This window comes from Oryctolagus cuniculus, chromosome 19 (assembly GCF_964237555.1).
Source record: "Oryctolagus cuniculus chromosome 19, mOryCun1.1, whole genome shotgun sequence".
In the NCBI taxonomy this organism is placed as follows: Eukaryota; Metazoa; Chordata; class Mammalia; order Lagomorpha; family Leporidae; genus Oryctolagus; species Oryctolagus cuniculus.
In genome coordinates, this window is record NC_091450.1 from 61,992,399 (window position 1) to 62,280,756 (window position 288,358).

General features: G+C 41.8%; 2 long non-coding RNA genes and 3 pseudogenes across 8 annotated transcripts; 2 read left to right on the top strand and 3 right to left on the bottom strand.

Annotated features, from left to right (window-relative positions):
- Positions 1-51,446: 51,446 nt before the first annotated feature.
- Positions 51,447-97,532, bottom strand: LOC127486820 (uncharacterized). 4 transcript variants are annotated; one of them, XR_011384427.1, is made up of 5 exons: positions 97,340-97,532; positions 67,017-67,756; positions 66,693-66,848; positions 66,076-66,154; positions 51,447-52,793 (listed from the first exon to the last, which is right to left on the bottom strand). It is a non-coding gene; the product is annotated as an uncharacterized lncRNA (long non-coding RNA). The 4 variants fall into 4 exon arrangements; XR_011384425.1 differs by lacking the exon at positions 51,447-52,793 and having other exon boundaries at positions 65,721-66,154; XR_011384426.1 differs by lacking the exon at positions 51,447-52,793 and having other exon boundaries at positions 65,726-66,154; positions 67,250-67,756.
- On the top strand, positions 61,524-64,039 carry LOC138846921 (adenylyl cyclase-associated protein 1-like; annotated as a pseudogene).
- LOC138847069 (protein-L-isoaspartate O-methyltransferase domain-containing protein 1 pseudogene) lies at positions 71,880-74,600 on the bottom strand (annotated as a pseudogene).
- Positions 75,761-90,530, bottom strand: LOC103346731 (homeobox protein SIX4-like; annotated as a pseudogene).
- A 160-nt stretch (positions 97,533-97,692) lies between the features above and the next one.
- LOC103345821 (nuclear factor 1 C-type) lies at positions 97,693-206,689 on the top strand. 4 transcript variants are annotated; one of them, XR_011384596.1, is made up of 8 exons: positions 97,693-97,807; positions 137,039-137,182; positions 142,413-142,538; positions 142,700-142,884; positions 144,616-144,701; positions 179,501-179,562; positions 180,794-190,317; positions 205,145-206,689. It is a non-coding gene; the product is annotated as a nuclear factor 1 C-type (long non-coding RNA). The 4 variants fall into 4 exon arrangements; XR_011384598.1 differs by lacking the exon at positions 144,616-144,701; XR_011384597.1 differs by lacking the exons at positions 179,501-179,562; positions 180,794-190,317; positions 205,145-206,689 and adding an exon at positions 149,836-153,275.
- The last annotated feature ends 81,669 nt before the right edge of the window (positions 206,690-288,358 follow it).

Below are 288,358 nucleotides of genomic sequence, written 5' to 3' on the forward strand. Positions count from 1 at the left end.
CTAACTATTTCTCAAAATCTTTATTATCTTGTTAAGGTATATAAATGGAGGGAGGTGGCTGGGGGGCTTTGTGGTGTAACAAGTGAAGCTGGGCCTGGGATGCCAGCATCCCATAAAGGCGCCAATTTAAATACTGATGTGCCCTGATAAATGGCCTGGGAAAGTAGCTGAAGATGGCCCAAGTGTTTGAACCCCTGCAACCCACACAAGAGACCCAGATGAAGCTCCGAGCTCCTCACTCTTGGCTTTTGCTTCCCCATCTACTGTAGCCATTTGGGGAGTGACCCAGGAGATGGAAGATCTCTTTCTCTCTCTCTCTCTCTCTCTCTCTGGGTAACTCTTTTTCTTTTTCTTTTTTTTTTTTTACTCCACTGCCTCCCCCATAACTCTGACTTTCAAATAAATAAATAAATCTTTAAAAGAAAAAAAAGAAAATTTTTGAAGATGATGCTGTTTGATTCCTTAATTGGTATTTGTATGGTATTTCTCTTTCACTTCCTTAATGATTTATACTAGTTTTTATTAATTTTGTTAATATGTTTTAAAACCCCTTTTTTTCTTATTTCTGTTGTGCATCTTTCTACAGGTATTTCATTAATGCCTGCCTCTGTTTTTACTTGTCTCTATTGTATATCCCATTCTATAGTTAATTTTAGTTCTTAAGAAAGAAATCACAGAGGGATGGCATTGTGGCATAGTGGGTATAGCTGCTACCTGCAACCCCAGCATTATATATTGGTGCCAGTTTGAGTCCGGACTGCTCCACTTGCAGTTCAGATCCCTGCTAATGGCCTGGAAAAAGCAGCAAGAGATTGCCCAAGTACTTGGCTCCTGCACCCACATGGGGAATCCAGAGGAAGCTCCTGGCTCTTGGCTCCTGGCTTTCAACTGGCCCAGCTCTGGCCATTGCAACCATTTGGGGAGCGAACCAATGGATGGAAGATTCTCCCTCCCTTTCTCTATCTCTCTTTCTCAAATAAAAAAATAAATCATGTAAAAAAAAAAAAAGGAAGCCACAATGAGTGGTTCTCAGTCACTTGGGGCTCTAGTTTTTCTCTAAGCAGGTCTTGCTTGCTTGCTGTGTTTCCAAATCCTGTAATAATATGCCCTGTCTGCCTCCTAATGTCTTCAGTTCCATGTGCCTGCTCACTTTGCATATCTCTAATCCTGTTCCTGAAACCCATATATTATTTGGAATTTCAATATCTCTTTTATCTGGGACCTTTGTTCATTTTGATATTTTTGTCATTTTAAAAATGTCATCCAAGCCAGCTATTTAAAGCTTCTATTCCTTGTGTCTGCAGCATGTACCAGCTGCAAGTGTCCTCATCCCTTTTGTGTACAGCACATCTCTAGTCAAATCTATTATGCTGGAGACCATGCCAACCTGCATGTGTCTCCAGCCATTCTGCATGTAGTGATTCCATATCAATTTGGTGGTTATCTTCACTAATTCTGTAAAGAATGTCATTGGTGTTTTGATAGGAATAGCATTGAATCTGTAGATTGTTTTAGGTGGTATAGACATTTAATGATTTGATTCTTCAGATCCATGAACAAGGAATATCTTTCCATTTTTTGTGTCTTTGATTATTTCTTTCATCAATGCTTTAAAATATTTTATAATTTTCTTTTTTGTGGAGTATGTGCTGTAATTCATAGAGGTAGACATGCGAATTTGGGGCCCATGCTATGGCATAGTGGATAAAGCTGTTGCCTGCAGTGCCAGCATCCCATATGGGTGCAGGTTTGAGTCCTGGCTGCTTCACTTCTGACAGAGCTCTTTGCTATGACCTGTGAAAGCAATGGAGGATGGCCCAAGTCCTTGGGTCCCTATACCCATGTTGGGGACCTGGAGGAAGCTCCTGGTGCCTGGCTTTGGATTGGCACAGCTCCAGCCATTGTGGCCAAGTGTCGCTCCCCCTCTTCGTGGAGGAACGACACAGGACCCTGCGCTGTTCTTTTGTCTGCTCGGCCCTTCCCGGGTTTGCTGCTGGTTCTTCCCGGGTTGGCTACTGTCCCTTCCACCTCCGTGGAAGGGCGGTTCCCCCTGGCCACTTTCCTCACTTCCACAGGGGAGCGGCACACTGCCGGCTGGCTCTCTCGGGGGCTGCACAGGTGTTCCCCTTAGATGTTCCCCTTAGATGTTCCTGGTGCATGTTGTCTCTCTCCTCCTTTATAGTCCTCTTCCGCCAATCCCAACTCGGCTGCCCACACGCCGAGTACGCTGCTCTCCTCCAATCAGGAGCAGGATCAGCTCCTGGAGGTCATCACTCAAGTTGGCAAGAGGCAGCTGCGTAGAAGCTGTTTCCTCCTCTCCCAGCGCCATATTGTGGGAGAGCAGATGCATAGAATAAGTCTTAATTCCAGTAACTTAGTCTAGTCCGAGTTGCTCCCCACAGCCAAGTGGGGAGTAAACCAGTGGATGGAAGACAACCCCCACCTCTCCTTCTCTCTCTTTGTAACTCTGACTTCCAAATAAATAAAAAAATCTTTAAAAAAAGGAAATGTGACTTTGAGGTGAGTGTAGACTTCCTAGGGTGTGTATTTTCAGTTCACAAAGAGTTTTTTGTCAGTTTCTGTTTGGAAATGTGACCACCAGAGCCTTGTTCTTGTTGTTGAGGGACACAAAGGGGACAGTCCTTGTTACATTAGCAAGCCTGAGTGATTCTGGGGTTTGTGGCACCAATAGTTTTGGCTCTGACTGTGTGATATGAACAGGCCCTGTCCCAGGTCTTCCTAGGAGAGTGCAACTAGGGGTTTTTACCACCAAACCCGCCCCATCCCAGGACTGGAGGATGTGAACTAAACCCTGCTGCAATCCTGTAGGGTAACTACAGGTATAAAGAATTTTGTATGGGTAGGTATGGATCTGGAGAGGTAGAATGCATGCAGATTCCTCCGGAAGTACCACAAGGTAGAATCTAGTCAGCTTAAAGAAATTAGTACTGATCATTACAGCCCTGGTATTGCAAGGTACAGTGGAGCCATTACCCAGGTTTCCTATGGTGTGAGGCAAGTATTGAGTATAGTGGTGTGTATCTGAAACACAGTGATACAAATAGAGCATTCCAAATGCCATAAGTGAGTGGAAATTACTCCAAAGATTATAATACTCAACATTAACAACCTTAGTTCCACAAGGCACAGATGAAATTGGACCCAGTTCTCAGAAGGTATACAAGGGTCTTGTTGGGGTTGATGCCTTGGGCTGCAGCACCATGAGCTAAGGGATGCAGAGGGAAATTCCTCAGGTAAGGTTAGGGCTGCTACTTGCAATACTCCCAATAAAACAAGGGGAACCCTCTTGGATCTTATAGAGTGAATGGCATAGCTCTGGGGCTTATGGCCCAAACTCCCACAGTGGCAGGATGCAGAGGGCATGCTCCCCACAAGTCTCTAGTCACAGAAATAAACTATATATATATATATATATATATATATATATATATGTATGTGTGTGTGTGTGTGTGTGTGTGTATGTGTATGATGTTCTGTTATGTACATGCATTTTCATGTTTTGGAATATAGACAGGCTAAAGATTTCCCAAAGCTTTATATTTTTATTCTGCTTTGCTATTAGTTCCTCCTTCAGTATATTGCTTTTTCCATTTTTCTATAAGCATTCAGGAGGAACCAAAGCATTATTTAAATATTTTATTCAGGAATCTCAGAGCTGGTGACATGGCACAGCAGGTTGAGCTACCACCTGCAATGCCAACATATTGTATTGAAGCACTGATTCAAATCATGGTTGCTCTACTGCCGATTCAATTTCCTGCTAATATGCCTTATAACACAGAACATAGTCCAAGTTCTTGGGCCCCTGCTAAACATGCAGGAAACTTAGGATGGAGTTCCAGTCTTCTGGTGTTGGCCTGTCCCAACCCTATACATTGCATCCATTTGGGGAATGAACCATAAGTTAGAATATCTTTCACTCTCTCTGTCTCCTCTCTGTAATTCTGTATTTCAAATATCTAAAACTGATTTTTTAAAATAAACATCTCCTCTTTTAAATATATAATTTTATTTCTCACAAGTTTGACCTTTAACAAAAGTCCAGAACCAAGTCTCTATAGATTGAATTGCCTTTCCTCCAGGTTCTTATAGCATATTTTTCATTCCCCTTTGAAACCATGCCAGAATCACCCACATGATCCATATTTCTAGTGTGTATATTAAAACTATTCCATACTGTACCCTCTTATCCAGCTCCAAATCTGTTTTTACATGCATAAGTATTTGTTAGAAAAGTACCCCAATATTAGTCTCACCATATGTCTTAACCTTCTTGGACTGCCATAGTAAAATACTACTGCCTATGTTTGTTAAACAAATAAAATTATTTTTCACAGTTATGAAACTTGGACAGTTCAATATCAAGGTGTTGGCTGATTTGGGTCTTGTTTGAGCTCTCTCTTGTGGATTGATTTCATCTCACCATTGTCTGAGATTTTTTTCCTTCAGTATGTGCATGCAGTGGAGGAGGGCAGTGTGCTCTTTTCCTATACCTAAGAATCCACTAATCACAAGAGGATGGCCACACCCTTATTGCCACATATAATAGTATGTTCCAAAGAACTGATCTCAAAATGTAAATGACTTCAACATATGTATGAAAATAACCTACAAAATGGTAGAAAAATAAAATACATGTTCATTTTGGTACAAAGAAATTTAAAACTACACAGTTTTCTATAATATACATTTCCATAGAGTTATTAAAACCTTATATGAATGAATTTTTAAAAATTGTGCAGCATAGTAAGCATATCCTTTGTTTCATTTTCCACAAATGTATTGAAGTGTGGAAGACATAAACTTTAAGTCCATAACATACCAGAAAGGTGCATTTGTAGTGATCATGGTTGGAGGCTAAGGCTTGATGTTAGGGTACCAGCACTGTGATGCAGCAGGTTAAAGTCCTGGCCTGAAGTGCCAGCATCCCATATGGGTGCCGGTTCGAGACCCAGCTGCTCCACTTCTGATCCAGCTCTCTGCTATGGCCTGTGAAAGCAGTGGAAGATGGCCCAAGCCCTCGGGTCCCTGCACTGGTGTGGGAGACCTGGAGGAAGCTCCTGGCTCCTGGCTTCAGATTGGCACAGCTCCAGCTGTTGCAGCCAATTGAGTGAACCATTGGATGTAAGACCTCTCTCTCTCTCTCTCTCTCTCTCTGCCTCTCCTCTCTCTGTGTAACTTTGACTTTCAAATAAATAAATCTTTTAAAAAATGATGGAAAGCTAGACCAAGACAGGAGGAGAGGAACCAAAAAAAGTTTTATATTCTCAGAGAATGGAGAAATTTACAGATATGAGACAGCTGACTCCTGGTGATAGAAATAATCTTCACCAATTGTCAGAATGGCACAGATAGTAGCAACCTCTACTAGATTTCCATTTTAGGCCTGGAGGCATAGTATGTGTATTTAGGGAGAGTTCAAAGACTATCCCAATTATTTCAATATGAGGACAACATAGGATCTTGGAGATTGATTTACAGTTTCCTTTAAGCCTTGTGCTTAGGAGCATGCAAGGACAGAAGGGTGATATTGGTGTCTGTGGGACTGTCAATGCAGCTCAAAGCTCTAGAATCCATCTAGCACAATTTTGGTCCAGAGATGTGATGAGAGGAGTTCTGTTGTAAATAGGCTTTAAAACGTATTGCCAAATTTGATCATTCATTAATACAGTGACCAATTGTTTGTCAGTGAAAATAGTTGTGAGTGACATTAGATCTCCAGCATTAACTTATAAGCTGAACTGACAATTAGGTCAATTATTATGTCTCTTTGCCATGGTTATTATATTTTGTCACAAAATCTTTGGATTATGATGATTGTATGCCAAAATTGGTGGTATGTGAGCCACACCATTTGTCACCTTTGGTTCATATAAGTGCTTTCTTTTAAAGTTTGGGTTGCTGCTGACAGAAATTGTGGATCCAAAAGGCTTCCATGGCCTTGGCAGCTCATGTCAAGAGCCTCGGATGATCATTGATGTCATATATAAGAGTGTTAATTGTTAAGTTAACAACAGGAGTCACTGTGCACTTTCTTCCCATGTAGGACTTATGTCCTCAATGAGTTGTATTATGAAAATTAACTGTAAAACTTGTTCTCAAACAGTTTTGTGTGTGTGTGTGTGCAAATTGTTAAAATCTTTACTTAGTACAGAGTTGGTCTTCTGTGTATACAATTAATTGAAATAGATCTTAATGGAGAATGGGACCTGCAATGGGAGAGGGAGGAGGAGGTGGCATGGAGTAGGGCTGGGAGGGTGGGTATGGTGGGAAGAATCACTATATTCTTAAAGTTGTACTTATGAAATTTGCACTCATTAAATAAAAGGTTTCTTTGGGAAAAACAAAGTTTGGGTCTCTGGATTGCAAACTGATGCATGCATCCAGACCAACAGTAATATAACCAACAGTCAAAAGGATGGTGTAAGGATATATTTGGATAGTTTTTTCCTATGATTTATTATATTATTTATTTGAAAGGCAGAGTCACAGCAAAAGATGGAGGGAGGTTTCCCTCCTCAAATGGATGCAATGGTCACTGTTGGACCAGGCCAAAGCTGTGAGCCTGGGAATACTTTCAGGTCTCTCATATGGGTGGCACAGGCCCAAGCACTTGGGCCATCCCCTGCTGCCCACTCAGGCACATCAGCAGAGAGCTGGACCTGAAATGGAGTGGCCAGGTCTAGGACCTGAACTCATGGAATGCCAGTGCTGCATTCATTGATTTAACTAGCTGAGCCAAAATGCCAGGCCCCTTGAATTGTTTTTGTCATTTCATACTGGGGGTGACCACTGCCAGAAAGGGTGGCCTCCAGTGTTTGCTGTCTGAAGCTACAAGTCAGGGAACAAGATAAGGTAACTCTCCAATATCAAATAACAAAAGATATTCAAGGGGCCTGGCTTTGTGGTTAAGTTGGTTAAGCCACCACCCAGTGAGTGCCATTTTTCTTTCCAGTTTTAAGAACAGGGCAAAATTGGATGCATGGGAAAGCAGTGGGAATAATCACCCCTTTATTAATTGTGTCTTCTATCATAAATTGCAATACTTGAATCCTTTGAATTTCCTAATATTTGACCATCTTACTCATTTTAATTTTGTCTGTGGATTTCCACTTTATCTAGCCAAATTCTAACTCCAAAAACTTAGTTTACTTTTAATTTGTTATTGATGCTGTTAGAGTCACTCTGCCTCCTTTGGAATAATTGGGTTCATTTGACCATGGAAAATTGAAGTGGGCCAGTGCTGTGGTGCAGTGGGTTAAAGCCCTGGCCTGAAGTGCCGGCATCCCATATGGGCACCAGTTCTAGTCCTGGCTGCTCCTCTTCCAATCCAGCTATCTGCCATAGCCTGGGAAAGCAGTGGAAGATGGCCCAAGTCCTTAGGCCTCTGCACCTACGTGGGAGACCTAGAAGAAGGTCCAGGCTCCTGGCTTCGGATCGGTGCAGTTCCGGCCATTGCGGTCATCTGGGGAGTGAACCAGCAGATGGAAGACCTCTCTCTCTCTGCCTCTACCTCTCTCTGTAACTCTGTCTTTCAAATAAATAAAATAATAAATCTTAAAAAAAGATGAAATGATGCAATGGTTTTAACAAAAAAGAAAATTAAAGCATTGTTATAATTAAAATGAAGTATAATAAGTGAATACATTATTTTTATTCTGTTTTTATTTTTGTAATTTTCCTAAGATCATATGATGTATTTTGTTTAAATTTAGAGCTATCCCTTGGTAAAATTGTAATTTGGGCCACACTATTGATTTCACCCATGAAGTTTTGAAAATAGGTGCATATTAGAAGCTGTGAAAGTTAATTTTAATAAAGATTTATTTTATTTATTTGAAAGGCAGAGTTAGAGGGTGGGGAGAGAGAGAGAGAGAGAGAGAGAGAGAGAGAGAGAGAGAGAGGTCTTCCATCTGATGGTTCACTCCACAATTGGCTGCAACAGGCAGAGCTGTGCCAATCTGAAGCCAGGAGCCAGGAGCTTCATCTGGGTCCCCCAGATGAATGCAGGGGCCCAAGCTCTTGAGCCATCCTCTAATGGTTTTCCAGGCACATTAGCAGGGAGCTGGATGGGAAGTGGTGCAGCCAGGGGTTGAACCAGCATCCACATGGGATGATGGCATCATAGGCACTGATTTAACCCATTAAGCGACAATGCTGGTCTCAAAAGTTAATTTAGACACCATGCCATGGAAACACCAAAGTCCACCAGTATCCTTTTAAATCTGTTTATTATATCATTAAATATTTTAATTTCTAGTTGGATCAAAGTATGGACTTTTTAAAAAAAACCACAAGAATAATTTATTCATTTTGTATTTTCTTTCCCTTTCTCTGATATCTAGATTTTAATGGAAATATTTTGAGTGTTTTATTTTTCATTTATGTTATTTCTCTCATTTTCTCATTTAGGCATTTAGGCATCTAAAACCACAGTTTTTAATTTCTATATTTCTTTGAAAAAAATTTTTTGTGGAGCTTCTGGGTGAATGCAGGTAAAGCAGGTAGAGATTGGATATATGACTTTCCCAAAGTCACCATGACATATTACAACAAATGGGATGGATTAATTCACCAGAAGTTGTTTCACACAGTCCTTCACATTGGAAATTCAAGATCAAGGTGTTTTCAGGCATGGTTACTTCTGTGACCTCGCTCCCTGGTTTACAGTCAGCCACCAATTTGCTGGGTGCTCACATGGTATTTCCTCTGTCCATGTGAATCCCTAATGGCTCTCCTTATAAGGACAGCTGTGAGTCTGGATTAGGGCCTCACACTTGATATCATTTTTCTTCTGTTACATCTTAAAAGGTCCTGTCTCTAAAAATAATCACATTGGGGGTTAGGGTTGCAAGATAGTAACTTTTGGGAGAATCAGTTCCACCCATTACAGTGAGAGGGTCCCAGGGCTCTGCCTCAAAGAAAGCCAGGTCTGAAGAGGGCTTAGTGTTTGAAATAAGGGTTAGGGTTCCTCATAATATTATTTTCTATGCTGTCTCTCAAATGCACACACACACACACACACACACACACACACACATATATATATATATAAACACAAATTCCTGTGTATACATACACAAAATAAAAATTTCTAAATGTTGTATTCAGGTAAAATCAACATAGTAACCCATACAATGGAATGTTAGAAAATATTGAAATGGAAAAGAAATAGGAAAATAACAACACAGGCAGTTATATAAGAGTATATATGATCCCATCATTCATAGTTACCAAAAAACAAGCACCAAAGTACAAGAAACAAAACTAAAACTGGGGCTGGTGCTATGGCATGGTGGCTGAAGCCACCACCTGTGGCGCTGGTATCCCATATGGGTGCCAATTCAAGTCCTGGCTGCTCCACTTTTGATCCAGCTTTCCGCTATGGCCTGGGAAAGCAGTGGAGGATGGCCCAAGTCCTTGGACCCCCGCACCCACATGGGAAGACCCAGAAGAAGCTCTTGGCTTCTGGCTTCAGATCAGTGTGGCTCTGGCTGTTGCAGCCAAATGGGGAGAGAACCAGCAGATGGAAGACCTCCCTCACTCTCTTTCTCTCTCTCTCTGCCTCTTCATTCTCTTTGGAGCTCTGACTTTCAAGTAAATCAATAAATCTATTTTAAAAATCTATTTTTTTTAAAAAAACTATTCTTTACAGGAATACAGGCCAGTTTACATGAGGAGCGTTGTCCTAATGATTTTGTAAACTTTTTTTAAGATTTGTTTTATTTATTTGAAAGATAAAGTTACAGAGAGAGGTAGAGACACAGAGAGAGAGGTCTTCCATCCACTGGTTCACTCACCAGATGGCCACAACTGAGCCGATCCAAAGCCAGGAGCCAGGAGCTTCTTCGGGTCTCCCATGTGGGTGCAGGTATCAAATAACTTGGGCCATCTTTCACTGCTTTCCCAGGCCATAGCAGAGAGCTGAACTGGAAGAAGGGCAGCTGGGACTAGAAGTCGTGCCCATATGGAATGCCTGTGCTTCAGGCCAGGGCTTTTTTAACCCCTGTGCCACGGTGCCCGCCCCTTGATCTTACAAAGTTTGAATTAATGTTATTCTGTTTAAAATTATGATTATATGACAAATAGGGAAGATAGGTTCTGAGAAAGTATCAATCTATTACTACAGCAAAAAGGTTTAATGCTCCCTTTTATCATTTTTAAACTTTTATTTAATAAATATAAATTTCCAAAGTACAACTTTTGGGTTATAGTGGCTTCCCCCCTGCCCCATAACCTCCCTCCCACCTGCAACCATCCCATCTCCCACTCCCTCTCCATCCCATTCACATCAAGATCCATTTTCAATTATCTTTATATACAGAAGATCAATTTAGTATATGTTAAGTAAAAATTTCAACAGTTTGCACCCACACAGAAACACAAAGTATAAAATAATGTTTGAGTACTAGTTATACCACTAATTCACATAGCACAACACATTAAGGACAGAGATCCTACATGGGGAGTAAGTGCACAGTGACTCCTGTTGTTGCTTTAACAATTGGCACTCTTATTTATGGCGTCAGTAATCACCTTAGGCTCTTGTCATGAGTTGCCAAGGCTATGGAAGCCTCTTGATTTCGATAAATCCTATCTTATTTAGACAAGGTCATAGTCAAAGTAGAAGTTCGCTCCTCCCTTCAGAGAAAGGTACCGCCTTCTTTGATAGCCCGTTCTTTCTGCTGGGATATCACTCACAGGGATCTTTCACTTTAGGTCACTTTTTTACTTTTTGCCAGAGTGTCTTGGCTTTCCATGCCTGAAATACTCTCATGGGCTTTTTAGCCAGATCCGAATGCTTTAAGGGCTGATTCTGAGGCCAGAATGCCATTTAGGACATCTGCCATTCTATGAGTCTGCTGTGTATCCCACATCCGGTGTTGGATCATTCTCTCCTTTTAAATTCTATCAGTTAGTATTAACAGACACCAGTCTTGTTTATGTGATCCCTTTGACTCTCAATCCTATCATTATGATCAAGTATGTACTGGAACTGATCACTTTGACTAGTGGTATTGGTACATGCCACCTTGATGGGAATGAATTGCAATCCCCTGGTCCGTTTCTAACTCTACCATTAGAAGTAAGTCCAATAGAGCATGTGCTGAACTGTACATCTCCTCCCTCTATTATTCCAACTCTTATATTTAACAGGGATCACTTTTCAGTTAAATTTAAACACATAAGCATAATGGTGTGTTAATTAAAGAGTTCAACCAATAGTGTTAAATAGAACAAACATACTAAAAGTAATAAAGTAGTAGATTGTAACATAAGAGACAGGAAAAGGACTGATCAAGTCATTGTTTCTCATAGTGTCCATTTCACTTCAACAGGTTTCATTTTAGGTGCTGGGTTACTTGTCACCGATCATGGAGAACACATTATATTTGTCCTTTTGGGACTGGCTTAATTCACTTAGCATGATGTTTTCCAGATTCCTCCATTTTGTTGCAAATGGCTGGATTTCATTTTCTTTACTGCTGTATAGTATTCTGTAGAGTACATATCCCATAATTTCTTTATCTAGTCTACTGTTGATGGGCATTTATGCTGATTCCAGGTCTTAGCTATTGTGAATTGAGCTGCAATAAACATTGAGGTACAGACAACTCTTTTATTTGCCAATTTAATTTCCTTTGGGTAAATTCCAAGGAGTGGGCTGGCTGGGTTGTATGGTAGGGTTCTATTCAGGTTTCTGAGGAATCTCCAAACTGACTTCCATAGTGGCTTTACCAGTTTGCATTCCCACCATCAGTGGGTTAGTGTCCCTTTTTCCCCACTTCCTTGACAGCCTCTGTTGTTGGTAGATTTCTTCATGTGAGACATTCTAAGCAGGGTGTGGTGAAACCTCATTGTGGTTTTGATTTGCATTTCCCTGATTACTAGTGACCCTGAAAATTTTTTCATGTGTCTGTTGGCCATTTGGATTTCCTCTTTTGAAAAATGTCCATTGAGGTCCTTGGCCTATTTCTTAAGTGGGTTGTTTGTTCTGTTGTTGTAGAGTTTCTTGATCTCTTTGTAGATTCTGGTTATTAATCCTTTATCTGTTGCATAGTTTGCAAATATTTTTCCCATTCTGTTGTTGCCTCTTCACTTTCCTGACTGTTTCTTTTGCAGTACAGAAACTTTTCAGGTTGATGTAATCCCAAATGTTAATTTTGGCTTTGACTGCCTGTGCCTCTGGGGTATTTTCCAAGAAGTCTTTGCCTGTGCCTATATCTTGTAGGCTTTCTCCAATGTTCTCTAATAATTTTATGGTGTCAGTCATAGATTTAGCTCTTTAATCCATGTTGAGTGGATTTTGGTGTAAGGTGTAAGGTAGGGGTCTTGCTTCATGCTTCTGCACGTGGAAATCCAGTTTTCCCAGCACAATGTGTTGAATAGACTGTCCTTGCTCCAGGAATTGATTTTAGATCTTTGATCAAATATAAGTTGGCTGTAGATGTTTGGATTGATTTCTGGTGTTTCTATTCTGTTCCTTTGGTCTATCCATCTGTTTCTGTACCAGTACCATGCTGTTTTGATTACAACTGCCCTGTAGTATGTCCTGAAATCTGGCATTGTGATGCCTCCATCTTTGTTTTTGTTGTACAAGATTGCTTTAGCTATTTGAGGTCTCCTGTGTCCCCATATGAATTTCAGCATCCTTTTTTTCTGAGAAGAATGTCTTCGGTATTTTGATTGGTATCACATTGAATCTATAAATTGCTTTTGGGAGAATGGACATTTTGATGATATTGATTCTTCCAATCCTGAGCATGGAAGATTTTTCCATTTTTTTGGTATCCTCTTCTATGTCTTTCTGTAAGATTTTGTAATTCTCATCATAGAGATCTTTAACATCCCTTGGTTAAGTGTATTCCAAGGTATTTGTTTTTGTAGCTATTGTGAATGGGATTGATCTTAGAAGTTCTTTCTCAGCCATGGCATTGCCTGTGTATACAAAGGCTGTTGATTTTTGTGCATTGATTTTATACCCTGGTACTTTGCCAAAATCTTCTATGAGTTCTAATAGTCTCTTAGTAGAGTTCTTTGGCTCCCCTAAAAAAAGAATCATATCATCTGCAAAGAAGGATAGTTTGAGTTCTTTCTTCCCAATTTGTATCCCTTTAATTTCTTTTTCTTGACCAATGGCTCTGGCTAAAACTTCTAGTACTATATTGAATGGCAGTGGTGAGAGTGGGCATCCCTGTCTGGTACCAGATCTCAGTGGAAATGCTTCCAACTTTTCCCCATTCAATAGGATGCTGGCAGCAGGTAGAAGAATGTTCCTTCTATACCCAATTTGGTTACAGTTTTCATCATGAGAGGGTGTTGTATTTTATCGAATACTTTCTCTGCATCTATTGACATAATCATATGATTTTTCTTCTGCAGTTTGTTAATGTGGTGTATCACATTGATTGATTTGCGAACATTGAACCATCCCTGCATACCAGGGATAAATCCCACTTGGTCTGTATGGATGATCTTTCTGATGTGTTGTTGCATTCTATTGGACAGAATTTTATTGAGCATTTTTGCATGTGTTTTTCAGGTAAATTGATCTGTAATTCTCTTTCACTGCTATGTCTTTTTCAGGCTTAGGGATTGAGGTGATGCTGACTTCATAGAAAGAATTTTGGAGGATTCCCTCTTTTTTGATTGTTCTGAATAGTTTGAGAAGAATTGGAGTTAGTTCTTCTTTAAACGTCTGGTAGAATTCAGCAGTGAATCCATCTGGTCCTGGGCTTTTCTTTGTTGGGAGGGCCTTTATTACTGTTTCAATTTCTGTCTCAGTTGTGGGTCTATTTAGGTTTTCTATGTCTTCCTGGTTCAATTTAGGTAGGTTGCATGTGTCCAGGAATGTATCCATTTCTGACAGGTTTCCCTGTTTGCTGGCATACAGGTCCTTGTAGTAATTTCTGATGATTCTTTTTATTTCTGCGGTGTCTCTTGTTACATTTCCTTGTTCATCTCTGATTTTATTGATTTGGGTCTTTTCTTTTTTTAGTTAGTTGGGCCAATGGGGTGTCAATTTTGTTTATTTTTTCAAAACACCAGCTTCTTGTTTGGCTTCATTTTTGTAATTTTTTTTGATTCAATCCTGTTGCTTTCTTCTCTGATTTTAATTATTTCTCTTCTCCTACTAGATTTGGGTCTGGTTTGCTGTAGATTTTCTAGATCCTTGAGATGCAGTGAAAGCTCATCTATTTGGTGCCTTTCCAATTTCTTGATGTAGGAACCTATTGATATAAACTTTCCTCTTCACACTGTTTTTGCTGTATCCCATAAGTTTTGGTATGTTGTGCTGTTATCCTCATTTACTTCCAAAAATTTTTGATTTCTCTTTTAATTTTTTCTATGACCCATTGTTCATTCAGGAGCATGTTGTTCAATCTCCACGTGTTTGCATACTCTCTAGGGATTCCTGAGTTGCTAATTTCCAACTTCATTCCTTTATGGTCTGAGAAGCTGCATGGTACGATTCTAGTTCTTTTGAATTTGCTGAGACTTGCTTTATGGCCTAGTATGTGGTCAATCCTAGAGAAGGTTCCATGTACTGCTGAGAAGAATGTAAATGCTTTCTGTGTAGGATGAAAAGTTCTGTAGATATCTGTTAGATCCATTTGGGCTATAGTGTCATTTAAATCTACTGTCTCCTTGTTGATGTTCTGTCCTGTTGATCTGTCTATTTCTGAGAGTGGGGTATTGAAGTCCCCCAGTACTATTGTATTGGGATCTAAGTCTCCCTTTAAGTCCCTTAACAAATCTTTTAAATAAACCGGTGCTCTGTAATTAGGTGCATATACATTGATAATCGTTATATCTTCCTGTTGAATTGATCCATTAATCATTATATAGTGCTGCTCTTTGTCTCTCCTAACAGTTTTTGTGGTAAAGTTTATGTTGTCCAATATTAAGATGGCTACACCCACACTTTTTTTCATTTCTTTTGGCATGGTATATCTTTTTCCAGCCTTTCGCTTTCAGTCTCTATGGATCTTTGTTGGGCAGATGTGTTTCTTGCAAGCAGCAAATAGATGGGTTTTGTTCCTTAACCCAATCAGCCAATCTTGTCTTTGGACAATTCAGGCCATTAACGTTCAATGTGACTATTGATAAGTAGTAGCTTTGCCCTGCTATTTGCCAAAGATATTTTCTGATATATGTTTTGAACTTTCTGTGATCTTTTGCTGTGAGATTTCCTTCATTTACCTTCTTTCATATAGATGACCATGTTTCTGTGTTTCTGTGTGTAACACATCTTTAAGCATCTTTTGCAGGGATGGACGAGTGGCGACAAATTCTTTCAATTTCTGTTTGTTGTGAAAGGTCTTTATTTCTCCTTCATTCACAAATGAGAGCTTAGCAGGATATAATATTCTGGGCTGGCAGTTTTTCTCTCTTAGCACATGGGCTATCTCTCGCCATTCCCTCTTAGCTTGTAGGGTTTCTGATGAGAAGTCAGCTGTGAGTCTAATTGGAGATCCTCTGAGAGTAATCTGATGTTTCTCTCTTGCACATTTTAGGATCTTTTCTTTATGTTTCACTGTGGTGAGTTTAATTACAACATGTTGTGGTGAGGATCTCTTTTGGTCACGTTTATTAGGGGTTCTATGAGCTTCCTGTACTAGGATGTCTCTGTCCTTCTCCAAACCTGGGAAATTTTCTGCTAATATCTCACTAAAAAGGCCTTCTAATCCTTTCTCCCTCTCCATGCCTTCAGGAACTCCTAGAACGCGAATGTTGGTTTTTTTTAATAGTATCCTGAAGATTCCCAACGATATTTTTTAGATTTCTAATTTCCTCTTCTTTTCTTTGGTTTGATTGTATATTTTTCTGTTCTCTGTCTTCTAAGTCCGATATTCTCTCTTCTGCCTCACCCATTCTGTTTTTAAGGCTCTCTAATGTGTTTGTCATTTGATCTATTGAATTCTTCATTTCATTATGATTTCTCATCACTATCACAGTTTCATTTTCTACTAGTTGTTTCATTTCATTTTGATTCCTCCTTAATATTTCATTTTCACGAGAGAGATTTTCTATCTTGTCCATTAAGGATTTCTGTAGTTCGAGAATTTGTTTTTGAGAACTTCTTAATGTTCTTATCAATTTTTTGAGATCTGCTTCTTGCATTCCTTCTATCTCATCATCTTCATAATCTTGAATGGGATGTCTATTTCATTTGGGGGCATCATAGTGTCTTCCTTGTTCTTGTTACCTCGGCTTTTGTGTTTGTTTGGCATATTGGAGATATTCTTTGTTTTTTTCTCATTATACTGTGACTCTAGATTAAGAGGACTGACTGCTTTTGATGGATCCTTAGAGGCTGTGATGGGTGTGGCCAGAGAGCTCTGGTTCTACAGGGTTAAGGGTGTGCCAGAGGTGATTCACCCTGATTGTTCTCTTGTTTGCTCTCTCTCTCTCTCTTTTCTTTCTTTCTTTCTTTCTTTTTTTTTTTTTTGACTCAGTTGGGAAGTAATTCCACACTGCTGAGTGGAATTGAGAGTAGTTGATGTATGAAATCTGCCCCCTGTGGGTATTTGCTTGCTTACCAGAGTCAGGTTTTTCTGCTTGGCTAATGAGGGGCACCCGCTTTACATATGCAAAATGGCACACCGCTTTACTTACATAAAATGTTGCCTGCCCTTTGTCTTGCTTTGTAAGGTGAGTGGAGAGAGAGGCTGAATATCTGTGCCGGTTCTCCTTATTTATTTGATTTTTTTATCTCCTCCAGCCAGCCAGGTGAACTTTCCCCAATGGAGTTTCAGGCCTCATTCTCTGCAGGCTCTTTCTGCCTTTCCCCACCAATGTCTCGGGTTACTGAGAGAGGTTTTTGTGTCACCTCCCCTTCCAGCACTGGTGCACAGACTCGGCAGCTCCAGCAGGTCCGGTGGGTCCGGCGGGTCCTGCGGGTCCGGCGGGTCAGGTGGCTCCAGCAGGTCCGGTGGCTTGCGTGGCTCGGCTTCCACATGGTGGGTGACCTTGTTCTCCCTGTAGGTCCTCCGAGTCACAGCCACTAGATCCAGAAGAGTTTCCTCTGCAATTTTTTCCTGATCCTTTTCCTGAGGCTACCATAACTCCACTTTTATTAAACTATCTTTCCCAGACTATTGGTGTGTGCCCTCACTATTCCACCATCTTGGTTCCACCCTCAATACTTTCACTTCACGCATCTTCTCAAGGACTTATTGTGTTCTTGGATTATGAATAATTGTTTAGATTTATATAAATTTTAAAATATGTTGAATGTGAATGTAATATTAATGTTCATGAGTTTCTTTTTATATCCAGGGTAGAATTTTGGGCTCTAAGGTAAATTACAGAGTCAAATAGTAGCCCATGGTAAGTTATTTCGCCTAGTAGTTAAGATGCTGATTAAGATCATGTGCCATGTTGGAGTGCCTGGACTTCTGGTGGCTTCTGACTCCTGCCAATGCAGACGCTAGGAGGCAACAGGTGATGGCTCAGGTAACTGGGTTCCAGCTACTGGTGTGGGGGATCAAGATTGAGTACCCAGCTTCTAGCTTAGGCCTGGCCCTAGCTGTTTTGGTATTTCAGGAGTGAACCAGTAAATGGGTGCTTTCTTTCTCTCTCCCTCTCCCTCTCTTTCTCCCCTACACACTTCAAAATAAATAAATATCAGAAAGCATATTCCGAGGTATTTTGGGGATTGCCTTGTTTTCTTCTTTTTCTTGCAATTGATTATTGGTGTATGGAAAGCCAACTAAGTTTGGTATCCTGGTTTTATACCCTGCAACTTTTTTTAAAAAAAGATTTATTTTATTTATTTGAAAGAGTTACAAAGACAGGTAAAGCCAGAGTCAGTCTTCCATCAGCTGTTTCACTCCCCAAATGATTGCAATGTCTGGAGCTGAGCTGATCTGAAGCCAGAAGCCAGGAGCTTCTTCCAGGTCTCCCATGCAGGTGCAGGGACTCAAGGACTTGGGCCATCTTCTACTTCTTTCCCAGGCCATAGCAGAGAACTGGATCAGTAGTGGAGCAGCCAGGACTTGAACCAGTGTCCATGTGTGATGCTGGCATTGCAGGCTGGGACTTTAACCTCTGTGACACAGTGATGGCCCCTTATACCCTGCAGTTTTTCTGAAGTGTTACTTACCAGTCCTAAAATTTTTTCTTTGCTAAATCTTCAGTCTTTTTTAAATGAACTCTGTTGCTATTCTTTAGTCAGTATGTTGAAATATTATTATTTGAATTTAGCAAGTATTAGTAATATGGACAAAATGCGTGTCTTAACTCCTTTCTTGAACACTAAAATAAGTTTAGGACAGTTTCATTCCAGTTACTTAATATTTCCTTTTCTAACGATATCTTGATTTTTCCATATTTTATTTTTATTTCTTAACTTTTTCCCAGAAAGGCTTTAAATTTACAAAATAAAAGTTGTGTAGGATGAGTTCTAATCTAGCCTACATGCAGCTTTCTCTATTGTTAATACCTTACGTTAGTATGTCACAGTCCTTAAACCACATCAAGCAGCCCCTACTTTTGAAATACAGTTTTTGCTGACTACAGAATTATGGATCTCTCTCCATATCATTGAGATTTTACTTTTCAGTACTTTGTCTTTCGTCATTGCCATTGAGAAACTGGCTCTAAGTCAGTTGTGAATTTCCTTTCAGGTTCTCTGTTTTAGTCTCTGCCTACTTTTCAGCTCATCTGTTTTTATTTTATGTTCTACAGCACTATTCCTGCATGTATTACAATGAATTTCTGTTTATTTATTCTGCTTGCTACATGTTGTATTTTCCATTCATGTGAACTTTGAAATTCTCATCTTTTATATACTTCAGTGTTTCCTGTTCATTATTTCTAGTTTTTCTTTCTGCAACTCAAAATGGGCTGTGTAAGATCTCTCATTCTATCTTCAATATCTCTATATATTTTGTTCATGTTATTATTCTGAAAAAGTTTTTTTAAGTTTTATTTATTTATTTGAGAGGTAGAGTTATGGAAAGAGAGAAGGAAAGACAGAGAGAGAGAAAGGTCTTCCATCCACTGGTTCAATCCCCAAGTGGCCACAACTTCCAGAGCTGGGCTGATCTGAGGCCAGGAGCTTCTTTCAGGTCTCCCACGTGGGTGCAGGGGCCCAAGCACTTGGACTATCTTCCACTGCTTTCATGGGCCATAGTGGAGAGCTGGATTGGAAGAGGAGCAGCTGGAACACATACTGGATCCATATGGGATGCCAGCAGTGCAGGTGGAGGCTTAGCCTACTATGCCATAATGCCAGCCTCCTGAAAAAGGTTTTAAAATGCGTCTTCCATTTTCTTTCTTCCAAGGTCTCTCTTTGCCTGTGTTTAATCCACTATGTAAGTAACATATCTTATATATTTTGTATTTCAACAATTATAATCTTAGCTTTAGGCAGTTATATTTGATTATTACATTTACATGGTAATTATTTATTTATTTGAAAGAGTTACACAGAGAGAGGAGAGGTAGAGAGAGAGAGAGGTCTTCCATCTGATGGTTCACTCCCCAATTGGCTGCAATGGCTGGAGCTCTGCTGATCTGAAGCCAGGAGCCAGGAGCCTCCTCCGGGTCTCCCACACAGGTTCAGGGGCCCAAGGACTTGGGCCATCCTCTACTGCCTTCCCAGGCCATAGCAGACAGCTGGAAAAGAAGTGGAGCAGCTGGGACTCAATCGTGCCCATATGGGATGCCTGCGCCTCAGGCCAGGGTGTTAACCTGCTGCACCACAGCACAGGCCCCTATGTCATAATTATTAACATGCTTTGCTCTTCTTACACACCCTTTTTTTGAGCCCAAAATATGTAATTTTTTAATATTCTGAATCAGATAATTCCAAATTCCAAAGTCTTGGGAGATTAAATTTATATTTTGTTGTGCCCACTGTCTCACTTATGTCATCCTTCCTCAATGTATTTGTTTAAAAGCTTGAAGTATCACAATACCAGATTTCAAGACATAATACAGGGCAGTTATAATCAAAACTGCCTGGTACTGGCACAAAAATAGACATACGGACAAACAGAACAGGATAAAAACCCCATAAATCAACCCACACATCTAAAACCAAACTTATCTTTGACAATGTAGCTATAATCAATCCTTGCAGAAAGGACAGTCTCTTTAACAAATGGTGTGGGAAAAATTGAATCTATGTATGCAGAAGTATAAAACAAGAACCCTACCTTACTATATCTTATACAAAAATAAATTCAAGGATCTGAACTAGGACTTGATTCCACCAAATTACCAGAGAGGAACATTGGGGAAGCTCTGTAGCACATTGGCATAGGCAAAGACTTCTTAGAAAAGACCTCAGAAACACAGGCAATCAAAGGCTAAAATAGACAAAAGAGATTACAGCAAGCTGAGAAACTTGTGCCCTGCAAAAGAAACACTCAACAAAGAGACAACCAACAGAATGGGAGAAAATATTTGCAAACTATGAAACTGATAAAGAATTAATATCCAGAATCTATGAGGAGCTCAAGAAACTGGACAAAAAACAATGTGGTTAAAAAATGTGCAAAGGATTTGGACAGGCATTTTTCAAGAGAAAATTCAAATGGCCAACGGACACATGAAAAAATGCTCAGAATCACTAGCCATCAGGAAAATGCAAGCAAAACCACAATGAGGTTTCACCTCACCCCAGTTATAATGGCTCTCATACAGAAATCAACCAACAATAAATGTTGGTGGGGAATGTTTGTGGGAATGTAAACTGTTGCAGCTATTGTGGAAAACAGTGTGGAGATACTTCAGAAAGCTGAAAATAGATCTACTAAGATGACCCAGCCATCTTACTCCTGGGAATTTACCCAAGGGGAATGCAGTCAGCAGATGAAAGAGTTATATGTACTCCTATGTTTACTGCAGCTCAATTTGCAATAGCTAAGGTATGGAATCCACCCTGATGTCCAACAACTGATGACTGGATAAAGAAATTTTGGTATATATACACTATAGAATAGTATTCAGCTATAAAACAAATAAAACCCTGTCTTTTACAACAAAATTGATGCAACTGGAAACCATTATACTTATTGAAATAAGTCAATCCCAAAAAGACAAGTACCATATATTTTCCTTGATCTGTTGTAACTAATTGAGCACCTAAAATGTAATGTATGGGAGTGAAATTGACATTTTGAGCTTTGGTAATTGTTTACAGCCCTAAAAAGTAGCTTTTTTCCTTCCTTCTTGCTATTTGTTGAACTCTTTACTTAGTGTGGGTTTAATCTTATGCTTATAAAGTAAACTGTGGCATAGCAGGTAAAGCCACTGCCTGCAGTGCTGCCATCCCATATGGGCACCGGTTTGAGTCCTGGCTACTCCACTTCCAATCCAGCTCTCTGCTGTGGCCTGGGAAAGTAGTAGAAGATGGCCCAAGACCTTGGGCCCCTGCACCCAAGTGGGAAACCCAGAGGAAGCTCTATGCTCCTGGCTTTGGATCGGCACAGCTCTGACCATTGTGGCCATCTGGGGAGTGAACCAGCAGATGGAAGACCTCTCTCTCTCTGCCTCTCCTTCTTTCTGTGTGTACTCTGACTTTCAAATAAAATAAATAAATCTTTTAAAAAAGAATAGTAGGTCATTGTAAAAATTAAGTGTGGGATTAGGAGAGGGAGGAAGAAGAAGGGTGGGAGTGTGGATGGGAGGGTGAAGTGGGAAGTATCCCTATGTTCCTAAATCTGTATACATGAAATACATGAAATCTGTATAAATTAAATAAAATTTTAAGAGGAGGGAAAAAAAGCATTTGTTTATCTTTGATTGTGAGTTCATTTTTGTTTGAAAACTTGATTTGTAAGAAGATACATATTTGCCTTTTTCAGTTGCCAGGGGTCTAAAGTACCTGTAACAATTTAGCCCTTCCCCATTTTTTTTCTGCCCTGTTGTGAGAGTGTCAGGACTTCTGGGTAAGTTTTACATGTGTTTACTGCTAAAATTTTATTTCTTTTTTGAGCATTGCCCTTCAGCCGGAGATCCCAGTAATGATGGAAAAGTTTATATTTGTGTATTTTTTGCTTGTGTGTAGTGGAGAACTTTGTGGAGAATTTAGTACTCTACATAGGACATGAGCTTGCATTTTCTTTCCCAGGGAAGGCCACTAAATAGACATGGATGCTATCCTAAAACACTTGCAAACACATCCTCCTGTCTTTCTAGGTTTTGTGTGAGGGGTTTGTCTTAAATTACTCAAAATTGCCCATCAGTTCCATTTCTCAGACTTCGTATCTTCTAATGTAGCCTCTACAAAACACTAGGCTGGCCTCAACATGCCATTTTCCTGAAAAACATTATGACAAGTCCTTAGCAGGCTCTGCAGGTCTCCATCACTTTCCCTCTCGCTTCCCAGGTGTCCCAATGCACTCCTTGCTCCAGTATCACCAACTTCATGGCCTTGTCAGTGTGTTTTCTGTCCTCTTCCAGGACAAAATAATTTCTCACTAGCTGTTAAGTTATTGTATTGTTTTGCTCAGAAGTCTGTTCATTTTTTTCCTAAGTAATGAATCTGCTGCAGAGGCCAATTATTTTTAACCTACAATATTTAGTGAGAGCCAAATATTACAGAAGTGGGAATTAAAGAAGAAATCCCCAAAGTCAATTTTAATATACTGTATAACCAATCTACTCCTGAAAATAAGTTAATTGCAGAAAGAACTATCCAAGGATGAAATCATAATTAGGTTATAATCTTTGAAATCTGAGCTTTGTCAATAATAAAAAAAGGTTTCATGGGATGACACTTCCTCCAGCAGTAACACATCTACACTGTCAGCCAGGCTAAGGTGTGAGTTGTGCTTGGTGCGAGGAGGTTGTTTGCAATGCCTAATTCTTTAGCCTGACTGCATATCTGTCTAGTGACATAAAAACTGCATGAAGGCCTGAGTTCCCCATGTAGAAGGTAATCAGTATATTAAATTTGAAACCATGTTGAGTTAATTGGACAAAACCAAGAAAGATAATTTATTAAGAAAAATCTATCAGCTGAAGTTTTTGTTACCACATCAATAAGACAATCCACTGATTGATTGACTATTTTCCTGTTGTTAGCCTTGTGCTGCAGCCTTAATGAATAGACAATTTGGGGATGCATTGAGACCCTGTAGTGGATGAGAACATCAGTACAACTCAGCAGTCTTGGGCCAATGATCTCGGATAACCCTACTTGTGTTCTAAGTTTCTCACATGGTTGATGTGATGATTAAACAAGTGAACATACGGCAAACATCTACCATTGTACTTATTCTTAAAGACCTTCCACACTCAAGAGTATAATATAAAATTAACTGCCATTTTATGACTTTTATATACAGAGAAATCATTTTTCTTAACCTGTAGAAACAACTTGAATAGAAGCAAATAAAAATGTGGTCATAAAATTACCTTTAGTGAATCAATAACTCCAATGTTCACTAATTGTAAACATTTTATATGAAGTTCTCTTAAAGGAGGTTTCTTGTGTGAATAATTTATTTTTCTTTCTTATAATGAAACCTCTAAAGTCTATCTATACCTTCAAAATATTGGACTATTTTCATTCAATTAATTTAAATTATGTAATGTGAAAATGAATGATGGCCAGGAGTCAGGGACGGTGTAATTCTGGTGAGGATTTATATTTTACACATTGTTTATTTAGTTAGAATTTGTTTGGGTAATAAAAATGGTGTTATATAGAAGTTTGTGGTATTTAACCTCACACATACTGCCATGAATGACTCTTGCAAATCCTATACACTGCGTGACAGTGACAAGCCCTGCAGAAGGCAACTTTACAGGAAAGCTTGACTATTCCAGATTCACTGGGAATGAGTTGTTGTGTAGGTTCCAGATAGCTGTTTTAAAATAGCAAAATAATGAATATTTCAATGACTTGTATTGGAATGTTTTTTCAACTTCAATAAGTTTTTAATTAAAACTTTTTAATTGATATTTGGAAGACAGGGAAAGAGTTATAGCAACAAAGAAACAGAGAGAGACCTTCCAATCACTGACTCACTCCCCAAATGCCTGCAGCAATTGTGGATGGAACAGGCCAAAGCCAGGAGCTGGGAACTCAGTCTGAGTCTCCCATATGAGTGCCAGTAACCCAGCTACTTGAGCCATCATTGCCTGCTGCCTCCCAATGCACACCTCAGCAAGACTCTGGAATCAGGAGTGGAGCTAGGACTTGAACCAAGGCATGCTAATATGAGATATGGGCTTCCCAAATGACATCTTAACTGCTATGCCAAATGCATGTCCCAGATTTATTATTATTATTATATTAATTTATTTATTTGAAAGGCAGATCCCAAAGAGAGAAGGAGGGATAGAGAAAGATCTTCCATTTGCTGGTTCACTCCCTAAAGACCACAATAGTTGGGTCTGGGACAGGTCAAAGCGAGGAGTCAGGAGCTTCTTCCAGGTCTCCTACATGGGTGCAGAGGCCCAAGGACCTGGACCATCTTCTGTTGCTTTCCTAGGAGCATTAGCAGGGAACTAGATCTGAAGTGGAGCAGCTGGGACTCAAACCAGCACCCATATGGGATGCTGCCACAGGAGGCAGCCCAACCCCCTATACCAGTGCCAGCCCTCCAGATTTTTAGATTCAGTAATTGCATATATTTATAGGGTACAATGTGAGATTTTAATACATGTCTACAATACAATGTGAATGGTAAGGTCAGGGTAAATGATTAAATATTTATTATTTCTTTGTGTTGGGAACATTCAGAATCCTTTCTACTAGCTATTTTGAAATATACAGTTGTTAGGGCAGGAATTGTGGTGCAGCAGGTAAAGCCACCGCCTGCAATGTTGGTATCAAGTATGGGCACCAGTTTGAGTCCTCGTTGCTCCATTTCCAATCCAGCTCCCTGTCTGGGAAAAGCAGCAGAAGATGGCCCACGTGCTTTGCCCTGCCACCCATGTGGGAGACCTAGAAGAACCTCCTGGCTCCTGCTTTGACCTGGCCCAGGCCTGGCTGCTGCAGCCATCTGGGGAGTGAACCAGCAGATGGAAAATCTCTCTCTGTCTCTCCTTGTCTCTCTGTAACCCTGACTTTCAAATAAATAAATATTTTAAAAAAATATACAATTGCCAATCATAGTTATCCTACTGTATCCTGTAGAATATTTGAATGATCCCATCTATGATTGGAACATTATCTAATTGCATCATATATCTAGTTTTTTTCTTAAATGGATCATATATGGAACTTTTCTGAATGACTCATGATGTATGCCTCTATGGCCTAGATACTTAGGAATCAGAGAACTGGATCTCAGTATTTAAATACACATAAATACAGCTTCTTTGGAACACAGCCATGTCTGTGCATGTATATGTGGTCAGGCAGTTAAATATCATTTATTTATTTTAAAGGTAGAGGGACAGAGAGGCAGACATACACATGCAAACACAGAGCGAGAGCTCTCATGACCTGGTTCACTCTCTAAATGTCCACAATTGCTAGGACTGGGCCAAGAGGCAGGTATTCAATCCAGGTCTCTCACATGGGTGGCAGGAACCCAACTGCTTGAACTATCAGTACTGTCTCCCAGAGTCTTAACTGGGAGGAAGTTGGAGTCAGGAATCAAACCTCAGTACTGTGATGTGGAGTATGGGCATCTTAACAGGGGCCTTACTCCTAGGATAAAGGCCCTCCACCTGGCAGCAAGTATTTTTTAGAAAAGCATGTTTCAAGCTGATCCCACATGTAATAATTACAAACACAAAATATTGTTTGAAAAGGATAATATTTGTATGATTATGTCATAATTTTCACAATGCAGATCAAGGTTTTAACCTTCCCCCAGTCAACCAAGAGCATTCATTTACCTCAAGTTATTCAGATTTGTTGAAATAGGAGAAAGAGAAGGAAAGGGCTGATCCCTAGGTTTTGCCTACCAATATGGGGTGTTTTTTGTTTGTTTGTTTAAATTCATTCAAACACAATGGTCTGGAAACTTTTAAGAATTTTCTAAATTTCTTAAGTAAATCATTTCTGATGCCCCTGGAATGTGAGGTCTTCTCTCCCAGAGTGGGGCAAGCTGTTTCTCTCCCTAGTCCTTATTCCCAAGGGAAGATCAGGGACAAACAGTTCTGATAAACGAACTTTGAACCAGCTGAATGAATAACTCCAACAAAGAAGTTTTAAACAAGAAGAGTCTGAGTCTCTTAATTAACCACTTAAATTCTAAGCACTCTTTCTACTCATCTCTCCTACACAGGCATGCCTAGCTACGTAGGGACAAAAATCAGTTAAGAAAATATAGTCCTTTTCTTAGAATATATGAAGAGTAATGTGCCGTTTTTTACTTCTCTTCTATATTCAATCATCTGTTTTCTCTTAAGCAGTGACTTCAAAATGTTTTGATCATACCCCTGAATAAAAATATATTTTACAGCATTATCAAGAATATTTCTAGTTATGCATGTGCTTGAAATAAGATGTCACAAAATGGGCAGGGTATTTGGCTGAGTGATTAAGATGTGCTCATCCCAAGTATCTAGGTTTCAGTCCCAAGTCTGCTTCTGGCTCCAGCTTCCTGCCACAGCATCAAATGATGGCTCAAGTAATTGAGTTTCTGTCAACCATGTGGGAAACCTCTACTAAGTTCCTGGTGGCTTTAGACCTGGCCCAGCTGCTTTGGGCATTTGGAGAGTGAACCTGTGGGTGGCAGATATCCCTCTCCGTCTGTCTGTCTGTCTGTGTGTGTGTGTGTGTGTAAACAAATAAATACATAAACATCCTTTACAAGTCAGGAGATAAAATTTATCTTTACTCTGTATGATGTACTCTGTATTTTCTGTGCTTTAAAAAAAGTCACTCACATACAACTAAATTTATTTCATGACCCAGGTGATATTCTGTGACTGATAACTTGAAATATACTTCCCTAAAGGCCTAATGAGGTGAATAAAACCTTTGTCCCTTCATGGTATAGCTCCAGATGCTGTGCTTTCACATCGTTCTGTTTTGATAGCTCTACTGACCCCACAGTTGCAGGAAGCAATCAATTATTAAGGCTATCTCCATAACATTTATTGTAGAAGTCAAGATGCTTTCAGTTATATTTTATCAAAACCCAATCCAAACTTAAAGTGATAAGTATGATCTCATGTAACAGGAGAACCATGACAACGTTAACTTCAAGCATAGCTGTATACAGGGACTAAGATATTTTTATTTCTTCTCTCACCTCTCTAAGTTGTCTTATTTTCATTGAGATCTACTCTACTAGGTAGGGATCATGTCTTGTCCCAAACAAGAATCCCCACAGTTCACAATGTAAAAAGATGAAAAGTGCTGCTCCCCCTCACTGTCCAGATGAAATCTCATGGAAGCATTCTGATTGGCCATGCTTTAGCCATGTACTCCCCCTTGAACCCATCACAAAGTCCAGATATATAAAGGAACTCTGATTGCTTCATTATGATCTCATGTTCAGCCCTTGACCTGGAGTGCAACAGCAGATTGACAGTACCTCCAGGCCCACATGGAAGGGGAAAAGTGAGATAGTTATTAAAATAAGGGAGGGGGCATTTTGCTCAGACCAGTAGAAAAATCAAGGAAGATAGATAGGTAGACAAATTAATAGTGGTACTTATAGAAAGATAGGTCTTGTGTGGAAGTATAAGTAACTCTCTTATCAATCAAGTCAATTTAGTAGCAGACTTTGTGACATTCTGTGCCCTTTTAAGAAGACAAGGGGAGAAAAGTGGCAGATAAACTAAAGAAATAGTGAATCCTTAAGCCGGCGCCGTGGCTCACTAGGCTAATCCTCCACCTAGCGGCGCCGGCACACCGGGTTCTAGTCCCGGTCAGGGCGCCGGATTCTGTCCCGGTTGCCCCTCTTCCAGGCCAGCTCTCTGCTGTGGCCAGGGAGTGCAGTGGAGGATGGCCCAAGTGCTTGGGCCCTGCACCCCATGGGAGACCAGGAAAAGCACCTGGCTCCTGGCTCCTGCCATCGGATTAGCGCAGTGCGCCGGCCGCAGCGCGCCGGCCGCAGCGCGCCGGCCACGGCAGCCATTGGAGGGTGAACCAACGGCAAAGGAAGACCTTTCTCTCTGTCTCTCTCTCTCACTGTCCACTCTGTCAAAAAAAAAAAAAAAAAGAAATAGTGAATCCTGATTTTTGATATGCTAAATTGGAATAACATTGCAGGTAGCTTCAACAGTGCTTGCTCCTTCAAGGCAGAATCAAGCAAAGAACCTGCGAAAGATGCTAAGGACAACTTTTCTTTTTGTCTTTGGTTACAAAAAGTATGTTAAAGAAATATAATCCCCAACGCACAGCTCTGATAGGACGAAGGGCATGTGAGTACCAGGTATTAAGTGCTATTATAGCCATTGATAAATATAATACTAATGACCATTTCCTGTAGGACTGAATAGCGTTGAGTCCATTTCCCATGCTGCATAGTTGATTGTGTCTTACATCCAAGCTTTTCAGCTGATGCCTTCAAATAACTCAGCAGGTGTTCTTAAACCAAGGTCAAGTATGGATTCTGTATTTCTGAGACAGTGGAAACTTAGTTAACCCACAGGGGTAGAAATCAAGATCTTTGCCTCATTGGTCCCTTACAGTACCTGCAGAGCTAACTCAATGCAGACCATTTGAGAAGGAAAAAAATTTAAATAATAGATACCTTTGACAGCAATTATATAGCAGCTTTTGAAAGAATTCCATATGATTTACAATCTTTAAAGGCAGTTTTTCAAAACATTCTCTTATGGCTGGTAAAGGTGAGAGGGTAGTAAGAAGATAGAAATAAGACAAGAGCCCTCTGCTTTCTTCCTCTTCTAAAAGCCTTTCCTTCATCAAAGGAACACATGGCTGCTGAGCAGCAGCTTACCATTTTTCCAGGGTCAGTTCACTTGTCCTGCTGCTCTAAACTCTGCTGAAAGCCAGCTCCTTGGGGAGCCCCAGCTGTAGGGGCTGGCCCCTCTTCAGTCTGCACACACTCAGAAGGAAATGTCCCTTGCTGAGAAGGCGGTGGTGTTGGGGGAGAATCCATCTACTGTCAGGAAGTATCAATTAAATGTGGATGCCAATTAATTTAATTTATATTTCTGCATGAAAAATGTCATTCCATTATACATGCACTGGAAGGATGCCAGGAGCCCAGGTTAATAAATTACATCTCTACTGACATCATATGGAATCATAAACTAATCATATACTTATTAAATGCCCACCTGTGCTTGGGGCTATACCTTGCAGAAATCCAGTTGAAATAAGATCTGTCCAGTAGGGCCTGTGCCTACCCTGTGATCATCTGACACACACCCTTGTGCTCCTCTTCTCCTAGCTTTAGGCCTGTCTCCTGGGAGCAACTCTAAAAACAAATAATCAATATTCAATTACCAGTGGTTCTGAATGGCTTCACTGGATAAATCAGGGAATGAACACTGAGGAAGTATACATAATCTCCACTTAATCAGGGAATTGGTCTGTTCCGGTTAACAGGTTCCCTGCCATAATTGATATGGATTCACATCAGCTGGTGGAGGGATGAAGGTTATGAAGCTCCCACTATGTGCCAGACTTGTTGCGTGTTTGATTTTGAAGCCTTATGGCAATCTGTCAAGGTGGGGATTATTCTCTCACCCTACTCCACGCCTGTTTTATTTTTATTTATTATTTTAAAAGATTTGTGCATTTGAAAGGCAATGTGTCAGAGACAGAGACATATATACAGAGAGAGGGAGGGAGGGAGAGACAGAGAGAACTTCTATCCACTGGTTCCAGTATACACTAATGAAAAGGAGGTCAGATATATGGAGTATCAAGTAATTTGGAGGTTTGATATTTTCCACTAGTAAATATCATTTAACTGAATTCGGGTAAAATGCCCTTTGAGTAAGTCAAATAGACAGGGGCTTTGAATGGGGGAATTAATTATTGCTGTTGTCTCAAGGAAAAGAATCCCACTGTGGCAGGAAGAATATAATTAATGGGAGGTAAGCGCCAACAAATCACTCCCTAAAATATTAATGCTATCAAAGAACAGCTGGGTAATTAGAAAAACTTGACCCTTGGGGACTGCAGAGGCTGCTGCTGCAGAACTTTATGTACTTGTGATGTAATGAAATTCCTCTCCATGTTAACAGCAATAACACTAAGAACTGTGGTTCTGGGAAAGTTATTAGCAGTAAATATCTCTTTGTAGCTTTAGCATCTTATCATAATTATTCCATCTTACTTTTGCTGTGATTACAAATTACCTTTCCCCTTCAGTGCTTAGGATATATTTACAACATTAATAACACTCCTAAAAACAAAGTAGGGTAAAAAAAAAAACTCATTAAGCCTGGTAAGAACACTTTTTTTTTTTGGTAAATAAAGACCCAGTACCTAAAAAAAAAATTCTGCAAAAACATTTTTCTATGTGTTTAAATTCTTTTTGGCATTTGTATTTCATCCTTTGAAAAAATGTCTGTTCATGTCCTTTACCCATTTCTTAACTAGATTATTTTGTTTTATTGTTTATGAGATTCTTGAGCTCATTATAGGTTCTGGATATTAATTATTTATCAGTTTCATAGTTCAAAAATATTTTCTCTCTTTCTGTCAGTTGCTTCTTCAGTGTGTTGAGTATTTTACAGTGAAAAAGCTTCTTAGCTTGATGTGATCCCATTTGTCTATTTGGACTTTGATTGACTATACTTATGGGGTCTTTTCCAAGAGTTCTTTGCCTACGTCAGTGTCTTGCAGAGTTTCCCCATTGTTTTCCTCTACTAATTTGATTATATCAGGTCATAGATGTAGATCTTTGATCCACTTTGAGTTGACTTTTGGGTAAGTGTCATATTTCATACTTCTGCATGTGGAGATCCAATTTTCCCAGAACCATTTGTTGAAGAGACTGTCCTTTCTCTAGGGATTGATTTTATCTCCATTGTCAAAGATTTAGCTCCTTTGTCAAAATTGGGTGTACATGCATGGATGAATTTCTGGGTTTCTATTCTGTTCCATTGGTCTTCATGGTTCTTTTTTTTTTTTTTTTTTTTTGCCAGCACCAAGCTACTTGATTGTAACTGTCTCGTAGTATGTCTTGAAATCAGGTATTGTGATGCCTCTGGCTTTGTTTTTGTTGTTCAAGAATGCATTAGTCTTTCCAGGTGTTTTGTGTTTCCATGTGAATTTTGGTATCATTTTTTTCTAGGTATGAGAATATCATTGGCATTTTTATTAGGATTGCATTGAAATCTGTAAATTGCCTTGGGTAGTATGGACATTTTGAGTATATTAATTCTTCCAATCCACAAACATGGATTTTTAAAAATATTTCTGTGCTTTCTCTTATTTCTTTCTTTAATGTTTTGTAATTTTGATTGTAGAGATATTTCAAACACTTGATTAAATTTATTCCAAAGTATTTAGATTTTTGTAGTTATTGTGAGTTGTACTGAATTTACAAGTTGTTTCTCAGCCATGGCATTGTGTGAGTATATAATGACTACTGATTTTTTGTGTTGCTTTTATATCCTGTAACTTCACCAAATTCTCTTATGAATTCCAGTTTTCTTCAGTGGAATCTTTTGGTTCCTTTATATATAAGATCAAATGAAACAATGCTCAGGATCAGTAGTCATCAGGGAAATTTAAATAAAAACCACATTAGGCTTTTCCTCACCCAGTTCCAATGGTAATCATTCCAAAAATCAGAAAAATAATAAATTCTGGTGAGGATGTAGTGAAAATGTTACCTTAAACACTGTTGGTGGTAATGTAAATGAGCAAAATCATTATGGAAGACAATAGGGAGATTCTTCAGAAATCTGAAAATAGATCTACCATATGACCCAGTCATCAATCTCCTGGGAATTTACCCAAATAAAATTAAACCATCATATGAATGAACCCTCATGTTCATTTCACATCAATCCACAAATAGCTAACACATGGAATCAACCCAAATGTCCATCAATTGATGACTCAATGAAGAAAATGTGGAGGCCAGAGCCGCACTGTAGCAAGTTAAGCCAGATCTGCAGTGCTGGCATCCCATGTGGGCACCTGTTCAAGGTCTGGATGCTCCACTTCTAATCCAGCTCTTTGTTAATGCACGTGGGAAAACAGTGGAAAATGCCTTGTGTTCTTGGGCTCCAGAACCCATGTGGCAGACTTGGGAAGAAGCTCCCAGCTCCAGTCTGGCCCAGCCCTGGCTGCTGTGGCCATTTGAGGAGTGAACTGACAGAAGGCAGAAGGAAGATTTTCTCTCTCTCTCTCTCTCTCTCTCTCTCTCTCTCTCTCTCTCTCCTTCCCTCATTCTCTATAATTCTAACTTTCAAATGAATAAATCTTCAAAAAAGAATTTTTAGTATATATACATGATTGACTACTACTCAGCCTTAAAAAATAATGAAACCCTGTCTTGCAAATAAATGGATGCAACTGGAAACAATTATGCTTAGTGAAATCAGCCAGTATCCCAAAGACAAATGCTATATGTTTTCTCTGATATGTAATAGATATTATAAAACAATAAAATGTATAGGAATGAAATGGGCATCTTGTGATTTGATGTTTTTAGCCCTTGTTTATACTTCTGTGAAACTGTGGTCTTTCTACCTTTAACTTATTATTTCTAGTGGTGCATTAAATCTGTGATTATACAATGGATTGAAATTGCGTTTTTGCAGAGATTAAAGGAAAAAAGAAGGGAAAGAAGAGCATTGGTTGATGGAGGAAAGGGAGGGAGTGAAGTACGGTTATCTCACTAGAATCATACCTCTGAAATATATTTAATCTGTTCTTTATATTAATGAAAATTAAAAAGAACTGAGAAAATATTTTAAAACAATGAAGGTAATTTTTAAAAATTATATTGAATGCATAGAAAAAGACAAAACAATAAGAAAGCAAAGTAGTCCTTGCATCATGTTTATAAAGTGTAGAATCCCCTTGTAATCTTCAGTGCTTAGGATTAAAGTCTAGTGACTATTTACTATTGCATATGTTTTTTGACTCCAAGAAAGGAGTCTTTCAACTTGTTTAGGCATTTTTTCTGTTATGCAGTGGCAGAAAATAACAAACCTAGAGGTCTTCATCCACTCACCCATGTGTCAATATCTATCCATTAATTGCTACCTAAACTTCCAGTAAGTCAAAACGTTTTCAGAGTAGATTAAAAAGAGCAATATACTTCTTTAAGTTTGTATTTCTCCACCATTTATGGAAAACCAATGACAAATGACTGTGGCTGCACTTAGAGGGATAAGGCATAATCCCAAATCTGTAAGTCCCTTAACCCCATGCTCAAATGCATTATGCAGAACAGTTTCTCTTTGTAGAATAAAAGAAAAGCATTTGTGACCTTCACGTGCTACTTAAATTCACTGAGCCTCAGTTTATTTTTTCAAAACATAAAAAAGTTATAGTTTCTACCTTACAGGGTCACTGAAAAAATTTAATGGTAGTATACCTGCCAAGTCCCTAGAACAAAATTTGCCCTTCATTAAGTGTTCAAAAATTATTAATCATTATTTTTATTACCATAATTCATATTCACAGTTAATTATAGTAATTCCTCATAATCACAGGCATAGTGGCCTTGAGGGATAAAAATTAAAGTATTCTTAAATGTACAAACTATTACTGTATTTGCCAGTTACCCAGAGAAACAGCCAATAGAATATATCAGTATATAAGTATATGTTTTGCAGAAATTTACTGTAGAAATTGGCTCAAGTGATTATTGTGGCAAAAAAAAATGGTTATTGCAAGATGAGAACCAGGAAACCAATGATATAACTCCCAGTTCCAGGTGAAGGCCTGAGATCCTGGATGAAATCCTCTATTGAAATGGATTCTAGTTACCAAGGCCCAAGGACCAGGAGCTCTGGTGTCAGTGGACAGAAGAGGGATGTCTCAGCACAAGAATAATGAGATAGAATTGGCTTTACCTACACCAATTTGTTCTGTGTGGACCCTCTGTGGTTTGGACAACATTGGCCAACAATGCTGACAGTGAATCTTCACTCATATTGGTACAAATGTTAGTCACTTCTGGAAATACCCTCATATACACCTGGAAATAATGTTTTACCACATCCCTGAGCATCCCTTACTCATAAAATTAATCAGAATTACTAAGTGAAGAGCCCTGGTCCCTAGTATTAAAGGTGTTGCTGAATTGTGGAGGTACCTCCCTAAATATGTTAAAAACCATGGAAGAAAGATAACAGTCACATTGACAGCAAAGCTTGGCTTTCCACTCTTACAATGTTGAAAGCAGCCTGAAGAACCAAGAACATTTCAGAAGCAACATGTCAGGAAAATAAACTTGGAGGCTTTGGGGGACATAGTCTACAATTTTGTCAGGGTCAGATCATCATTAGTGAAGTAAGCAATTTCCTGAAGTAGTCAGGTTTTCTTTTATCTTTAGAACATATGACCCAATGCCAAATTACTGTTAGATTGATTTAACAGATGTATTGATATTGATATATGGGCATTTAAAAAGAGTTTATGCTAGTGTTCCTTTCATGTCATAGAAAAATTTATCTTTTGTGATACATAGCAATGTCTTATAAATTGTGATTTACATTCAATTCTAAGTCCCCCTCCCCTTTAGTCTACTTGCTAGAAAAGTAATTTTTCACATCACCAGAAATAAGTTTGGATTTTTCTAATATTTATAGGGAAAGATAATTTTTGGCTAGTAGTAGTGGGTAGAAACAGAAATAAATAGTGTATTTGAGGAATATTTATGAGGCATAACTATTAGACTTGCTTAAGGTTAAGGGAAAAAGAAGTGTCAAAGATGCCTAGTAGGAGTTAGAGTCGATACAATTTTGCTAAATATTTGTCCACATATATACAGCAAAATAACTAACCCATATAAATATTAAACTGAATGAAAAACAAAATATGTAAAATATTGCATAGTATATAATATATATTAAAGATTTATATATTTTGGGTTTTCTTTAATTTTTTATATATTTTTAAATTTTATTTAACTTATACAAGTTTCATGGAATTCATATATACAGGTTTAGGAATATAGTAATACTTGCTACACCACCCTCACTCCCAGCCATGCTCCAAACCTTCTTCTTCCTCCCTCTCCCATTCCCACTATTATCTTTTACAAAGATCTACTTTAGTTTAATGATCATAAAGTTAACACTAAGTAAAAGAATTTGACAAATGGTATGGAAACCAAAAAAAAAAATTCCTCAAAGGAAGAAATAAGGGATGTAAACAATCATCATATCTTACAATGTCCACTTGACTTCAATACATTACATTTTAAGTACTCTATTAGTTACCTCAGATCAGGGAAAACATATGGTGTCTCTCTTTTGGGGATTGGCTTGTTTCATTAAGTATAATGATTTTCTAGTTGCATCCATTTTGTTGCAAAAGACAGAATTTGATTTCATAAATAGCTGCATAGTATTCCATAGTGTATACATATAATTATTTCTTTATCCAGTCAACAGTTAATGGACATTTGATTTGATTCCATATCTTAGCTATTGTAAACTGAGCTGCAATGAACATGGGGGTACAGATAACTCTTTCATATTCTGGTTTCTTTTGGTTGGGTAAATTCCTAGAAGTGGGCTGTCTGGGTCATATAGTAGGTCTATATTCAGATTTCTGAGATATCTCCATACTGTCTTCCATAATGGATTTACCAATTTACATTCTCACCAACAGTGGACCAGGGTACCTTTTTCTCCACATCCTCACCAGCATTTGTCATTTGTTGATTTCTGTATGACAGCCATTCTAACTGGTGTGATGTGAAACCTCTTTGTGGTTTTGATTTGCATTTCCCTAATGGCTAATAATCCTGAGCATGTTTTCAAGTGTCTGTTGGCCATTTGAATTTTCTCTCTTGAAAAATGCTTGCTCAAGTCTTTTGCCTATTTCTTAACTGGATTCTTTGTTTTGTTGTTGTTGAATTTCTTACACTCTTTACAGAGCCTAGGTATTAACACTTTCCCTTATCAGTTGCATAGTTATCAAATATTTTCTCCAATTCTGTCAGTTGCCTCTTCACATTGCTGAGTGTTACTTTTGCAATGTGAAGCTTCTCAGCTTGAAGTAATCCCATTTTCAATTTTGCTTTTGTTTGCCTGTGCTTCCGGGGTCTTTTCCAAAAAGTCTTTGCCTATGTTAATGTCTTGCAAAGTTTATCCAAATTTTTTCTATAATAATTTGATGGTATTGGGTCATAGATTTATGTCTTTGATCCATTTTGAGTGGATTTTTGTGTAAGGTATAAGATAGGGTCCTAGTTTCATTCTTTTTTTTTTTTTAACTTTTATTTAATGAATATACGTTTCCAAAGTACGAATAATGGATTACTATGGCTTCCCCCCCATACCGTCCCTCCCACCCACAACCCTCCCCTTTCCCACTCCCTCTCCCCTTCCATTCACATCAAGATTCATTTTCGATTATCTTAATATACCTAGTTTCATTCTTATGCATGTGGAGATCTAGTTTTACTAGCACCATTTGATGAAGACTGTCCTTGTTTCAAGGATTGATTTTAGCTCCTTTGTCAAAAATAAGTAGGTTGTAGATGCATAGATTAATCTGGAGTTTCTATCTTGTTCCATTGGTCTACACACATATATATATTTTTGCCAGTACCAGGTTGTTTTGATTATAACCATCCTGTAGTATGTCTTGAAATCTGATTTCATGATGCCTCCAGCTTTGGTTTTATTTATAAGATTGCTTTAGCTATTCAGGGTCTGTAGTGTTCCATATGATTTTAGCATTATTTTTTCTAGATCAGAGAAGAATGTCCTTGGTATTTTCATTGGGATCACACTGAATCTGTAAATTGCTTTTGGTAGAATGGACATTCTGATGATATTGATTCTTCCAATCCATGAACATGGAAGATACTTCCATTTCTTTGTGTCTTGTATTTTTTCTATTTTTTAAATTTTTTCATGATAGAATTGCTAATCTCCTTGGTTAAATTTAATCCAAGGCATTTAAATATTTTTGTAAATACTGTGAATGGTAATGATCTTTTTTTAAAAAGATTTATTTATTTATTTGAAAGTCAGAGCTACACTGAGAGAAGGAGAGGCAAAGAGAGATTCTGATATTATATCGGTATCTGAACTTACTCAAAATTAAAATTCCATTTATCTATAATTAGCATTGATTACTCATTGCTGTTTTCATTGAGCACTGATTGATTACATGTTGCTATAGCATTGGAAACCTGTTAAAATATAGATTGCAAAGTAAATTCAGTGAGTTACTAAGCAATTTTTTGACAGACATAGCTAAACAGTGAGAGAGAGACAGAGAGACAGGTCTTTCTTTCCGTTGGTTCAGCACCCAGATGGCCACTATGGCCAGTGTGCTGTGCCAATCTGAAGCCAGGAGCCAGGTGCTTCCTCCTGGTCTCCCATGTGAGTGCAGGGCCCAAGCACTTGGGCCATCCTCCACTGCCTTCCTGGGCCACAGCAGAGAGCTGGACTGGAAGAGGAGCAACTGGGACAGAATCCAGCACCCCAACTGGGACTAGAACCTGGGGTGCCAGTACTGCAGGCAAAAGATTAGCCAAGTGAGCCACAGCACATGCCCAAAGCAATATTTTTGAAGGCAGCAATTCACCTGGATTCAAAGAGAGAAATTTCTTCTTGGTATTCAGTTACAAGGTGGGGAAAACCTGTGATGGTAATTATAGGGTTAATTGAAAGATCTTTCTCACCTGTGTCAGCAGCAGGTTGGCATAGGAGCTGCAGAGCCATGGGAGCCCAGGTTGGGCTTGCTGGAGTGAGTACTGCCCTCATCCCTCATGGTGTCCTGGGGCTGGGGCACATGTTTGAGCTGCCAGAATGCAGGTTGCTATGGCACCTGTGGATGCCACCGTGGCCATGAGTGAGGTTCCCTCCCCCTGTAGAATTTGCCCACTGGTGGGAAGCCAATACAAGTCTGGGACAGATCTGCAAGAGCACGCTGTATATTGCAAGCACACCCAATCTCCATTTTCCCCCTCCCCCATCTGCGGTCTGGGCAGGGGGTGTGGAGTCGGATGAGTGTAGGAGGAGAAGCAGAGCTTAAAGATGTGGGTGGCTATTTTTCACCATGTTGCTGAGTTGCTTTCCCACATGAGAAGCTTGTGGCAGTGGCAGACGGAAGTCTTTGTGGGGCCAGTCATGGGAGTAGCCTCTATGACCAGATGCGATTTCCTCTCTCTTGACAGAGAGGCCCAGAAGCCTGTGAGGCAAGAGGTATCTATAATGAGACATACAGGAGTTTTCTCTTCATCTAGTGGAGGTGGTATCGGGCACCAAGGCAATGAGATATGCCTCTCCACCTGGCAGGAGATGTCTTTGCTCTTCATCTACCTTATGCATTGAGGTCCATGTTTGATTGCCAGATGCTGCTTCATCCTGCTAAGCCACACTCGTGGATGAGCAGGGTGGTGGTACCTTTTTCCTCCACAAAGACACAGGGGACAGACTTCTGTGAACATGTCTGTGTTTATTCACAGGCACATACATTATAAAGGGCAGGTGAAAGGGGTGTAACCAACTCTGAGGAACACTAACCATTGGACAGAATGGACACTGGCACCAATATACCTATTGAATCAGCTTGAAGGTCAATTGGCTTCCCAGGTGGGTGTAATGTGCCTGGCCAGACCCAATAGTTTACCTGATTGGCAGAAGGCAGGGGTGGGGAGAAATGTGCCTGGGCTCAGCTAACTGCTGAGATTGCCCACAGTCCACATAACCTTGTCATATTGCAGCTTCTTCTAACTGTAAAGCAAGGCAAAAAGAGGTATGTGCCATCCATCTCCTGTGGAGGATCACAGAAGTAGCAGCATTGTTCCCATCAGGCCCCATGATTCAGCCAGGAGACTGAGGAGGAAAGGGACAAGGTGGCCCTTAAGGGTCATCCAGTATGGGCAGGGAACACAGAGAACACAAGGCTAGGCAAGGTTCCTTGGAGTCCGTGGGGGATACTGGCTTTGATTTCAGGCTGTCCTTTCCAGGCAGAATACATTATTGTTTTAGGAACTGAGAGAGGCTTCTCATGAGAGCAGATGGACTGCCCATGGTTGGGTGAGCTGCTTACCCACAGTAACCATCCACAGGAACTGACGGATGTGCAGTTATGACCTAAGAATTGGTTATTGTTGGGATCGTGCATTTGGTGCCATCAAGAGTGGCATTGCCACAACCCTAAGAAGGTGTCCACTTGTCTATCTGTCTCTCCTATTCACTGACTGCATGCAACACCTGATTCCCCCATCTAACACCTGTCAGGCCCAGAGGAAGTGATGGTCACCCTAGTCACACTGGCCCCTCCTTTTCCTGTGTGCAGTCAGCCAATAAATCCTGATCCCAAGCCCACTTCCTTGTTCATAACACTTGCTTCATCCTTATTTCAAGTAGTTTTGGTAAGATACATTCAGAAAATTCCCCAAACCACTGCCATATCTGGTGCTCTATGGCCACCTTCCCAGTCCCTGCCTTTCCCTCCCGTCTAGGTAGAACTGTGAGAACAAACTAAAGACCTTGTTACTGCACACCAGGGTCTAATTCTCCAGTACTGATCTAGGGCTGGTCACAGTTGGTTGCAAACCTGCTGTGCCATGGTTCAAAATGAATGAGTCACTTGGTAGTTTCTTAGGTCCTGAGCTCACATCCCTGGCAGATACTTAAGATATTTTTCAAGAGGCCTTTAACTTAGTCCTGAATATTAGTGACCTGCTGGGCACTTGTGACACTAAGCCTGTGGTCACTTTGGAATGCTGCTGACCAAAGCACAACACCAGGAAAGTTGCAGGGGCCTCAGACTGCACCCTCCCCAAATGCAGAAGCGAAGGCCTCAGTTCTGAGTGTACAAGTGCCTGCCCCATATCTACTGCTGTCCCTGTCGGCACTGAGCTGATTTTTGGGTCATGCGATTCTGGCTGATACTGACCATGGTCAATATTGTACTTTCATTTGGGGAGAAGTGCTTTCTCAAGGGAGATGTTTCTGAAAATGGCCCAATCCGTGAGATGAGATGTGGGATGTGTCACTACAGTATCCACAGTTTGGATCGTGTTCTCTTCCTCAGGCTTTACTTGCAGCCGGTCTTGGTAAGTCTATAACCAAGAGGGAATCTGGATAATTACTGAGGGACACGTAAGAGTAGGGTGTCTTGTAGACTGTATTTATATACATTCTACATGATTTCTAATAAATATTACAGTGTGAGAGATTAAATGTACACTGTTATGTTAATTGCTATTATTTACTGAAAATTCATAAACAAAATCTCTGCCATCATTCTCTCACATGAAAACTGCTAACAAAACACAGCTATATCTTTTTTGCACAGACAAAAATTTTAAGTGTTTAAACTATCACACTTTTTGAATTATATTTATTTTATTGAACTTTTCAACTGCAGTAGAAAGGTAGAAAATATACTATTTCAATTGTCACACCATATATAATATACTAGGTTGTTTACTAGTCAAAGTTTCTTGTACATATTATTATTCTGTACTTTGTTTTACTAAACAAATATATACATCTAAATATTTCCCACAAGTTTAAACAACAATGAAGACAAAAATTCTTGGGAAAAATAATCCTTTAGATATTTATCCTACAAAAGTATTTAAATCACAGCAAAGACATATTAGCAAAAAGATCACCACCTCCCTGTTTTTAATATAAAAGAATGATGAATCTTGTTTTATGAAAGTGCTTAAGAATAGTGTACAATTGGTGGGAGAATGAACATGGTATATCTATAGTACATGTATAGATATGATTTTATAACTCAAGATTATATTTAAACTCACTAAATACCACTATTTACTAACATTTGAGGTACTTAACCTTTTAATTGATTTTTAGAAATGTATTTCTTGAGTAGGAAAGAGAAACACAGAAAAAGAGAGAAAGTTTCCATGTTTTGGTTCATTCCATTGGCCAGTCGCAATGAATGAATGAACAGCAGTCATTATGTCTGAAACGGCATTGCTATGTTAAAAAATGTCTACCAGGGTGCTGATTTTTTGTTTTTATACAATTGATAGACAGAGCAACTTTTTCATAATCTTACTCAGGAAAATTAGTTTATCCATTAGAAAATAATGACAAAACAATATTAGAAACATTAAGTAAAACATGTGAGGGTGGCATAGCATAACGATATATTTGGCCCAAGCAAAATGCAAAATATTATTCAATAAATAATAGTTTGTTTAGTCAAGATTATCCAATTTATCATGAAATATTTGTGCATCCAACCTTGTTAATGAATCATAGCTACACTCTTGTGTATGACCTAACAAATCTAGCAAGCACAGATTAGTATTCTTAACATTGTTATGTATGGAGTTACTAAGTCTTCAGAAACTCAGAATTACTATTTATGCTTTATATTAAAGTCAGGCCAGCATATCAAAAAGACATCTAAAAGGCAGTCTATAGGAGTAGAATTGACACTTAGAGATGTGATGATTTTGAACAGCCTGTATCTCACTGTTGAGAAGCAATGTTTTTTGTTTTGTTTTGTTTTGTTTTTCTTCATATTATTTGTTGAACTCTTAGTGTAGGGTTAATCTTCTGAGTATAAAGTTGAATGAAAATAGATCTTTGTAAAAAATAAGAATGGGAATCAGAGAGGGAGTAGGAAGAAGTATGGCAATATGGACAGGGATGAAGATAATGTGTGAAGAATCACTATGTTGCTAAGTTTGTGTATATGAAATGCATGAAATTTGTATTCCTTAAATAAATTAAAAATAAAAATAGAAAAAAGATATGTAAAGAATTTAAGAAAAAATGACAAATACCACTTTAGTAATATTAGGAATGTGTGTCCTGCTGAAATTACCATAAAAAGAATGAAAATGCAATCCTGAAAGACAAGATTCTTATGTTTACTAATGAGATTAATACCTGTAATATATAAAGAACTGCTAATGCTGCAAGAAAAAGAAAAAAAGATAACCATAGAAGAATATACAAAAGACATGAATACACACTTTATAGACTAAGAAACTAGAACAATCACCAACCATAGAAAAACATTCAGAGAACCTGCGTTGCGGTGTGGGTAATGATGCCACCTGGAAATCCAGCATTCCATATGGATGCCAGTTTATGTCCCAGCTGCTCTACTTCTGATCAAGCTTCCTGATGATGGCCTGGAAAAAGCAGTGGAAGGTACCCAAGAGGGAGACCTATTACCCATGTGGGAGACCTCCTAGCTGCTACTTTCTGCCCGGCGTAGCCTTGGTCATTGTTGCATCTGGGGTATGAACCAGTGATAGAAGATCTCTCTTGCTGTCTCTTTCATTCTTTATTTGTAACTCTTACATTCAGATTTTCAGATAAATAAATATTAAAAAAAATCCCCCCTTGTAGAGAGAAACTTAAATTGTTTTTTTTTGTTTGTTTTGTTTTTTTTTTTTTTGGACAGGCAGAGTGGACAGTGAGAGAGAGAGACAGAGAGAAAGGTCTTCCTTAACCGTTGGTTCACCCTCCAATGGCCACTGCGGCCAGTGCGCTGTGGCCAGCGCACCATGCTGATCCGAAGCCAGGAGCCAGGTACCTCTCCTGGTCTCCCATGCGGGTGCAGGGCCCAAGCACTTGGGCCATCCTCCACTGCCTTCCAGGACCACAGCAGAGAGCTGGACTGGAAGAGGGGCAACCCAGACAGTATCCGGTGCCCCGACCGGGACTAGAACCCAGTGTGCTGGCGCCACAGGCAGAGGATTAGCCTATTGAGCCACAGCGCCAGCCGAGAAACTTAAATTGTAATAAAAATAAATAGCATTTAATTCTCATCAGAATTTAAATTATTTATATCTGACAATACCAGCATTGACAAATTACAGAGCAACAGTGACTTCTACTGGTTGAGGGGTAATTAGTACAGCTCTTTTCCAAAATAGTTTGCATTATCCAGGAAAATGAAGTACATACCCTACAATCAGCATTTAATTTTAGGACATGATATCACAGAAACTATATTGCTTATGTACACCTGGAGAAGTGAATAGAGATGTTTATACAGTAATACCATTATTAACAAGAACAAAGGTAAACTATGTGAATGTTCATTAATAGGAAATGGCTAATTTACATATGGCTTATTCATATTCTTGTATACTATACAGAATTGCTAATTACCAAACTACAGCAACTACATTTATGAAGCTTATATATTTAATGCCAGATTAAAAGAAACAAGTGCAGACAAATCTATTCTGGATGACACGTTTGTACAAAGTTGTCTAAGAATAAACACAAGTGTAGTAAACATAAAATATAAGTATATAGTAATTCATAAGTGCTCTTAGTGTTCTCTTTATTGAGATATGTGATAAATAGATATGTTTCTCTGGACATAAGTAGTATCATTCAACATGAAGATAATTAAAATCTCATGGATCCAAGTTGTATGGACTATAAGAGTTTAAATATGCATAGATGCATACTTCAGACAAAGCTTGAAAGAAACAGTACAAAATAATTAAATGAGTGGTAGCATTAAGAGTAATTGCTGATACACATATGTATACACATACAGAGTTTTTCTTATGATTTTTCCTTTATATGTATATATCTTATGAGCATATATCAATATTTTATATAAAAATGAGTAGGGAATTTAATATTCAAAATGACTTCTAGTTATATTTCTTATGTGAAAAGGTTCATTGATATTAGAGTTTTTCTATTATTCCATGTACTTTTTAAAGCATTAAAAGAAGCAGTGCTATATATTCAAATTGATAACTATAAAAGGAAACAGATACTTCAAATGATTTTTAATCTTAGCACTCTATGGAGTATAGTAACAAAAGTATCAATTCAAAATTGTAGCATGTGTCCAACTTAAAAGAATGGATGACTGCATAGAGAGTGGTTGCAATTGTACTGTGAGTTTTATGGGATGCCCTCACTCCAGGCTGCAGGATAATCTGCTGTTCCATTCATTGGCCCTTAAAGATCCTTTCTTTTTCTCCCCTATATATTCCTTTTATTTAAGGAATACAAATTGCATATATTTCATAATTACATCTTTAGGAACATGATGATCCTTCCCACCATATAATCTACCCACTTCCTCCTCCCTCTTCTATTTCCATTCTTGTTTTTTACCAAGATCTATTTTCAGTTAACTTTATACACATATGATTAACTCTCTGAGAAGTAAAGTGTTCAACAAATTGTATGGAAAAGAAACTATTCTTCTGTAGTCAAGACAAGGGGTGTTGAAAGTAATTGCTTCTCAAAGAGTCAATTTCACTTCTATAGATTACATTTTAGGTGCTCTAGTAGTTGTCATAGTTCAGGGAGAACATATGATATTTGTCTTTTTGTCACTGGCTTATTTCACTAAGTATGATGTTTTCCAGTTCCATCCATTCTGTTGCAAATGACTGAATTTAGTTTTTTTATTACTGCTGTGTAGTATTTCACTGTGTATATCCCATAATTTCTTTATCCAGTCTTGAACTGATGGGTATTTGGGTTGATTCCATATCTTACCTATTGTGAATTGAGCTGCAATAAACATGGGGGTACAGATCACTCTTTCATTTGCTGATTTCATTTCCCTTGGATAAATTCCCAGGAGTGGGATGGCTGGGTCATATGCTAGGTCTATGCTCAAATTTCTGAGGTATCTCCATACTGTCTTCCATGGTGGCTTTACCAGCTTACATTTACACAAACAATAGATTATGTTTTTTTTTTTTTTAATACAGTGAGCCAGTCTGTATCTTTTATCTGGAGAGTTGAGGCCATTTACATTCAATGTGACTATTGACAAATAACGATTTGACCCTGCCATTTTTTCATAAATATTTATATTGTTTACTTTGGATTACTTTTGTACTTTTTTTAAAAAAAATTATTTTTTTTTTGAAAGGCAGAGTGGACAATGAGAGAGAGAGACAGAGAGAGAAAGGTCTTCCTTTTGCCGTTGGTTCACCCTCCAATGGCTGCCGCGGCCAGCACACTGCGGCCGGTGCATCACGCTGATCCAAAACCAGGAGCCAGGTGCCTCTCCTGGTCTCCCATGTGGGTGCAGGACCCAAGGACTTGGGCCATCCTCCACTGCCTTCCCGGGCCACAGCAGAGAGCTGGACTGGAAGAGGGGCAACCTGGACAGAATCCAGCACCCCAACCAGGACTAGAACCCGGTGTGCCAGCGCCACAAGGCAGAGGATTAGCTTATTGAGCCATGGCGCTGGCCTACTTTTGTACTTTCATTGAGTGTTTTCTGCCTTCATATTCTTTCATAATCATGGTTATCTTTCTGTGCTTCTGGGTGTAAAATCCTTAAGCATGTTTTGTAAAGCTGGATGAATTATTGACACATTATTTTAATTTCTGTTTGTTATGGAAGGTGTTTATTTCACTTTCATTCATAAATGAGAGCTTTGCAGGGTACAGCATTCTGGGTTGAAGTTTTCTTCTCTTAAGACTTGGACTATATCTCCCCATTCTTTTCTATGGTTTCTGATGAGAAGTTAGCTGTGATTATAATTTTAGATCCTCTGATAGTAGTCTGACATTTCTCTTCTGCACATTTTAAACCCTTTTCTTTGTTTTTCTCTTGAAAGTTTGACTACAGTGTGTCATGGTGAAGTCATGTCTGGTCATGTCTATTAGGAGTTGTCTGTGTTTCCTGTTATTAGATGTCCCTTTGGTTCTCTAAATTGGGGTTGTTTTCTGTAGTTATTTCACTAAATAGGCCTTCTAGTCCATTCTCTATATCCAGGGCTTTTGGAACTCCTAAGAATTGTATGTTGATTGCTTAATAGTATCTTATAAATCTCTAACACTGTTCTTAAGTTTTCTATTTTCTTCTTTGTGTTTTCTTTTATCTGACTGAAAGATTTCAAAAGACTTGTCTTCTAGTTCAGGCAATACCACTGGCTCACTGAATTTTTGTTAAGGCTTTCCACTGCTTTTCCAATTTATAGTTGATCGATTTTATATTTATATTTATTTATATATTTATACTTGATCATTTTATATTTGATCTATTGAGTTCTTCATTTAATATTTCATTTTGATTTATATTTGAAATCTCAATTTCATGGGAGAAATTGATTCATTTCATGTACGTTTTTCTTTTGTTCGTGGATTTGTTTCAGATTGCTTTTGATTAATCCTAGGTTTAATCTTTGGAATTCATTTCCTGTATTTCATTAATCTCTTCATCTTCACATTCTAATGTTGACATATTGTTGTGTTCCTTTGTGGGGATCAAGGTGTCTTCCTTTCTCTTGTTTCTTGAATTGCTGCATTTATTTTTAGGCATTTGTGGTGTCTTGGTTTTTTTTCTTTGATGCCTTTTATCTCTGAGCTATTCATCTATGGCTTAGTAGAATGTCTGCACTTTCAGGGAATACCAAGAAGTGTGTGCTGGGCATGGCCCAGGAGTTCTGGTCTGTACTATAGGCTGGGGCAATTATCTAGGGTAAGACCCAAGTTGGGCTTAGAATATCCATTCTTTTTAAAAGAAGAGGGAATTTTTCACCTCTGTTGATGCGATCACCCCTTCACCTCTTCTCCTCCAAGCTGAGTGATGCCCACTTGTTAGTTACCAGTGTGTTCAACACTTATCTGCACTGCTGTATGAACCACAGAAATTATCTGCACAGTTCTCACCCTGAGTATGGTTCCCACAGCCATGACCCACTCTAGGCAACCACTGATCATGTGGAGCACTGATCATTTGGGGTCACTCCCAGTGATGCCCAGAGACACAGCTATACCCTGTACCCTCTCATGTAGACACCAAGTCCCCACAGTATCAGCTCACAAGGCTCCCTCAGTCATTGGGTGCAGAGGTTTGGCTCTTCTTTGCCAGCCTCTCTAAGTCCAAAGAGAGGCAGATGTTTCCTGAGCCACCTCTGTCTAGGTGGCTTGAGCCCTGGAGCCTATGGTATGTTGGAGGGCTGGGAGCACAGAGTGGGTTCACCTCCACCAGTCAATCCTCCCAGCCAGGCTCAAAGTCTATGGAGACTGTGGATTTTTCCCTCTGCTAGAATCTCTGGATCACATTCATATACAAGAGCCACTCGCCAAATGTTGCCCTCCCCCTGCCACTGCCACCAGTACTGCTGAGAAGATGACATCTTATCTCAGCCAGTTGCTCTGCATATAAAAAGGCTATGCAGCTACCACTGAAGCCCAAAATGGTGTTCTCACTTTCTCAACAGGAAGCAGGTGCTGTTGCGGGCAGAATAAGGTGAGATAAATGTGGCTCTTTTACTTCCATTGGGTCTGCCACTGATAATCTCCTGCTTCTAGACTCCAGGCTAACTCATGCAATGCTCTCCCTCTGGCTATATCACCACAAAATACTGCAATCTGCTCTCACCTCTGTCTCCAAGCCTCTGCTTGCTTCTCTCAGCTGCTGCAGTCATGTGTTGTGTCTGTGTTTGTGCTGTGAATTTGCACTTTCTTTTTTTATTTTTTATTTATTTATTTATTTTTTATTTTTTGACAGCCAGAGTGGACAGTGAGAGAGAGACAGAGAGAAAGATCTTCCTTTGCCATTGGTTCACCCTCCAATGGCTGCCGCAGCCAGCACACCATGCTGATCTGAAGCCAGGAGCCAGGTGCTTCTCCTGGTCTCCCATGGGGTGCAGGGCCCAAGCACTTGGGCCATCCTCCACTGCACTCCCTGGCCACAGCAGAGAGCTGTCCTGGTAGAGGGGCAAATGGGACAGAATCCGGCACCCCAACCAGGACTAGAACCCGGTGTGCCAGTGCCGCAAAGCAGAGAATTAGCCTAGTGAGCCATGGCACCGGCCAGAATTGGCACTTTCTACATATGTATACAGTATTACCCTTTCTTTGTAGAATTTCTAGTGTGGTTTTCTCTCCAATTTTTCCCTGAGAGTGTACTTCCTTTTTTTTTTTTTTTGACTATTTTTCCCTAGCCTCGTACAATTCTATTCATTCCATATTCTGCCATTTTGAAATATTCCTAAGATGTCTTTCTTCTTTATTGTCCCTATTATGTGGTGAATTTCTAAAGAAATCATGCTTTTCTAGATGCACATAAAACATGTGTCATCAGGCACTTCCTTGCTGGATTTTTTCTACCTCTGGAGCCCAGTGATAGTGCTGTAGATGTGCCAAAAGGTATCCTCACAAAGTGAAAACAGGAATATGTTCGAAACTCTAAGTTCAGGACAATAGTAGCACAGCAATGCTTCTAAATATGAATGCACAGCATGACTCTGGATGACTTACAATGTTTTTATGACATTACAATATATTGCACAATAATACATTTACAATATCACAGTGAAGTTTTATGACACAATAATTGATTAAGACAATACAGTGTTTTAGAACATCACAAGAGTTGTTTTATGGCATGATAATATTGCTTTTGATATCAATGGTTTTCATGACAGCACAATTGATTATGATTTTTTTTAAAGATTTACATTATTTATTTGAAAGACAGAGTTACAGAGAGAGGTAGGGATAGAGAGAGAGGTCTTCCATCCACTGGTTCACTCCCCAGATGGCCACAACAGTCAAAGCTGCACCGATCCAAAGCCAGGAGCTTCTTCCAGGTCTCCCATGTGGGTGCAGGGGCCCAAGGACAGGGGCCAACTTCTACTGCTTTCCCAAGCCATAGCAGAGAGCTGGATTGATAGAGGAGCAGCCAGAACTAGACCTGGTGCCCATATGGGATGCCGGTGCTTCAGACCAGGGCTTTAATCCACTGCACCACAGTGCTGGCCCCAATTGATTATGATTTAATGTTGGTTTATGTTATCACAATTGATAATGAATTCATAATAGTAGATTCAAGATATCACAGTGGATTTTATGACATCACAATTGAGTATGATGTCACAATACATATTTATTATATCAAAATGGCTTTAAGGACATTATAATTGATATTGACATCACAGTGTCTTAATGACATCACAATACTATATTTATGGCATAACAACTGTTTATTATATCATGTTTGTTTTATGCCAAATTATGACATCACAATGGTTTTTAGGACATCACAACTTATAGCATAATTTTGGCTTATGTCACAGTCATGATTTATAACTAAGCAATAATTGATTCATAACATCATAATGGTAGGTTTATAGCATAACAATGGTGATTTTTTAAAATTTATTTGACAGGTAGAGTTATAGACAGTGAGAGAGAGAGAGACAGAGAGAAAGGTCTTCCTTCTGTTGGTTCACTCCCCAAATGGCCACTACGGCCAGTGCTGCACTGATCTGAAGCCAGGAGCCAGGTGCTTCTTTCTGGTCTCCCATGCTGTTGCAGTGCACTTGGTTGCCTAAGAACTTGGGCCATTCTCCACTGCCCTCTTGGGCCACAGCGGAGAGCTGGACTGGAAGAGGAGAAACTGGGACTAGAACCTGGTGCCCATAGGGGATGCCAGCTCCACAGGCAGAGGATTAACCAAGTGAGCCATGGTGCCAGCCCCAACAATCATGATTTATGACATGAGAATTGATTATGGCATCTCAGTTGATGTCACAATTGTTCATTTTGAAACAATGACCATAGCCAAGATATTCAACTGGATCTCCCACATGAGCACAGGGTCTCAATTATTTGGGCCATCTTTGCTGCTTTCCCAGCTTCATGAGCAGTTAGCTAGAAAAGAAGAGAAGCAGCTGATAATTGGATTGGCATCCACATGGGATGTTGGTGACACAGGAAGTGGATTAATCTACTGTGGCACCATACTGGACTAACAATGGGTTTTTGACATCACAAATGGTTTTAACAAAGCAATGGTCTATTTATGACACCACATAAATGTTTTATGGCATAGCTATATTTGTGAAACCAAAATTAAATGATATATGTTTTATGATAAATGTTTTAAATGATTAATGTTTTAGGACAGCACAATTAATTTTGATGTTGCAATGGTAGGCTTATGATGTCACATTTTATATCTTCTCATTGATTATGACAATGCCATGGTTTATTATATTGCAATGTTTGAATTATGACATACCATTATTGGTGTATGACATTAAATGGTTTTAATGATATCACAATCAATCTCAATATCATAATGATGATTTATGACATCACACTTGACTTATGGCATCAAAATGGTGGTGGTTTATGACACCACAATTAATTATGATGATCTGATTTGTGATGTTGCACTAGTTTTTATGAAGTCATGCTTAATTATGATAGCACAATGGTTGCCTTAAGATATCACAATGGGTGGACGGCACTGTAGCACAGCAGGTTAACGCCCTGGCCTGAAGTGCCAGCATCCCATATGGGCATGACTTCGAGTCCCGGCTCCTCAACTTCTGATACAGCTCTCTTCTATTGCCTTGGAAAGCATTAGAAGATGACCCAAGTCCTTGGGTACTTGAACCCACATTGGAGACCTGGAAGAAGCTCCTCGCTCCTGGCTTCAGATCAGCACAGCTCCAGTCATTTCAGTGAATTTGGGAGTGAACCATCAGATGGAAAACCTCTCTCTCTCTCTCTCTCTCTCTGCCTCTCCCTGCTCTGTGTAACTGACTTTCCAAAAAAAATCTTTAAAAAAAAGATATCACAATGGTAGATTTATGGTATCACACTATTGGTTAATAGCATCACAATGGTTAATGATGTCACAACAGATTATGATACCAAAACATCGATTTATGACATCACTGATTATGATGTCATACTCTTAGAATTATCAATCCCAATTCATTATGATATGACATCAGGTTTTCTATGACATCACAATATAGGTTTATTACATCCAAATTGAATATTTATGACATTACAATTGCAGTTTAGAACATCAGAATTGATTTTGAACAAAATGATTTTTATGATAAAATTATTTTCATAATCTCACGATCTATTATGACATCACAATGGTAAATTTGTGATAACAATGATTCTTTTATTTTTAAAAAGATTTTGTTTATTAATTTGAGAGGTAGAGTTACAGAGAGAGAGAGACAGACAGACAGACACAGAGACAGAGAGAGGTCTTCTAGCCATTGGTTCAGTGCCCAAATTGCCACAATGGGTGGAGCTGAACAGATATGAAGCCAGGGACCAGGAGCTTTTTTCTGGGTCTTTCATACAAGTGCAGAGGTCCAAGCACTTGGGCCATCTTCCACTGTTTTCCCAGGCCATAGTTAGAGAGTTGGATTTGTAAGGCGAGCAGCTGAGAAACAAACCATCACCCATATAGGATGCAAGCACTACAGGTGTAGCCCACTACACCACAGCAGTGGCCCCATAACAATTATTTTTATTTCACAATTGATTATGACAACACATTGTATTTTTATGATATCATCATGGTTTATTACATCACAATTGATGATGACAAAATCATCATCACAATCTTAGCTTATAACATCACAGTGTTTTTATGGTATCACAATAGTTTTTGAAAATACATTTCATTATGACATTACAATAGCTTTTAGGACATCACAATTATTTAAGATATCACAATGGAGGTTTATGACATTACAGTAGATTATGACAAAAATGATTGATTTAAGACATCATAATTGTTGGTTTATGACCTCCCAATTATTTCTGGCATCACAGTGGTTTTATGACCTCTCAATTGATTATGAAATTACAATGGTTTTTAGGATATCATGATTTATTATGACATCACAATTTTTAGCACATCACAGTGGTGGCTTATGACATCACAATTGAGTAAGTCAAAACAATGGTTGATTTATTATGTAAATCCTGTTTTCATTATCTACCATACTATGCTTCTGTTTAGAATTATATCTGTGGGCCTGCAAGAACCTGGTTAGCAATTATGATACCTAATCTCATATAACTATGAAGCCACTGCATCTTGATGAAATAAACTTTTTTTAAAGAAACTTCTCTCAGGTAGTTTAGTAAAAGAACAAATAGTGGGGTAATTCAGAAAATTGGTGCCAAGAAGTTGAGTTATGTAATTAATTGTACATGGGGTTGTGGAGGAACCTTTGAAATTGCTTTGATGTGAAAGGTTGTAAGAAATTAGAGAAGGCTAGAGAAATCATAGATCTATGATAAGGGCTCAGAAGACTAGAATGCTGGTAGAAATGTGGACAGTAAAGGCCATACTGATGAGATTTCAGATGGAAATGAGAATCCTATGGGGAACTGAACTGAAAACTATGTATGTTACATGGTGGCAAATAACTTCAGTGTTTTTCATCCTTGTCTTGAGAGTGTGTGATGCTGAGTTTAAAGACTGTGTATTGATTTTATTTTGGCAGAGGGGACTTCAAAGCCATAATATATTCAAAAAGTGGCATGGGTGTTAATCATACATTTTACAGTGATAATCAGAAGCCAAAGGGAACAGGGCAAAAATACCTGGAAAATTCCTAGGTTGGCCAGAGAATGAAAGAAGAAGAACTCTTATGTTTGGGACAGGCAGATGCCAATGACAAAAGTCTTGCTAAAAATGTCAATTCAGACAAAAGACAATCATGTGTTAATAAGCAAGACAATGGAGAAAGATCCAGAAGGCATCATAGAGGTATTTGAAGTTGCCTCTTTCAATCACTGCCACATCAAATTCACAGAAGTGAAGAAATGTTTCAAAAATCTTCCAAGAAACAGTAATTTTTTTAAGAAATTGCAGGTATGTCATCTGTTGATGTCAGAGCTTGACATTTTCCATGTAGCACTGGTTTTGGAGGCATATAGCACTGAAGAGATAAGATAATCTTACAGTCTTTGATGTCTCTGTGACATCAAACGGGAGCATGCAAGGCCAGGTTGAGTTGTACTTAATGGCAGGAAGACCTCTATGGAGAAATATAAAGTGAAGCTGTAAGAATTGAATTCCAGATGAATTTACAAAACAGCATACGTGCCAGCAAGGTGAAACATATGCTGAGGAAATCTACAACAAGTGTCACTGTAGTCTGGACAACAATATTAGCATGCAGCCTCAGAGTACACCTATTTAGTGAAGACCAACAAATCCATGAAGACAGAGACTTCCACCCAGATTTCAAAAGATGGTTTAATCAGGGTGCCCATCCCAGCACCATAGTCACTATAAGGAAGTTCCACTAGTATAGCTCCTCATGAAGCTGTGTAGACACATCTGTGACATATATCACCAGTGAAGAAATGATAAAACATAAAAGAGATTCCATCGAACATCATAAGGATTGAGGACAGAGAGATGTCCGCAGCCAGCTGTGTGGCACAGCCAGCTGCCAGCTGGGAATTACCATCTTCCCACTGTAAAAAGTTGTTTTTTGTGCCCCATTGGTGGCAGTTTCACTTGAGGGAAAGGTCTTCCTTTTTCCATTGGTTCACCACCTAAATGGCTGTTGCGGCCAGGGCACCGGGCTGATCTGAAGCCAGGAGCCAGGTGCTTCTCCTGGTCTCCCATGCAGGTGCAGGGCCCAAGGACCTGGGCCATCCTCCACTGCCATCCTGGGCCACAGCAGAGAGCTGGACTGGAAGAGGAGCAACTGGGACAGAATCTGGCACCCTAACCAGGACTAGAACCTGGGGTGCTGGTGCCACAGGCAGAGGATTAGCCAAGTGAGCCATGGTGCCAGCCTGAGGGAGAATCTTACAGTCCCTAACTCATGCTAACTGGGAGTCTACTGTGTCTGAGCAACAATTTGGCTCTGAAAAATGAAGCCACCTAGCTTCCCTCCCCTCCCCTACATCTGCAGAACACCAGACTCAACTTTCCAGGGTCATGCAGCTGATATCTGTACTGCCGCTATTAGAAGTGACAAGAACCAGAGTCAGAGCAACTTACACCATATAGAACAGATGTCTTGCAACAGTAGAAGTTTTGGGCATAATCCCAAAAGCTGTATCCATTGACTATATGATTCAGGGGAGTTCTCTTCTGCTACTTGGGAATAGCAAGAACAGTAGCCCCCAAAATATCTGGATCTGACATGAGGAAGTTCCCACATTACTTCCTAGACCATAGTGCTAGGAGCCATGGCCACAAAGCAAAAAAAAAAAAAAATCCATGTATGTCTTGTGAGAACTGGGGGCAGTTTCTTTGCCTTGCAGAACTGGGACTGTTGACATTTATATTATAAACTTTGGAGTGATTTGTACATGAGATATCTGGAGTGCTCTATGTACATCACTTTGCTTCAGATAGGTGGCTATCACTATCCCCCAAACCTGACTAATACTCTGAAAGATCTAAATAATGATTCCATGGTTCCTGGCTACTCTACACTGTAAAAATCAGTACTAATTTGCTCCACTCAACTAAAATTGGCCCTGTGGACCCCAAGGAAGATCTGTCTGCATTCTATTCTGAACCCATATCTGCCACTGCAAAATATTCTGTATACCTTATACTCATTCTGTAGGACTGGACATGGTTCAGTTCACATCTCTCAGTCCAGGAACTAGGAATGTTGGTGTTACCAGCCTGAGCACCATTGCCACTTTCTCAGCAAGGCCTGAAGGAACCAGTCACACCATACAGTGATAGATCCACAGATACTGGTGCCAAATGCCCCCCAAATCTCCCAAGCTCTCTGGTGAGACAATGGGACAGTCAGCTTTTTGTCAATATGAACAAATATTAGACCCTGGCAATCACAATCCCTAGTGTAATGCACCAAACTCTCTGGGGACTGAATATACACAACTTGAAAGTCCACATTCACTTCCAAGTCACACTTCTATCCTATGAACTACATCAGAATAGACCACTGTGTCACTTATAGACACATCTGACACTGAATAAAAAGAAATCACTCAAAGGCTACCCTTGTGGGCTCACCTAGAATCAAAGACAAAGCAACAAGTCAAATGATACTCTACATTCCATCTAAACCATAAAATCTTTTCTAATAAAACTTGCTCCATAGAGAAGGGATTAGTACACCAGATGCAAAGACATCAACACGGTGACCAAGTAAAACTGAAGCAATGTAGCAAGACACCACCAAAAGCACACAGGATTTCTCCATAATTAGATCATCATCTAAACAAAATCAATGAAATTGCAGAACTAGAATTCAAAATAATGATTGTGAGGAAACTTAATGAGATACAAGAGAAATGGAGAGAGTGATGTTGAAATGAATGAAAATTTCACTAGAGAGATACAAATCATTAAGAATAACAAAGTAGAAATACTGGAAGTGAAAACTTCAGTTAGTGCAGTAAAAATATAACTAATAGTTTCAAAAGCAGAATACATCAAATGGAAGAAAGGATTTTTTATCTGTACAAAACTTTTGAAATAGCCCAACCACCCAGTGCTGTGATGTAGTGGTTAGAGCCATTGCCTGCAGTGCCAGCATCCCATATGGGCAATGGTTTGAGTCCTTGCTGCTCCACTTCTGATCACAGCACCTCTCCTGCTCTGGTCTGGGAAAATCAGTGGAAGGTGGCCCAAGACCTTGGGCCCCCACACCCATATGGAAGACCTGGAAGAAGCTCCTGGCTCCTGGCTCCTGGCTTTGAATCAGTGCAGCTCTAGCTGATGTGGCCATCTGGGGAGTGAAAAAGTAGTTGGAAGACCTCTCTCTCTTTGTCTCTGCTTTTGCCTCTCTGTAACTCTGACTTTCAAATAAATAAATAAATCTTTAAAAAAGAAAAAAGAAATAAGTAGGAAAAAAATAGAAAGTTATTTAAAAGAATGGACAAAGTTTATGTGAAATATGGGTTTAATGATTTAAATGGACAAATATTCATATGATATTGATTTCTGAATAAGAAGACGAGTAAAATATATTGAAAAGCTATTAAATGAAATAGTAGTCATAAATTTCCCTGGTCTTGAAAAAGACAGGGACATCAGGATACAAGGAGCACAAAATACCCCAATAAGACTCAGCCAAAAAAAAACTTCTCCAAGGTATATTGTAGAAAAGTTGTCAAAAAAAATAAAAACAAGTAGAGAATGTTAAAGATAATAAAAGTGTCAAATTACATAAAAAGAAAAAACAGCTTAACAGAAAACTTTTTATTAGAAACTCTATAGGCCAGAAGAGAGTGAGAGGTTGTATTCAAGGTCTGAAAAAATATCTTCCAGCCAATAATATTATAAGCAGTGATGCTATCTTTAAAAACTAAATGTGAAATAAAGTATCTCCAAGATAAGCAAAAAAGAAAAAAAGACTTCACCATTACCAAATTAGCCTTACAAGAAATTCTGGGTTGCAAGATAGTAGAATAGGGAAAGGATGGGCTGCTATAGGCTAGGGGAAAATAGTTTTCAAAAAAGTGGAGAAAGTGCATTCTCAGGAGAGGGTTAGAGGAAAATCTCCATTGGAGATTCTGCAGCAGGAGGAGAGACATCATGGAACTGTGTGGAAGGTGCAAATGTGCAGCAGTGAGCACAGACACAGCACAAAACCTCAACAGCACAGGGCCAAAAAAGCACCAGCTTGGAGAGGAAGGTGAGATCAGACTGTAGTTGCCCATGACACTGGAGATTTAGCCTGAGGGAGATCCTAGAAGACTACCCTGTCTTTGAGTCTAGCCAAGAGCCGTGAGAGGATCAGGATGCCTGCTCACTCAATCAAGAAAGGGACACTTTTCTCTTTCCCTATCCCCTACAATGCTGCCCAGAAACCAGATGAGAAAGGGAGGGCACCATTTTAGACAAAAGTAGGTAGCAGCTGTCATAGCTCTTTTGTGCACCTCTCATGAATGTTGGAGCCTTGTGTGCTGAGACAGAAGGAACTTTGTGACTGCATAAGAGGGTGTGAAGTGTAGCTGGATCTTAAGGAAATCACTGTGTGCAGCTTCACACCCTCAGAGCTCCCTGATTACCTGTGGTGGGTCACTGGAGTGGGAACCATGCTCACATTCAGAACTGCACAGATTCCTTGTTCATGTGGAATCTCAGATGAGTATCACATTCACTGATGGCTAATACCTAAGCATTGATCACATTTTTAGAGAGGAAGTGAGGGTGTGGTTAGAGAGATGACAATACCTCCCTTTCTGTTAACAAGAGATCTACCATGCCCAAATTGGTAGTCACCTGGATACTTGGCCTACCCTTTAGCACTGATCAGAGCTCCCTGGAAACACCCAGAACACACCTCTAGGTATTCATTGAAACAGCAGACACCCTATTAAACCACAGAGGCCTAGTTCAAAGGTAAGAACAGTAAGAGGGGAAAAAAATCAACAAGTATCTCCACAAATGCATAAAAATAAGTACAGAAATTCAAGAACCAAGAATAAGGAAGTTGGAGGCAGTGTTTTGGCATAGTAGACTAATGCTCTGCCAGTGACCTGGCATCCCATATGGGCACCAGTTTGTTTCCCAGTTGTTCCTCTTCTGATTCAACTCTCTGCTTGTGGCCTGGAAAACCAATGTAAGATGGCCCAATAGCTAGGACCCCTGTACCTGCATGGGAAGCCTGGACAAGGAACCTGGCTCCTGGCTTTGAATCAGCTCAGTACTGGCCGACATTTCCATTTGGGTAGTGAACCAATCGATGAAAACCTTTCTTTTTTTTCTTTCTTTTTTTTTTTTGACAGGCAGAGTGGACAGAGAGAGACAGAGAGAAAGGTCTTCCTTTGCCGTTGGTTCACCCTCCAATGGCCGCCGCAGCCGGCGAGCTGCAGCCAGCACACCATGGCCAGCGCACCGTGCTGATCAGATGGCAGGAGCCAGGTACTTATCCTGGTCTCCCATGGGGTGCAGGGCCCAAGCACTTGGGCCATCCTCCACTGCACTCCCCTGCCACAGCAGAGAGCTGGCCTGGAAGAGGGGCAACTGGGACAGAATCTGGTGCCCCGACCGGGAATAGAACCCGGTGTGCTGGCGCCGCAAGGAGGAGGATTAGCCTAGTGAGCCGCGGCACCGGCAAAAACCTTTCAATATGTCTTTTCCCTCTATATTTGTAGCTGTATATCTCAAATAAATAAAAATCTTTAAAAAAAATAAGGAAGACAAAATGACTTCCCTAAAAGAAACATGGAACTTCAATATTAGAATGTGAAGGTGAAGAGATTGATGAAATGCCTGAAACAGAATACAATCATAGGATTACTCAGAAGCAATGAGAAGCAAATTCACAAATTAAAGAAATCTGTAAATGACATGAATGAAAAATTTGCCCATGAAATTCAGATTTAGAATTCAAATGAAATACAACAAATGAAGAATTCAATATGTCAATTAAAAAATACAGTGGAAAGCCTTAAGAACAGACTTTGTGAGGTAGAAAAATATTATCTAAAAGACAAAACTTTGGAAATGTTTCAGTCACACACACACACACACAAGTGAAAGAGGAAATTAGAAAAATTATAAGCAGTGTTAGAGATTTATGGATTACTATTAAATGACCCAATACACAGGTCTTAGTATTTCCTGAGTCTGTAGAAAGAGAGAACAGATTATAAGGCCTTTTTACTGAAATAACTAAAGAAAATTTCATAATTTGGAGAAAGAAATACATGCCCAAGTTCAGAAATAACATAGAACTCTTAATACACATGGCTAGGAAAAATCTTCACCAGAACACATTGTAGTCAAAATTTCCACAGTAAAACATAAGGAGAGATACAAAAAATGTGAATGAGAGAAAAACGGATTAGTTTTAGAGGATCTCTAATTAGACACACAGATGAATTCTCATCAGATTCTATAGGATATAAGAGATTAGAGAGACATAGTACAAGTCTTAAGATAAACTGTCAACCCAGAAAGCTGTACATTGCAAAGCTCTCATGTATGATTGAAGGTGAAATGACAACCTTCCATAACAAATAGAACTTGAAGAAATTTGTTAACACTCATCCAACCTTACAAAACATGATTAAGGATGTGCTACACACAGAAACACAACATGATATGCATCATTATGATGCAATGTGAAGGCAAAAATTCTGCTAGTAAAAGGTCAAAATATAGAAAGTAAACAATAGGAATATTTATGAAAATAATTGCAGGGCCACATTGTCACTTATTAATAGTAACCTTAATTTAAATGGCCTAAAATCATCTCCAATTCAAAGATATAGATTGGCTGAAGGAATTAAAAAATAAGATCTGCCTATTTGCTGTCTCCAAGAAACACTTCACCAACAAATATACACATAGTTTGAAAATGAAAGAATGGAAATAGATATTCCATGCTAACTGAAGGCAAAAAAGTAAGTGTAACCATCCTAATATCAGACAAAATAGACCTTAACATAAAAATTAACAGCTAAGGAATCTCTAGAACATATGCAAACACATTGAGACAGTACAACATGCTTGTAAATGAACAGTGGATCTCAGAAGAATTCAAAAGAGAAGTAAAAACTCTAGAATTAAATTAAGAATAAATTACAACATATAAGTTTAATGGGATACAGCAAAATCAATATTAAGAGGGGAGTTTATAACAATTGGTGCCTGCATAAAGATATTGGAAAGGCCAAAATAAGTGAGATTTGAATGCATCTCAAGGAACTAGAAAAACTACAGAAAACCAAGCCTCAAATTAGTAGAGGAAATACTAGCGAAGTAAACAAAATAGAAACCAAGAAAAAATAAAAAATATTCAGTGAAATGAAAGAGCTGATTTTTTGAACAAATAAACAAAATTGATACAGCATTTGCCCAACTAACCAAAAAAGAGAGTGAAGACCCAAATCAATAAAATCAGAGATAAAAAAGAAACGTAACAAAAGATACCACAGAAATAAAAATAATCATCAGGAATTACTACAAAGATCTGTATGCCAACAAATTGGGAATCCCAGAAGAAATGGATAGATTCCTGGACTCAGACAATCTACCAAAATTGAGTCATGAAGACATTAAACATCTAAACAGACCAATAACCAAGATGGAATTTGAATCAGTAATAAAGACCCTCCCAACAAAGAAAATCCCATGTCCAGGTGGTTTCACTGCTGAATTCTAGCAGACACTTAAAGAAGAAATAGTTCCAATTCTTATAAAGCTTTTCAAAACAACTGAAAGGTAGAGTATCCTCCAAAACTCCTTCCATGGGACCAGCATTACCTTAATTCCTAAATCAGAAAAGAAACAGCAGAAAAAGAGAATTGGAGACAAATTTCCCAGATGAACATAGATGCAGAAATCATCAACAAAATACTAGCCATTCTAATCCAACAGTACATCAGAAATATCATTCACCTGAACCAGGTGGGATTTGTATGCAATCTATTTGTATGCAGTGATTTTTCAACACCCCAAAATCAATAAATGTGATACATCACATTAACTGAAGAACTAAATCATATGATTGTCTCAATAGATGCAGAAAAAGCATTTGATTAAATTCAATACCTTTTTATGTTGAAAATATTAAGCAAATTGGGTATATAAGGAACATTTCTCAACATTATCAAGGCAATTTATGACAAACACACAAACACACAACCAGCATCCTACTAAATAGGAAAATATCGGAGGTATTCCCATTCAGATGAAGAACCAAACAAGGATGCCCACTCTCACCCTTGCTGCTTCATATAGTCCTGGAAGATTTAGAAAGAGCCATTAGGAAGGAAAAGAAATTAAAGGGATATAAACTGAGAAGGAGGTAACTAAATTATTCCTATTTTCAGGTGGTATGATTCTATACATAAGGGACCCAAACTATTCCACAAAGAGAATATTGGAACTCATAAGAGTTTTGTAAAGTATCAGGATATAACATCAGCACAAAAAAAATCAATTAGCTTTGTATGCACATACAAGTAGTTGCAAACTATACAACTGATAAAGGGTTAATTTACAGAATGTATAAAGAGTTCTAGAAACTCAACAATTACAAAACACAAAACCCAGTTAAAAATTGGGCAAAGGAACAGATATTTTTGATGAGCAGAAATTCGAATGACCAACAGACTACATGAAAAAATGCTCAGAATGTATAGCCATCAGGGAAGTGCAAATCAAAACCACAATGAAGTTTTACCTTACACCTTTTTGAATGTCTTTGCCATAGAAATCAACAAACAAGTAATGCTGGTAAGGGTGTGGGGAAAAGTGAACCCTCTTGCACTCTTAGTGAGAAGGTTAACTGATACAGCAACTGTGGGAGACAGTGTGGAGATACTTCAGAAATCTGAATATAGATCTGCCATATGATCTAGACATCCCACTTTGGAATTTTTCCAAAGGAAATGAAATTTGCATATGAAAGAGTAATATGTACCCCCATGTTCATTTCAGCTCAATTTACAATAGCTAAGATATGGGGGTGCCAGCATTGTGCTATAGTGGGATAAGCCTTTGCCTGTGATGCCCACATTCTGTATGGGTGCCAGTTCATGTCCTAACTGTTCCTCTTCCAATTCAGCTCTCTGCTTATGTTCTGGGAAAGAAGCAGGAGATTGCCCAGGTATTTGGGCCCCTGCACCTGTGTGAGAGACCTGGAAGAAACTCTTGGCTCCTGGCTTCAGATTGGCTCTGTTCCAGCCATTGTGGGGAGTGAGTCAGTGGATGGAAGACCTTTGTCTCTGTCTCTGTCTCTCTCTGTCTGTAACTCTACCTCTCAAATAAATAAAAAAAATCTTTAAAAATAAAGATATTTAGGAGACCGGCTGATCGCAGTACCGAGGTGGTCCATTATGGCTGACATGCAAAATCTGGTAGAAAGTTTGGAGAGAGCAGTGGGCCATCTGGAGGCGGTATCCCATACCTCTGACATGCACCGAGGATATGGAGACAGCCCTTCAAAAGCAGGGGCAGCTCTCTATGTGCAGGCATTTGACTCACTGCTTGCCGGTCCTGTGGCAGAGTACTTGAAGAACAGTAAAGAGATTGGGGGAGATGTGCAGAAACACGCAGAGATGTTGCATACAGGCCTGAAGCTGGAGCGAGCGCTCTTGGTTACAGCCTCTCAGTGCCAGCAGCCAGCAGGTAATAAGCTCTCTGATTTGCTGGTACCCATCTCCGAGCAGATCCAAGAAGTGATAACATTTCGGGAGAAAAACCGAGGCAGCAAGTTGTTCAATCACCTGTCAGCTGTCAGTGAAAGCATCCAGACCCTGGGCTGGGTGGCTGTGGCTCCCAAGCCCGGCCCCTATGTGAAAGAAATGAATGATGCTGCCATGTTTTACACAAACCAAGTCCTCAAGGAATATAAAGATGTGGGTAAGAAGCATGTGGACTGGGTGAAAGCTTACTTGAGTATATGGACAGAGCTGCAGGCTTACATTAAGGAGTTCCATACCACCGGACTGGCTGGAGCAAAACGGGGCCTGTGGCAAAAGAACTGAGTGGATTGCCGTCTGGACCCTTGGCTGGATCAGGTCCTCCTCCCCCGCCACCTGGCCCTCCTCCCCCGCCAGTCCCTACCAGTTCAGTCTCCGATGACTCTGCCTCCCGCTCAGCACTGTTTGTGCAGATTAATCAGGGAGAGAGCATCACACATGCCCTGAAACACGTGTCTGATGATATGAAGACTCACAAGAACCCTGCCCTGAAGGCTCAGAGTACGCAGTGGCCCCAAACCATTCTCTGCTCCTAAACCCCAAACCAGCCCATCCCCCAAACCAGCCACAAAGAAGGAGCCAGCTGTACTTGAACTGGAGGGCAAGAAATGGAGAGTGGAAAATCAAGAGAATGCTTCCAACCTGGTAACTGAGGATACAGAGCTGAAGCAGGTGGCTTACCTATACAAGTGTGTCAACACGACATTGCAAATCAAGGGCTAGATTAACTCCATCACAGTAGATAACTGTAAGAAACTCAGGCTGGTATTCGATGACGTGGTGGGCATTGTGGAGATAATTAATAATAGGGATGTCAAAGTTCAGGTAATGGGTAAAGTGCAACCATTTCCATTAACAAAACAGATGGCTGCTACACTTACTTGAGCAAGAATTCCCTGCACTGTGAGATAGTGCCAAGTCGTCTGAGACGAACATCCTCATTCCCACAGAAGGCGGGGACTTCAACAAGTTCCCAGTCCCAGAACAGTTCAAGACTGTATGAAACGGGCATAAGTTGGTCACCACAGTGACAGAAATCACCAGTTAAGTGAAGTGCCACTGGGTTCTGTGCCCTCTCCCTCCACACACGGGATGACTCTGTTATCAAGACGGTTCTTTTCTAGGTTTCCTCTACCTTTCTGCTCTTAATGGCTTCTCTGCTCTGAGAAGCACAGCTACCTGCCTTCACTGAAATATACCTCAGGCTGAGATTTGGGGCGGGGTAGCAGGTCAGTTGATCTTCTGCAGGAAGGTGCAGCTTCCTTATATCAGTGCAGCCACACCGCCAATGCATTCTTCAGGAACGGCAGGCCAGGACTGGTGCATTTTAGCTCTCAGCTTTGGGGTTACTTGACCAATTACAGTCCTTTGAGAATAATAAAACAGTCCCAGGATGAACGGATCAGAACGTTCACACTAGGCGATCTTTTCCTAACAGTGAGCAGATAGGTAGCAGAAGCTGTGTGATTCCAGGTGGTTGTTCTAACCAAATGATCTTTCACTGTTGACAAGTGAGGCAAGGGTTGCACTGGTTCAAAGGCTGAGACTTAGCCATCTAGCATTCCAAGCAAAACAGTTTCCCCATAAGCATTCCTTTCCTTCTGCATTCCATTGTAAGTCTGCCTCAGCCTTGGGACAGCAGGTTCTCTGGGATCAGCTGCTGTAGCAGTGCCCATCACTGAGGGCAGTGGGCCCTTTCTTAGGGATCCCTGCCCAGAACCTTCCTACAGAAATTACTTTTTAAAAAAATATCCTCACACCATCCCAAGGAATCTGGCATTCTTCCTCCCTGCTAGATGCCTGTCGTCTTCATTGCCTCCTTTGCCCACCATCAGTGGCACTTGGCTCCCGTCCAGGCACTGCAGAGGACTAAAACCTCCCCTGCAGGCTGGTTTTGGGTCTTGATGGATGTAAGGATCTCCCACAGCAATGCTAATGTAAATTTCAGTTTTTTCCTCTAGAACAAACACTTACCAAAATATGCAACTTTTTTTGGTGGGAAGAGAGATTGTCCTGTGACTTCTACCCATTTCCTGAGGCCTGTGGAAATAAACCTTTATGTACTTAAAGTTATACAGAAAATAGAATAAAGTTAATACCAAACTTGAAAAAAAATAAAGATATTTAATCAACCTAGACATCCATTAACAGAAGATTGGATGTGAAACTATGGTATATATACACTATGGAATAGTACACAGTGATAAAATGATATCCTGTCATTTGCAACAAAATTGATGCAACTTGAAACCATTATACTTACTGAAATAAGCCAGTCACAAAATGACAAATACTATATAGTCTCTCTGATCTGTGGTTACTAAAGGGATACCTAAAAGTTAATCTATAGGAGTGGAACACTTCTTGATATGCTGAGATTTTGAACAGCCCTTGTCTTGACTGCTGAAGAACAATGTTTTTGTTTATTTGTTTATGTTCTTTTTTTCTCATGCTAGTCAGTGGACTCTCTACTTAGTGTAGGGTTAAACCCATTAGTATAAAATTAACTGAAAATAGATCTTTGTAAAAGTAAGAATGGGAATGGGGGAGGGAGGAGGAAGAAGAGAAATTGCAATGAAATATTAGGAATGAAGAATTCAACAGATCAAATAAAAATGTAATGGACAGCCATAACAGCAGACATGGTGAGGAAGAAGAAAGAATTTCCAAACTAGAAGAGAAATATTTGGAAATATTACAGTTAGACCAAAAAACAAAAATAAAAGCAAAACAAGATAAAAATAGAAAATGTAAAAATAGCTTTGGAGACCTATGGGATATTATCAAAGGACCCAACATCCAGGTCTTAGGATTTCCTGAAGGTGTGTAAAGAGAGAATGGACTAGATGGCTTATTTAGTAAAATGTTTACAAAAACCTTCACCAATTTGGGGAAAGAGAGGGATGTCCAAGTACAGGAAGCACACTGAGCCCCTAACAACATGACCAGAAAAAATTTCACTATGACACATTGTAGTCTAACTTTTCACAATAAAACATAAAGGAAAGATACTCAAATATTCAAGAAAGAAATGCCAGATTACTTTTAGAGGATCTCCAATTGGACTCACAGCTGACTTCTCATCAGAAACCCTACAGGCTAGGAGGGAAGGGAGAGATATAGTCCAAGTCTTTAAAGAAAAAAAAGATTTCAATTCTGAATACTGTATCCTTGCAAAACTCTCACTTATGAATGAAGGTGAAATAAAGACTTTCTACAACAAACAGAAATTGAAAGACGTTGTTGCCACTCATCTAGCCTTTCAAAAGATGCTTCAGGATATGCTACACACAGAAACACAGAATGATATCCATAATTGTGAAAGAATGAGATGGCAGAAAATCCCCTAGTAGAAGTACAAAAGAAATCCAAATTTAACAATAGGAATATTTATCAAAAAATGGAAGGGCAAGTCATTATTTATCATCACTCACCTTGAATGTAAATGACCTCAACTGTGCAGTTAAAAGATACAAACTTATTAGAAATTAAACTGATTATCATTAATTTCTACTTAATGAAGGCTACAACTTATGATAACTAAGTAAACTGAAAGTAGATGTTTGTAAAAATTAAGAATGGGGATGGAAGAGGGAGGAAGAAGAAGGGTTGGTCTTGGGTATTAGGAGGTTTGCATGGGACGTTATCACTATGTTCCTAAATCTGTACATATGAAATGCATGAAATTTGTGTAACTTCTATAAAATTTCAAAAAAATAATGCTTTTTTATTTGGTGTGATTTTGCTATCATTGAAACAAAATGGTCACAAGTTTCATGAGTGATAATATGGGTTTATACTATCAGGGCTAAAGTAATAGCTTGATATGAGCTCTCCTATGTATATTACTTTTCTAGGGGGATTGCACCACAAGGTGTAAATTTGACTTTCCTTCAGAAATAGCCTATAATAGTCATTTTAGATATAAGTTTCTGTCATGTAATACTATATTCCACAAAATCTGCTTTATCATCTCAACTGAATAGTTAACTTATACTTAACAAATAAAGGCTAAATTACTTAGAAATGGACTTAGAACTAACTATAACATCAAGTGTGAAAAAATAATAGGAGAAATCCATTATGTCTATCCATTTATTTGAGCAAAATTATGACACAACACATTCTCTTCTTTTTAGTGAGGTTTAAAGCCACCTTAAATTTGACTTTGGTGTAGCTTCAGTTTTGTCTTCTTTGTACTATTTCCAAGATGGTTCCAAGATCATTAGGAGGGCTAAAAAGAGTAAAAGCCATAAAATATTACTGTAGAAAGTCTTTCTTTAGTTGTGACTCCCAAACTCCAAACTACACAGAATATATAAATCTTACACAAGGCTAATAATAGAAGTATAATTTTATTTTGTCAGTTGTGGCCAACCACATTAGAAGTATTTTCAATAAAAGCTACATCCAAATTGTATCTATGAACTACATGGAATACGTCTTCATTTTTGTATTAATATCACATTAACATGAGACTTGTGTCATAAAAATCTAATAGAAGCATAGAAAAATTGGCAATAATTGTCTGAGACTGAACCAAAGCCAGCAGCCACCCAGTTGTGGACTCCTTATGAAGTCAGAAAGAAAAATGTCCCTCATTTCAAGCTGCCATAATAGCATTTTCTACTACTTGCTGCCAAATGCATCTTTGAACTATACAAATACCTTCTAACCTCTTTTAAAAATGAAGTAGTGGATAAAATATATACATAACTAAAGGGGGAGAATCTCTAAACTAAGTGAAAGTAAGAAGAGAAATTGAAGAATACCAAAGACTTGACTTATTTTCCTTTCTGGGCAGGCTTTGTTTTCCATTCCCTTTCTGGTGCCTTCTCACAGAGTGGGTATGAAGTGAAAGGGCTGCACACACACTTGGTACTTTCTAAGTACATCCTTTAATTCTCCATGCCTGAGGCCTCAGTGCTCTGCAAGGGAAGGGGAAAATTAAGGATCTCTTGTCCCCATGGCCACTCTTACAGTTTTCTAGGCACAAGCACTAACAAGTACTGGCTTCTAGCTGCAAGATGTTGTTATAGAGAGGCAAGCAGTTCCCCATCCTGCACATATACCTAATGCATGAAAGGCAGTCATACCAAGTGGGCAGGTATCTCTAGGCAGGCAAATACTGTGATGCAGCTCAGTTCCAAAAGAAAGAGAATTGTAGTTTTCAGAAAAGAAATGTGCAGGTAATGTAACCTTTCATTAGCCTTCCTCCTGTTTTTCTGAATCCTTTTCTTTCCTTGGAGGTTCTCCTTCCTCCTGTAACCCACCTGCAGACCCATGGACTAATGCTGGCTGTCTGATGCATCCATTATCAGCAACTAACCATGTAGGATGTGTTGAAGATAATGTGCTTTTACATTAAGCCTTCTCTCTAAGGGTTGTACAAAAGGATTTGTCCTTTCTAAATATGTTCAGTTGTGTATCAGTAAAATGAAAGGTAATATTAGAAGACAGGTCAAGTGAGGCTGTCTCTGTTATCCTTAAAGTCACATACAGGAGGTGGCCATAGCTTTCCAGATGCTAGGTAGGTCCTATCTTGAATCCTGTTATTTTTCTAAAACATGAAACTCTCACATAGCAGACAACTGTGTGAGAGGAGGTCCATAGGATTTTCTTAGTAGGAGGCTCTCTGGTTTTGAAAGCTCATTTACTCTTGGGCCAAAGTTAACCAGTGTCCTCTGGGTGCCTGTATGAGGAGACAAAGGGATTGGCAGAAGGATGGTGATCTTGCTGAGGGGCTGCTGGCAAAGTCCATTCTTCTGGCAAAGTAGTAACCAGCATTTTCTCTCTCCCACTTCTCTGTCCTGGTGGGATGGTTGCAGGGGCTGACCTGTGGGAAGAGCATCTTGGTGAAATTGAGAAGCTGCACCAGCACCTAGAGGAACCCATCTACAGCAGAGGAGGGGAATGTGTGTCCCATGGGCCACATCAATTGATTCATTGTAAGTGATTGTCCATGTTGTGTATGTGATTTTGTAGGGTGAGAACTGTGATGTGTGTTACACTTTGTACATGGTACTAGTTGTGTCTGTAATGTAAAATCCCCTTACTATTTCTGATCATTTGGCACATGGACAAATGTGTACTCACATAAAGAAACTAATCTAAGTACTCTTGGGGCCCATGCCTTAAATAAATCTGTGGTACACTAGGTTGTCTGAAATTTGTTGGTAAAGGAGTAGGCATAGTGTGATGGATAAAGCCATCACTTGCAATGTCTGCAGCCATATTTGAGTGCCAGATGAATTCCCAGCAACTATGTACTACTGATCTGGGTTCTTGCTAATGGGCCTGAGAAGGCAATGGGTATGTCCCAACTAGTTGGGTGCCAACCAAGTGGGAGACCAAGATTTTCCGGCTACTAGCTTTTGTGTGGCCCAGCCCTGGCCCATCCTTGTACTCTTTTCTTTCACACCACCCCATAACTCTGCCTTTCAAATAAATTTTTTGTAAAAACAAAATAAAAATGTTTTCAGAGTTATTAACATATGTCTGTGCCTAGGTATGCTAGTCAAGCAAATGTTACTTATTTTTGGTAGACATTTAAAATAATAAAGGTATAATTTTGACCTAAAACCAAACAGTGTGCACTGCTTCATATATATGAAGTAAAATTCAGTTTTTAGAGTTTTTTTTTTGTCAAGAAAATGGCCCAACCATGCTTGTCTAATAGTTTGGTTTCTTAAATCTAAGTATAATTGTTAAAACTTAGGTAAATATGAAGAAGGAAAATATTTCTAAATGTAAAGTTGACATCTTAAATTCTATAAAAAGCACTGGGCTGATAAGTAGCTGCTATCATAAATTATTAAAATACGTCAATTTAACATTGTTTACTAATCTTTCACTAGATATTGAGTAACTAAGATTAAGGAATAATTCTAACAAATATATGAAACTCAATATTAAGAGAAAAGTTTAAAAATCTCTTTGTCAAAGACAGACATGCATGAAGTTATGGAATATAAATGATGTGTTTTGATTAAGGGGAAAAGTGAGTAATATTTGTCCTAAAGTAAAATGGTGTTGGCAAGGAAAAAGTAACAGAACAGGACAATGAGCTGAGAGAAATATAAAATGTTCTAGTTTTGTGAAAGATGGATCCTGTGTGAAATAACATTGGCTGATGTTACCATGGAATTGGCCATATGAGTTTCTATAAATTAAGTATTAATGTCAAAGGCATATTGTTATGAAGTTAGAATTTGTTAATGTTAAATGTTAATATCAAAACAACCAGGTTTTCTGATAGGAAAATACTCACAAGAAATTTTTATCTTTGAATTTTGAAATCTGATCTTTGACATTCTTAACCCATCTTTGATTGTAATTTTCCTTGTTTCAACTTTTCTATTTTTACAGTTTGCATTTAGTTGGAGATTTCCTCAGTTTTTCAATGAAGGAGGTACCTTTCTCTGAAGGGAGGAGAGAACTTCCACTTTGACTATGACCTTGTCTAAATAAGATTGAAGTCAGTGAACTCACAAGGCTTCCATAGCCTTGGAAACTCGTGACTAGAGCCTAGGGAGATTACTGACACCACAAACAAGAGTGTCAAATTGTTAAGTCAACAACAGGAGTCACTGTGTACTTACTCCTCATGTGGGATCTCTGTCCTTAATGTGTTGTCCAATGTGAATTAATGCTATAACTAGTACTCAAACAGTATTTTACACTTTATGTTCTGTGTGGATGCAAACTGATGAAATCTTTACTTAATATATACTAAATCAATCTTCCGCATATAAAGATAATTGAAAATGAATCTTGATGTGAATGGAATGGGAGAGGGAGCAGGAGATAGGAGGGTTGTGGATGGCAGGGAAGTTATGGGGGGGGAAGCCATTGTAATCTATAAACTGTACTTTGAAAATTTATATTTACTAAATCAAAGTTTAAAAAAAATGAAAAAAAAACCCCCCCCAAAAAGTTTAGAGATTTGATTCTTGACCTTTACTTTTCTCGATACATTTAAACTGCTTCAAGTAGTAGGGTGATTATGTGTGCTAATTCTCCTATTCAAGGGTTTTCTTCTTTGCTGTTTTAGTAACTGAGCTAGGAAATGAGGATTTCATGTGTATTGAGTCTTGGATTTTCTGCTATTGTTGTTAAGCTCTCATTGCTTGAAAATACCTAAGTCTTACTAATAGAATGACAATTGCTTGAAGTAGCACTCTGTTCTCAGAATAAGCCCTTATGGCTTTCTGGTGTGGCTGAAAAGCCCATGAGAGCATTTTAGTCATGGAAAGCCAAGATACTTTGGCAAAAACTGTCCTACATGAAGGACTTCTGTGGGTGAGATCCCAATGGAAAAACATGGCCGCCAAAGAAGGATGTGCTTTTCTCTGATGGAAGGAGAGAACTTCCACTTTGCTTATAGCCTTGTCTAATACTGCAGTAGTTTGTGGATTTGAAGGGCTCCCATAGCCTAGGCAGACCATGTCAAGGGCCTCATGTTATCACTGACATCATATATAAGAGTGTTAATAGTTAAATTAACAAGTGTCACTGTGCACTAACTTCCCATGGAGGACTTCTGTCCTCCGAGAGTTGTATTATGAGAGTTAGTAGTAAAACTTGTTCTCAAAGATTTACTTTTTTTAAGTGTATTAAGTGGAATTTATTCTTATGTCTCATAAACTATAGTTATATCTAAGTACTCGCAACAGATGTATTATTCTTGGGTTCTCCTTTAAAGTAAGTTAAGTTTCTCAAAAAAAGTAAAAAAAAAAACACCTCAGATGTAATTTATTGAATTAAAGTTATTTTTTCTTATTGTAAAAAAAATCTTGGTGTTCTCTTGCACAGAGTAGGGTAAAAATAGTTAACAATAACATATTGTATATTTCTAAATAGCTAGAAGAAAGACATTTGAATATTGTTACTTCAAAGAAATCTTGAATATATGAAGCAATAGATGCTAATTATTCTAATTTGATCAATACAATGTTTGCATATATCAAAATGTTACATTGTACCCTATAAAATGTACAACTATTGTGTGACAATAAAAACAAATAATCTAAAATTAAAATACCTGAGTCTTATTCTGAAATATTTGATTGATCACTTTGTGACTGATTAAATCTAGTTTATATATAGCTCTGGCTGAAACACCTTGTCTGGATAGATGATTGTTATTTTTCAGAATGGTCTGAGTTCCTATTTTGACCAAATGTTTTAAACCTCTGACATCTTTGATAGACTTGTTTTTAGATTCAGAGTTGTAAATTAATTCTTTTGACTTTGATGTTTCCAGTTGGATTCCTGGAGCTGTCAAAGGACATAAGCCTCATCTTGGAGATGCAATAGTTATTTAGGTTGTTTGGATTGTGTAGAATGCATTGCTGGGTTTGCACAGGTTGCCTAATTTTAATTGTGTCTATACAGGTATGTTACTCATGTGAAAGTTCTAAAAATTACATAAAGTTATGACTCCTTGTGGTCCTAGTGTGATGTTGCATTATTGGTGCACACATATATTGCTTGGAATATATCTACAGCAACACAGAAATAATGATGCAACAAAGTAAGGCAAATAGGTCTATAAAGCATTTGTTTTCCTTATAAGAAAGTTTTTGTAGAGGAAATAAAATAACTACTGTTCAAACCAGATCTATATGCTTAACAATGATTTAAACCTTACATAAAATTACATCTAAGCTTCACTATTATGAATCCATAAGGAGTCAGAAAAAGGATTTATAGGTCACAGGGTCTTGACTATGGTTGTATTCCACTTTCAAATCAGTCTGAGATAAATAGCATTTTTCCAAGATTAATAAAATAGATTTTATAAAAGAGATTCTTTTTAATGACTGAATACATCATTTTTGCTACTGAGAGAAACAGGTTATACTTTTTGCCCCACTATAATTCACTCTTATGAAAGAAATAATTTTCTTAACTTCTAGCAAATGCTACAGGTTTGAGACTACAGGAATTATCAGGAGTCATTCTTTCTTATCAATCTGTAATTTATTTCTAAAATATGTCAAGTAAATTTTTAAAGACTCAATGAGGGGCAGCTTCATGTTTGCTGTCTCAGTGAATTCTGAGGAGGCTTTTCTGGCTTTATGGCTTCACGGTGGTCTTTCTCTTTTATCTAATCTTCTATTTTCTCATCCTCCTCACTGTCTAGAGGTTGAGGAATAAGCTTATTACCTACAATGACTTGCCTATTAATTCTGTTTCACTCTCTTTCTTTTCCTTTTGGGAAATCCCTTTGGCCTGCATCTTATCATTTATGAAAGTTCTAAGTTTGCAGCAAATGTAAATACTGGACAAGTCCTGCAGTTTTCTGACAGGTCAGGGAGGCAGTCCAACAATGGCAAGCTTGCCATAATCATTCTCACTTTTGTGCACAAGTGGAGCAAATGAAATAGCAAGGCTATTTTTACTTTCCCAAGTGGCTTCTCCAGTTAGCATAATCTGTGTTAACTGATTTTCTGTAAGCATGACTAGTATGCCTCCCACATTCAGTAAAATGTTCATGTAGTTTTTTCTGGACTCTAGAATCACAATAAATCTGATCATACTGATGTCTGTCAGATGATCTCTGGAGGCAATTACCAATCACCAATGAAGGTTCACAGAACTCAAATTTATCAAAGCTATCACTATTTTTATCAAGCGCTCAAATTTTTCCTTGGCATATTCTACCACATCTGAATGAAGCTGCATCCCATGATTTGTTCCAAAAGACCTGTGGCATGGCTGTCGGTCCAGCCCACAGCAGCAATGTGCAGGGCCAGGCTCCTGAGACCCTGGCAGCTGGCTGCCACTACCACCACACACCGCTGCCTTTTAAAAATGTATTCATTGGGGCTGGCTCTGTGGCATAGTGGATAAAGCTGTGGCCTGCAGTGCCCACATTCCATATGGGCACCAGTTTGAGTCCAGGATGCTCCACTTACAGCCCAGCTCTCTGCTCTGGCCTGGGAAAGGAGTGGAAGATGATCCAAGTCCATGGGCCTCTGCAGCCACATAGGGGACCTGGAAGGAGCTCCTTGCTACTGGCTTTAGATCAGCCCAGCTCCAGCCCTTGCAGACATTTGCAGAGTGAACCAGCAGATGGAAGACTTTTCTCTCTCTGCCTCTGCCTCTCTGTAACTCTGCCTTTCAAAGAAAATAAACAAATCTTTAAAAAATGCATTTATTTTTTGGAAGAGCAGAATGGTAGAGATGGGGGGGAGAGAGAAAGAGAGAGAGAGAAATGAATGGGAATGAGAATGAGAATGAGATTGAGAATGAATCTTATTTTCAGTTCTACTCCCCAAATTCCCTCAGTAGCTTCAGCTGGGCCAGGTCAAAGCCAGGAGGCATAAACTCCACCCAGGTTTCCTATATCTGTGGCAGGAACCCATCTAGTTGAGCCAATATCTGCTTCCTCACAAATAAATATCAGGAAGGTGGATTGACGTGTACATTCTAAGTGTCAGCCTAACCTGATGTGCTACAGCAGTTACCCTAAGATAACAATTATTTTGTGGATAAATAAGTGATAAAAATGAGCTAGGCATTACTAGCAGGAATTGAACATGTGTAACTAATAGGCAAGTGTTAGCATGCCCCTTCATAGATACTTATTTAAATTATAATATCTTTTCTTAATTTCTCCTGCTCTCTCACTGCCATCTGTTTATTAATCTAAAGGGAAAATTGTAAGAACTGTCTTGAAAATTGCTTTCTCTATACTTTTCTTTATTGTAGAAAAAGAAAAAAGCACATAAGTGAACTGATACTGAAGTAAAAATAATACTGCTGTTTTTGGTTTAGATTAATTATAACCAATAGTGTCTTTTAATAGAACAGATAAGAGGAACCAGTGTCATTTTAGATTTTAAAAAGATATTATAATCTGCAAGATATCTATATGACTGTAGATCTTTCTCAAAGTTTTACTCCTGAAGTAATGCTAGGATTATGTTGAAACTGAGAGGGGACAGCCACTGGGAAATCTTTTCCTCAATACCAGAGGGACTTAATGCTTCATTTGTTGGAGACTAAAGTATCATAAAGGACAACCTGGGTAAGAGATAAGGAGGATGATTTATAATAATTATAATTAAATAATAAATAAAATAAAATAATACTGTTTCCATTCAGTTAAGAATAAACTTGCCCGGGGTCACGGCTCACTAGGCTAATCCTCCGCCTTGCAGTGCCGGCACACCGGGTTCTAGTCCTGGTTGGGGTGCTGGATTCTGTCCCGGTTGCCCCTCTTCCAGGCCAGCTCTCTGCTGTGGCCAGGGAGTGCAGTGGAGGATGGCCCAAGTGCTTGGGCCCTGCACCCTATGGGAGACCAGGAGAAGCACCTGGCTCCTGCCATCAGATCAGCGCGGTGTGCCGGCTGCAGCGCACCAGCCGTGGTGGCCATTGGAGGGTGAACCAACGGCAAAGGAAGACCTTTCTCTCTGTCTCTCTCTCTCACTGTCCACTCTGCCTGTCAAAAAAAAATAATAATAATAAACTTGATTGAACATAATAGATAATTGAAGTCATAGGCTTATCTAAATCATTTTATTTTTCTGTGTAACAAGCTCCCCAAATTATATGATTTGGGACTAATATAGTAGTCTTAGAATGTAACATTGACATGATCCTGACAATGTGGCTTATATTATCCATAATCTTACCTCATGGCTACATAATAGCTGCTGTATGACTAACATACTGTGTTTCAGGAAGGAATAAGGAAAATGATTTTGCAGCCAAAGGTTTTTCCTTTATAATAAGCATTCCAACAAAATTATCTCAATTATTTCATCTAATTTTTCAAGAGAATACATCACAATAGCTATTTTTGCATATGAATTGTAAGAGTTATTGTCGCTCCCCCTCTTTGTGGAGGAACGACACAAGACCCTGCGCTGTTCTTTCGTCTGCTCGGCCCTCCCCGGGTTTGCTGCTGGTTCTTCCCGGGTTGGCTACTGTCCCTTCCACCTCCGTGGAAGGGCGGTTCCCCCTGCCACTTTCCCCACTTCCGCAGGGGAGCAGCACACCGCCGGCCGGCTCTCTCGGGGGCTGCTCAGATGTTCCTCAGTGTTCCCCTTAGATGTTCCTGGTGCATGCCGTCTCTCTCCTCCTTTATTTTCCCATTTCTTCCCGTTTCTTCCCTCCTAAGTTTCCTATCCGTCCTAAGTTTCCTATCCGAGTCACGGCACCACTTGCCGCTCCTCCGCACGCAGAGGAGCCGCACCGGACCGGGCGCTTGTTGTTACCTTTTTTTACAAGTCCTTTCTATAGTAAAGTAAGAATAAGTAAACAGCAAACTCCCAAAGCAAGAATGAGTAGAGAGAAATGAGAAAGAACGAAGTAACGAACTTCCCCGCGAACTCTCCAACGCACTCTCCAACCAACCCACACCACCATGCCGTCTCTCTCCTCCTATATAGTCCTCCTCCACCAATCCCAACTCGGCTGCCCACACGCCGAGCACGCCGCTCTCCTCCAATCAGGAGCAGCTCCTGCAGCTTGTCAAGTTGGTGAGAGGCAGCTGGGTAGAAGCTGATTACTCCTCTCCCAGCGCCATATTGTGGGAGAGCAGATGCATAGAATAAGTCTTAATTCCAGTAACAGTATAGTCCGAATTGCTCCCCACAGTTATTAAGCAAGATATGCTAACAGATCTTACATGTCACGTTATACACATGAAAAAATATAGCAAAATGTTCAAAGTTCACTGTGTTCTCTTTTTAAAAATAAAATTAAAAAGTCAAAAATGAATTGAAAATAATAAATATTAATACATTTAAGGTATAACATGGAAAATTAATATTAAAGCATAGGGCCAAAAATATGACTCTAAATGAAAAATAAGTGTATTTGAAAACAGACAACATGAAACAAAGCAGAAGATCAAAATAGATGTTGAAAATAAAGAAGATTACCTATAGTGTGCATGATTTTAGGTAAAAATCATTTTCCTATATACAGATGATGAATTTGGGAGATTGATAAGGAGTGTGGTGTGATGGTGTTGATAAGATGCTCTAACTTTAATGATTTAAATATTTTTATTTATTTTGTAAGATATCAACATAATGAAAAACAGTATTCCTGGGGCTGGTGCCGTGGCTCACTTGGTTAATCCTCCACCTGTGGCACAGGCATCCCATATGAGCACCAAGTTCTAGTCCCAGCTGCTCCTTTTCCAGTCCAGTTCTCTGCTGTGGCCAGGGAAGGTAGTGGAGGATGGCCCAAGTGCTTGGGCCCCTGCACCCATGAGGGAGACCAGGAGGAAGCACCTGGTTCCTGGCTTCAGATCAGCGCAGTGCCAGCTGTAGTGGTCATTTGGGAGGTGAACCAACAGAAGGAAGACCTTTCTCTCTGTCTCTCTCTCTCTCACTCTCTCTCTCAAAAAAAAAGAAAAGAAAAGAAAAACAGTATTCCTTGCTGTTCAATTATGTATGTCTTCACCCTTAAAGGCAGTGCATAACACTTCAATCTCCACTCTTTCAGAGATATTCCACACATCAAATAAATGAGTTTATACTTCATTGTTTCAGAACCAACAACAGAATAATAGTTACTTGTCTCCATTTTGTTACTGTATCCAATTGATATATATATATAGAGAGAGAGATTATAATTCTATAAAGTGCTTTTGTACCTGTTTAAATGTCACATGATTTTACATTTTATATACCATATTTATTGTTTGAAACACAGATTTCCTCTATTCATTTTTTACAGAAACAAAAAATATTTACTTTTAAAGAAGACATGATAATATAGTGCAAACAAGAGTCATGTATCCTTGCTTAACAACTGTTTCAAAAACATTTAGAATGAAGTTTTAACAGGATTTTGCTCAAGAGAATTTACAAATTCTTTCTTAACTCTATAATGGTGTTTTCATAGCCTGAAGAATTGCTTTTATGTGGTATCTATAATGCTGTTCTTATTTTAAATGGAACAGAAAGTAGCAACAATAATTAGCTGTTCATCAATTTGCATTATAAACTTTATACTTAAAATTTAGTGAAAAATTCTGTGATGAAATTAACCCTGTTAGACAGTAGAAAAGAACCATCAGTGCTTCCATGGACAGTTCCATATGTTACTACTAATTAAAAGGCCACAAAGTAACAAGGAACACAGAATTCTATAGAAAACATATTTAAATGAATCAGAGTTGCTAACTAAAGAACAAAGATTTGAAAAAATTACAAAAATTCCAACATTAGGTGTTAGATTTCTGATTTCAATGTTATTAATATTGACCTAAAGAGACTCCTGATAAAAAAGTCATTGCTTTTAAAATCCTATAAAAAGTAAAACTTTGTTGGAAGCAACTATGTTCACTTCCTGTTCAAACAATAAAAATAAACAGTAAGAAAACATTTCTCTTTTCATTTCATAGTGCCTGAAGTGTAAGAGGAAAATATATAATATAAATAAAATTCACTGCAATTACTCAAAGCCTGCATGTAGAACTCATATATTTACATTCACAGTGAAGTTTTTTCAGAGTTTTTCTTGGAGTTTCCAACTTGCTCAGCTACACTGAGCTATAAGCAATCACATTTGCAAATGTGCAGAGACCTAAGCCAAAAATGCTGAAAAAGAGAAGTGTGTCTCTCTCTACCTACACACAAATATATAATTAAGCCACTGAACTTTAAAAAGACACCCTTAGAACAGTTTGGAGTACAATTTATGCTTAACTTTATCAATGGCCATGGTATAAAGGTAAACAAAAATAATTGCATTGTTTCTAATGGTCTGCAGCTGTATTTAGTTTTCTGTGTTACATGTAAACATTTTTAATTTAAAAAATTATTAAGTTCCATTTTCACTTTAGAATGATATTGTCAATAAAGGGTAAAACTTTGCCTTGAGACATTTCATCTGATTCTTTTGTCTCTATCAATTTAAAAGAGATCATTGTATGTGAACGAAAAGGCTGCAGTAATGCAGTTCTACTCTATATAATTAACTATGATCTTTGTGCAGATCTAAAGTCTCTTGAATGCATATGCTTGTAAAAGCAGAGTTTTCCTTTGAATGGGGAAATTCTTTGTGTTCTCAGGGCTTCAGGACAACATCTGCCTCTGATTCCAAAAAGGGAGAGGAGGGGCACACGAAGGTTATAAGCCTTGTATATCTTCATCCAGCTGGACAGTTTGGAGCATAGCAAGCTCTATTTTGTCTGTTTCCAGGTCTTCGCACACAGTCTCAATCATGCCATCTAGGACATATTTAGATTTGGTGTCCAGCACAATTAGGCTGCTTGTTGCTTTGTTCTCAGAATCTGATAAGAGGTTCTCTTTTAGGTTAGCTACTGATTGCAGAACCAAATGGTGTTCTCTGACAAAATTCTGGTGCACTGCTATGGAGGCATGGCCCACCTGGTCTTCAGAGGTAGGAACAATTTACCCCAGGGGAAAGTCTGAGTCAGAGGCATGGACAACAGGTCCTGGCCAGTAATGAGTGAGCAGTTCTGAAGAGTTGCATAGTTAGCACTGCTGACCGCCACCCCTGCGGATTTGCCTGCCACAGGTGCAGGCATTGGCTGGTTATCAGTGATGTCAGGGTTGAGCTCAGTGGAAGTTAGCAGCGCAGGTGGAGTCAGGGAAAAACTGAGTTAGGGACACATTCACCAACAAAGAGGCCAGAGGGTGAAGGCCACTCCTTGAGGGATTTTCAGATGGCAGGTTTGTATTTCCTGAGCATTCTGATTGATGGCCATCAACTGAGAAAACACCAGGCTCCTTTCCAAGCCTTCCTGTTTCACAGATCCCAAAGTCTTCCCAGAAATGCCAACAGTGTATACCACTGCACTTGGAGTGAGACAGCTCAAGAAAACCTTGACTTGCTGCACTGGGGTGGACTCGCTGGTGAATGTGCTCCAGTCTGAAGTGCTTGAATTTATGGAACTGTTACTTGGTGAAGCTGCCACTGAGACAGGCAGCATCTGAAGTGGAGAGAATTCAATGCTCCAATTAAGAAACTGGCTCTTGGCTCTGGAATTGGGGATCTGGACAATGCCGTACTGGTTGATTTGCACTGGGGTAGTGAAAGTCCCCACAGAGCTTCCCTCCAGGGAAGCCACTGTTTGAATGTCTTCTCTTTTCATCTCAGCACTGGGGATCAGCCCTGCGAATGACACTTGGACACTGGGGCTGTAGGAGGTGGTGGATGCCGAGTTGGCTGCAGAACACTGCAGCACATTGAATTCCTTCACATCCCGGGAGGTAGGCCCCAGGATGTCCATCATGGAGATACCATTGTTCACAATGTTGGTTGACATTTTTGGTGGGCTAAGGACACTGTGTATTTCTCACATTTAATCCATTTAGGATGACTCCACTGGGTCCCTGAATGAAATAGTTACCATTAAGGAAAACAGGCAAGTAATTGCAGGTACTAAGCTTCCATTCAACAAAACTCCAGAATAGCTTAAGGATATCTTTTTTTAAAAAGATTTATTTCTTTATTGCAAGTCAGAGTTACACAGAGAGAGGAGAGGCAGAGAGATAGATAGAGACAGGAATAGAGATAGAGACAGAGACACAGAGAGAGAGAGGTCTTCTATCCAATGGTTGGTTCACTCCCCAATTGGCCAAAACAGCTGGAGCTGCACCAATCCGAAGCCAGGAGCTTCTTCTGGGTCTCCCACGTGGGTGCAGGGGCCCAAGGACTTGGGCTGTCTTCTACTCCTTTCCCAGGCCATAGCAGAGAGATGGATCCAAAGTGGAGCAGCCAGGTCTTGAACTGGGGCCCATATGGGATACCAGCACTTCAGGCAAGGGCGTTAATCTGCTGAGCCCACAGCACCAGCCACTTAAGGGTATCTCATTATTTCCAATCCGTGGGCTCCATGTGACTGGACAAGCTGAGGTTGGTGACACCATAAGAGGAACTCTGGAGAGGGTAAGGAGACAGATCCTCCTGTCCTTTGCTGGACTCACCTTCATTGCTGGAATTGCCATCTGACTCACTTTTAGACTGGCTCTCCAACGGGTTCCAGGCATGGTGCTGTTGGTTCTTCAATCAGTTGCTGACCTGGGTGAGGGAGAGGATGGTGATCTTGGCCAGGTGCAGCTTCTTGGAGGGCGAGGGGTAGCGATTCTGCTTGTAGAGCTCCTTGAGCATGTTGTGCAACTTTTCCTTGAAACAATACACCATCTCCTCCCAGTCCCAGATGGTGCAGAGCAGGGGCAATGTCCCGTGCAGCTGGTAGTTGTCTATGGCACACAGCCGCAGGGTCCCTCGGCCTAGGCCGCCTTCTTGGTGCACCTTCCTGGTGTAGCGTACCTTGTACCAGAGCTGCTGCAGCAGCAGGTGGTTGGCTGACTTGAAGCTGTGGCTCTCCAGGATGCTGTTTCTCATCCAGGCATCTGGGAAGATGCCCTAGTGGAAGGCCAGGAGCACCCGCCCCTTCAGCAGGCTCTCGTTGCCATGTAGCAGGTCGCTCTGGGGCAGTGGCCACAGGAACCTGGCCAGGTGGTCCAGGTTGCCCCCTGCTGCAGCGCCTCACACACGTAGGGAACATGGTCTAGCGAGAAGGCGAGAGAGGTCTCCGCGCCCGCAGCAGTGGCGAAGACAGTGGCAGGGGCTTGGTGTTGGCCCAGAAGTTCCAAGTGGAGTTGTACCTAATTGGGCACCGCTATGCTCATCGCCACGTCGCTTCCGCCACCACTGCCCCTTCCTCTCTGCTCACCTTGGTGGCAGCGGGCGCAACGTCCCCTGGCTCCAGAGGGAAAGGGGCTGGAGCCCGCGTTGGGGGGTGTGGGAGCCCCGCCGCCGCACCCCCCACCTCCGCACCCCCCACCTCCGCCGCTTCTCAGTGTGCCTCCTGCCCTTCTGAGGCGCTTTCAATCCCATTCTCCTGCTTGATGTCCGCCGCACTTGCGATTGTTAAGATGGCTGCTAGAGCAAAGTAGTGTAAAGGGACAGCTGCTTTCTGCCGTTCTCCCCTCATTTTATCTATTTTTCCTGGACTTGGAGGATGGGGTCTCTGCCTGGTCTCTTCCAAGGATGGTAGGGAACAAAATGCCATCATGGCAGTAGAGACTGTAGCAGCCATGTGTACAGAGGGAAACATGGGCCTAACATTAGCTGTGAGTAAAGTGGATGGGATGGGGCTGGTGCTGCAGTGTAGCAGGTGAAGATGCCACCTGCAGTGCCAGCATCCCATATGGGCACAGGTTGGATTCCATGCTGCTCCACTTGCGATCCAGCTCTCTGCTATGGCCTGGAAAAGCAGTGGAAGATGGCCCAAGTCTTTGGGCCCCTGTGCCCATGTGGGAGGCCTGGAAGAAGATCCTGGCTCCTGGCTTCAGATTGGCCCAGCTCCAGTGGTTGAGGCCCTTTGAGGAGTGAACCAGTGGATGGAAGACCTCTCTGCCTCTGCCTTGATGTAACTCTGCCTTTCAAATAAATACATAAATGGCGAAAAAAAAAGAGGATGAGGCCTTTCTATGACAGATGTTGATGCTTCTATGTCTACCCCAAGTGTCCCATAGTGTCCTTCCCTCCAGGCCCCTGTTCCAGCTCTTGGTGTGGAGTGAGAGAGGGATCTGCAGGACTCAGAGACAGCAAAGCAGCAAAAGCAGGGCCTGAGGATGGAGGCTGTCAGACAGATGGGGTGGGTTGTACACTCAAATGTGAGGGAATGTCTGGTTGAGAGGGGTCCCCCAGGCTTGCCCTCAATCTTCCCTCAATACTCATCAGGGCCACCCCTCACCACTGAGCCTCTGAGTCTGAGGGGAGAAGGGGTTGCTGGCTGAGCCCACCTGGCTGGATTTCTTAGAGGGTCTGTCAACTGACACTGGTTCCTTTCCAAAAATAAATAATTTACTAAAAAGCATCTTGCCAAACTGTGGTGATAAAGGCCTGGTAGCTGAAATGGGGTTTCCAGCCAGCTGGGCCCATTAGCAGCCATTCCTCTCCTCTCACCCCACCCAGGTACAGTTGTCAAGCCCAAAAGGCCTGGGACAGCAGATGTCAAATCAAGGTCAGGTTGCAGAGGGCAGCATGGGGGTTGGTAATGATGGCTTTCCTGATGTGATCTTATATATCTTATATAAGATATGACAATGATATGTGGTGAGCTCCAGAACATGAGCAGCAACAGCTGTCCATATAGTATAGGAAGTACCAAGTTCACAAGGCAGTTATGTTCCTGAAAGCATTCCCCTAGCCTTGGCAAACTGTGGTGCCTGGAGCAGGCACAGCATCTGGTAGCATTGTGGCTGGGACTTGTCATGGCCATGCACAGCCACATGATCATTATGGAGCCAGTAAGAGCAACACCAAACCAGAAGGCCAGACCATGGACCGTCCCTGAATACAGTATGTGGAGTTTGAATTAGCTATATTCTGTGCAAATCTCTCTCTTTGGCATTTAAGATGTCTGTGCTGGCATCTGAAATCCTGTCACAGCCTTCCCCACCACCTGCCTTTGCCACATTTGACATTCCGCCACCAACCCTGTCACTTCTGCCGCTATGTTACATCCCACAACTGCTTGGGTTGACCACATCCCATATCATAGAATCTGGGCTTGAGTCCAGGCTCTGTTTCCAATTCTGCTTTCTACCAATGCATACCCTGGGAGGCAGCAGGTATGCGGTCCCTGCACCCACATGGGAAAACTAAATTCAATTCTAGAACCATGGCTTCGGTCCATCTCACCCCAAGTGTTGTGAGCATTTAAGTGGAATAGCAGATGGAATATTTATTCTCTCTCTCTCTCATAATTAATTTAAAATCTTTGGAAATGCAAAAGATATTAAGTTCGTTAGGAATTTGACATACAAAAAGTAGCCATAGGACTTTGACATAGAAAAAAAATAATGCTTTTATCTGTTTTTGTCCATATATGTATTCTCTTCTTCATGTGACTGTTAATTTCTTATAAATTTATATATTTCACATTAACACATGATGTGCAATTTTGCTACATTCCCTTTCCATTTTATTTTTTTAATTTTATTAGTTTATTTATTTACTTGAAGGATAGTGTGACACAGAAGGAGAGATGGAGAGAGAGTGAAATCATCCTTTTTTTGGTCAATTTACATAATTATGGGGCAGATTTTCTGTATGTGGAATCATGGCATCAAAGCATAAAAGAACATACACTTTGCTAAACATCCTCATATCCACATCCACAGAAGCTGTGACAATTTGAGTTCCACACAGCAATCAGGGAGGGAACTTACTCCCCATAAAAACATTTTCCAAGTTTGAAGACTTTTGCTAGTGTGAACGGTCACAAAATTTCTTTATTTATTTGGAAGGCAGAGTTACAGAGATGCAGAGAAAGAGAGAGAGAGAGAGAGAGAGAGAGAGAGAGAGAGAGAGAATCTTCCATCTTTTGGTTCACTCCCCAAATGGTCTCAATGGCCAGAACTGGGATGATCTGAAGCCAGGAGCCAGGAGATTCTTCTGGGTCTCCCAATAGGGGGCAGGGGCCCAAGGACTGGGACTATCTTCCACTGATTTCCCAGGCCTTAGCAGAGAGCTGGATTGGAAATGAAGCAGCCAGGTCACAAACCAGTGCCTGTATGTGATGCCAGCACTGCAGGTGGTGGCTTTACCTACTACACCACAGCGATGGCCCTTCTGTTTTTCTCCTTGTATCTTTCTGTATCTCTCTCTCTCTCTGCCTTTCAAATCAAATGAATATAAATACATAATTCAAATTTTGGTGAATTTATTCCCCAAGTAAATGGCTTCCATAAAATGTTCATGTATTATATCACAATGAGACTACATTTTGGGAAATGCATCATTAGGCAAGTTTGTCACTGATGGACATCACAAAATATAACCACACAAGCTAGGATGGACACCATTACTAGTCAATATAATCTGATGTGATGACTGGGGTTCTATGGGGTCCATCAATCACTGAACATTTTTATTAAGTAAATGACAGAATGTCGTGTTTTTTTTTTTGAGGAATTAAATATTAAAAGTTTATTTTAGAACAATTTTCCATTGTGATGTGTGTGCTTATTTGATATCTAAGAAATACTGTTCAATTATAGCCAGCATGGTTTTCTTCTATAATTTGTTTTTTGAAATTTTGTTGTGTTTGTTTTTGCCAGGAAGTCTATAGTTTTCTAAATGTGTATATGTGTGTTTCCATGCAGGGATCAAGGTAAATTTCATTCCACAGAGACCATTTATAGAAAAGTCTAACCTTTAACCCTTTGATTACATGAGGTTCATTAGTTGAATATCGTCAACTGAAATGTTCAGGTTTGTTTCTTGACTCTTAATTATATATTTGAAAAAGCAGAGTTCCAGAGAGAGAAGGGCACACACACACACACACAGAGAAAGAGAGAGAGAGAGAGAATGAGATCTTCCACATGCTGATTCACTCCCCAAATAACCGCAACAGCCAGGGCTGAACCAGGCTAAAGCCAGGGGTCAGGAGCTTCTTCTGGGTCTCCCATATGGATGTGGAGGCCCAAGCACTTGGGTCACATTCCACTGCTTTCCTAAGTGCATTAGCAGTGAGCTGGATGGAAGTGAAGCAGCCAGAACATGAACCAGCACCTTTATGGGATGTCAGCATCACAGGCAGCAGCTTTATGCTCTATGCCAAAATGCCATACCCCCTTTTTAACTCTTGGTATCAGGTAGTTGAAAATCACAATATTTGATCTTTCTTAAAATAAGCTTGACTATTTTATGTCCTTTCCATTTTAAAGTGCATTTTTCAATTAGGTGATTTTTCACAAAGGCACACACACACACACACACACACACACATACACACACACAAATTCATCTAGCTTTCCCACATGAGTGGCAGGACCCCAAGCTTTCAGTGTATAATCTCTGCCCCCTAGACAAATAAGTAGAGAGCTACATCAGATGTGGAGGTGGGATTTGATCCCAAGTAGTCTAACATGGGACATTAGCACCCCAAATGGCAACTTAACCCACTGCATGACAATGACCACCCCAACATTGAGTTTTATAGTCAATACACATATTCCAACTTTCCACTTCACTTGAATCTTCTTTACATACAACCAGTAATATTTTGTTTTTCATAATATGGGGTATCACAAAACATTTGTTATTTTTCCCAAGTATTTTATATTTTAATGCTTTTTTAAAAGATTTATTTATTTATTTGAAAGAGTTACACAAAGAGAGAAGGAAAGGCAGAGAAAGAAAGATCGAGAAAGAGGTCTTCCATCCGTTGGTTCATTCCCCAATTGGCTGCAATGGCTGGAGCTGCGCTGATCCAAAGCCAGGAGCCAGGAACTTCTCCTGGGTCTCCCACATGGGTGCAGGGGCCCAAGGAGTTGGGCCATCTTGTACTGCCTCCCCAGGCCATAGCTTTTGTAAATAGTTTTATTTCATTGAATTTGTTCCTATAACAAATTTCGTTGAATTTTGCATGCTCACCTTCCTTCCTGAGGTTTTTGCTAATACATTAAATTTATTTGATATTTTCCAAATATTCTTATTGTGATCCTAAAATCTTTTGAGAAAAAATAACATTTAAATTCTGATAATGTGTCCTTATTTTTCAAATTTTAATTTTTTCTATTGTAAGCTGTTTTACATTTTATTTATATCCTGTTGTGTTCTCTATGAATTTGGTTGTGCTTAATATGGTGTTATTTTCCAGTTTTTAAAATTATATATTTTTAAATTTTAACTGTGATAAAAAGTATAATTTTTATGAATAAAACTAAAATTATATTTCTATTTATGGGATACCATGTGCTATTTTGAGACATGCATACATTGCATAACATTCAAATCAGGGAAAACAAATCTAACTCTTCAAACATATCTTTTCTTTTTTAAAGGTGTATTTATTTATTTGAAAGGCATATTTACAGAGAGACAGAAGCAGAGAGGCAGAGCTTTTGCTTATTGAGTGGGTTGAGGAGACTGACATAGGCCCTAGTATCCATGGAGTGTACCATTGTGACAGGACTGGTTCCATGATGTCACTGTTGTCCAGTGCCCCCTCTATGTTCTCCTGCAGTTAGAGGAGACTGGTTTGTAGATGAATTACCAATTTGGGGCTTATTTTTTTGTTAGGAAGTTCATTCAGCACAGAAGGATAATTTCAGGACCCCTGTGATTAGGACCCTCTTTCTTCATTTCCTGCTGAGTTGGGGACAGTCAATCCAAGGTGGGTGGCCCTGATTTTTCTTGGTTGCTGTGGAAGGTATTATTTGCTGTACCCTCAGTGATGCACATTGTATGCTGAGTATGAATACAGTGGTTTCTGACTCTATGGGGTGGGTGCAAATTTCCCTTTTATATGGGCCTGTGGAGGTACATGAGTCCCTAGGGAGGCATTACAGTCAGCACTGATCTCAGTGCTGTGGGTGCACCAGACTCACAGGCTTCATGAACTATAATGGAATGGGGATGACCCTTCACAGTGGAAAATTGTAGCCGCTGGAGGATACTCAGAATCCCAATCTGTGTGAGGAGTGGTCTTCTTGTGTATCAAGGAAGTTGGACAAGGACTCTGATACTCCCTCTGTCTCTGTCCTTTGAAGAAGTCACTTTTCTGGGAACTAGATTCCAGGTGCCATACACCTGTCTGTGGATCTGAATCTTCCTTTGATGAAATGTACAAGAGCTCTGTGAGGAATAGTTCCCTGCAGTTATCCAGTACTGTTTTATGCACATATTTCTGTCTTTCAGCTTTTAGCAGATGTGGGCCCTAAAGGTATGGTAGGCAAAGGGGTGAGCAGACATCATAGCCAAGGATGAGCAATTACAGAACTGTATTCTGCCTGAAGGAGGGAGAACCCAACATTGTACTGTGCCCATGATCACAGGGCTCTGGGATCCCTCAGGACAGACAGGCCACCCTGCTTCCCCAAGACTCCAAGTGCCCCTGGTCATTCACCTGATTCCCCTTATTGGTTGCAGCACTGCAAAGGAGGGAAGCAGGTGGAGCCTAGGGAGGAGAAGGATGTGAGCAGCCGCCTAGTCATAGACAGGTTAGGGTTCCTGCAGTGAGCAAGTCCCATCCAAGTTGCATCTCATCTAAGTTGTGAGACTATGTTTAGAAACACGTGCCTTGAGATAAGACAGGTCTCCACAAGGTTGTGACCCTCCTTCTGGCTGCCATCACAGTGCTCATCCTGGTGTACATTAGATTAGATCTGACTGACCCAGTGAGTGACCCACAATGACTTGCAGGGGTGGAGCCAGATGTGAGGTATTTGTGGTTTATGCAGTGCTGAGGCCTCTTCGGCAAGTGGGGGTGGTCATTCTGAGGGTCTCACCTGTGTCTGATATAGCCTGCCTTTTTCAGCACCACTATAGAGGGTGTGTCACAGGGTTAATGGCATCTATTTCTTAATCATGGCCAGTGGTCAGAAGGGGTCCAGTTGGTCCCTGAGTCTCAGGGGTAAGGCTAGGTCTCTTAAGGAAGGGTCCAACGGGAGTCACCATCTTGGAAAAAATATGATCCAGAGAACAAGAATTTCAGAGCAGGCCTTGAAACTGTGCTTAAGAAACAAACATGTAACTGTTCTTCCTATCTGAGACTACAGTCAAATTATGCAGGTTTCCAAAGTCTGGTGTTTTCCTGGTGTAGTATGATGGAATCATTACAATATAAGATGGAGGTGTCTTCTAATTTGATGTAGGCTTATGGGGCAGCTTTAGGTTGTTTTCCTGATGGATGTACATGGGTGTGTGCCTGTGTTAGGTTTCTTGTTCCTACTTATCCTGAAACCTTCAGTACGCTGTTGGTAATTGTAAGGCCTGCTTTGAGGTGTTTTGTGGGAAGTTAAAAGGTCAACTACAGTTGTTTAGCTGACTGGGAGAGCAGTGCAACTTCCTACTTGGGACAAACTGTGGTAACCCTTAAAACCATCTAGGACAGTTTGAAGGACAACTGTATACTCATGGGGGAAACTGTGAGCATTAAGTTTGCAATGTCTTAAGATTCTGTGTCCCCACTCAATATTGTAAATGAGGAAAGAAAAGAATCAGAAAGATTGCTGGGAAACTAAGATAGAGCGGAGGTAACCATCATCAGGAGCTAAATCCTAGCAATTATGGTGCATGTGATTGACAAGTGATGGTTCAAAGATCATAAAAAAAGAAAAGCTATATTTTAGTAGATATAAGATGCACAATAACCTATGAGTCTTTCTAGTTTAATGACTAGATGTGTTGACATGACTTTACGTATGTAAGTTTTTATCACTTGAACTAATGATTCCATTAAACATAGAACCTGTTATGAATTCAATAAAATGCTAATAAACTTGTGCTAATTTCCAATCTGAAGTAATTTTTCCCATTTGTTCTCAAGCCTCACAGTGGGCAGCATGATCAAATTGCCTCAAATACACAAATATCAAAGAAACTTGAATTCATTTGTTTTAAACTTGTATTTGCTTGAAAGGCACAGACAGATACAGAAAAATATTCCATCCTCTGGTTCATTTCTCCAAATATTCACAACAAATGCTAAGTCAGATCAAAGTCACAAGAGAAGAACTCAATCAGTGCATCTCACGAAAGAAGCAGGCATCCAATCACTTGAATAATTCAATATTGTTGCATCCCAGAGTGTACAACAGCAGAAATCAGAAGCAGAATCAGGATGTAAACCCAGGCATTCATGTATGAGGTGAAGCAACACCAAGTGGTGACTTAACATGCATTCCAAATACCTACTCAATGGTGAGCAACTAGACATACAAACATGAGGCCATCCTGTAATAGTAGACTGAGATGTTGCAGAAGATCAGGCAAGATTAGGCAAGGCTGGCATAGATCAGCAGCACTGTCCACCAGATCTCCAGTATCAAAATTCACATCTAAAATATGTTTTTTAAAAATTTTATGGCACCAAAGTGCTGTCATTTCAAGCAATTAGGGTTGCCACCATTATCAAATAAAAGCTGCTGAATGTTTGTTCTAATTGGATACATATATAGTGCATTGAAGGAAAGTGTTTTGAATACCCGTAGTGATCAAACACACATTAGCATTTTAGTCTGAAATATGGAATACACACTGAAATAATGTTAATAACTCTGAGAATTGATTTTCAAATTTGATTTTGTAGAAGCATATAATACCATATCCATGTCATGATTCACCTTTTCATTATTAACATTATGCTGCATATCTTGATCAACACCTTTTTTTCTTACAAAAAGAGCTTTATTATATGTTTTTATTCTGTTCTCCAACAACTACATTTCATGATTTTACTTTTTCTCATACTGGAAGAATATGTACCAACATCTATTTGCAAGAATTTAATTTTTTAAGTTTTAAATTTTATTTCAAAAAATAGTCATGACAAACAGCTAAAACAGTTTTACACCTCAAATCAAAATTTACTTTGACAAGGATTCCAAGGTGGCAGAATAGAGAAAGGGCAGACTACTCTAAGCAAGAAGAAAATAATAAAAAAGTGGAGAATGTGCCTTGTCAGGGGTAGTTGGAGGGAAAACTGCAGTGGAGATTCTGCAGAAGGAGGAGATATTGTGGATCTGTGTGTGGAAGGTGCAGATGTGCAGCAATGATCACAGACATAACACACAACCCCAGAAGCTGAGAGCTGGAGAAAGAATCAGCTTTGGAGAGTGAGGTTAGATCAGACTGCAGCACCCCATGCTACTGGTGATAAAGCCAGAGTGAGAGCCTAGAGGCCTACACTTTGTGTCTGGCCTGGAGCCCTGAGGGGAACAGGATGCACACCCACCCAGGAAAAAAAGGGGGCATTATTCTTTCTATTCATCTCTACTTCCTCCCCAAAACAGCGCCTGGCAACCAGGTGAAAGAGGGTGGGTGTCATTTTGTACATAAGTACATATCAGCTACAGCAGCTCGTCTGCACTTGCCCAGCAACTGGCAAGGACAGATGTCATTTTGCCAGCTCCCAGCAATGGGTGCAGATACAGTGACATTCTGACATCAGTACTGGATGCAGAATCTCTTGCATGTGCCCAACAACTGGTGGGCAGAAGTCATCATTTTGAAACAAGTAAGGCTGTGTCCAGCATGCATTGTGCATGTTTGGGATCCAGTATTTTACCAGAGGGAAAAATACATGTTCTCAATAGACTTTGAGTCTGTTGGGATGATTGACAGGGGGCTAGGATCCCATGTACGAGTGCAAGGTGCCCCTAGCCTCTCAACACATCACTGGCTCTGAAGCTCAAATTGCCTAGGCAGAATATTCACATGCAGTTGGCTCTGGGAACATCTCTACCTCTCCATGAATAGGACCAGGCTAGTGGGGCAGAGTGGATCCTCTGCACAACATGACTATGCCTGCCCCATGGGCTGACACTGTGTGAACTCTGTGACTGAGTGGGTGCAAGGTGTTTCTGGGTTTCTGGGCAATCATTGTTTACAGATCCACACATTCTGAGCTCCCTGATTGGGGTGGGATATCCCAGAGGATCCGTGCTCATCCTGAGGACTGCACAGATCCTTTGTGCAGCTCATGAATCAGCAGGGTGGAAGGATGCATCCACTGAGGCCTAATACTCAGGCACTGATCACCTTAGAAGAGGGGGAGGTGTGTGATGATGCCATATAGGTGATCACCCACTCCCCATTGCTGACAATAAGGAAAACATACTACATCCAACATGGGTGTCACCCTGGATACTCACCCCACTCTGGAGCACAGACTAGAGCCCTCAGGCCACAGCCAGCTCAAGCATCTGGGTATTCACTAATAGAGCAGAAGCCACACAGGCATAGCTGAAAAATAAAAGCCATCAGAGGAAAGATCCAACAAGTGTCTCCACAAATGCCTAAAAATAAACTCAGAAGTTCAAGAAACAAGAATAAGGAAGACAACATGAGTTCCCCAAAGGAATACAAAAACATTCCAATATTAGACTTTGAAGATGAAGAGATTTATAAAATGTCTGAAATGGAACTCAAAATATTAATTAAAGGATTATTCAGAAACAATAAGAAAAAAAGTTCAAAAATTAAAGAAATCCATGAATGACATGAATGAAGACTTCTCCCATCAAATTGAGATTTTGAGAGAACCAGAAGGAATTCCAGGCTCCTAGCTTTGTCCTGGTCCATTCCCGGCTGTTGCAGGCATTTTGAAAGTGAACCAATGGGTGGGAGCACTCTCTTTCTTTTCTCTTTGTCTCCCAATTCCCTTGCTGGCTTCCTTCCTTCCTTCCTCTCTCCTGCTCTAACAAATTAATAAAAATATTTTTAAAAATTAATAAAGGCAAACCATGTTAGGGCTAAATAGGCCAGGATATTATCAGGGTTGAGGATGTTGCCCCAATACCAGGTGAAGATTAAACACCCTTGTCAATAAGGCCTTGCTCTGCCATGCAAAGCTCTATAGATGTGTATAGTATTCTCATACTTACATAAAAGACAGACACATTTAACTTAAAAGCATATATAGCAGGTTATACTTGTACCTTTAAAGGTAAAAAAAAATCACAAATTCTATTTAATTCTCTCCACAACCTAATGGGTTGTTGTGCATCACTTAGGGGTACCTGAATGTACTTTTTGTTAATATTTTATTTTTTGAAAGGCAGAGTCACAAAGGGAGATACAGGAGAAAGATCTTCCATCAGTTGGTTCACTCCCCAAATGGCAGCAACAGCCTCATCTGGGCTAATCCGAAACCAGAGGTCAGGATCTTCTTTTGGGTCTCCCACATGAGTGCAGGGGCATAAGCACTTGGGCCATCTTCTACTGCTTTCCCAGACCATAACAGAGATTCGCATAGGAAGAGAAGCAAGACAGAAACTGGTGCCCATATGGGATGGCAGCACCATAGGCAGAGGCAAAGACTACCCCCTTCTGCTCTGGCTCCCCCATGAATGTACTTTTGAGATTTTGTATTTTCTAACTTTACTGAACTCACTTATTGCTTCACTACATTTTTGGATTATGCCATCAAAATTTTGTATGGATCTTTTTATTTTTAGAGATATCTTAAGTTCCTATTAAAATTAAGAGGAAGGTATAGAGATTTTCCAAGAATCATTCTAAAACAGGAACCTCTACATGTCCCAACAAAACATGTCCCATGGGAGAATATTAAAGACAAACTGAAGACACAAATGACAGGTTCACCTCATTGATAATGGACTCCAAACTCTGGGCCTCTCCTGTCTTGTAGGACTCTGTACAGCTTTCTACACAATAAACTCACTTTGGCTTTGCACTCTTGAACTTAGCTCTTTATTTCTATACTGAGATATAAAATCGTCATGCAAAAATCAATACCTTTGTATTCACAGAAAATGCCATGGCTAAGTAAGGACTTGTAAGGTCAGTACCATTCACAATAGCAGCAAAATATTTAAGTACCTTGGAATAGATTTAACCAAGGATGTCAAAAAGCTTTGCAATGAAAATTACAACATATTAAAGCAAGAAATCAAAGAAGACACAAAAAAAATCTTCCATTTTCATGGATAGGAAGAATTAATTTAATCATAGTATTCATACTATACATAGCAATTTACATATTCAAAATGATGCAAGTAATAAGAAACAATGCTAAAATTATTAGGGAAGACAAGAGACCCTGAATAACTACAGCAATTTTACACAAGAAAATAAAAGCTAGTTCCAGCACAATACCAGATTTGGAAACATCCTACAGGGCAGTTACAATCAAACTACCTCTACAGGCACAAAACTACACATGAAGATGAAGGGAACAGAATAAAAACCCAAGAAATAAATCCACACTTCTAAAACCAACTAATATTTGACAAAGGAGCTAACATTAATCTTTGGAGAAAGGACAGTCTCTTCAACAAAGGGTTGTAAGATTATTGTATCTCCAAATGCAGAATCATGAAACAAGATGGCTATATAACAACTTATACAAAAATCAGCTCAAAATGGATCATGGATCTAAATATACAAACTGATGTAATCAAATTTCTAGGGGAAAATGGGGAAACTGCAACACATTGGCATAGGCAAAGACTTCTTGAAAAAGACCCCAGAATCACAAGCAATAAAAGCAAAAATAGAAACATGGGATTACCTTAAGCTAAGAATCTTCTGTACTGCAAAGGGAATACTCAGCAAAGTGAAGAAGCAACTGAGAGAATGGGAGAAATTATTTGCAAACTATGCAACTTAAAAGGGATTAATATCCAGAATCTATAAAGAGCTCAAGGAACTCAACAACAAGAAAACAAACAACCCAGTTAAGAAATGAGTAAAGGACTTGATGAGGCATTTTTCAAATGATGAAATCTAAATAACCAACAGACACATGAAAAAATTCTCAAGATAACTACCCATCAAGTAAACGCAAACAACAAGCACAGTGAGGTTTCACCTCACCCCAATTAGAATAGCTTTCATAAGATATAAAAAAAAAAACAATAAATGTTGGTGAGGTTGTGAGGGAAAAGGTTCCCCAATCCACTGTTGCTTGAAATGTAAACTGGTCCAGCAACTGTGGAAGATAGCTCAGAAATCTGGAAATATGTCTACCATATGACCCAGTCATCCTACTTCTTGGAATATACTCAAACAAAATGAAATCAGCATATGGAAGATTTATTGGTACCTCTATGTTAACTCCAGTTCAATTCACTGTAGCTAAGATATGAAATCCAGGCAAATGTCCATCGACCAATGGTTTAAAAAATGTGGTATATACACACTATGGAATACTATTCAGCTATAAAAAAACAATGAAATTCTGCCATTTGCAGCAAAATGGATAAAATTGGAAAGCATTATACCTAGTGAAATAAACAAGTTCCAGTAAGAAAAATATTTCCCTGATTTGTAATAACTAATAGAGTACCAAAATTTAAATGTATGAGTGAAATTGACATTTTGTGATTTGATTATTGTTTACAACACAAGTCTTTGCTGTTGAAGAACAGTGTTTTTGTTTTTTTTTCCCTTAATTATTACTCGTTGAATTGTTTTCTTAGTGGAGGGTTAAGTTTATGATTATAAAATAAACTGAAGTATACATCATTGTAAAAATTAAAAGAATAAGTAAGGAATGATGAGGAAAGGTAGTGTGGGTACTATGAGGATACAACTAAATCTAAATATATATAAATACATGAAATTTATTTACATTTAATAAATTTAAAAATTATTTTAAAAACCCAATGTAGAGAGGGTTTTTCAAAAAATGTTAAAACTGTCATTCCTTAAAATGCCACTTATCTACTAGCAGTGTTGGTTATTTTTTAAGCATTGACTTCCCCCAAATAACTTCCAGTTATGTTTGAGAAGAAGCCATTTGCACCCTTTCTTATCTTGCAGCATCCCTCACTCCATTTCAACACTAATGGCGGTAGTTCAATATATATGTTCAATAATATGTTCCACATAAGGTGAATTAAATGTGTTCCTAAATCTTAATGAGAACTTAGTGCATGCTAGCCTCTTTTTAAGCACTTTAGAAAGATTAACTTCTTTATTTCTCACATAAATCTGAAGAATCACAGCTTTTGTTACTCTCATTTTTCACAGAATAAAACTGGGATTCATTAAATAATCTGGCTAAGGAATAAAAAACTGACAGATACAGAATGAAATCCCAGCTGGTTGAGTACATGTTCCATTTTACCACCCAACATTGGCTCTGAATGGGCCTATTTACTGAGCTCTGTAACTGTGTGGCCAAGTTCTTACAACCTGACTTCAGATTTGCAAGAATTAAAAGTCCTTGTTTCAATTGAATTTTCTGTAATTCACTCTTTCCCTCAAATATAGAGCACAATCAAGCCATCTGCAGGTGAGAGAAATGTGCAGCTCTGGAAATACAGAAATTCAGTTCCTTGCACCACATTCTCCTGGGCATCAGTGAGGGTGGCAGGAAAGCTGCTCAACCTCAGGGTGGCAAACCATGCGCTGCCAAAAATGCATTTCAGTTCTGCTTCTCATTGTTCAATCTCTTCTGTTCTCCCTCATCTCTCCCCCAACTCTGACCAAATGAATAAGGAATTGTCATTTCTCTTAAGCAGCAATATTCAACTGATACATGTGAGACCTTCACAGGGATTTAAATCTGAGAATGTATATCATCTTGGAAATCTGGAATGTGCATAATAGGAAATCTAAAATGCATCTGGAAAGGAGGCAGTGTGACTGTCCTCAGCAGCTGCTCTCAACCCTGACTACATATTGGAATCACACAGGACAGATTTTAAAAATACTATGCCTAGTTTCCCACCTCCAGGGACTATGATTAGATTGGTCCCAGGTTTACCCTGGAGATCAATGTGTTTTAAAAGCTGCCTAGATGATTCTAATAGTCACCAAAGCTGAGAATGTTTGGTCTTGGGTATGATTGTTGTAGTGAACCTTCATTCACAGATGTCTTTATTCAAAGGTGAATGCAATCGATGTTATGACTCACCAAGTTCAATTTGTATGCATCTCTGCAATCTGGAAGGCTTCACACATGCTTTGTTCTAACCCTGGTGTGCCTAGAGGATCTTATCATTCATTTCTGGAAATATTTTTTAAGATTTATTTATATATTTGAAAGGCAGAGTTACAGAGAGGCAGAGGCAGAGAGAGAAAAAAGGTCTTCCATCTACTGGTTCACTCTCCAGATGGCTGCAACAGCAAGAGCTGCCCTTATCTGAATTCAGGAGCTTCTTCTAGGTCTCTCACATGGGTGCAGGGGCCCAAGGACTTGGGCCATCTTCTACTGCTTTCCCAGGCCATAGCAAAGAGCTAGATATGAAGGGGAGTACCTGGGACTTGAACTGGGGCCCATATGGGATGCCAGCACTGCAGGTGGTGGCTTTACCCACTATGCCATAGCATCAGCCCCAGGATATGCTTTTTAATTTTAACAAAATTAATAAACTATGAGTAAAAATAATTGAGGAAACACAGGGAAAAGTAACACTAGTGTCCATTTTCATGTATTAAAACAATTGTTTACAGAAAAAAGAGCCTTGTCAAGATCAGAAAAAAATATTGTAAAACTCTTAGGGGTAAGGCTGGTGCCACAACCCACTAGGCTAATCCTCCACCTGCAGCGCTGGTACCCAGAGTTCTAGCCCTGGTTGGGGCACCGGATTCTGTCCTGGTTGCTCCTCTTCCAGTCCAGCTTTCTGCTGTAGCCCAGGAAGGCAGGGGAGGATGGCCCAAGTCCTTGGGTCCTGCACCCATATGGGAGACCAAGAGGAAGCACCTGGCTCCTGGCTTTGGAACGGTGTATCTCTGGCCGTAGCGGCCATTTTGGGGGGTGAACCAATGGAAGGAAGACCTTTCTCTCTGTCTCTCTCACCATCTAACTCTGCATGTCAAAAAAAAAAAAAAAAAACCCTCTTGGGATAAAAACTTGACTAGAGATAAAAATCCACTATACTTTGAAAATCAAATTCCCAAACACAAATATAAATTCCTAAAATCCAATATAAGAAGTATAAAATAGGAAAACTCCAAATTAAAACAAGCAAGTTGAATCCCAGTTTGAAGGCCACCAGCCAATAAAACAGTTAGAGAAACAAAACTTCAGTTATAGAAACACAAAATATTTCAAACATTTAAGAAATAAAAAAAACCTATATTTCTCAGATGTATCAAAGTATAAATAAGCAAAGCATATTTTCAGATTTCTTTTAGAAAGCCAGCATTATATTGATAATGATGCAAGGTTGACTAGAACTTTCAATATAAATTAAGTATAAACTCTCTTTCATATACAGATGTATAAATCCTTAGTATTTTTATAATAAATGACATCGCATATGAAAATATAATGAATAACAAGTCACATATAATAAAAAATACAAGAGGTGGTTAACATTTCTTAACAAGTCATGTAAATTTTCCAGGTAGGTGAAAAATTCAAGGAGAAAATCACATGACAATTTAATGTTCAAAAACATTTAAAAATCAGCATGTAATTTTTAAAAACTGCTTGCAGTATAGTAAAAAAGAGCAATGGCTTTCTTATTCAGATCAAAATTTTTTAAAAGGATCCTACAACGAAAACCACAATTAATACAGAATCATTGAGAGCTTTTACCCTGGAAGTAAACCTAGACCAGGAAGTCTCCACTAGTGCCAACATCTTATTGGAGGAGTAGTTGGGGGCGAGGGGGAGAGCAAAAAGAAATAAAATAAGATGTAAAGATCAATTTCTTAACAATAAATTTCCAATATATTGGAGATATTTATTTAGGGAGAATCCATAAAATCTAAAAACAAATAAACTGATAAATGAATTTAATGTTGTGGGAAAGATCAATGTTTAAAAATCCATTAGATTACCAAGTGCCAGCAAGAAATAACTAGAAAATATAAAAGATCTATAGGCAGAGTAGAAAACAGAAGAAAAGAAAAAAAAGAGTAAATTATGTTACATCTAAGTGTTATTCAAATCAATAATACAAACGACCCAACAGAATGAGCAGAAATACAAGGAAAACGAAAGCGCCGGAAGTGGATAAACAGAACTGTAACTCACTGAAACAGGTTACCGCCAGCTCCAGGCAGCATCCGCAGGGAGAAGGACGGGGACCCAGGGCGAGGCCAGTGGGTAGCAGGAGCTCGGAGGTGAGAGTCCTCCAGCCGCGGGGAGGCAGAGCCCAGGGGCGGCCATTTCAGACCTGAACCCAGGTCTGTCTCTCGCTGTTCCCATCCAGGACAACTTGAAGTTAGGGGTCCTTGCTATGGGGGACGCTGATTGGCTCCGTGCTTTGTGACGTTCCGTGCACTCAAGGCTGGCAAACTGTCCAATCAGGCAAGGTGACGTCCACAGTGCATCAGCACGCGGGGCCTGGACGTCACAATCTTCTCCGAGTTTGCCTGCAGAGTGAACTCCTGGGAGACAGCTCCGCCGCCAGGAGGCTCCCAAGCGAGGTCGACCTCTGCAGCTCTCCACCTTCACTCTCCAGGGACGCTGGGCACCTCGGAAGCTGACAACCACGACATGGTGAGTGTGTGGACCTGGCTGTACCGAGAGGGGAAAACGGAGCCGAAGGCCAGGAGGACACAGGCCTCCGGCATCTGTGGGCTCCATATTGGCGCTGGCACAGGGCTTCCCCTCGGTCCCCTCAGACCCGTGGGTTGGGGGCTTTACCGGCACCCAGGACCCCCGAGGTCCTGCCCCTTCCCTGCTTGGGTGAGACTTAGCCCAGAGCCATAGCAGGCCAGCTGTGTGGCAGTAGCTGCACGTCTCCCCCGATTGTGCAGTGGGGACTGGGTGGTCTCTAGGGAGAATGTGGGCGCTGTGTATGCGGTTCATGCAGGACAGGCGCTGTCGGTTCCTCCTTCCCTCCCCACAGGGACCTGGTTCCCCCGAGTTTTCTCAATATGTGGCCTGCAGGGTACTTTCCAGGGCATTGACCTCTTTACACAGCTGTTTCTAGGATGTCTCACTCCTTCATATGTTTCCAATATCACAGTAACATAGACTGAGTAAGGTAGAGACAGAAGTTTTATTTGGCTTGGGGTTTTCACCCAGGTTTTAGAGAAGCAGAAAGACCCTGTACTTTGGTATTTGGGCATCGTCTTAGCACTTACACTTCCTCTGTACAGGGTGCCATCTCTATTTGCACTTTCGAAATAGAAATTTTGACCACTCAAATTTATGTGTGTTTTAAAAATGATTTTTCTTGCATGAAAGTCTTCCAAATCCTGTAGATATGTCTAGTTTACTAAGTTATTTTGGATTTATATTTTAATATAGGTGCCTGTTTAGTTTTGCTTGTTTTAATTTTTTCAAGATTGTCAGAGTATGACTGACACAATTTGTGTATCATCAAGGTATGAAAACTGATGTTTTGCTATGTGAGGGATGTTAAAAAGTTATGGACAATTCACATTATCTTTTGATTACATTTTTTCATAAACTTTCTGGAATCCTCTTGTACATATACATTGTGAAATGATTAAGACAATCTAATATATCCATCACATTACATCCCTATGTTATTAAAGAATATGTAAGATATTAGCAAGTTGTGAGTATGTGATATCATAATCAACTATTTACTGTGTTGAATATTAAGGTCTTGAGGTGTTAATTTTGTTAATTTATCTCATAGCTGCAAATGTGTGTTCAGCTAACATTTTCCCATGTCCTTCACTCTCAGCCCATGACAACCACCATTCTATTCTGTGATTAAGTGCGACTTTCTTAGCTTACACATATGAGTGATATTGTGTGGCATTTATCTTTCTGTGCCTTATTTCAAATAGCCTAATGTCCACATTCATATTTTTGGATCCACATCCTGACAAAATGGAAGAATTTCCTTATTAAGGTTGTCTGCGATTCCTGTGTATGTGTGTTTATCACATTTTCTTTATTCATATGTTGACAGTGGGGTTGTCTCCATATCTTGTTCTTGTAGATAATGCTGCCAGTAATGTGGAGATAAAGGTATCTAGTTGAGATATTGATTTGGTTTCCTTTGGATATACACGCAGTTGTGAGATTGCTTTGTCATATGTTCTATGTTTAATTTTGATTGAAGACCTACATAATGTTTTCTATATTGGATGTACCAATTTACTTTCTCAGCAACAATTTTTATATTCCTTTTTTCCACCCTGGGACAATGTTATCATTTTACTTTTGCATAATTATTTTAACATATATGAAATGATAATCACTGTGGTCTTAATTAGCATTGTAGTCTTAATTAGCTGTTTCTGAATCCCTTTTAAGTTACCTGTTGGCTACTTGTATATATTCAATGGAAAACTGATCAATCCTTTGTGCAATTTTTATTACAATATTTGTTTTTGTTTGTGTTCAAACTCAGGTTGTCCAATGTTTTCTTCATTTCTTGCTTTATCTGTTCTGTTTTTCCTATCACATGCAGAATATTTCTTAGATTTTTTTCAGTCTTTGCTTTTGTCACCTATGCGTTTAGTGTCATATCAAACAATCATTGTTGAGACTAATATCAATGAATTTGCTTCCATTTGTAAGGGGTTTTATATTCTCAGACCTTTTATGTAAGCCTTCAATTCATTTTGATTTGACTTTCATGCCTGGGTAATATAAAGATATTATATTTCAGTTTTTGGCATGCAGATGTCCAATTTTCCTCTGCTTCAGATGTGGTCACTAAACACTAAGTGGCAGGATCCAGGCAGAAACTGTCACAGTCCAGTTTTTCCCTAATCTGCCTTGTCTCCCAGACCCACTCTTCTGTGCTCTGCTGCTCTTCCCTGTCTGCCTGAAGAGACCTCAGAAGTGAGCATGCACAGAGAGAGACACATGAAGCAGTGTGCAATGTTGGGGAGAAGCAGAAACTATGTAGTAAAGGGGCAGGGCCCAGAAGGCTCTGTCTCCTTTCTCTGAAAGCCTTGGATATACAGAGGCACTTCAAAAATTCCCTGAGGGATTGACATTTGGCATGTGTTACAACCCTGCTTAGTATGTCCACATCCTATATTGGCATGCCTAGGTTACAGTCACAACTCTCAATTCCAGCTTTATGCTAATATGCACTTTTGGAGGGAGTGATGGCTGAAGTATGTGGGTCCCTGTAACCCACATGAGAGACTCATATAATCTGGGAAGCAGAGCTGATGGGGTCCTCCATGCAGAGTGGATGAACATAAGGTGTTCCTTTGCTGCAATGTGTGTTGGTGATCTGGAAAATAACACTCCATCATGAACTTTGTATGTCAAACAATGATGCACAACTGAGAAAAGGAGGCCACTGAGGTATTCAGGCATTTTTTCAATTAGTCTATGCAGCTGCCATCCCAAGAGGGAAGGGGCCCAACTGGGATAGTCCCAGTCTGACCACATGGATGTAGGAGGTTTATTTAAATTTTGAAAATTAATTTTATTCACATTAAAGGCACAGCGATCTCTCATCCACTGTTCTCTCCAGATATTCACAATAGCTGGAATTCAGCCAGGTTGTGATGTGAAAACATCAGGTTTTATGAAGTGAAAATCCCAGAACTCAGTGTGGATGGCACAGACTCAAGTATCTGAGCTATTATATGCTGCCTCCTAGGGTGCACTTTAGTAGGAAGCTGGATTGGAAGTGGAGTGAGACTCAAACCTACACACTCTAATATAGGATGTGGGTCTCGAAAGAGCCATCTTACATGCTGTTCCCCAAGGCTCACCCCTCTGTTATTTTAAGAGGAGTCCTACAATAGTCCAAACCAACTCTCCTGGCCCTGATGGTCATAGCACCTGAAGTTAAGCTGTGCAGACCCTCAACACTCTAGAAAATACCCAAGTACATCCACGCAATGGAGTGTTCACAGCAGCAGCTTCCTGCTGTGCTTGTCACTCAGAACTATGAAGCTAAAGGTGTGCCATCAGGTGCTGTTCTGCCTGACAGCTCTTCATCCACTTTCCACAAGCTGATACCACATCTGGCCATCCACATCAAAGTGGTCACTATTAGATGCTGTGTTGAAGGGGGATCCCAAGTTGTCTCATTTCAGATAAACTTCATGTGTTGCTTCAGACACTCCTCAGCACTGATGTGGCTCATCCCCCCAGATAGTCTCCATAGCAGGTCCCTTGGCACAGTAGTTCATGAACCCCACAGGCACCTCTGTGGGTGACACTCATCTGTTTACTGGGCTCATAGCCTAGATAATTGTGACCTGTGGGCACTGAATCAGGTATTACTTCATCAGTGTGGTGAACCAGCCTGCTGGGTCATTGGCAAAAAGGAGGACAAGACCTTAGTATACCTGCATGGTCAACATATTAAGGCGGGACTCTTCCTTTTACCATGAACCCTGGTATTGTTTCTCCCCACTTCTCATTTACCATTTCTCATCCTTGGTTGGCGTGGACAGTCTGGAATATCTCTTCTCCACCATGCCTAATGCTTTGTACAGATGGGGTATGCTGATGAAGAGCCTGTGCATTTCCTCAATTACCTCTGCACCATCAACACTCAAGCAAGGCCGTAGTAGAATTTGCCTCAGTTAATCACCACATAATGGCAGCATGTGGTTTGAAATTTGTATTTGTAACTTATTGCAGGTGGAAGCTTAACATCCTGCCTCACAACCATAATTCCAACCAGCCTATTTTTACAAGTTAAACAAATCATTTTCAGACTGCATTGATTTGCAAGAATGTGATAAAATAATTCTAGTGATATTAGGGTTAGATGTTTAATATGTTGGTAAATTTGCCTAGAGAGAGTGCCTGCCTTATAATTTTGTATTAGAAAGGAAGGCAAGTTAGGGGTGACAACCATAGCATTATGTAGTGAGTAGTAGACAACTTTCCTGTTTGATTAACCCTTTGAACAGCCTGACATGGAATAGAAACTGCTCAAATGTTTGTTGAATGGGTAGAAATATCCAAGGAACCTGGAAGATATGAGAAAAACCCCAAAACCTATATTTTTTCAGTGATTTACTGTATACCCAGCTTTGGCTTCATGCTGTGGGAGCCAGTGCTGTGTCTAGGAATACTGATAGCAGCAGCAATTTATTGTGCTTCCTGTGAGCCAAGCATTCTGCACACATTTGTTTTTCATTCTCTCTGCTACTCTGTGAGTTGGACATTGTGGGTTTTTTATCCATAAGGAAACTGAGACCAAAAGAGGCCAAGCAGCTGGACAATAAACAGGAAGGTGTGCCCTTAACTCCTGTATTCTAAGGCCTGCTTGGCTCATAAAACATGCTATCTTGTGGGAAGTAAACATAATTAGGACAATTACAAATTAGCATGCTAGGGAATAATTGTATAGTATGCCTCTCTTTCTACATATTTGTGTGCTACCAGCATTTCATAAAGTGTGGGGTTTTGTCATGATTAAGTCTGTATGCTCTGAGTACTCGTTATAGCATTAAATCTCAATGTACAGCACATCAAGGACAGAGATCCTACATGAGGAGTAAGTGCACAGTGACTCCTGTTGTTGACTTTACAAATTGACACTCCTGTTTATGGCATCAGTAATCTCCCCATGCTCCAGTCATGAGTTTCCAAGGCTATGGAAGCCTTTTGAGTTCTCCAACTCTTATCTTGTTTAGACAAGGTCATAGTCAAATTGGAGGTTATCTCCTCCCTTCAGAGAAAGGTACTCAAACAGTATATTTCACTTTGTGTTTCTATGGGGGTGCAAACTGTTGAAATCTTTACTTAATGTATACTAAACTGATCCTCTGTAAAAAAAAAAAAAAGAAATTATCAATTCCCAACTTGACTCTCACTGGGATTAAACATGACAATAGGTCAGATCTGATTTCATCATCATCTAAAAAATCATCTATTATTTTTCACTTTATGTTTCTGTGTGGGAGCAAACTGTTGAAATCTTTACTTAATGTATGCTAAACTGATCTTCTGTATATAAAGAGAATCAAAAATGAATCTTGATGTGAATGGAAGGGGAGAGGGAGTGGGAAAGGGGAGGGTTGCGGGTGGGAGGGACGTTATGGGGGGGAAGCCATTGTAATCCATAAGCCGTACTTTGGAAATTTATATTCATTAAATAAAAGTTAAAAAAAAGAATTAAACAAAAAAAAGTCTGTATGCTCTGGAGTTAGATGCATGGATTGGAATCATTCCTGTGTATGTAAAACTGGACATGTAGCCATGCATTTAAACATTTATTACAACTTCTTATAAAGTGTGGATGAAAAAGGCGCCTGCCTCCTTGTTGTGAGGGATATGTAACTTGTGTAAAATAAGTGTGTGGTAGGCATTGCATCTCAGCAGGTTAAGCTACAGCTTGGAATGCTCACATCTCATATTGGGCTGATGCTTTGAATGCTAGCAACCACCATTCAGCTAGCTATTGATGTACTTGGGAAAGCAGTAGAGGATGGTGCAAGGGCTTGAGTCCTGCCACACCTCTGGGAGGTTTGGATGGAGTTCCTGGCTCTTGACTTTGGACTGATTCAGTCTTAAAGATGGGCACTTGATGATTGATCCAGTGGTTGGATGCTTTCTCCCTCTATTCTCCCTCATCACACTCTCCCCCATCTCTCTTTACCTCCTTCTTTATCTTTTACTTTGCGTTTTAAATAAAAAAAAGAATGGTTCAGTGTCTGACAAACTGTGGTTCTCATACAATGTAAGGTTTACAAATTCACTGATTTGTATCAGTTTTATTCATCTATCCTACACATCTCAAATGGTGATTTAAAATAGGTAAACAGTAAGTGTTTAATGAATAATATATTTTAATATGTAAATATCTAGGTCCAATTACATTAGAAAGATCCTCATTCTATTTTCACATGTAAAGCAAGATAGGGATGGACTGAATATGGGGCAACATAAACCCAGAGGCAGAGGGGAACCAGAAGGAATGGAGAAACTTTTGCAAAATGAATTATTGGAAAGTATGCTGGCTAAATAGCTCATTTACATGTTTTCTTACTAGTTTTAGAATGAATATACTCTCTATGTTTTTCTTGACATTCACAATATAATGTGACACACATGTTGTGGCAATAGGACTCCATTCTAATGTTGATCCTACAAAGCTGTTTTACTGTTTCTTAGAATTAACACTGGATTCCACCTCACTTGCAATTTTCATTAGAGAGCTGCTATGGAAAATTTCTATACCTCTCAAGAAAGAGTAATACTGTCATGTAAGGCCAGGTGCATCACGCAAATCATCCCAATCAGATTTCTCAATGCTTGATATAATCAGAAAACTGTGTTTTCTTAGCTTCTTGGTAAAGTTCACTCATAAACTCAGAAGGAATTTATTGAAAATATGTGTGTCTGTCCATGCCTGTAGTGTAACAAGTGTAGTCTATGAATTCAGTCCTGTACTTTAGGAGTTTATAGGATTACTGAATGAAGCAAGGATATATATACATAATATATAATATATATAATATATATAATATATATGATAGATTTCTATTTAAAATGTATGATGGCTTTTGTACTTAAAATATGTTCTAGGTCTTTCATGTCAGTTAATTGACATTAGCTGTTATTTTGTATCCTTGGAACTGCATTATGGAATATTTTCCTTTCATATTTCAAAGTAAATACCATAATTCTCAAAGATGGTTTTGTGATTCTGGTCATTGCTTACAACATGTTGCTGTGAAAATAATAGAATGGTTGCAATCTCATGGTTTTATTGACTGTGGGTTTGGGAGATTCCAAAATGGAGGAAAGAATAAGTTGAAATTCTACTGATTTTGCTCTTCATTGGAGCACTGCACAGCATAAAACCACTGCCCTTCCAAGCCTTCTTCAACCACACAGCTCATTCTACCAAAGTCTTTTTTTGCATAGTCTATAATTCCATTTATACAGAAGAGGCAAATATATATGGAGAGATAGCAGTTTATGACTTACATGGGTCTGCCGAGTAAAATTGGTATAATTGGAGAAAGACTTCAAAAATGCTTGTAAGAACTTTTGGAGTGATGGGACTTCCCTAAAGCTGGATTGTGGTGATGGTTTCCCACCGGTATACATTTACCAAAAGTCGTTGAAGTATTGTTAGAATGTATGATTATTTTATGTATGTGATATACACAAACTTTAATTTCAATCTAAAAATTAAAACAAATGTATGCACAGTCTTTTTACCTTTAACAGAAGAAAGAATAATCAATGTTTTGATTCTATCTAGACAAGTAGTATAAAATATCAAATCATTTATATTCTGCTTTAAATATTTAGGAACATCTAAGAATATTAAATATATCTTAAAATAATTCATTTTATTGCTCAAACAAGATGTTTTCAAGGCTAATCCTATAAAAAGCTACTAAACTTTTTTGAAAGATCATTATTATTTTGATAATTACATAAATATTTTCTGAGTGCATACTAGGCAGCAAACACACAGATAAAACCAGTCTCTTCAAAAGTCTCTAATCTAGAAGAAATCAATTTAACAATGTTTAACACTAAAATCTTCAATGACTTTTTCCTTTGTCTAATATAAACCCTTCCATTCTTCTCTAAAACAACTAATAAAACCTGATATTCAACTTATATACTACTGACTAATCCTTACATTTTATTAGCCTAATCCTTGTTACCTAAGTGTTTTAGATGTTCTGCTAGAAGTGGAAGCATATCTAACATCTCTCTTTGGCCGGTTGTAGTGAAAGTTTATTCTTATTTTAAAATATTATTAAAATCATACTTAGGATGCTTATATGTCAAGGAACTGAAAACTGTTTAGTGCTATCTGTGTTAATAAAAATCTTCACGTGTGAAAAAAATCAAATCAAATAATATAATACATATAAATAATATCTGATAATAATACTAACACTACTACTAGATATGTGCTGTCTATATGTTAATTTGCTTGATCCAACCTGCCTATGAAGTAAAATAATTGTCTTCATTTTACATTAGAAGGGCACTTATCATGGTTTTATATTTTGCCTAAAGTAACACAAATTGTAGTTGGTAGAGGTACAATTTGATTTTTTTTTGACAGGCAGTGTTAGACAGTGAGAGAGAGAGACAGAGAGAAAGGTCTTCCTTCCATTGGTACACTCCCATAATGGCCACTATGGCTGGTCCTGTGCTGATCCAAAGCCAGGAGCTGGATGCTTCCTCCCAGTCTCATGCAGGTGCAGGGACCCAAGCACTTGGGCCATCCTCCAATACCCTCCCAGGCCACAGCAGAGAGCTGGACTGGAAGAGGAGCAACTGGGGCTAGTATCTGGCACCACAACTGGGACTAGAACCTGGGGTGCCAGCACCGCAGGCAGACGATTAGCCAATTGAGCCACAGCATCAGCCAGTAGAGGTAGAATTTGAATCCTAACAACCTCTAGAGTCTGGCTGGCAATATCTGATAGGATGATGCCATGGATTTGCCATGCATTCTTCTACCTCAGAGCTTTTGCCCATTCTGTTTCCTTTAGAAGAACACACTTACACCCCTTTCTTCCAGTAATAACTCTTATTCATTTTTTGAAGTGGAACATAACTGTTTTCTGGAGTCTTTTTTTACCCTCTTTTTATTTTTTTATTTAGTAAATATAAATTTTCAAAGTACAGTTAATGGATTACAATGGCTTTCCCCCCTATAATTTCCCTCCCACTCACACCCCTCCCATCTCCCACTCCCTCTCCCATTCCATTCACATCAAGATTCATTTTCAATTATATTTATATACAGAAGATCAATTCAGTATATATTTTTTGTTTTTTTTTCTTTTTTATTTAGTAAATATAAATTTTCAAAGTACAGTTAATGGATTACAATGGCTTCCCCCCCCGATAATTTTCCTCTCACTCACACCCCTCCCATCTCCCACTTCTTCTCCCATTCCATTCACATCAAGATTCATTTTCAATTCTCTTTATATACAGAAGATCAATTCAGTATATATTAAGGAAATATTTCATCAGTTTGCACCCACACAGAAACACAAAGTGTAAAATACTGTTTCAGTACTAGTCATAGCATTTCTTCACATTGGACAACACACTAAGGACAGATCCCACATGAGAAGTAAGTACACAGTGACTCCTGTTGTTGACTTAACAATTTGACACTCTTGTTTACGGCATCAGTAACATCCCTAGGCTCTAGTCATGAGTTGTCAAGGCTATGGAAGCCTTTTGAGTTTGCCGACTTCGATCTTATTCTGACAGGGTCATAGTCAAAGTGGAAGTTCTCTCCTCCCTTCAGAGAAAGGTACCTACTTCTTTGATGTCCCTGTTCTTTCCACTGAGATCTCACTCGCAGAGATCTTCCATTTAGGTCTTCTTTTTTTTTTTTTCCCCAGAGTGTCTTAGCTTTCCATGCCTAAAATACTCTCATGGGCTCTTCAGCCAGATCCGCATGCCTTAAGTGCTGATTCTGAGGCCAGAGTGCTATTTAGGACATCTGCCATTCTATGAGTCTACTGTGTATCCCACTTCGCATGATGGATCTTTCTCTCCCTTTTTGATTCTATCAGCTAGTATTAGCAAACACTAGACTTGTTTGTGTGATCCCTTTGACTCTTAGACCTATCAGTGTGATCAATAGGGAACTGAAATTGATCACTTGGACTAGTGAGATGGCATTGGTACATGCCACCTTGATGGGATTGTGTTGGAATCCCCTGACATGATTCTAACTCCACTCTTTGGGGCAAGTCCGATTGAGCATGTCCCAAATTGTACATCTCCTCCCTCTCTTATTCCCACTCTTACATTTAACAGGGATCACTTTTCAGTTAAAATTTAAACACCTAACAATAATTGTGTGTTAATTACTGAGTTCAACCAACAGTACTAGAACAAATCAAAGAGAAAATACTGAAATGGATATGGTATTACATTATACATCAACAGTCAGGACAAGAGCTGATCAAGTCATTTTTTCTCATAGTGTCCATTTCACTTCAACAGGTTTCCCCTTTGGTGCTCACTTAGATGTCGCTGATCAGGGAGAATATGTGATATTTGTCCCTTTGGGACTGGCTTAATTCACTCAGCATAATGTTTTCCAGATTCCTCCATCTTGTTGCAAATGACTGGGTTTCATTGTTTTAGACTGCGGTATAGTATTCTATAGGGTACATGTCCCATAATTTCTTTATCCAGTCTACTGTTGATGGGCATTTGGGTTGATTCCAGGTCTTAGCTATTGTGAATTGAGCTGCATTAAATATTAATGTGCAGACAGCTTTTTTGTTTGCCAATCTCATTTCCTTTGGGTAAATTCCAAGAAGTTTTATGGCTGGGTTGAATGGTAGGGTTATATTCAGGTTTCTGAGGAATTTCCAGACTGACTTCCATAGTGGCTTTACCAGTTTGCATTCCCACCAACAGTGGGTTAATCTCCCTTTTTCCCCACATCCTCTCCAGCATCTATTGTTGGTAGATTACTGAATGTGAGCCATTCTAACCGGGGTGAGGTGAAACCTCATTGTGGTTTTGATTTGCATTTCCCTGATTGCTAGTGATCTTGAACATTTTTTCATGTGCCTGTTGGTCATTTGGATTTCCTCTTTTGAAAAATGTCTATTGTGGTCCTTGGCCCATCTCTTAAGTGGGTTGTTGGTTTTGTTTTTGTGGAGTTTCTTGATTTCTTTGTAGATTCTGGTTATTAACCCTTTATCTGTTGCATAGTTTGCAAATATTTTTTCCCATTCTGTCGGTTGTCTCTTCACTCTCCTGACTGTTTCTTTTGCAGTACAGAAACTTCTCAATTTGATGCAATCCCAAATGTTAATTTTGGCTTTGACTGCCTGTGCTTCTGGGGTATTTTCCAAGAAGTCTTTGCCAGTACCTATATCTTGCAGAGTTTCTCCAATGCTCTCTAATAATTTGATGGTGTCAGGTCATAGATTTTTTTTTATCTTTTATTTAATGAATATAAATTTCCAAAGTACGACTCATGGGTTACAATGGCTTCCCCCCCCATACCGTCCCTCCCACCCACAACCCTCCCCTTTCCCACTCCCTCTCCCCTTCCATTCACATCAAGATTCATTTTTGATTATCTTAATATACAGAAGATCAGCTTACTATACCTTAAGTAAGGATTTCAACAGTTTGCTCCCACACAGAAACATAAAGTGAAAAATAATAGATGATTTTTTTAAATGATGATGAAATCAGATCAGACCTATTGTCATGTTTAATCCCAGTGAGAGTCATAGATTTAAGTCTTTAATCCATGTTGAGTGAATATTTGTGTAAGGTGAAAGGTAAGGGTCTTGCTTCATGGTTCTGCATGTGGAAATCCAGTTTTCCCAGCACCATTTATTGAATAGACTGTCCTTGCTCCAGGAATTGGTTTTAGATCCTTGATCAAATATAAGTTGGCTGAAGATGTTTGTTTGATTTCTGGTGTTTCAATTCTGTTCCATTGGTCTGTCCATCTGTTTCTGTACCAGTACCATGCTGTTTTGATTACAACTGCCCTGTAGTATGTCCTGAAATCTGGTATTGTGATGCCTCCGGCTTTGTTTTTGTTGTACAAGATTGCTTTAGCTATTCGAGGTCTCTTGTGCCTCCATATGAATTTCAGCACCATTTGTTCCAGATCTGAGAAGAAGGTCTTCGGTATCTTGATTGTTATTGCATTGAATCTATAAATTGCTTTTGGGAGAATGGACATTTTGATGATATTGATTCTTCCAATCCATGAGCATGGAAGATTTTCCCATTTCTTGGTATCCTCTTCTATTACTTTCTTTAAGATTTTGTAATTCTCATCATAGAGATCATTAACGTCCTTGGTTAAGTTTATTCCAAGGTATTTGATTGTTTTTGTAGCTATTGTGAATGGGATTGATATTTGCTGTTCTTTCTCAGTCATGGCATTGCTTGTGTATACAAAAGCTGTTGATTTTTGTGCATTGAGTTTATATCCTGCTACTTTGCCAAAATATTCTATGAGTTCCAATAGTCTCTTAGTAGGGTTCTTTGGGTCCCCTAAATAAAGAATCATATCATCTGCAAAGAGGGATAGTTTGAGTTCTTCCTTCCCTATTTGTATCCCTTTAATTTCTTTTTCTTGCCTAATAGCTCTGGCTAGAACTTCCAGAACTATATTGAATAGTAGTGGTGAGAGTGGGCTTCCTTGTCTGGTACCAGATCTCAGTGGAAATGCTTACAACTTTTCCCCATTCAATAGGATGTTGGCTGTGGGTTTTTCATAGATTGCTTTGATTGTATTGAGTAATGTTCCTTCCAAACCCAGTTTGCTTAGAGTTTTCATCATGAACTGGTGTTGTATTTTATCGAATGCTTTCCTGGCGTCTATTGAGATAATAATATGGTTTTTCTTCTTCAGTCTGTTAATGTGGTGTATCACATTGATTGTTTTGCACACATTAAACCATCCCTGCATACCAGGGATAAATCCCACTAGGTCTGGGTGGATGATCTTTCTGATGTGTTGTTGCATTCTATTGGCCAGAATTTTATTGAGGATTTTTGCATCTGTGTTCATCAGGGATATTGGCAAATGATATACCCACAGGAGCCAGAGATCGGAAGCTCTTTCCCAAGGACCACACAGGGAATCTGTTACGCCCTCAGAGTGGGCTCAAATTCTCCTTCAGTCTCCCACTGGGTTGCCAAAGTTACGGAATTGTAGCGTCTCTGGAGAGTACTCACATGAATTCTGTGAGTTCTCTCCCCCACCGTCTCTTTTTTCACAGTCTCAGTTCAGTAGCACCACAAATTTACTAGGTCCTAATCTCCTGTTAATTTGCCCCGCCCAGAGTCAGGTTTTTCTGCTAGGCTCAGGGCCGGTGCAGAACTGAGGTCGCTCTGCTTATGACGTATGTCCAAGATGGTGCCTGCTCTTTGTCTTGCTCACCCTTGAGAGGTGAGCAGAGAGAGAGAAACCCGTGTCCGTACCAGTCACCTTTTTTTTCCTCTCTCTCTCTCTTCCAGTTAGCCTGGTGAACTTCCCCCCCCCCCGGGGGTCATTCCCTCTAGTCTCCTCTCTCCACTTGCCTGCCAGTGTCTCAGGCTATTGAGGTTCGGCTCACCTCGCATTCCAGCGCTGGTGTGTTGAGTCTGCCGCTGGTGTTCTGAACTGTGGGCTCCCATGCTCTCCACGCAGGTCCACTGTGAATCACGCGTTCTGGAAGAGTTTCTTCTGCTGTTTCCTCCCCTACTCTTTCTTGAACCTGCAGTATCTCCACTTTTATTAAACTGTCTCTCCCCGGACTTCAGTGTGCTCCCTTCCTATTCCGCCATCTTGCCTCCCCTAGTACCATGCTGTTTTTATAACAACTGCCCTGTAGTATGTCCTGAAATCTGGTATTGTGATGCCTCTGGCTTTGTGTTTGTTGTACAAGAATGATTTAACTATTCTAGGTCTCCTGTGACTCCATATGAATTTCAGCACCATTTTTTCTAAATCTGAGAAGAATGTCTTTGGTATTTTGATTGGTATCACATTGAATCTATAAATTGCTTTTGGGAGAATGGACATTTTGATGATATTGATTCTTCCAATTCATGAACATGGAAGATTTTTCCATTTCTTGGTATACTCTTCTATTTCTTTCTTTAAGGTTTTATAATTTTCATCATAGAGATCAGTAACGTCCTTGGTTAAGTTTATTCCAAGGTATTTGATTGTTTTTGTAGCTATTGTGAATGGGATTGATATTTGCTGTTCTTTCTCAGTCATGGCATTTCCTTTGTATACAAAGGCTGTTGATTTTTGTGCATTGAGTTTATATCCTGCTACTTTGCCAAACTCTTCTATGAGTTCCAATAGTCTCTTAGTAGAGTTCTTTGGATTCCCTAAATAATCATATCATCTGCAAAGAGGGATAGATTGAGTTATTCCTTACCAATTTGTATCCCTTTAATTTCTTTTTCTTGCCTAATAGCTCTGGCTAGAACTTCTAGAACTATATTGAATAGCAGTGGTGAGAGTGGGCATCCCTGTCTGGTTCCAGATCTCAGTGGAAATGCTTACAACTTTTCCCCATTCAATAGGATGTTGGCTGTGGGTTTTTCATAGATTGCTTTGATTGTATTGAGTAATGTTCCTTCCAAACCCAGTTTGCTTAGAGTTTTCATCATGAACGGGTGTTGTATTTTATGAAATGCTTTCTTGGCGTCTATTGAGATAATCATATGGTTTTTCTTCTTCAGTCTGTTAATGTGAACATTGAACGATCCCTGCATACCAGGGATAAATCCCACTTGGTCTGGTTGGATGATCTTTCTGATGTGTTGTTGCATTCTATTGGCCAGAATTTTATTGAGGATTTTTGCATCTGTGTTCATCAGGGATATTGGTCTGTAATTCTCTTTCAATGCTGCATCTTTTTCCAGCTTAGGAATTAAGGAGATGCTGGCTTCATAGAATTTGAAAGGATTCCCTCTTTTTCAATTGTTCTGAATAGTTTGAGAAGAATTGGAGTCAGTTCTTCTTTAAATGTCTGGTAGAATTCAGCAGTGAATCCATCTGGTCCTGGGCTTTTCTTTGTTGGGAGGGCCTCTATTACTGTTTCAATTTCTGTCTCAGTTATGGGTCTGTTTAGGTTTTCGATGTCTTCCTGGTTCAATTTAGGTAGGTTGCATGTGTCCAGGAATCTATCCATTTCTGATAGGTTTCCCTGTTTGCTGGCATACAATTCCTTGTAGTAATTTCTGATGATTCTTTTTATTTCTGTGGTGTCTGTTGGTACATTTCCTTTTTCATCTCTGATTTTATTGATTTGGGTCTTTTCTTTTTTAGTTAGTTGGGCCAATGGGGTGTCAATTTTGTTTATTTTTTCAAAAAACCAGCTCCTTGTTTGGCTGATTTTTTGTAATGTTTTTCTTGATTCAATCCTGTTGATTTCTTCTCTGATTTTAATTATTTCTCTTCTCCTACTAGATTTGGGTCTGGTTTGCTGCAGTTTTTCTAGATCCTTGAGATGCATTGAAAGCTCATCTAATTGGTGCCTTTCCAATTTCTTGATGTAGGAACCTATTGATATAAACTTTCCTCTTAACACTGCTTTTGCTGTATCCCATAAGTTTTGGTATGTTGTGCTGTTATCCTCATTTACTTCCAAAAGGTTTTTGATTTCTCTTTTGATTTCTTTTATGACCCATTGTTCATTCAGGAGCATGTTGTTCAATCTCCATGTGTTTGTGTATGCTCTAGGGATTCCTGAGTTGCTAATTTCCAACTTCATTCCTTTATGGTCTGAGAAGCTGCATGGTATGATTCTAATTCTTTTGAATTTGCTGAGACTTGCTTTATGGCCTAGTATATGGTGAATCCTAGAGAAGGTTCCATGTACTGCTGAGAAAAATGTAAATTCTTTAAGTGTAGGATGAAAAGTTCCGTAGATATCTGTTAGATCCATTTGGGCTGTAGTGTCGTTTAAGGTTTAGGTCATCACAGTGCTCAGTTTATGTCAATGATAAGTTTATGATGTCAGTTCTTTTGTGTGTTCACAATAAATGGTTTATTATATGACAAAGTTTTGTATATTGCATCTAAATATTAGTTTATGACATCAAAAATGTTTATGACTTCCCATTGATTATGGTGTCACAATGGTTTTCTATCATCACAATTGGCTAAAATATCACAATGATGGTTAATACATCAAAATTGGATTATATTAACATTTTTTACTTCAAATTTGATTATGATATTACAATGGTTGGTTTATGACAATGATAATTTGTGGCATCTCAACATTAGTTTATGACAACAATGTACTATGACATCACAATTGAATACGACATCACAATGGTATTATGGCACCACAATTGACTTTGATATTGCAATGATGGTTATGGTATCAAAATTGATTATGATGCCAAAATGGTTTTTATGACAACACAATACATTATGACATCACAGAGGTAGTTTTATGTCATCAGAATGGTGGTTTATCACAAAATGATTTTCACATCAAAATTTTTATTATAATACAATGGTGTTTAATGACATCAATATTGATGATTTCACAATGGTTCCTTGGTTTATGACATCACAACATATTGTGATGGCAAAATAGGGCATGATATTATCTTTATGGCAGCACAATTGACAAAGATGGCACAATGGTTTATGATATTATAATGTTGTTTTATCACATAACAATTGATTATGGCTACACAGACTATCAATGGTTTATGACAACCACATTGATTGTGATGGCAGTGTTTGGTCATTGTAGCTCAGTTCATAATAGCTAAGATATAGAATCAACACAGGTGTCCATCAACTAAAGACTAGATAAATTATTTTTATATACACTATGGAATACTACACAGTGATTTAAAATAAAATGCAACAAAATGGATGAAACTGGAAACCATTATACTTAATGAAATAAGCCAGCCACAAGAGGACAAATACCATATTTTCTCCCTGATCTGTGGAAACTAATAGAGTACCTAAAAAGTAATCTATAGAAGTGAAGTTGCCACTTTTAGATGCAATGGTTTTAAACAGCTCTTGTCACAATTGTTAAGGGATAATTTTTTCATACTATTTGTAGAACTCTTATATATTGTAGGGTTAATCTTATGAGTATAAAGTTGAGGAGCTGGTGCTGTGGTGCAGTATGCTAATCCTCCACCTGCAGCACCAACATCCCCTATGGGCACCAGTTCTAGTCCCAGCTGCTCCTTTTTCCAATCCAGTGTCTCTGCTATGGCTATGGCCTGGGGCTTCGGATTGGTCCAGCTCTGATCATTACAGCCATTTGGGGAGTGAACCAGTGGACAGAAGACCTTTCTCTCTGTTTCTCCCACAAACTGTTTGTAACTCTATCTCTCAAATAAATAAAATTTTTAAAACACAAAGCTAATTGAAAATAGATCTTTGTAAAAAATAAGGATAGGAGAGAGAGGAGGAAGTGTGGGAATGTGGGTGTGAGGGATGATAAGGTTGTAAGAATCATATTACAGTGTTTTATGACATTATAATGGTCATTTATGACATCAAAATTGATTATGATGGCATGAGGTAGTTTTATGTCATCACAATTTGAATATGGCAACAAAAAAGGTAGGTTTGTGGTATTAGAAGGGTGGCTTATCCAAACTAATAGACTGATATCACAATTTTAAAAAATATTTATTTAATTTTTTGAAAGGCAGAAGTAGAGAAGGATATTCATTCCCCCAAGTGGCTAAAAAGGCCAAAGCTGTACCAGTTCAAAGACAGGAGCCAGGAGATTTATCCAGGTCTCTCACATGGGAACAGGGACCGAGGACTTGGACTGTCCTCTGCTGCCTTCCCAAGCTCATTAGCAGGGAGACAGATTGGAACTGGGGCAGCCAGGATTTGAACCAGTGCCCATATGAAATGTTGTTTTGGCACATGGCAATTTAATCCATTATGCTACAATGCCTGCCTCCACAATTTTTTCTATGATAATGCAAAGAAAGTATATGCCATCAAAATTAGTTATTATGGAACACTGTTTATAAAATCACAACTGATTCACAAAGACAGTTTTATGATAGAATGGTGGTTTTTTTTTAAGATTTTAAATATTTGAGAGGTAGAGTTACAGACAGTGAGAGGGAGAGACAGAGAGAAAGGTCTTCCATCCACTGGTTCACTCCCCAAATGACTGCAACTCCAGCCGATCTGAAGCCAGAAGCCAGGAGCTTCTTCCAGTCTCCCATGTGGGTGCAGGGGCCCAAGGACTTGAGCCATCTTCCACTGCCTTCGCAAGCCATAGCAGAGAGCTGGATTGGAAGAGGAGCAGCCAGGATTCCAATGGGCACCCATATGGGATGCTGGCACCACAGGAATATGATTAACATACTGTGTCATAGCGCCGGCCCCCAGAATGGTGTTTTATCACTTAACATTTTATTTCAACATTACATTTTTTTGACAAAGCAAGGGTATTTGTGACATCAAATTTTATTATGACACAATGTGTGATGATTTAACAAAATTTATGAAAGAAAAATGGTAGCTTTATTACATCAAAATTGATTATGACAACATGATGTTATGACAATGACATATTAAGGGTATGTTTTTGATACCAGAATGTATGATACTATATTATTATGGCAATATAAAGGGGTTTATTACATCCAAATTGATTATATGGTATAATGTTTATGACATCACAACTAATTATGGCATCAGAAACATTTTTTTTAACTTTTATTTAATGAATATAAATTTCCAAAGTACAGCTTATGGATTAAAATGTTACAATGGCTTCCCCACCCATAAGGTGCCTCCCACCTGCAACCCTCCCCTTTCCCACTCCCTCTCCCCTTCCAATCACATCAAGATTCATTTTTGATTCTCTTTATATACAGAAGATCAGTTTAGCATGATGTTTTTGATAATACAATGGCAATTTATGATTTCAAAACTCATTATGATGTCATAAAATTTGGATTATGACATCACAAATGATTAGGACTTCACAATGGAAGGTTTATGATATCAGAATGAATGTTTATCAGAAACCAATCAATTATAACATCAAAATTAACTATGATTTCACAATGTGGATTATCGAATCCCAATCATTTAGGACACCAAAATGGTAAGTTTATAATATCAAAATTTATTATGACATCACAACCATATCAGAATCATATCACAGTAGTAGATTTATGAATTCATTAATTATGACATCACAATATATGAGATATGACAACAGATTTGTTGACATCACAATCACAAATGTAAAATTATGGTATCAGAATGATAGCTTATCACAAACCAATAGATTATATCATGATTTTTTTTTTTTTATTTTTGACAGGCAGAGTGGACAGTGAGAGAGAGAGACAGAGAGAAAGGTCTTCCTTTGCCGTTGGTTCACCCTCCAATGGCCGCCGCGGCCGGCGCGCTGCGGTCGGCGCACTGCGCTGATCCGATGGCAGGAGCCAGGAGCCAGGTGCTTTTCCTGGTCTCCCATGGGGTGCAGGGCCCAAGCACCTGGGCCATCCTCCACTGCACTCCCTGGCCACAGCAGAGGGCTGGCTTGGAAGAAGGGCAACCGGGACAGAATCCGGCGCCCCGACCGGGACTAGAACCCGGTGTGCCGGCGCCGCTAGGCGGAGGATTAGCCTAGTGAGCCGCAGCGCCGGCTCATGATGTTTTATGACAATAAAGGTGGTACATGACAGCAAAATTGGTATGAAGGCAGAAAAGATTATATCACTTTTGATGATATCACAAATGTAGGTTTATGATATCAGAATGGTTGTTTACTCAGACCATTTGATTATACTACAATGTTATTATGAAAATATAATGTTGATCTATGACATCACAATTTCTTATGATGGCATATTGTTTTCATTATGATAACACAATTGATTATGATATCAATGACAGGATCATGATAACAGAAATGAGGTTTAACATAACAAACATTATAATCTTCCAATGTGTTAAATGAAAATACAACAGTGGTTTATGACATCAAAATTGGTAGATGTAGCAAGATGATTGGTTTATAACATCACAATTTTTATGATGGCACAATGGTAGGTTAATGACATAGCAATTGACATCACAATGGTATTTTATATCAGAATCATGGTTTACCACATAGCAATTGATTATAACATCAAAATTTCTTATGATAACAATTGTGATTAACAGCATCAAAATTAATTCTGATGTCATAATGCTCTGGCTGATTGCATCATGGTACTTTATTACAGCAACAGCAGGCTTTTACATCAGAATTGATTATATTGGCAAAAGGGAATTCTTATGTTATCAGAATGGTGGTTCATATTTGAAAATTTATTATGATATCATAGTGTGTTTTATGACAGTATGATGATGGGTTTATTAAGTTTTATTTAATGAATATAAATTTTCAAAGTGAACTTTTGGATTATAGCTGCTTCCCCCCCCCATAACCACCCTCCCACCCACAAACCATCCCATCTCTGACTCCCTCTCCCATCCCATTCTTCCTCAAGATTCATTTTTAATTATCTTTATATACAGAAGATCAACTTAGTATATACTAAGTAAAGATTTCAACAATTTTCACCCACACAGAAACACAAAGTATAAAGTGCTGCTTGAGCACTAGTTATACCGTTAATTCACATAGAACAACACATTAAGGACAGAGATCCTACATGAGGAGTAAGTGCACAGTGACTCCTATTGTTGATTTAACAATTGACACATTTATGATGTCAGTAATCGCCCGAGGCTCTTGTCATGAGTTGCCAAGGCTAGGAAAGCCTCTTGAGTTCAGCAACTCCGATTTATTTAGACAAGGTCATAGTCAAAGTGGAAGTTCTCTCCTCCCTTCAGAGAAAAGTACCTCCTTTTTTGATGGCCCGTTCTTTCCTCTGGGATCTCACTCACAGAGATCTTTCATTTAGGTCATTTCTTTTGCCATAGTGCCTTGGCTTTCCATGTCTGAAATACTCTCATTAGCTTTTTAGCTAGCTCTCAATGCCTTAAGGGCTAATTCTGAGGCCAGAGTGCTGTTTAGGACATCTGCCATTCTATGAGTCTGCTGTGTATCCCGCATCCCATGTTGGATTGTTCTCTCCTTTTTAATTCTATCAGTTTTAGCAGACACTAGTCTTGTTTATGTGGTCCCTTTGACTTTTAATCCTATTATTGTGATCAATTATGAACTGAAACTGATCATTTTGACTAGTGACATGTCATTGGTACATGCCACCTTGATAGGATTGAAATGGAATCCCTTGCACGTTTCTAACTCTACCATTAGGGGCAAGTCCGATTTAGCATGTGCTGAACTGTACATCTCCTCCTCTTATTCCCACTCTTATATATTTTTTTGACAGGCAGAGTGGACAGTGAGAGAGTGAGACAGAGAGAAAGGTCTTCCTTTGCCGTTGGTTCACCCTCCAATGGCCGCCATGGCTGGCATGCTGCAGCCAGTGCACCACGTTGATCCGATGGCAGGAGCCAGGTGCTTATCCTGGTCTCCCATGGGGTGCAGGGCCTAAGTACTTGGGCCATCCTCCACTGCACTCCCAGCCACAGCTGGAAGAGGGGCAACTGGGACAGAATCTAGCACCCCGACTGGGACTAGAACCTGGTGTGCCAGGGCCACAAAACGGAGGATTAGCCTAGTGAGCTGTGGCGCCGGCTTCCACTCTTATATTTAACAGGAATCACTTTTCAGTTAAAGTTAGATACCTAAGAATAATTTTGTGTTAATTAAAGAGTTCAACCAATGACATTAAGTAAAACAAAAAAAATACTAAAAAGAATAAAGTATTAAGTTATTCCTCGACAATCAGGACAAGGGCTGATCAATTGATTTTTTTAAAATAAGATTAATTTATTATTTGAAAGGCAGAGTTACCGGAGGGGATCTTCCATCCACTGGTTCACTCTCCAAATGGCTGCAACAGCCAGAGCTGGGCCAATTCAAAGCAGGAACAAAGAGCTTCTTCCAGGTCTCTGATGCAGGTGCAAGGGCCCAAGGACTTGGGTCATGTTTTAGTGCTTTCCCAGGCCATAACAGAGAGCTGGATCAGAAGTGGAGCAACCAGGACTCAAACTGGCACCCATACAGAATGCCAACACTTCAAGAGGCAACTTTACCCACTATGACACAGTGACAGCCCCACAAAATGCTTTTTACAACAGATTTCTAGGTCAATATAATGATGTTTTATTTTATTAAAATTGATTATGATGGGACATTGTTTAGTTTATGACATCACAAACTCTAGGGTATCACATTGGTAGATTTATAATTACAGAATGGCTGTTAGATACCAATTGATTATGATATCACAATTTTTATGACAAAACAGTTAATTTTTGACATCACAATTGACTATGATATCACATTGGATGACTTATAACACCAACATTTATGATGACATCTCTTTTTAAAGATTTGTTTGTTTGGTTGTTTATTTATTTATTTATAGATTTATTTGAAAGTCATAGTTACACAAAGAAAGAAGGAGAGGCAGAGAGGGAGAGAGAAAGAGAGAGGTCTTCCATCCTCTGGTTCACTTCCCAATTGGCCGCAATGGCCTGAGCAGCACTGATCTGAAGCCAGGAGCTAGGAGATTTTTCCAGGTCTCACACATGGGTGCAGAAACCTGAGGACTTGGGGCAACTTCCACTGCTTTCCAAGGCCATAGCAGAGAGCTGGATGGGAAGTGGAGCAGCTAGGACTTGAACCAGTGCCCATATGGGATGCTGGCACTGCAGGCAGCAGCTTTACCTGCTATGCCACATTGCCAGCCCCTATGATGGCATCTTAACAATTGGTATATTACATCAGAATTAGTTTTGACATCACAGTTATAGCATTATAGTATCAGAATGGCAGTTTATCACAGAACATGGATTATATTATGTTTTTTATCACAATACAATGGTTATGTATGTTTATCAAAATTGGTTATGATGACATAGTTTATGTATGACATCACAATTGATAATGACATCACAATGGTATGTTTATGATATAAAAATGTGGTTTATCAGAAAATAGATTATGATATCTCAATGTTATGATATTAAATGTCAGTTTATGACATCAAAATTGATTATGATGGCACACAGTAGTTTTATGTCATCATAACTATTTGTGATGGCACACCAGTAAGTTTATTAGATCACAATAGTGGCATATCATATATTGATTAGGACATCACACTTCTGAAATATTTTATGGTGGTCTATGACAGGACAATTGGTTAGGATGGCATAATAGATGGTTTTTGACAACACACTTGACTATGATATCACAATAGTAGGTTTGTGATACCAAAATGTCATCACTATGTAATTATGGCAGTACAATGTTGTATTATGACAATATAACTTTGATTATGATAGCACATTTTGATGTATGATATCACAATTGATTATGACAGCACAATGGTAAGCTTAAATCAGAAAGGGAGTTTAGATCCAACATGGGAAGCGGATACACAGCAGACTCATAGAATGGCAGATGCCCTAAACAGACTCTGGCCTCAGAATTAGCCCTTAAGGCATTCAGATCTGGCTGAAGAGCCCATGAGAGTATTTTAGGCATGGAAAGCCAAGACACTCTGGCAAAAAAAAAAAGCAAAACCTAAATGAAAGATCTCTGTGAGTGATATCCCAGTGGAAAGAACGGGCCATCAAAGAAGGAAGTTCCTTTCTCTGAAGGGAGGAGAGAACTTCCATTTTGACTATGACTTTGCCTAAATAAGATCAGAGTTGGCAAATTCAAAATGTTTCCATAGCCTTGGCAACTCATGACAAGGCTACATCAGAGAGCTGGATTGGAAGTAGAGCAGCTGGGACTTGAACTGGTGCCCATGTGGGATGCTGGCATTGCAGGTGGCAGCTTTACCCACTATGCCACCGTGCTGGCCCCTTTAATTACCTTTATATACAGAAGATCAGCTCTTAGTAAACATTTCAACAGTTTGCACCCACACAGACACAGAAAGTATAAAGTACTATTTGAAAACTAGTTTTACCATTGATTTTCATAGTACAACTCACTAAGGACAGAGGTCTTATATGGGGAACAAGTGCACAGTGATTCCTGTTGTTGATTTAACAATTGACACACTTATTTATGACATCAGTGATCACCCGAGGCTTTTGTCATGATCTGCTAAGGCAATGGAAGCCTTTAGATTCCACAAAATGACATTATTTAGACAGGGCCATAATCAAAGTGGAAGTTCTCTCCTCACTCCAGAGAAAGGTACCTCCTTCTTTGATGGCCCCCTCTTAGTATGATATATTTATCACAAATGTATGGTGATGATGGTTTATCACAAATCAATACTATCACAAATACTATCAAAAATCAATACTACAATACAATGATCTTATAAAAATAAAATAATGATATGACATCAAAATTGATTTTGATGGCAAATTGCTTGATTCATGACCTCAGAGGGATACTGACACAATAAAGTTATATTTACAATATGAGCAAGGTTTATGACATCATTATGTTTTTGTGACAATACAATGGTTGGTGTATGACGTTACCATTCCTAATGATGATATAATGATTAGTTTATTACATCACAGAGGAGTATATCAGGATGGTAGCTATTTGATATCAGAGTGGTGAAATGATCATATTGTTTTATGACCACACAAAGGTGGTTTATGATATCAAAATTCTTTATGTTGACATAATGGTTGATTTACAACATCATAATTGTGGTGTGGTTTTATGGCATAACAATGATAGTATATGGCATCAAAGTTGATTATTACATCATAATAGTGACTTATGACCTCAAAATTTATGATGATATCACAATAGTGGTTTATTATATACACTTGGATGTGACATTACAGTGATGTTTTATGACATCAGAATGGTTTGATGACATCTAAACATTTACAACAGAAAAATATATCATGACCATGGTTTGCTTATTATATCACAGTGATAGGTTTATGTGATCACTTATTAGTATATGACATAACAATGTTTTCATAAATCAAAATTGATTATGGAAACGCCATGGTGTTTATTATATTGGACTTTTAGGTTTATGTCTACTCAATGTTGTTGTTTATGACATCATAATGGTTTTTCCTGACACCCTATTGATTATGTCATCACAAAGATAGTATATTATGTCACACAGATTTTTGCATTCTCAATTGATTATCATATCATAGTGCTTTCATGACATCATTGATTTTGATATCAGAGTGAATTTTGTATTCATCACAATTGATCTTCACATCATGATGGAAGGTTTAGGGCATAAAATTGGTTTATAACACCATTTCATTACATTACAATGGGATGATTATCAGAATGTTATCACAATTGATTATGACATCACAATAATGCTTTATGACATCAGTAGTGAGTATATCACTTGGTACATTTATAATATCACAATGGTTGTTTATCACATCCAAATTGATAATGACATCAAACATTTTTATGAAATTAAAATAGATTTTGACACCACAATATTAGCTTTATATCACACTGGCTTATCATGATGTTACAATTGATACGGGCATCAAAATTGTTTTTGTGACCACATAATTGATGTTTATGACAACAGTATGTTTTATTTTACATGACAATGCATGAAAATATCCCAGTGATTTTAGGACATCATGATTTATTATAACACAATAGTGGCTTCTGACATCATAATATTAGTTATGAAAAGCCAATTGATGACAAAATGATTGATTTATGACATCAAATGGTAGATTTATGTCATAGAAATGTTTCATGACATGACACATGATTATGACATCATGATGCTGTTTTATGTGATTATTATTGATCATGAAGTCACAAATGCAGACCAATAACCTCAGAATTGGTTATGACATGACAGAGATAGGTTTTTGTTTTCACAATGGTGACATGTTATAAACAAATTGTTTATGACATCACAATGGATTTTGGAGCTAAAAATTAAGTTTTGTTATCACAATGGTAGTTTATAATATCACAATTTTGTTAATGGCATCAAAATTGAATATGACAAAATAAGGGTGGATATATAACAATATTAGGTTTATGACATAACATTTTATGACTTCGCATTGCTTATTTTTTTAATTTATTTATTTGACAGAGTTAGACATTTAGAGAGACAGAGAGAAAGGTCTTCCTTCCATTGGTTCACTCCCCAAATGGCCGCTATGGCCAGAGCTACACCGATCTGAAGCCAGGAACCAGGTGCTTCTTCCTGGGCTCCCACATGGGTGCAGACGCCCAAGCACTGGGGCCATCCTCCACTGCCTTCCCGGGCCACAGCAGAGAGCTGGACTGGAAGAGGAGCAACTAGGACTAGAACCCGGTGTCCATATGGGATGCTGGCACCGGAGGCAGAGGATTAACCAAGTGAGCCACAGCGCCAGCCCCATGACACAACATTTCATGAGTTCACATTGCTTATGCCATCACAATGGATATTTTTGAATTCACAATTGATTATGACACCACAGTGTTAGTTTATGGCATCACAATAGATTTTGGCATTGTAATCTTTTGTGACATCACAAGTGATTATAACATATCATTGCTCACTGACATGACAAAAGGTTTGACATAATATTTTTAAGGTTTCACAATTGCTTAAATATCACAATTGTAGTATATGACACCACAATTAATTATGAAAACAAAGATTGTTTTATCACATTGCAATGGTCTATGTATGACATCAAAAAGTTTTATGGCATCATAATTAATTATGAAACCACAATAGTTGTTTATGACATTCCAAATGATTGTGACATAACTATGGTAGATTTAAGAGATCACAGTGAATTATATGTCTGCACAACTGATTCTGTCCCAACAATGGTTACTTCATGTCATCACAGTTCATTTTATGACTTCACAATTGATGTTGACATCACATTTCTAGATTTGTGATCTCAAAATTTCTGTTTGTAATACTAAAATGGCCTTATTAATATCACAAGTGACTATGACATCACTATTTCAGATTATGACAGCACAACGGTGGTTCCCTACATAATAATTTATTGTCATGTACAATGTAGGTTGATGCCATCAAAACCATGTCTTAGTACATCAACATTTATTATGAGAAACAACAGGGTTGTATATGACATCACACTAATTGTAACTAATTGTAACTATGGTGGTTTATGGCATCTCAGTCATTGTTTATATTCACAATTTATTGTGAGAACACAATGGTTGGTGTATGAAATCACAACGTAGGTTTATGGCATCACAATATTGGTTTACAGCATCACAATCACTTATTATGACATGATGCCAGTTAAACACTAGATCATAATATCAGAATGCTGGCTTTATAAATATTACAATGGATTTCATAACTTCACAATTGATTTTGCCAATTAAACGGTAGAATTAAGACATCACAGTGGTTATCCAGATATCACAATTGTGACATCATAATTGTTTTCATGTCATAATGATGGAAGATTCATGACAGTTACATTATCATAATGATGTTTTATGTCAGCACAATTGATTAAGTCAAAACCATGCCAGATTTAGAATATAACAATGATAAACTTTGACATCACAATGGATTTTATCACTCACATTGAATATGATATCACAATTGCTTTTAAGGAATCATAATTCATTATGATATCACAATGGATGTTTTGGACATCACAGGTTTTTTTAACTTTTATTTAATGAATATAAATTTCCAAAGTACGATTTATGGATTACAATGGCTTCCCCCCCATAAGGTCCCTCCCACCCACAACCCTCCCCTTTCCCACTCCCTCTCCCCTTCCATTCACATCAAGATTCATTTTCGATTATCTTAATATACAGAAGATCAGTTTAGCATACGTTAAGTAAAGATTTCAACAGTTTGCTCCCACACTGAAACATAAAGTGAAAAATACTGTTTGAGTACTAGTTATAGCATTAAATCACAATGTACAGCACATTAAGGACAGAGATCCTACATGAAGAGTAAGTGCACAGTGACTCCTGTTGTTGACTTAACAAATTGACACTCTTGTTTATGGCCTCAGTAATCATCCTAGGCTTTTGTCATGAGCTGCCAAGGCTATGGAAGCCCCCTGAGTTCACCGACTCTGATCATATTTAGACAAGGCCATGGTCAAAGTGGAAGTTCTCTCCTCCCTTCAGAGAAAGGTACCTCCTTCTTTGATGACCCGTTCTTTCCACTGGGATCTCACTCGCGGAGATCTTTCATTTAGGTTTTTTTTTTTTTCCCCAGAGTGTCTTAGCTTTCCATGCCTGAAATACTCTCATGGGTTTTTCAGCCAGATCCGCATGCCTTAAGGGCTGATTCTGAGGCCAGAGTGCTGTTTAGGACATCTGCCATTCTATGGGTCTGCTGTGTATGTCACTTCCCATGTTGGATCATTCTCTCCCTTTTTTATTCTATCAGCTGGTATTTGCAGACACTATTCTTGTTTGTGTGATCCCTTTGGTTCTTAGTCCTATCATTATGATCAATTGTGAACAGAAAGTGATCACTGGGACTAGTGAGATGGCATTGGTACATGCCACTTTGATGGGATTGAATTGGAATCCCCTGGTATGTTTCTAACTCTACCGTTTGAGGTAAGACAGCTTGAGCAGGACATCACAGTTGATTGAGATAACATGACAGTAGCTTTACAACATCATAATGGTGGTCAATAATATCACATTAGGTTTAGGATGTCACAATTGACATGATAATGATACAATGGTGGTTTAGGACATCATAATTGACTATGACAACACAGAAGTCAGTTTCTGACATCACAGTGATAAAATGTTAGTATAATAATGGTAGTTAATATCATCACAATTGACAATGTCAGCACTATTTGATTTATAGTAACAGGATGTGGATTTATGACTTAATAGCTACTTTTAATAATAAAATGTTTTGGTTATGACACCTTAATGGTTGTCTTATGAGATCACAATGGTGGTTAATGACAACACAATGTTTTTTGTTATCACGATTTATTGTCATTGCAATGTGGTCTATGACATCACAGTTGAACATGACACCACAACAAAGGTTTATGGCATCATAATTGATTATGACACCACAGAGATATTTCATGACATCACAATGTTTGTTTATGACATCTAAATATATATTTATGACATCAAAATTGGTTACAAAATCACAACAGTTTAATAACACCACGATTGATGGCACCAAAGTGGTGGTTTATAATGTTGCTATTGATCATTACAACACAAATGAAGAACATTCCAATAGATTGTTGATTTAAAAATTGTTTAGGAAAACACAAATGTTCTCAAAATGCAACAAAAGGGTAGGCTCATGATATATAAGTGTTGGTTTATGACATCATAATATTTTTTATGACATGACAATTGATTGACACCACAAAGTATTATGCCACCAATGGTGTCTGGGGATATCCCAAGTGATTATGAACAGATAATGATTGGTTTATGACATCAAAATTGAAGCCTTGTGACAATTCAATGGTGTTTCCTCTGGATATTAACAAAACAGATGTCATGCATTTACCATGTTCAAGTAAAGTTAAAGTAGAATACCACACTGCCCTCCCTTGTTTTCCATCAAACTCCTCCCTCCTTCCCCTGTCTTCTTACATCAGCTTTTGCAAAGACATAATTTTAAACCATTCTATATTCACAGGCTTCATTTATGGCTAGCCATAATATTCAACAATAAAAAGTGAGAAGACTAAGGACATTAATAGTATGAACAAGTACTAAAAATGGCAATTATATCACAAAGTGTCCATCTCATTCCTACATACTTTTTTGTATTCTATCTTAGTTGCAAAGATCAGGAAAAATATGATATTTGTCCTTTTGGGATTGCTAATTTCCCTAAACACAATGGTTTCCAGTTGCATCTGCATCCATTTTGTTATAAAAGCCAGGATTTCATTGTTTCTATGGCTGAGTAGCATTTCATAACATGTGTGTATCATATTTTATTTTTCCATTCATCAGTTGAATTGATTCCATGTCTTAACTATTGTTAGCTGACCTGTCATAAACATGGAGATACAAATTTTGTTAGAGTAAATTCCAAGGAGTGGGATGGCTGGGTCATATGGATGATTTATTTTCACATTCCTGAGGAATCAACATACTCTGTTCCATAATGGTTGAACTAATTGGCATTCCCTGAAACCGTCAATCATGGTACATTTTTGGCCACATCCTCTCCAGAATTTATTTTTTTTATTTCTGTATGATAACCATTACAAGGTGATATCTCTTTGTGCTTTTATTTACATTCCTAAGATGGAAAATTACCCTGGGATTCTTTTCATGTGTCTGTTGGCCACTTGAATTTCATCATTTGAAAAATTCATGTTCATGTCCTTTGCCCAATCCAGTTATTAACTGGATTGTTTGACTCTTTTGTGGTTGTTGAGTTTCTTGAGCTCTTAATATATCCTGGACATTGAAGCCAGTGCTGTGGCACAGTGGGCTAGAGCCCAGCCTGCAGCACCGGCATCCCATATGGGCACCAGTTCAAGTCCCGGCTGCTCCACTTCTGATTCAGCTCTCCACTGTGGCCTGGGAAAGCAGTGGAAGATGGCCCAGGTCCTTGGGCCCCTGTACCCACATGGGAGACCTGGAAGAAACTCTTGGCTCCTGGCTTCAGAACAGCTCAGCTCTGGCCATTGTGGTCATTTGGGGAGTGACCCAGTGGATTGAAGACCGACCTCCCTATCCCAGCTCTACTACTGTATGTAACTCTGTATTTCAAATAAATAAAATAAATCTTTGAAAAATATATAGCCTGGATATTATTCCTTTATCACTTGTATAGCTTGCAAATACTTTCTCACATTCTGTGGATTGTCTCTTCATTTTCTTGAGTGTTATCTTTGAAATTCAGAAGATTCTTAGATTGATGCAATCCCATTTTCTCTATATTTACGTTTATTGCCTGGGCTTCTAGAGTCTTTTACAATAATGATTTGCCTGTACCATTGTCTTGTAGTTTTCCCAATGCTTTCCTTTAGTAATTTGAAGGTATTGGGTCATTGATTTGGATCCTTGATCCATTTTCATTGATTTTGCATAAGATGTATGTCAGGAGTCTTGTTTCATGCTTCTTCATGTTGAGATCCAATTTTCCTGGCACCATTTGTTGAAGAGAATATATTATATATTTTCTCCAGAGATTGATTTTAACTCCCTTATCAAAGATTGGTTATAGATGCATGGATTGATTTCTGGGGTCTCTGTTCTGTTCCATTGATCTCTATGTCTATTTTTGTGCCAGTACCAGGCTGTTTTGATTATAACTGTCCTGTAGTATGACTTGAAATCCTCTGATATTGTGATGTCTCTGGGTTTGTTTTTGCTGTTTAGGATTGCTTCAGGGGTTGGCACTGTGGCGCTTTAGGTTAATCTTCCACTTGCGGTGCTGGCATCCCATATGGGTGCCGGTTCTAGTCCTGGCTGCTCCTCTTCCAATCCAGTTCTCTGCTGTGGCCTGGGGAAACAGTAGAAGATGGCTCAACTCCTAGGGCCCCTGCAACCACATGGGAGACCAGGAAGAATCACCTGGCTCCTGGCTTCAGTTCAGCACAGCTCCGGCTGTTGCGGCCATTTTGGTGTGAACCAATGAAGGAAGACCTTTCTCTTTGTCTCTCTCTGTCTGTCTGTAACTCTACTGCTCAAATAAATTAAATAAAATCTTTTGAAAAATTGTTTCAGCTATTTGGAGTCTTCTCTGTTTCATATGAATTCTAGAAACATTTTTCCTAAGTCAGAGAAGAATGTCACTGGCATTTTGATTGTGATCATAGTGAGTACTATGAATATTTTCATGATATTAATTCTCCCAATCCATGAACATAGGGCATATTTTTGCTTTAGTTTTGTCTGTTATTTCTTTTGTTAATTTTTTTTTAATTTTTCATTGTGGATATTTTTTTACATCCTTGGTTTCATTTATACCAAGGTATTTGAATTTTTGTAGTTATTGTGACTGGGACTCATTTTACAAGTTCTTTCTCAGTCATGGCATTGTTTGTATAAATATATATATATATATATATATATTACCATATATATATATATATATATATATATATATGTGATTGATTTTTGTGTGTCAATTTTATATCATGCAACATTACCAAGCTCTCTTTTTATTAGTGGACTTTTTATATTGAATAGTAGAGAATTTTGGTTCCCCTACACATAGGATCATGTGATAATTTGAATTCCTCTTTCCATTTTGTATTCCCTTGATTTCTTTTTCTTCTCTAATGTCTCTGGCTAAACCTTCAAGAACTATATTGACTGTGGATATAGTTGTATGGTTCTGGATGTTAGTGGAAATTCGAACTGCAATTTAGAGCAAAATGGGGTCTCTATGGCTCATGACAGAGAGGTTCTCCAGGCTGGGGATGTCTCAAAAGTGCTAATCAAAGGGATATTTGAGAAGATGATGGTCAAAGTGAAAAAGAAAATAGAAGGTAAAAGTACGTTTTGGACAAGATGTAAAGGAATATTTAAAATATGCTCAAGATCAATAGGAACTTATGTGTATTTGTCCACCTGAATAGAAGCTGTTATAAAGGAAATGTCTAAATGCAAAATTATCAAGTACTATGGCAATGTTGAATAATTAACATTTCTTAGTCAAATAATTGGTCATGATAAAAAACTATTCCTTGTAAGTATTCCCTATAATTGAGCTCCTACAGGTAGAGTTAGAGAGAAAAAGGCAAAATCTTGCCGACAAGCTAACTTAACTCTGCCAATTCAGTCTCCCTAGTCCTTATTGGTCTCTTAGGCATTCTATTTCATCATGAATCAATCTTAGTAAGGCATGTGCTTCTAAGAATTTGCCAATTTCTTCTGGATTATCATATTTTGCTGTTTAATTGTTCACAATTATCTCCATTAATTTTTTGTATTATGTAATACAGAGGCAATGTGTCTCTTTTAATATCTGATTTTTATTTATTTGAAATGCCTTTTTTCTTACTTAGCTTATATAAAAGCTTTTGAAGTTCTAACTTTTCAAAGAGACAGCTTTTGGGCCAGTGCTGTGATGTCGTGGGTAAATCGCTGCCTGCAGTGCTGGCGGCATCCCATATGGACGCTGGTTTGAGACCAGCTGCTCCACTTCCAGTCCAGCTCTCTGCTGTCCTTGGGCCCCTGCACCCTCATGGGAAAACCCGGAGGAAGCTCTTGGCTCCTGGTTTCAGATCGGCACAGCTCTGGCTGTTGCAGCCAACTGGGGAGTGGACCAGTGGATGAGTGGATGGAAGACCTCTCTCTCTCTTTGCCTCTCCTTCTGTCTCTTTGTAACTCTGTCTTTCAAATAAATAAAATAAATCCTTAAAAAGAAACAAAGATACAGTTGTTAACTTTTTGCTATGTTTTCTTAGCCTCTATTGGCCTTATTTCTGCTATAAGTTTTATTACATCTTTTCTTCTACTACTTTTGGGTTTGATTTTTTTTCTTGTTTTTCTAGTTCTGTAAAGTGAGGTGGTAACTTGTTTACTTAAGATATTTCTGTTTGTTATGCCACACTAATTGCTCTAAATGTCCTTATCAGCACTGCTATACCTGTATTACACAGGTCGTGGCATGTTATATTTTAATTTATTTTTTATTATTATTTGACAGGTAGAGTTATAGAGAGTGAGAGAGAGAAACAGAGAGAAAGGTCTTCCTTCCATTGGTTCACCCCCCCCCCCAAATGGCCGCTATGGCTAGAACTGCGCCAATCCGAAGCCAGTAGCCTAGTGCTTCCTCCCGGTTTCCCATACAGGTGCAGGGGTCCAAGCACCCAGGCCATCCTCCACTGCCTTCCCAGTCCACAGCAGAGAGCCGGACTGGAAGAGGAGCAGCCGGGACTAGAACTGGTACCCACATGGGATGCCGGTGCCACAGGCAGAGGATTAACCAACTGAGCCACGGCACCGGCCCCAATATTTTAATTCATTTCAAGAAATTTTTAACTTCCTTCTTAATTTCTTCCTTGATCAATTGTTTGTTCATGAATACATTATTTAATTTCTGAAATTTTATTAAGTTTCCAAAGTGTTTTGTTATTTTGTCTACTTTTATTACAGTGTTTTTAGCAAAGATACTTGATATGGATTCCAGTTTTAAAACCTTTGCTGACAACTGTTTTGTGACCTATCATGTGCTCCATCCAGGAGAATTTCCATGTGTTTAGACGAATGTGCACTCTGCAGCTAAATGGAATGTTCTACAGATGCCTCGTAGATCCAGCTGATCCAGGTTGCAATAAACTTTGCTGTTTCTTTGCTTATTTTCTGTCTGGATGAACTGCCCATTTATGAAAGTGGACTGTTAAGTCCCCTAATATTATTTAGTGGAGTCTATCTCCCTGTATTACAAATTGTAGACAAAGTGTATTATCAAATACACTTTCCACCCCTTTGCATTTTCAAGCCCTTCTTGAAGACAAATCACTGAAACCATTGCTCTTTCCACACTGTCACAAGGTTCTCAGGAACTTTCCTCATTCCTTTGGGCTAATTTTTATTTTTCCCTTCTCTTACTGTGTATTCTCATAACCTATCATCAATGTAGCCGATTCTTTCTTATGTTTCATCTCTTCTGCAGTTGATGTCTTCTATCACATTTTTAATTTCATGTGGTTTACATTTCAGTTGAAAGACATGTTTGATAGTTGAAATTACTTCTGTCTATCAGAGAATAAAGTTATTTCTGTGTTCAGTTGAAGTTAATTGAATTTTCTTTATTTGATTTGTATGCATCTCATAAATATAACATTAGGAATACAGTAATTCTTCTGTACCTGTCCTCCCACCTACTCCTCCTCCCTCTCCTGTTTTGTGTGAGAAAGAAAAAGAAAGAAAAGAGAAAGAAAAAAATCGAATAAAAAACTAACAGAACTCTTCCTCAGTAGTCTAGACAAGGGCTGTTCTATGTTATTGCTTCTCTAAGGTGTTTGCACTTTTTTCCCCCTTTCTCTTTTCCCTTCCTTCCTCTCCCTCCTTTCCTTTTCAAAACTTAATTGTCTTTAAAGAAGACCCTAAGGATGATACCTCTTTTGTGAGCTCTTAGACATAACTTATGAGACATAATAATATCCACCACGTTGCTGTTGGCTCCTGCCTGCAGCAGCACGTGGCATATCTCCACGGAGCCCTTCTGGGCGGCTGTGTGCAGTGGCGTGCGCTCGCTCTGCTGTCACTCTGGATGTTGGGGTCCAGGCTGTCCAGCAGCATCAGGATCACCTTCTGCAGCTCCCCCTGCTTCACCAGCAGGTACAGCTGCCAGGGGTGGAACCGGAGCTTCTTCCTCCTCTCTGACTCCTGGATGACCAGGGCCTTTTCCAGGGCTTCCAGGCCTGGTCCTGGTGGCAACCCCATGGCTGACAGGCAGCCTCCATTGGGCAGTGTCAGAGAGGGGCCAGAACTGCCGATGGTGTCCGCGAGGGGGTCGCAGGGTGGGCGCTGTGGCTCCCCATACCCACGCATCCGGGGGCTGGGCTGGGACGTGTCCACTCTCCCAGGGGCATCCTGGGCCAGGGTTGGGGGCACGGGCACTGCAGTGCCAGCCAAGGAGGTCACCCCATCCCCCTGGCCCAAGTTGGCCTGGCCACCGGAGGACGTGGCCCCCGCGCGCAAGGACCCAAGGACCCGGCCTGCCTCCCGCATGGCCGCTCCCAAGGCCGGACCCGTGGCTGTCGCCAAGAGGAAGGGGCTGGTGGCCAGCAACAAGGGAGGCCTGGCGCCCCTCGCCAAGAAGTCCCTGGTCCGCAAGACGGCCACCCGTGCCCTGTCCAAACTCACAAATATGTGAAAATTAAACAACAGTCTAAATATCTGAACCCCAAAAAACAGAACGGAGAACATAAATACACCAAGATTAATAGAAATAAAGGCAAAAGACACAAAAACTTAAAGTATATGTACAAAGCAATGCTTAGGGGAAAATTTATAGCTAAAAATGCTTGTATAAAGAAGAAACAAGATCTCAAGTAAGTAATCTAACCATTCACTTTAAGATACTACAAAAAGAAAATCAAACCAAATCTGAAAATAGTAGGAAGGGAATAATAAAGATTTAAGTAGAAGGTAATGAACTATAGAATATATACAAACACTGGAATATCAGACTCTTTTTCAAAGCCTTCAAAAATCAATAAAACTGATAGGATAAAAAGAGAATTCACAATTTAGTAGAATTTAAATGAAACAGATATCATTATCAACTTTACATGAATAAAAGGGATTATACAGGAATATGCTCAAAAATCTTACTTCAAAAAATTATACAGCATAGAAGTAATGAAAAAAGTTTAGAAGATAAGGACTACCAAACTGAGTCAAAAAACACAGATAATAAACTGTAACAAGTGAAGGAGTGAGTTAGAATTTTAAAAAATCATACACAAAGAGATGAGCAGTTTCCCCACTAAATTCAACAAAATTTTTAAAGAGGGAAATGTCAATTCCTCACAAACCTTTCCAATAGATATAACCTGGCACACTCCCCAATTCATTTTCTAACTACACTAATAAATGAAAGAAATCACAAGAAACTAAAAAGCCAATATCTCTGATGAAAAACTCCTCACCAGCGCCGCGGCTCACTAGGCTAATCCTCCGCCTTGTGGCGCCAGCACACAGGGTTCTAGTCCCGGTCAGGGCACTGGATTCTGTCCTGGTTGCCCCTCTTCCAGGCCAGCTCTCTGCTGTGGCCAGGGAGTGCAGTGGAGGATGGCCCAAGTCCTTGGGCCCTGCTCCCCATGGGAGACCAGGAGAAGTACCTGGCTCCTGCCATTGGATCAGCGTGGTGCGCTGGCCACAGCACGCTGGCCACGGTGGCCATTGGAGGGTGAACCAATGGCAAAAGGAAGACCTTTCTCTCTGTCTCTCTTTCCCACTGTCGACTCTGCCTGTAAATATATATATATATATATATAACAATTTCAAAAAACTATGATAGCCCATGTAACAAGCTAAAAGGATGCAGCCAGCTGAACTTGTCTCTGCTGGTCAAAATTTTAGGAAATTCATGTTCAACTCTAAGGGGCACACTGGAACAATGCTGTCATCCCATATTTTGCATAGTTCCTGATACAGTGTTGTTTATTAAATAACCAAGAAGAAAGGTTGCAAGGGAGGAAGAAAGGAAAAGAAGAAGAGGAAGAGGGAGGAGGGACAGGGAAAATGATGGAAAGAACCCAAAGTGGAGTGCTTAGCTGCATAACAGAACTTTGTATATCCAAACTCAAGACTTGGAGAGTGAGTAAAACAAGCATTTTAGAGGAATAAAGCCTGAAAATGCATAAAGATCATCATATGGAAAAGATATTACATTTATTGTGGGATGCCCAAAAGAATGGCAAAAGGAGAGCAAGTTCCAAAGAACTAATTTTCTATAACATATGAAAGGGACTTTATCATAAAGTCATTCAGTAATTGAATAGTGGTGGAAGAATGAGCATTTAGCCTAGTGGTTGGTTATGTTACCGGTGAATGGCAGTGTTCTTGTCTTCACACAAGAAAGAATTCAGGCATGAGACAGAGTAGTGGAAAGTAAAGTAACAAAGTTTATTAGGGAAAAGGACATCTGTAAGAACAGATGGGCACCTCTCCAGACAGGTGCACACTCCTTGTTCATATGACATGGATATATCTCTACATTCCGATTATTCCACTTAGGTATTGTCTAAGATCACTGAGGCCCCACTTTATAGCCTACTTCTTCTGAACCCTCACCAGAATCAGCTTAATGCTCTTGTCATGGCCATATGGGCTTGTTCTAGCCATCACTTCAAAAATCTTCCACCTCTACTCATTACCCAGTTCCAAAAGCCACCTCTCTGAGTTCTTGGTCCTAATTTCTGTCTTAGGCCCCTAGGGCTGTGCTATCAAAATACCTTAGATGTACAGTATCTGCAGAAGAAACATTGGCCATGGGCCTGGAGGCTAAGATGTGCAAGATCAAGGCACCAGAAGATTGGGTGCCTGGAGAGGGCTCGCTCCCTGCTTCAAAGATGGCCCATTCTCACACAGCAGAAGGAACAGCTTCCATTAAGCTTTTTTCATGAGGGCAGAACTCTCATAGCCTAATCCCCTCCCAGTGGCTTACTCCTTGACACTACTGCTTTGGTAATTGCCATTCAGCACACAAATTTTGGGGGGAACTCAACATTTTGGACCACAGCAGCGAGTAATCTTCCAACTGTTTATTGAATGCTTTTACAACTGGACAACTTAGTCTTAAGTATTAAAAAATACCATTCTCACATTACTAAAGAATTTTAAAAAATAGGAGGGAGAAAACATCTTTTTAACTCAGCTTTTTCCAGCAATGACTAATCTTTGGATTCCTTTTTGTATCAGCAAATACAAGTCAACCTATTCCTTTTAACACTTCTGTACTTTCTCAGTGCATAGATGTCTTGTTCTTCAGTAGCCAGTCCCCTCTGGGTAGTTGTAAGATGATATTTTCCCTATTTCTTATAATGCTGCAGCACTGAAAATACCTATCTTTTCATGTATATTTTGTGCTATTTTCTTATAAATGGAATTGTTGGGTAAGAAAATGTATAAAATTGTGTAATCATTGTCGATACTATGCCAAGATACACTCTCATCATTAGTGACAATGCCTGTTTTTCATTCCTTTCCTATGTGAATTTAAGGCTTAAGTGGACACACTTAATTTGCAAATTTAAGAATTTTTTTTATTCATTTGAGAAGGAGAAAGTGGGAGGGGGAGAGCACTCTATCTGCTGGTTCATTCTCCAAATGCCTGCAGTGGCCAGGACTGGAGCTAGGATCCAGGGATATAATCCAAGTCTTCCAGCTGAGTGGCAGGAGCCCAATCATTTGAACCATCAGAGCTGACTTCTAGGGTCTGGATTCCAGGAAGCTGTAGCTGGGAGCCAAAACTGAGAATCAAATGTAGGCACTTCATGTGGGATAACTGTTAGGTAGGAAGTCAGATATGAGCTTATGTGTGTGTGACAAAGGCCTAAAGAGAAGATGTCTATGTCCAGGATATGCATCTGCATCTCAAAGTCATCCTGATAATGTTTCAGGGGCAGCCCAGTATCTGCATCTTGCCCTGCTCCCTCCTACCCTATAACCTGCCAGGTGGGGGTCCCCACCCCTTCTGCCTGATAACCTTCCAGATGCAGCCCAGTATCTGCATTTCAAATACCCTGCTCTGGATCCTGATTCTCCAGGGGGTCTTGCTCACCTTTCCTCTAAACTCAGGACAGCACCAGCTAGGCTTCCTCCTGTCTGATACCTTCAGGGGAAAACTCAGACAGGAGTTTCTTAATATTTACATCCATAAAATCCTTTGTTTCAGGAAGAGATGTGTGAAGACAAAGACCCATCTCCTTAAACCACGCCACCCCCACCTCAACTGGATGGGGTGTGCTCAGCCCTCTGCCTCTCTGCTGAGCCGCCCACCTGGCCTGCCTGCCCAGGTGTAATCTCTCCACTCAACCAGGTAACCTCTCTCCTCCCCCTCCCCGACTCCTTACAGCACTTTTTCAGATCCAGCTTCCTGCTAATGCACCTGGTAAGGCATCAAGTAGTAGCTTAAGTCCCTGGGTCCCTGCCACCCAAGTGGGGAGATGGAATTCCTGGCTCCTGATTTTGGCCTGGCCCAGGTCTGGCTGTTGTGGTCATTTGGGGAGTGAACCAGCTATGAGCAAAATCTCTCCCTCTTTTTTCTCTCATTTCCTTTTTTTCTCTTTCTGCCATTCTTTCAGATAAATAAAATAAAACTTTAAAAATAAAAGGTATTCATTTTTGGTACATAAACTGTACAAATATACTCCTCAAGATAGCATTTTCTTCTCACCTATTGATAAGTTCTGGAATTTTAATATGTTTTCCTTTGCTGTTAAATAGGAATAGTCTTCTGAATTACTAACAATATCAGGAGACTCAAAAATGTAATCATGATTTAAACTGTCATTGATATTTAACTGCAAGGAATATAAAAGTTAAGAAAAGTTAATTCATATGCAACCACAAAAAGCAAGCCTTTGACATCTGGGTCTACACCAGTGTACTCAGTCAATAGTTTCCAATCTTACTGAAGCCCAGAGAGTTCTATTGGGAAGATATACTTAACTGTTTCTTCATCATTAGGTTTCTTTGTAGGCATACATGTTGTTTTTTCTACCATGTCAGGCAGAAAGAACTGAAAATGAAGAAATAAAGTCTTTAAAAATGTTCTTACAAAGGTTACATTCCTGCTTTATAACACCACAGACCTGTTTTGAGTTGCAGCTGTCTTGCTACAGAGGCTTCTACACAATAAATAATATACATTCAAGATACGTGGTAATGCATGTAACCATAACACAAAAGCATTCTAGGAAAGGTAACTTCCTTTTTGAAATCAAGAGGACAAAGAGCACTCACTCTTCATTAAAGGACTCTACAGTCATGAGAAACTAGACTTTTGTTTTAATCCATGCTAAACCAACCAAGAATCCTGCATAATTGCTTATCTTTCCAGAACAGCTTACCAGGGGAGTCTGGGCATTAGAGTACAACAACTGAAGGAGAATTAGAAAGACAGAGCTTATAGAATATAAAGGAGTCCCTTGGACACTGAACTAACACAATGATAATTCTCACAAAGCACCTACTATGCATCCAGCATTGTGCCTGGAGCCTTGTGCTTTACCTCATTTAGTGCTGTTAGGAGCGCTGAGGTGGACAGATTTTCATTGCCATCTGCCAGGAGGAAAAAAGACACAGAAAGCCAAAGGAACTTACTTGCCCAGAGGTCCAGCAGGTCTGAACTGGTCCCAAAGCTGGTGTTCTTCCTACTGGCCACACTTGTGGACCAAATCACCATTTCCTGTGTTTGCAACAGTTGCAAAAAAGGGGGGGTGGATACAAGGGAGTCCTGTGTGCTGATTTCCCAGCAGGACCGCCTGCGATGGCCCTGCTGCCCTACTTTTGAGAACAATAGCACAAAGATATGAAGACTAGGAGGCTTATTTTAAGAGGAAATATATATGGGTAACATAAAAAAGAAAAATTAACTAAACCAAAAAACGGCTCTGTGTGGTGGTCTCTTCCCTGGATCTACTCTGAAAATTGGCTACCCTTTAGAATATGTAAGTTCTCTCATTTTCCCGAACATTAGATGGGTTCTCTTCTATAGATAACATTCTGTTCTATGGCATGGTTTACTCTAGCATAGACTATACAAAGACACTATATTTGCTGATGTTGGGCATCACAGTAACTTCTAGTCATTGAATTACAACTGGTAATAAACATTTAAATTACTGGGAAAAGGTTGCTCCCTAACTTCTTATTCACTAAGAATGTAAGTTACTACAAATTCAAGAGTATCTGTTTCTGTATATTTTGGCACATCTGTCCAAGTCTAGTTTGAAAACCAGACATTGGTTGGTGTGTATTTCAAAACCCAATTATAAATGAATTGCAGGAGACCAGCATTGTGGCATAGCAGGAAAAGCCGCCACCTGCAATGCCAGCATCCCAGCCCCTGCCTATGTGATCATCTGGGGAGTGGAGCAGCAGACAGAATATCTCTATCTCTCCCTTTCTCTTGGTAACTCGGACCTTTTGGCCTTGCAGTTAAGAGGAGCTGGTTGAGGAGCCAGCACTGTGCCAGAGTAGGTAAAGCTGTGACCTGTGGCACCAGCATCCCACATGGGTGCTGGTTCAAGTCCCAGCTGCTCCACTTCCAATCCAGCTCTCTGCTATGGCCCGGGAAAACAGTAGAAGATGGCCTGAGTTCTTGGGCCACTGTACCCATATAGGAGACTCTGAAGAAGCTCCTGGCTCCTGGCATCAGATCTGCCCAGCTCCAGCCATTACAGCCACTTGGGGAGTGAACCAGCGGATGGAAGACCTTTCTCTTTGTCATTCCCTTTCTCTGTAACTCTACGTCTCAAGTAAAAAAAAAAAAAAAAAAAAAAAGACTAGAGCAAAAGTTCTCAAAATATGGTCCCTGAGCCCCTGAGAATCCCTGAGACTTTTTGACAGGGCTCAGGAGGTAAAAATGCTCTTTTTTTTTTTTAACAATACCAAGGTGTAATTTGCCTTTCCCACTGTGATAACATTTACAGTGATGGTTCAAAAGCAATGGTGGATAAAGACACCTGCTGATCTTCAGCTCAGCAGTGCCACAAAATTGTATTATTGCTCATAATGCTATTTCCCGCACACATTCACAATAACAACAGAAAAAAATGTAGAACAAGCCCTCATAAAGCACTTATGTTGTACATAGACATGTTGGTTGTCTTGAGAACTGCAAGGTGTCTGGTGCATAACAAATCTTCCCAGGCAGATGACTCAATTAATTCACATGCTTTTATTGGGGTTCCACTCCCGGGCGAAGTTCCATGGCCCCACACAGAGCAACAGAGCGGGGGCCCGGAAAGTCTCGCGTCAGAGATTGGGAGTGCTCCTTTTATAGATTTGGGGCATGGGGGTTAAAGGTTGAGGCGGGTCTGATCCTCATTGGTTGACCTTTAGGCACCTGCGGGGACCTTGACAAGGACTTTTCTTCTCCAGAAGTGTAGGCCTTCCCTCCTTGTGGCTCCCAAAGCTACCAAGAACAACAGATTCTGTGAGTGGCAAGAGATAGGTATTTCTTTTTTATGAAACATTGTCAATTGTAAGAAAAACTGATGAACACTGGTATTTGGGTTTGGATATCTCAAGACAATTTCTGGGAAATAAATGAAGTGTGTTATAAAACATCAAGAAAAATAACCAAGGGGTTGACTTTTGGCCCAGTGGTTAAGATGCCAGTTAAGATACCCATATGCTGTGTCAGAGTACCTGAGTTCTATACCCAGTTCTGGCTCCTGACTCCAGCTTCCTGCTAGTGAGGACCCTGAAAGACAGCGGAGGTGACTGAAATGATTAGCTTCCTGCTATCCACATGAGGGACTCAGATCTGAATTCCTGGCTTGTGGCTTTGGACCAGTCTAGCTTCAGCCTGCTCTCTCTTTCTTTCTTTCTCTCTCTCTCCAAATCTCTCTGACCCTTTGACCCTCAGATAAATTTTTAAAATGTAATAAAATAACTGAAAATATATTCTGTAACTGATTAAATTTGAGCTTTAAAGCTAAAGTTTGAGTTTTTGGAGAATTTTTATCCATCTTTTTTTTTTTTTTTTAATTTATTTGACTGGTAGAGTTAAAGACAGTGAGAGACAGAGAGAAAGGTCTTCCCTCTGTTGGTTCACTCCCCAAATGGCTGCTACAGCCAGCACTGCACGGATCTGAAGCCAGGAGCCAGGTGCTTCCTCCTGGTCTCCCATGCCAGTGCAGGGTCCAAGCACTCCACTGCCCTCCTGGGCCACAGCAGAGAGCTGGACTGGAAGAGGAACAACGGGGACTAGAACCTGGTGCCCATATGGGATGCGGGCACCGCGGATGGAGGATTAACCAAGTGAGCCAAGGAGCCAGCCCCTATCCATCATTATAATCTTGACAGCTTCCCAATACTTAAAAACTTGTCCAAAGATATTGGTGATTATGACAAATATACACCTTTTTTTAAGGTTTATTTATCTATTTAATGAGATAAGGGTAGAGGGAGGGAGGGAGAGAGAGAGGGGTCCTCTACCCGCTGGGTCACTCCCCAGGTGGCCACCATGGCCAGGGCGGGGCCAGGCTGCACCCAAGAGCCAGGAGCTCCATCAGGGTCTCCCACGAGGGCACAGGGCCCAGGCGAGCAGAGCCAGGACACAGGCGAAGCCCTCCCTGAGAGGAGAATTCTAGCCGGCGTCCTGGTCACTGGGGAAGGGGGAACTGGGAATAAAGGCGCAGGAAGCTCGAGGGAGAAACGCACGAGGGAGGGGGCCTTGGTCCCGGCCCCCTGGCCATCCCACCCAGGCCTCCAGGACCCTAGCCTCGCCCCCCCAGCAGTTCCAGGAATGTTTAGAGGAGCCATTTCCTGCCACTCCCGTTGGTCAACTCAGGACCGCAGGATCGCTCCCGCCCCCGCCTCCCCTCCCACCCTGTCCCCGCCCCACCCTCCTCGCCCCCCCCTTCCACCCAGCTCCCCCAGCCCCGGTCCGGCCCCGTGGGTTCCTGGCGTTGCTTCCACTCGGGGGAACTCTGCTGGGAGATCCTGTGAGCGAGCGTCCGCACACATACATGCACGCACACGGGTACACACACACGCACAGGTGCACATGCATACATGGGTGAACACACACGGATGCACACGGGTGCACACAGGTACACGCACGCACACACGGGTGCACACGCGCAGTCTGCAGGGCCAGCCCAGCTTCCTCTCCCCTAGGGGTCCCCCCCCCAGGGAACCCCAGACCCTAGGGCGGTGGCACCAGGTGGGCCATGGGATCCCCGGGAGTGGCTCAGCCCTTAGTCTCGCTGGTCTGGGCCCTGGGGACGTCCCAGTGACGCCCCTCCCAGCGGAGGGCGGTGTGGGGGGCGGCGTGCAGCCTGGGGAGGGGGAGGCAGCCAAGGACAGAAGGGACCATGCAGGGCGGGCTTGGGGCACAGACCCTGGGGCCCCACAGGGCGGGCCCGGGGCGGCTTCTTGCTGGGGTCGCCTCGCCCTCGGGGAGACCCGCGTGGGGAGGAGCTCCCAGCTGAGGCCGGCGGCTGGGGAGTGAGCAGCAGATGCGCCGAGGGTGCGTTCACGCGGGCGGGGGCCTGGGGCTCCTCGCGGCTCAGCGGCGTCCCCGCCCCGCGCAGGCATCTCGTCGCCCGTGAATAAGACGGGGATGGACAAGTGGCCATTCAACAGCCCCTCGCCGCAGGACTCGCTGCGCCTGTGCAGCTTCACGCAGCACCACTGGCCCGTGATCGCGGTGCACAGCGGTGAGCGCGGGGCTGGGCGGGGGCCAGGGGCAGAGCGCGCACACACAGGCGGGGGCCGGGGCCAGGGGTTTGGGGCAGAGCGCACACACAGGCGCGGGGCGGGACCGGGGCCAGGGCCGAGCGCTGGGCCTAAGCCCCGCGCTCACCGCCCCGCCGCATAGGCATCATCCGGAGTCCGAACCCGTCCTCCGCCCTGCACTTCCCCACCACGTCCATCCTGCAGCAGATGGCGTCCACCTACTTCCCGCACACGGCCATCCGCTACCCGCCGCATCTCAACCCTCAGGACCCGCTCAAAGATCTCATGTCGCTGGCCTGCGACCCGGCCAGCCGGCAGCCTGGATCGGTGAGTGCGGGGTGGCCGACGGGCGGCGGAGGGGGCGTAGCGCCGCGGGCAGGGGTCGGGGCGGCGGAGGGGCGCGGTGCCTAGGGCAGGGGTCCGCGGACAGGGTTCCGCGGGCAGCCACAGATTCCACCTCCTTGGCTCCTGCCAGGCCCCCGCAGCGATGCGCGTCCTGCCCTTGGGGTTTCGCGTTTGGGAGCTTCGCATTTGGGAGTGGCGGGCGAGGTGGCACCCTGTGAACAGACAGGGAGGCGGGGTGCAGGGGTCCCAGCCCCCTGGACCTCCAGCCAGTCTCGGGCCTGCCCAACCCCCATAGCCCTGCCGGCGTCTTGGTCCCTCCGAGGCCGCCCCCCACCCCCGCTCAGCTGGGGCACGCAGTGCTCCTCCCTTCCCCGCAGGCTCTGGCCCTAGTCCAGCAGAAGGGGCAGCGCGCGTGTCCACTCCTCCCTCCTCCTCCCCCAGCACGTACTGGGCGCCTTCCCCGTCTCCCCCCCACCTGCTAGGGGGAGCCGCCTCCCAGGAAGCCGGTGGGAATCGGGGCTCCCCTGCCCCTGCGGGACCCGCGGTTTGCCCTCCAGAGAGCCCAGGGCCACGTGGTCAGGGCCAGAGGGGCCGAGGGGGGGACAGCACCGGGGGCGCAGGGGTCTCAGGCCCCAGGCGTCGGCGGGCAGCGGGAACAAGGATCCGGACTTCACAGCGCTGGGGGCTCAGGGGGACGGAGCCCTGGGCCGGCCTGCGCCATTCTGGGTGTTTTTAGGATACATTTATAATTTATCTGAAAGGCAGAGTGGGGGGTGGAAAGAGAGGCGAGAGAGAGAGAGAGAGAGAGAGAGAGAGAGAGAGAGGTAGAGGTGTTTCGTCCACTGGGTCACTCCCGGAATGGCTGGGGCAGGGCCAGGCCAGAGCCAGGAGCTCCATCCATGGCTCCCACAAAGGTGCAGGGGCCTGGGCACCTGGGCCTTCAGCCGGGGATCCGGATGGGAAGTGGAGCGGCGGGGACTCGAACCGGCGCTCCATGGGTGCTGGCATTGTGCACAGCCCGCCATGGGCCACATCTCGCCTTGCGAGGGTCCTGCCTGGCCCTGGAAGCCCCCAACCCCCCTTCTATACTTTTCCAGCTGGGAACCCGGATCACAGCTTGGTGGCCTCTGCCTGCCCTGCCCCACCCCCTCTCAGACCCAGGCCAGGAACCAGCTTCCCTTGAACTGCCAGGAAGCCGGCCCCAGATTCAAATCCTGCCTCAGCTGGCGTGAAGGCCCTGGCTTTCCCTGCCCACTCACCTGTGAGGTGGGGGAGGGCAACTGTGTCCTGTGAAGACTCCCCTGGGGGTGAACGGGGCCGTGCCCAGGGCCTGGCATGCAGTAGGCATTTAATAGATGTGGACAGCACATAGATCCCCTCCCTGGAAGCCTATGACCACAAACCCGGGCTCCCACCCCCAGGCCTGGCCAGGCCCCTGTTCCCCTCCCCCTCTGTAGCCCCTGACCAAGTGCCCTGGGCATGATTAGAGTGAGGGAGTGAGGCCTGCAGACCTGCGGCTGCCCTGCCTTGCTCCACGCAGCAGTTTGGAAGTTACCAAATGCCATCGGTGACAGGCGGCCCCAGGACCGCAGGGCGCAGGGTGCCACGGGAGTGTGTGCAGAGGGCTGTCTGTGTGACCCCAGGCAGTGGACACCCTCTCTGGGCCTGGCCGGCCCCTCACTAACAGGCTCTTGGTCTCTCTCCTCCCTGCAGCCTACTCTGCACCCAACACGTTCCCTGTAAAGCCTTCCTTTGTGGGATTAGGACCAAGGGATCCTGTGGGCAGCTTTCAGGCACAGGTAGGGGCCGAGAGGCTGGCCGGAGGGGGGCAGGGAGCCAGGCAGAGGGGCCAGCCTGGGGGGCACAGGGAGAGGAGAGGCAAGCCCGCCCGCCCCCACCGCTGGCCACAGCCCGGGCTCCGGGGGCCTCGAGCGAGCCCGGGCTGGCTTCTCCTGGGCTCCCCCTCCTGCCTCCTGCCCAACATCTGTCCAGATGGGGAGAGGCCCAGAGAGGCCGGGGACCTGCCCAGGGTCACACAGCTGTCGGCTGGAACTTGCCTCACCCCCACCCTGTGCCCCAGACCCAAGGCCTGGGGGGAGACCCTGCTCCGGGGAGGGGCTCAGAGCAGGGAGGTGAGTGACCCCAGGGCCCACGTGTCCCCCAACCTGCCCACCTTCGGGGATCCTGGGCCTGAGACAGTAGGAGGGGGCCCCAGAGCCCCTGCCCCTGGCCATGTTGTTGGGGAAGGGGTCTCAGATGCACAGAGAAGCCAGTCCAGAAGCTCCAGGTCATGTGGGGGAGGTCCCCAAGGCCGTGGCTGGACCCTGCTGCACCCCTCTGGGCCCAGACCCCCTCCAGTAGGGGCTTTGAGCTCCTAATTGATTCAGAAACCAAAGCTAATAGGGCTCAGGCCTGGCCCTAACTCTTCCTCCACCACATGCCTGAGAGCAGAGGGAAACCAAGCCAAGCAAGGCCCCTGCAAGGATGGAGTGGGGGGCCGGGGTACAGGGAGGGGAGGGGGGTCCACAGTGGGTCAGGGCACTGCAACAGATTGTGACTGTTGGGAGGGGGGTGTGAGGGCAGGTGCTGCCTGCTCCCTGCAGCTGGGGAGGGGGCAGGAAGCCAGAGCCCAGCTCTGGGCCACCTCAGGGCGGATTCCGGCTCTGTCCCCATTGGTGGTGTGCCACTCAGCCCCCTGCCCGCCCCCAAGCCTCCTTCCTCTGCAGCCCCTCCCCCAATCAATACCCATTGATCTCCACCCCCACCCTCAGCATGTGCCTAGCCCTCTGAGCTGGGCTCACCTGGGCACCCCAGCCCCCAGCTGCCCGCTGGCCCCGGGAGCGCCCAAGGCAGGCCAGGGTCACATACCAGAAGCCACGTGGGCAGCCGCGGCCAGGCCACAGGAGGCAGAGGCTGTCCACTGGAGAGGGTCACACCCAGAGTCTGTCTGGTTGCCAACGGAAACCAGACATGAGGTAATGGCCAAGATTAACTTGAACATGGCTGGAGGTGGGCAGCTGCGAGCTCAGGTGCCACTTCCTTGGGATGGCCCAGTGGCTGCTGCATTGCTGGTTCCCGGGGACACCAGTGATAAGTGACTGGGTGGGTGACAGCCGAAGCCCTCTGGCAGACCTGGGGTCTAGGGAGAGGGACCTGAAATGCCCCCAGCCGGCCCTGGAGTCAGGAGACAGGCCCGAGCAAACACCTGCAAGCCCTGGGGTCTAGGGAGATGGGCCCCAGCCACCTGCCCCTGCCCCAGCCCTGGAGAAGAAGGAGACAGGCCCAAACTCCATGGCCGGCCCTGGGGTCTAGGGAGACAGGCCCGAGCTGCTGTCGGACAGCCCTGGGGTCAAGAGACAGGCCTATGGCACCATGGCTCAATGGGCTGATCTTCTGCCTGCGGTGCCTGCACCCCGGGTTCTAGTCCCGGTCGGGGTGCTGGATTCTGTCCCGGTTGCTCCTCTTCCAGTCCAGCTCCCTGCTGTGGCCCGGGAGTGCAGTGGAGGATGGCCCAAGTCCTTGGGCCCTGCACCTGCAAGGGAGACCAGGAGAAACACCTGGCTCCTGGCTACGGATCAGCATGGTGTGCCGGCAGCAGTGTGCTGGCCACAGTGGCCACTGGGAGGTGAACCAACAGAAAAAGGAAGACCTTTCTCTCTGTCTTTCACTGTCCACTCTGCCTGTCAAAAAAATAAAAAAAAAAAAAGAGAGAGAGAGAGAGAGAGAGACAGGCCTAAGACCCCACTGGCCAACCCTGGAGTCTAGGGAGATGGGCCCGGACTGCCCCCAGCCGGCCCTGGAGTCGAGACATGGGCCCAGGTTGCCCCCAGCCAGCCCTGGGATCTAAAGTGATGGGCCCAAGCTGCCCCCAAGCAGCCCTGGGATCTAGAGAGTCGGGCTCGGACCGCCCGCACCCCAGCCCTGGAGAAGAGGGAGACAGGCCCAAGCTGCCCCCAGCTAGCCTGGGAGTCCAACACTGGCCTGAGTTGCCACCTGGCCGGCCCTGGAGTGTAGGGAGAAGGCCTGGGCTGCCCCCGGCTGTCCTAGAGTCAGGAGAAGGGCCCGAGCCACCCCTGGCCAGCCCTGGGATCTAGAGAGATGAGCCCGGGCCGTCCCCCCCCCCCCCAGCCCTGGAGAAGAGGGAGACAGGCCCAATCTGCCCCTGGCCAGCTCTTGGGTCTAGGAAGACAGGCCTGAGCTGCACCTGGCCAGCCCTATGGTTGAGACTTGGGCCTGAGCTGCCTCTGGCCAGCCCTGGGGTCTAGGGATACAGGCCTGAGCTGCCCCCAGACAGCCTTGGAGACAGGAAACAGGCCCGAGCTGCCCCTGGCCGGCCCTGGGGTCTAGGGAGACAGGCCTGAGCTGCCCCCAGACAGCCCTGGAGGCGAGACATGGGCCTGAGCTGCCCCCAGCCAGCCCTGCAGACAAGACACAGCCCCTAACTGCCCCCCGGCTGGCCCTGGGGTCTAGGGAGATGGGACTGAGCTGCCCCTAGCCAGCCCTGGGGTCTAGGGACATGGGACCGGGCCACCCCCACCCCTGGCCCTGGAGAAGAGGGAGACAGGACCGAGCAGCCTCTGGCCGGCCATGGGGTCTAGGGAGATGGGCCTGAGCTGCCCCCAGCCAGCCTTGTGATCCAGGGAGACGGGCCCGGGCTGCCCCCACCCCCCGGCCCTGGAGAAGAGGGAGACTGGCCTGAGCTACCCCTGGCTGGCCCTGGGGTCTAGGGAGACAGGCCTGAGCTGCCCCTGGCCAGCCCTGGGGTCAAGACATGGGCCCAAGCTGCCCCCAGGCAGCCCTGGAGAAGAGGGAGACAGGCCTGAGCTGCCCCAAGCCAGCCCTGGGGTCGAGACACAGGCCCGAGGTCCACCCGGCTGGCCCTGGGGTCTAGAGAGACTGGCCTGAGCTGCCCTCCAGCCAGCCCTGGAGTCGAGACATGGGCCAGAGCTGCTGCCTCACCGGCTCTGGAATTAAGACACGGGCCGGAGCTGCCCCTGGCTGGCCCTGGGCTCTAGGAAAATGGGCCCAAGCTGCCCCCAGCCAGCCCTGGGGTCTAGGGAGACAGGTCTGGGCTGCCCCCCCAGCCCTGGAGAAGAGGGAGACAGGCCCAAGCTGCCCCTGGCCGGCCCTGGAGTTGAGACACGGGCCTGAGCTGCCCCCTGCCAGCCCTGCGGTCTAGGGAGATGGCCCAGGCTGTCCCCCACCCCAGCCCTGGAGAAGAGGGAGACAGTCCCAAGCTACCCCCTGCTGGCCCTGGGGTCTAGGGAGACTGGCCCAAGCTACCCCTGGCCAGACCTGGGGATGAGACATGAGCCTGAGCTGCCCCTGGCCAGCCCCTGGGATCGAAGGAGACAAGCCTGAGCCACACCCCTGGCCAACCCTAGGGTCTAGGGAGACGGGCCTGAGCTGCCCCCAGCCAGCCCTGGGGTCAAGACACAGGTCCGAGCTACCCCTGGCCTGCCCTGGAGTCAGGATACGGACCTGTGCCACTCCCGGCCATCCCTGGGTTCAAGACACAGGTCTGAGCTGCCCCTGGGGTCTAGGGAGACGGGCCCAAGCTGCCCCTGGCCAGCCCTGGGGTCTAGGGAGATGGGTCAGGGCCGCCCACCCCCTGGCCCTGGAGAAGAGGGTGACAGGCCCAAGCTGCCCCTGGCTGGCCTTGGGGTCTAGGGAGACTGGCCTGAGCTGCCCCCGGCCAGCCCTGGGGTCTAGGGAGATGGGCCCCAGCTGCCCACCCCCCAGCCCTGGAGAAGAGGGCGAAAGGCCCAAGCTGCCTCTGGCTGGCCCTGGGGTCTAGGGAGACTGGTCCGAGCTGCCTCGGACAGCCCTGGGGTCTAGGGAGAGGGGCCCGGGCCACCCCCTCCCCCGGCCCTGGAGAAGAGGAGAAAGGCCAATGCTGCCCCCGGCTGGCCCTGGGGTCGAGGGAAATGGGCCCAGGCTGCCCCCCACACTGCTAGCCCTGGGGTCGTGACAGACATGAGTTGCCCCCGGCCAGCCCTGGGGTCTAGGGAGATGAGCACGAGCTGCCCCTGGCCAGCTTTGCGGTCTAGGGAGCCGGGTCTGGGCAAACCCCCTGGCCCTGGAGAAGAGGGAGACAGGCCCAACCTGCCCCTAGCAGGTGCTGGGCTCTAGGGAGACTGGCCCAAGCAGTCCCCAACCAGCCCTGGAGTCGAGACCCGGGCTCAAGCTGCCCCTGGCCGTCCCTGGGGTCTAGGGATATGGGCCTGAACTGCCCCCAGCCAGCCCTTGGGTCTATAGAGTCGGGCCTGAGCCACCCCCCCCCTGCCCTGGAGTAGAGGGAGACAGCCCCAAGCTGCCTGGCTGGCCCTGGGGTCAGGAGAAAGGCCTAAGCCCCCCACAGGCCAGCCCAGGGGTCTAGGGAGATGGGCCCGGGCCAACCCCCGCAGGGGTTGGAGAAGAGGGAGACAAGCCCAGGCTCCCTGGCCAGCTCTGGGGTCTAGGGAGTCGGGCCCGAGCTGCCCCCGGCCAGCCCTGGGGTCAGGAGACAAACCTAAGCCCCCCAGCGTGCAGCCCTGGAGTGTAGGGATTTTGGACCGAGCTGCCCCTGGCCGGTCCTGGGGTCTAGGGAGACAGGCCTGGGCTGCTTCCCTGCCCCAGCCCTGGAGAAGAGGGAGACAGGCCCGAGCTTCCCCTGGCCAGCCCTGGGGTCAGGAGACAGGCCTACGTCCCCCACTTGCCAGCCCATGAGTCTAGGGAGACAGGCCTGAGCTGCCTCTGGCCAGCCCTGGAGTCGAGACAGGGTCCCAAGCTGCCTCTGGCTCAGCCCTGGGGTCTAGGGAGAGGGGTGTGAGCTTCTCCCAGGTCTCCTGTGCCCCTGCTGGGCAGCCCCAGGCTCATCAGCTCCTCTGTAATACCAGGCTAAGGGTCAGCCCTCCTCAGGGCTTGTTACTAACTATTGTGAACTGTAAACAGGATATATTCAATGAAAACCACATCTCATTATGAGCTACAACAAGTATTGATAACTGAAATGTAAGAGATCCTCTTAATACCAGCGAAAAGCTCAACTCATGTTGCTTTCTGAAGTACAGCAGTGAGACTGAGAGTCAGCTTTTCAGAGACAAAAAAAACCATGGAGCAACAGCCTGAAGGTGAAGAAAGCACTAGAGAAACCTAGAAGTGTACAAGCAAGAGTAAACTTTACAAAGGAAGGCAAAACAGCAGTGAACTTCAAAAATTTTGTGTAGAACTGGTAATAAAAATAGTTATTTTGCTGTAGCTTTGGAATTCATGTACCTTTTTCAAAATATGCGTTTTCCATCAATTTTTGAAGACCTCTCTTGTACATAGGTTTATATACCAAATAAAGTGCAGTGGGGCAAGGTGTTGGGTCTCCCAGTTAAACAGGCCAGTAAAGATGCCCACATTCCACACCAGAGTACGTGGATTCAATACCCACCCACAGCTTTTGATTCTTGCTTCCTAGTAATGCAGACCCTGTGAGGCACAGGTTATGGTTCAAGTAATTGAGTTCCTGCAACACATATGGGGACTTGGACTAGGCTTTCAGATCCCGGCTTTGGCTTGGCACAACCCCAATCACTGTAGTCATTTAAAGTGCTTACCAGATTGGGAGCTCTCTCTCTTTCTCTCTCTCTCTATCTCTATTGGATGATCTGCCATCTATCTATATATCTATCTACATATCTATCTATCTATCAAATCTATATCTGTTTCATTGTCTTGCTTACTCTCAGACAATAAATGAATCTTAAAAAAATACATTGGCAAGAAATTTGTATGAAAATGATTCTTAAAAGAGTTTTGCTTTTGGCAGAAGAAGAACAATCTAAGATAAAAGCAAAGCAATATAAACAGGAATGATAAACAACAGAAGGATTAAATGTAGGGGTAAATCTAAGTTATTGACTTTAGAAAGCAATCACATGGATACCTTACTTGTTCAAAATGTGTATAATTTAAATTCTGATAATGGAAAAAAGATGAAAGTGAAACAATTACAGTAAATATGATTCTAGTGTTGTGAAAAGTAAATTTGAAATACTGATAATAAGTCAGCAGTAAATCTGACAATTGCTAGGGTAACCACAAAAATAATTAAGGAATACATAACCAACAAACCAATGGAGAGGAAATTAAGTAACAAACTATATAGATTCAAAATGAGGGAGAAGAAGGAAACCACTAAAACAGGAAACAAAGTAAGATGCTAAATTCAGGTAAAACATATCACAAAATTTTAAATGTAAATTAACTAAGTGACCCAGCTAGAAATCAAAATTTTCTTATTTAATGGAAAAACAGTTAATTATTTGCTATTTAGGATACAACCCTTAAATGTTTAAGAGTAAAAATGTTGAAAATATACCTGCACATTTTGAATAGAAGACTCTCCTGAGATCTGACAAGACAGACTTTCATGCAGGAACTATTACTAGATATATTCAGAGAGATTTCATAATGATATAGTTATCAATTCAGTGCGAAGATATAGAATTCTAAATTCTTATGTAGGTTAATATGGGAAGAGTTTTAGCACTTGTCCTTTTTTTTCTTAAAATTTTAAGCTTTTTATTTAGTGAGAGAAAGAACTTATCTTCAGAAACAGTAAAGATTCAGGTGAAAACAACAAAGAAAATTAAGAACATGCTCATAATTCATATTCATATGAATTGAACATGAGTTTTGCTGCACACAGAATCTTTCATCAAATAAACTTTATTAGGGTGAGCGTAGTGGCACAGTAGGTTAAGTCAACACTTACAGTGCCCATGTCCCATATCAAATGCTTAGTTTGGGTCCCTGCTACTCTTCTTTTCCAGCTTTTATGAATGTGCCCAGGAGACACAGAAAATGGTCCAAGTCTTTGGGTTCCTGCCACCCTTGTGGAGTGAGTTCCTGGATCCTGACTTTGGCCTAGCCTAGTCCCAGCTGTTGCAGGTATTTGGAGTGTGAACCAGCAGTTGGAAAATCTCTGTCTCCCTTTTTCTCTCAATGTTGCTTTTGATCTGCAATACAAAGAAATAAATTCGATTTTAAAAAGATACACTTGATCAGCAGCCACTTCCCCTCCCAGGTGTAGGTTAGGCTTGACTAACTTGTGTTGACTAATGAGAGCCATGTGAGGAAGAAGTTGAAAGGGATAGGTTTTGTGTTACCATGTTCCCTTTTCCTTGTGCTATCATGGGACAGGATTCTACTATTCTTGCTTGGCACGCCTGGGTAACAAAGATAAGTATGACTTCTGTGAGCAGAGTCCCCTGCCACAAATGATGGACCTGTACAGTGAGTAAACCAGCAATCTGTTACTATAAAACCCTGCGAGTCACAGTGTTAACCTAGCCTTCCCACCTTGACCTCGTCAACTCTCCCTCCATCCCCTACCCCATGGCCACTGTCCAGCTTATGTTTTATTCACATTCACATTCACATTTTATTCAGATTCATGATAGGAGGAGGAAACCATATTAGATGATTTATATTTTCAAGATTTATTTATTTATTTAAAAGTCAGAGTTACAGAGAGGCAGAAGCAGAGGCAGCGGCAGAGAAAGAGAAAGAGAAAGAGAAAGAGAAAGAGAAAGAGAAAGAGAAAGAGAAAGAGAAAGAGAAAGAGAAAGAGAGGTCTTCCATCTTCTGGTTCACTCCCCAGGTGAACACAATAGCTGGAGCTGTGCTGATCCAAAGCCAGAAACCAGGAGCTTCTTCTGTGTCTCCCATGGGAGTTCAGGAGCCCAAGGACTTGGGCCATCTTCTACTTCTTTCCCAGGCCATAGCAGAGAGCTGGATCAGAAGTGGAACACCCAGGACTCAAACCAGCACCCGTATGGGATGCCAGTACTGCAGGTGATGTGTTTACCTGCTACATCACAGTGCTGGCCACAAGATTATATACTTTTATGAATGCTATAAGCAACTAGCACTGAAAGAAATTATAAAAAGGAGATTTAATAGGTAACACTTGTATAGAAACTACTTAGTGAATCTGTTTCCAAATAATTCAGGAGCATATTGTTATGATCTGTTTTCATAGGTTAATATTAAATAGAAATTTATTTTTATAGCACTCTGGCCTCAGAATCAGCCCTAAAGCCATTTGGATCTGGCTGAAAAGCCCATGAGAGTATTTCAGGCATGGAAAGCCAAGACACTCTGGCAAAAAGATCTCTGTGAGTGAGATCCCAGTGGAAAGAACAATTCTTCAAAGAAGGAGGTACCTTTCTCTGAAGGGAGGAGAGAACCTCCACTTTGACTATGACCTTGTCTAAACAAGATAAGAGTCGGAGAACTCAGAGGGCTTCCATAGCCTTGGAAACTCATGATTGGAGCATAGGGAGATTACTGATGCCATAGACAGGAGTGTCAATTTGTAAAGTCAACAACAGGAGTCACTGTGCACTTACTCCTCATGTAGGATCTCTGTCCTTAATGTGCTGTACATTGAGATTTAATGCTATAATGAGTACTCAAACAGTATATTTCACTTTGTGTTTCTATGGGGGTGCAAACTGTTGAAATCTTTACTTAATGTATACTAAACTGATCTTCTGTAAAAAAAAAAAAAAAGAAAAAAAGAAATTATCAATTCCCAACTTGACTCTCACTGGGATTAAACATGACAATAGGTCTGATCTGATTTCATCATCATTAAAAAAAATCATCTATTATTTTTCACTTTATGTTTCAGTGTGGGAGCAAACTGTTGAAATCCTTACTTAATGTATACTAAGCTGATCTTCTGTATATTAAGATAATCGAAAATGAATCGATGTGAATGGAAGGGGAGAGGGAGTGGGAAAGGGGAGGGTAGTGGGTGGGAGGGACGGTATGGGGGGGAAGCCATTGTAATCCATAAGTCGTACTTTGGAAATTTATATTCATTAAATAAAAGTAAAAAAAAAGAAATTTATTTTTAGGTACATCCATCAGGAATGTCATATGTGCATACATCTGTATGTTCTCTGAATGGTTGAGAGCGAAATAAAATAATTGCTTGCATCTGAATTGATAGATTTGGTGAATAGTGATAAGTTTTAAGAGGGATATAATTTTTTCTAGTTGAAAATTGCTCTTCTCACACCTGGTAGGAAGACAGGATGTGAATGGCTGGCAGTGAGGCAAGATTGTTGCAGATTCTCTATCTTAGGAGAGTAGTGGGCTGGAGGGCTGGGGGGAAGAGGGTAGAGCTCATTAACGAGGTAGAGTGGGAGGAAATTAAAATCAGCTGTGGGTCAGAACAGCTTTAAGAAGCAGGAGAATTGTGGCAGTGACTGCATGGAGTTCCTGATGAACAGATTGCGGAGTGAAGCAGTGCAGCCTGAACAGGCTGTATTTGCATGGGCGTTCATTGAGGCCTTCAGTATGGGGAGTCAGAGCAGGTAAAATGAAAAAGGGCAAGGAGGGGAGCAAGGCCCAGGACTTGGAGGGCGAGGAGGGGAGCGGGCTTCGGACATGGAGGTCATGAGTAGAGCAGGGCCCAGGCCCTGGAGACTGAGGAGGGGAGCAGAGTCTGTCCCTGGATTGCAAGGAGGGGAGTGGGGCCCAGGCCCTGGAGGGCCAGAGGGGAGCAGGGCCAGTCCCTGGAGGCCAAGGAGGGGAGTGGGCCCAGGCTCTAGAGGGCCAGAGGGGAGCAGGGCCAGTCCCTGGAGGGCAAGGAGGGGAGTGGGCCCAGGCTCTAGAGGGCCAGAGGGGAGCAGGGCCAGTCCCTGGAGGGCAAGGAGGGGAGTGGGCCCAGGCTCTAGAGGGCCAGAGGGGAGCGGGGTTTTGCCCGGAGAATGAGGAGCAGAGCTGAGTCTGGCTCTGGAGGGGGAGGATGGGAGCTGGGCCCAGTGCCTGGAGGGCAAGGAGGGCAGTGGGGTCTGGCCCTGGAAGGTGATGAAGGGAGCTGGACCCAGACCCTGAAGGGTGAGGAGGGGAGCGGGGCCAGGCCCTGAAGGGCGAGTAGTGCAGCAGAGCTTGGCAAGGGGGCGAGGAGCGGAGCAGGGCCCAGGCCCTGGAGAGTTAGGAGGGGAGCAGGGTGTGATCCTGGAGGGCTGCAAGGGGAGCAGGGCCCACTCCCAGGAGGGTGATGGGGGAGCAGGGACCAGGCCCTTGAGGGCCAGGAGGGGATTGGGGTTTCTCCCAGAAGGGAGAGAAGTGGGGCAGGGCCCAGGCCCTGCAGGGCGAGGATGGAGTGGCGCCTGGTATAGCCCTGGAGGGTGGCTAGGGGAGCAGGGCACAGGCCCTGGAGTGCGAGGTGGGGAGTGGCACCCATCCCTGGAGAGCGAGGAGGGGAGCAGGGTCTGGCACTGGAGGGTGGCAAGGGGAGCGGGGCCCAGTCCCTGGAAGGCTAGAAGAGGAGCAGAGTTTGGCCCTGGAGGGTGAGGAGGGGAGCAGGGTCCAGTCCCTGGAGGGCGATGAAGGGAGTGGGGCCCATTTCCTGGAGGGTGAGAAGGGGAGCAGGGTATGGCCCTGGAGGGTGAGGAGGGGAGCAGGGTGTGGGGAGCAACTGAGACTAGGCTAAGTTACTGGAATTAAGACTTATTCTATGCATCTGCTCTCCCACAATATGGCGCTGGGGAGGAGTAAACTTCTAAGCAGCTGCCTCTCACCAACTTGACAAACTGCAGGAGCTGATCCTGCTCCTGATTGGAGGAGAGCAGTGTGCTCGGCGTGTGGGTAGCAGAGCATGGATTGGTGGAGAGGACTATAAAGGAGGAGAGAGATGGCAAGGTGGTGTGGGTTGGTTGGAGAGTGCGTTGGAGAGTTCGCGGGGAAGTTTGTTGCTTCATTCTTTCTCATTTCTCTCTACTCATTCTTGCTTTGGGAGTTCGCTGTTTGCTTATTCTTACTTTACTATAGAAAAGACTTGTAAAAAAAGGGGAACAACAAGCGTCCGGTCCGGTGCGGCAGCAGGGTATGGCCCTGGAGGGTGAGGAGGGAACAGGGCCCAGGCCCTGGAGGGTGAGGAGGGGATCCCGGCTGGGCTCTAGAGGGCAAGGAGGGGAGCAGGACCCAGTGCCTGGAGGGCGAGCAAAGGACCATGGCACAGGCCCTGGAGGGCTAGAAAGGAAGTGGGGCCCACTCCCTGGAGGGCAAAGAGGGGAGCAGGGCCCAGCCCTGGAGGGCAGTGAGGGGAGCACAGCACAGGCCCTGGAGAGTGAGGAGGGGAGTGGGGCCCAGGCTCTGGATAGCGAGGAAAGGAGCGGGTCCAGCCCTGGAGGATGATGACATGAGCGGGGCCCATTCCCTGGATGGCAAGAAGGGGAGCAGGGCCAAGCCCCTTGAGAGCGAGCAGAGGAGCAAGGCCCAGGCCCTGGAGTGTGAGGAGGGGAGCGGGTTCCAGACCTGGAGGGCTGTGAGGGGAGCATCCTCCAGCCCTGGAAGGCAGCAAGCTGAGCTGGGCCGGGCCCTGGAGGGCGAGGAGGCCTGCACCTTAGGAGAGCATTTTCTGGCCCTGGAAGGCAAGGAGGGGAGCGGGGCCCAGTCCCTGGAGGGCAAGCAGAGGAGCAGGCCAAGGCCCTTTAGGGCAAGGAGGGGAGCTGGGTTTGGCCCTGGAAGGAGCTGAGGGGAGCAGGGCCCAGGCCCTGGTGAGTGAGGAGGGGAGCTATCAGGCCCAAATAACAAGATGGAGGCCCAGTCTAAAATAGGTGAACCATGATCCAGGCTCAGATCTCTCACCTCCAGGGCCGGGCCTAGCTCACCTGTTGCCTTCCAGGACCTGGGCCCTGTTCCCCACGCTGCACTCCATGGCAGGACCCCGCTCCCCTCCTTGCCCTCCAGGGCAGGACCCCGCTCCCCTCCTTGCCCTCCAGGGCAGGACCCCGCTCCCCTCCTTGCCCTCCAGGGCAGGACCCCGCTCCCCTCCTTGCCCTCCAGGGCAGGACCCCGCTCCCCTCCTTGCCCTCCAGGGCAGGACCCCGCTCCCCTCCTTGCCCTCCAGGGCAGGACCCCGCTCCCCTCCTTGCCCTCCAGGGCAGGACCCCGCTCCCCTCCTTGCCCTCCAGGGCCTGGGCCCTGTTCCCCTCCTTTCCTCCAGGGCCGGACCCACTCCCCTTGCTGCCCTCCAGTGCAGGACCCTGCTTCCCTCTATGCCTTCCATTGCCCTGCCCTGCTCCCCTCGCGGAGTTCCAGGGGCTTACCTTTCTCACTTCCTTGCCCACCAGGGCCTGGGCTGTTTTGCTGCCCACCAGGGCCATGCCCCGCTCCCCTCCTCGCCCTCCAGGACTATGCCCTATTGCTCTCCTCACCATCGTGGGCCAGGCCCTCCTCCCCACCTCCGCCTACAGGGCCTAGGACCTGATCCCCTCCCAGTGCTCCAGGGCCAGGCCCTGCCCCCTCTTTGCCCTCCAGGCCCGGCCCCCCCTCCCCAATCACCCTCAAGGACCAGGCCCAGCTCCCCTCCTCACAGTCCTGGGCCAGGCCCCCATCCTCTCCTTGCCCTCACGGGCCACTGAGTTCCCTTTGTCACCCTCCAGGGCCTGGTCCCCATCCCCACCTTGCCCTAAAAAGCCAGGTCATGCTCCCCTCAACGCCCTCAAGGGCTGGGCCCAGCACCACTCCTCAGCCCACAGGGTCAGGCCTTGCTCCCATCCTTGCCCTCCAGGGCCTAGGCACACCACCCGCATTGCCCTCCAAGGCCTGACACTGCTCACCTCCATGCATTCCATGGTCTGGGCCCCGATACCTTCACTGCCTTCCAGGGCCTAGAACCGTTCCCCTCGCCAACGTCCAGGGCCTGGCTCCATTCCCCTCCTCGCCCTCCAGGAACTGTCTCCGCTCCCCTCCTCACCCTCCAGGAACTGTCTCCGCTCCCCTCCTCGCCCTCCACATCTGCGCCCTCCATGGCCTGGCCCCCATTCTTTCCTGGGCCAAGTTCCCTCCTCGCTCTGCAAGGTTGGGCCCTGCTCCCCTCCTCACCCTCCAGGCCCTAACCCAGGTCCCCTCCATGCCCTCCAAACCAGGCCCCGCTCCCCTCCTCTCCCTCCATGGCCTGGGCCCATCTCCCCTCCTAGGCCTTCAGGACTGGGCCCTGCTCCCCTCCTCACAGTCCAGCACCAGGCCCCATGTCCCTCAGGAACGGCCATCACTGCCCTCCAGGTCATGGGCCCCACTCCCCTCCTCACCCTCCAGGTCAGGCCTTGCTCCCATCCTCGCCCTCCAGGGCCTGGGTCTCACTCCCCTCACTGCCTTCCAGGGCTAGGGTCCACTCCCCTCAGGAAGAGCATCACTGCCCTCCAGGGCATGAGCCCCGCTCCCCACCTTGCCCTCCAGAGCCGGACCCTGCTTCCCCCACCACCCTCCAGAGCCGGACCTGCTTCCCTCGCTGCCCTCCAGTGCAGGACCCTGCTTCCCTCCTTGCCCTCCAGGACCTGGGTCCTGCTCCCCTCACTGCCTTCCAGGGCCTGGCCCCGTTCCCTTCGCCAGCCTCCAGGGCCTGCCCCCTCACCCCTCCTCACCCTCCAGTTCCTGACAACACTCCCCTCCTCGCCCTTCAGGACCTGACCCTGCTCCCCTCCTCACCTCCAGGCCTAGGCCCTGCTGCCCTCCTCACCCTCCAGGGCCAGGCCCTTCTCCCCTCAGGAACGGCCATCACCGCCCTCCAGGTCATGGGCCCCACTCCCCTCCTCAAACTCCAGGGCTAGGCCCCGATCTCTTCCTTGACCTCCAGAGCCGGGTGAACTCATCACCCTACAGGGTCAGGCCTTTCTCCCATCCTTGCCCTCCAGGGCCTGGGACCCGCTCCCCTCCTTGCCCTCTTGGGACCGGGCCCTGCTTCCCTCCTCACCCTCCAGGGCCTGGGTCTCACTCCCTGCACTGCCTTCCAGGCTAGGGCCCACTCCCCTCAGGAAGGGCGTCACTGACCTTAAGGGCGTGGGCCCTGCTCCCCACCTCACCCTCCAGGGGCAGGCTACACTCCTTTTGCCACTTTGAAGTGCCGGACCCTGCTCCCCATGCTGCCCTCAAGTATAGGACACTGCTCTACTCCTTGCCCTCCAGGATCTGGGTCCCGCTCCCCTCACTGCCTTCCAGGGCCTGGCCCTGTTCCCCTCGCCACCCTCCAGGGCCTGACCCCTCTCCTCTCCTCACCCTCCAGGACCTGAACCTGCTCCCCTCCTGGGCCTCCAGGACCTGGGACCCCGCTTCCCTCCTCACCCTCCAGGACCTGACCCCACTCCCTTCCTCGCCCTCCAGGGCTGGCCCTGCTCACCTCCATGCCCTCATTGGACTGGGCCCTGATCCCCTCACTGCCTTCCAGGGCCTGGCTCTGTTCCCCTCGCCACCCTCCAGGGCCTGACCCCGCTCCCCTCCTTGCCCTCCAGGACCTGGGTCCCGCTCCCCAACTCACCCTTCAGGTCCAGGCCCAGCTCCCTTCCTTGACCTCCTGGGCTGGGCCAGCTCCCCTCATCACCCTACAGGGTCAGGCCTTGCTCCCATCCTTGCCCTCTAGGGCCTGGGACCTGCTCCCCCTCCTTGCCCTCTTGGGCCGGGGCCCTTCTCCCCTCCTCACCCTCCAGGGCCTGGGTCTCACTCCCCTCACTGCCTTCCAGGCTAGGGCCCACTCCCCTCAGGAAGGGCATCACTGCCCTCCAGAGCATAGGCCCCGCTCCCCACCTCACCTTCCAGGACCTGGCCCTGCTCACATCCAGCCATCATCGGCTTGGACCCCAATCCCCCCACTGCTTTCCAGGACCTGGCCCTGTTCCCCTCTGTAGCCTCCAGGACCTGTCCCCACTCCCATCCTTGCCCTAGAGGGCCTGACCCCGTTCCTTCCTCGCCTTCCAGGGCCTGGCCCTGCTCACATCCATGCCCTCCATGGCCTGGGCCCCGTTTCTTCCTAGCTCTCCAGAGCCTGGGCCCAGTTCCCTCCTCGTCCTCCAGGACCGGAACCTTCTCCCCTCAGGAACAGCCAACCCTGGAGGGCCCAGGCCCTCCTCACCCTCCAGGGCCTGGGCCCCATTCCCTCCTTGCCCTAAGGGGCTGGGCCACACTCCCCTGAACTCCCTCTAGGATTGGGCCCAGCACCCTCCTCACCCTCCAGGGCCAGGCCATGCTGCCCTGCTCACTCTCCAGGGTCTATGCCTGCTCACCTTGATGCCCACAGAGTCTGGCCTCACTCCCCTTTCATATTCCATGGCCCAGCCCTGCTCCCCTCTTTGCCCTGCAGGGCCAGGCACTGCACCCCTCCTTAAAATCCTGGGCTAGGCCCCCCTCCCCACCTCACCCTCCAGGGTCAGGCCCCACTCCCCTCAGGCACGGCCATCACTGCCCTCCAGGGCATGGGCTCTGCTCCCCTCCTCGCCCTCCAGGGCCTGGCCTCATTCTCTCTCCACTTCCAGTTCATGGACCGTTCCACTTGCCACCAAGCAGGGCCTGACTCCGCTCCCCTTCTTGCCCTCCAAGGTCTGTCCCTGCTCCCCTCCTCACCCTCCAAGGTCAAGAACTACTCCCTTCAGGCATGGCCATCATGCCCTCCAGTATATGAGACCTGCTCCATTCCTTGCCTTGGAGGGTGAGGAAGGCAGCAGTGCCCAGGCCCTGGAAGGCAAGGAGGGGAGCAGGGCCTGGTCCATGAGGGCGATAGGGGAGGGGGGGCCGGTCCTGGAGGACAAGGAGAGGGCAGGGCCTGGCCCTAGAGGGCAGCGAGGGGATCAGCTCCCAGGCCCTGGAGGAGGAGGGGAGTGGGGCCTGGCCCAGGATGGTGAGGAGGGGAGTAGGGCCTGGCCCTGGAGGGGGAGGAGGGGAGCGGGGCATGGCCCAGGTGGGCAGCAAGGGTAGCACGGCCCAGGCCATGGTGGGCAAGGAAGTGGGCAGGGTAAGCCCCTGGAGCGCGGCGAGGGGTGCAGGGCAGGGCCATGGAAGGCATAGAGGGAAGCAGGGTCCCGCCCTGGAGGGCAACAAGGGGAGCGAGGTCCAGCCCTGGAGGAAAGGAGGGGAGCAGGACTCAGACCCTGGAGGGTGAGAATGAGTGCAGAATGGCCTGATGCTGTAGGATGAGGAGGGGAACTGGGCCTTGCCCTGGAGGGCGACGAGGGGAGCATAGCCAAGGCCCTGGAGGGTGAGGTGGGGAGCAGGGCCTGGTCCTAGAAGGCTAGGAGGGGAGTGGTATCCAGCACTGGAGGGTGGTGAGGGGAATGGGGCCAGGCCCTAGAAAGCAGTGAGGGGATTGGGGCCCAGGCGATGAAGGGCATGGAGGTGAGCAGGTCTAGGCAGGAGAGAGGGGTGAGGCCATGGAGGGCAAGGAGGGGAGCCAGGCCAGGCCCTGAAAGGTAGTAGGGGGGCGGGTTCAGGCCCTGAAGGGCAAAGAGGGGAGTGTGGTCAGGCCTTGGAGGGCAGTGAGTGGAGTAGGGCAGGGCCATGGAGGGCGAGGAGGGAATGAGGCCCAGGCCCTGGAGGGCGAGGAGAGCAGAGCGCATTCCCTGGAGGCCAGTGATGGCCATGCCTGAGGGCAGTGGGTCCTGACCCTGGAGGGCGAGGAGAGTAGGGGGGCCTAGCCCAGGATTTTAAGGAGGGGTGCAGTGCCTGGCCCTGGAGGGTGAAGAGGGGAGCAGGGCTGGGCCCTGGAGCATAAGTAGGGGAGCCAGGTCTGACTCTTGTGGGCATCAAGGTGAGTGGACCCAGGCCCTGGAGGGTGAGGAGGGGAGCATGGCCAGGCCCTGGAGGCCTAGGAGGGGAGCAGGGCCTGACCCTGGTGGGCAGCAAGGGCAGCTGGGCCTGGCCCTGGAGGGTGGCAGTAGGTGCGGGGACTGGCCATAGAGGGTGAGGAGAGGAGCGGGACCAATATCCTGGAGGGCAGTGATGTTCCTGAGGTGAGTGGGGCCCGGCCCTGGACTGTGAGGAGGGGAGCAGAGCCCAGCCCTGAAGGGCGAGGGGCGGAGCTAGGTACAGGCTGTTGAGGGTGAGGAGGGGAGTGAGGCCTGGTCCTGGAGGGTATAGAAGGGAGCTGGGGTCAGGCCCTGGAGGTTGATGAGGGGAGTGTGGCCCTGCCTTTAGGGTGAGAGGGGATGGGGGCCAAGCCCTGGAGGGCAAGGAGGGGAAACTGCCTAGCCATGAAGGCAAGAAGAGGAGTGGGGCCTTGCCTAGGATGGTGAGGATGGGAGCAGTGCCTGGTCCTTGGGTGCAATTAGCAGAGAGGGCCCAGCCCTGGAGTGCAAGGAGGGGGCAGGGCCTGGCCCTGGAGGGTGGCAAGAGGATCAGGGCCAGGCCATAGAGGGCATGGATGTGTCATTGCCAGGTCCTTGAGGGTGAGGAGGGGAGCAGGCTCAGGCCCTGGTTGGTGCCGAGGGGATCCGGGCCAGGCCCTGGAAGGTAAGGGAGGGGAACGGGACCCAGGCCCTGGAGGTGAGGAGAGGAGTAGGGTCCAGTCCTGGAGGGTGAGGAGGGAACTGAGACCAGGCTCTGGAGAGCTAGGAAGGAACGGGGCTCAGGCCATGGAGGGCATGGATGTGAGAAGGGCCACGTCCTGGAGAGCAAAGAGGCGAGCAGGGTCAGGCCCTGGAAGGCAGTGAGGGGATCGGGGCCCAGTCCATGGAGGGTATGTAGGTGAGCATGGCCAGGCCTTGTGGGTCAAGGAGGGGAGCGGGGTCAGGCCCTGGTGGGCAGTAAGGGGAGTGGGGCCCAGGCCCTGAAGGCGTGGAAGGGAGCAGGGCCCAGCACTGGAGGGCTAGGAGGGGAGCAAGGCCCTTCCCTGGAAAGTAAGGAGGGTAGCAGGGTCCAGGCTCTAGAGGGCGAGGAGGGGAGCAGTGCCCGGCCCTCTGGGGAAAGGAGAGGAGTGGCGTCCTGCACAGGAGAGAGGCGGGGGTGGTGTAGGGTCCTGCCCTGGAGGTTGGCAAGAGGAGCAGGCCTGCCCCTGGAGGTGAGGAGGGGAGTGGGGCCCATGCCCTGGAGGGCAGTGATGGCTGAGGAGAGAAGGGACTGGCCCTGGAGGTGAGGAGGGGAGCAGGGTCTGTTCCAGGAGGGTGAGGAGGGAACTGGGCCCAGGCTTTGGAGAGCTAGGAAGGAACAGGGCCCAGGCCATGAAGGGCATGGATGTGAGCAGGGCCGGGCGCTGGAACGAGGAGGGGAGCGGGTCAGGTCATGGAGGGCCAGCAGGGCAGCGGGGTCAGTCCATGGAGGGTGTAGAGGGGAACAGGGCCACGCCCTGGAAGGAAGTGAGGGGGTTGGGGCCCAGGCCATGGAGGGCATGGATGTGAGCAGTGCCAGGCCTTGGAGCGCGAGTAGGGGAGCGGGGCCGGCCCTAGTTGGTGGCGAGGGGATCTGGGCCAGGCCCTGGAAGGCAGGGAGGGCAGCGGGGTCAGGCCCTGGAGGGCATGGAGGGGAATGGGATCAGGCCCTGGAGGGCAGCGAGTGGATCAGGGCAGGGCCATGCAGTGCAAGGAGGGAAGCGGGGTCAGGACCTGGAGCGTGCGGAGGGAATGAGGCCCAGGCCCTGGAGGGCAAGGAGGGGAGTGGGGCCCATGCCCTGTAGGGCAGTGATAACCATGCCTGAGGGGAGTGGGTCCTGACCCTGGAGGGTGAGGAGGGGAGCAGGGCTGGGCCCTGGAGCCTGAGTAGCATAGCGAGGCCTGACCCTGATGGGCATCAACGGGAGAAGGCCCAGGCCCTGGAGGGCAAGGAAGGCGGCAGGGTCAGGCCCTGGAAAGCAGTGAGGGGAGCGGGACCCATGTCCAGGAGGGAAGTGATGGTCATGACTGAGGGTAATAGGGTCTTGCCCTAGAGGGCGTAGAGGTATGCAGGGCAAGGCCATGGAGGGCTAGGAGGGCAGCAGGGTCCAGTTCCTAGAGGGCCAGGAGGGTAGCAGGGCGTGGCCCTGGAGGGCAAGGAGGGTAGTGGGGTCCTTCACTGGAGGGAGGCGGGTGTTGCAGGGCCCAGTGGGTGGCAAGGGGAGCTGGTCCCAGCCAGCCATGGAGTAAGGAGAGTGGAGCAGGGCCTGGCCGTGGAGGTTGAGGAGGGAAGTGGGGCCCGGCCCTCATGGGCAAGGAAGGGAGCAGGGTCCTGTAATGGACCCTGGAGGGCATGCAGGTGAGCGGAGGCTGACCCTGGAGGGCAAGGAAGGCAGCAGGGTCAGGCCTTGGAGGGTGAATAGGGGAGCAGGGTGAGGCCCTGGTTGATGGCGAGGGGATCTGGGCCAGGCCCTGGAGGGAGTGGAGGGGAGCGGGGTCAGGCCCTGGAGGGCATGGAAGGGAACTGGGTCAGGCCACGCAGGGCAGCGAGTGGAGCTGGAGTGGGGCAGGACCTTGAGGGCATGGAGTTGAGCAGAGCCAGGCCCTGGAGTGCAAGGAGGGAAATGGGGCACAGGCCCAGGAGGATGAGGAGGGGGGCGGGGCCCATGCCCTGGAGGGCAGTGATGGCAGTGCCTGAGGGGAGTGGGGCCTGACCCTGGAGGGCAAGGAATGGAGGGGGGCCTAGCCCGGATGGTAAGGAGGGGTGCCGGGCCTGGCCCTGGAGGGCAAGGAAGGCAGCAGGAAAGGCCCTGGAGCCTGAGTAGCGGAGTGAGGCCCGACCCTGGTGGGCATCAAGGGGAGCGGTCCCAGGCCCTGGAGGGCGAGGAGGGAAGCAGGGTCCGGCCCTGGTCATGGGCAATAGGAGCAGGGGCCAGGCACTGGACGACTAGGAGGGGAGCAGGGACCAGCCTTGGTGGGCTGCAAGGGGAGTGGGGCCTGGCCCTGGAGCGTGAGGTGGGGAACAGGGCCTATGCCCTGAAGGGCAGTGTTGCCCTTCCTGAGGGGAGTGTGGCCAAGCCCAAGAGGGCAAGGAGGGAGTCGGGCCTGGCCCTGGAAGGTGAGGAGGGGAGCAGGGACTGGCCTTTTAGGTTGAGGAGGGGAGAGGCCCTGGCTCTGGAGGGCAAGGTAGGGACCAGGGTTTTGCACTGGAGGGTGGCAGGGGGAGCAGGGCCCGGCCCTTTTTGGCAGCAAGAGGAGCGGGGCCTGGCCCCGGAGGGTAAGGAGGGCAGTGGGGCTCAGGCCCTGGAGAGTAAGGAGGGAATGGGGCACAGGCCCTGTAGGGCGAGGAGGGGACTAGGGCCTATGCTCTAGAGGGCAGTGATGGCCATGCCTGAGGGGAGTGGGGCCTGACCCTGGAGGGTGAGGAGGGTAGGGGGGCCTAGCCCGGATGGTAAGGAGGGGTGCCGGGCCTGGCCCTGGAGGGCAAGGAAGGCAGCAGGAAAGGCCCTGGAGGGCGAGGCGGGGAGCAGGGTCAGGCCCTAGAAGGCAGTGAGGTGAGCAGGGCCCATGTCCAGGAGGGTAGTGATGGCCACGACTGAGGGGAATGGGGCCTTACCCTAGAGGGCATGGAGTAATGCAGGGCAGGGCTATGGAGGGTTAAGAGGGGAGCAGGTTCCAGGCCCTAGAGGGCCAGGAGGTGAGCAGGGTGTGACCCTGGAGGGCAAGGCGGGGAGCTGGGTCTAGGCCCTAGAGGGTGAGTTGGGGAGCAAGGCGCAGCCCTGGAGGACAAGGAAGGGAGTGGGGTCCTGCACTATAGGGTAGTGGGGGAGCAGGGCTCTGCCCTGGAGGCAGGCAAGAGGAGCGGCCCGGCCTTGGAGGGCAAAGTGGGGAGCAGGGACCATGTCCTGGATGGCAGTGATGGCCATGCCTGAGGGTAACATGGCCTGGCCCTGGAGGGTGAGGAGGGCACCAGGCCCCAGGCTCTGGAGGGTGAGGCGGGCATCGGACCCTAGGCCTTGGAGGGCAAGGAGAGGAGCATGGTCCAGCCCTGGGGAACGAGGGAGGGAGCGGGGTCAGGCCCTAGAGGGTGGCGAGGAGAATAGGGCCAGTCCCTGGAAGGCAGTGAGGTGAGTGGGTCCTAGTCCATGGAGGGCATGGAGGTGAGTAGGGCCAGGCCTTGGAGGGTGAATAGGGAAGCAGGGTCAGGCCCTGGTTGGTGGCGAGGATTTCTGGGTGAGGCCCTGGAAGGCAGTGAGGGGAGCGGGGTCAGGCCCTGGAGAGTGTGGATGGGAGTGGGGTCAAGCTCTGATGGGCAACGAATGGAGGGGACAGCACCATGGATGGCAAGCAGGGGAGCAAGCATGGATGGCAAGGAGAGTGAGGAGGGCAGCGGAGCTCAGGCCCTGGAGGGCGAGGAGGGGAGCAGAGCCCATGCCCTGGAGGGCAGTGATGGCCGTGCCAGAGGGGAGTGGGGCCTGACCCTGGAGGGCGAGGAGGGGAGGGGGGCCTAGCCTGGGATGGTAGAAGGGATGCAGAGCTGGCCCTGGAGGGTGAGGAGGGGAGCAGGGCTGGGCCCTGGAGCCTGAGTAGCAGAGCGAGGCCCGACCCTGGTGGGCATCATGGGGAGTGGGCCCAGGTCCTGGAGGGTGTACATGTGAGTGGGGCCTAGCCCTGGAGGGTGAGGAAGGCAGCAGGGTTGGCCCTGGAGTGCAAGGAGGAGAGCAGGGTCAGACCCTGGAAGGCAGTGAGGGGAGCATGGCCCATGCCCAGGACAGAAGTGAGGGCCATGAGAGAGGGGAGTGGGGCCTTGCCCTAGAGGGCATGGAGGTATGCAGGGCAGGGCCATGGAGGGCTAGGAGGGGAGCAGGACCTGGCCCTGGTGGGCGGCAAAGGGAGCGGGGCCCAGCCAGCCATGGAGGGAGGAGAGTGGAGCAGGGCCTGGCCCTGGAGGGCGAGGAGGGAAGTGGGGCCCGGCCTTCTTGGGCAAGGAGGGGAGTGGGGTCCTGCACTTGAGGGCAGCGGGGGAGCAGGGCCCTGCCCTGGAGGGCAGCAAGATGAGCGGGCCTGGCCCTGGAGGGTGAGGAGGGGAGTGGGGCCCAAGCCTTGGAGGGCAGTGATGGCCATGTCTGAAAGGGGCAGGGCCTGGCCCTGAGGGTGAGAATGGGAGCAGAGTCCAGCCTTGGAGGGCGGCATGAAGAGCGGGCCTGGACCTGGAGGGTGAAGTGGGGAGCGGGGCCCATGCCCTGCAGGGCCCGATGGCCATGCCTGAGGGGAACAGGGCCTGGCCCTAGAGGGTGAGGAGGGCACAAGGCCCCAGGCCCTGGAGGGCGAGGAGGGGAGGAAGGTCCAGCCCTGGAGAAAGAGGAGGGGAGTGGGGTCAGGCCCTGGAGGTGAGGAGGGGAGCAGGGCCCATGCCCTGGAGGGCAGTGATGGCTGTTCCTGAGGAGAGAAGGGCCTGGCCCTGGAGGGTGAAGAGGGGAACAGAGCCCAGGCCTCATAAACAGGCATCGCTGCCAATCAGGGCATGGACCCTCTCCCCATGTTGCCCTCTAGGGCCAGGCCTTGCTCCTCTTGCCGCCCTCCAGGGCCGGCCCCTGCTCAACCTGCCACCCTCCAGGGCAGGACCACGCTCCCCGCCTCACCGTCCAGGGCCAGGCCCTGCTCCCCTCCTTGCCCTCCAGGGCCTGGGCCTGCTCACCTTGATGCCCACCAGGGTCGGGCCTTGATCCCCTACTCACGCTTCAGGGCCCAGCCCTGCTCCCCTCTTTGCCCTCCAGGGCCCTGCAGCCCTCCTTACAATCCTGGGCTAGGTCCCCCTCCCCTCCTCACCCTCCAGGGTCAGGCCCCACTCCTCTTGGGCACTGCCATCACTGCCTCCCGGGCATGGGCCCTGCCTCCCTCCTAGTCCATCAGGGCCTGTGCCCCATTCTCTCCTTACCATCCAGGGCCTGAGCCCCAAGGCCCTCCTCACCCTCCAGGGCCAGGTCCTGCTCCCCTCCTCACCCTCCAGGGCCTGAGCCCCACGGCCCTCCTCACCCTCCAGGGCCTGAGCCCCATGGCCCTCCTCACCCTCCAGGGCCTGAGCCCCATGGCCCTCCTCACCCTCCAGGGCCTGAGCCCCACAGCCCTGCTCACCCTCCACGGCCTGGCCCTGCTCCCCTCCTCATCCTGCAGGGCCTGGCCCCACTCCTTTCCTTGCCCTCCAGGGCCTGACCCCGCTCCACTCCACGCCCTCCAGGGCCTTACCCCGCTCCCCTCACTGCCTTCCAGGGCCTGGCCCCGTTCCCCTTGCCACACTCTAGGGCCTGGCCCCTCTCCCCTCCTTGCCCTCCAGGGCTGGGCCCTCCTCAACTCCTTGCCCTCCAGGGCCAGGCCCTATTCCCCTCCTCACCCTCTAGGGATTGGACCCTTCTCTCCTCCTCACCCTCCAGTGCCAGGCCCTGCTCCCCTCCTCGCCTTCCAGGGCATGGACCCCCCCTCCCTTCCTTGCCTTCCAGGTCCAGGCCCTGCACCTCTTGCTGTCATCCAGGGCCAGGCCCTGTTCCCCCTGCCACCCTCCAGGGCCGGGTCCTGCTGCCCTCCTTGCCCTCCAGTGCCGGGCCCTTCTCCCCCAGCTGCCTTCCCATGCAGGACCGTGGTCCCCTACTCACCCTCTAGGGCCGAGCCCTGCTACCCTCCTTGCTCTGAAGGGCCAGGCCCCATGCCCCTCTTGAACAGGCATTGCTGTCCTCCAGGGCATGGGCCCCGTTCCCCTCTCTCCTTCCAGGACCACGCCTCGCATCTCTTGCTGCCTTACAGGGCCAGGCCCTGCTCCTCCTGCCGCTGTCCAGGGCCTACTCTGCTCCCCTCCTTTCCCTCCAGGGACAGGCCCTGCTCACCTCCTCGCCTTCCAGGGCCTGGGCCCTGCTCCCCTCCTCGCCCTCCAGGGATTGACCCTGATCCCCTCCTCGCCCTCCATGGCCTGGGCCCAGCTCCCTTCCATGCCCTCCAGGGCCAGGCCTTGGTGCCCTCCTCACCATCCAGGTCCAGGCCCAGCTCACCTCCTTGCCTCCAGGGCTGGGCCCCACTCCCCTACAGACCTCCATGGGCAGACCTTCCTTCCCTCCTCAACCTCCATGGCCCTGCCCCACTCCCCTCTGCACCCTCCAGAGCCTGACCCTGCTGCCTTCCTCACCCCCCAGGGCTGGGCTTTGCTCACCTCCTCGCCCTGCATGGCCTTGCCCCGCTCCGCTCGCTGCCCTACTGGGCCTGACCCTGCTTTCCTCCATGCCCTCCAGGGCCTTACACTGCTCCACTCACTGCCTTCCATTTCCTTGCCTGGATCCCCTTGCCACCAACCAGGGCCTGACCCCACTCCCCTCCTCACCCTCCAAGGCCTGGCCTTGCTCACCTTTATGTCCTCCATGGCCAGGGCCCTGATCTCCTCACTACCTTCCAGGGTCTGGCCCTGTTCCTGTTGCCCTCCCGTGCTTGACCCCGCTCCCTTCCTCAACCTCCAGGTCCAGGCCCCCCACCTCTCGCTGCCTTCCAGGGCCGGGCCCCACTCCCCTCCTTGCCCTCCAGTGCCTGGCCCTTCTGCCCCAGCTGCCTTCCAGTGTAGGACCCTGGTCCCCTCTTTGTTCTCCAGGGCTGAGCCCTGCTCCCCTCCTCTCCTTCCAGGGCCAGGCCCTGCATCTCTTGCCACCACCCAGGGCCAGGCCCTGCTCCCCCTGCCACCTTCCAGGGCCAGGCCCTGCTCCCCTCCTTGCCCTCCAGGGCCAGGCCCTGCTCACCTCCATGCCCTCCATGGCCTGGGCCCAGCTCCCTTCCATGCCCTCCAGGGCCAGGCCCCAGTGCCCTCCTCACCATCCAGGGCCAGGCCCCAGTGCCCTCCTCGCCATCCAGGGCCAGGCCCCGGTGCCCTCCTCGCCATCCAGGGCCAGGCCCCGGTGCCCTCCTTGCCATCCAGGTCCAGGCCCAGCTCACCTCCTTGCCTTCAGGGCCAGGCCCTGCTCCCCTCCTCACTCTCCATGGTCCTTCTCTGCTCCCCTCCTCACCCTCCAGGGCCAGGCCCTGCTCCCCTCCTCGCCCTCTCAGGCTGGACCCTGCTCCCCTTGTTGCCCTCCAGTGTGGAACCCCACTTCCCTCCTCGCCCTCCAGGATCCGGCCCCACTCCCACACTTGCCCTCCAGGGCCTGGGCCCTTCTCCCATCCTCGCCCTCCAGGGCCTGACCCTGCTCCCCTAGCCTCCCTTCAGTGCGGGACCCCACTTCCCTCCATGCCCTCCAGGGCCTGCCCCTGCTCCCTCTAATATTTCTAAAACCTACAATGAAGTTGATTTCTGAACTCTGGAAAATTGAAATTGTGTTAAGTAAAATGCAGATCATGCATTGGGGAGATCATGTGCATTTGGTCATAAAGTTTATAATCACTGTCTAGTTATAGTGGAGAGTGAACATGATGCATACAACTATGGTAAAGTCTGAACGCCTGAATCTAACACCGAACTGTACATGTAGTGTTAATGACCATGCTAAATTCTAACAGCATTTGAATCACTAGAAATATTGAAAAGCACCCAAATATTTATAAACCTCGCATCTGTATTCACAGTAATGATGCTAAAAGTACAATGTGTAACATTTCCCAGTACGCGTTTATATGCATTTCCGTTTCACAAACACACATGAATGCACACACATACAAATCATAGAAGCTTAGGGGTTCAGAAACAAATATTTATGGACTTTAGGCCTTCATTATAGTTTATTGACAATTGAAAATAACCAAGTTTAATACTAATTTATATGTGTTGACATTTTTGTAACTTTGAACCCACTATGCTTTCCAGCATGATTAGCAAGCCAACGTCTGCTACATCTTCAAAGGGACTCTTAAAAATCAAAAGTTTACAGTGGTGCTTAAAACAATCAATACAAAGTAGGTGGTTCTGAGAATGTCTATAAATAGTGTCAATTGCTTGGCTTCCATTACATTTGATTGTTCTCCAAGCAGTGTGGGAACAGGGTATAAACTGCCCACTTTCAGTTAAAATAACTAAAATTGATTAATCGGTGTAATGCTAGTTTTTTTTTGTGGGGGATATACAATATATATTTTAAGTATGTTCTCTCAAATTAGTGAATATAAGTATGTATTTCCTAAAAATCAGAACTTAATCCAAAACAGGACATGATTTGGGGACATGAATTTTATTAGATGTTGCATTATATTAGATTTTTGTAGAATGGCAAATATTTTATTTATAGCTACCAACTCATAAAACATTTGTTGTGGAACAGTGTTTGTCTATATGCCTGGCATTGTAGAATGACAGGTACACAGTGCACTTAACAAATTGAAAGTTAAACTCTAAGTTACATCTTACTCAAACTGATTGTGCATCATATTGTAATTTTTCCTAGATATTCCATCATTGTGTGTTACTATTCATTTCTCTGTTACTGAGTTGTCTATTTTAGTATTTTCTTTAGAGTAGAAAAAAATACTCTGTTGAATCTCAAAGATTAAGGATAATCTTGAACAATTTAAAAGTCTCAAAACTATAGAATCTATTTCTTGGAGTAGTAGATTAATTTTGGGGTAAGAACGCTTCGAAATGAAGATGCTTTATTGTTGAAAGCCATCAATAAATGAAAGGAAGAATGTAAATAAAAAAGGGGAATATTTTCCAGTTCTGTGTAAATCTCTAAAATATTTGAAAAGGAAAACCATTAAGTGCAAGATATGACAATATGTTTTCCTTCAGATTAGAAATTTGATGCTAAATATTTAACATTTAATCTTTATTTAATAGTAACTATGAATGGAGGCCATTATGTTGACACCCTGTAAGCTGATTTCTACTCTCAAACTGAAAAAAAAAAACATGTTTTGTTCATTACCCCTTTTCCCTCTGTGCTTGAAAACATTGGCTTTTATCACAACACTGGAAGTATATCGAAGCCAGGAGCCAGGAGCCTCCTCCAGGTCTCCCACGTGGGTGCAGGGGCCCAAGGACTTGAGCTGTCTTCTACTGCTTTCCTAGGCCATAGCAGAGAGCTGGATTGGAAGTGGAGCAGCCAGGACTCAAACCGGTGCCCCTATTGAAACCTTAAGTTTTAGCCTTCCCAATAAAAATAAATCTCAGCATCATTTAAAATGTTGGCTACTGCCATTGAGTGAACACAATGAAATTTGACAAAACGCTTTACTTGGGTGTAAGATACCATTCTCTGAATCAGGTTTTATGATTACCTAAGTCATTTTTCATCCTTGTTTTATGAATATAAACATTGATACATTTTCTTAGCTTCAGATTTTGAACATTCCAGTGATGTAGCTCCTGCTAACAAAGTGCCTGAATATTTTTGACACCTCATAGCCTTTTAATGTGTCATATCTGGTCATGTACACATGGGATCTATTATAAGTTAGAGATAGTTTCCATAAATAGAATAATATTTTGGATAACCACTGATGAATTGAAGAATCTATTTCCTCTTCAAATTTTTTTTTATTTTAAGGCAATTTTGTGAAATTGAATTTTACCTATAGTTTTATTTGTCTTTGTGTCCAGGTAAAGTAATAAATAAAGTAGCTCCAATTATACCAAGCACCTGCATATGTTTCTAGCTCTACCGTTTGAGGTAAGTCAGCTTGAGCATGTCCCGAATTGCACATCTCTTCCCTTTCTTATTCCCACTCTTATATTTAACAGTGATCACTTTTCAGTTAAGTTTCAGCACTTAAGAAGAATTGTGTATTGATTACAGTATTCAACCAAAAGTATTAAGTAGAACAAACAAACAAAAATACTAAGAGGGATAACATATCAAGTTGCTCATCAACAGTCAGGGTGAGGGCTGATCAAGTCACCGTTTCTCATAGTGTTCATTTCACTTTAACAGGTTTCCTTTTTGGTGCTCAGTTAGTTGTCACCTATCAAGGAGAACAAGTGGTATTTCTAGTCTGAATTCCAGAATTGCCAGTCAGGTAGCTGACAAGCAGAAGGAGTTCCTAAAGGAGATTTGAAGCACTTTTAGCAGGACAGTGGGGATAAAGCGTTCATCTTGGATTTGCGGAGAGTCAACGTAGAGAATTTTGAGGGGGTGCAGCATCTCTCCCATGAAAACATCTGGGCCTGCGGGGTTTCCAGCCATACATTGTGCAATGAAACTGCCCCAACAAAGGGCATGAAGATGTGGGAAGCAGGAGGACTATTCACTTGTGAATTTTTTTAAATAAAGGTTAGTTGGGAATTAATTGAGATTGCTCTGTAAGCCTTGTGTGGTGGAAAAGGCATTATTACTATTGAACATTAGCAAAGATATCCCTGGGTGCAATTATGTTAGAATATATGAGTTGAGATTGCTTATTAAAAGTATGGAAATGTAGAAAAATGTAAATGATTAGATTCAGGATATTTTAGAAGCCCAGGAAAGAAGTATGTATATATGGTACAGCACTAAACCAAACAATTAAGTGTATAGGCAACTCATTATTTGTTAGAGGTTTTGGAACAGAAAAAAATCCAAACCAAATATAATTTGCAGTAAAGTTTTATTGGCTGTGTAGAAAAAAGGGGCAGGAAAACATTTTAGTCTTTTTAGGTGAGTGAAATTTATTCCTACTGTGGGGAGCAGCCCGGACTGGACTGAGTTACTGGAATTAAGACTTATTCTATGCATCTGCTCTCCCACAATATGGCGCTGCGAGAGAAGTAAACAGCTTCCGCACAGCTGCCTCCAGTTCAACCAATAAACTGTAGGACTTGCTCCTGATTGGAGAGCAGCGTACTCGGCGTGTGGGCAGCCGAGTTGGGATTGGCAGAGGAGGACTATAAAGGAGGAGAGAGATGGCATGCACGGAGGAACATGTAAGGGGAACATCTGAGGGAATGCCTGTGCAGCCCCCGAGAGAGCCGGCCGGCGGTGTGCCGCTCCCCTGTGGAAGTGGGGAATGTGGCCAGGGGGAACTGCCCTTCCACGGAGGTGGAAGGGATAGTAGCCAACCCGGGAAGAACCAGCAGCAAACCCGGGGAGGGCCGAGCAGACGAAAGAACAGCGCAGGGTCCTGTGTCGTTCCTCCATGAAGAGGGGGAGCGACACCTACTCTTCCCGGAATGTTGGACTCTCTGCTGGACTTCAGCTCATTCCTGACTTCATGATGGCTTGTCAGCATCACCATTCCCTGTCTAGTCTTCAGGGCCCATGGTCCCCTAGATCGGATGCCTGTACTTTTGCCATCCCCCTTCCTCTCTGTTGTGACAACACTTTTTCAGCCCACAAACAACTGCCTCTCTCAGCTTGTCATTCATTCAAGGTCCCGCGAGGCCTTAACCTATCATTCTGGAATCTGTTTTTCATCGCTCCCTTCTGTATTTTGTACTCCAGATACTGTTTTATGCCTCCTGCTCATGTTTTTTGCTTTTATTTTTCTTGTCACCTGGAAAGCCCTTTTCTGCCACTGTAGAGGCTCTGTCCTTTCTTTAAGAGCTGTGGTACACCTGATCTGCTCATGAAAGCTTTTCATGATTCCCCAGTTGTATGTGCCCTTTTCTTCTTTGATGACCAATGGATGTTTGCATCTCTCTTCAGTCACAAATCAGTACTTTGATGTTACTAGATATTTATGAACTTATTTTTATTCTTGTTCATGATTTGCCCTCCTGTACCACCCCCGCTTCCCATACCCCCAACACCCCACCTTCCACCCAACACAAGCCCACTACTTCCATAAGCTACTTAATTAAGTCACATGGTATATTATTTACTCATCAGTTTCCTAGTGAGGAACAGAATACCTCCCACTGCAAATATTCAATAAACACGGGTTGAGTGGAAGTCACATGGTAAGTAACATGTTGACAATGGCGAATTGTGGAAGACATGGGGATGAATCCTAGAGGAGATCAGCCCAGGGAGCAGTTGCCATGCTTAAGGAAAGAGTACAAGGAAACAAAGATGGGGAAGCCCAGGAGCAGCGGATGCTTGGGGGACTCGAGGAGTTGTGAGAGCCCTGCCCAGAGCCCAGGGCGGTTGTGCCTTAGTGAGTGAATGACCTGGCTGCCCACACTTGGGCAATGCCTCATCACCAGCTAGGCCTTGCTGCTGCCTTTTTATACCTCTGCTGGCAAGGGGGTGCCCGAGGAAAAGGGAATTCCCTTGGTAAGTAGACTGCAGACCCAAAGCTTCCCACTTCCCGTGAGTGACTCATCACTTTGAGAGGTTCTTAACAAAGGACCCTTGATTGGGGTCCCAGAGTACCAGGGAATTAATGCAGGAGCACTTTCCTGCATCTCAGTTCAGAGAAACTTTTTTCCAAACTCATTTCTATTTCTGGCAGTAATTTTTCAGTTTGGGAACTGTAGTTCCAGGCAAAATAAACTATTGTCTCAGGTCTGTATTTTTCCTGAAAAACCATGGCATTTCTATGGAATGTGGAGACAATTTTATGTAAGACTTTGAGAGTGACAATGAAGGACCCAGATCAGTTCTCTGGCCTGACCTGCCTGCCTCTGTCCCAGTAAGGATGATGCAGCTTCCAAAAAAAAGGGGCACAATCCCTCCTGCAAAGGCTGGTGATGTGATTTCTCCTTCTTTCTCCAATTATTGTCCCTGTGTAGCTGGCTCCATTTTAAACAAAGCGATCCCCACATCTGGAGTGCATGGCTCAAACTTGTCTTTTTATTCAACTAAAGAATGCTAATAAAGCTTTCTTTTCAAAGTAGCTGTTTTTAATATGAATACTCATTAGTTATGCAGTTAATAATAATTCAGAGAAGCAAGTATTACACTAAGTCCTAATGGCTTCTTAAATATTACAATCATATTGATATATAAATATAATGCTATTATGACATAATTAATATTAATTTTTAAAATAAATAGTGGACATCATTAAGGAAGGATTTGAATGCCACAGGAGTATCTCTAGCCTGATGCAATCAACAAAGTAATAGTCATAATTTTGAAGACTAGATTCCCTTACTTCAACAAGTGAGTAAAAGACATTCTTCTGATATTATTCTGCTTCCATTAGTTGAGTTTGTCTTATGAGCCCTTCAAAACAGTTTGTAAAATGATAAGTTCAAAAATAAAAGAATTCTGAAGTCATTTCTTTATAAGATGAGCTAATGCACTCATGGTAATCCTAGGAAAATTGATTATTTTCTTGAAGTTGATTAAAATTTAAAAGTCTTATGTTGTATTAAATGGTTATCTCTTAAATTGAGAAATTTACATTCTAGACATTTTGGGAAAGTAATGAAATTTTTCATAACTTGTTGTTGGCTCCTACAGTTAGAAAGTTCCGCTAATATGTAAGGACTGTTCACAGAAGCTTTAGTTTCCTGTTCCATAAAATTGAGCTTCCTCTCTTTACCTTTTGGAACCTAGAATATGATCCTTGAGGATTTTCATGAATATGTAAGATTGCTAAGGAAAGGAAATAGTGTAACATGAGAAGACAAAACAATAGTACCATCAAAGTAGACCCTTGCCTTTTGAGCTTAGCTGTAGAATTTACTAAAATCTGTTTATGGCCTGCATGTCTGGACTATCTTACCATTTAATTTTTTTTTTTTAATTTTTGACAGGCAGAGTTAGAAAGTGAGAGAGAGAGAGAGAGACAGAGAGAAAGGTCTAACTTCCGTTGGTTCATCCCCCCAAATGGCTGTTCCGGCTGGCACACTGTGCTGATCCAAAGCCAGGAGCCAGGTGCCTCCTCCTGGTCTCCTATGCAGGTGCAGGGTCCAAGCACTTGGGCCATCCTCCACTGCCTTCCCGGGCCACAGCAGAGAGCTGGACTGGAAGAGGACTAGAAAGCGGTGCCCCAACTGGGACTAGAACCTGGGGTGCCGGCACCACAGGAGGAGGATTAGCCTAGTGAGCCATGGTGCCAGCCTTACCATTAATCTTTAAAGTACAGGATGTCTTTGAGACACTGTCCTGATGAGCTCATGAGGCAAACTTACATTATAGGTAAATATTATCATTGAGAATGTTCTTCCAACACCCACTCTGTGTATGTTTGAGTGTTAAAGATTTATGAGAATTGCATGATTATTCATTTTTCTGAACAGAAATCTGTGTTTCTCCTAATTTGGAAAAAAAACTTTTTTCTTAGAACAAATTAAATACCTATATTAAGGCTTTCCCCTGAAATATTGAATTTTATTTGTGAATATTAAAGTGTAAGCTTTACCTATGATTTATTTATTGTGATAAATACATATGCTATATTTATTTTTCAATGCATATGCATTTAAACCCAGTGGATATGTGGATAATACTATATAAGAATTTCATTTAATGTGGCAAATACATTTTGAAGTAAGCACTTGAACACAGTGAATATAGTAATTGAGAATAATGGAATATAAAGAGAAAACACCATTGAAATAAATTACTACCTTCAAAAGGAAGGATGGACACAGATTGGCTAACTCGTTCATCATTTTTTCATATTCTGGACTTTAGTTGTATGTCAGTGTGATTTTTTTAAGTGAAAAATCCTGGCAACCTTGCCAAATTTGTTATTAGATATAATTTTGAATTATACAACTCTTCATTATAAAACCTTATCATGTTCCATGCAGTACTCTTTTTTCATGTGACATTGTTTTATAGCTAAGTATATAACAGAGCTCTTTCAAAATAAAGGCATTAAAATATAATCAAGTAAGGAACAGTATCTCTAACACTCCAGGCCTTCACTGCCATGAACTTTACCAAGTTTGACATACCTCCTCACACTTAAGTCTTCTGTGTTGTAGAGGAGCCTCTCCCTCAATTGAGGGATAGTATATTCCAGAGTAGAAGGAGTTGGTTGTGTAAGTATATGAGAGAGATGCGAATAGAGAACGGATGTCACTTAATCTAATATAAGAGTTGGAATAAAGTACAACCGTGTTGTGAAAATATGTTTTCAATATGCCATAGACACTTCTCAGATGACATTCCATATTTATTTATGGGACAGCTTGTAAAGTGATTGCCTGGATATTATCACATTTGGCCATTTAAGGAATCTATGAAGCTGGCAATATATAGAAAATAGAGGGATTACAACTGTTAGGTAGCAAACAAAATGACAAGGCTGTTGCCATTTTCATTCCCATAGCTATCACCACACAATAGAGCTGCAGGGCAGATTAATTATGCTGTGTGGCTACTAACAGGGAGTTTAATCATAAAAACATTCTTATTCATGTTTAGTGTTTTGCAGTAGGGAAGATTCCCCTTGATATTGTAATTAATATTAGGTATAAAGTAGGAAAACTTATCTTTAGGAATGCCACAGTACATGCGTAGAAACACACAAAACTTGACTACTCAAAAATACCCATGCACACTACCCAGAAGACAAGATGTGTTTGTGTATTCCTGTGGCAACTTCCCTTCTGTTCACCCCATGTAAGACAGCTCTTTTCTAGAGAGCAGGTACTTGTACGCTTCAGCTACATTGTACAGTGCTTCAAAGTGTGGTCAAGTGAGATTTGAGCAAGGCTTCTTTTGAGTTGAGTCTTGCCAATTTGGATTCTCTATTACTTCCAAAGCTGAGTTGCCAATCCCTTAAGTAACACCAGTGTAGAATTATTATAAATGATTCCAATATCTATCCTGAAAGAAACATGTTCTTACAATCAGGAGAAATGTGTAGTTTCTTCCCACTGGTGTGAAACCATTTCTCTACTTTTACATTCTAATATTGAGATCTCAAAGGGAAGTTCTTTGTGCTATAATTTTTTCTATGCTTTGGGATGGACATATCTATTATTTAATTTAAAGAACAAAACATTTGGATGTGGTGATCATTGCTGGATATCCCAATAATCTATGAGTAGCAATTGTTAATGCATGTACACTTGTGTTACATATGATTGAAAAGAAATATATTTCACTATGTACAACAGTGCTGAGGATTTTCTTTGTATACCATGGCTTCAGCAGAGCAATTTATATATTTCAATGGGTTCTTTGTCAGATCAACACAGCAAGAAATATAAATAATGAATCAGAAAAATGTTCTGAGCATTACAGTTGAACTTTAGAATACCACTCTATGTGGAGGGTGGGACTTATGCCCCAAGATGGAGACCCACCATGGGAACTTCCACCCTCATAGTAAGATGGGCAACAGACTCCACCCCAAGGTGGTGGCCCCCATGACCAACCACATACTACATGGCTGATTAATAGAGCAATGTATATTAAATCATATTTTATTATATTAGCTTGCTACTTTCACCTCTGAGCTGGATTTTATTATGTTAGTTTGTTGTTTTCACCTCTGAATGAGATTTTACAATGTTATTTCCTTATTTTTCTCTCTGAGTGTGATTTTATACATTAAGCTCTATAATAGGTATAGTACTGAGATGTCACATTAAGTGTTAAGGTAGATGATCAGAGATATAACTGGGCCAAAGCTTAGCCGTATTTACCTCCTGTCTCCCCAGGTTACAAGGTGATTTTAAAAGAATTTATTTATTTATTTGACAGGTAGAGTTACAAACAGTGAGAGAGTCAGACAGAATGGTCTTCCATCCAATGGTTCACCTCCCAAATGGCCACAACAGCTGGAGCTACACTGATCCAAAGCCAGGAGTCAGGTGCCTCCTCCTGGTCTCCCATGCAGTGCAAGGGCCCAAGCACCTGGGCCATCCTCCATTGCTTTTTCTGGGCCACAGCAGAGAGCTGGACTGGAAGAGGAGCAACCAGGACTAGACCTGGTGTCCATATGGGATGCTGGCTCCGCAGGCAAAGGATTAGCCTAGTGCACCACAGCGCTGGCCCCACAAGGTGATTTAGCTATGGATAGTTCTACATCTGCTCCTTTGGAGACTCCATGACAGATCTACACTTAATAATTGGGAGGCCCTTCGACTAGAAGGATTAAGAAATTATAGCTAATACAATGTATCCATGTAATATGCTTAAGAATAAAATAATTAAGCTCATGAAGACCTGTGTCTGTTTTTATTTTCTCAGGTCCTACAGAGACTGTAAAGCTGTATAGCTCTGCATACATTCCTACAGACTTACTTCTAAGGGTACAGTTTAAAACTTGATATGGGATCGCAAATCCCCTCGGGCTAGATGGTAATGCTAACATCTTAAGTTTTAAAGTGATCCTGTCTATAGGATTAAGTATTAACTTCTAATAGTAAATAAAATTAAAGAGGAGTGAATGCTCCAATATGGGAGGGAGTCCTTACAGCAGACTCATAGAGTGGCAATCTCCTTAAGTAACACTCAGTGACCTCAGAATCACCCCTGAAGGCATTCTGGTCTGGCTAGAAAGCCCACAAGAGCATTTCAGGCATGGAAATCCAGGGCACTCGTGGAAAAAGTGTCCCTATGTGGAGAACCTCTCTGGGTGAGAACCCAGTGGAAAGGAGTGGTCATCAAAGTAGAATGTACTTTTCTCCCGAGGGAGGAGAGGACTTCCACTTTGCTTATGGCCTTGTCTGAATACTGATGGAGTTTGTGAAACTCAAAAGGCTTCCATGGCCTAGGCAGCTTATGTCAAGAGCCTCGGGTGATCACTGATGTCACACATAAGAGTGTTAATTGTTAAATTAACAACAGGAATCACTGTGTACTAACTTCCCATGTAGGACCTCTGTTCTCAAAAGAGCTACAGTATTAACATTAATGGTAAAACTTAACTCCAAAAATTTACTTTGTGCTATTGTGTGATATTATGCATCATAAGTTCTAGTTGTGGCTAAGTGTCAAGCTCCAATGCCTGTATTCTTAGGTATTTATTTAAAGTTTATTAAGTGCCTCAAATGTAAAATCTTGGATACATGTCTTTCTGTGAAATTTCTGTCTCATATGTTTTAACATAGGGTCAGCTATTTAAAGGCAGCTGAGGAGATTTCTGAGAATGACAAAATTCTGTGGAATTTGGATTCCAAGATTTGAATTCCAAGCTTTTGTATACAGCTTTAAAGAGGCCCTGATGCAGACTCTGTACTGAAAAGTGTAGCTACAAAAGTTGTTATGGATTCCAGGATTTGGATTCTAAGCCTTGTGTTTGCTTAAAAAGCCTCTGACATAGACACAATGTGCTGGGCATGGGAGCTACAAAAGCTGTTCCAAGGAATCAAGGCGTTTTTAACAAAAACTCCAACATTAACAATTCCTGAGCAAACCATTCATAAGAAGATTCTCTTCAGATCAGTTTCAGCTTAAATGAAAGGGATCTTACCAGGTGATATTGAGCATGACTACCTCCATTAAATTAGGATTAAACTTCTGCCTCTTACATATTCACAGGTGAATGCGAAAGACATGCCTGATTATTCCTGTAAGCCAATCAGAGACCTTAGTACCTCTTCAAAGCAATAAGATAAGTAAAGTTTTGCCTTTGTCACATCAAGACTCCTGTACCTTAAGGCAAAAATGCTGTACCTGCATTTCTTCATTATCTCTGGGAACTGTTATTGAGAATAAAGCTACCTAATGAGTTATTCTATTATAATTCTCTATACTCAAGCTAAATGGGTTATAATCTACATAAGGGTAACTTATCAATACCCACTCTCTGGGAATCTGAAAAATATGTTGTTTTCATCTTAAGGGGCACCCCACTTATAATTTTTGTTCCAGTTTTGTTTATGCTAGTCAGCAAACTTTTATGTTTCAGAACTCAACTTCTGGGAGTAACTGACCATGCAGGGGACACAGACATTGGCAATGACCAAGACTGCTCCCACTCACAAAACGAATTTGTTAGATAGGCTATGCGGAGAATTCCAGACCCATAGGCAGAGCCTGCACTATGCCCCCATAAGCAGGAAGCATTTACAGAAGAGATAATTCTACACCTATCAACTTCCCTTAGGATTAAGGGATGAAGTCTCTGAGGGGGAAATGAAGTAGACAGGCATACAGGTTAAAATTGATTAGGCTTGTGAGCTGGAAGACCATGCCTTTGCCACACCCCTGTGTGACCTCATGCCCCTACCTGGCCACATCTGAGCACCCACTGGCCAATCAGGTTAATTAGCCACTCTCCTTTGATAATGGATTAAAAATCTGTGACATAGTGTGTCTATCCCCCCTTTTATTCCTTTTTGTCACCGTGGCCTCTTGCCAGTGGGGGGCTGGCTGTAGCCCTGTGCCTTCAGGGTGTTAGGGTCAGAAAAAGCCCACTGCCCGAGGAACGACTCCAAGAGACTTTTCTCTCATGCAACCAGCAAAGGGTTAAAGATTTATTGATCCAACATGTTGGGGCTCTCTGAACATACAAGGACAGAGGAGCCCCGAGGAACTACAGCATAGGGTTTATAAAGGCAAAAACCGCAAAATCGGGAGGGGGGAGAGAATACACGGTTGCTAAGCGGTTGCTAATATCTTACAATCAGCAATTATGATCTTAAGACATAGACAAATCACATCTTCATTATTAGCTCAGGTAACCCAGGTGCAACCTTTTTATTTTTAAGCTTGAGCAATCATGCTAGGGGGTTTTTGTGCGTTGCCAAGGGTGATGTAGTGCACTGCTATTGTCTGACTATTTGAGATCATAGTTTCAGACCAGTCTCACGGTGTGTGGGGGGGTGCTTTCCCAGAATGGAGTGTCAAGTGCTCCAAAATGGAGTCCCTACTGTCAAGGTACTACTTCACTCTGTTTTATTTTCACAGCTGCACCAGGAAGGTTTAAACCTGTAAGCTTAAGCTTAACTTTTTACACCCGCACATATACAATTTTAACTCTTCACAGGGCACATGGCCTTCGGGCCAAGCTGCCCTATGCTTCCTGGCCTGGATGCTCTTCCACGTGGCTGGTTCCTGGTACTTGGTGTGAATGCAGATCTATCTCTCTCCTAGAAATAAAGCCCTCACTCTCCTATGCATCTTTCACACTAAATAAAAGCTTAAAATGTAAAAAAAAATAGAATACCACTCTAAATACTAGTGTCTGATCATTAACATCACTTGTGAAAGAAGTAACCCTATCCTCTTAGACTCATCAAACTTCTCTCTTAACGTGTTCTCACTATCCAACATTGTATGACAGCTTTTGAACACCAGGATTTCATTTTTTTTGAAACAGTAAAGTGTTGCAGTCTTGAGTGTGCTGGAACAGGTTAATAGGGGCTTCAGGTAGCCAGTTGTTAAATTTTCTGGAAGTTCAAGAGCTGTTTGATGTCATCTTAGCTTTCAGCTTTGAAATTCCCTGTGTGCAGGGAACATGTTTCATGGAACGTGGCCAATTGTACAAGTCAGAGCAATTTCCCCATTCTGCACCACACAAATTAGTTTTAAATAAAGAGGATTCTGAAATTTCTTTAGTGAGTGATGATCAAAATTCTAGAAGTGTTTTTATGTATGTACCAAAAAACTTGCATACATTTGACTACATTCATCTGTGACAAATGATGATTCAATTTAAAACATTTAAAATATTTAAACTATAAATCTGAGAGGATTTCAAAGGGTTCATGGAAAATGGAATTAAAGTGTAATTTTATTTTGGGGTACAAAAGATTTGGAGCTATGCATGTTGGAAATCTTTAAAGTTCATGAAAATTGCATATTATTTAAAAAGTGTATATAGTTTTTATTTTATTTATTTATTTATTTATTTTGACAGGCAGAGTGGACAGTGAGAGAGAGAGACAGAGAGAAAGGTCTTTCTTTTGCCGTTGATTCACCCTCCAATGGCCACCGTGGCTGGCACGCTGTGGCCGGTGCACTGCACTGATCCGATGGCAGGAGCCAGGTACTTCTGGTCTCCCATGGGGTGCAGGGCCCAAGTACTTGGGCCATCCTCCACTGCACTCCCTGGACACAGCAGAAAGCTGGCCTGGAAGAGGGGCAACTGGAACAGAATCCGGCGCCCTGACTGGGACTAGAACCCGGTGTGCCGGCGCCGCAAGGCGGAGGATTAGCCTACTGAGCCGCGGCGCCGGCCAAAAGTGTATATAGTTTTAAAAGTTCTTCACACTGACATAAACTTATCTTTTTAAAAAACATTTATTTGAGAGGTAGAGGTGTTTATATCAATATATTTAAATTACACTAGGTAGCAATGACAAACATTCAAGTTTATTTTGTATACAATGATTAACAACAAAATTTCTTTTCATATTTCTCTATAGCTAAGGCTGCTCAGAAAGATATTTTAAATATAGTGAGTTTCAAATGTAGGCTTACTTTCTTCAGATTAGGAAGTTATCATGCATTTAAAATAAATGCTACTGAACATAAATTACAAAGAAAGAGTACTTTTTCAGATTATACTTTTACTTTTTTTTTAAAGATTTATACATTTACTTGAGAAGCAGAGTTACAGAGAGAGAGGTCTTCCATTGCTGGTTCACTCCCCAAATGCCTGTAATGGCTGGAGATGGGCAGATCCGAAGCCAGGAGCTTCTTCCAGGTCTCCCATGCAAGTGCAGAGGCCCAAGCACTTGGGCCATCTTCTGCTGCCTTCCCAGGCCACAGAGAGCTTGATTGGAAGTGGAGCAGCTGGGATATGAACTGGTGTTTTGGGATGCTGGTGCTGCAGAAGGAGACTGTGTCACAACCCCACAAACTTATCTTTTAATTTCATTCTCCCTGAATTATTTGCACACATACATAAAATATATATAAACATTTTTTAGTTTGACTTACTTTGAAAGTAGATGACAATGTCATTAAATTATATTTAAAAACTGACATGCTTCAGTTTGAGGCGTTTTTAGTAACAGAGCTATAAAAAGATATTATGAGAGAAATAAAAGCACTCAGACCTGCTAAAACACTTTTATTTCTTAAAAAGCAAGCATACTTAACCCTAACTGATGGGCCAAAGGAATTGTGAGCACAGCCAAGTTTTTAAAAATATGTATTAGTAGAAAGAGCATCACCTCATTTATAAAATGAATTTTATTTTTTAAGAAAAGAAAGATGCATTTTACTAAATGCTACATGTCAAGTGACAGTGAAGTGATTTAAGTGGAATTAAAATACCAGTAAATGTGTCAGTAAAAATTTCAGTTGAGGGGCCAGCATTTTGGTGCGATAGGTTAGGCTGCCACCTGCAAAGCCTGCATTCCATTTGAAGCCCAGTTTGAGTCATGGCTGCTCTTCTTCCAGTCCAGCTCCCTGCTAATGTGCCTTAGAAAATAGCAAAAGACAGCCCAAGTCCTTGGGTCCTGCCTGCTCCCCACATGGGAAGCTTGGATGGAGTTCCAGGCTCTTAGCTTTGGTCTGGCCCAACCATTGAGGGGAGTGAACCATTTCCTGAGTGAATCAGCAGATGGAAGATGTCTTTTTCCTTATCTTTCCCTCTCTCTATGTCACTCTACCTTTCAAAAAAACTAAGGTAAATCCTTAAAAATTGTTTTCAGTTAATTAAATCTCACTCATGGTACATTTTATTTGATATTGTCAATAGTAAGTGTTATTACTAAACTTATTTTCTCTCTCCCACATCTGTACTTTAAATTCTCTCAATTTTCTGCTTGCAACAATCATGCATGGATTCTATAGATTAGGAATCTGAACTTGAAAAGAGAATTGGCTTAGAAGACCATGGAAGCGGCAAATTGCAATGATTTTCAACTCAAGTCTTCAGGTGTCAAACCTTCTGCAATTTTCCCCAAGTCATTCTTCTTTTCTGAATCTGTAAATGTTTTAAGCAAAAATATGCCCATTACAAACTGATTTTAACCAGAGTTCTGGTTAATCAGTGCAAAACTTTAAAAGCATGTGCGGCTACTAAGATTTATTTTCTACTCTGACAGTTATTGCCATATGAAACAAATGATGTGCTTCACTCGTGTTTCTGTGTGCTGTGTGTATGCAAGGGTAGGGATGCTGGTAAATAACATTTAGGAACAAATCATGTCCCTTTTTGAGAGTGCCAGCTTACATGTTAAGTACAAGAAAAATATACAATCCCAGTTCATTTCCCCCCTCAGTGTAATGAAATGCTATCTTCTATCTAGTATATAATTCTAAAAACTTATCAAATATTTCAAAAGTTATGAGCCATGATATATGACATATGAAAAAATCAAAGTATAGGTTTGGATGGAGTGCCTTGATCCAATACACAATCAGTACCCTTGGATTATCTGCAAGGTGAAATCTTCAGATTCACATAAACTTACTTACATTCACATAAACTTACTCATATGCCATTTGGGAGAAATTAGAAGTAGGTGTAGAAATTTTTTTGTATCTAATCTAAAATTTGGCTTTTAAAAATATATCAGATTTCAGTTAAAGCTACTGTCCTAGAAAATTTGTTTACCATAATATTCAGTTTAGTCTCTGAAATGCATACATAATAACAGAATTAAAATTCCTGTTTAAAATTTTTATTTATTTGTTTATTTGAAAGGTAAAGAGAAAGAGACTTACCATTTGTTGATACACTTACAAATGCCTACAGTAGCCATGGCTGGATCAAACCAAATTCTCAAGTTAGGAATTTAAACTCCATCTCCCATGTAGGAGACAGGGCCCCAAGCACATGGGACTGCCTCCCAGCATAGGAGTCAGAAGAAGCTGAAATTGGAGGCAGCGCCAGGTCTTGAACTCAAGCCCTCCAATATGCAATGTGGGTGTCCCAAGCAGCTTCTTAACTGCTTAACAAAATACCCACTTCATGGTATTATCATTGCTATTTCCCATAAATTGATTTAGCAAAGAAAAAGGTTATGTATCCCAAAGTATTAACCCTTAACGCATGATAGCTTGATAGTACCCCAAGGACTACTATTTATAATTATTTATGGTTAATTTTAGGTGACTTGTATCCAAAACTTGATTGTAAGGTACTTCTAGGTAGGTAGTATATCATATTTATCTGTGTATTTTATAGTACATTGTACAGCAAACTACTCGTGATTGTCACATGTCACATACGTCACATATCACACTTTCACCATAGGGTACATGCTATGTGTACACATTTCTAAAAGGGACTATAGTATCAAATGGTATTTAAAAGATACTTTATTTTTGAGTTTCCTATTTCAGCAAGATAGTCAATTCCCCATTCCCACTTTTCCACACACATAAGCCAATCCTATACTCACTGCCTTTCATAGCCTCTTTTGTTCAAGAAATGCACTAGGATCAGTGCCTCTGACCTCACCTTCTCCTTCCTCTTCTAGAAAGGCATTTATGCACCACATGAAAGCCTCTTCTGCTGTTATTCATAATCATTGCTACTGTATCCATTCTGCCTTCACCAGTCTTGTTACCAACCTTCTTTGCTTGTGTACTCTACACAGGCTAGGCCAGCAATTCTTCACATTTTACACTCAGAAATTTGTTGATGATAATTTCATTCCTCTCATAGGATCTCACATTCAGTATGTTTTTTTTTTTGATAAGCAGAGTTAGAGAGAGAGAGAGAGAGAGAGAATGGTCTTCTTTCCATTGGTTCACCCCCTAGATGGCTGCTATGGCCGGCACGCTGCACCTGTCTAAAGCCAGGAGCAAGGTACTTCCTCCTAGTCTCCCATGTAGGTCCAGGGCCCAAGGACTTGGGCCATCCTCCACTGCCTTCCCAGGCCACAGCAGAGAGCTGGACTGGAAGAGGAGCAACCAGGACAGAATCCAGCACCCCAACTGGGACTAGAACCTGGGGTGCTGGCACCCCAGGCAGAGGATTAGCCTAGTGAGCCACAGCGCTGGCCTCAGTATGTTTTCTAAGTAAATGTCACTTAATGTTTTCTTCTCTCTCTCTCTCCTCCCTCCTGCACACAGCCTCTCCCTACATAAAGTAATAGTAAGAATGATGAAGAAGACAATGGAGATATGATTTACACAGTTTGGGAAGAGGAAGCCTTTCTTTGTCATTTGCATGTTATTTTTCTCAAACATGTTTACATCAGAGCTTCCCTGTTATTTGAGGAAATCATTATGTTGCACAACAAATTGACTTTATTAGAGAGCACTGATTTTCTCTTTGGCTGATTTTACTTTTTTGGAAAGCAAGTACTACTTACTCAATGTGAACAGGATTCTATCTGTGAAGGGTATTTAAGCAGTGTCCTACAAATGGAACTTCTATGATTTTTGACTTCTCATATTGGGGAAGTCCTTTTAGAAAAGCAATCAGAAATGTGTTGCAGAAGATTCACCCAAAGACTATGATCTTTCTTGCCAGTGCGACTGCAATAGGGAATGATCACAAGGCATTTCTTTCCAGCAGCAGATGCAAGCAAACTGCTGTATAATACATGAGCTGGAAACTCAGGTTGTCTCAGATTTTAAGATTATTTTTATATCATTACTTTTATGTATTGTTTATTTTTATAATTTACAGTTTCTACTGTGAAGGCAAGTCAAATAAATAGGTAGATTATTGACTTTTAATCATCCAGAAATAAAAAAGAAATACCTGAGCTATTTGTTTCTCAAACCCTCCAAATGAAGAAAATTATACATCCTAGTAAATAATAAAGGCATAATATTTTAAAGAATGGGCTAAGGAATGTTTTTAGTAAATTTTGTCTTGATTAAAATCATTTAAGAGTACAAGTTATAGTATTTTGTATGTTCTAACATTTAGGCATGATGTGATTCTTCTTAGTAAATCCATGTATCTGTTTACTGGGACTCTTTAAAGGAGAGAAACACACACACACATCCTGACATACATACTCTCACACTCATACACATTCATATACACAGTCACCCATACTTACACACTTACACACACACCCTCACACACACACTCATATACATGCTCACCCATACTTACACAGTCACACACATATCACACGCATACTCTCACAGTCACACATACACACTCACTCATACACACACTCACCCATACACACACTCACTCATACTTAGTCACTCACACACAATTATACTATCTGATATTAGTTAATTGGGCAGACTAGGATTAGTTATATTTCATCAAACTTTCCAAAAAAACCTTTCAGAGGGAAAAAATTCATCTCTGGATGCCACTGGGCCTTGGAAATCATAGCTACACCTTCTGTTTCATTGTGGGCTGGCAGAAAATAACATACAGCTCCTTGTAGGAGCTCAGCTATTTTTCACTGTGAATTAGAACACACTTATCCATTGTGTGAATTCTTTTTTTTTTTTGACAGGCAGAGTGGACAGTGAGAGAGAGAGAGACAGAGAGAAAGGTCTTCCTTTGCTGTTGGTTCACCCTCCAATGGCCCCCATGGCTGGCATGCTGCAGCTGGTGCACCATGCTGATCCGATGGCAGGAGCCAGGTATTTCTCCTGGTCTCCCATGGGGTGCAGGGCCCAAGGACTTGGGCCATCCTCCACTGCACTCCCAGGCCACAGCAGAGAGCTGGCCTGGAAGAGGGGCAACTGGGACAGAATCTGGAACCCTGATCGGGACTAGAACCCGGTATGCTGGCCCCGCAAGGTGGAGGATTAGCCTAGTGAGCCGCGGCGCCGGCCCCATTGTGTGAATTCTAAACTTCTTACATTTTAGACTGAGCTCCATTTTAAGAACAAATTTTTCCTATTTTTTAAAAATATTTTCTAATTCTTCATTGTATTAAATGTATTATTTCCAAATACTAAGGCCTTAGGCTACAGTCCTCTCTTAAAGGTTAGAGTTTACAATTAATTATTGAATCCTACAATATGCGGGCATTTATCTAAATTATTTACTTAATTTAACCATCTTCACATGAATTCTGGGTTAAAGGTCAGGAAACGAAGGAAGTAGGGTTGAATAAGCAGGTGAGTGGCAGAGGTTGTGCTCTTAACATCAGATGAATGTGGCTTCTTGGGTAACCAAGAGTCTGCTTGTGTGTCTTAGTTATCATAGCAATACTTAAGTTATCATAAAAATACTTAGTATCATAATTAAATAGAGGTATTTTCTAATTCTTCTATTTTTAATTTCAAAGATTTATTTATTTATTTGAAAGGCAGAGCTATATAGAGAGGGAGAGAAACTAGAAAAAGGGTCTTCCATCCACAGGTTTAATCCTTGAATGGCCACAATGGCCAGGGCTGAGCCAGGCTGAATTAAGAAGCCTGATCTCCATCTGGGTCTCCCACATGGCGGCAGGGACCCAAGTTCTTGGCTCTACTGCTTTCCAACAAGCTCCCTGCTAATTCTATTGGGAAAGCAGAAGAATGCAGATGGAGTTCTTGACTCTTGGCTTTGGTTGACCCAGCCCAAGACCTTTGTGGTCATTTGGGGAGTGAACCAGTGGGTGGAGGATCTCTCTCTCTGTCTCTCCTTCTCTATCACTTGCTCTGCCTTTTAAATAAATAAATAATGCTTAAAAATGGAGAATCATTCTGTTCATACTTAGACCTCAAGCCTGTGTGTTAAGAACTTACTAAATTTCATATCTAAAATTGTTTTCTAGAGAGGATTTTGTCCATCTTATTATAATATCGTATGATGAGTGGTTATATACAGTTCATGTTTTGTAAGGAGAAAATTTGACACATCTCCAATTAGGTCATCAGTTGTTTGAAGGCAGATTGGAAAACCAAGGAATGTGTTGCCCATGATGGAGGTGAGAGTATTTTACTGCTTCTGCTCTCCATTTGTCCCAAGACTAGCACAGCACTTGGGAAAGCAGTAACTCAGCCATGATGAATACAGTAAATCACATGATTACATATATTTGAATGAATGAGTTGGTACTAATTTTTTTCAGATCCCAAGAAGGAAATTACAAGTCTGAAGTCAACAGCAAACCCTGGAAGGAAAGGACAGCATTTACCAAGAGCAAATCCAAGGACTAGAAGCAGAATTTGCCCATCACAACTATGTGACTAGACTGAGGAGATACAAGATAGCAGAGAATCTGGATCTCACCAAAAGACAGGTAAAGCTGGGCATTGCCAGGGATTGTTTTCATTGCTTTGGTTCAATAACCCTCTTGTACCATTTTTTAAATATCTGGACTCATTGTTCTTAATTATCAAAAGGAAGAAAGGTGTGCTATTTAATGATTAAGTATTTTTACCCAGCAAAATGAAAAAATCAAAAATCAGTGAGTGATTTTATGGGGGAAAAAACCCTACATTTATTGAGTTTAAAGAAGAATTCTGTGTTCTGCAATAACGTTCTTTCTGTATTTGTTGGTGGTGAGGAGGTGTGTGTGAAAATATTTATTTGACATAATGATGGAATGTGGTGAGGAATTTTGTATCCTTTCAAAATCTCCTATTTGGCATGTTAGAAAGTTGACAACCCCTGAGTAGTTTCCTGTATTGGTCAGAAAAGGGTATGTTATGTTGCGCTAACACATTAGCTTCCAAGCCTCAATGGCATGATACAAAAATGCTCATTTGCTCACTCTCCATACTGAGTCTCCTAAGTCCAGCTTCCAAATAAAAACTCCCAGCATGGTGGCTCTCTGGCATCTCCACACACAATGTCACTGGGAACCGTGGAAGGTGAGAAGTCATTGCGAGTTCATGCACTGGCCCTTGAATGCTTGCATGGCCATGACCCGCATTAATGTTTCAGGTTCAGAAATCGTCAAATGGTGCAACGTAAAGGAAATGATGGAATACAAGGGCACGTAGACCACTCATGAATATTTTTGTCCCATTACTCCAAATATTTTTGAAATTGTGCTGGTCTTGGTAATGCAAAATTCTGCTACTAACTCAGAGAACACTTTGGAATTATTAAAAATTTGCGGATCTCAAATAGTAAGACCTAAAGAGTACTATTACATTAATTTTGTATTAATTACTTCCTAGATCCCCTTCTTGAATTTTATTTGGATGACAAATGGTCTCCTCTTATGATGCTCCCAGCACACTCTTTGTAAGGGCTGTGACTTGCCCTGGGAGAATCTAGCCGACTTACGGTTACCAGTTGTTCAGCTTCAGATAAACATTCCTGAAAGTCAAATGCAAAGATCTTTATGGACAGTGCAGTTATTATTGGCACTTGGAGGGCTGGAGTCTCATTTCCTCTTTCACTGTACACACCTCCTCCGGGATCCCACTGGAACCAAGGAAATATCAACAGGGTGCAGACATACGAATGTATATCTTAGGCGAGCAAACTGTTCATCTAATTTCTTAAATCATCTTCTTTCCTCTGTTAATTTTACATCTCAACCCTGTTAGGTTACTTCTGGGTGGGGAAAATGCATAAGGAACACTTTCATGTGTTTTTATACATTGCCAGTTTGTGTTTTATTAATCATGACTAGTACTAACTTATGGAGCATAACATTTCCTTCCCTTGAACTTCACAAAGTTCCATCTATAAGTGTACAGCTTATGGCATGCAAGAAAGCCTGTTCCAAAATCTATATCATCAGACAATAGTTTCACTATGTTTTAATTTCTAAAAAATTGTTTACTTAAAAATTTATATACTTATTTGAGAGGCAGAGAGAAAGAGAGGGGGCATTTGTTTTATTGTTTTTTAATTTCTAAAAAATTATTATTTATTTACTTATTTGAGAGCAGAGAGTGAGAGAGAGAGGGGATACAACTATTGCTTGCTCATACCCCAAGTGCACATGATGATCCTCGGCTCGGGGCTGAAGCTGGGAGCCAAGAATCCAATCCAGGTCTCCCTTGTGAGTAGTAAGGAACTCGTTGACTGAGGCTACCACAGTGGCATCCCAGGATCTATGTTAGCAGGAAGCTGGAGCCAGGAGCTGAGCTGAACCCAGCATGGAATGCAACCAACCAACATCATAACTGCTAGACCAAAACCTATCCTGTGTTTTTCTCTTGTTTAATTATTTTTTAACTGGGAACAGGACAATAGGCAGGGGGAACCACAAATTTCTGTCATTATAGAGAGACAGTGAACTCCAGGAAAGCTAACTGTGTTTTATATAATACATGAAGGAAGATGGAAATTGGAGTTTGCTTCCAGTGTTCGTAATGATGGCTGTAATACTGAGCCTTCAGTGAAGAACAAAGTAGAAACTCTGTGTTTACTAACCTGGGGATCTTGGTTTTCCCCAGCTATCTAGGCATTCAACAGGTTTCACTTTTGTATGAGTGTAATTCCTTTTGAAAAGTAATTCTATAAGCCTAGTTTGAGAGGTTTTGAAGGTATTTGGATATTTTTTCTTTTTTTTCTTAAATGACTTAACACTATTGAAAAATAATGATATGTAAATATGATATATCTACATATGTACACATACATGCACACACAACTTTATTCACTTCTTTGAAGTCCCTTTTCAATGCCATGATCTTAAGCCAATGCTGTATAATAAACCACTCTACACATTGCTGGATCTTAATGGATACTGAGCTGTAATTCACTCACAATCTTGTGCATCAGATTTGGACTGGAATTACTTGGCCAGTTTTATTGCCAGCAGTACCTGCCTTCCTCATGAATCTGCACTTGGCTGATGGGTTGACTATGAGCTGACTGGGCCTCCACTAAAACAATGCATTTCTGTTGCGTGTGTTTCCATCTTCTACCAGGATAGGCTGGAATCCCAATCTTCAGGTGGTTGTAGAAGCATTTCCAGGAGCTCTGAGAGGGAAAGCTGCAACATGCAAGGTTTCTCAAGTCTTTGCTTGGATCATATTTGCTAATTTAGTTTCATTGTCCAGAGAAAGTCATACAATCAAACTCAGTGTGGACAGGAGAAGGAGATTATGTCATTGCCAGACATTCCTAGAATAATCTAAGCATGGCCTTGGTGGAAAAAACAAACAAACAGCAAAACACTTGAGTAATAATTGTGTTTTCAAAGAACTGAACAGTTGATATTATGCAGATTATATTTATTCCACAAATATTTAGGTGCAGTTTTGCAAGATAATATGAAAAGGAGATGAATGTGGGTGGAATGTAAATTCCCAATTAAAAGTAAGTCCTCAGGGTTCCTCAGAAAGAATTCAATTGTTATGCAAAACACTGATTAGAATTCTGAGATTTGCCATTCAGAATTGTGCTTTGTTAGGTAAGTAACAATCTTTTCAAGACACAACATGGAGATTAAAATTGCATGCTCTTTCTTTTCCTTAGAATTCTATATTATAATGCATATGAAAGAGTTCTTAGCATAAAGTACAAAAACCTAACCATCAACCACAGGAGGAAAATCTTTGATATACATGTCAACTAATTATTTTATAATACAAATATACATTGAGCCAGGTGTTAGATGTAAAATATTGTTACATTAAGCTAGAAAAGTAACTTCCTGAACACACAGAAGAGGCAAAAACTGAACTAGTAACAACACTGTGGTCAGCATTGAATGTCACAAGAGAAGAATGACAGGATCATATACGAATATGTTCCTGGTTTCATCAAATGTAAATTTATTCTTAGCCTTCTGCACCTGTACAGCATCTTAAGATTCTAAAGGCTTTATTTTTATTCTCTGGGCTGAATTTTACTGTGCTGAACTTATCAGAAGAATTATTGTAGATTTCAACCATCAATTTTTCTATTATTAGTGACCCAAAGACGTATTTCTCCAAAATGCCAGGGCTTTCATCCAGTAAAATATTTTCAATTTATTTTCTGAAGATTGAGCTCTTAAAGTTATAGACATAGAGTTATATACAGAATTCTACCTTCTTAAATTGGGAAGCTGCCTGTCCTAGTCCATTGGGGTTGCCAGAGCAAAATCCCATAGACTGGATGGTTTACAGACAGCATGAACTAGTTGCTCACAGCTGAAGACTGGGATCAAGGTTAAGACACCAGCAGAGTTCCTGTCTGATGAGGGCCTGCTTCTTCCTGGACAGCAACCGTCTCACATGGGTGAGACGTTTGGCTGAGCTCTCTGGGGCCTGTTCTACGAGGCACCCAGCCCAATCACAAGCGCTCTGCCCACATGAACTAATCACTCTCAAAAGTCCTTATTTTTTCAAAAATAATTTTTTGAAAGGCAGAGAGAGAGAGAGGAGAGAGAGAGAGAAGTAGAGAGAGATAGGGTGATCTTCCATCTGCTGGTTCACTCTCCAAATGGTCACAACTGCCTCAGGCTGGTCCAGACTGAAGCGAGGAGTCCAGGACTCCATTTAGGTCTCCTGTGTGGGTGGGTGGCAGAGCCCAAGAACTTGGGCCATCTTCTGCTGCTTTCCCAGGCCCTTCAGTAGGGAGCTGAATTGGAAGTAGAGCAGCTGGGATTTGAACTTGAGCTCATATGGGATGACAGTGTTGCAGGCAGATGCTTAGCCCACTGCACCAGTGTGTGGGTCTCAGACCTCACTTTTAATGTGGTCACTTTCACAGACAGGATTCTAACATTTGGAGTTTGGAAGGTACAAATGTTCAAACTACAGTATAGCTATTCAATTACTTTAATTTTTCACTAATGCCATGCATGCTTATCATGTAATCCTCATCTTGGTCTTGAGTGATACTGTTTTGCAGGATTTCCACATATTAAATGCTCTAACTAAAGGGTGCAAGATCTCTCTCTCTTGCCTTCTCCATAACTCTGAGTTTCAAATAAATTAACAAATCTTTAAAAAATCTAACTACATATATGCATTCTTTTCACTTGCATTCTTCAATGCACACTTTGAAATACTGTGATTTAGTACAGGAACTTACACATACTCACAAAGGAATGTTTTATCAAACCTCATACTGATCAGTGTTTTCCTTCACTTAAATAGGATCCTCTAAATCTAACAAATGCCTGTCTGGACCAACCTGAGGTAGTTGTGACCATTTGGAGAGTGAACCAGCAGATGGAAGATCACCCTATCTCTCTCTACTTCTCTCTCTTTCTGCTCTCTCTCTCTCTCTCTGCCTTTAAATCTCTAAATCTAACAAATGCCTGTCTTGACTTGTCCAAAGCTTTTCAAGATGTAAGTACAAAGAAATTCTATCCTGCAAATGGGAAAAACAATAAGTGTTAACTCATCTAGCTCCATGGTAGGATTGTTTAAGAGAAATAATTTTCTCTTAAATGACAACTGACTTAAAAATCAAAACTAGTCTTTGACATGTTTTCATATGTAAATTTATTGTGATTACCTATGAAACATGCGTTTCTATAACTGATGTCATTTTTAGCTACCTCTACCTCATTTATTGAATGCATTTCATAATAAGCCTTATGCATGTCATCCTGAAGGCTTGCAATCCTTGGTTCTCATTTTAGAAAAAACCTAAGATGCATTAAATCCCTAAATATCTCTCAAATTTTCAGAATTCCATCTGTAAGAGTGGTTGTGAAATTTCTCAAAGAAGGCAGACTCTTAAATGGTGTCTTCTTCCCTAATCCACCTGGTCAACCAGGAAGAAAACAAGAGGCTCATATTGAAAACCAGCTCCACTAAAAATGCTAACCTTAGAGCAAAGATGAGGTTCAAGTCTTTTAATTCTAAAGCTGTGTTGTTGAGCAGTTATCACTGCAGTCACTCTCCAGCTTCTAACTCAAAGCTTCCAGCTTATGACCTATCCTCTCACATCCCCAAGAGCCACGGCTAATAATCTTCAATTGGCAGGGCCACTTAGAATATTTTGAAGAGCCAGTCTGTCTAAAGATCCTCCTGTGCCAAGGTATTTTCAAGTCTGATGAGTTTATTCTGGCTTTTTTTTTCTTCATCCAGATAAGCTTGGAGAAGTCTCCTGCCAGATATCTGGTATCTGACAGGGGGAAGAAAGAGAAAACAGCTGCATGGGAATTTAACAGGGAGTGGTAAAAAGGACATTTTTACAGAGTGAAGGCTGCCAAATGTAGAAGTAGTGGGAGATCCTGCCACTTCACAAAATCTTTTCCACAGTGCTAATCAAAGGTGCAATATTGTGGATTTTTAAAGCAGCTAAAATGAGTGGAATAAACATACTGAGAACTCAATACCTCTGCCAAGATAAATGGAAAATCCCCACCTTGTTGGATTATATTCCATTAGCAGTAATAAGAAGGATTATGTTTTGTTTGCTACTCGTAAATCATTCAGTGGCTCAATGCCAAGTATTTTCAACATAGCCATCCACTTTTTTTTGGATGAGTATAAAAAAGGAAATAATTTTGTACACCACATAAACAGTGGGTTTGTCTTTTGCACATTTTTAACAGAATTTTTCCCATTCTAGATTTATTTATGTAAATTACTATGAAAACACTTAGTTTAATCGATTTTGTTTCTGTGAGCCACCATATTGTCTGTTCAACTGTTCTGAGATGGCCTTTCTTACCAATGATTTTATGATAGTGCTTCTTTCTTTGGATCAGTATTTAACACTTACCTGGAGTAAAAGTCAGTTGCTTCTTTTGTGTAGGTTCCACATACACAAAAAGCTTATGGTAAGTAAAAAAATCATTTAAGAAATAGTAACATTAAAGACAGATCTGGCTGGCGCCATGGCTCAATAGGCTAATCCTCCACCTAGCGGCGCCAGCACACCGGGTTCTAGTCCCGATCGGGGCGCCAGATTCTGTCCCGGTTGCCTCTCTTCCAAGCCAGCTCTCTGCTGTGGCCTGGGAGGGCAGTGGAGGATGGCCCAAGTGCTTGGGCCCTGCACCCCATGGGAGACCAGGAGTAGCACCTGGCTCCTGCCTTCGGATCAGCACGGTACGCTGGCCATGGCGGCCATTGGAGGGTGAACCAAAGGCAAAAGGAAGACCTTTCTCTCTGTCTCTCTCTCACTGTCCACTCTGCCTGTTAAAAAAAAAGACAGATCTATACAGTGACCAATATTTCAAACCTTCCATACACTGATTTTCAAAAATATTGCCTATATGAAGTAGAAGACTGAGAAATAAGTAACTGGTTCATAACCATAATATTCAAAGTTGAAATGACAAAGACAAAAACTCTGAAAAATAAGGTCATATCCTAACTACTGCCCTTGAGAATGGTCTTTTTTTCTTTAAAAGTGCTATTCTTTCCCTGCATAGATAATAGAGAGGTAGATAGATGATAGACCCACAGCTATAAAGTTGAAGAAATATTTCTGAGCACACACACAGACCTACATATCTGTGTATATGTGTTCATATATATGTGTACATATACATAAAAATGATTTTTAAACAATTGAAATTTGTTGTACTTTTTGCTATCATGAGCATTCATCAACTTAGTACAATGAAAGGACAACATCATCGAAGACAGCATTGTCTAAGAATTTTTCATACTTGGCTCCTGAATTTCTTCAATAAGCAGTTAAAACATTAATTTGCACTTAATCAACAAGTCAGCAGTTACATTCTGATGGCTATTGCGGATCACAGCCAAATGTCATGGTTTATGTGTGATGCTACGGAAGGAGATTTGGCTGTGAGAGGACACTTCCTGCACTTCTTTTCACACTAGCCTTGCATGCATTTTTTTATTTCATGAGAAAATTCTAGAAAGTTTGAAAAGCCAGTGAAAGTTTTGTGTTGACATCTTTAATTTCAACAAGAGTTGTTCTAAAAGGTAATGAACTCAGGCCAAAGAGAACTATTTCTGGAGTCTTTGTCTATAAAAGACTGTGCTATTTGATCTCCATATACCCATAACTTATGAAAAACTCAGAGATACATTCAATTTAAAGTAAATGTTATACTTTAAATCATTTTATCACTCCCAATTTTTATGCATAATATATACTTTTTAGTTTTTTGCTTTCTTCCAGTTATTGAAATTACTGACTATTTTGGGGAAAGGAATCAATGTGTACTCATACAATAGTAATGATAATCTTTGTGAATTCTTATAATGATTTTAGATATAAGGGAGTAGTCTCTAAATTAGTAAATGAATGATCAGTGAGAGCTCACATATATGCTGATAACAACCAGAACATATCAGTATTAATTCATTTAGACTCAGACATAATAAGTTGATAATGTCCTATGGTTCTTTACTCATAAATTTGGTGAGATTCACTGTTTTAACTGAATACACTTGATAGATATGCCTGAGATGATGGGGAAAGCAGAAGTTGTTAATTATAATAATGTATATTGATAGTGATGTTTCTAATTGTTTTTAAACACCATTGAGAGATTAGGCAAGATGATAAGAGAAAAAAAAGCTGTCATTCTAGTTGGTCTTGTTAGTTTGAAAAAGACAGAAATGTGAATTAATGCTATAACTAGTACTCAAACAGTACTTTCTACTTTGTGTTTCTGTGTGGGTGCAAACTGTTGAAATCTTAACTTAATACATACTAAATTGATCTTCTGCATATAAAGATAATTGAAAATGAATCTTGATGTGAATGGAATGGGAGAGGGAGTGGGAGATGGGAGGGATGCAGGTGGGAGGGAAGTTATGAGTGGAAAAAGCCATTGTAATCCATAAGCTGTACTTTGGAAATTTATATTTATTATGTTAAAGTTAAAAAAAGAAAAAGAAATAAAGTAATTACTTTGAATACAAAAAATTCATATCTTCAGTTAATACCAGCTAGGAATTTTATAGCAAAGTAAAGGAAAAAAACAAGTAACTTAGTTTTGATATTTTCACTCAATTTGCTAAAGTCCCATATGATGTACTAAGTAAATGATATTTCACTTTGAATAACTAAAAGCAGTATGTATTTTTTCACCTTATATGGAAATTTGGTTATTCGAAGTAGTGTGTTTCCATTGTAATTAAATGTTAATGAAATAAGTAATTTTCATTGAACTTCATCAGGTAAGAAGAAATTATTAGCATTTATTACGGCTGTGACATTTCAAAAAGATCAAGTTAAAAGGAATGAAACTTCTAACAACTTTGCTCATCACATGAATTATTACTTTGGTTCACTTTTGGAAAGAAGAATGAGATTTCATAAGATTGGTTTTAATAATATCAAGAGATTAACATTTCTTACATCAAATTTTATTTGTCACAACAAGAGTTATTTATTGTTCAACATGTTATTTATCCATGGCTCACAGTAGCTGTTGAGTATTCAGTTTTCTTAAAAACATGTGGGGGGAGGCATTTGGTGTAGAGATTAAGACTCTGCTTGGGACACCTGCAATCTCAAATTAGAGTGACTGGGTTCAAGTCCTACCTCCATTCCTGATTCCAGTTTCCTGGTTAATGCACATCCTGGGAGGCAGCAGGTGAAATCTCAAGTTGTTGAGTCTCTGCCACACATTTGGGATATACTGACTGAATTCTTTGTTCCTGGTTCGACCTGTCCCAGCCTTGGCAGTAGCTAGCATTTGGAGAATGATCCACTGGGTGAGAGATCCCTCTTTGTTGCCCTCTCCATATGTGTGTGTTTGAAATAAATAAAGATGCAAAAAAAAGTGGGATAGTAAAACTTGTATGACTACATCAAAGAGCCTGTTTTACAAGATTGATTTGTAAAGGGGAAAAACAAGTTTCAGAACTGAAAACTATAGAGATAGAAAAATGATTCATCTATCACCAGCTTTGTGCTAAAATCAATGATAAAGGCAAGAGGCAGCCCAATAAATAGGGTTTCAATTGTTAGTCATGCAATGTATTCTATCCCTATACCCCTTCCATCAAGCACCACCAACCTCAACGCACAGCTGCAGATCTGCAGAGCAGAGTTCACTGGTGGCTTGGAACTAGCTGAGGGACCCCACTGGCAGGCAGACATATGTCTATCCTTGCAGGCAGGAGAAGTGGAGAAGCTTTCTTTTCTTTCTTTTTCATTCTTACCTTAAAGCATTCTTGGTTTGAATTCTTCACTTCAACTCCCCACTTTGCCGCTGAACTACTTGGTTAAGTCTGCAGGGCCTGTTGACATTGGGTTGTCTACATTAACTGCCAGAGCCACTTTAGTCACTGGAATATGATTAAATCTGAAAATTGTATTTGTACAATGATTCTTTCCATGTTTTCACATATTTATGATGTGAATAAATATTTGTTAGACAGTGTCTACAGTGTTTCAAGTGCCCAGACAAAAATGGAAGCAGTTGGAACATTAAATCTAAAAATTCCAGATGTGTAGAGATATCTGGATATGTCACTGAAATTTTCAGATTTCATCCAGATGTTTGGTGTTATGGTTGTTTGTTTCTACAAAAGTCATACATTTATGGTACAATATAAATATGGATTATGACATTATATAGATTCAGCTTCCCATTAACCTAATTCACTGTGGCCACCTTAGGAAATTATGAGACACTATAGATTCATATATAATTTGTTTTCTTCTCTAATGTAAAGCCTAGGAGACCAGATATTATACACATTAAATGCAAATGTGCAAAGTGCCTGGATTCCAATAACACCTCCACTTCCTATACAACTTCCTGCTAATGCTCACCCTGGGAGGCATCAGTTGATGGCTGAATTACTTGGGTCCCTACCACCCAGGTGGGAGACCCAGGTGGAGTTCTTGGCTCTTGACTATGGTATGGCCCACTCCTGGCTCCTGTGGTTATGGGGAGTAAACAAAGAGATGGAAGATAATCTCTTTCATTCTCACTCTCTCATTCTGCCTTTCAAATGAATAAAAACAAATAATTTTTAAAAATTAAATGGTAAAATGTCATATGGTGAGAAAGAAAACCAATGGACATACTTTCTTTTAAATACAAAGTCGTATTCCTAAAATCCGTACCTTCTTCTTAGAATTTTCTCATGTGAAATTGCATATGACAGATGGATGCTGGTATTACAGAATTACTGTACCTCCTCTCCTAGAGAAGAACATCAGCATGGATTTCAATAACTCTATTCCTCCCGGTTTTTGTTTCCTGTCAAGATTATTTTGCATGAATGTTTCAGTCTTGGTGACAGTGATTATGATGATGACTTACATGTTGTTTTTTGTTTCCATCTGGAATCGTCAATGGAGAAAATATCCCTATGGAGAATCTTGAAAGCCTCATTATTCCAATATCACAAATATGAAAATTGAGACAGAGAAAAGTGTGGTTTTCCCAAATTCACACAAAAACTCAGAAGTGAAGCCAAGAGTAGTACCCAGCTCATGTGCAACAGATCTAATGCAACCTGCACTGTCAAGCTCACATGGTGATTAGACTGAGTAGTGTAATTACCTAAAGTACAGGGCAGGAAAATAGCGCCCCATTTACCAACCCAGTCACAGCAAGTAGAGGAATTACGTGAATGGGAGTCACCATATGGATGGTGCTCACGCATTGCACAATCCTGTACTTTACCTTCTTATCCTGAATGCTCTAAAAACAGGAGTTTGAGATAGAATTCAAATAAAAAAACCAAACCCCAATTCTGGAGCCAGATAAAGACATAGGTGTTTAAATCCTGCTGTTAGATTAAATACTGGGGTTAGAGTTTCCATCTGTGTCATGTTCATGTAAACTTTACCTCAATTGTCTCATTTATAACATAGAAATAATGTTCACAACATGAGGGGAAAGTGTATTAGAAATAAAGCACAGGTAGCACATATGCTGTAACATGATGCACGCAGTGATCCTTATGAGTAGTAAGCAGTAATAATATGTCAGTTCTCATCAAATATTTTTAAATCTTTATTTGAAAGGCAGAGAGTTACAGAGAGGCAGAGGCAGAGAGAGAGAGAAAAATGGAGAGAGAGAGAGAGAGAGAGAGAGAGAGAGGTCTTCCATCCACTATTTCACTCCCCAAATGGCAGCAATGGCCAGAGCTGAGCCAATCTGAAGCCAGGAGTCTGGATCTTCTTCTGGGTCTCCCACATGGGTGCAGGGCCCAACAACTTGGGCCATCTTCCACTGCTTTCTCAGGCCATAGCAGAGAGCTGAATTGTAAGTGGAGTGACCAGGACTTGAACTGGCACCCATTTGGGATATTGGCACTTCAGGTGGCAGCTTTACATGCTATGCCATAGTGCTGACCCCTCACCACTGAACTTTAAATCAAATTTTTACTATATTGTATTATTTTTATCAAATGGACTAGTGTATAGATAGGTAATAAATGAGACATGATGTTAATTGAACCCAGCAGTGAAAGCAGTGACAATCCCTAGTTAAGAATCATCTCAATTTCAGTATTTAATTGTGTAAATGTCTAAGGAATTTATACTTTTATGAATCATGTGATTTGAAGGTTACAGACATAAATATGTCTTTGGAAATTTGAGTTATTTCTCATCACATTCCCATTGTCACTGTGTATTCACAGAAATTGAGATTATTTCAAATATGAAAATGCAGAACATTCAAAATATATTTGGTGTAAAGAATGAAATATATTTGGTGGTGAAACAGACCTGTCCCTATCAGATACAAAGATCTGGTATAAAATTACAGCAAGAATGAAAATATGATGTTCTCACAGGTAAAAACTGACCCAGGGACAGAACAGAGTAGAGCAGAAAGCTGTGCATAGGAGGGGCCTTGAAAAGCTCATGGATGGGGCCAGTGCTGTTGTTCAGGGCATTGAGCCTCTGTTTGTAACACCAGCATGCCATGTGGAGCACCAGTCTGAGTTCTGGCTGCTCTGCTTCAGATTCAACTCCCTTCTAATGCACCTGGGAGAGCAGCAGACAATGCCCTGAGTACTTACTCCCTGCCACCCACATGGGAGACCCAGACGTGGTTGTGGGCTCATCTGACTGTGGGAGTGAACCAACAGATGGAAGATTTTTCTCTTTCTCTGTTTCTCTCTCTGTCTCCATTAGCATAACTTTCAAATAAATAAAATAAATCTTGAAAAAAAAAAACCTCAGAAACCTCTTGGAACACAAGAAGTTATCATTTAATTCCATTTTCTGTGAGCTTTTTGAAGCCACTTTCTACATGGAAGCTTTACTGATGATGGAATTGAAACAGTGATCACTGAGAAAATGGTGACTTTCGTAAAAAGCTACCTAGAACAACTTGTTCTTTTTAAATATTTATTTATTTATTTGAAAGAGTTACACAGAGAGAGGGGAGGCAGAGAGAGAGAGAGAGAGAGAGAGAGAGAGCTCTTCCATCCACTGGTTCACTTCCCAGTTGGCTGCAATGGCTGGAGCTGCACTGATTCGAATCCAGGAGCCAGGAGCCAGGAGCTTCTTCCCAATCTTCTCCATGTGTACAGGGGCCCAAAGACTTGGGCATCTTCTACTGCTTTTGCAGGCCACAGCAGAGAGCTGGATCAGAAGTGGAGCAGCCAGGTCTCGAACTGGCACCATATGGGATGCTGGTACTTCAGGCCAGGGCGTTAACCCACTGCACCACAGCACTGGCCCAAAGAATAACTTGTTATTCACACAGAATAAATGGAAGCATTTGCTTTCCTCTGTATACTAAAATCAATACTTCCTGGTTTGACAGGTTCAATTTGAAATGCAAACCTTAAACTCTTTGAAAATGTAGAATACATTTGTGGCCTCAGCAGAGAGTATCATTCAATAGCTCTAACCATTAAAGAAACAGTGTGTAAATATAAATACATTAAGAGCTTCTGATCATCAACAAATACTCCAAGAAAAGGGGAGGGCACAAAACAGAGAAGATAGTAGCTTCCATACAACTGAAGGTATTAAATTAGGACTCAGACATTTTAAAGTCCATAAAGAGCAAGATTAATTTTAAAAAGAATTCATACCAGATACAGGGAGGTATTTCATAGAAGCACTACAGTGGGCCATTATTTTTTAAAAAAAGAACGTTAATTTATCTATGAGAAATGAGAGAGAGAGGCCTTCCATACACTGGCTCACTCCCCAAATGGCAGCACTTTCCAGGTACAGCAACGGGAGTGAATTGGACACAGAGCAGCCAGGACTCCTGGTGCTACAACATGGGACATGGGCACCAACTCTGGATCCTAAACTCTTCAAAGATACTTGACTCCATTAGAAAACAGGAAAGGCAAAATAAAAGCACAGTAAAATAACATTTATTGTCATTGTGTTGTAAAAAAAAAAGTTGAACCTGGTAAATCCAAATGCCGGCAAAGATTTGGGTGAACTTGGAGCCGGCGCCGTGGCTCAATAGGCTAATCCTCCACCTTGCGGCGCCGGCACACCGGGTTCTAGTCCCGGTCTGGGTGCCGGATTCTGTCCCGGTTGCCCCTCTTCCAGGCCAGCTCTCTGCTGTGGCCAGGGAGTGCAGTGGAGGATGGCCCAAGTGCTTGGGCCCTGCACCCCATGGGAGACCAGGAAAAGCACCTGGACCCTGGCTCCTGCCATCGGATCAGCGCGGTGCGCCGGCTGCAGCGGCGGCCATTGGAGGGTGAACCAACGGCAAAGGAAGACCTTTCTCTCTGTCTCTCTCTCTCACTGTCCACTCTGCCTGTCAAAAAGAAAAAAAAAAGAAAAAAAGATTTGGGTGAACTTGAACCTTTATGCCCTGGAATGAATAAGAAAACTAAACTGATACAACCTTGGGAAACATTTTTTTTTTTCACATTAGTGTGTTAAGATGAACATTCACATAACATTCAACCTATTGAAGCTCCTGGCTACGTATCCACATAGGTTCCATCACAGGTTTATCATGCAAGAGCAGAACCAAATACCTTGGAGACATCTTGAATGATAAGCCCTTTCTTGTCTACTTCTCTTTATTATTGTGATTTTTAATTTTTAAATCCACAAAGCAAAAACTGGGAGGTAATACTACAATGAATTCCCTTTGTTGTTAAATATGAAAGGTAATCATTTGTGTGCATCTTCTGAATGTTTATAAGTTATTATCACAAACATGCAACCTGATTAAACTCAGGGTGGGATTATTTTTATATTTACCCTCTTCCATGGTGTCTTCGTGTAAACCTTTGAGAATCTGGTTCTCCTAGGCAGACCAAAAGGAGAAAGCACTTGAATTTAATGTTCTGTTTTGCTTCGTGTGTTTCCTTTCTTTGTCCAAGGTGAAAGTGTGGTTCCAGAACAGGCGGATGAAGAGGAAGAGGGTAAAATTGGGCCAGCTGGGCACTGCTGCCTGAGAAAAGGAACTGGTGAATGTGAAGAAAGGAACCCTGCTCCCTTCAGAGCTGTCAGGGATTGGTGTGGCCACGCTCCAGCAAACAGGGGACTCTCTGGACAATGAAGACAGCCACAACAGCGACCACAGCTCTGAGCATGCACACTTATGATCCACACAGACAGGACCAGCTCCATCCTCAGGAAAGAAGCACCGTGATGGCAAGCCTTACCCAACAGAGTTTACACAGAGAGATGGCCATGGCCATGATTTTTAATATTATCAAATTCAGGCATCATGGGTCTGTTTTGCATGATTTATAGAGGAAGGAAGTGCCACTTATCAAAGATGTTTCCATGATGAAAATCATAAGGTGAATTTGCTTTGAATAGTCCAGAGATGTTTGGTTGTGTGTATGACAGTGAGCAGGTATGTTTGCCTTTGCTTGCACTGAAAAATTAAATGGGTACTAAGAACAAATTATGACACATTTCTACACGAGATGCCTCCAGAGTGAAAACGTTGAAGATGAACTTACTTTACCCTCTCAGATGTACGAGTTCATGTTTATGACAGTGGGCAGGTATTTGCTTTTGCTTGTACTGAGAAATTGCTATCAAGAATAAAACATAAAACCTTTTATCCTGAACAGCCAAAGTGCCTGAGATCATTCAAGTAGATTTTAAAAAGGATGTAGTTTAACTCTGTATATATTATCCTTAAGTCATTTTCCTGTCTTCACTAATTTTAGCAATTCATTCATATTAGCTGATGAAAATAGGCACTGATAATGCCAGCCAGGCCAGCTTCCTGCCTTTTTATGCATGTGTCATTCTGAGACAATCCGTATGCACTTACTTGTGTACAAGTAGAGAAAAATACAGTAGTCTAATACGACATATTCTTGTACCACAGACAAAACAAATGTTATGTTGCATTTACTATCACTGCTGCTAATACGTTATTATACAACTTACCTAGCTCCTCCTTGATTTATCCTATCTTGTAGCTTGAAAAAAAATAGGATCATAGGCAAATCAGTTACTTTGTGGAAGGAGCTTTGTTGTGGCAGACACTGTGATTTTATTTCTATAAAATTAAAGCTGTTATGAATATGACTTAATTAACAAGAAAATGTTTCTTCCTTCTTAGAAATGGTGTCAGACAAGGAGCAAAGACAAATGTTTGTGTTTCTATGGGGGTGCAAACGACTGAAATCTTTACTTAATGTACACTAAACTGATCTTCTGTAAAAAAAAAAAAAAAAAAAAAAAAAAGAAAGAAATTATCAATTCCCAACTTGACTCTCACTGGGATTAAACATGACAATAGGTCTGATCTGATTTCATCATCACTTAAAAAAAATCATCTATTATTTTTCACTTTATGTTTCTGTGTGGGAGCAAACTGTTGAAATACTTACTTAAGGTATACTAAGCTGATCTTCTGTATATTAAGATAATCGAAAATGAATCTTGATGTGAATGGAAGGGGAGAGGGAGTGGGAAAGGGGAGGGTTGTGGGTGGGAGGGACGGTATGGGGGGGAAGCCATTGTAACACATGAGTCGTACTTTGGAAATTTATATTCATTAAATAAAAGATAAAAAAAAAAAAAGACAAATGGGCTCCCCAAGGGGATAGACAAAACAATTCTGAATGTCTTCAAATTAAATTCAGTAAAAACACATTATTTTTTAATATGTGATGTATTCTTGCAGAACAACCATCTTTGTATTTTGTGAAAAATGTTTAATAAATGATCCTTTATAAATAATTTTGGTCTCCCCATTGTAATTTCTTTAATTTCTATAGATTTTAATATTCATATCTAAGAGTGCCCCAGACTCATCTGCTCTGTACTAATTCAGATCAAGATCATTAATGAGTCACAGGTTTTCATTTGTAGATTTATTATGGCAAGAAAAAATCAATCCTTGGGTGATCAAAGAGAATCTAAACATCATCATACAGTAAACCATTTTCTTAATTTGAAGAATATGGCAAATGAATGTTTTTGTGTGTTTTACAAAGCAAAGATAAAAGGGAACAGGTAACACTAACTGCCACAACTAATAAGTAAAGTAGTCATATATTTTAAAATTTATGTTTAACATATGTGAATCAATCCAATAGTTGTTTTAAAGTCACATCAACCAGAGTCCTTGATGTTACCATGAGGTAGCCAATCAGTATCTTCATTGGAATGGACACCACAGGTATCAGAAGTCAATGACTATAGGCCGGCGCTGTGGCTCAATAGGCTAATCCTCCACCTGCAGTGCCGGCACACAGGGTTCTAGTCCCAGTCAGGGTGCCAGCTCTGTCCTGGTTGCTCCTCTTCCTGTTCAACTCTCTGCTATGGCCCAGGAAGGCAGTGGAGGATGGTCCAAGTGCTTGGGCCCTGCACCCACCCAGGAGACCAGGAGAAGCACCTGGATCCCGGCTACTGTGGGGGTGAACCAATGGAAAAAGGAAGACCTTTCTCTCTGTCTCTCTCTCTCTCTCACTGTCCACTCTGCCTGTTAAAAAAAAAGTCAAGGATTGTATTAACTTAATACATTTCATGTCATGCATGGTTGCACATGCATTGGATGCCTAAGACCTACTTACAGCTATATCATGTTATTTTTTAACTGTTCCACATTTAACCAGAAGAATTTGGAAACATTACCATCATTCCTCCTTCCTCCATAGAAATAAACAGAAAAATAATTCATAAACATTTCCAAATTACTCATTATTTGATTTTGTTTCAGAATGATTAGATTGACAAAAATATATTGATTCTATTTTTAGTCGAGCAAGACATATATGAGTATTCAAGAAATAAATTATATTTTTGTATCATATTTTCTCTTTGTGAAATACATTTTATCACACTGGTAAACAATCTATCTAATTTAATTTTGGGGAGATCCTGTTCAAATTGAAGGTACAAAACATACTTCTCTATCACTTGAAGGAATAAAAATTATGCTTGTATTGAAGATATCTATTTCTTTTTGTAGAATAACTCTGCCTCTCAAAGAAAATAAATCTTAAAAAACAATTCTATAAAACTATTCAGTTAACATTTGAGGTAAGTGATACTTAGGTGAAAATATGATGTTTGCAATATAAATACAAACAATTGGCATAGTTATTATTTGAACCATCTGGGGAACAGTGTATTTTGCTGTCAGTCCCTTATGCTGCATTCTGTTTGTAAAAAGCAATTCAGAAATAAAAAGAAAGCCACAGAGAATTTAGCATGAGAGCAGTAGTCTAAACATTCCAAACCTGAAAACGTTTGAAGTCTGCAGAACTGATCTGCAAATGCTCTTGAGAAAGTGGTGTTTGTTGTGGTGGTTGTGGTTGTTTCCTGATTTCTTACCTAAAACTGGCCAGGAAAATTGAGTAATAATTCTCTCACGTGTACCTCAATGTACAACTTTTGCCAAATAATGCTAACAGGAGTGGACAAAGGAACAAATGTGGTCCCAGAAAAAATAGATTGCTACATCAAGTTTTGAGAGCCTATAAAAATTTCAATAAGAATTTTTGAAATAAATCTAATAATTCTCTATTACCATGTGTTTTCTCAATAATCTCATTTTGACATTTGATATGCTTAAAGATATAGATACATTTAAAAATTGAATCGGGGTGGAGCCAAGATGGCGGAATAGTGAGGGTGCACACCGATAGTCCGGGAAAATTTAGTTTAATAAAAGTGGAGTTACGGTAGCCTCAGAAAAAGGACCAGAAAAAATTGCAGAGGAAACTCTTCTGGATCTAGTGGCTGTGACTCGGAGGACCTACTGGGAGAACAAGGTCGCCCACTGCACAGAAGCCGAGCCGCGGGAGCCGCAGGGTCTGCGCGCCAGTGCAGAAAGGGGAGTGCATGTCACACAGACACCAGCGGGGAGAGTTGGGACGCCCAGGGCTCTGAGTCCACACATCGGTGCTGGAAGGGGAGGTGAGCTCAATAACCTGAGACATTGGCAGGGAAATGGCAGTCAGAATCTAGAGGGGAGTGGGAAAGTGCACCAGAAGCACTGCCCGAGAGAAAGTAAAAAATGTGGGGGGTTTCTCTCTGCAAGGCTTGCAAGAGTTTGCAAGAATTTGCAAGAGACAAAGAGCAGGCCCCCTCTCTCAATTTACATAACAACAGGGGAAAGCTAAGGAACTGAGTCACTACAATTCAGTAGCCTAGGCAACTCAGTGGGAGTCCAGAGGAGAAACAGAGCCTGCACAGACTCTTTGGGTAGAAGCCAGAGACTGGAAGCGAAATACCATCAATTCTGCACAGCTGTGCGGTGCGGTATTACTTACCCCCTGAATAAATAAAATAAATAAATAAATAAAAAGAGAGAGATTTACCATGCATAACATGAGAGTGTCACGTTTGCACACCCATAACCCAGAAGAACCAAGCAGAGCTCTCAGGCCACACCCATCTCAAGCCTCCAAGGCTCCTCCAACAGCAGGCAGTCCACTTAACACAGACATAGTATAAAATAAAAAAAAATTAAAAAAAACGCACAGTGACGAAAGAAGAATTAACTATGCCAAGCAACAAACACAGAAATCGAGGGAACAAGACCAACGATGACACTATGATGCCACCAAATAAACAAAACGCCCCAAGCCAAGATCATGAAGATGATGAGATAGAAGAAATGCAAGATACGGATTTCAAAAAATTTATGATAAGAACATTTACGAGTTTTCAAAAGCAAATCCTTGAACTACAGAAATCCTCCTTAATGGACAGGATTGAAAATCTCTCTCATGAAAATGAAATTTTAAGGAGGAATCAAAATGAAACTCAGAAACTAGTAGAGCAGGAAAGTGTGATAGTGAAGAGAAATCAAAATGAAATGAAGAGCTCAATAGATCAAATGACAAACCCATTAGAAAGCCTTAAAAATAGAATGGGTGAAGCAGAAGAGAGAATATAGGACTTAGAAGATAGAGCACAGGAAAACATACAGTCAAACCAAAGAAAAGAAGAGGAAATTAGAAATCTAAAAAATATTGTTGGGAATCTACAGGATACTATTAAAAAAACCAACATTCGAGTTCTAGGAGTTCCTGAAGGCATGGAGAGAGAGAAAAGATTAGAAGGCCTTTTTTAGTGAGATACTAGCAGAGAACTTTCCAGGTTTGGAGAAGGACAGAGACATCCTAGTACAGGAAGCTCATAGAACCCCCAATAACATGACCAAAAGAGATCCTCACTACGACATGTGGTAATTAAACTCACCACAGTGAAACATAAAGAAAAGATCCTAAAATGTGCAAGAGAGAAACATCAGATTACTCTCAGAGGATCTCCAATCAGACTCACAGCAGACTTCTCATCAGAAACACTGCAGGCTAGGAGGGAATGGCGAGACATAGCACAGGTGCTAAGAAAGAAAAATTGCCAGCCCAGAATATTATATCCTGCTAAGCTCTCATTTGTGAATGAAGGTGAAATAAAGACCTTTCATAGCAAACAGAAATTGAAAGACTTTGTGGCCACTTGTACGGCCCTGCAAAAGATACTTAAAGATGTGCTACACTCAGAAACACAGAAACACGGCCATCAATATGAAAGAAGGGAAAGGAAGAAAACCTACCAGTAAAATGAGCATGGGAAGCTCAAAGCATATATTAGAAAATATCTCCAGGAAAATGGCAGGGCAAAGTCACTACATATCAATCGTCACATTGAACATTAATGGTCTTAATTCTTCAGTTAAAAGACACCGATTGGCTGATTGGCTCAAAGAACACAACCCAACTATTTGTTGCCTACAAGAAACACATCTCTCTAACAAAGAGGCATGCAGACTGAAAGTGAAAGGCTGGAAAAAGATATTCCATGCCAACAGAAACCAAAAAAAGCAGGTGTAGCCATATTAATATCAGACAAAATAAACTTTAATACAAAACTGTTAAGAGAGAAAAAAAGGGGCACTATATAATGATTAAGGGTTCAATTCAACAGGAAGATGTAACTATTATAAATGTATATGCACCTAATTACAGGGCACCGGTCTATTTAAAAGATATGTTAAGGGACTTAAAGGGAGATTTAGATTCCAATACAATAGTACTGGGGGACTTCAATACTCCACTCTCAGAAATAGACAGATCATCCGGACAGAAGATCAACAAGGAAACAGCAGATTTAATCGACACTATTGCCCAAATGGATCTAACAGATATCTACAGAACTTTCAATCCTACATCTAAAGACTTCACATTCTTCTCAGCAGTGCATGGAACCTTCTCTAGGATTGATCACATACTAGGCCATAAAGCAAGTCTCAGCAAATTTAAAAGAATTAGAATAATACCATGCAGGCCGGTGCCCCGGCTCACTAGGCTAATCCCCCACCTGCAGCACTGGCACACGGGGTTCTAGTACCGGTCAGGGTGCCGGATTCTGAGAAGGAAGAAGTCAAACTATCCCTCTTTGCAGATGATATGATTCTTTACTTCGAGGATCCAAAGAACTCTACTAAGAGACTATTGGAACTCATAGAGGAGTTTGGCAAAGTGGCAGGATACAAAATCAATGCACAAAAATCAACAGCCTTTGTATACACAAGCAATGCCACGGCTGAGAAAGAACTGCTATGATCAATACCATTCACAATAGCTACAAAAACAATCAAATACCTTGGAATAAACTTAACAAAGGACGTTTAAGATCTCTACGATGAGAATTACAAAATCTTATAGAAATAAATAGAAGAGGATACCAAAAAATGGAAAAACCTTCCATGCTCATGGATTGGAAGAATCAACATCATCAAAATGTCAATTCTCCCAAAAGCAATTTGTAGATTCAATGTAATTCCAATCAGGAAACCAAAGACATTCTTCTCAGATCTGGAAAAAATGATGCTGAAATTCATATGGAGGCACAAGAGACCTCGAAGAGCTAAAGCAATCTTGTACAACAAAAACAAAACCAGAGGCATCTCAATACCAGATTTCAGGATATACTAAAGGGCAGTTGTAATCAAAACAGCATGGTACTGGTACAGAAACAGATGGATAGACCAATGGAACAGAATTGAAACACCAGAAATCAACCCAAACATCTACAGCCAACTTATATTTGATCAAGGATCCAAAACCAATTCCTGGAGCAAGGACAGTCTATTCAATAAATGGTGCTGGGAAAACTGGATTTCCACGTGCAGAAGCATGAAGCAAGACCCCTACCTTTCACCTTACACAAAAATCCACTCAACATGGATTAAAGACCTAAATCTATGTCCTGACACCATCAAGTTATTAGAGAACAGTGGAGAAACCCTTCAAGATATTGGCACAGGCAAAGAATTTCTGGAAAAGACCCGGGAGGCACAGGCAGTCAAAGCCAAAATCTACTATTGGGATTGCATCAAATTGAGAAGTTTCTGTACTGCAAAAGAAACAGTCAGGAGAGTGAAGAGACAACCGACAGAATGGGAAAAAATATTTGCAAACTATGCAACAGATAAAGGGTTAATAACCAGAATCTACAAAGAGATCAAGAAACTCCACAAAAACAAAACAAACAACCCATTTAAGAGATGGGCCAAGGACCACAATAGACATTTTTCAAAAGAGGAAATCCAAATGGCCAACAGACACATGAAAAAATGTTCAAGATCACTAGCAATCAGGGAAATGCAAATCAAAACCACAACGAGGTTTCACCTCACCACGGTTAGAATGGCTCACATTCAGAAATCTACCAACAACAGATGCTGTCGAGGATGTGGGGGAAAAGGGACACTAACCCACTATTGGTGGGAATGCAAACTGGTCAAGCCACTATGGAAATCAGTCTGGAGATTCCTCAGAAACCTGAAGATAACCCTACCGTTCGACCAAGCCATCCCACTCCTTGGAATTTACCCAAAGGAATTTAAATTGGCAAACAAAAAAGCGGTCTGCACCCTAATGTTTATTGCAGCACAATTCACAATAGGCAAGACCTGGAACCAACCTAAATGCCCATCAACGGTAGACTGGATAAAGAAATTATGGGATATGTACTCTTTAGAATACTATACCACAGTAAGAAACAACGAAATCCAGTCATTTGCAACAAAATGGAGGAATCTGGAACACATCATGCTGAGTGAAATAAGCCAGTCCCAAAGGGACAAATACCATATGTTCTCCCTGATCGGTGACAACTGACTGAACACCAAAAAGGAAACCTCCTGAAGTGAAATGGACACTATGAGAAACGGTGACTTGATCAGCATAGCCCTGACTGTTAATGAACAACTTAATACATTATCCCTCTTAGTAGTTTTTTTGTCTGTTCTACTTAATATGACTGGTTTAATTCTGTAATTATCACACAGTTATTCTAAAGTGTTGAAATTTAACTGAAATGTGATCCCTGATAAACATAAGAGTGGGAATAAGAGAGGGAAGAGATGTACAATTTGGGACATGCTCAAGCTGACTTGCCCCAAATGGTAGAGTTAGAAACATACCAGGGGATTCCAATTCAATCCCATCAAGGTGGCATACCAATGCCATCTCACTAGTCTTAGTGATCAATTTCAGTTCACAATTGATCATAATGAAAGGACTAAGAGTCAAAGGGAGCACATAAACAAGTCTAGTACCTGCTAATACTAACCAATAGAAAAATAAAGGGGAGAGTGATCCAACATGGGAAGCGAGATACTCAGCAGACTCATAGAATGGCAGATGTCCTAAACAGCACTCTGGCCTCAGAACCAGCCCTAAAGGCATTCCGATCTGGCTGAAAAGCCCATGAGAGTATTTCAGGCATGGAAAGCTGGTAAAAAAAAAAAAAAAACAACTAAATGAAAGATCTCTGTGAGTGAGATGCCAGTGAAAGAACAGGTCTTCAAAGAAGGAGGTACCTTTCTCTGGAGGGAGGAGAGAACCTCCACTTTGAGTATGACCTTGTGTAAACAAGATAAGAGGCAGTGAACTCCAAAGGCTTCCATAGCCTTGGAAACTCATGACTGGTGCATAGGGAGATTACTGATGCCATAAACAGGAGTGTCAGTTTGTAAAGTCAACAACAGGAGTCACTGTGAACTTACTCCTCATGTAGGATCTCTGTCCTTAATGTGCTGTACATTGAGATTTAATGCTATAATGAGTACTCAAACAGTATATTTCACTTTGTGTTTCTATGGGGGTGCAAACTGTTGAAATCTTTACTTAATGTATACTAAACTGATCTTCTGTAAAAAAAAAAAAAAAGAAAAAAAGAAAAAAGAAATTATCAATTCCCAACTTGACTCTCACTGGGATTAAACATGACAATAGGTCTGATCTGATTTCATCATCATTTAAAAAATCATCTATTATTTTTCACTTTATGTTTCTGTGTGGGAGCAAGCTGTTTAAATCTTTACTTAATGTATGCTAAACTGATCTTCTGTATATAAAGAGAATCGAAAATGAATCTTGATGTGATTGGAAGGGGAGAGGGAGTGGGAAAGGGGAGGGTTGCGGGTGGGGAGGACGTTATGGGGGGGAAGCCATTGTAATCCATAAGCCGTACTTTGGAAATTTATATTCATTAAATAAAAGTTTTTAAAAAAAGATATAGATACATTTAAAAATTAAAAATAGTTTTTCTTGTATGCCTATTTCCCACCTTTGGTAACTTTTTAAATTAAATCTGGCTTCAAACTGTGATCAAGAATTGCAGAAAATATTTTATTATATCATGGTTAGTAATTCCCCATTAAAATATTCTTTACTTTTTAAAAAATACAGTTTTCAGAAACAGTTCTTAAAACAAAATGAATTTACAAAGATAATTATTGTCATATCCAGTTCCTGTTAGGGGCTTTATTTTGTATTTCTGCCCTTTTGGAAATGGTTCATTGAGATAAACATTCATTTCCTTTATTTAAAGACTAATCACATGATTTTAGAACACATTTTTGTAGAACTATTCAAGCATCCACTGCTTTTGTAAATGTGTAATATTGATGCTTGAAGATATTTGTACATCTTTTTTTATTTTCCGTGTATATTGATATTGAAAATTCACTTATAAAACCTGATGAAACATGAAACTCAAACTATTATTTTATTCAAGCTAATACTTCTAATTAAATAATTCGCTTGGCTTTCATTTTCTTTTTTCTTTTTATTTTTTTGAAAGGCAGAGTGGACAGTGAGAGAGAGAGAGAGAGAGAGAAAGGTCTTCCTTTGCCGTTGGTTCACCCTCCAATGGCCGCCGCAGGCCATCGCGCTGATCCGAAGCCAGGAGCAGGTGCTTCCCCTGGTCTCCCATGCAGGTGCAGGGCCCAAGCACTTGGGCCATCCTCCACTGTACTCCCGGGCCACAGCAGAGAGCTGGCTTGGAAGAGGGGCAACTGGGACAGAATCCAGTGTCCCTACCGGGACTAGAACCCGGTGTGGCGGCGCTGCAAGGTGGAGGATTAGCCTATTGAGCTGCGGCACCGGCCGGCTTTCATTTTCTTTGTGAGAGCTCCATTTTCATTGGCTTTGCCAACATTGGAATTGGTAATTTTTGTGATCCTGGGCCTATGTAATGTAAGAGAGTGGTGTTTAAAAAGTAGTAAGCAGGAGGGAGCATTTGGCCAAGTGGTTAAGAATCCCCTTGAGACAACCTTGCTACAATGGAATGAGGGCCTCTGTTGTTTCCATTTCTGTGTTCTACTTCCTGCTAATGCAGAGGCTGGGAGGCAGCACAGGAGGGCTCAAGGAATTGGGTTCCTGCCACGCACACAGTAGAATTACTCTCTGCCTTTCAAATGGATACACGAAAACTAAAATATAGAAATATAAAACGTGGAGAAAGTTATGTCTAAAATTATCAGGCTTTAAAAACACACACCTGTATATTCATTAGACAATCGGCTCCTAACACTGCTACACCTGCAGGTCCGATTGGGACTGTCAGATGGACCAACATCAGCACGACCAGTGCCAGTCCTGCCGGCTCAAGAAGTGCTTCCGGGGGGGTTGTGCAGAAGGAAGGTGAGTGACCCCCAGCCCCGCTGCAGCCTGGGGGGAGGCCTGCGGAAGGAGGGTGAGCAGCCCCCTTCCTCCCTGCAGTTGGCTGATGGGGCCCAGCATTGCACTTGCTAACCACAAGACCAGGGCCATTGCACCCTGTACTGGTGCAGGAATCCAATTACAGCTGTGGCCAGGGCCCGGTCCCTGCCCAAGCCTGGCCAATGCGTCCTGAAGAAATACACAGACACACACACACACACACACACAGACACACACACATACATGCACACACGCACAAACACACACGCACATACACACATTTGGTTTCCGTTGCTCCCACCCCTGCCTCTGTTTGCTTAAGGCAGGAGCCGGGCAGCCTGAGCCCATGGGGACCCCACTCTTGTTCCCTCCCCAGAAGCCCCAGCCTGGCCCAGGGCAGACAGAGTCCAAGCAGCGCGGCCCTAAACTCCAATGCCCTGCAGTTTCTCCAGGCTCCACAAGGGGGAGGGGGGCGGTGGTCTCGGGGTAGGGGTGGGGGTGGGGTTCCAGCCTCAGGATAAATGCGCACCCCATACCTGCTTTCTGTCTGCCGGTTCTTCCCAGCGTCTGACTCCAGTCTCTTGTGCTTTCAAAGTCCTCCCCCCTCACTGCGTCTGTGAGGGAAGCTGATAAAGTTGGCTCAGAGCCCCTTGGAAAAGCCACTCCCTTCAGTTTGGAGGGGTTCACATGTGCCCCTCTTCTCATGTGGCTTATCTGAAATCATGCAGGTCCGGCCCTCAGGTGGGCGCGCCTACAGCCACGTGCTGCACCCCCCACCCCATGCACGGCTTCCCACCCTCACGGCTCACAACCCCTTACTTTGCTTTGGAACCCAATGACTTCTCCAGGGACTCTCTGTCTTGTGCACTGTTGTGCCCCAGGGTCCCTGCATACAGTTGGCCCTCAGTAAATAGCCCATGGCTTCAGTTGCCACCAGGGTAGCCCTTCCTCCATGGCCAATACTGCTCTAAAGCAGATTTGTTAATTCGGGGGGTGGTGTTAAAGAGGGAGTTGTGGGTGGGATTTGAACCCCACGCCCCAGCCTGGGCTGGAGGAGGAAGAGTTGGGGGTGGGTGTTTGAAGAAGGGGGGGTGAGCAGGTGCAAAGGCCCTGAGGTAGGATGGGGGGGAGGAGTGGTGCAGGCGGGGCTTATAACCAGGGCAGCACTTTTGGGCCCCATTTGGCCACTCCTACTGGACAGCTGACTCCCACCCCCGCAGGACTCAGCCCCACTTCCAGTCCCGAGTCCCCTCCAGGGCTGGTAATGTGCCCTGCATGAGGACGGCCCAAGGCTGGAGCTCATGGATTCCATCAGGCCAGGTGGGCGGGCTCATTAAGGCTCCTTAATTTGCCCTGCCTGGCAGCCAGCTCTCCCTGCCTCGGTTTCCCTCCTCCCACCTCACCTGCTTGCTGCAGGCTAGGCCCCAGCTCCCAGTCCCACCTGGGGAAGACCCCAGGCCCCCTCCCCACCCGGGCTCTCCCGGAGCTGGGGTGGGGGGACTCTGAGAGAGCCTAGCTCTGGCCGTCTTCTCCCTGCCCTTCTCTCTCTCTCTCCCTCCTGCCGCCCCGCAGCGCTGCAGCGCGGCCGCATCCCATAATCCCTGCCCAGCAGCGCTGGCCCCCTCCTCCTGCAGCCCTCCTGGCTGGGTGCTGGCGAGAAGGCGGACAGAGGCTTGTTCCCGGTGCAGCTGTGGGCGCGGCAGGTGCGGGCGGCGGTGGCGCTGCGCTGGGCATGGACCAGTTGAGAACGCTGGCGGCGCGGCTGCTCTTAGCGCTGCCCCTGCCTGCACAGGGCGCCACTGCCGGCCAAGCGCGCGTGGCCTTCCTGGACCAGGAGCAGTTGGAGGAGCTGGGCCGCCTGCAGGGCGACTCGGTGGAGTCCGGTGCCTCAAAGTCATGGCCCTCTCGGCCTCTGCGCGCGCTGAGAGGTTGCAGGAGCAGGCGTAGGTGGCTCTCATGGAGTATTGCACGCCCAGTACCTGTCCCAGCCCCAGTGCGCCTGGCCCTGCGCGCGCTCCAGGCGCCCCTCATTGTGCAGCTCCACTTGCTGTGCCTGTTGGGCAAGACGCCCACCGAGACGCTCACCCGGGACTCGCTGCTGGCGGGCAGCCCCTTCAACTGGCCCTAGGGCTCCGGCCGGTGAGAAGACACTCTGCTCTGATTTCGGTATCACAGATTGCACAACACCTGGAAATAGTTTCTTTAAATGTGATGATCGGTCACAACGCAGAGAGGTTAAATGAAAAGGTGTCTAATCATGACCACATTCTTTCTTAGTAACTTCAGGCAGATTTAGCATCTCTACAGTATATTAAATAATGGCCAGATATTTCCCAGGAACACCATGTTTTTCTGATGGATTTCAAAATTTCATGGGAAATAGAAGTAGAAGATAAGTTTATGTTGGTGCATAAAATTTGAAATACGTATTTCTCATAATACATGTTTTCCATGAACTTTTTAAATAACCCATGTATATATAAATTTCAACATGTTTTGAACCAAAATAAATTTAACTTTTAATTCCATTTCCACAATCATTTTAAGGTATGCTTATGTGAGTCAAACAGATGGCTTCGTACACATAACACAAGGCTTGAGGAAATATATCTGTATAAGCATGTTTTTGGGGCTGGTGCTGTGGTGCAGCAGGTTAACGCCCTGGCCTGAAACGCTGGCATCCCATATGGCCAGCAGTTCAAGACCTGGCTGCTCCACTTCCGACCCAGCTCTCTGCTATGGCCTGGGAAAGCAGTGGAAGATGGTCCAACTGCTGCACCCGTGTGGGAGACCCAGGGGAAGCTCCTGGCTCCTGGCTTGGGATCAGCGCAGCTCTGGCCATTGCGGCCAATTGGGGGAGTGAACCAGTGGGTGGAAGACCTCTCTCTCTCGCTGTCTTTCTTTCTGCCTCTGCTCTCTCTGTGTAACTTTTTCAAATAAATAAATCAATATTTAAAAAATAAATAAGCATGTTTTTGAAAAATAGTGGATATATATATATAATACATCCTGCTTTGCAAGTTTTTTTTGCTTAATAATGTAAATATATTTTATAGCTAAACTATGTTTCTTCATATGGATTTATCATATACTATTTAATGAATACTGTACTGTTAGATATTTACTTTTCTATCCTCAAGTTTCCCTAAGAAAAAGTTTCCATAGACACTTCTGAAACCTATTTTTCCAAAGAAAGATTTTTTTAGGAAGTGCTTATTTGGGACAAGAGTATATAATAACATAATCTGTATTGCTAAGACTTTTGGTACACATCACCAATTTCTTTTGCAAATTCACCTTCTATTCAATGGCCATTGCCTCATATATGTCAAAATGTCAACAGTTGCAATAATTGTTTTGAATCTGATGAAAAACACATACTTTAATTTGTATTTATTCAATTTTTAAATAAATTAAACATCTTACTGTTTGCTGATAATTATATATATATTATACATAGTTATTATATTATCTATATTATAGTTAAGATATATAATATATAGTCTAATGTGATATATTCTAATATATAATTATGTTATTATAAATTATATAATTATTGAAAGGACTAAGAGTCAAAGGGAGCACATAAGCAAGTCTAGTACCTGCTAACACTAACCGATAGAATAAATAAAGGGGAGAGTGATCCAACATGGGAAGTGAGATACTCAGCAGACTCATAGAATGGCAGATGCCCTAAATAGCACTCTGGCCTCAGAATCAGCCCTAAAGGCATTCAGATCTGGCTGAAAAGCCCAAGAAAGTATTTCAAGCATGGAAAGCCAAGACACTCTGGCAAAAGATCTCTGTGAGTGAGATCTCAGTGGAAAGAACAGGTCTTCAAAGAAGGAGGTACCTTTCTCTGAAGGGAGGAGAGAACCTCCACTTTGACTATGACCTTGTCTAAACAAGATAAGAGTCGGAGAACTCAAGGGGCTTCCATAGCCTTGGAAACTCATGACTGGAGCATAGGGAGATTACTGATGCCATAGACAGGAGTGTCAATTGGTAAAGTCAACAACAGGAGTCACTGTGCACTTACTCCTCATGTAGGATCTCTGTCCTTAATGTGCTGTGCATTGAGATTTAATGCTATAACGAGTACTCAAATAATATATTTCACTTTGTGTTTCTATGGGGGTGCAAACTGTTGAAATCTTTACTTAATGCATCCTAAACTGATCTTCTGTAAAAAAAAAAAAAGAAAAGAAAAGAAAAGAAAAGAAACTATCAACTCCCAACTTGACTCTCACTGGGATTAAACATGACAATAGGTCTGATCTGATTTCATCATCATTTAAAAAATCATCTATTATTTTTCACTTTATGTTTCTGTGTGGGAGCAAACTGTTGAAATCCTTACTTAATGTATACTAAGCTGATCTTCTGTATATTAAGATAATCGAAAATGAATCTTGATGTGAATGGAAGGGGAGAGGGAGTGGGAAAGGGGAGGGTTGTGGGTGGGAGGGACGGTATGGGGGGGAAGCCATAGGAATCCATTATTCGTACTTTGGAAACGTATATTCATTAAATAAAAGTTAAAAAAAATAAATTATATAATTATTATATATGTTATGTAACTATATAACTGTTATATATTATATAACTATATAATATATAATATAATAATATATGTATATATGTGTGTATATATATACACACACACACACATAGATTTATTTTTTTGACAGGCAGAGTTAGACAGTGAGAGAGAGAGACAGAGAGAAAGGTCTTTCTTCCATTGGTTCAACCCCCAAATGGCCCCTTGGCTGGCAAGCTGAGCCAATTCGAAGTCAGGAGCCTGGTGCTTCCTCCTGGTCTCCCATGCACGTGCAGGGTCCAAGCACTTGGGCCGCCCTCCACTGCCTTCCTGGGCCATAGCAGAGAGCTAGACTGGAAGAGGAGCAACCGGGACAGATTTTTCATTCATTTCTGGAAATATTTTTTAAGATTTATTTATATATTTGAAAGGCAGAGTTACAGAGAGGCAGAGGCAGAGAGAGAAAAAGGTCTTCCATCTACTGGTTCACTCTCCAGATGGCTGCAACAGCAAGAGCTGCCCTTATCTGAATTCAGGAGCTTCTTCTAGGTCTCTCACATGGGTGCAGGGGCCCAAGGACTTGGGCCATCTTCTACTGCTTTCCCAGGCCATAGCAAAAAGCTAGATATGAAGGGGAGTACCTGGGACTTGAACTGGGGCCCATATGGGATGCCAGCACTGCAGGTGGTGGCTTTACCAACTATGCCATAGCATCAGCCCCAGGATATGCTTTTTAATTTTAACAAAATTAATAAACTATGAGTAAAAGTAATTGAGGAAACACAGGCAAAAGTAACACTAGTGTCCATTTTCATGTATTAAAACAATTGTTTACAGAGAAAAGAGCTTTGTCAAGATCAGAAAAAAATATTGTAAAACTCTTAGGGGTAAGGCCGGCGCTGCAGCCCACTAGGCTAATCCTCCGCCTGCAGCACCAGTACCCAGAGTTCTAGCCCTGGTTGGGGCACCGGATTCTGTCCTGGTTGCTCCTCTTCCAGTCCAGCTTTCTGCTGTAGCCCAGGAAGGCAGGGGAGGATGGCCCAAGTCCCTGGGTCCTGCACCCATATGGGAGACCAAGAGGAAGCACCTGGCTCATGGCTTTGGAACAGTGTATCTCTGGCCATAGCGGCCATTTGGGGGGTCAACCAATGGAAGGAAGACCTTTCTCTCTGTCTCTCTCACCATCTAACTCTGCATGTCAAAAAAAAAACAAAACTCTTGGGATAAAAACTTGACTAGAGATAAAAATCCACTATACTTTGAAAATCAAATTCCCAAACACAAACACAAATATAAATTCCTAAAATCCAATATAAGAAGTATAAAATAGAAAAACTCCAAATTAAAACAAGCAAGTTGAATCCCAGTTTGAAGGCCACCAGCCAATAAAACAGTTAGAGAAACAAAACTTCAGTTATAGAAACACAAAATATTTCAAACATTTAAGAAATAAAAAAAACCTATATTTCTCAGATGTATCAAAGTATAAATAAGCAAAGCATATTTTCAGATTTCTTTTAGAAAGCCAGCATTACATTGATAATGATGCAAAGTTGACCAGAACTTTCAATATAAATTAAGTATAAACTCTCTTTCATATACAGATGTATAAATCCTTAGTATTTGTATAATAAATGAAATCGCATATGAAAATGTAATGAATAACAAGTCACATATAATAAAAAATACAAGAGGTGGTTAACATTTCTTAACAAGTCATGTAAATTTTCCAGGTAGGTGACAAATTCAAGGAGAAAATCACATGACAATTTAATGTTCAAAAATATTTAAAAATCAGCATGTAATTTTTAACAACTGCTTGCAGTATAGTAAAAAAGAGCAATGGCTTTCTTATTCAGATCAAAAATTTTTAAAAGGATCCTACAACAAAAACCATGATTAATACAGAATCATTGACAGCTTTTACCCTGGAAGTAAACCTAGACCAGGAAGTCTCCACTAGTGCCAACTTCTTATTGGAGGAGTAGTTGGGGGCGAGGGGGAGAGCAAAAAGAAATAAAATAAGATGTAAAGATCAATTTCTTAAAAATAAATTGCCAATATATTGGAGATATTTATTTAGGGAGAATCCATAAAATCTAAAAACAAATAAACTGATAAATGAATTTAATGTTGTGGGAAAGATCAATGTTTTAAAAATCCATTAGCTTACCAAGTGCCAGCAAGAAATAACTAGAAAATATAAAAGATCAATACGCAGAGTAGAAAACAGAAGCAAAGAAAAAAAAAGAGTAAATTATGTTACATCTAAGTGTTATTCAAATCAATAAGTAATACAAACGACCCAACAGAATGAGCAGAAATACAAGGAAAACGAAAGCGCCGGAAGTGGATAAACAGAACTGTAACTCACTGCAACAGGTTACCGCCAGCTCCAGGCAGCATCCGCAGGGAGAAGGACGGGGACCCAGGGTGAGGCCAGTGGGTAGCAGGAGCTCGGAGGTGAGAGCCCTCCAGCCGCGGGGAGGCAGAGCCCAGGGGCGGCCATTTCAGACCTGAACCCAGGTCTGTCTCTCGCTGTTCCCATCCAGGACAACTTGAAGTTAGGGGTCCTTGCTATGGGGGACGCTGATTGGCTCCGTGCTTTGTGACGTTCCGTGCACTCAAGGCTGGCAAACTGTCCAATCAGGCAAGGTGACGTCCACAGTGCATCAGCACGCGGGGCCTGGACGTCACAATCTCCTCAGAGTTTTGCCTGCAGAGTGAACTCCTGGGAGACAGCTCCGCCGCCAGGAGGCTCCCAAGCGAAGTCCACCTCTGCAGCTCTCCATCTTCACTCACCGGGGACGCTGGGCACCTCGGAAGCTGACAACCGCGACATGGTGAGTGTGTGGACCTGGCTGTACCGAGAGGGGAAAACGGAGCCGAAGGCCAGGAGGACACAGGCCTCCGGCATCTGTGGGCTCCATATTGGCGCTGGCACAGGGCTTCCCCTCGGTCCCCTCAGACCTGTGGGTTGGGGGCTTTACCGGCACCCAGGACCCCCGAGGTCCTGCCCCTTCCCTGCTTGGGTGAGACTTCTCAGCCCAGAGTCCTAGCAGGCCAGCTGTGTGGCAGTAGCTCCACGTCTCCCCCGATTGTGCAGTGGGGACTGGGTGGTCTCTAGGGAGAATGTGGGCTGTGTGTATGCGGTTCATGCAGGACAGGCGCTGTCGGTTCCTCCTTCCCTCCCCACAGGGACCTGGTTCCCCCGAGTTTTCTCAATATGTGGCCTGCAGGGTATTTTCCAGGGCATTGACCTCTTTACACAGCTGTTTCTAGGATGTCTCACTCTTTCATATGTTTCCAATATCACAGTAACATAGACTGAGTAAGGTAGAGACAGAAGTTTTACTTGGCTTGGGGTTTTCACCCAGGTTTTAGAGAAGCAGAAAGACCCTGTAATTTGGTATTTGGGCATCGTCTTAGCACTTACACTTTCTCTGTACAGGGTGCCATCTCTATGTGCACTTTCAAAATAGAAATTTTGACCACTCAAATTTATGTGTGTTTTAAAAATGATTTCTCTTGCATGAAATTCTTCCAAATCCTGTAGATATGTCTAGTTTACTAAGTTATTTTGGATTTATATTTTAATATAGGAGTCTGTTTAGTTTTGCTTGTTTTAATTTTTTCAAGTTTGTCAGAGTATGACTGACACAATTTGTGTATCATCAAAAACTGATGTTTTGCTATGTGAGGGACGTTAAAAAGTTATGGACAATTCACATTATCTTTTGATTACATTTTTTCATAAACTCTCTGGAATCCTCTTGTACATATACATTGTGAAATGATTAAGACAATCTAACATATCCATCACATTACATCCCTTTGTTATTAAAGAATATGGAAGATATTAGCAAGTTGTGAGTATGTGATATCATAACCAACTGTTTACTGTGTTGAATATTAAGGTCTTGAGGTGTTAATTTTGTTAATTTATCTCATAGCTGCAAATGTGTGTTCAGCTAACATTTTCCCATGTCCTTCACTCTCAGCCCATGACAACCACCATTCTATTCTGTGATTAAGTGCGACTTTCTTAGCTTACACATATGAGTGATATTGTGTGGCATTTATCTTTCTGTGCCTTATTTCAAATAGCCTAATGTCCACATTCATATTTTTGGATCCACATCCTGACAAAATGGAAGAATTTCCTTATTAAGGTTGTCTGCGATTCCTGTGTATGTGTGTTTATCACATTTTCTTTATTCATATGTTGACAGTGGGGTTGTCTCCATATCTTGTTCTTGTAGATAATGCTGCCAGTAATGTGGAGATAAAGGTATCTAGTTGAGATATTGATTTGGTTTCCTTTGGATATACACGCAGTTGTGAGATTGCTTTGTCATATGTTCTATGTTTAATTTTGATTGAAGACCTACATAATGTTTTCTATATTGGATGTACCAATTTACTTTCTCAGCAACAATTTTTATATTCCTTTTTTCCACCCTGGGACAATGTTATCATTTTACTTTTGCATAATTATTTTAACATATATGAAATGATAATCACTGTGGTCTTAATTAGCATTGTAGTCTTAATTAGCTGTTTCTGAATCCCTTTTAAGTTACCTGTTGGCTACTTGTATATATTCAATGGAAAACTGATCAATCCTTTGTGCAATTTTTATTACAATATTTGTTTTTGTTTGTGTTCAAACTCAGGTTGTCCAATGTTTTCTTCATTTCTTGCTTTATCTGTTCTGTTTTTCCTATCACATGCAGAATATTTCTTAGATTTTTTTCAGTCTTTGCTTTTGTCACCTATGCGTTTAGTGTCATATCAAACAATCATTGTTGAGACTAATATCAATGAATTTGCTTCCATTTGTAAGGGGTTTTATATTCTCAGACCTTTTATGTAAGCCTTCAATTCATTTTGATTTGACTTTCATGCCTGGGTAATATAAAGATATTATATTTCAGTTTTTGGCATGCAGATGTCCAATTTTCCTCTGCTTCAGATGTGGTCACTAAACACTAAGTGGCAGGATCCAGGCAGAAACTGTCACAGTCCAGTTTTTCCCTAATCTGCCTTGTCTCCCAGACCCACTCTTCTGTGCTCTGCTGCTCTTCCCTGTCTGCCTGAAGAGACCTCAGAAGTGAGCATGCACAGAGAGAGACACATGAAGCAGTGTGCAATGTTGGGGAGAAGCAGAAACTATGTAGTAAAGGGGCAGGGCCCAGAAGGCTCTGTCTCCTTTCTCTGAAAGCCTTGGATATACAGAGGCACTTCAAAAATTCCCTGAGGGATTGACATTTGGCATGTGTTACAACCCTGCTTAGTATGTCCACATCCTATATTGGCATGCCTAGGTTACAGTCACAACTCTCAATTCCAGCTTTATGCTAATATGCACTTTTGGAGGGAGTGATGGCTGAAGTATGTGGGTCCCTGTAACCCACATGAGAGACTCATATAATCTGGGAAGCAGAGCTGATGGGGTCCTCCATGCAGAGTGGATGAACATAAGGTGTTCCTTTGCTGCAATGTGTGTTGGTGATCTGGAAAATAACACTCCATCATGAACTTTGTATGTCAAACAATGATGCACAACTGAGAAAAGGAGGCCACTGAGGTATTCAGGCATTTTTTCAATTAGTCTATGCAGCTGCCATCCCAAGAGGGAAGGGGCCCAACTGGGATAGTCCCAGTCTGACCACATGGATGCAGGAGGTTTATTTAAATTTTGAAAATTAATTTTATTCACATTAAAGGCACAGCGATCTCTCATCCACTGTTCTCTCCAGATATTCACAATAGCTGGAATTCAGCCAGGTTGTGATGTGAAAACATCAGGTTTTATGAAGTGAAAATCCCAGAACTCAGTGTGGGTGGCACAGACCCAAGTATCTGAGCTATTATATGCTGCCTCCTAGGGTGCACTTTAGTAGGAAGCTGGATTGGAAGTGGAGTGGGACTCAAACCTACTCTAATATAGGATGTGGGTCTCGAAAGAGCCATCTTACATGCTGTTCCCCAAGGCTCACCCCTCTGTTATTTTAAGAGGAGCCCTACAACAGTCCAAACCAACTCTCCTGGCCCTGATGGTCATAGCCCCTGAATTTAAGCTGTGCAGACCCTCAACACTCTAGAAAATACCCAAGTACATCCACGCAATGGAGAGTTCACAGCAGCAGCTTCCTGCTGTGCTTGTCACTCAGAACTATGAAGCTAAAGGTGTGCCATCAGGTGCTGTTCTGCCTGACAGCTCTTCATCCACTTTCCACAAGCTGATACCACATCTGGCCATCCACATCAAAGTGGTCACTATTAGATGCTGTGTTGAAGGGGGATCCCAAGTTGTCTCATTTCAGATAAACTTCATGTGTTGCTTCAGACACTCCTCAGCACTGATGTGGCTCATCCCCCCAGATAGTCTCCATAGTAGGTCCCTTGGCACAGTAGTTCATACACCCCACCGGCACCTCTGTGGGTGACACTCATCTGTTTACTGGGCTCATAGCCTAGATAATTGTGACCTGTGGGCACTGAATCAGGTATTACTTCATCAGTGTGGTGAACCAGCCTGCTGGGTCATTGGCGAAAAGGAGGACAAGTCCTTAGTATACCTGCATGGTCAACATATTAAGGCGGGACTCTTCCTTTTACCATGAACCCTGGTATTGTTTCTCCCCACTTCTCATTTACCATTTCTCATCCTTGGTTGGCATGGACAGTCTGGAATATCTCTTCTCCACCATGCCTAATGCTTTGTACAGATGGGGTATGCTGATGAAGAGCCTGTGCATTTCCTCAATTACCTCTGCACCATCAACACTCAAGCAAGGCCATAGTAGAATTTGCCTCAGTTAATCACCACATAATGGAAGCATGTGTTTTGAAATTTGTATTTGTAACTTATTGCAGGTGGAAGCTTAACATCCTGCCTCACAATAATAATTCCAACCAGCCTATTTTTACAGGTTAAAAAAAGAAATCATTTTCGGACTGCATTGATTTGCAAGAACGTGATAAAATAATTCTAGTGACATTAGGGTTAGATGTTTAATATGTTGGTAAATTTGTCTAGAGAGAGTGCCTGCCTTATAATTTTGTATTAGGAAGGAAGGAAAGTTAGGGGTGACAACCATAGCATTATGTAGTGAGTAGTGGACAACTTTTCTGTTTGGTTTAACCCCTTGAACAGCCTAACATGGAATAGAAGCTGCTCAAATGTTTGTTGAGTGAGTAGAAATATCCAAGGAACCTGGAAGATATGAGAAATACCCAAAAAGCTATATTTTTTCAGTGATTTACTGAATACCCAGCTTTGGCTTCATGCTGTGGGAGCCAGTGCTGTGTCTAGGAATACTGATAGCAGCAGCAATTTATTGTGCTTCTTGTGAGCCAAGCATTATGCACACATTTGTTTTTCATTCTCTCTGCTACTCTGTGAGTTGGACATTGTGGGTTTTTTTATCCATAAGGAAACTGAGGCCAAAAGAGGCCAAGTAGCTGGACAACAAACAGTAAGGTGTTCCCTTAACTCCTGTATTCTAAGGCCTGCTTGGCTCATAAAGCATCCTTTCTTGTGGGAAGTAAACATAATTGGGACAATTACAAATTAGCATGCTAGGGAATAATTGTATAGTATGCCTCTCTTTCTACATATTTGTGTGCTACCAGCATTTCATAAAGTGTGGGGTTTTGTCATGATTAAGTCTGTATGCTTTGGAGTTAGATGCATGGATTGGAATCATTCCTGTGTGTGTAAAACTGGACATGTAGCCATGCATTTAAACATTTATTACAACTTCTTATAAAGTGTGGATAATAAAGGCATCTGCCTCCTTGTTGTGAGGGATGTGTAACTTGTGTAAAATAATTCAGTGTGTGGTAGGCATTGCATCTCAGCATGTTAAGCCACAGCTTGGAATGCTCACATCTCATATTGGGCTGATGCTTTGAATGCTAGCAACCACCATTCAGCTAGCTATTGATGTACTTGGGAAAGCAGTAGAGGATGGTGCAAGGGCTTGTGTCCTGCCACACCTCTGGGAGGTTTGGATGGAGTTCCTGGCTCTTGACTTTGGACTGATTCAGTCTTAAAGATGGGCACTTGATGATTGATCCAGTGGTTGGATGCTTTCTCCCTCTATTCTCCCTCATCACACTCTCCCCCTTCTCTCTTTACCTCCTTCTTTATCTTTTACTTTGCCTTTTAAATAAATAAAAACAAAATGGTTCAGTGTCTGACAAACTGTGGTTCTCATACAATTCAGTGTCTGACAAACTGTGGTTCTCATACAATGTAAGGTTTAGAAAGCCACTGATTTGTATCAGTTTTATTCATCTATCCTACACATCTCAAATGGTGATTTTAAAATAGGTAAACAGTAAGTGTTTAATGAATAATATATTTTAATATGTAAATATCTAGGTCCAATTACATTAGAAAGATCCTCATTCTATTTTCACATGTAAAGCAAATAGGGATGGACTGAATATGGGGCAACATAAACCCAGAGGCAGAGGGGAACCAGAAGGAATGGAGAAACTTTTGCAAAATGAATTATTGGAAAGTATGCTGGCTAAATAGCTCATTTACATGTTTTCTTACTAGTTTTAGAATGAGTATACTCTCTATGTTTTTCTTGGCAATCACAATATAATGTGACACACATGTTGTGGCAATAGGACTCCATTCTAATGTTGATCCTACAAAGCTGTTTTACTGTTTCTTAGAATTAACACTGGATTCCACCTCACTTGCAATTTTCATTAGAGAGCTGCTATGGAAAATTTCTATACCTCTCAAGAAAGAGTAATACTGACATGTAAGGCCAGGTGCATCACTCAAATCATCCCAATCAGATTTCTCAATGCTTGATATAATCAGAAAACTGTGTTTTCTTAGCTTCTTTGTAAAGTTCACTCATAAACTCAGAAAGAATTTATTGAAAATATGTGTGTCTATCCATGCCTGTAGTGTAACAAGTGTAGTCTATGAATTCAGTCCTGTACTTTAGGAGTTTATAGGATTATTGAATGAAGCAAGGAGCATAATAGATATCTATTTAAAATGTATGATGGCTTTTGTACTTAAAATATGTTCTAGATCTTTCATGTCAGTTAATTGACATTAACTGTTATTTTGCATCCTTGGAACTGCATTATGGAATATTTTCCTTTCATATTTCAAAGTAAACACCACAATTCTCAAAGATGGTTTTGTGATTCTGGTCATTGCTTACAACATGTTGCTGTGAAAATAATAGAATGGTTGCAATCTCATGGTTTTATTGACTGTGGGTTTGGGAGATTCCAAAATGGAGGAAAGAATAAATTGAAATTCTACTGATTTTGCTCTTCATTGGAGCACTGCACAGCATAAAACCACTGCCCTTCCAACCTTTCTTCAACCACACACCTCATTCTACCAAAGTCTTTTTTTTTTGCATAGTCTATAATTCCATTTATACAGAAGAGGCAAATATATATGGAGAGATAGCAGTTTATGACTTACATGGGTCTGCTGGGTAAAACTGGTATAATTGGAGAAAGACTTCAAAAATGCTTGTAAGAACTTTTGGAGTGATGGGACTTCCCTAAAGCTGGATTGTGGTGATGGTTTCCCACCGGTATACTGTGGGGAGCAACTCAGACTAGACTGTTACTCGAATTAAGACTTATTCTATGCATCTGCTCTCCCACAATATGGCGCTGGGAGAGGAGGAAATAGCTTCTACACAGTTGCCTCCAGTTCAACCAATAAACAGCAGGACCTGCTCCTGATTGGAGGAGAGCAGCATACTCGGCATGTGGGTAGCAGAGTTGGGATTGGTGGAAGAGGACTATAAAGGAGGTGAGAGACAACATGCACCAGGAACATCTAAGAGGAACACCTGAGCAGCCCCCGAGAGAGCCAGCCGGTGGTGTTCCGCTCCCGCGCGGAAGTGGGGAAAGTGGCAGGGGGAACCGCCCTTCCACAGAGGTGGAAGGGACGGTAGCCAACCCGGGAAAAACCAGCAGCAAACCCGGGGAGGGCCGAGCAGACAAAAGAACAGCGCAGGGTCCTGTGTTGTTCCTCCGCGAAGAGGGGGAGCAACAGTATACATTTACCAAAAGTCATTGAACAGTATTGTTAGAATGTATGATTATTTTATGCATGTGATATACACAAATTTTAATTTCAATCTAAAAATTAAAACAAATTATGCACAGTATTTTTACCTTTAACAGAAGAAAGAATAATCAGTGTTTTAATTCTATCTAGACAAGTAGTATAAAATATCAAATCATATTATATAATATATATAAATAATATCTGACAATAATCCTAACACTACTACTAGATATGTGCTGTCTATATGTTAATTTGCTTGATCCAACCTGCCTATGAAGTAAAATAATCATCTTCATTTTACATTAGAAGGGCACTTATCATGGTTTTATATTTTGCCTAAAGTAACACAAATTGTAGTTGGTAGAGGTACAATCTGATTTTTTTTTTGACAGGCAGTGTTAGGCAGTGAGAGAGAGAGACAAAGAGAAAGGTCTGCCTTCTGTTGGTTTACTCCCCTAATGGCCACTATGGCTGGTCCTGTGCTGATCCAAAGCCAGGAGCTGGGTGCTTCCTCCCAGTCTCCCATGCAGTTGCAGGGACCCAAGCACTTGGGCCATCCTCCAATGCCCTCCCAGGCCACAGCAGAGAGCTGGACTGGAAGAGGAGCAACCGGGGCTAGTATCTGGCACCACAACTGGGACTAGAACCTGGGGTGCCAGCACCTCAGGCAGAGGATTAGCCAATTGAGCCACAGCATCAGCCAGTAGAGGTAGAATTTGAATCCTAACAACCTCTAGAGTCTGGCTGGCAATATCTGATAGGATGATACCATGGATTTGCCATGCACTCTTCTACCTCAGAGCTTTTGCCCATTCTGTTTCCTTTAGAAGAACACACACCCCTTTCTTCTTGTAATAACTCTTATTCATTTTCTGAAGTGGAGCATAACTGTTTTCTGGAGTCTTTTTTACCCTCTTTTTTATTTTTTATTTAGTAAATATAAATTTTCAAAGTACAGTTAATGGATTACAATGGCTTCCCCCCATAATTTCCCTCCCACTCACACCCCTCCCATCTCCCACTCCCTCTCCCATTCCATTCCCATCAAGATTCATTTTCAATTATCTTTATATACAGAAGATCAATTCAGTATATATATTTTTTGTTTTTTTTTTCTTTTTTATTTAGTAAATATAAATTTTCAAAGTACAGTTAATGGATTACAATGCCTTCCCCCAATAATTTCCCTCCCACTCACACCCCTCCCATCTCCCACTTCTCCCATTCCATTCACATCAAGATTCATTTTCAATTCTCTTTATATACAGAAGATCAATTCAGTATATATTAAGTAAAGATTTCATCAGTTTGCACCCACACAGAAACACAAAGTGTAAAATACTGTTTCAGTACTAGTTATAGCATTAATTCACATTGGACAACACATTAAGGACAGATCCCACATGAAAAGTAAGTACACAGTGACTCCTGTTGTTGACTTAACAATTTGACATTCTTGTTTCTGGCGTCAGTAATCTCCCTAGGCTCTAGTCATGAGTTGCCAAGGCTATGGAAGCCTTTTGAGTTCGCTGACTTCAATCTTATTCTGACAGGGTCATAGTCAAAGTGGAAGTTCTCTCCTCCCTTCAGAGAAAGGTACCTACTTCTTTGATGGCTCTGTTCTTTCCACTGAGATCTCACTTGCAGAGATCTTCCATTTAGGTCTTCTTTTTTTTCCAGGTTGTCTTGACTTTCCATGCCTAAAATACTCTCATGGGCTCTTCAGCCAGATCCACATGCCTTAAGTGCTGATTCTGAGGCCAGAGTGCTATTTAGGACATCTGCCATTCTATGAGTCTACTGTGTATCCTGCTTCCCATGATGGATCGTTCTCTCCCTTTTTGATTCTATCAGCTAGTATTAGCAGACACTAGACTTGTTTGTATGATCCCTTTGACTCTTAGACCTATTAGTGTGATCAATAGTGAACTGAAATTGATTACTTGGACTAGTGAGATGGCATTGGTACATGCCACCTTGATGGGATTGTGTTGGAATCCCCTGACATGATTCTAACTCCACCCTTTGGGGCAAGTCCGATTGAGCAGTCCCAAATTGTACATCTCCTCCCTCTCTTATTTCCACTCTTACATTTAACAGGGATCACTTTTCTTTTTCTTTCTTTTTTTAACTTTTATTTTATGAATATAAATTTCCAAAGTACGATTTATGAATTACAATGGCTTCCCCCACATACCGTCCCACCCACTACCCTCCCCTTTCCCACTCCCTCTCCCCTTCCATTCACATCAAGATTCATTTTTGATTATCTTAATATACAGAAGATCAGCTTAGTATACATTAAGTAAGGATTTCAGCAGTTTGCTCCCACACAGAAACATAAAGTGAAAAATAATAGATGATGTTTTTTAAATGATGATGAAATCAGATCAGACCTATTGTCATGTTTAATCCCAGTGAGAGTCAAGTTGGGAGTTGATAATTTCTGTTTTTTTTTTTTTTTAACAGAGGATCAGTTTAGTATACATTAAGTAAAGATTTCAACGGTTTGCACACCCATAGAAACACAAAGTGAAATATATTGTTTGGGTACTTGTTATAGCATTACATCTCAATACACAGCACATTAAGGACAGAGATCCTACATGAGGAGTAAGTGCACCGTTACTCCTGTTGTTGACTTTACCAATTGACACTCCTGTCTATGGCATCAGTAATCTCCCTATGCTCCAGTCATGAGTTTCCAAGGCTATGGAAGCCCTCTGAGTTCTCCGATTCTTATCTTGTTTAGACAAGGGATCACTTTTCAGTTAAAATTTAACCACCTAAGAATAATTGTGTGTTAATTATGGAGTTCAACCAATAGTACTAGAACAAATCAAAGAGAAAATACTAAAATGGATATAGTATTACATTGTACATCAACAGTCAGTACAAGAGCTGATCAAGTCATTGTTTCTCATAGTGTCCATTTCACTTCAACATGTTTCCCCTTTGGTGCTCACTTAGTTGTCGCCGATCAGAGAGAACATATGATATTTGTCCCTTTGGGACTGGCTTAATTCACTCAGCATATTGTTTTCCAGATTCCTCCATCTTGTTGCAAATGACCGGGTTTCATTGTTTTTGACTGCTGTATAGTATTCTATAGGGTACATGTCCCATAATTTCTTTATCCATTCTACTCTTGATGGGCATTTGGGTTGGTTCCAGGTCTTGCCTATTGTGAATTGTGCTGCAATAAACATTAGGGTGCAGACCGCTTTTTTGTTTGCCAATTTAAATTCCTTTGGGTAAATTCCAAGGAGTGGGATGGCTGGGTCGAACGGTAGGGTTATATTCAGGTTTCTGAGGAATCTCCAGACTGACTTCCATAGTGGCTTAACCAGTTTGCATTCCCACCAACAGTGTGTTAGTGTCCCTTTTTCCCCACATCCCCTCTAGCATCTATGGTTGGTAGATTTCTGAATGTGAGCCATTCTAACCGGGGTGAGGTGAAACCTCATTGTGATTTTGATTTGCATTTCCCTAATTGTTAGAGATCTTGAACATTTTTTCATGTGTCTGTTGGCCATTTGGATTTCCTCTTTTGAAAAATGTCTATTGAGGTCCTTGGCCCATCTCTTAAGTGGGTTGTTTGTTTTGATGTTGTGGAGTTTCTTGATTTCTTTGTAGATTCTGGTTATCAACCCTTTATCTATTGCATAGTTTGTGAATATTTTTCCCCATTCTGTCGGTTGCCTCTTCAGTTTCCTGACTGTTTCTTTTGAAGTACAGAAACTTCTCAATTTGATGCAATCCCAATAGTTGATTTTGGCTTTGACTGCCTGTGCTTCTGGGGTCTTTTCAAAGATGGCTTTGCCAGTACTTATATCTTGCAGAGTTTCTCCAATGCTCTCTAATAATTTGATGGTGTCGGGTCGTAGATTTAAGTCTTTAATCCATGTTGAGTGAATTTTTGTGTAAGGTGAAAGGTAGGGGTCTTGCTTCATGGTTCTGTACGTGGAAATCCAATTTTTCCAGCACTATTTATTGAATAGACTGTCCTTACTCCAGGGATTGGTTTTGGATCCTTGATCAAAAATAAGTTGGCTGTAGATGTTTGGATTGATTTCTGGTGTTTCAATTCTGTTCCATTGGTCTATCCATCTGTTTCTGTACCAGTACCATGCTGTTTTGATTACAACTGCCCTGTAGTATGTCCTGAAATCTGGTATTGTGATGCCTCTGGCTTTGTTTTTGTTGTACAAGATTGCTTTATCTATTCTAGGTCTCCTGTGACTCCATATGAATTTCACCAGCATTTTTTCTAGATCTGAGAAGAATGTCTTTGGTATTTTGATTGGTATCATATTGAATCTATAAATTGCTTTTAGGAGAATGGACATTTTGATGATATTGATTCTTCCAATCCATGAGCATGGAAGGTTTTTCCATTTCTTGGTATCCTCTTCTATTTCTTTCTTTAAGGTTTTGTAATTTTCATCGTAGAGTTCTTTTACGTCCTTGGTTAAGTTTATTCCAAGGTATTTGATTGTTTTTGTAGCTATTGTGAATGGGATTGATATTTGCTGTTCTTTCTCAGCCATGGCATTGTCTGTGTATACAAAGGCTGTTGATTTTTGTGCATTGATTTTATACCCTGCTAGTTTGCCAAACTCTTCTATGAGTTCTAATAGTCTCTTACTAGAGTTCTTTGGATTCCCTAAATAAAGAATCATATTATCTGCAAAGAGGGATAGTTTGAGTTCTTCCTTTCCAATTTGTATTCCTTTAATTTCTTTTTCTTGCCTAATACCTCTGGCTAAAACTTCTAGAACTATATTGAATAGCAGTGGTGAGAGTGGGCATCCCTGTCTGGTACCAGATCTCAGTGGAAATGCTTCCAACTTTTCCCCATTCAATAGGATGTTGGCTGTGGGTTTTTCATAGATTGCTTTGATTGTATTGAGGAATGTTCCTTCCATACCCTGTTTGCTTAGAGTTTTCATCATGAACGGGTGTTGTATTTTATCAAATGCTTTCTCGGCATCTATTGAGATAATCATATGGTTTTTCTTCTTCAGTCTGTTAATGTGAACATTGAACCATCCCTGCATACCAGGGATAAATCCCACTTGGCCTGGTTGGATGATCTTTCTGATGTGCTGTTGCATTCTCTTGGCCAGAATTTTTTTTGAGGATTTTTGCATCTATGTTCATCAGGGATATTGGTCTGTAATTCTCTTTCAATGCTGCATCTTTTTTTGGCTTAGGAATTAAGGTGATGCTGGCTTCATAGAAGGAATTTGAGAGGATTCCCTCTTTTTTCAATTGTTCTGAATAGTTTGAGAAGAATTGGAGTTAGTTCTTCTTTAAATGTCTGGTAGAATTCAGCAGTGAATCCATCTGGTCCTGGGCTTTTCTTTGTTGGGAGGGCCTTTATTACTGTTTCAATTTCTGTCTCAGTTATGGGTCTATTTAGGTTTTCTATGTCTTCCTGGTTCAATTTAGGAAGGTTGCGTGTGTCCAGGAATCTATCCATTTCTGATAGATTTCCCTGTTTGCTGGCATACAAGTCCTTGTAGTAATTTCTGATGATTCTTTTTATTCCTGTGGTGTCTGTTTTTACATTTCCTTTTTCATCTCTGATTTTATTGATTTGGGTCTTTTCTTTTTTTAGTTAGTTGGGCCAATGTGGTGTCAATTTTGTTTATTTTTTCAAAAAACCAACTCCTCATTTGGCGTATTTTTGTAATGTGTTTTTGGATTCAATCCTGTTGCTTTCTTCTCTGATTTTAATTATTTCTCTTCTCCTACTAGATTTTGGTCTGGTTTGCTGCAGTTTTTCTAGATCCTTGAGATCCATTGAAAGCTTGTTTATTTGGTGCCTGTCCAATTTCTTGATGTAGGCACCTATTGCTATAAACTTTCCTCTTAACACTGCTTTTGCTGTATCCCATAAGTTGGTATGTTGTGCTGTTATCCTCATTTACTTCCAAAAAGTTTTTGATTTCTCTTTTGATTTCTTCTATGACCCATTGTTCATTCAGGAGCATGTTGTTAAATCTTCATGTATTTGCATATGCCCTAGGGATTCCTGAGTTGCTAATTTCCAACTTCATTCCCCTATGGTCTGAGAAGCTGCATGGTATGATTCTAATTCTTTTGAATTTGCTGAGACTTGCTCTATGGCCTAGTATGTGATCAATCCTAGAGAAGGTTCCATGTACTGCTGAGAAGAATGTAAATTCTTTAAGTGTAGGATGAAAAGCTCTGTAGATATCTGTTAGATCCATTTGGGGTGTAGTGTCGTTTAAGGTTTAGGTCATCACAGTGCTCAGTTTATGTCAATGATAAGTTTATGATGTCAGTTCTTCTGTGTGTTCACAATAAACAGTTTATTATATGACAAAGTTTTGCATATTGCATCTAAATATTAGTTTATGACATCAAAAATTTATGACTTCACATTGATTATGGTATCACAATGGTTTTCTATCATCACAATTGGCTAAAATATCACAATGATGGTTAATACATCAAAATTGATTATGTCAACATTTTTTACTTCAAATTTGATTAAGATATTACAATGGTTGTTTTATGACAATGATAATTTGTGGCATCTCAACATTAGTTTATGACAACAATGTACTATGACATCACAATTGAATAGGACATCACAATGGTATTATGGCACCACAACTGACTTTGGTATTGCAATGATGGTTATGGTATCAAAATTGATTATGATGCCAAAATGGTTTTTATAACAACACAATACATTATGACATCATAGAGGTAGTTTTATGTCATCAGAATGGTGGTTTATCACAAAATGATTTTCACATCAAAATTTTTATTATAATCCAATGGTGTTTAATGATATCAATATTGATGATTTCACGATGGTTCCTTGGTTTTTGACATCACAACATATTGTGATGGCACAATAGGGCATGATATTATTTTTATGGCAGCACAATTGACAAAGATGGCACAATGATTTATGATATGATAATGTTGTTTTATCACATAACAACTGATTATGGCTACACAGACTATCATGGTTTATGACAACCACATTGATTGTGATGGCAGTTTTTGGTCATTGTAGCTCAGTTCATAATAGCTAAGATATGGAATCAACACAGGTGTCCATCAACTAAAGACTAGATAAATTATTTTTTATATACACTATGGAATACTACACAGTGATTTAAAATAATGCAACAAAATGGATGAAACTGGAAACCATTATACTTAATGAAATAAGCCAGCCACAAGAGGACAAATACCATATTTTCTCCCTGATCTGTGGAAACTAATAGAGTACCTGAAAGGTAATCTATAGAAGTGAAGTTGCCACTTTTAGATGCAATGGTTTTAAACAGCTCTTGTCACAATTGTTAAGGGATAATTTTTTCATACTATTTGTAGAACTCATATATTGTAGGGTTAATCTTATGAGTATAAAGTTGAGGGGCTGGTGCTTTGGTGCAGTATGCTAATCCTCCACCTGCAGCACCAGCATCCCCTATGGGCACCAGTTCTAGTCCCAGCTGCTCCTTTTTCCAATCCAGTGTCTCTGCTATGGCTATGGCCTGGTGCTTCGGATTGGTCCAGCTCTGATCATTGCAGCCATTTGGGGAGTGAACCAGTGGACAGAAGACCTTTCTCTCTGTTTCTCGCACAAACTGTTTGTAACTCTATCTCTCAAATAAATATAATTTTTAAAAAACAAAGTTAATTGAAAATAGATCTTTGTAAAAAATAAGAATAAGAATAGGAGAGAGAGGAGGAAGAAGTGTGGGAATGTGGGTGTGAGGGAGGGTAAGGTTGGAAGAATCACATTACAGTGTTTTATGACAATATAATGGTCATTTATGACATCAAAATTGATTATGATGGCATGAGGTGTCGCTCCCCCCTTCGTGGAGGAACGACACAGGACCCTGCGCTGTTCTTTCGTCTGCTCGGCCCTCCCCGGGTTTGCTGCTGGTTCTTCCCGGGTTGGCTACCATCCCTTCCACCTCCGTGGAAGGGTGGTTCCCCCTAGCCACTTTCCCCACTTCCGCGGGGGAGCAGCGTACCGCCAGCCGGCTCTCTTGGGGGCTGCACAGGTGTTCCTTCAGCTAGATGTTCCTCTTAGATGTTCCTGGTGCATGTTGTCTCTCTCCTCCTTTATAGTCCTCTTCCACCAATCCCAACTCTGCTACCCACATGCCGAGTACGCTGCTCTCCTCCAATCAGGAGCAAGATCAGCTCCTGCAGCTCAGTCAATCAAATTGGCGAGAGGCAGCTGCGTAGAAGTTGTTACTCCCTTCTCAGCGCCATATTTTGGGAGAGCAGATGCATAGAATAAGTCTTAATTCCAGTAACTTAGTCTAGTCTGAGATGCTCCCCACAATGAGGTAGCTTTATGTCATCACAATTTGAATATGGCAACAAAAAGGTAGGTTTATGATATTAGAAGGGTGGCTTATCCAAACGAATAGACTGATATCACAATTTTAAAAAATATTTAATTTTTTGAAAGGCAGAAGTAGAGAAGGATATTCATTTCCCCAAGTGGCTAAAATGGCCAAAGCTGTACCAGTTCAAATACAGGAGCCAGGAGATTTATCCAGGTCTCTCACATGGGAACAGGGACTGAGGACTTGGACTGTCCTCTGCTGCCTTCCCAAGCTCATTAGCAGGGAGACAGATTGGAACTGGGGCAGCCAGGATTTGAACCAGTGCCCATATGAAATGTTGTCTTGCCACATGGCAATTTAATCCATTATGCTACAATGCCTGCCTCCACAATTTTTTCTATGATAATGCAAAAAAAGTATATGCCATCAAAATTAGTTATTATGGAACACTGTTTATAAAATCACAACTGATTCACAAAGACAGTTTTACGATAGAAGAATGGTGGGCTTTTTTAAAGATTTTAATTATTTGAGAGGTAGAGTTACAGATAGTGAGAGGGAGAGACAGAGAGAAAGGTCTTCCATCCACTGGTTCACTCCCCAAATGACTGCAACTCCAGCCGATCTGAAGCCAGAAGCCAGGAGCTTCTTCCAGTCTCCCATGTGGGTGCAGGGACCCAAGGACTTGAGCCATCTTCCACTGCCTTCCCAGGCCATAGCAGAGAGCTGGATTGGAAGAGGAGCAGCCAGGATTCCAATGGGCACCCATATGGGATGCCAGCACCACAGGAAGATGATTAACATACTGTGTCATAGCGCTGGCCCCCAGAATGGTGTTTTATCACTTAACATTTTATTTCAACATTACATTTTTTTGACAAAGCAAGGGTATTTGTGACATCAAATTTTATTATGATACAATGTGTGATGATTTAACAAAAAATTTATGAAAGAAAAATGGTAGCTTTATTACATCAAAATTGATTATGACAAAACAATGTTATGACGACATATTAAGGGTATGTTTTTGATACCAGAATGTATGATACTATATTATTATGGCAATATAAAGGGGTTTATTACATCCAAATTGATTATATGGTATAATGTTTATGACATCACAACTAATTATGGCATCAGAAACATTTTTTTAAACTTTTATTTAATGAATATAAATTTCCAAAGTACAGCTTATGGATTAAAATGTTACAATGGCTTCCCCACCCATAAGGTGCCTCCCACCTGCAACCCTCCCCTTTCCCACTCCCTCTCCCCTTCCAATCACATCAAGATTCATTTTTGATTCTCTTTATATACAGAAGATCAGTTTAGCATAATGTTTTTGATAATACAATGGCAATTTATGATTTCAAAACTCATTATGATGTCATAAAATTTGGATTATGACATCACAAATGATTAGGACTTCACAATGGAAGGTTTATGATATCAGTAATGAATGTTTATCAGAAACCAATCAATTATTACATCAAAATTAACTATGATTTCACAATGTGGATTATCGAATCCCAATCATTTAGGACACCAAAATGGTAAGTTTATAATATCAAAATTTATTATGACATCACAACCATATCAGAATCATATCACAGTAGTAGATTTATGAATTCATGAATTATGACATCACAATATATGAGATATGACAACAGATTTGTTGACATCACAATCACAAATGTAAAATTATGGTATCAGAATGATAGCTTATCACAAACCAATAGATTATATCATGATGTTTTATGACAATAAAGGTGGTACATGACATCAAAATTGGTATGAAGGCAGAAAAGATTATATCACTTTTGATGATATCACAAATGTAGGTTTATGATATCAGAATGGTTGTTTACTCAGACCATTTGATTATACTACAATATTATTATGAAAATATAATGTTGATCTATGACATCACAATTTCTTATGATGGCATATTGTTTTCATTATGATAACACAATTGATTATGATATCAATGACAGGATCATGATAACAGAAATGAGGTTTAACATAACAAACATTATAATCTTCCAATGTGTTAAATGAAAATACAACAGTGGTTTATGACATCAAAATTGGTAGATGTAGCAAGATGATTGGTTTATAACATCACAATTTTTATGATGGCACAATGGTAGGTTAATGACATAGCAATTGACATCACAATGGTATTGTCGCTCCCCCTCTTCATGGAGGAACGACACTAGACCCTGCGTTGTTCTTTTGTCTGCTCGGCCCTTCCCGGGTTTGCTGCTGGTTCTTCCCAGGTTGGCTGCGGTCCTTCCACCTCCGTGGAAGGGCGGTGCCCCCTGCCACTTTCCCCACTTCCGCGGGGGAGCAGCACACCGCCGGCCGGCTCTCTCGGGGGCTGCTCAGATGTTATCCGGATGTTCCCCTTAGATGTTCCTGGTGCATGTTGTCTCTCCTTTATAGTCCTCTTCCACCAATCCCAACTCTGCTACCCACACGCCGAGTACGCTGCTCTCCTCCAATCAGGAGCAGGATCAGCTCCTGCAGGTTACTGGTCAAACTGGAGGCAGCTGTGTAAAAGTTGTTTACTCCCTTCTCAGCGCCATATTGTGGGAGAGCAGATGCATAGAATAAGTCTTAATTTCAGTAACTTAGTCTAGTCCCAGTTGCTCCCCACAGGTATTTTATATCAGAATCAAGGTTTACCACATAGCAATTGATTATAACATGAAAATTTCTTATGATAACAATTGTGATTAACAGCATCAAAATTAATTCTGATGTCATAATGCTCTGGCTGATTGCATCATGGTACTTTATTACAGCAACAGCAGGCTTTTACATCAGAATTGATTATATTGGCAAAAGGGAATTCTTATGTTATCAGAATAGTGGTTCATCATTTGAAAATTTATTATGATATCATAGTGTGTTTTATGACAGTATGATGATGGGTTATGATGGCACAATGGTAGGACTATGATATCACAATTTATTATGACAGCACAATGCTCATCTATAATACCAGAATCATTTATCACATACCAATTGCTTTTTATTAAGTTTTATTTAATGAATAGGGTCTTTATTTTGTATTTCTGCCCTTTTGGAAATGGTTCATTGAGATAAACATTCATTTCCTTTATTTAAAGACTAATCACATGATTTTGGAACACATTTTTGTAGAACTATTCAAGCATCCACTGCTTTTACAAATGTGTAATACTGATGGTTGAAAATATTTGTACATCTTTTTTATGTTCAGTGTATATTGATATTGAAAATCCATCACTTATCTAACCTGATGAAACATGAAACTCAAGGTATTATTTTATTCAAGCTAATACTTCTAATTAAATAATTCGTTAGGCTTTCATTTACTTTGTAAGAGCTCCATTTTCATTGGCTTTGCCAACATTGGAATTGGTAATTTTTGTGATCCTGGGCCTATGTAATGTAAGAGAGTGGTGTTTAAAAAGTAGTAAGCAGGAGGGAGCATTTGGCCAAGTGGTTAAGAATCCCCTTGAGACAACCTTGCTACAGTGGAATGGGGGCGACTGAGTGTTGATTCCATTTCTGTCTTCAACTTCCTGTTAATGCAGACGCTGGGAGGCAGCACAGGAAGGCTCAAGGAATAGGGTTCCTGCCACACACACACAGAATTACTCTCTGCCTTTCAAATGGATACATGAAAACTAAAATATAGAAATATAAAACGTGGAGAAAGTTATGTCTAAAATTATCAGGCTTTAAAAACACACACCTGTATATTCATTAGACAATCGGCTCCTAACACTGCTAAACCTGCAGGTCCAATTGGGACTGTCAGATGGACCAACATCAGCGTGACCAGTGCCAGTCCTGCCGGCTCAAGAAATGCTTCCAGGGGGGGTTGTGCAGAAGGAGGGTGAGTGGCCCCCAGCCACGCTGCAGCCTGGGGGGGGCGTGCGGTAGGTGGGTGAATGGCACCCCAGCCCCGCTGCCTGCGGAAGGAGGGTGAGCGGCCCCCATCCTCCCTGCAGTTCGCCGGTGGGGCCCGGGCTTGGCACCTGCTAACCACAAGACCAGGGCCATTGCACCCTGTACTGGTGCAGGAATCCAATTACAGCTGTGGCCAGGGCCTGGTCCCCCTGCCCAGGCCAGGCCACTGCGTCCTGAAGAAATACACACACACATACACAGACACACACATACATGGACACACACATACATGGACACACACATACATGCACACACACGCACATACACACATTTATTTGGTTTCCGTTGCCCCCACCCCTGCCTCTGTTTGCTTAAGGCACTATTCTGGGCAGCCCGAGCCCATGGGGACCCCACTCTTGTTCCCTCCCCAGAAGCCCCGGCCTGGCCCAGGGCAGACACAGTCCAAGCAGCACGGCCCTAAACGCTGATGCCCTGATGCCCTGCAGTTTCTCCAGGCTCCACACGGTGGGGGGGGGGCGGCAGTGGTCTCGGGGTAGTGGTGGAGAGGGCGTTTCAGCCTCAGGATAAATGCGCACCCCATACCTGCTTTCTGTCTGCCGGTTCTTCCCAGCGTCTGACTCCAGTCTCTTGCTCTTTCGAAGTCCTCTCCCCTCACTGCGTCTGTGAGGGAAGCTGATAAAGTTGGCTCAGAGCCCCTTGGAAAAGCCACTCCCTTCAGCTTGGAGGGGTTCACCTGTGCCCCCTCTTCTCACGTGGCTGATCTGAAATCCCGCTGGCCCGGCCCTCAGGTGGGCCTGACTACAGCCACGTGCTGCACCCCCCACCCCATGCACGGCTTCCCACCCTCATGGCTCACAACCCCTTACTTTGCTTTGGAACCCAATGACTTCTCCAGGGACTCTCTTTGTCTTGTGCACTGTTGTGCCCCAGGGTCCCTGCATACAGTTGGCCCTCAGTAAATAGCCCATGGCTTCAGTTGCCACCAGGGTAGCCCTTCCTCCATGGCCAATGCTGCTCTAAAGCAGATTTGTTAATTCGGGGGTTGGTGTTAAAGAGGGAGTTGTGGGTGGGATTTGAACCCCACGCCCCAGCCTGGGCTGGAGGAGGAAGAGTTGGGGGTGGGTGTTTGAAGAAGGGGGGGTGAGCAGGTGCAAAGGCCCTGGGGGTAGGATGGGGGGAGGAGTGGTGCAGGCGGGGCTTATAACCAGGGCAGCACTTTTGGGCCCCATTTGGCCACTCCTACTGCACAGCTAACCCCCACCCCCCAGAACTCAGCCCCACCTCCAGCCCCAAGTCCCCTCCAGGGCTGGTAATGTGCCCTGCATGAGGAAGGCCCAAGGCTGGAGCTCATGGATTCCATCAGGCCAGGTGGGCGGGCTCATTAAGGCTCCTTAATTTGCTCTGCCTGGCAGCCAGTCCTCCCTGCCTCGGTTTCCCTCCTCCCACCTCACCTGCTTGCTGCAGGCTAGGCCCCAGCTCCCAGTCCCACCTGGGGAAGACCCCAGGCCCCCTCCCCACCCGGGCTCTCCCGGAGCCGGGGTGGGGGGGACTCTGAGAGATCCTCGCCCTGGCCATCTTCTCCCTGCCCTTCTCTCTCTCTCTCCCTCCTGCCTCCCCGCAGCGCTGCAGCGCGGCCGCATCCCGCAATCGCTGCCCGGCAGCGCTGGCCGCCTCCTCCTGCAGCCCTCCTGGCTGGGTGCTGGCGAGAAGGCGGACAGAGGCTTGTTCCTGGTGCAGCTGCGGGCGCGGCAGGTGCGGGGGGCGGCGGCAGCGGCGCTGGGCATGGACCAGGTGAGAGCGCTGGCGGCGCGGCTGCTCTTAGCGCTGCCCCTGCCTGCACAGGGCGCCAGCGCCGGCCGAGCGCGCGTGGCCTTCCTGGACCAGGAGCAGGTGGACAAGCTGGGCCGCCTGCCGGGGAACTGGGTGGAGTCCGACTGCCTCAAGGTCATGGCCCTCTCGGCTTCTGGGTGCGGGAAGGCTGCAGGAGCAGGCGCAGGTGGCTCTCATGGAGTATTGCGCGCCCAGTACCCGTCCCAGCCGCAGCGCGCCCAGCCCTGCGCTAGCTCCAGGCACCCCTCATTGCGCAGCTCCACTTGCTGCGCCTAGTGGGCAAGCCGCCCACCGGGACGCTCACCCGGGACTCGCTGCTGGCGGGCAGCCCCTTCAACTGGCCCTAGGGCTCCGGCTGGTGAGCCGCCGCGTCAAGAAGACGCTCTCTGCTCTGATTTCGGTATCAGAGATTGCACAACACCTGGAAATAGTTTCTTTAAATGTGACGATCGGTCACAACGCAGAGAGGTTAAATGAAAAGGTGTCTAATCACGACCACACTCTTTCTTAGTAACTTCAGGCAGATTTAGCATCTCTACAGTATATTAAATAATGGCCAGATATTTCCCAGGAACACCATGTTTTTCTGATGGAATTCAAAATTTCATGGGAAATAGAAGTAGAAGATAAGTTTATGTTGGTGCATAACATTTGAAATATGTATTTCTCAGGCCGGCGCCGTGGCTCAATAGGCTAATCCTCCACCTTGCGGCGCCGGCACACTGGGTTCTAGTCCCGGTCGGGGCGCCGGATTCTGTCCCGGTTGCCCCTCTTCCAGGCCAGCTCTCTGCTATGGCCAGGGAGTGCAGTGGAGGATGGCCCAGGTGCTTGGGCCCTGCACCCCATGGGAGACCAGGAAAAAGCACCTGGCTCCTGGCTCCTGCCATCGGATCAGCGCGGTGCGCCGGCTGCAGCGGCGGCCATTGGAGGGTGAACCAACGGCAAAAGGAAGACCTTTCTCTCTCTGTCTCTCTCTCACTGTCCACTCTGCCTGTCAAAAATAAAAAAAAAAATAAAAATAAAAAAAAAATTAAAAAAAAATTAAAAAAAAAATATGTATTTCTCATAATACATGTTTTCCATGAACTTTTAAATAACCTATGTATATATAAATTTCAACATGTTTTGAACCAAAATAAATTTAACTTTTAATTCCATTTCCACAATCTTTTTAAGGTACGCTTATGTGAGTCAAACAGATGGCTTCGCTCACATAACACAAAGATTGAGGAAATATATCTGTATAAACATGTTTTTGGGGCTGGTGCTGTGGTGCAGCAGGTTAACGCTCTGGCCTGAAATGCTAGCATCCCATATGGCCAGCAGTTCAAGACCTGGCTGCTCCACTTCCGACCCAGCTCTCTGCTATGGCCTGGGAAAGCAGTGGAAGATGGCCCAAGGGCTGCACCCGTGTGGGAGACCCAGATGAAGCTCCTGGCTCCTGGCTTGGGATTGGCGCAGCTCCGGCCATTGCGGCCAATTGGGGGAGTGAACCAGTGGGTGGAAGACCTCTCTCTCTCTCTCTCTCTCCCCCTTTCTCTCTGCCTCTGCTCTCTCTGTGTAACTTTTTCAAATAAATAAATCAATATTTAAAAAATAAATAAGCATGTTTTAGAAAAACAGTGGATATATAGATATATATCATACATCCTGCTCCGCGAGGATTTTTTTTTTGCTTAATAATGTAAATATATTTTATTGCTAAACAGTATGTTTCTTCATATGGATTTATCATATACTATTTAATGAATACTGTACTGTTAGATATTTACTTTTCTATCCTCAAGTTTCCCTAAGAAAAAGTTTCCATAGACCCTTCTGAAACCTATTTTTTCCAAAGAAAGATTTTTTTAGGAAGTGCTTATTTGGGACAAGAGTATATAATAAATATAATCTGTAATGCTAAGACTTTTGGTACACATCACCGATTTCTTTGGCAAATTCACATTCTTTTTTTTTTAGCTTTTTTTAAACTTTTATTTAATGAATATAAATTTCCAAAGTACGGCTTATGGATTACAATGGCTTCCCCACCATATTGTCTCTCCCACCAGCATCACTCCATTTCCCACTCCCTCTCCCCTTCCATTCACATGAGGATTCATTTTTGATTCTCTTTATATACAGAAGATCAGTTTAGCATACATTAAGTAAAGATTTCAACAGTTTGCTTCCACACAAACATAAAGTGAAAAATAATAGATGATTTTTTAAATGATGATGAAATCAGATCAGACCTATTGTCATGTTTAATCCCAGTGAGAGTCAAGTTGGGAATTGATAATTTCTTCTTTTTTTTTTTTTACAGAAGATCAGTTTAGTATACATTAAGTAAAGATTTCAACAGTTTGCACCCCCATAGAAACACAAAGCGAAATATACTGTTTGAGTACTCATTATAGCATTAAGTCTCAATGTACAGCACATTAAGGACAAAGATCCTACATGAGGAGTAAGTTCACAGTGACTCCTGTTGTTGACTTTACAAACTGACACTCCTGTTTATGGCATCAGTAATCTCCCTATGCACCAGTCATGAGTTTCCAAGGCTATGGAAGCCTTTTGAGTTCACCGACTCTTATCTTGTTTAGACAAGGTCATATTCAAAGTGGAGGTTCTCTCCTCCCTTCAGAGAAAGGTACCTCCTTCTTTGAAGACCTGTTCTTTCACTGGCATCTCACTCACAGAGATCTTTCATTTAGGGTTTTTTATTTTTATTTTTTATTTTATTTTTTTTGCCAGAGTGTCTTGGCTTTCCATGCCTGAAATACTCTCATGGGCTTTTCAGCCAGATCGGAATGCCTTTAGGGCTGATTCTGCGGCCAGAGTGCTGTTTAGGACATCCACCATTCTATGAGTCTGCTGAGTATCTCGCTTCCCGTGTTGGATCACTCTCCCCTTTATTTATTCTATCAGTTAGTATTAGCAGGTACTAGACTTGTTTATGTGCTTCCTTTGACTCTTAGTCCTTTCATTATGATCAATTGTGAACTGAAATTGATCACTTGGACTGGTGAGATGGCATTGGTACATGCCACCTTGATGGGATTTAATTGGAGTCCCCTGGTATTTTTCTAACTCTACCATTTGGGGCAAGTCAGCTTGAGCATGTCCCAAATTGTACATCTCTTCCCTCTCTTATTCCTACTCTTATGTTTAACAGGGATCACATTTCAGTTAAATTTCAACACTTAAGAATAACTGTGAGATAATTACAGAATTAAACCAGTCATATTAAGTAGAACAGACAAAAAAACTACTAAGAGGGATAATGTATTAAGTTGTTCATTAACAGTCAGGGCTATGCTGATCAAGTCAACGTTTCCCATAGTGTCCATTTCACTTCAGGAGGTTTCCTTTTTGGTGTTCAGTCAGTTGTCACCGATCAGGGAGAACATATGGTATTTGTCCCTTTGGGACTGGCTTATTTCACTCAGCATGATGTGTTCCAGATTCCTCCATTTTGTTGCAAATGACTGGATTTCGTTGTTTCTTACTGTGGTATAGTATTCTAAAGAGTACATATCCCATAATTTCTTTATCCAGTCTACCATTGATGGGCATTTAGGTTGGTTCCAGGTCTTAGCTATTGTGAATTGAGCTGCAATAAACATTAGGGTGCAGACCGCTTTTTTGTTTGCCAATTTAAATTCCTTTGCATAAATTCCAAGGAGTGGGATGGCTGGGTCGAATGGTAGGGTCATATTCAGGTTTCTGAGGAATCTCCAGACTGACTTCCATAGTGGCTTGACCAGTTTGCATTCCCACCAACAGTGGGTTAGCGTCCCTTTTTCCCCACATCCCCTCTAGCATTTATGGTTGGTAGATTTCTGTATGTGAGCCATTCTAACCGGGGTGAGGTGAAACCTCGTTGTGGTTTTGATTTGCATTTCCCTGATTGCTAGTGATCTTGAACATTTTTTCATGTGTCTGTTGGCCATTTGGATTTCCTCTTTTGAAAAATGTCTATTTAGGCCCTTGGCCCATCTCTTAAGTGGGTTGTTTGTTTTGTTTTTGTGGAGTTTCTTGATCTCTTTGTAGATTCTGGTTATTAACCCTTTATCTGTTGCATACTTTGCAAATATTTTTCCCATTCTGTCAGTTGTCTCTTCACTCTCCTGACTGTTTCTTTTGCAGTACAGGAACTTCTGAATTTGATGCAATCCCAATAGTAGATTTTGGCTTTGACTGCCTGTGCCTCCCGGGTCTTTTCCAGAAATTCTTTGCCTGTGCCAATATCTTGAAGGGTTTCTCCAATGTTCTCTAGTAACGTGATGGTGTCAGATCGTAGATTTAGGTCTTTAATCCATGTTGAATGGATTTTTGTGTAAAGTGTAAGGTAGGGGTCTTGCTTCATGATTCATCACGTGGAAATCCAATTTTACCAGCACCATTTATTGAATAGACTGTCCTTGCTCCAGGAATTGGTTTTGGATCCTTGATCAAAAATAAGTTGGCTGTAGATGTTTGGGTTGATTTCTGGTGTTTCAATTCTGTTCCATTGGTCTATCCATCTGTTTCTGTACCAGTACCATGCTGTTTTGATTACAACTGCCCTGTAGGATGTCCTGAAATCTGGTATTGTGATGCCTCTGGCTTTGTTTTTGTTGTACAAGACTGCTTTAGCTATTCGAGGTCTCTTGTGCCTCCATATGAATTTCAGCATCATTTTTTCTAGATCTGAGAAGAAGGTCTTCGGTATCTTGATTGGTATCGCATTGAATCTATAAATTGCTTTTGGGAGAATGGACATTTTGATGATATTGATTTTTCCAATCCATGAGCATGGAAGATTTTTCCATTTCTTGGTATCCTCTTCTATTTCTTTCTTTAAGGTTTTGTAATTTTCATCGTAGAGTTCTTTTACGTCCTTGGTTAAGTTTATTCCAAGGTATTTGATTGTTTTTGTAGCTATTGTAAATGGGATTGATATTTGCTGTTCTTCCTCAGCCATGGCATTGTCTGTGTATACAAAGGCTGTTGATTTTTGTGCATTGATTTTATACCCTGCTACTTTGCCAAACTCTTCTATGAGTTCTAATAGTCTCTTAGTAGAGTTCTTTGGTCCCCTAAATAAAGAATCATGTCATCTGCAAAGAGGGATGGTTTGAGTTCTTCCTTTCCAATTTGTATTCCTTTAATTTCTTTTTCTTGCCTAATACCTCTGGCTAAAACTTCTAGAACTATATTGAATAGCAGTGGTGAGAGTGGGCATCCCTGTCTGGTACCAGATCTCAGTGGAAATGCTTCCAGCTTTTCCCCATTCAATAGGATGTTGGCTGTGGGTTTTTCATAGATTGCTTTGATTGTATTGAGGAATGTTCCTTCCAAACCCAGTTTGCTTAGAGTTTTCATCATGAACGGGTGTTGTATTTTATCGAATGCTTTCTCGGCGTCTATTGAGATAATCATATGGTTTTTCTTCTTCAGTCTGTTAATGTGAACATTGAACCATCCCTGCATACCAGGGATAAATCCCACTTGGCCTGGTTGGATGATCTTTCTGATGTGTTGTTGCATTCTCTTGGCCAGAATTTTTTTTGAGGATTTTTGCATCTATGTTCATCAGGGATATTGGTCTGTAATTCTCTTTCAATGCTGCATCTTTTTTTGGCTTAGGAATTAAGGTGATGCTGGCTTCATAGAAGGAATTTGAGAGGATTCCCTCTTTTTTCAATTGTTCTGAATAGTTTGAGAAGAATTGGAGTTAGTTCTTCTTTAAATGTCTGGTAGAATTCAGCAGTGAATCCATCTGGTCCTGGGCTTTTCTTTGTTGGGAGGGCCTTTATTACTGTTTCAATTTCTGTCTCAGTTATGGGTCTATTTAGGTTTTCTATGTCTTCCTGGTTCAATTTAGGAAGGTTGCGTGTGTCCAGGAATCTATCCATTTCTGATAGATTTCCCTGTTTGCTGGCATACAATTCCTTGTAGTAATTTCTGATGATTCTTTTTATTCCTGTGGTGTCTGTTTTTACATTTCCTTTTTCATCTCTGATTTTATTGATTTGGGTCTTTTCTTTTTTTAGTTAGTTGGGCCAATGTGGTGTCAATTTTGTTTATTTTTTCAAAAAAACAACTCCTCATTTGGCTTATTTTGTAATATTTTTTGGATTCAATCCTGTTGCTTTCTTCTCTGATTTTAATTATTTCTCTTCTCCTACTAAATTTGTGTCTGGTTTGCTGTAGGTTTTCTAGATCCTTGAGGTGAATTGAAAGCTCATCTATTTGGTGCCTTTCCAATTTCTTGATGTAGGCACCAATTGCTATAAACTTTCCTCTTAACACTGCTTTTGCTGCGTCCCATAAGTTTTGGTATGTTGTGCTGTTATCCTCATTTACTTCCAAAAAGTTTTTGATTTCTCTTTTAATTTCTTCTGTGACCCAGTGTTCATTCAGGAGCCTGTTGTTCAATCTCCATGTGTTTGCGTATGCTCTAGGGATTCCTGAGTTTCTAATTTCCAACTTCATTCCTTTATGGTCTGAGAAGCTGCATGGTATGATTCTAATTCTTTTGAATTTGCTGAGACTTGCCTTATGGCCTAGTATGTGGTCAATCCTAGAGAAGGTTCCATGTACTGCTGAGAAGAATGTAAAATCTTTAGCTGTAGGATTGAAAGTTCTGTATATATCTGTTAGATCCATTTGGGCTATAGTGTCGTTTAAATCTACTGTATCCTTGTTGATCTTGTGTCCTATTGATCTGTCTATTTCTGAGAGTGGAGTATTGAAGTCCTCCAGTACTATTGTATTTGGGTATAAGTCTCCCTTTAAGTCCGTTAACAAATCTTTTAGATAAACTGGTGCCCTGTAGTTAGGTGCATATACATTGATAATTGTTATATCTTCTTGTTTTATTGATCCCTTAATCATTATATAGTGTCCATCTTTGTCACTCTTAACAGTTTTTGTGGTAAAGTTTATGTTGTCCAATATTAAGATGGCTATGCCCGCTCTTTTTTCATTTCTGTTGGCATGGTATATCTTTTTCCAGCCTTTCACTTTCAGTCTGTATGGATCTTTGTTGAAAAGATGTGTTTCTTGTAAGCAGCAAATAGATGGGTTTTGTTCCTTAACCCAATCAGCCAATCGGTGTCTTTTAACTGGACAGTTCAGGCCATTAACGTTCAATGTGACTAATGAAAAGTGGTAACTTTGCCCTGCCATTTGCCAAAGATAAGTTCTAATATATGCTTTGAATTTCCTGTGATCTTTTGCTGTGAGGTTTCCTTCCTTTATCTTCTTTCATATTGATGACCGTGTTTCTGTGTTTCTGTGTGTAATACATCTTTAAGCATCTGTTGCAGGGCTGGATGAGTGGCGACAAATTCTTTCAATTTCTGTTTGCTATGAAAAGTCTTTATTTCACCTTCATTCACAAATGATAGCTTTGCAGGATATAATATTCTGGGCTGGCAGTTTTTCTCTCTTAGAACCTGGGCTATATCTCGCCATTCCCTCCTAGCTTGTAGAGTTTCTGATGAGAAGTCAGCTGTGAGTCTGATTGGAGATCCTCTGAGAGTAATCTGATGTTTCTCTCTTGCACATTTTAGGATCTTTTCTTTATGTTTCACTGTGGAGAGTTTAATTACAACGTGTCGTGGTGAGGATCTCTTTTGGTCATGTTTATTAGGGGTTCTGTGAGCTTCCTGTACTAGGATTTCTCTGTCCTTCTCCAAACCTGGGAAATTTTCTGCTAATATCTCACTAAAAAGGCCTTCTAATCCTTTCTCCCTCTCCATGCCTTCAGGAACTCCTAGAACCCGAATGTTGGGTTTTTTAATAGTATCCTGTAGATTCCTGACAATATGTTTTAGATTTCTAATTTCCTCTTCTTTTCTTTGGTCTGACTGTATCCTTTCCTGTTCTCTGTCTTCTAAGTCCGATATTCTCTCTTCTGCTTCACCCATTCTGTTTGTAAGGCTCTCTATTGTGTTTTTCATTTGATCTATTGAATTCTTCACTTCAGTCACTATCACAGTTTCCTGTTGTACTAGTTGTTTCGTTTCATTTTGATTCCTCCTTAATATTTCATTTTCACGAGAGAGATTTTCTATCTTGTCCATTAAGGATTTCTGTAGTTCAAGAATTTGTTTTTGAGAACTTCTTAATGTTCTTATCAATTTTTTGAGATCTGCTTCTTGCATTTCTTCTATCTCATCATCTTCATAATCTTGAATTGGGGTGTCTTTTTCAGTTGAGGGCGTCATGGTGACTTCCTTGTTTTTATTACCTTGGTTTTTGCGTTTGTTATTTGGCATATTGGAGATATTTGGTTTCTTCACTGTGGTGCTTTTTCTTGTTATACTATGACTCTAGATTAAGTGCACTATCTGTTTTTGATGGAGCCTTAGGGCTTGAGATGGGTGTGGCCTGAGAGCTCTGTTTGTTGTGTCAAAGGTGACACTCCCAGGTTAGGCGTGGTAAATCTCTCTCTCTCTCTCTCTTTCTTTTTTTTTTTTTGATTCAAAAGGGAAGTAATTCTGCACAGCTGAACGAAGTTGGAGGTACTTAGCAGGCAAATGATATACCCACAGGAGCCAGAGATCAGAAGCTCTTTCCCAAGGACCACACAGGGAATCTGTTTGGCCCTCAGAGTGGGCTCAAATTCTCCTTCAGTCTCCCACTGGGTTGCCAAAGTTACAGAATTGTAGCGTCTCTGGAGAGTGCTCACGTGAATTCCGTGAGTTCTCTCCCCCACCGTCTCTTTTTTCACAGTCTCAGTTCAGTAGCACCACAAATTCACTAAGTCCTAATCTCCTGTTAATTCGCCCCACCCAGAGTCAGGTTTTTCTGCTAGGCTCAGGGCCGGTGCAGAACTGAGGTCGCCCTGCTTATGATGTATGTCCAAGATGGCCCCTGCTCTTTGTCTTGCTCACCCTTGAGAGGTGAGCGGAGAGAGAGAAACCCGTGTCCGTACCAGTCACTTTTTTTTTCTCTCTCTCTCTTCCAGTTAGCCTGGTGAACTTTCCCCCCCCCGGGGGTCGTTCCCTCTAGTCTCCTCTCTCCACTTGCCTGCCGGTGTCTTGGGCTATTGAGGTTCGGCTCACCTAACGTTCCAGCGCTGGTGTGTTGAGTCTGCCGCTGGTGTCCCGAACTGTGGGCTCCCACGCTCTCCACGCAGGTCCGCTGTGAATCACGCCTTCCGAAAGAGGTTCTTCTGCTGTTTCCTCCCCTACTCTTCCTTGAACCTGCAGTATCTCCACTTTTATTCAACTATCTCTCCCCGGACTATCAGTGTGCTCCCTTCCTATTCCGCCATCTTGCCTCCACCTCGCAAATTCACATTCTATTCAATGGCCATTGTCTTATATATGTCAATATGTCAACAGTTGCAATAATTGTTTTGAATCTGATGAAAAACACATACTTTAAGTTGTATTTATTCAATTTCTAAATGAATTAAACATCTTACTGAGTTTGCTGATAATTATATATATTATACATAGTTATTTATATTATATTATATTTAAGATATATAATATATAGTCCAATGTGATATATTCTAATATATAATTATATGTTATTATAAATTATATAATTATGTTTATTATATATGTTATGTAACTATATAACTATGTTATATATTATATAACTATATAATATATAATATAATATATGCATATATATCTATACACACACACACACACTCATAGATTTATTTATTTATTTTTTTGACAGGCAGAGTTAGACACCATGGCCGGCACGCTGAGCCGATTTGAAGTCAGGAGCCAGGTGCTTCCTCATGATCTCCCATGTGCATGCAGGGCCCAAGCATTTGGGCCATCCTCCACTGCCTTCCTGGGCCACAGCAGAGAGCTGGACTGGAAGAGGAGCAACCGGGACAGATTTTGGTCCCCAACAGGGACTAGAACCCAGGATGCCTGCGCTGCAGGCAGAGGATTAGCCTAATGAGCCATGGCACTGGCCACAGAGATTTATTGTATTTGAAAGGCAGAGTTACAGAGAGAAGAGATCTTCCATTCACTGGTTCACTTCCTAAATGGTGGCAACAGCCAGGGCCATGACCAAGCCAGGAGCCAGGGTATTCTTCTGAGTCTCCAAGCAGGGGCCCAAGCACTTGGCCATCCTCTGCTGCTTTCCCAGGTGCATTAGCAGGGAGCTGGATGGGAAATGCAGCAGCAGGGTCTCCAACAGTGTCTCAAGTGGAGGCTTAACCAGCTACTCCACAAAGCTGCCCCCAGTGCTAAGCATTTTACAGTCACAAACTACAGTTCCTTGAAGGTCCATTCTTCAGGCAGCAGCTCAACCCACTAAGCCACAGTGCTGACCTCTGATAATTTATTTTAAAATTTAAAATTTTTTTTTTCTTTATTTATTTTGACAGGCAGAGTGGACAGTGAGAGAGAGAGACAGAGAGAAAGGTCTTCCTTTTTTTTTCCGTTGGTTCACTCCCCATTGGCCGCTATGGCCCGTGTGCTGCACCGATCCAAAGCCAGGAGCCAGGTGCTTCTCCTGGTCTCCCATGTGGGTGCAGGGCCCAAGCACATGGGCCATCCTCCACTGCCTTCCCAGGCCACAGCAGAGAGCTGGACTGGAAGAGGAGCAACCAGAATAGAATCCAGTGCCCCAACCGGGACTAGAACCTGGTGTGCCAGCACCAGAGGTGGAGGATTAGCCTATTGAGCCGCAGAGCAGGCCGATAATTGTATTTTAAACATCATTGATCATATCCTTAATTTTTTTTCAGTAGTGATGTTCAGATTTCTTAGATAAGAAATTTTAAAATATCACATATATTTACTATTTACTTGTTATATATTACACATTTGTAAAATTATAATGTTAAAAATGATCAACTTTCTACTTTGACAAAAAAACTAGGAAAGTACTTAGTGTCGCTCCCCCTCTTCGTGGAGGAGCAACACTGAACCCTGCGCTGTTCTTTCGTCTGCTCGGCCCTCCCCGGGTTTGCTGCTGGTTCTTCCTGGGTTGGCTACTGTCCCTTCCACCTCCGTGGAAGGGCGGTTCCCCCTGGCCACATTCCCCTCTTCCGCAGGGGAGCGGCACACTGCCGGCCAGCTCTCTCAGGGGCTGCACAGGTGTTCCCCTTAGATGTTCCTGGTGCATGCCGTCTCTCTCCTCCTTTATAGTCCTCCTCCGCCAATCCTAACTCGGCTGCCCACACGCCGAGTACGCTGCTCTCCAATCAGGAGCAAGTCCTACAGTTTATTGGCTGAACTGGAGGCAGCTGTGTAGAAGCTGTTTTCTCCTCTCCCAGAGCCATATTGTGGGAGAGCAGATGCATAGAATAAGTCTTAATTCCAGTAACTTAGTCTAGTCCGAGTTGCTCCCCACAGATCCCCCTTTCTTTTTATTTTTTGGCGTTGATACGCGCCTGTCTTCGGTGTCCTGCGGCACACACTCTGCTCTACTTGCTAGAGTTGCCACAGGTTCTTACAAGTCCTATCAATCAGGCAAACCGAATCCAGGTCCTCTCTTCGCCATGTTGTGAGGAGGTTTTTAGGCGCTGATGCATGCCTGTCTTCGGTGACCTGCGGCTCATACTCTGGTCGAGCCGCCTGCTGGTGCTTACCGCCTTACTAATCAGGCAGACCGAATCCAAGCCTTCTCATTGCCATATTGTGGGGAAACTTATTGGTGTTGGTTCGTGCCTATCTTTGGTGACCTGCGGTGCATAAGCTGCTAGCCGCCCGCAGGTGCTCATCGCCTCACTAATCAGGCAGACCGAATTCAAGCCTTCTCATTGCGGTATTGTGGGGAGACTATTGATGTTAATAACGTGCCTGTCTTCGGTGACCTGTGGCTCATAAGCTGCTAGCCGCCCGCAGGTGCTCATCGCCTCACTAATCAGGCAGACCGAATCCAAGCCTTCTCCTTGCGGTATTGTGGGGAGGCCTTTCTCTATTTCTCTATTTCTCTATCTCCGGGCATTCCTATTTCTCCTATTTTACTTCTATCTACCAGCATTCCTATTTCTCTCATTTTACTTCTAAACTTCTGTTTCTCTTATCCCTGCGGCTTCCCGGCGCCTGCCCCGAGGCTGCTTCTTGGTGCCTCGCCACCCCGCGGCAGCTTCACGGCTCTGCGTGGCTTCCCGTCGCCTCGCCCCGCCGGCAGGCTCCCGGCTCTGCACGGCTCGGCTTCGCGCGCACACTCCGTGGTCTCCACGCCCCTTTGCGTCTGAACCAAGGCCTCATGCCAGCCCCGCGTTCCTTATCTATTCACGCCCCGTGCTCTCTCTGCACGCGGCGGCTTCCGCGAGTCACACAGCGTAGCTTACGTCTCCGCCACTAGTATTCAATCTAAGTTCCCCGGGCTAACCTGGCGAATTCAACCTACCTCACGCGTCTGCGCCTTTCGGTCTGGCTTCCCGTCCTTTGCTCCTCAGGCTAATCTGACGGATTCCAACCTAGCTCATACGTCTCCGCCTCTAGTTTAAGATTTTCGCCTTTTGCTCCCTGGGCTGACTTGACGAATCCCAAGCTGGCTTGCGTTTCCGCCTCGGCCTGCCCCCCGCGGCTTCAATTTCCCTAACATTTTTCTCTACCCGGTATGTTTCCCCAAGCTTTCCTCCAACAATACTCCTCCCTCATTTCTCCTGGCCTCTCCCCACAGTCCGCATCCGAGTCTGTTTGTTCTAGCTTTCACTTTCGCTTTCGACCTTAGAGATTTCTCCCAGCTTCCCCCCGTAGTCCGTATCCGAGTCTATGCCTAGGCTTTCAATAGCTTCTTCCGGCACCTTTTTCGTCTGGATTTTCCCTAGGCTGTTTGCTAGTCTCTCTCTCCGATATTTTCCCATTCTTCCTGTTTCTTCCCTCCTAAGTTTCCTATCCGTCCTAGGTTTCCTATCCGAGTCACGGCACCATTATGTCGCTCCCCCTCTTCGTGGAGGAGCAACACTGAACCCTGCGCTGTTCTTTCGTCTGCTCGGCCCTCCCCGGGTTTGCTGCTGGTTCTTCCTGGGTTGGCTACTGTCCCTTCCACCTCCGTGGAAGGGCGGTTCCCCCTGGCCACATTCCCCACTTCCACAGGGGAGCGGCACACTGCCGGCCGGCTCTCTCGGGGGCTGCACAGGTGTTCCCCTTAGATGTTCCTGGTGCATGCCGTCTCTCTCCTCCTTTATAGTCCTCCTCCGCCAATCCTAACTCGGCTGCCAACACGCCGAGTACGCTGCTCTCCAATCAGGAGCAAGTCCTACAGTTTATTGGCTGAACTGGAGGCAGCTGTGTAGAAGCTGTTTTCTCCTCTCCCAGCACCATATTGTGGGAGAGCAGATGCATAGAATAAGTCTTAATTCCAGTAACTTAGTCTAGTCCGAGTTGCTCCCCACACTTAGTTGCATTTTTGTTTAGACAGATAACAGGTCATTGAAAAGTCCACAAAAAATGCTGATTTTTTTTTTACTTTTATTTAGTAAATATAAATTTCCAAAGTACAGTTTATGGATTACAATGGCTTCCCCCTCTAATAACTTCCCTCCCACCCGCACCCCTCCCCTTATCCACACCCTCTCCCATTCCATTCACATCAAGATTCATTTTCAATTATCTTTATATACAGAAGATCAATTCAGTATATATTAAGTAAAGATTTCATCTGTTTGCACCCACACAGAACATAAAGTGTAAAATACTCTTTCAATACTAGTTATAGCATTAATTCACATTGGACAACACATTAAGGACAGAGATCCTACACAAGGAGTAAGTACACAGTACTCCTGTTGTTGACTTAACAATTTGACACTCTTGTTTCTGGCGTCAGTAATCTCCCTAGGCTCTAGTCATGAGTTGCCAAGGCTATGGAAGCCTTTTGATTTCGCCGACTTTGATCTTATTTAGACAAGGTCATAGTCAAAGTGGAAGTTCTCTCCTGCCTTCAGAGAAAGGTACCTCCTTCTTTGATGGCCTGTTCTTTCTACTGGGATCTTATTCACAGAGATCTTTCATTTAGGTCCTCTTTTTTTTTTTGTCAAAGGGATCACATAAATAAGACTAGTTAATACTAACTGATAGGATAAAAAGGGGAGAGAACGGTCCAACATGGGAAGCAGGATACACAGCAGACTCATAGAAGGGCAGATGTCCTAAACAGCACTCTTGCCTCAGAATCAGTCCTTAAGGCATTCGTATCTGGCTGAAGAGGCCATGCGAGGATTTTAGGCATGGAAAGCCAAGACACTCTGGCAAAAAAAAAAAGACCTAAATGATTATCTTTTTTATAAAAACATGATTTATTTGAAAAGTAACCATGCTACAGTTATTTACAGTAGTATATAAACACATGTTTATTAACCTATTATGTGAAATATTACTAGATAGATAATACATTGTCTCTTATAAATAATTTTAAACAATTTGAGTTGTCTGTATTAATCTTTCTAACCAATAATACAATTAATAATTTAATAATGACTTAAGTACTCTCAATTTTTTTTTATTTGAGAGAAGACAGAGAGAGGGAGGGAGAAATTAACCACCTGCTGGTCTACTCTCCAAATTCCTCAACACTCAGAGTTGGTCCAGGCTGAAGGCAGGAGTCAGAACTCAGTCTGGGTCTCCCATATGGTTGACAAGGTCCCAAGAGATGGGCTATTACCTGCTGACTTCCAGGGTGCAAATTGGCAGGGAGCTGGAATCTGGATCCACAGCCAGAAATTAAATATGAATTGAACTGAATTAAGACACACCTTAATTGGGGTATTAAGTGCTAGGCTAAATGCTCACCCTTGTCCAAGATAATTTTTAATGAAGATGTTCAAAATTAAAGGAAGGTCTTCTGGAGCTGCCATCATAATGCAGTGTGTTAAGCTGCCACTTGCATGCTAGCAACCCATGGAAGACTGCCTGCTGGAGTCCTGGCTACTCTGCTTTGGATCCATCTTCCTGCCAATGTGCCTGGGAAAGCAGCAGGGCATGGGTCTAAGTACAATGGACCTTACCAACCAAGTGGGAGACCAAGATGAGTTCCTGGCTCCTGGCCTTGGACTGGCCATGCCCTCGATTTTGTGGCCATTTGGGGAGTAAACTAGCATATAGAAGATCTCTTTGTTTCTCCCCGTTGACCCCATCCCATTCTGTCTAAAGCTCAACCTTTCAAATAAACATGGAAACCTTTAAATAAAAGAGAAAGCTTGTCTTCAGTTTAAAAAGCAAAGTACAAATAAATCTGTATGGACCAGAACTGGAGTTTCTATGGGGATACTTGGGCAGGAGGACACAGGAACCCTGTGGCCCTGGATTAACCTTTAGGGAAAACCAGAGAAGCCAGCTGTTCCTCCTGCTCTCCAGGCCTCTCTTGCAGTGTGTAGTATGTCCTTCACAATGCAGCCAGAGTGGATCTCTAGATGCAAACCACATTATTAAGTAGCTTGTGGTGACTTTAGCAAATTTAAAATTTACACATTTGTGCCTGTGCCATGGCCCAATAAGCTAATCCTCCACCTGTGGCATGGGCACACCTGGTTCTAGTCCTGGTTGGGGCATCAGATTCTATCCCGGTTGCTCCTCTTCCTGTCCAGCTCTCTGCTGTGGCCTGGGAGTACAGTGGATGATGGCCTAAGTACTTGGGCCCTGCACCCGAATGGGAGACCAGGAGAAGCACCTGGTTCCTGGCTTCAGATCAGCACAGTGTGCTGGTCGCAGCACACTGGCCACAGTGGCCATTGGGGAGTGAACCAACGGCAAAGGAAGACCTTTCTCTCTGTCTCTCTCTCTCACTATCCACTCTGCCTGTCATTTGTTCACCTGTTGGCCAAGACAGAGCATTTCATGGCCCTTCCTTTGCAGAGAAATCCCAATAGTGTAGAATAATCTCCAGATGTTGACCTGGGCTTCAAGATGCTATCAAATGGTTACACCCTGGTCACACATCTTTTCTACACAAAAGTTTTGAAAGCCATATGTAGAAGGATCTCCAAGAAGTTCATGGAGAATGTATGCAATGAACAAACTGCATGGATTTCAACTTTTTTTTCTCCAAAGCAGTCACTTCTTAATTGCTTTTTCTATGAACTTTTTGAAGTGCCCTAGTGCAACCATTGACTGTACCTGAGAGTTTGCAGTGATCAGTAAACATTTTTGAATAAATACATGAATGAAAAGATGTGAGATCATCTAAGGAAATTATTTTAAATCCCTGTTAATATAGTTGAAAAATGGAGTGCTACAACATTTTAAATTGGCAGTGTTATAGGCATCACTAAATTTAAACAAAAATGTGGTTATGAGCACAAATTGCAGTAATAATGCACTAAGAAGAGAAGAAATAAAAAAGTGAAGAACAGGTTTTAACATACGTTCATATACAATTTGGAAAAGAAGGAACATTTTCCTTCCACTCCGATGTCTGTCTTGATTTTCTCACAATTTTTGCGGATGATTTGGTTGGTTTCCAACTCCATCATTGCTTGTCTGGTATGAAGAATGCCATCTGTGCCATGTGGATGTGCCTTTGTAAAAATGCACTACTAATTATGCTCTGGGAAGGCACTGTTTAAGTGAAATCAGGTGTCAAGCTTACAATTGCCTAAAATGACTATGCTGTGCTGAGAAAGAATGACACACCATATTGTAAAATGGAATTTAAGCATGGTGTGCAAACATTCCATTTTTGGTGAGCTGCAAAGGTCAGATTGAAGAGGAAAGTTGTAAAGATTGCAAATGACTTTTCACCATCAACAGTGTAAGCAAGCTTTACTTTCAACCAATAGACACAAGATCAATATTGTACTTCCCTCATTAAAAAATCTTTCCAAGAATGGGCCATCAAAGAATGAGGTACCATTCTCTGAAGGGAGAACTTCCATTTCTGACTATGCCCTTGTCTAAATAAGATCGGAGTTGGCAAACTCAAGAGGTTTCCATAGCCTTGGCAGCTCATGACAAGAGCCTTGGGTGAATACTGATGTCATAAATAAGAGGGTCAATTGTTAAATCAACAATAGGAGTCACTGTGCACCTGCTCCCCATGTAGGATCTCTGTCCTTAATGTGTTGTACTATGTGAATTAATGGTAAAACTACTACTCAAACAGTACTTTATACTTTGTGTGTCTGTGTGGGTGCAGTCTGTTGAAATCTTTACTTAGTATATACTAAGTTTGATATTCTGTATATAAAGATAATTGAAAATGAATCTTGATGTGAATGGAATGGGAGAGGGAGTGGGAGATGGGATGGTTGTGGGTGGGAGGCAGATGATGGGGGAAAGCCACTATAATCCAAAAGTTGTACCTTGGAAATTTATATTTATTAAATAAAAGTTGAAAAAAATCTTTTCAATTATATGTATATTTTTTCTGAAAATGTGAAGGAGAAATGGTGAGCTGAAAAGCATGGCAAAGAATTCCAAAATTCATGAATCAATTTTGAAAAAAGTCAAAATCAGTCCCATTGTTACTAATTCGAATTCATTATATAATTTTAGTATATAGGCTTCAATGGACCAAGAATATTTAGTTCCTTTCAGGACAATATGAACAATTTACTTTCTTTAAGTACATTTATTAGCAGTATTGCAGATTTTGCCATGATGATTCATTTGACACTGTTCTTATTCATATAAATGTACATAAAGTTTAATTATAAATATTGCCACAATGATAAATCACTCATTATCATTATATGTATTTAACTTTGCTACTGCAAAGTTATGTTTGATCTATTGCTATTTGTATTTTGAGTAATGCATTAATCACTTGATCCTTACAGAAGCTGTGCTAGTTAGATCTGCTAGCTAGGTCTTCAGGTCATCCCAGGCTTGTAAGTTAAAGGATGTTCCATGCTAGTAATCAACAGAGTTGGGACATAAGTCTGCACTGGTGAATCTTGAATCCTGTGTTTAACTATTCCAAAGTTGACCTCTTCTCATAACAAGTATATTAGGTGGAGGCTTTCTCCTCATTAGTCATATAACATTAAGAGTGTATAAAATAATGAAACCTGGAGCACAGAGAAGATAGAACATTCTACTTGTAAGTCATGAAGTTGGATATAGGAGAGCATTTCAGGCAAAGTGAAAACATTGCCAGGACTTATGAGAGAGAGAAGGATAGGGGTGGACATTTGGCCTGGCAGTTATGAAACCTTGAACCATATTCGAGTACCTGGGTTGGATAACTGCCTTCTGACTCCAGGTTCTCACTAATTTAGATCTGGGGAGGCAGTGTTGATGGTTCAAATAATTGAGTTCTTGATACCTATTGTATGCGAACTGAATTGAATTCCCATATCCCTGCTGGCTGGCTCTGGGGCAGTAAACCACAGAATGAGACATCACCTATATCTTTCAAGTAAATTGCTGATTTTATCTTAAAATATTCAATTAGGTTGGAATTAGTCTTAACTGTTAAGACAACCACATCCCATACTGGGTGTACCTGTTTGTGCTCTGAATTACAGATTCCTGCTAATGCAGGTAACTGGGTGCAGCAGTGATGAACCAGGTAGTTCAGTTCCTGTTTCCCAAATGGGGTATGTGGATTGAGTTCTTGATTCCTAGTTTCAGCATCAGTTGAGGACCAAAATGCAGGCATTTTTGAAATGAACTAGCAGATAGGAGTTTTCTTTTTCTCACTCTCAAACTCACTCTCTCTTCTTCTATCCCTATCAAGTAAGTATATATTAAAACTCAATTAAAAGGCTGGCACCATGGCTCAATAGGCTAATCCTCCACCTTCAGCACCAGCACCCCAGATTCTAGTCCCAGTGGGGCATCAGATTCTGTCCTGGTCACTCCTCTTCCTGTCCAGCTCTCTGCTGTGGCCCTGGAGTACAGTGGAGGATGGCCCAAGTGCTTGGGCCCTGCACCCCATGGGAGACCAGGAGAAGCACCTGGCTCCTGGCTTTGGATCAGTGCAGTGCACCAGCCACAGCATGCTGGCTACAGCGGCCATTGGGGGTGAACCAACAGAAAAGGAAGACCTTTCTCTTTGTCTCTATCTCTCACTGTCCACTCTGCCTGTTAAAAATAAAAAAACTCAATTAAAAGATGAAGCATTTCCAAGATAAATAAATATTTATTTATTTTAAGTGAATTTTCTGTTATTTTATAAAATACTGATATTCATGTTTGCATATAATAGGTTGATATAATTATTTATAGTCATTTTCTAATCACAAATATATTATGCTTATTTTACCACTGTTAATATAGTATTACTACACTATTCTTCAGCAGAGGATATAGTATATTTTTACACTTAAAATAGTGTATTTGTTATCCTTTTACATATTTGAGTTTGCTAAAAAATTCAGTAGTTTATTTCTTGGTATAGGTAACTAAAGGATTAATTTTCCAAGAAATTTGCCTTTATTCTTGTTTAAAATTGAGGTTGCTCAAGAATTCAAAAATTTATCTGTGATAGTATCTAAATAAATTTTCAATAATTTTTACTTTATTTTTTAAAAAGAAGCTGAACACTTATAGGTATATATTTGTTTAGTAAAAAACAAAAAAAAAGCAAAAAGTAATAACTATACATAAGAAATATTGACCAACACACAAACCAGTAAATATAACTGTTGATGGGAATAAAGCATGTTTCCTTTCTTCCTAGTGCAGATTGAGATTAAATTAAATCAATGCAATTTAATGACTATCATTTTAAAGTTTCATTGTGGTTTTTGAAATATTTATTTATTTATTTGAAAGGCAGAGTTACACAGAGGCAGAGGCAGAGAGAGAGAGAGAGAGAGGTCTTCCATCCACTGGTTCACTCCCCATTGGCCGCAATGACCAGAGCTGCACGGATCCGAAGCCAGGAGCCAAGTGCTTCTTCCTTGTCTCCTATGTGGGTGCAGGGGCCCAAGGACTTGGGCCATCTTCTACTACTTTCCCAGGCCATAGCTTAGAGTTGGGTCAAATGTTGGGCAGATGGGAATTGAATTGGCACCCATTTGGGATGCTGGCACTGCAGGAAGCAGCTTTACTCGCTATGCCACAGCACTGACCCCAATTACTATCATATTTTGTCTTAGAATTTTTGTCTGATTATAGAAGAAATAGGTATAGGTGTATTTTTGTAACAATTTTCATGTAATGTAATTATAGCACACATTTTGTTAACATATTTTCAACAAGTGAATCATAGCAGATAAAATGTACATTTAAACAATCATCAGAACTCAAAATATCCATTTCACTCCAAGACATTAGATTTTAGGTTCTCTATTAGATTGTTTACAACCATTGTCTCTACTGGTGAGGAACAATTTTTTCTTTCTTCATTCTATTTGTTGAATTCAGTGTAGGGTTAATCTTATGAATAAAAAGTAAACTGAAAATAGATTTTTGCAAAAATTGAGAGTGGGAATATGAGAGGGAGGAGTAAGTGTTGGAGCATGGTCAGGAGGGAGGCTAGTGTGTGAATTATCACTATATTCCTAAATCTATATATATGAAGCACATGAAATCTGTATACCTTAAAAATGTAAATTTAATTTTTTATAATGTGACTTTTATTACATGTCATGTAGAATTCATGTATCTATATTTGGTTTTCATTATATCTGAAGATCCCTTGTTTGTTTTTTAAGGATTTACTTACTTAAAGGTATAATAACAAGAAAGTAGAGACAGAAGCAGATATATATTTTATGTGCTGTTTCACTCCCTGAAGTGCCTGTGACAACTATGGCTGTGTGAGGCTGAAGCCAGGAGCCAGAAACTCCATTCAAATCTGAGTAGATAGGGAGGAACCCAAAAATATGAGCTACTCTCTGTTGCCTTTCATGTCCATTTGCAGGAAACCATCAGAGAAATGGCATCTCTAGGACTGAAATCAGGCACAAGGATATATGATACAGGTGTCCCAAGCACTAGCTTAAAACATTGCACCATCATGCCCACCCCATGAGGATCACTTAATCTTAATGCATAACTTAATATATTCAGGATTATAAGCTTATTTCTTTGTATACTTTGTTTTATTTGAGTTACTTTTGTTCCCTATTTTTTGATGAATTACAGTTCTCTCCTATTTTCTTCCTGTATTTTTGGTTTGTTTACATTATTTCAAGCTATGATCCTCTATTGAATTATTATATTCATTGATTTTGTTATTAAAAAGAAAATACAGTAATGACATATTTTACACATTTATTAAATTATAAGCTCAAGAATGATACACTTTAATACTAATGCTGCTCTGTTAGTTTACACTGGTATTTATTTATTACAACTCATGTATATTTTTTAGCATTTACATTTTTCTTCATCTTTCTCTTCATGAATTTTGTCTTATGTTTTTTCCTTTCCTCTACCATAAAAATTATTGACATTAATAATGGAAAATTAGGCCAGCGCCGCGGCTCACTAGGCTAATCCTCCACCTAGCGGCGCCGGCACACCGGGTTCTAGTCCTGGTCGGGGCGCCGGATTCTGTCCCGGTTGCCCCTCTTCCAGGCCAGCCCTCTGCTGTGGCCAGGGAGTGCAGTGGAGGATGGCCCAGGTGCTTGGGCCCTGCACCCCATGGGAGACCAGGAAAAGCACCTGGCTCCTGGCTCCTGCCATCGGATCAGCGCGGTGCGCCGGCCGCAGCGGCCATTGGAGAGTGAACCAACAGTAAAGAAAGACCTTTCTCTCTGTCTCTCTCTCTCACTGTCCACTCTGCCTGTCAAAAAAAAATAATGGAAAATTAGTCTCTCAAATTCATTCCTTACATTTATTGAGTTTCCAATATGTTCTTTTAGATGTTGACATATATATATATATATATATATATATAGAGAGAGAGAGAGAGAGAGAGAGAGAGCTTCCTTTAAGTTGAATATTTTCAGAAGCTCTATAAGAAGTACAACCCTAGCTTTTCATAATTCTTATATTAAACTTTCTTTTGATATGGATGATTGTTCCTATGAACCTCCTTCCTGGACCTGATTTTACCATTCTGAATTTCCAATCTTACGTCTTAAGATGATTTTGAATATCTTTTTATATGGTTGGCCTGGTCATTGGGAACACTGGTGGTATTGGTTCACCTTGGGTGACTAGCCTATACAGCATCATTCCTGACCTCTATTTGCCTACAAAACATCTTGGAGATGGGTCTTCCATGGGACTCTGCAGTTGCTATGGGCATTTGGAGGTCTTCTGTCCAAAAGTATTCAGCTCTGAAAAGTCTGGAATATTTCATCAGGGAAACAGCCGTAAGTATGATAGGAGCCTTCTGAAGACAAAGGGAATAACAGACTGGAGAGTGGAATAAGGGAATTATGAATATGAGTCATTTCTCCAGTTGCAGAAATGCAATTGAAATTATATAAGTATTTCCAAACTTTGGATATTAAATTTATATGTATGCTTATATACATGTGTTTATATGTTGATATATAAATATATGAATGTTTACAAGAGTATACACACACATATATATTTGTTTTCTTATGTACTATTCTCTTATGTAACACAAATTACATCAAATTTAAATGTCTTTAAATGTTACTAACTTAGGGAGTCGGCGCCAGGGCTCACTTGGTTAATCCTCCGCCTGCGGTGCTGGCATCCCATATGGGCACCAGGTTCCAGTCCTGGTTGCTCCTCTTCCAGTCCAGCTCTCTGCAGTGGCCCGGGAGGGCAGTGGAGGATGGTCCAATTCCTTGCACTCCTGCACCTGCGTGGGAGACCAAGCAGAAGCACCTGGCTCCTGGTTTCGGATCAGTGCAGCACCAGCCATAGCAGCCATTTGAGGAGTAAACCAACAGAAGGAAGACCTTTCTCTTGCTCCCACTCTCTCTCTCCCTCTCTCTCTCTCTCTCTCTCTCTAACTCTACCTGTCAAATAATAATAAAAATGTTACTAACTTAAAACAACTATACATATTTATATTGCACCATGTTTTTTCCTAAAGTATCAATCTCTTCAAATATTTGTGATTTCTTATGAGCAAAACATGTAGACTCTATTTTTTAAGAAAAAATAGATGGTCCATTATCATCACCATAGTCACCCTACTCTATCATTCAAAGGAACACCAGAACTTCTTCCTCTTACATATAGCTGTTTCTTAAGATGTATTTATTTATTTGAAAGGCAAAGTTACAGATATAGAGGGAGAGAAAGAGAGAGAGAGGTCTTCCATTTCCTGGTTCACTCCCCAAATGGTAGCAACAGCAGGGGGTTGGAGCTTCCTTTAGGTATCCCAAGTGGGAAGAGGGGCTCAAACACTTGGGTCATCTTCTGCTGCTTTCCCAGGCACATTAGCATGTGGAGCATGCAGGACATGAACCTACACTCATATGGGATGCTGGTGCTGCAACTGGTGGCTTTACCTGCTACCCTACAGTGCTGGCCCACCTAGTACCTGTTAAACAACTTTTCCCAAACAATTTCTCATTCCTACTCTTCCCTGTTTCTGTTAGCCACCATCATACTCTTAGCATCTATGAGAAGCACTTTGTTAGAGTCCACATATGACTGAGACTATGTCGCTCATGTCTTTTTGGGTTTGGCATATTTTTCATATGATAAGGAGTCTCACATCCATCCATATTGTTGTAAATGATAAACGTGTCTTCCATTTCCATCAAATAGCTTTCCTTTGTGTGCATGCACATTTTCTTTTTCCATTCATCATTTTGTAGACACTTAGTTTTTTTTTCCATTTCTCAAATATAAAGATGGTATACCAAATTAATTTTCTTTAGATATACATACCCAGGAATGGGACTGCTAGATTGTATAATCTTTCTATTGCAGGGGTAGTAAGGGGTATAAAGGAGCAAAAAGTAATTATAAATTATAAAAATCAATTTCTAAGTCATAAAATATGACTATATTGGATGATTATATACAGAGGTAATCAATAAAAACAAATACAACTGGTAAAAGACATTACTATTAATACCAATCATATACATATATATATATATATTCATAGTCTTAATCACTAAGTACAAGCAAGAAACAAAGAAAATATTAAAGCACAGTAGTCAGACTAGAAAAAAATTTGCAAGAGAAATGGGAAAAAAAGGATTAAATTATGTGATATCTTTATACATTCTTTAAATTCATAATAAAAAAGAACACAGAGGACTCAACATAAAAATGTGTTCCACATATGAATAAGAATGGCTCTGAGCCAATAAACAGCCATTAAATTGTAACTGACCTGAAGGAGGTTCCTGCAACACCCAATAGGGTCTTTTCCAGAAAGAGGTGGGAGGGAGTCCAGCAGTTTGCAGGACCAGGGAGGAGAAACTCCCTCCCACTACAGGGAGGCTGGAGCCAAAGAGGATGCAGTTTTGGAAATGAACCTGACTCCTCTTATTTTTTCCATCTGGCACGACCTGAACTCGTGTGTCAGCACTGTGAAGGATTCTGATTGGCTGCGTCTTTTAGACGTTGTGCACACACACACGGCAATGCAAGCTGTTCAGTCAGATGCGGTGGCGTAAATGCTACGTAATCCCGCAGGATCTTGATGCCACAGCAGTCTTCCAGTTCTGAGGTGGAGGGAGGTTCTAGGAGTGGGCTCCGTTTTTGGGAATCTCTAAAGGCAGTCAGCGTTTGCTGCTCTCTGTCCGCTGTTTTCTGACCATCTTCCATTGAAGGACGCCACCCACCTCGGACACTGGAAATGGTGAGTGTGGGGGGCAGGGCTTGAGGAGAGGGGAAGGCAGACTTCGTGGAAGTTGTCAGAAAAGGCTGACAGGTTGCCGGCTTCACAGAGGTCATCTCTAGTCCGTAGGCCCCATCTCGCTGCTGAAATGACACTTCCCTTGGCCCTCTCTGGTCTGCGGTGTGGGGACTTCAGGTGTCCTGTCCGTTTCTTGCTCACAGCCTAGGGGCCATCTCTGGGCAGCTGCTGGCAGCATTCCCCTGCCTTCCCCATTTATGCAGTGGGGACGGGGTGGTCATTATGGGGAATGTGGGCTGTGTGGAGGGTTCATGCAGTGAGGAGCTGTTGTTTAAGGGGTCCTCAGTTGCTCTTTTTACTCCAGGGGTGACACGAATCCACAAGTTTTCTGAATATGTCAGAAGCAGGTCTTAATTCACGGACCCTGATCTGTCAGCATAGCCCATTCTGGAGGTCTGACCTCATTTTCTCTTGAAAATAACAGTGTCATAGACAGTAAGTTAAAAACAAAGTAGTTTTATTTCACTCAGTGTTTTGGTTCAGGTTTTAGGGGGACAGGAGCACACTGTAATTTGGTACTCGGGTGTCATCTTTGCCCTTACACGTTCCCTTGATAGGCTGTTGGCTGTCTTTGACCTTTCAAAATAGAAAGTTTAGCTCATTACATTTATGGGTGTTTTAAAAACTATTTCTGTTCCATGACAACCTTCCCAACCCCAAAAATATAAGCCTAGATTTCTAAGTTTTAATTTTTATTTTGATATAGGGTGATTTTTCAAGGTTATTGGGATAAAATTGACAAAATTTGTGTATATTCAAGGCCTGCAATCTGATGTTATTTCAGGTGTTTTTAAGTCCATGGGAAATTCACTTTATCATTTAATCTAGTTTTTCACTAAATTTTTGGAATCCCCTTTTACGTATGTATTATGAGATGATTAAGACAAACTAACATATCCTTATCACCTTGCATAGTCTTTAAAATAATACTTAAGATCTTAATAAGTTGTGAGTATTGAATAGTGTATTGATATTATTTCTGTCCTGTATATTAGGTCTCAAGGAGTTAATTTATCTCCTAACATCTTCACACTTCCTCCACTCTCAGCCCCTAGAAACCACTATTCTGTTCTGTGATTAATTTTGATTTTCTTCAATTCCACAAATTCAGGAGATTATGTGGTATTTATCTTTCTGTGTCATACTTCATGCAGCCTGATGTCCACATTAATTTATTTGGATCCATGTTGTGATAAAATGCTAGAATTTCTCTTTTATTGTTGGATGTGATTCGATTGTGTGCATGTGTATCATGTTTTTCTCTATTCATCTATTGACCATGTTATTTCCATTTCTTGTTCTTGTGAATAATGCTCATATGAACATGGATGTGCCAGTGTACCTTTGAGATAGTGATTTTATTTCCTTTGGATACACATCCACTAGTGGGATTACTTTGTCATGTGTTCCGTTTTTAATTTTATTTGGGATACTTCCATAGTGTTTTTCTTTTTTTTTCTTTCTTTTTCTTTTTTTTTTTTTTGACAGAGTGGACAGTGAGAGAGAGAGACAGAGAGAAAGGTCTTCCTTTGCCGTTGGTTCACCTTCTAATGGCCACCACAGTCAGCATGCTGCGGCCAGCGCACCATGCTGATCTGAAGGCAGGAGCCAGGTGCTTCTCCTGGTCTCCCATGGGGTGCAGGGCCCAAGCACTTGGGCCATCCTCCACTGCACTCCCAGGCCACAGCAGAGAGATGGCCTGCAAGAGGGGCAATGGGGACAGAATCCGGAGCCCCGACCGGGACTAGAACCCCATGTGCCGGCGCCGCTAGGCAGAGGATTAGCCTGTTGAGCTGCGGCGCCGGCCCCATAGTGTTTTTCATAGTGAATTTACCAATTTACATTCCCTCAGACAATTTATGTGTTATTTTTTCTAAAGATCTGATTCAGTACTTGATATATTTTTAGTTTTTGATAATAGCCATTCTACATATGTGAGGTGATAATATTGTGGTATTGGTTAGCAGTGCGGCCCCTTTTAAAATACCTGTTGGGTGCTTTCATATCTTGATTGGAAAAACTATCTGATTCTTTGTCCAATTTTATTTATAGTTATGAGTGTATTTCTTCGTATTACTCCCTTAATGATACTATGTTTGCCAACTTTTTCTCCCATTCTTTGTTTTCTCTGTTTAGATTTCCTTTTAGTACACAGATTTTTTTTTTGTCTTTTAGTATTTTGCAGTCTTACTTCCTTTTGTCACCTGTGCATTTGATGTCATATCTGAATCATTGTTGAGGTACGATATATCCAAAGCTGTTTTAGGCATTTGTGATGGGAATATTCTCAGTGGAAGGGAATATTCTCTTTCCCTGTCTGTGTGTATGTGTGTTTGTCTTTTTTTCTTTCAAACTAATTAATTAAGAAGCTTGTAAAAACTTCTTGGAGTGCTTGGTACCAAATCAGAGTTAGATTATAGGATTAAGGTCTTAGTATTACATAGAATAGTGGGGTGACCATAGTTTACAGTAATACATTCATTATTTTATGAGCAAATAGAAGGAAGATATTCCAAGGCTCTGATTATGAGGTGTAATGTCATAGAAGGGAAAATGTATCTTGATTTGATCATTACACATTGTATATGTGATTAAAATTTCACACTGTTACCTGTAGATATGTATAATTATTGTCAACAAGATATGAACCCAGAACAGCATCTTACTGGGTGTATAATATTAAGGGATGTCAAAATATTTAAATTAGTGTCATAACTACTATTAGTATCTTTGGAAATATTTTATTAAGACAAAGGTAATCTGAAAATAACTGAATTGGTATTTTCGCAGGAAAAGTGGAGCAATTAGGAGGCAGTATTTTAGCATAAATTTGTAATTAATAATCTTTTGAATTGTTTCACATAAGCAAAATGAAGTGGTTCTCTAAGTGTGTATGGTATTAATTTGAATTAGGACAATATCAAACAAGAAATAATGAACTAAATAGCAGATTAATTTTGGTGAAAAATTCCTTGAAACATGCATATTATTTCATTCTAAACATTGTCTATGGATTGTAAGGCTCCTCATATTTATGGTTTTAAGTAGTTTTGAACCAAAGTGAGTATATTAATTTCATGTTCCACAAAATAGGTGAAACTCTCCCATATTTGTTGGTATTCAGTTTCTTCTGTGAAGCCCAAACTTAAGAGTTTATCTGCTCAGTCCTAACTGTCCCTTGATTTAGGTGAATGTTCTTTGCTTTGTACTGTACTGGCAGTATACATAATCATAACCATATTATAATATTAACATGTTTTCATTAATCCCGCAATTCTTCATATTACTTACAGTAAAGTTTCATTTACCATCAGCCCCAGACAGGCACTAATCTAAAATCTATCTCCAGAGATTGGCCTTTTATGGACATATCCTATAATTGAAATTGTACAATGTTGCAGTATGTGGGGTTTTGCTTCTAATTTCTTCTCTTGAGTTTTTACTTTTGTAGTCAGTAATTTGTTAATTAATTTTAATGCCAAATAGTGTACCATTATAAAAGATATATTATACATTGTTATTCTTACATTCAGTATTTGAGTTGATTTCACATTTGGCTTTCATAAATATTGCTGCAGTGAGCAGACATGAGCAAGTGGATTTTTTATCTTTTGGCATACAGGAGAGAAACTGCTGAGTTAAGAAATAATCCTATCTAGAACTTGCTAAGAAACTGCAAATTATTTTTCACAATGGTTGCACTATTTTACTGAAAGTGTATGAGGGTTCCATGTTGTCCATCTATCTCAGTCAGCATTTATCTATGGCTGAATCAGAATCATCCTACTGAATATTAAGTGATATCTTTAGGTTTTGTTTGCATTTACCCAATGACTAATAGTAATCATATCTTTTTGCATTATTAAATGTCTTATTGAAGTAACTTATTTTAAAAATGATATGTTCCTATATTTTTTATTTTTCCATTACAAAATTCAGTGTTTTTATTCTTAAATTTCTTAGTGGTATTTTCACTTTGATGCTATCTTGAATGTTAATTATATTTTCATAATGTTCATTGCTACTATACAGAAGTGTAATTGATATTTGTATCTTTATCCTATATTCTGCTACATTGTGAATTTTTGTTGTTTTTTTTTTGTGAATTCCTCAGGATATGTTTCAATTACAATATTAGCTTTATTTCAAATAAAAACACTTTGTTCTTCAAAATTTAAAAAAATTAAAGACTTTTTAAAATTTGTTTGAAAGGCAGAGTTACAGAGAGAGTGAGAGAGCGAGCGAGTGAGAGAGAAACTTTGCATGCATTGGTTCAATGCCCAAATGGCCTCAATGGCTGGGGCTATGCCAGGCTAAAGCCAGGAATCAGGAGCTTGAAGCTGCTTAGGTTTTTCAAGTGTATCTGTTTTTATGCTAATACTACAGTTTTTGATTAGTTTTGCTTTTCAATTAAGGGAATGTGAAACATCCCACTTTGATCTTATTTTTAATAATAATTTGGATATTTGGTTCTTTGACATGCCATAGAGTTTTCTGTATATTATATTTTATTTTCTACAAAAATAACTATTGGAGTGTTATAAAGAATCATTTCAATCTCTAAATCACTTAGGATCATATTGATTTATTGTATATACTTTATAATCCATGAACACAGTATTTATTTCCATTTATTTGTATGAGCATTGATTCCTTTCAGTAATCCTTTATTGTTCTCAGATTTGAGATATTTTATTCCCTTGGTTACATTTTTTTCTAAGTGCTTTATTCTTTTTGTTTCTATTTAAAATCCAATTATTCTATAAAATTTTTCATAAGGTGAACCAATTTCATGTGTTTCATATATACAGACTTAGGGGCATGATACTTCTCACCCTACCACTCACCTATCCATAGTCCCAACATTTTACCCTCTATCCTTTTTTATGTTCCTTTTAACTTTTACAATAACATACTTTCAGTTTATGTTATAATCACAAGTTTAATCACAAGTTTCCACCAAGTAAAAATTCAACAATTGATAAATAGAAAAAAATACCATAAAAATACTATTCCTCAAGAATATAGACAAGGGCTGTAACAATAATCAAATCTCAAAATGTCAGTTTTATTCATATACATTTTATTTTTGTACTCTGTATATTAGTTACCAGAAATCAGGGAAAACAGGAATGTGTCTTTTTTGGGAGTAGCTTATTTCATTGAGAATAATGATTTGTAGTTCCATGCATTTTATTGCCAAAGATAGGATTTCATTTTTTTAAGGTCCAGTACTGTTCAACAGTGTATATATAACTTATTTTCTTTATCACATGATCAGTTGATTGACATCTAGTTTGATTCCACATATTAGCTTTTGTAAAGAGAGCTGCAATAAACATGTGGATACAGATAACACTTTCATGTGCTGATTTCGTTTCCCTTGCTTAAATTTCCAGGAGTGGATATTTGTGTCATAAGGTAGATATACTGTCAGATTGCTGAGGAATCTACATATTGTCTCCAATAATGGTTGTGCTACTTTACATTCCCATAAATAGTGTATTATTGTATATTTTCCTCTACATACTCGTCAGCACTTACCTTTTCTTGATTTTTGGATGATATAGTCTCAAACTATGATGATGCAAATCCTCATTGTTCTTTTTTTAAAATATTTATTTATTTGAAAGGCAGAATTACAGAGAGGCAGAGGCAGAGGCACAGAGAGAGAGAGAGAGAGAGAGAGAGAGAAAGTCAGTCTTCCATTCACTAGTTCACTTTCCAGAGAGAGAGAGAAAGAAAGAAGTCTTCATCTACTAGTTCACTTTCCAGATGGCCACAATGGCCAGAGCTGCACCAATCTGAAACCATGATCCAGGAGCTTCTTCCAGGTCTCCCACATGGGTGCAGGGGCTCAAGGACTTGGGCTATCTTCTGATGCTTCCCCATGCCATAACAGGCAGCTGGATCAGAAGTGGAGCTCCTGAGACTCGAACTGGTGCCCACATAGGATGCTAGCACTGCAAGTGGCAGCTCTACCTACTATGCCACAGCACTGGCTCAACTATTGTAGTTATTTTTAAAGATTTATTTTAAAGTCAGAATTACATTGAAGGAAGAGCGGAAGCAGAGGGAGAGTCTTCCATCTATTTGTTCACTCCCCAAATAGTTCCAATGGTCAGGACTGGGACAGGTCAAAGGCAGGAGCCAGGGGCTTCATGTGGACCTTCCACATAATATAGAGGTTCAAGGACATAAGAGAGCTTCCATTGCTTTCCCAGGTACATTAGCAGGGAGCTGGATCAGAAATGCACCAATGGGGACTCAAAGTGGTGACCATAGGGATGCTCACTTTGCAGGCAGTGGCTTTACACACTATGTTACAGTGCTACCCTTTCATTGTGGTTTTTATTTGCATTTCCCTGATGGCTAGTGATCCTGAGCATTTTTTCATCATTGGCCATTTTGTCCTTGGAAAAGTAACTGTTTATGTCCTTTGGCCATTTCTTATCTGGATTTTTTGTTTTGTTGTTGAGTTTCTTGGGTTCTTAATAAATTCTGGATATTGGTCTTTTATTGCATAATTTTAAAAAATTTTTCCCATTCTGTCAGTTGTCTTTCATGTTTTTGAGTGTTTCCTTTGCAGTGCAGAAACTTCCTAGCTTAACATAATCTCATTTTTCTATATTTTTGCTTTTACTGACTGTGCTTCTGAGGCTTTTTTCATGAAGTTTTTGCTTATGCCAATGCATTGAAGAGTTTCACCAATATTTTCCTCTAGTAATGTGGTGGTATCAGGTCCTAGATTTAGGTCTTTGGTCCATTTTGAGTTAATTTTTGTATAAGGTGTAAGGTAGGGTCTTGTTTCACACTTCTATATGTGTAGATCTAATGTTTTCAGCACCATTTGGTGAAGAGACTGTCTTTTCTCCAGGGGCTAATTTTAGCTCATTTGTGAAAGATTAGTTGGTTTTAGATGTGTGGGTTAGTTTCTTGTATTTTTATTCTTTTTCATTTGTCAACATTTCTATTTTTGTTCTAGTACCAGGCTGTTTTGGTTATAACTACCCTGTATATTCTGTATTGAAATCTGGTATTTTGATGCCACCAGTCTTGTTTTAGTTGTTTAAGCTATCCAGGTCTCTGTTGTTTAAATATGAATTTTAGCATCATTCTTCTACAGATGAGAAGAATGACATTGTACTGAGCTTGTAAGTTGCAATGGATATAGTGGACATTTGATATTAATTATTCCAATCCATGAGCATGGAAGAGTGTTCCATTTTTGTGGCATCTTCTATTTCTTTCTTTATTGATTTGTAATTTTGATTGTAGAGATCTTTCCTATATTTGATTAAATTTATTCCAAGTATTTAAGTTTGTTGGAACTACTGTGAATAGTAATGATCTTACAAGTTTTCCTCGGCCATGGCATTGTGTATACAAGGGATATTGATTTTGTGCATTGGTTTTATATTCTGCAACACTGTCAAACTCTGTGATGAGTTCCAGTTGTCTCCTGGTGGAGTCATTTGGTTTAATATATATATATATATATATAATTCTATATATATATATATAATTATGCCATCTTGCAAACAGTGACAGTTTGACTTCCTCCTTTCCCTTTGATTTATTTTTTTTTTGCCTTATGCCTCTGGCTAAGACATTCAGAACTATATTAAATAGCAATGGTGAGAGTGGACATCCTTGTCAGGTTCTGGATCTTGGTGGAAATGCTTCCAGCTTTTCCCCATTCAGTATGAGGCTTGCTGTGTGTTTGTCATATATTGCCTTGATGGCGGTAAGAAATAAGGGTTTTTATCATGAGATGATGTTGTCTTTCATCAAATGACTTTCTACATCTATTGACATAATCATATGGTTTTATTCTACTTGTTTGTTAATGTGATGTGTCATTTATATTGATATCCATATGTTGAACCTTTTCTGTGTACTGGTGATAAATCCCACTTGTTCCAGGTGAACAATATTTCTGAAGTGTTGTTTGATTCAATTATGTGATATTTTGTTGAATATTTTTGCTCTGTTCATCATGGATAAATGTCAGTGATTATCATTCTTTGTTGTATCTTTTTCTTGCTTTTGGAATTAAGGTGATGCTGTCCTCATATAAGCAATTTGGGAGGATTTTCTCCCTGTTAATTGTTTTGAATACTTTGAGAAGAATTGAGATTAGGGAATTAGTTCCTCTTTAAAAGTTTGTTAGGATTCAGCAGTGAAGCCATCTGGTCTTGGGCTTTTCTTTGTTGGGAAGGTCTTTGTTCTGTCTTGATCGGCATCTTGGTTATTGATCTGTTTTGTTTTCTGTGGCTTGAGGAATAAATTTTAATAGATTGCATGGGTTCTTTGTTATTTATTCAAACTACATCTTGTTTATTATTCTGTTTAGGTTTTCTATGCCTTCAGGAATGAAGTATGCAAACTAGAACTCCTGTTAAAGTAGCTATTCTCAGAAAAAAAATGTTTGTGAAGATGTGAAGAAAAAGGAGCCCTTGTACATTGTTAGTGAGAATGAAAGTTAGTACAGCCATTTTTCAGATCAGAGTGCATGTTCCCCACAAAATTAGTAATAGATATTATCTATGACCCATTTATCCCACACCTAGTCATGTGTTTCATTGAAGTGAAATAAGCAGCTGAAAGATATACCTGAGCTCCAATTTCCAACATAACTCACAATAGGTAAGGAATTAACCTAGGTGTCTATTGATGCATGAATGGTTGAACAAAATGCAATAAATAAAATCCATTGATATCCTTTGCCCATTTCTCAATTATTTTATTTCATTGTTGGTTTCTTGAGCTCCTTATATACTATGGATATTAATCTTTTATCAAATGCATAGTTTGCAAAGATTGTCTTCCATTCTGTCATTTCTGTCTTCACTCTGTGCTTTGTAGTGCAGAAACATCTTAAATTTGATAGAATCCCATTTCTCTTTTTAGCTTTCTTAACTGTGCTTCTGAGGCATTATACAAAGAGTCATTGCCTAAGCCAGTGTCCTGCAATATTTCTATTATGCTTTCCTTTAGTAGTTTGATAGTTTCAGATCTTAAAGTTAGATCCTTGATTCATTTCTAGTCAATATTTTGTATAGAATATAAGTATGAATCTAGTTTCAAATTTCTGCATGCAGAAATCCAATTTTCCCAGTAACTTTTCGAGGAATTTTTAGCAATTTGTCCAATATTAAATGGTTATAGATGTGCAGAGTTATTTCTGGTGTTTCTATTCTGTTCTATTGGGTTGCATGTCTATTTTTATGCCAGTGCCATGCTGTTTTGATTACAATATCCCTGTAATGTGTCTTGGAATCTGATATTGTAATGCTTTTGTCATTGTTATTATTGGTTACATTGTTATTATTGGTTAATACTACTTTTGCCATTCAGTGTCTCTTGTATTTCCATCTAAATTTTAGGATTGTTTATGTCTGTGAAGAATAGACCTAAAGTGTTGATGGGGATTGCAATGAATCTGTGAATTTTGGTGATGGTATATACATTTGGGGGTATTAATTCCTCCAGTAGTTGAAACATGGATTTTTTTGTTTCTTTTTTTATATCTTCTGTTTCTTTCACTAATGTTTTAGAATCTTCATTGTAGAGATCTTTCACATTCCTTATTAAATTTATCACTATTTTGATAGTTTTTGTGAGTGAGTTTTTTTTTTTTTTTTTGACAGGCAGAGTGGATAGTGAGAGAGAGAGACAGAGAGAAAGGTCTTCCTTTTTGCCATTGGTTCACCCTCCAATGGCCGCAGTGGCTGGCCCATCATGCTGATCTGAAGCCTGGAGCCAGGTGCTTCTCCTGGTCTCCCATGTGGGTGCAGGGCCCAAGCACTTGGGCCATCCTCCACTGCCTTCCCAGGCCACAGCAGAGAGCTGGCCTGGAAGAGGGGCAACCGGGACAGAATCTGGTGCCCCGACTGGGACTAGAACCCGGTGTGCCAGTGCCACAAGGTGGAGGATTAGCCTAGTGAGCCATGGCACCGGCCAGTGAGGTGGTTTTTGTAAGTCCTTTTTCAGGTAGTTGTTGGCATGTATGAATGATATTATTTTTTGTGTTGATTTTGCATCCTGAAGCTGCTGAATTCTCTTATAATTCTGATAGTCTCTTATGGGGGATCTTTTTGTTTCCTAATATAATATTCACATGCCATGATACTTGTATTTCTGACTTTCCATTTGCATGACTTTAATTTCTTTTTCTTGCCTTAGCACTCTAAATAAAACTTTCAGAACTATTGAACAAAAGTGGTAACAGTGGAAAACCTTGTCTGGTGCCAGATGTCAGTCAAAATACTTTCAGCTTTTTTATTCCATGATGCTGGCTGTGGGCTTGTCATATACTCCCTCTATTGTTTTGAGGTATGTGCCTTCTGTACCCAATTTTTATGCTTTTTTCTATCAGAAAATTACATTTTATCAAATGTTTTCTCTGTATCTATTGAGAAAATCATATGGATGTAATCTTTATTTTACTGATGTTATGCATCACATTTATTTATCTATGTATGCCAGAACAGCCATGAAATTCCATTTGGTCTGAGTGAATGATATTTTAATGTGTTGTTGAATTCAGTTTGCTTGTATTGTGTCAAGTATTTTTGCATTGACATTCATCAGGAATAATCATTTGTAGTTCTTTTTACTGTTGTATCCTTATTTGGTTTTGTCTTAATGTAAATCCAGTCTCATAGACTAAATTTGGAATGGTTTGCTCTCTATAAATGTATGTGAGTATTTTAAGAAGAATTGATGCTAGCTCATCCTTAAAAGATTGATAGAGGGGCTGGCACTGTGGCATAGTGGGTAAAGCTGCTGCTTGCAGTGCCAGCATCCCATATGGGCACTGGTTTAAGTCCCAGCTACTCCACTTTGGATCCAGCTCTCTGCTGTAGCCTGGGAAAGCAATAGAAGATGGTTCAAATTGTTGGACCCCTGCACCCATGTGGGAGAGCTAGAGGAAACTCTTGCCTCCTGGCTGCCAATTGGTGCAGCTCTGGGCATTGTGGCCATCTGGGGAGTGAACCAGCACATGGATGACCTCTCTCTGTCTCTCTGCCTCTACCTTTCAAATAAATAAATAAACCTTTGAAAAAAAATTTGATATAACTCATTAGTGAAGCCATCAATCACTAAGATTATTTTTGTGGGAAGATTTTACTGGTGACTCCATCTCAGCCTTGTTTATTGGTCTACTTAGATTTTCAATGTGTTCATGTGTCAGTTTTGGTGTATATTTTATAAGGAACTGAAGGAGAGGAGCTACTACTTTAAGTAAAGTTGTGGGGAGGTAGAGAGGCTGATTGCTTGCTTTGATCAATTCACATTGTGTTTATGCATAGAAATATTGCACTGTATCCCATAAAGATTTGTGATTGAATAAAAAAATGCTTTGCTAAAAAAGTTTTTTTATTGAGGTTTTAATGAGAAGCAATGAAAACACCAGGATAAATACACTATGGAGGTTTAGGAATGGCTCTTTATATTAAGTCTCATGTAAGTCTAGAATACAGAGGCTAGGTGTTCCAGATTTTCTGTCACCTGGCTTTGGAGGACTTTAGCAGAGGAATGGGGGACTGAAATTTGAAAGCCCTATATAGAAGGAAGTGGGTGCTTTGGACTCTGAATTGTTGAGTTTGCCAACAAAGCTGCACTCACAGACCAGTCCATTGCCAACTCAATGAATCAGCTAACCATGAGAACAGCTCCTTCCTGGGAAACATGGTCTCAGATATTAATTTATGTCTTAAGTTTGTCTATTTCATGCAAGTTGTCACTTTTGCAGAAAAGTGTTCATCATATTGCCTTATATTATCCCTCTCCCTATCTTTAGGGGTGATATTTGTTTTACTTCCTGACACATTTGAATTATGTCAACCATGTCCTTTCTTCATGTACCGTGTCACTGTTCAGTGATCCAATCTGTTGATGTTCTTACGGGCAGATTTCCATATCTTTAGATTTCTATATCATTTTCTATTTTCTATTTCATTACTTTCAAAAGTGATTCATATAATTTCCTTTCTCCTATTTACATTGTGTTTAATTTGTTTTCTTTTTTTATATTTTAAGGTTGATGGACACATTTTCAATTTTAAAACATTGATTTTTTTAACAGAAGATCAGTTTAGTATACATTAAGTAAAGATTTCAACAGTTTGCACCACCATAGAAGAAATTAGCAATTCCCAACTTGACTCTCACTGGGATTAAACATGACAATAGGTCTGATCTGATTTCATCATCATTTAAAAAATCATCTATTATTTTTCACTTTATGTTTCTGTGTGGGAGCAAACTGTTGAAATCTTTACTTAATGTATGCTAAACTGATCTTCTGTATATAAAGAGAATTGAAAATGAACCCTCATGTGAATGGAAGGGGAGAGGGAATAGGAAAGGGGAGGGTTGCGGGTGGGAGGGACGTTATGGGGGGGAAGCCATTGTAATCCATAAGCCATACTTTGGAAATTTATATTCATTAAATAAAAGTTAAAAAAACATTGATTTTTCAAATGATTGAATTGAAAATTTTATCTTTAGTCAAAGATCCCTTCAACAAAGTGACTATTTTATTGTTTTACCCAGAAACCTTTTATTTAAGGAATAAAAACTTCATTTCATAAATCCAACTTTAGGAACATAGTGATTCTTATTACCCTGCCGCCCTCCCACCCTTTTTTTTTTACCTTTCTTTTTCCTCCTTCCTCACCTATTCCCATTCTTATTGTTTTAATAACATTCATATTCAATTAACTTAATGCACATAAGATTAACTCTATACTAAGTAAGGAGTTCAATAAATAGTATGAAGAAAAAAATCTTCCTCAACAGTTGAGACAAGGGCTCTTCAAAGTGATCACATCTTAAAGTGTAAATTTCACTTTTAAAGATTAACTTTTAGGTGCTCTACTTGTTACCACAAATCAGGCTTATTTCATTAAGTATAATGTTTTCCAATTTCATTCATTGTTGCAAATGACAGGATTTCATTTTTTTACTGCTCTGTAATACTCTGTGGTGTACATATTGAATGGGTAAAAGTTCAAAGCATTCCCACTAAGATCTGGAACAAGACAAGGATGCTCACTCTCACCATTGCTATTCAGGATGAGGGTCAAGGTTAGTGTTAAGAGTTCATTCTGGAATTAATGTAAAGATTAGGATTAGTGCAAGGATGAAAGCTAGGAAGAGGGTAAGGATTTGTTTTAGAATAAGAGTTATAGGGGCTGGCATTGTGGCTCATTTGGCTAATCCTCTGCCTATGGTGCTGGCAGCCCATATGAGTGCCGGGTTCTAGTCCTTGTTGCTCCTCTTCCAGTCCAGCTCTCTGCTGTGGCCCAGGAAGATAGTGGAGGATGGCCCAAGTGCTTGGGTGCCTGCACCCACGTGGGAGACCAGGAGGAAGCACCTGGCTCCTGGCTTTGGATCAGCATAGCTCCTGCTGTAGCGACCATTTGGGGCTGAACCACTGGAAGGAAGACCTTTCTCTCTATCTCTCTCTCACTGTCTAACTTTGCCTGTCAAATAAAAAAAAAGAATAAGAGTTATGAATATGGTTATGGTTAGGGATAGGGACAGAGCAGGATCAGGGTTAAAATTAGGTTTTGGTCTGTGGTTAAGATAGATGTTAGGCCAGCACCACAGCTCACTAGGCTAATCCTCCACGTTGCGGCACTGGCACACTGGGTTCTAGTCCGGGTTGGGACACCAGATTCTGTCCCAGTTGCCCCTCTTCCAGGCCAGCTCTCTGCTGTGGCCAGGGAGTGCAGTGGAAGATGGCCCAAGTTCTTGGGCCCTGCACCCCATGGGAGACCAGGAGAAGTACCTGGCTCCTGCCATCGGATCAGCACGGTGTGCTGGCTGCAGCACACCAGCCACGGAGGCAATTGGAGGGTGAACCAACGGTAAAAGGAAGACCTTTCTCTCTGTCTCTCTCTCTCTCTCACTGTCCACTCTGCCTGTCAAAAAAAAGAGATAGATGTTAAAGTTATTAACATTTGGATTACGTTTAGGATGAGTGTTAGTGCTAGGTTTTTCATTTAGTTTTAGCATTATGGGTTAGATTTATTACTGTGGTAGCCTGGGCCAGGTTTGAATGAGATTTTGGTTTCTAGATAGATCTAGGGTAGGTGCTATGGTTTGGGTTAGAGTTAAACCTAACACTAATGCTAGGGTTTGCTTATATTTAGGGTTAGGGTTATAAGTAGGACTAGATTTATGCATAGTACTGGGGTTAGGGTTAGAGTTTGGTTTAGGTTGAATATGAGGGTTATGGCTAGAGCTAGGTTTTGTCGGAGGCTAGGGATATGACTGTCTTTAGTGTTAGGGTTAGTGTTAGTATCACATTACGTATAAATTTAGATTTGGAATTAATGCTATCGCTATGGCTATGGCTAGACCTAGTACTAGGTTTAGAGTCATTGTGAAAGCTAGGTCTAAGGTTAGGTCTAGGCTTTAGGATGAGGATTATTACTGGAAATAGGGTAGACTTTAGAGTTGTGTATAGGGCTAGGACTGGGGTAAAGCTTAGGGATCAAGATAGGGTTAGCATTACTCCTAGGATTAAATTTACAACTATGGTTAGGACTGGTGATAGTTGTAGGCATCAAGCTAGGGTCAGAGGGCTAGGGTTAGTTTTATTAGCATTATGGGTAGAGGGAAGATAAATACTACTATTGGGTTTAGGATTTGGTTTAGTGTTGGCATTATGGCTAAGGTTAGGATTATGCCTACTATAACCCTATGAGTAGGTTTAGGAGTTGGGTTAAAGCCACTGATAAGGTTAGGTTTATGCTTTGCAACAGGTGTAGCATTGAAATTGAATCCATGATTATAATTAGGGCTAAGGCTACAGTTAGGGTTAGGGTTACTGTTCAAGCTATTGTAAATTCAAAACTAGTGATTAGAGTTAGGGTTGGGGCTAGAAATTAGCACTATGCTATGACTTTGGTGAGGTTCTGGGCTAGAGACAATGTTATGATTATGGTTAGAATTACAGTTAGGGTCATTATTTGAAATGCAATTCAGATTATGTTTTGGGTCTGTGCTAAGGCTGTGGATAGGGGCTGGCACTGTGGTGTAGCAGGTAAAGCCATCACCTGCAGTGCTGGCATCCCATATGGGCACTGGTTCTAGTCCTGGCTGCTCCATTTATGATCCAGCTCTCTGCTCTGGCCTGGGAAAGCAGTAGAAGATGGCCCAAGTACTTAGGCCCCTGCACCCATGTAGGAGAGAGACCTGAAAGAAGCTCCTGGCTCCTGGCTTCAGATTGCCAAATCTCTGGCCATTGCAGCCAATTTGGGAGTGAACCAGTGGATGGAAGACCTCTCTCTTTCTCTCTGCATCTCCTTCTCTCTCTGTGTATCTCTGACTTTCAAATAAGTAAATAAGAATCTTTTCTTTTAAAAAAGGCTGTGGTTAGGGTTTGGGTAAAGGTTAAGTATACATTTAGGGTTAGAGCTAGAGACCTGATTACAGCTAGATTGGGGTTGCAATGGAAATACAATTTGAAATACATTTAGTTTTAGAGTTAGGAATAGGTTAACACTGTGGTAAGTAATAGGATTACAATTGCAGTTAGGTTAAGGTAGGGCTAGTGTTAGATTAATGACTAGTGCTAGGGTTAGGTTAGGGAGTAGGATTAGTTTTATGGATAGTGGGTTGGATAGAGTTCTGTTATATATTATAACCTGTTATTGCTAGGATTTGGCCTACAACTAAGATTATATCTATTGCTATGGTGGTGTTAGAGTTAGTATTAGGTTTGGAGATAGGATTGGAGTTAAGGTTAGAGTTAGGTGGCAACACTGTTGTGTAGCAGGTAAAAGTTGTTGCCTGTAGTGCTGACATCTCATATAGGCACTGTTTTGCGTCCCAGCTGCTCCACTTTCTGATCCAGCTCTCTGTTGTGGTCTAGGAAAGCAGTAGAAAATGGTCCAGGTCCTTTGGCCCCTGCACTCATGTCGAAGACCCGGAATTGAAGAAGCTCATACCTCCTGGCTTCAGATCGGCCCAGCTCTGACCATTGCAGCCATTCAGGGAGTGAGCCAGCATATGGAACATTTCTCTCTCTCTCTCCCTGCCCCTGCTTCCCTGTAACTCTGTCTTTCAAATAAATAGATAAAGAAAAATTAGAGTGGGGCTGGCACTATGGCTCACTTGGCTAATCCTCCGCCTGCAGCACTGGCATCCCATATGGGCACCAGGTTCTAGTCCCGGTTGCTCCTCTTCCAGTCTAGCTCTCTGCAGTGGCCTGGGAAGGCAGTGGAGGATGGCCCAAGTTCTTGGGCACTTGTACCCACATGGGAGGCCAGGGAGAAGCACCTGGCTCCTGGCTTCGAATCAGCATAGCTCTGGGCATAGCAGCCATTTGGGGCATGAACCAATGGAAGGAAGACCTTTTTCTCTCTGTCTGTCTGTCAAATAAATTTAAAAAAATATTAGAGTAAATATTTGGGTTAAGACTAGGTTTGGGGCTAGGTTTGGCTTAGTGTTGTTGCTAGTGTTAAAGTTAGGGACATGATTTATGTCAAGGCTAGGCTAATGTCTAGGATAGAACTATTCTTAACAATACCAGTGAAACTTGTGTTACAATTATTTATTGTTAGGGTTTCCACTGCTTCAAACACCATAACTGTTGTGCCTTAAGTACTTTCAAAAAGTAGAGTTAGTTTCTCATTTAGATCAGCAATGCCACAATGAATTTTCTGTTGATTGATTGCTTTAGGTACTGAGGCCTTCACAGGCAACACTGTGCTTAGTATGTAGATGTTTAATGTTTCAAATGTCATGTACATGAGCCACATTACAAAACCTATTGTGCCTGATGTCACTTCAAAGAATATTATTACTCAATAAGAACATTGTTGCTATACTGAGATTTCTGTATATGTTCATGGCTGCTTTAGGTATATAGGCTGCATTTAACAATACATATATCAACAATAAGTATATGAATGTTTCTAAAAATGCTGATTTTGTTGAAGATCTCTCTAGGTCTGGAGTTTATATCTAGTTTATTACAGGATTACAATATTAGTTTTCATTTTGTCTTAACACTAGATGTGCTGAGTAAGCAATGTGATTCCAGTGCTTCAAATAGCATAAACATAAATTGTAACAGATACAGCTATTGTGCCTGAATTTATTTCAAAGAATAGAATTAATTACTCACATAGATTTTGATTGCTCCATTGATTTCTGTCTGTATTTGCTTTAGTTACACAGACCCTCAAATGCAATAAGTTTATACACTTAACCGTAGAGGAGAATTGAATGCTAATGGAAAGGAGTGTTTTCCCTCAATTTTTTGTCAAGGAGTGGAATTTATGCCAGTGTAGTAGAAGGGTTCATTAATTTACCTTGCCAACTCATGAGAAAGCTCAACATTAAATGTCCTTAGTAAGCACTGTGCTGTCCAGTAAAGAAATGTAATGTGCATGTGTTATACCAGAAAGATATGCTAAGTTTAAAGGTACTACAAAGAATGCAGTTAAATATAATACATTATGCCAGGCTTACAATTTTTGTTTTCCTAAAAATATTAAGTGAATTCCCTACTTTAAGTACATAGGCATCAATAATAAAACATTTCCAATGTTTCAAATGCAGAGTAGTTGAATCATACTTGAAAGAGTAGTGGTACCTGACGTTACCAGAATTTATGTCTCAATTGGAACCCACTAGCAACACTGAGGTTTCTTTGTGGGTTCTTTGATCTCTCTCTCTCTCTCTCTCTCTCTCTCTCTTTCCTTTCTCTCTCTATATATTCATAAGTAATAATTGTACAAATGTCAGAATGCAGTTCATGTTGAGTGTTGATTCAAAGGAGTGATTTGCCTGAACTACTCTCAAGAAGTGGAGTGTATACCCTGTTTACACCTTGTTTAATATAAGCTTACAAAGTTTGGTTTCAATGCCAATTTAAGGGAATGCTTGCCTTAACCATATGAACACTTCAAATATGAAAACACAGACACATGTGGAATACTTGAAAGATGTGGTGTGGATGAAATTGGCATAATGAATTTGCAGTGCACATCAGGACACACTTACAAAATCATTTTTCTTGAAAAAGATTAACTGAATTCTCTTCTTTCACTACACAGTGGTTAATAAATAATACGTTTTCCATTATTCAAACATTGGTTAAATAAATCATACTTGAAAGTTCTATTGTGCCTTAAGTTATAATATCAACAGGATTAGTTTCTCAATTTGAATACAGTAGGTATATTCATTATTTTTGAATATTCATTAATTGGCTTATGAATGAATATAAACTTTAATATGTGACAAGAACACAATCAAAGAATTAAGAGGAAATGAGTATTACTGGAAAACAGTGTTTTGCTTGAAGTTATCTAAAGGAATGAAGATTCTCCCCAGTGTAATACAAGCTGACACCATTATAATACACCATTAGTATTTCACGCTGAAGTAAGGGAATGCTTAACACTGCATGCACTTAGCATTGGGCTTTCCATATGAAAATACACTGTATGTAATACATTAAAGACACATTATATGAACTTGGCACTGGAAGGCAGTTGCAACACACACCCAAGAAAGTTGCCTTTCCTGGATAAGATAACTTTAATCTCTGTTATCTGCACAGGCCTTCATATTCAAAATATTTTAATATGTTTTTAATGATTGACACATAAAGTAGATGAATTGTACATAAAAGAGCTATTGTGCCTGCAGTTATAAAAGAAATAGAGTTGATTTCTCAAATAGGGCATTGTTGCTGCATTGTGTTTTCTCTGTTCCTTGTGTGCTTTACTTACAGATACCTTCATAAGCAAATACACCCACTAATATGA